This window comes from Achroia grisella, unplaced genomic scaffold, assembly GCF_030625045.1.
Source record: "Achroia grisella isolate CSIRO2021 unplaced genomic scaffold, CSIRO_AGI_Agris_v1 utg402, whole genome shotgun sequence".
NCBI lineage: Eukaryota > Metazoa > Arthropoda > Insecta > Lepidoptera > Pyralidae > Achroia > Achroia grisella.
The window spans coordinates 1,254,326-1,542,683 of record NW_026712841.1 but is presented as its reverse complement, the minus strand read 5'-3'; the positions used below and the strand labels follow the sequence as shown (position 1 = coordinate 1,542,683).

The window sequence follows — 288,358 nt, the reverse complement described above, 5'->3', positions numbered from 1 at the left end:
ATCTTGAATCGTCCCTAATGAGGTACACGATACAGTTACCTACATATCTATTATATACATATCTTTGCAAAACAGATGTCATGTAGACTGAATTGACTGCCATCTATTTTCATGCTTTGTTACTAAGCACCCACTAGTAATCCGAACTGCTTCAGATCTAGCGACATCTAGCGGCTACGGTGGCGAAATAAAATAGCCCGAAGAATAGCCCGAGTTAGGAAGGAACCATTTTCTTGTATGGGATGGGGTATCTGTATGTAATATTATGTTATCTGTGGTTTTAACATACGTCTTGTACAACGCCATCAACTAGATGGCGTTGTACAAGACGTATGTTAAAATGACATTTTGAATTAAAGTTACATTTAGATTAATATTGATTATGTTCACGGGCCGAGAGGGAAACCAAGTAGCTTAAGAATTTATATAAGTGCGATACTTGTAGGATCAAAATAAGAAAAAAACAACGCAAAAAAATATATCCGAGTATGGCACTGATTTTGTAAGTTACGTTTTTTATACTTTTATTTATTTTATTTTTGGGCAACAACCTCCGGGTGGCTGGGTTGAAGCCTCTTAGGACAAGCCCGGAGTCGGCGAATAGTGAATGAATGTTGCGATGAAATAGCACATTATACTAGAATGGTAGTAAAAGAGGTCTTTGGAGAAACTAAGGGAAAGGCTATAATAATTAAGAATACACGATGGTGGAGTTAAGAAATGCAAAAGATATTAAAAGAAAAGAAGAATGCTTTCAAAGATTGGCAAAAGGTACCAACAGAGAATGAACCTCAGAAAGAGGATAAAAAGATAATTTATAATAATTTTCAAAATAAATCAAATAAAGTAGTAGGAATATTCAGAACAAGGGCCTTATATAAAATATACAGGGTATACATGGCCCTAGTGGTCAAAAAGAATTATACCGGATAATAAAGACGAGAGAAAAAAGAGTAAAAATTATGAAGCAAGTAAAATGTATAAAAAATTATCCAGGAGAAATTTTGTTGAAAGACGACGACATAAGGGCCATTTGAATGTATATTTTGAAAAACTTCTGAAAGATGCAAATGTGTAGGATGATGCTATAAAAGATGTCTCGGTAAAAAACTGTGTGAATGAGATTGGTATGGATGAAGTAAGGGAAGCACTGAAAAGTATGAAGAATGGAAAAGCTATTGGGCCAGATGTTATACCAGTAGAGGTATGGAAATTATTAGGAGAAGATGTTGAAAGTGGCTAACTTTATTCATTAATAAATTGTTCCAGGACGTGGCGATCCTTAACGAATGGTGCAATAATTATCGGGGAATAAAACTCATGTCTCACAATATAAAAGTATGGGAGAAAGTGATAGAGAAGTGATTGCGTGCAGTTTAGATTTATGCCAGACCGAACTACCATATTTGCACTTTTACCAGCTATATGAAAAATACATACGTGCTCACAAGAACCTGCACATGGTGTTTGTGGACCTGGAAAAGGCGTATGATAAAGTAGTTTATTGTTTTTGTGGTGGGACCTGACGGATAGAGGAGTGCCAGTGAAGTATGTGGAGTAAATTTGTGCTATTTACAGCCAACCTCCTACACACTTTCGGTCGGCCGCTGGCAACACCAGCGAGTTCAGTGTGGCTGTAGGCAGGGATCGGCTTTAAGCCCGTACCATTGTTGATAACAGATGCCTTAATATCGGAGATACAAGAAGAGCACCTTGGTGCATGCTATTTGCAGATGACATTGTGCTCGTTGGTGGGGAGGGAACTAAGATACACAAATGATTGGTTATATGGCAACAAAGGTTGGAACGTGATAGTTTCGTCATCATTATTTCAGCCCGGAAGACGTCTAGTGCTGAACAAAAGCCTCCCCCGAAATCTCCACGACGATGGATTGGTCCTGCGCTACTTGCATCCAACGATTTCCAGCTATCTTGACCAGTTTTTCGGTCCACCTTGTCGGAGGACTTCCCGTGTTGTGTCTTCCGGTCCGACGATTAACCTTTTTCTCAAAATTGGACCTACCTAGCTAAATAGTTTGCCTTAGTATACATAGTAATGGAAAATTTCGAATGGAGAATTCCCGATTTTTTACGGGAGCAGGTACGACATAGGCGTTTGACATGATTTTCGTCCTGTCCATGTTCAACTTAAGACCTCCTTATAAGACTTTACTATGGTCTTCCAGGGTCTCAGCATTATGATGGCTATGGGACACAGTCACCTAGATACATCAAATTAATAATTGCATTTAATAATGTCTAGTAAGACAAATTCAATATTGTCTACTAGGCACTGCTGTATCTAAACTGTGTCACCCCACCTTACATTTTCCTATTGTTATTTAACAACAATGGCACTGATCACAAAGACATCATTGAAAGTCTGTCTTCTCGTTGACAAAATGAAATTCGATTTAGTTTTTTGTGCACCATCGGGACTAATCTACGTCCATTTCCGGGGTCCCGGCTTCCTGAAAGAGAAGTTCATCATAAAGACTCTCTCGGTCTCCAAGAAGTCGGCCAGCATTTGACCTCGGAAATTCCGGTCACCGATACCAAATTGCCCAACTCTTAGCTCATCACCGCTTCTTTTGCCCAATTTTACGTTAAAGTCCCCCAAAATAATGATAAAATGAGTTTTTGTACTATATATGGCTATGGGGACTGGGGATATCCTCATACATAGCTCAAGCTTATCGCCGGAGTGTGTTGAAGTTGGAGCGTACGCTTCGATGACCTTCAACAAATACCGTTTGGTAATACTTAGCGCTACCTCTGCATCAAACGTTGTTTTAAGTGAAAGTATACAACTTTATTAATATCCATGAATCCTTTTTTTTATTTTGTTAGTGTCTGAACTTAAATGAGGGAAAAGTGGGATTTTGAGTTGTGATCAGCATTGACACAAATATAATACGTTTTTTCTTAAGAAGTATAAAATTGATTGGTTCACTATTTTGTATTGCCCAATATTTTAGAAAAATGCGATATTTAAAAAGTATTAAAAGAAAGTAGTTTTTGTTTAGTACTAATAAAGTATTAAATGCAAAGATGATTACAATATTGTAAATGGCGCCATCTAGTATTTATGGACCAAACTAAGTTGTTTGTCATAAGATAACTTCGGTCTATAAATACGGAGGTCGGTAGTTGAATAATTCTCTTTCGTTGAATAAATCATGGCATTCAGTCGACGAGCACAGAACGTGCCGCTTGTATTTTGGATACTAAAGTGAATTGTATTAGAAACGGGTTAATCCCGGATTTAGTTGGACTTGGGCGGAAACTACAAGTAGTGAAGGTGAGTGTTAATGCATTCCAAAAGGGCCTTTGAAACCTACATCCGTGTCACAAGTCACGGGGGCTACTTGGGGTTTTTCTTCCGTTGGCCGGCTTCAAAGCCTAAGTCATCATCGTAATTAGTGGATCTTACACTACCCTTGTCGACATGTTTTCGACTTTGATAACATTACTCACAAGGGACTTGTGGACAAAGAACCCAACACTACCTTGGAACAGTTAATGGCCCTCCCAGAAGTATAGTAGATTCATGGATTATAGGACTATCGAGTCGTTCCCCTCTCTTCGGACTTCAGGTAATCCCACAACATGTCTGTGCAAGCTGCTCAACTCTTCCTCCAGTTCAGTTACCTTCTTGTCAGTCTGCAGTGTTTGAACGTTATATGTTGCCAGGGCCAGTGGTCGTCGTTTGTAGTAGCCTGGTTTTATCTGGGCATTTTTCGCAAAGATTAGTCATTCCAAAACAATACATTTTTTGCGAATTTGACGTTCTTTCTGATTCTGCGTCCATATCACTATATATACTGATCTGCTCCGATTTCCGGTATCTAGCTTCACTCCTTCAAAGCTATGGCGAATTATACCGAACCATAAAGAACAAAATTAAAGCAGGATGGATAAAGTAATGGCAGGTTCGGCGATGACGTGTGACTCACGTGTTCCCTTTAAACTTAAGAAAAAAATTCTCAAAACCATGATTCGGCCCGCTGTCTTGTATGAATCAGAGTTCTGGACCGTAAAGGCAACGGATGAAAGACAACTGCATGCAACTGAAATGCGAATGTTGAGATGGATGGGTGGTGTGATAAAAATGGATAAGATAAAGAATGAATACACCAGAGCAAGTATGAAAGTGGCGCCGGTGTCGGAAATGTTGGAGAGTAATTATCTGTCGTGGTATGGGCATCTAAAGATAATATTTTAAGGAAGGTGTTACATATGAATGGTTATAAGGCCACAGGAAGGCCGAAAAAGAGATGGATGGACCGTGTGAAAGATGATATGGTAAAAAAGGAGATGACTGTAAACAGGAACGAATAAAAGAGGAGAGGAGTTACTATTATTAATTATTAAGGACTTGCCATCCCGATAGTCTATGCTTTTCGCGGTATGTTTTTTAACCAATAGATGGCTAAAAAGTTATAAAATCTCCGTTAACTTTGGAGTGATTATCATCTATTCACAACATGATTAAATTATGCAGCTGTCTCCTCAATGCGTCATCAAGACGTAAGAGGCGTCACACCGGTGCCGACACAGAATCTGTTTGGAGTGGGCGTATAACCCCGGTCACAAAAAGTCCTGTGGCATGCGGATATATCCTGAAAATGTTCGGGTATCTGTTCCACGGTGAGAATTAATGCAAGATAAAGGTAAAAAAAATTATAGTATGTAGAATGACTTTGCAAACTGTCTATCGTAGCAACTCTTAGCACATCAGTACCGGACACAACAGTCCACGTAAAATATTAAAAGAATATGGAACAATAGAAGATTGGTATAATCATAATTACATAAACAAAAACAAGATTTTTAATAAGATACTCAACGTAGTTTGTGAAGTAGCCGCAACACAAACTACGTCCCACACTGCCTCAGGGTAAATAAGAACTGATGAACAATGCTAGAAATGAGGAATTTATATTACTCGTAGTAGTACAAGGAGTAGTATCAATTTTATCATCAACATGTCAGCCCGGAAAACGTTGAATTGAACAGACTGTTGAACAAAGGCCTCCTCCAAAATTCTCAAATATCAATTTAATTATGAGGTATTGTCAAATATACAGAATATTAGCAAAGTTTCAAGATACATTAAAACCCTGTTGGTTATTAAAATATGGAGGTAGCTCTACTTTGTATTTGTTTTCCATTATAAAACGAATGAAGACTTCCGATAGTAATAATTGATGCTAATGCTAACGAATTGACGCTAGATGGTAGTATCAGAATTAAGAAATGACTAAATAGTATCGCTAGTCTACGCTAGATGGCGACTCACTCCGTATAGAATTCTATAAATTTCACTAGATGGCAGCTTTGCTATAAAATTACGGAAACAAAAACTTTATTTCGCTAGATGACACTACTATCACTGATTAAAATAAAATAGTATAGATAAATTTCACTAGATGTCAGCAAAACTAATATTTATGTATAAATGACAGTTGAAAGGAAATAATGCAATTTCTTTTCATTCGGTCTGCCATTTGCTAGATTTCAATTTAAATAGATGTTTCTTTCATTATTTTTTTGTTAGTTTTAAAATTTTCCAACTTAGCCACGTAATTTAGTTGTGAATTTTAAAAAGTTCAAATTAATGTAGAATAAAGCGATATAATAATAGAATATATGTTTCAATAATAATAACCTATTCTTTATCAGCCTTGACGTAAACTTTATAGATGTGTAAGTATTGTTAGTGCATAAATAACTGACAATTGTTTTGAACAAATGGTGATAAATATTTGGCGGGTTTGTATATTGAATGTTGTCAGATTTATTTGTGGTTAAAGTATACTAGGTAGTCATGTTAGTTAACATAGTACACTTCTATGTTAACTAACACTATCACATCAATATTCAAAGCTTCAAAACTATTAGGATAATTATCAATAATAACCTTACGACGAATTTAATTGTTGCGTATTATATACATGACTGTACCTATCAGACAGAGACACAGATTTCTCCTATCTGTATGCTGTGTACAATAATAACATTTAGACAGCATATATGTTGGAACATACCCACATTGGAACAGCAGATTTTATATATGCATGTTGGTTCTTATCTAATACAGATTTTACTTAATTATCAGTAGAAAATTAACAAAAGCTTATTAGGATAATACCACAAAATAAGTAAAATTTTAATATTATTCTAATTAATATTTATCATAAATTACTTTACAGAAAAAGTAGACTGAACAATGGATAAAGTTGCAGTTGATCCAAAACTGTTTGTTACCTGTCGTTTATGTTTGGAGGATATGGGGCTTTATCAGATAGTCCCAGTAGTACAAAAACAAATAAAATTTTGCTTTGACATTGAGGTGAGTTTTACCTATTCTTATGTGGTTTTTTATGGTGGTATTTCAAATGACAAACAAGCTAACAACCCAAGGGAAGATATGGTGGGACACAGACTGTAATACAGATTATAAATTAAAAATATCTGCACATTTTCTATTTTATTCTTGCAATCTGTCTTCCAGACTATAAGCAGATTAGTTGATTATCAAATCTCATGAGAGGTGATTCTTCAGTGAGAATTCAGCTTCAGATATTCCAGCTGATGCCAGGTTGTTGAAGTCTGGTATTTTACATCTCTTAAGATGTGCCATATGATCAGTCAATGTCAGTTGAACAGCAAGTTTTCCAACTTGATTTTATATTTTTTTATTGTTTGTGAGATTTCCTCCTTGACAGAGTTGATCCCCAGGTGCTGATGAACCTCCAAGTTACGGAAGGTTTGCTACAATATGTAGTTTTGAGCTCTCTGAATTTTATTGATGTTGGTAACACTTGCAGAACCCCACAGCTGGAGCCCATACATCTAGATTGACTTGAGGATTGTCTTGTATATGAGCAACCTATTTGTCAGTAGACAGCTTTGAGTTTCTTCCAAACAGCCATTGCATTTTTCGGTATTTGATATTAATCTCATCTCTTTTGACTTGGATGTGCTTAGACCAAGTGAGTCAACGATCAAGATGCATACTCGAAACCATCATCACAGATGGATAGTTGCCTTTTGTGAGGGTGAAAGTTATGTGGACTGATTTTGAGGCACTAAATTTAATTTTCCATTGGTTTAACCACATACCAATCTTTGTGAGAGCATTTTGTAACAGATCTGTAGCTTCTACTTGATTCTTACTACAAGTTAAGATGACCGTATCATCTGCAAAGGAATATCTGCTGTGAAGATGCTATATAGTAGTGGGCCAAGTATGGAGCCTTGTGGCCAAAATTTCGTAAAATGCTGAGGTGTACTCATTCTCCTTTACTTGGAAGATCCTTTCTCTAAGATAAGACTATTAGCCTATATAGATTATATGGTTCTTGATCTTATAGATTCTGGCCTTCATGCCAGACTTTATCAAATGCTTGTTGTACATCTATAAATGCTGTGGAGTGAAATGCTCTTTACGTTCAAACATATCTCGAACAACCTTGCACACTCTATGAACTTTCTCTATTGTCGAGTATTTCTTTCTGAAACCAAATTGGTGGTCTTGTTTTACTAATTTTTCAGAGAGACTTTGTGTCAAACGTTCTAGGAGTGCTTTCTCAAAAAGCTTTAACACCACTGGCAAAAGGCTAATTGATAGGATGTGATGTCATATGGAGAATTACCCAATTTAGGTATCTTAATAATTTGAGAGACTTGTGATATATGGTAAACTTCCTTATCATCAGTACTTATTTAAGAGTGTGATAATGGTATTATCACACCCCTTATGTCCTTAAATAATGTTAATAGTAATATAAATAATACAATATGGTATTTAATTAGGTATAGCTTGTTGGTTAACATAGGGTAAGACATGTTCAGTCTGATAGCTTCTGTGGTCTAGCAGTTCGTCACACTAATTGCTTCTGATGAGAATGGGTTTATTTTCTCACATTGTATCAATAGGTATTCATGAGTGTGAGTGTTTCTATTGATCGGAGTGTTTTATATATTGAGTGTTTTCTTTATTATATGTTTTCTATATTTATATTTACAATATATATAAATTCTATAATTTTTCTAGTAAACATAACATAAGCTCTGCTTAACTTGGGAATAGAGGGTAGTATATGAATTATCCTGTGATAGTCATATAATTAAGACATGAAGGAAAAACACTGTACCCCTTTTTATAGAGGCCTAAAAATACACAAAATCAATAAAGATTCTATTTATTGTTAAATTCTGTGGTCAAATTGAGAATAGATTAATATTGTTTATCTTGTAATATTATTTGTCTATAGTCTTTCACAATAGATCCTTAATAAAGTATAAACCGATAATTTAAATTAATTATGGTCTAATTTCAACCACTGGGCTATTTGTATAATAACTGCTCAACTCGTAAATCATTTACATAATTATAAACACATCTAAATGAAGTAAGGTAGCACAGACTGAATCATTTAGCTACTAATTAGTATTCATTTTGTAGCGTCTGCTTGTTTTTGTTTACAAAGGTTATTATGTTGTTGTCATTTATGTCAATTTATTTTTCATGGATGATAATGGAATGGTGCACACGCCTGCACTAACGGTTTACGCTGGCGGAGCACCAGTGAAGAATGATAAAATGAGGATGAAGTCAGGTCAGTTAGCCCATTGTGACAAATTCGACAAGAATTTATCACGATGGTTTCCAGGGGGAACCGCGTGGAGGTCAACCTGACTTGGTACATTGCTAGCAATAAGATCATCAGTCCATATTACTAACAATCCCCTTTCCCCCCATTTATGTCCATTATAGCACCTCATAGGAATCACTTATATATAATGACACAACAGTTTGATAATTTTGACTCTTTCTTTTGTCCTTGTGATAGCTAGTAACATATATGAAACTTTTCACTGATACTACTGATATGACTCTATGGTGTTCATGGTGACTTCGTCACTTATGCATTTATACATATGATCATCGTCACGCACGTATAAATATGATCATCGTGATTAATATGATGTATATTATTATTATTATCATCTTTTGTTTCTTAATTAGCAGTACTAGATTGCCTTATGGTCAAATTAGTACAAATACGATGAAGAATTAACAATAAAAGATTAAGATGATGATGCTACATTAATATGTTAGCAGACAACACCGTCACTTTAAAATTGTATATTTTCTGCTTTATCTGGTTCATAATTACGTTCTAAACTAAACAGTAGTTGTTGGAAGTGTTTTGTTGGTCCGTTGATTTGTATAACCAGTGGTCTATCAAATATATGTACAATTTTTTATATTTTTTATTCATTAACATCATACGGCATTAAATAAAAATAAACCTTATGACTTATTAATTACTAGCTACTCGCCCCGGTTTCGCACAGGTGTATTATTTATATAAACTTTCCTCAAGAATCACTCTTATCTATTAAAAAAACCGCTTCAAAATCCGTTGGGTAGTTTTTAAATATTTAAGCATACATAGGACAAACAGCGGCAGCGACTTTATTTTATACTATGTAATGATGATGTATATTTTTTTATCTTGTATAATTTCAGTTCTTACTAGGTGTGACTGCGGTTTCACCCGTATGAAATTTGTAGCTTATGTGTTATTCTGATGTATAAGGTATATTATTGTAAAGTTTCATTAAAATCCGTTCAATAGTTTTTGCGTGAAAAAGTAACAAGCCTTCATATTAACAAACTTTCGCGTTTATACTATTAGTAAGATAATACATTTTTAATTTTAATGAAAACAATGTGTCGTAGTACTTCCTGATCCCACCTTTTGATATATGTTTAGTAATACTAAGCGAAATTATGCTCTTATAATGCTCAAGTGTAGCACGTAACTTATGGCTGACTAGCGCGAACTGGCGCGCTAATCGAATATAATTGACATATAAAACTGAACAATAATATAGAATGATTTTTAAAGTGTATAAATATAAATATGCTATCTGGAATTATGTAATTATTTACAGAAGTATAATAATAATATAAAATTTCCATGTCTTGACATAAGGCGGAATATAAAGAATAAGAAGTTTATGGGTATCACTCTACAACACATTCCTCGCAAATTGGTATAAGTTTCATTTCATTTTATAAGACAACCTTATGGCCCCTGATTTGTGGTTTACCCGCAATTCAGTATAATGGGTATAAGGAATGTTTACTTTTTGCACTGCACTACCGTCTGTCCTATATCATCGTCGACATCATCATTACTCTCATCCACAACGACAATAGTTAAAACTAAGTATGTATATAAACAATCGGATCTGAGACTAATCTTATCTATCAGGTAGGCGTCGGCCTCTAACCTCTCCATAAGCCATTTATCATCGCCAGTTACCTATCTGGCATCTGTTTTACAATGAAATGGCTCTCTTATTAATTCCGTCATTAAAGAAAGACTGCTTATTTTGGGAAAAACATTATATATTTTTTTGGATATTCTGAATTGAACAACGATTGAATGTTCAGTCTTGCGCAGATTTAATTTTATGTTCACTCATAGTAAAACTTGGTTACCAGTAGCTACTACAATGTGAGTTTTATTATTTCAGGTAGCACCCTTTGACGGATTACCACAATTGATATGTAAGAAATGTGAAGCTGTTTTGAGTACTTTCTACAAAGTAAAGAATTCCTTTCTAGAAAAACAAAATTCTTTAAAAGTTAAAGTACTCTTGAGAAATGTAAGTAAAATTCTGTTGGATTCATGCATATGCATAATTGAACATTTATCTAGAACATTTATGTGTAATTAAACTATTTATAGGAAAAGGATGCATCTGTACAAGAAACGTCGTCGCAAGAGACGCCATTACAAGGTAGTAACACTATTTCTTCGAAAAGTCAAGAGGAGAAGATTTCACAAAGTCCAGGCATTAATTTAAAACCCGTAAAAGAAGTAGAAAATACAGCACTCTCTAAGCCACAGAAACGAAAGAGAAGTTACACAGTATCTTCTGCCAGTAATTCCGTAAATGGCGTAGATTCAGATGACTCTAATTCAAAGATCTGTAAGCCACAAAAAGAGTTGAATAATATTGATTCGACCTTTTTGAACAAACATTATAAGAAAAGATTTGTGTGCAAATTTTGTTCTTCATCTTATTCCAAGAAATTATTTGTTTTAAAACATTCATTAACATGTCACTCTAAAGTAAAAAAAAAGTATCCAGAGATGTTCAAATATTTTTGTGTAGTAACATTAAATAAGATTAATGATCATCGTAATGGAGCAAATACAAATAAAATACAATATAGCCGCAGTAAATTTATACAACAAGAAAATGACATCAATTATTACGTCATATATACTGCTAATAATTTTTCTAATTGTATTAACAGCTCGGATTCTGAATCAGATAATGAAGTTTATGTAAAGCGTAAAAATAGAAGACCACTTAGATTACTCTCAAGAAGCGAATCAAATGAAACTGTAGTCATACCCAATAAATCTGCTGATAACAGTTCGTCATCCGATTTTGAGGACGAAAAAAATAAGATTTCTAATTCAAAGAATTGTACAGAAGCATGTATCAATATAGATTCTGAAACTTCAGAAAGTAAATCAGAATGCAGTAATGTTGTTTCTAATATTATTAATAGGAAACAAAGTGATGATTATAAAGTAATACAGAATATTATAGAAATATGTTATAATAAATATACACAAAGAGTTACGCAAAATAGTAAAAAATCTGAATTAAAATCCCAACTACAACATAAAATTTTAAGTATAGGACGTAAAATAATAAATAAACAAGGATTAAATTGTACTGGAATATTAAGATTTCTGGAGCATCAAAATCTAGATATATCTTGGCTACCAAAAGGATCAGCCACGACTTATGCTAGAATTTTAACAAAAATGAAAGAAATTCAGAAGGATAATGATGTTGATTTTGGTTGGGTGAATGAAGCTAATGAAATGACAGTTGAATCTTCAAAACTTCAAACTACGCCACCTCCACTTATCCCAATAACCACGACAAAGAGTTCGGTACAACAATCTGAAGATCAAGTTTGTTTAACAACACAAGTAGGAAATCAAGCCATTTTGTATACAACAAATTCTGATATTGAAGGCAATTCAACCAGTAAGTTACTCAACGCTAGTCCTGTTGCTAATCCAAAACAATTACCGAAGAAAATAACAGCTGTTGATAATAAAGCAAATGTGAATGTAATAGAGAACGTACGAAATGAGAATAAAGATGATAATATTTATATAGAATTAGACGATGAAATACCTGAGGATAATTTGTGCATGCCTGTGATTACGTCTACAACATCACTAGCTTTCAAAGAAGATAATAAATTGGACAAATCTGCTTTAAATAATTCAGAATCTAATATATCATCAAATAATAATTATAAACAAACGTCGGCACCTAGAATAAAGGTAAAGCCAGTATCAGAATTGATGCCTACCAATGTAACACATAATACTCAACAAAACATAGTGGGAAATATATCTTGGCACTTGAACGAGAATTTTCAAAATTGTACCAATCAAAACGTTGGGAATGTTAAACCTTATGAGAACATTGATAATGTTTATCTTTTAAATGTAGTAAATGCACAGACTGTGAATATAGCTCAGCCTGTTTCTATGTTACAAATGCCAAATACAAATATATCGCCGACAGAAAATGCTTTTGATGACAGGTTCAAAAATATTAATGACTATATTATTTTGGATACAGTCGAAATGCCTAATACAAAAACAGATTCTCCTTTTATATATTTTAAAAATTTACTTCAAATGCATAATATTTTGCTATTAGATTCAAGAGATGAAATAAATCAACATTTTAGTTGTTTAATAAAATTTAAAGTAGTTTTTAAACAAGAAAATGTAAAACCAGTTGTTTTATGCTTGTCGTTGCATTGTTTAGAAAATATTTTTTATATTGACATAAAAGATGGTGGCCGAATGCACATTGATATGGTTAGAATATCTGCTAATTGGCAATGGGAGATAATTAAAATATATCAAGGAGATGTTGTTAAGAAAATTTTATTGAACTCTCAAAAAATTAGTGCTGAAATGCACGAAACAACTAAGAGATTTTTGTGTCTCTTAAAGTCTATTAATTTAAAAAAAGATTTATCATGAAGAGTATTTATTGTTTGTATAATGCTGTTAAGATATTCTTCTTAACACTTTTTATTTCGTTGTAAAATATTTCAGATCATTCGCTGGATAACTGCATTTCAATACAATCCGTGATTCGATGGTTTTTAAATACCTTATTTTATGGAAATATTCTGAGAAGTATTTATAAAGCAGATCGGCTTTTCTTTTAATCGTTAACTGATTAATGCTGAAACCAGTAGTAACTTTGGCATGAAAAGATGCCAATATTTAAGATTATTACAAAGTTATAATTCACTCACTCACACACACACTCGTGTTATCACGAGTTATGTCTACTAATAATTAATAAAAAACTAAGTACATTCAAAACATACGTACATGCATGCATAAAAAAATTAACTTGAATGAAAGAAACCTAACTGAAAGTGTAAACATTGCCTGTAGACATGAACAGCACATGTGACTAGGGTCATGAAGTTATACCATACAAGGGGTATCGCATGATTTCACGGCTTGCGAAGTTGCTTGACGACAGAAATAGGTTTTTCATATACATATATATATGAATAACCTATTATATATTACATTACTTATATATACATGCAGAGTATAGGACTTTGTATAAATTATTTATTTCAAAATCTATAAGTGAAGTGAAGTTATAATACTCTTGTATACAACACATCTTGTATGTAGTTAGTATGAGATATAGAGTAGTACAAGATAATTATAGTATACTTTTAGCAAATATTGTTGACGTTAGCATACATTAATATGTAGCGGCGGCCTTACATATTGCGAGCAGCAGGTCTTTGCGACGCCCTTTGTCCTTCGTGAAAAGTATGTGATGCGAATTAGTTGATTCCAACGCTATTCTATACTTATGGATGAGAACTCGATTACCCCAGTGATTTTGCATAATGCCTTATTTTAGATTTGTTTTTCCATTTTATTTTATTTGTATATATTTTAGTGTTGGTAATTTTGTTCATTTGCGATTAAATGTCTAAATCGGGAAGTTTTTGCAGCTTTCATTAGGCAAAATGTGACTCACTGGTTGTTAAAACCTTACTTTAGTTGTTACGCGAGTCCCCGGGCGATTTCCCTGTCCGCCACTGTATATATGTACATATACATGAACACAGCTACACCACATAATAAAACAATTAAAAACCGATATACTACTAAAGAATATTTGCTAAAAAGGACTGCTCAGCGTATTGCTGCAGCCGAAGCTAGGAGCTGATTCTCAGCGGAGGCCTTAGGGTAAATAAGCCAGCGACATCAAGGAAAATTTTTGTGTAATAAAATTTAGTGTTTATCGACATCCTGTATTAAATATTCGCTATAGGCTATATTGAATATTTTCCAGAATGACAAATCTATAATTTTTTTTACGTAAATAATAGCTGCATGCCTTGCATTGTATTACAAACAATTTTGGGTATTTATTCAAATCGTTTACCTGGTAAAGCGTGATTGATTAACAGACATACGCATATTTTTAGCTACTGTCTCTTATAATAAAAAAGTTGACGGTTTGGCTTACTCATTGTTATGATTTAATTTTTATGTTCATATATTGTTACAGTGTTCATCCAAATATTAATTTGTATAAGAATTGTATTTAGTCGAGTTTTCTATCAGTTCTCGTCTCAACGTACTTTACTTATTATAACTATATGTATCTAATAGACCTACGTGATACGTGGTTTTATATTTTACTGAATGTATTAAATAGTAAGTTAATTACATATATTACATAGCCTCATTAAAATTTCGACACATTTAATACCAAAAACTGGCATAATGACTGATTAGCTCTTATTATAAAGCTAGCTATTAAGTGGAACTTTATTAGTTAAAAGAATATTTTGTTTTGTCGAATATTTTATCTGGATAGAAATATCACCATTTATTGTAATAAGCTTTCCATTCGACGGGCGTTTTACTGAAATAAGAGTTCTGACGGTATTACTCTACACCAGTGCTGACTCTGGTATAGGGTTTTGTTTTAAATTTTCCTCATCTTAGCTGGCGTGGGTGCGATACTCATTCTTTCTTCGCCTAGTCTTTACGTAATTTTAAGGATGAAAAGGACAGTGGTAATACATCGTACATATTGTGACATATTCATACATTCTTTCCTTGTAACATGTGTAATTTTGAAGTTATTTTTTTACTATTAGATTATAATCTTAAATATTTTGTATATTACATTACACTACGTTAAATTAGGGATATACTGTTAATTTGTTAATGATAGAGTTTAAGTTTTCTTTAATTCATTTAATGTTAATAAATATAACACTGGCAAATATGCATTTTTATTTATTGTAGGAATTGCTTAAATTTATTTTATCACAGATCAGTTATCCAAGTTTCCATATTGTTTCAACGTCAGCTAAAACGTTTTCCGGTGGTGAGTGCTTGTGAAACATGAAGTAGCCTTGTATCTGCGCTGGACTGACATCTTTCTTCTGTTCAAGTACCCTATACAACAAATTATCAATATAAATAATAATAATTATTTTCTTATTGTGAATTGTCATAAAAAAAAGATCGATAGCACTAGAGAAATAAAGTATACATTTTAATATTATTCTTGGGCGATAGTAAAGTCGAGTAAGTTGAAGAACAGTTTGTAACACTCAGTTCACTAGGTTTATGCTTTATAAAAAATCTCCATACTTACATTTTAGCGAAAGACCTAGCGTGTTCTGGTGCTTTGTAAAATCTTAAAAACATAAGTTCTACTTGTTCTTGGTCACAGTATCCTACATATTCCTTCATGTCTACTCTTCCTGGTCTAATTAGGGCAGGGTCTAACCTGAAATAAAATATAATTGTCTCCTATAATATATATATACATACAGTAATCAGCAATAATAAGTAGTGTCATATGTGTGTTATTGCCAATTACTTATCTTTTTCCTAAATCTTTGTCGTCCAAAGTATTGTCTTGTAGTTGAGTACTTAGTTGCTATGCATATTTTTCCTACGAATATTATTTTATTTATTTTTAATTATTTTTGCAGCTAAATATAAGTTATAACTTTTTGATTAGGATATATCTTTATTTCAAACATGTAGATATGTATATCATTACATAACGCTCAAAGTATCTAATTAGTATATTCATGTGCATCTACATCTATTAGTAGGTGTGACTACCCTATATATAACTGATCCATGTAAATATAATATATTATTAATCCCATTATTATAACTTATCAGATTTATTTTTGTTTACACAGATCATTTCTACATATATGGAGTAGGTGTATGTATTTATATACATAAGAAAACTTAAACGTGTCTTAGTTTTTTTATTTCTTTGTCTGTTATTTCAATACTTTTTTTTGGGTATGGTGTATCAGTTACGCGTGTATGAGATTGCGAGATCAGATAATAATTTAATAAATTTAATTTAACTTGCTGATTGAATGAGTCTATGCAATAACAAACCTTTCTAAGTAGTTGGTAGTCATAAACACTATGCGCGCCTCGGTAGAGGCGACACCGTCGAGGCAATTCAGCAATCCACTAAATGTGACACGATTGAGCCCTTCGTACGCCGCCTTTTGTTTTGGTGTGTCTTCTCGTGATGCAAATGCTGCGTCTATATCTTCAAGAAGTATGATAGACTGCTGAGGCGCTACACTGCAATTTCATTTCTATTCTTCACGTATCTCTGAATACCGTTGAAATATTAAAGCCTTTTATGGTTATTCATAAGTAAAATTATTTATTATATAGTAGAGTAATCTATAAAATAATATATACGGAATAACATCATTTTAAACAATTCTTAAGACATTTCATAAGGCTGATTGAAATTTCCCAAGAAGCACTGAATACTAATTTTTTCCGATATTAGTTTTTATACTGGACATTTTTGCCAGTCAGAGAATGTTAATTACATACATTAATTATCTGATGTGGAAGAGGTAGAGCTGAATCTCACGCAGGGGAGAGAGGTGGTATCGGGAAATATAAATTGGCTGAAAATTCTCAGCCACAGACATTAAGGGAGAAGGGGAGGAGTTGAGTACAACTCTCAGGCCATCTCGCCAAGGCTCCTCCGAGGTTTAAATATTGTCAAAATTGCCTCATAGAATGGATGTAGATACTCTAAAGCAGGACTACTGAACATGGGCAAACTTTTTACCTGAGTAGGTGATTGAGTCTATCATCTGTAAGACCTCTTTCAGATAAGTTCAGTACACAAATGTTGTATTCTAATTCACCAGCTAGCGCCATTATATAGGATGACTTGCCACAGCCTGGAGGGCCATACAATAGATAACCTAAAAAAAAAATTTGGTAGGTAGGTATGATGCTACATCAAAATATTATTGGGTTAGAAACCCAGTATTGTAAAGTAATCACGTCAAGAAAATCAAGAATTAAATGTGTAAATTTCTTAACATTTTTTTACTGTATATGTAGTCTTTGTACAAAGTTGTCTGCGTGATTTTATCTATCAAATGAATTTCTATTGACTGTGGTATTGAAATTACAAGATAAACAGTCATTACCTCAGTGTTAGCGACATATTGAGGATACAAGTCATATAAAAACGTTATTTCCATAGTTAATGATAGAGGTTGTTAGCTAATCCAGTAATACAGAAAAAAAATTGTCTAGGTTGCAGTTAAAATACTGTTTAAACATAGATTACTTAAATACCTCTCCTGTATGGAATGCCACGATCTGTATACCATTGTGGATTGTTAATAAAGTCTAAACAGTCTGCTAGGATGTGTTCCGCCAGGCCAGAACGAAGTACGACACTGTGTAAGGGACGACGCCGCCGCGGATGTCCGAATGGTCGCCATTCAGATCCCATTGCTGTGTACATTACAGTCATACCCTCATGTTGTTTTAAAGCCATAGTGCGAGCTGGAATAAAAGTATTAATCAGATAAAAATTTGAAGGTAAATTTTGTAGTAGACAGTAAGAGGGTAACATTGGAGCATTAAATTTTAAATTTAGATTACATAATGAACCTTCTAGAACATAAAATTTTATAAAATTATGTAAACGAAATGGTTAATAAATTCTTGTACAATTGTGTATGTTTTTTAAAACAATTAGTTTAAAAAAAATACTCCTTTGTACTTTATATATTTATGTAGGTATCATTTTATATAAACCTAATAAAATAAACATATATTTGTTACAAATAATTTTCATTGGTTATAATAATATTTTTTAACAACCTAATTTAGGCTAGCACTAGGCAAGCTCTAAAATTCTCTCTAAAATTGACTACATTAAAAAAAATTATATACTTTGGTTTTTTTATTGTTATTAAAGTTCGATTAACATATTATATAATTATATTATGTGTAATGTCAACATTCAGAGATAAAATATTAGGTTACATAGTATTATCATCACATTAAAATACTTACCTTCTTCAAGTATATTATAGTACAGTTGTTTATTACGTCCAAAAGCAGTTAAAGTGACTGTTTCCCATGGTACACCCATGTGCAAGTCAAGTGTATGTTGTTCCCGAGTTCGGTCTACTTTTATCCATGTCCCAGCATACCTAAAATGTTGTTCATACATTATTACATTTAGTAAGGAGGCATTGAATTCAATCGGGCGTTGAAATAAAAGGGCTTAATAGCAAAGGCAGAATAGTTCTTTTTATGATTTTATATGTATAAAAAGAAATATCATTGCCTTTCTGCTTGGTTTACTCATTACAACTAAACTTATACATATATATATGAAGCTAAAACTATAAAAAATTTTTAAAGAGTAACTATATAGTGCAATATTGCCAATGCAAGTTGGATTTTATTTTAATACATACAGTACTATTTACATGAAATAGTAATAAACATACATTTATTCAACTCATAAAAACTTTATGATTCTTATATTTAGATGCCTCTATGATCTAGTGGTTTAGAACCATTTTACTTCCGATGGTTGCGGGTTAAAATTCCTTGCATGGCACAAACATTTGTATGATTGTTTGTATTGATCTGGGTGTTTTCTATTTATAATATGTATTTAATTTTAAAAAATCATGTATTTGTATCAGTTATCTAGTACCCATATCTATACAAGCTATAGCTAGCTTAACTTGGGTCTAGATGGCGCTGTGTGAATTGTCCTGGTATTATTACTATTATTATATTATGAGTAACTATGTATATATTGTTTGGCAATTAAGGTAGATTGTTTTTCTATAATTACAAAAATATTTGTTAAATAAATTATTTCTATACTCTTTTTTTTAGATTTATTAAATATCTTGCCTGAAAAAATGTTGTCCAACACTGGGTATAAAGTCATATTTGGTTTTAATTTGTCCAGTATCTTTTTGTAAGAATGACGTCTCCACACTTAAGTGTTGGGTTTGCTTGGCACCTTTTTGTGTGATCCACTGTAGCAACCATTGGTATGATTTGTCGCGACAAGGAACTTCAAGAGTTATCATACAATGTCTGCGGAATAAAATCATAGAAGTCTGAAAACCTTTGCGTAATATAGCCGCACCCGCGCCAACACCAAATAAGCCAAATCCGGCACCAAAATAGGGATTTTGGGCCAACGATGCCATGTACTCGACAATAGTCATAATTATATATTTATTGAGTCGATAGAAAGAGGACGACTTTAAACATTTAATTTATTAATAGAAAAATTAAGTACGATTACAAAATTTAATGGAATTTGAAATAGATTCATCGCATTTGCCTTATTACGAAATGAGACAACATATGATAAAGACATTTCAAATGTCAGTTATTCATTCACGTCAGAATACTTCATGAAACGTCAACTGTCTTATCACTATGTCACTAATAATGGATGAAGAGAGGAAGACAATGGCCTTTTGCCTTTACTTGAAATGGGAAAACCGTACTAAAAAAATATACCTAATGGAAGGACGAGCTCAACGTCTCGGCAACAAGGTAGAAAACTGTTTACAGAATAGAGATGTTTAGAGAATTTTCGTCTATATGTATCATAATGTATTATATCTGTTGTTATTGGATTTTTTATTTTTGCATAGTGTTTACTTGCTCAGTCTGAAATCAAATTACATCTAATTGAAATTTAACTAACTATCTAACATTATGTATGAATATGAATTATTTGATTGATTTTAGTAAATGTTAGGGCACGCTGTATCATGAACACGCATGATAAACATAACAAATGGGAAATACCTAATAGCATACTTTAGAATACCGGCATTTTAAATGTTACTTTAAATGTTATAGCGTTACGCACGGCGAGTCATGTTTCCGAATGCTCATTCTCTTTCTATGCCTTTTCTAATTCTTTTCTTTACCCATCCCTTCTCATAAGGCCAGCAATTTACATAGCAATTGCCTCTGGTGTTGCGGGTGCTTATCGTCGGCGGTAATAAGTGTGCCGCAAGCTTGTTTGTCTTCTATGCTATTAAAAATTATAGTAGCAAATATAAAAGACGTTTATGTACATTAGTTGTAACAGTTTTTTTTATCTAATATATACTAAAATATTTATCTAATTGTAATGTTAAAATTAATGATCAACATCCGCCGTTTCGATCAATAAATAGATAGATTTAATTTTAGTTACAGAGTTTAAACAGATAAATAATATTTTCATCCATAGGTACCTACTTAATATATAACAATAAATAAATATTAAAGTTACGGTTAGTAAGTTAGGTCTTAATCCTCTGAAGCATTAGGTTCATTAAAGGTGTAAGATTTTTCTCTAAGTACCATGAATGAGACTGGACATTACCGCGCATAGAGTATCTAGGTAATAAAAAGCTTTGATGTGTTATGCGGTGCGGGTCACGCGACCCCTATCTTTTATACTGTTCCCGAGTGATGCCGTCATGTCACGCAAACAGCAGTCGGTCTTTGTATTGTTTAATAATTTACAATATTATTATTACACTTTGCAATTGATGCAACAGTGATATGAAGTAAGTACATAGGGTCTTTTAGTACAAATAACCATATAACCATAGGCAATGAACATAACGATAAGTCTTGTAATCCGTATCTAAATTACATTTCTACTTTATAGATACTTGATATTTTATAGATATATTTATATTAATTCACCCAGCCTAAATTACAAAAATGTTCAATTAAAATTATTTTCATTTGCTGGACAATATTAGGTAGGTACTACACATAGATATCTAAATATAATTACCTACCTGGATATACGTATAAGTAGGTATAGGTAAGTAGATACATAATTATATTTAATATATATTTCTATTTAAGAGTGAGATATGATTAAAATTACAGGATATGAAGGCACAATATCTGGCACCTCTGGAAAAGCAATACGCAAATACATAAGGGGTACTATAGCCGTCACATATTTATGTGATAAGACGACGGGTACCACTTACCATACTGTGCCGTTAGCTTCTTTTTTTACACCCCAGTGGTGGCAGCAGTCAAGGCTTCCGTCAGTAAACGGCTTCCCGTTATCATTATGTTGATAACAAAAAAATATTCGAACGTTTCGAATTGGAAATGTAAAGTTACAATGGTTATTTAAAAGAGCAATACGCAAGTTTCTTGCTCCTTCTTCTAGTGATGAAATAGCTTTCTGAATGAGCGGTAGATTAAAAGAATGATAACCATGACTATTCAAAAATGCTTCAATTAAGTTTATTTGAATAAATGATTTTCTATTCTATTCTATAAAAAATTTTATGTCTTTAGGTACATAGTAAGAATTCAATCTGCATATTTTGGTTTTCGTTAGAGAACATAATTCAGTTTCGATAGATATATCAGACGGATAGATTGCAAAATTTATTTTATTAAAACAGTATGGCCATGATCAACAACAGCCATCATGTCGGGTCTAATAAAAATGTTGATGACATTGTTGGTTTGCGTGAAGCAATCTGAATCAACGTTAGCGGTCCGCAAGTTCGTGTATCAGAAGGACATATCGGAACATTGTCGCCGTCGTGTCGTGCCGTCCGTGTTCCTCGGTAGACATGTCGTTGGTGCCTACTCGCAAATTCTTCACTTTTCTAAGTTGGAACTACCTTATAGCTGTTCTATAAGCGTCAGGTATCATAATTAATTACCTACTCGTAGGTACATTAATCCATGTTATTTTAATATTATAAATGCGAAAGTGTCTGTCTTTCTGTCTACTTGTTACCTTTCACAAGTAGTATTGTAGGTATCACGAAGATTGACATATATTTTTATCTCAAAAATAATTTGGAAGGGCATGACAATTTATGCCGACAAAGTCGCGGACGACAGCTTTAAATAATATCTTCAAAAATGTGTTATGTAGCTCTATCTATATTCCGCCCTTGGTGGTCCAGCGGTTTAGTATATCGCCTTAATTCCGATGGTAACCGATTCTTCGCATAGTACAAATATTTATATTCATATGTACTTATGATTTGTGTAGGTTTGGGTGTTTTCCATATGTATTATGTATGTGTTTACAAAAAAAGTATTGACGTAGTTGTATAGTGTAAGTGTAAGTTTAGTAACCATAACACATGCTCTGCTTAGTTTGGGACTAGATGGCGCTATGTCAAGTCTCTGAAGTTACTATTATTATTATATATAGGCATAGAAGTACCTATATGCTACTTTTGAAAGAAAAATATTATAGAAAGTATTTATTCTAAAGTACAGCTTTCTACTCTCAGTAGTTTTGGCTATGCGCTGGTAGTCATTTAGGACATATTATATTATAAGTAGATCTATTAAGGCAGTGCCTCTGTGAGTTGTAGGTGTGAAATCAAATGACATTTGTCACATTAGAACACACTCATAGCAAAAGCATTCGCAATATCTATTTTCGCCGCACCCATCACATTTTGGTATCTATACCTAAACATGAAAACTATTTCTTTCTACAATTTTGTTTTTATATATTTACATACTTTATCTGAAATTCAAGGAATAAAATAGGTAATATTACCTTCTAAAAACATTAAAATCAGGTTAGACAATAAAAAGCAGTTTGGTGATAACGTACCTATTAGGTACGTTATCACCAAACTTAACTTAAAAGTTGCCTTATTTTCGATGGTGGTGTATTGATTTCTATGAGTATTGTAATAGTAAGAGTTACACATATATGTTCTATAAGTTAAATAATATAAGCTGAGTTTAATTTGGACAACCACGGGCGTTATTCGTAAGTTAGTTAGCATTATTTATTATTCATATATCTACTTACATGACGTGACATGACATGTTTAGTAGTGGTCACTTGTGTCTCTGTTACTAACAGTCAGCTCCTTTCGTTTAGGTTGCTATTGACTTGAGAGAAGATAACTACTTACTTATACCTATATACTTTTCACAGAACAGAATCTGGCAGCAGCATTATATTGGTGATTCAGCTTTTATCCGACGATAGCCTAACAAGTTCGTGTACTGAGAATTCTAATCAACTTCTGGTATATGAAATGGGTGAGACTTTCGGCGGTTATTGGGGTCCCCTGCCTGACACATACATGAGTCCAAAACCTACTGGGATTCAGTTATATACTTTAAAAACTACTCAATCCACTGTCACAAAGACGAGGTATCGTATAAATAGGCATTGATTTATTTGATAAAAAATAATGGATATTTCAGTCTATTTATACTAATTGGACTAAAGTATTACCAAGTTATTTGGCTCTAAATGTATGTATGTAAAAAAGAAAAGTTTATTTTAAGCAACTTTGAACCAGATATAATCATATGTTGCGTGAAAGATCTTGCCGCCGTCCCTTTGATTTAAATTGACATGGGTACCTACTTTATAGATTCGACCTTATATCGTAAGAATGTATCCGTAATAAGATGGGGCAGTAAAATACATTACAATAATATCTTATAGCTTGTAGTTAATGCTCTGAGAAAAAAAATATTATAGGTAATCTGGTTCTATTATACATAATTTTTTTTAAAAATTGGAACAGAACCAGAGAGAAATATTCTTCTTTAAGTTACTAGAAAACATACTTAGTTCAATTTCGTTTCTATTATAGTACACAGGAAAAAACAACTTCAGAGAAACCTTGTGAAATATTAACTGAAAAACTGAAAGTTAAAGAGAATGACGAGATCTCGGAGTATATTACAGTAGAGATTCCATTGGTGAACGTTTCTGGAGAATTAGTGCCTGGTGATCCACCATTGCTGAAGAGTGTTGATGAGGTTGAAAATTTTGACCTCATCTTTGATGTAACGCCTCGGTACATTTAACAGATATTTTCTATAATTATGTATCTAAAGTATGTAAACTAATCAATTTAGTTGGATCTTTTTAATCTAAAGAAATAAACTAGTAATTCTAGATTATTAGAGCTACCTATATAGAACAAGAATTTTCAAAATAGTTTTATAAAGGACGCAGTTAGTTTTGAGTTATAACTATTTACAATCACATTATAAATTTTTCCCCTTTCTATATTTTTCTGGTCTCTCTTTATTCTACATTTTGTATAAATACTAGTTAATTAATTAGCTGCGTAAATGTTTTTATTAAAAAAATAACTCGATAATGCTATTAAAATCTATACATATAAATAAAATTGGAGTGTCCGTTTGTAATATTGAAATAACCGTTTTTTACTACATGCATATGAATATAAAAACCGTACATACACCAAAATAACATTTGTTACAATTTTTGTCTGTCTGACTGTCTATTTGTTCCGGCTAATCTCTGAAATGGCTGGACCGATTTTGACCGGACTATTTTTGCCAGGTCGCTGATGTAAGTAAGGAGTAACTTAGGCTACTTTTATTTTAGGAAAATAAAGTTAAATTCCACGCGGACGAAGTCGCGAGTACACCTAGTCTTACATAATCCTATTCTAATAAGTGCAGGTCCGGCGTCCGATATGAATCAAGCATATTACCTTTGGTACAATTTGCAATAAAAAAGGACAAAAATGGTCGCCGAATAGAAGTCGATAATTTAATTCCACGTTACGAACTGGAATACAACGTTTTTACACCTGATTATAGGTAGATTCAGTTACTTCTTACTAGTAACTTACTTGTGCTTGTAAACAAAATATGGGTTAGATTATTATGTCTTGAAAAAGAACATATAATAAATATTCAGAGAACAAAGAAATCGCAGCGAAATCTGATAACTATACGAGTCTCGCAATGTAGGGTTATCTCGGTAAAGAAGATATTTTTGTAGAAAATAGAAACATTGCATCGACTTTTACATATTATTACTAAAATTAGTAATGTTTTGGGAGTAGGTATTATAAATCAGTGAAATAAAACAACTGTTACGTATAGCTCAAACATTTGTTTATTATGTAGATATATTACAGTAATAAAATATTTTATAATGATATCGAAAAATTTAAGATATCTATTTACACAAATAAGTAGATATTGTATTTGTCATCATCCCCTTTATGAATTATTTATATAATATTTAAATGGTCTCAAATTAATAATAAAACAGTTAACCATAAATTATTCATACCTGCAGATTAACATATCCATATCATATAAGAAGATATGCTACAAAATATAAATACAATGCAAATAAACGGCTAAAATTTAACAGAAATAAAACACATTTCACAAAGGCAAGGAAAAATTTACTAAAGTAATTAAATTTTATTATTTAAAGCAAGATCCGTTAATTAAAAGTATAAACATAACTTATGTCTCTATTATATTTTACAGAAAAAAAATGAGCACTTCAATAATGGATATCACAAGACAATTAAATACATACGTTCCTATTATAAAATATCAAACAAATATTGTAACTCATTCTACAGGAGATTTAAATAAGAATATTAATAAAGGGAAGTCGCGCAACCAAAGTTTCGAAAATGATATCAAATTATGGAAGAACATAGAAAATCAGTACTTTAGAGAAACTATCAGAGACAAACTACCACTTTATAATGTGAAAATTAAAAACTTTACTAGTTTCATATCTAGTGGGCAATACAAATACAGTGGTCAGTAAATATTATTATGGTAGATATATAAATAATTTACTACGAAAAAACATGTAGATTGAAATCTGTACGGAAATATAGTAAAAATATCACATTATTATATAATCTATGATTCTCATATTAATGGACTCTAGGTATTATCATTTATAAGAACATTAATAGAATATGGAATAGTTTAATAAATATTCAACCACTTTACAAGGATAGGGTTCAGATTTCTCTCCGTAGATATAATAATATCAAATATTAGCCTACTAATACCGGACTAGGCAAATGATTGAATAAATATGCGATCTTATCTTGAGATTTCTTTGCTAGTTAGATTTAAATACTTTTTTTATATAAAAAGAACTGTCCAATTTAATTTCTATTACTCAGTATTATTGGCACCAAAATAAAGTTTCTTTCCAAATGAACAGAATAATACTGAAGCTATAAGGATTAAGTTTACATTTCTTTAATATGATGATATTAAACGGTAATGATCGCTTTATTTATACGATATTGTACAAACATGTGTATGTCCAATATTAATATTATATAGGTACGTACGTTTTTCAGCATACCGATATCCAAAAATAGACCACAGTAAAAAATATCTTTTGTTCAATAAAAAAATTGGTGTAAATACTGATATAGATGAAACAACATCTACCGTTTTCAACAATGAAAGTCATACAACAATCATGAATAGGTTAGTATATATAATTCAATTTTATATCAATACATTAATACGGAAGAATGAAATCTCCATCTGAGTGATTTATAATTTAATTATATGTACATAGGTGCCCATGATAATTTCAGCAGAACGCCTCAAGCTATCGATTTGAATATAATATCAAGCACAGGTCCATTCTCCATTTCAAACATACAAATTATAAACTTCACAATGTTAAATAGTTCAAAAACTGAGGGATTAACATCTTCGAATTTGCTTACAAATAGTACGGAGTTTCATTATACTGATTCTTCTACTGCTACAGGTATAATTATAAAAAAAATATGATGTAGGTACATACATTGGAAACAATTTTCATTAATGAACTCTTACTATAATTTATAGACTCTTATTATAATAAGAATAATAAGAGTTCATTAATGGAATTTGCTTATATATCGCTTGTAAATAACATAAACTTAAAATAATTGACTTATAAAAAAACTACTATTACTACAGTAAGCATTATATTATTATACTTAATTAAAAATAAAAGATACTTTATTCAATGCAGGTAAAAGTAGATCAATGCAGACAAATCTTGTCAGTAGGAGTGAAACAATTTTAAACACAACAAAACAGACTGAATATGTTAATACTGTTTCTCAGCGGACTGAAAAGTAAGTATGATTTAATATATTTTTTAGAAGACTTGATCTAGTTGATAAGAACTAAGTAATGTGTAGCCTATTAATGTGTTTGCCTTTATATTTTTCAGTTCTAGTCTATTAACTGGATCTATGGTGGATCATGTGTCGTGGGAGAACGTAGTGCAAGCAGCTCCTGTCATGGCTGTCCGCCTTAATAAAACTGTATTAGATAAGGGTAGTAAACTAGGAATTAATAGTACAGAACCCAGTGTAGTATCTACTAGCGAGTAAGTAGTTTCTCTAACGGGCACTTTATCTTACTTAGTACTTGTTAATTAAATTTACCCATTTAAAAATAATAAAACTACAGACTAAATTACAGCATAACAATATTTTATATAAACTACATACATACCTACATATACTGTTCTAACCTAAAAATTCTTACTTTAAATTGACCTAAAATTTAATCTTAATAATAATTAATTTAATGACTACTTGCACAATTTCACACAAAAATATGAATATGATAGATTGATTTATAAATAATTTTGTATCCAGTGAAGCAAACTTAATTTTACTTATTTTTTTTAGGTTCATACACATTCTTTTATTATTCTACACATTCGAAATTCAATTCAATTCGGATTCTGTACATATTAAAAAAAATTGAAAATGCTTACTTTTTTCGAAATAACCTCCTGGTCATTGAAAGTCTGATTTAGGGATACTTTAGACATAACAACGAATAGCTTTATACCGTTACTATCTTCGCTGATTTTGTTGGTTGCTTTTATATAATTTAAAGGCGTATAAGTACATAAACATAATGTAATATGGTAATACGACCAAATGAATAGAATAGCAAATACCTACATAATTTAGATAATGTTATTGTTTTATAATAATTATGTTATTAATATGCCCATAAGAATAAAGAAAGAAAAGACTAGAGACATAATTATTGATAAGCACTGTTAGAAAAGTAAAGCAGCACATAAAAGACTTTTATTCTAAATAATTAAATATATCTATGGTTTTTCTAGAGTTAAAGTACGCAATATTAGACACATTCAAGCTATTGATATAGAACAGGCCCGGCCCCATAATCGGTCGACTAGAACTCATACGATTTCCACACCGTCCACTCAGTACGAATTCTCCGATGTTCAGAAATTCGCACAGCTGGTTGAGTTACAAGATGACCATGTACGTTATGTTTAAGTTACCTAATTTTAATACTACTAGTCTCATCTTTAAAGAACAACTACTACCACAAGGTCCAAAGGATTGGTATATGCTTTTGTTACAAAAGTATTAGTTCATTATTATTATTATAACAATTTAACGTTCTAAGAGCGAACGGCTTCTGTGTCATGCAATCTTAGGAAATGCGCCAATTAAACTGCATAATCGGCACAGGCTATTCGGATTGATCGTGATCACTGAATAAGTGGGACATACTAATAATTAACAGAAATAAAAAGTACTCTATGTCATTGTCTGTCGAAACCGCTACGTATGTGTTCATCATCAACTAAAGCTTGATATAATAATAAGAAAATACGATATTCGAGGAATAAGTGTAGTAAAAGTTTAACAATGATTGATTAATATCGTAATTAAAAGTTGTATTTAATCATTTTATTAAGTTGAGACATTAAGCTTAAATGAAATAGAACAGTTTCATGAAATGGTTGCTTCTTCATTAAATGTTAAATGTAGAATTTACCATTCAATGAAGAAAACTTTTCACAATATATCCACGATTGCACAGCACTGAGTGCTTTATACATTGTTATAATTATGTTTCTAATATTTCTGCCTAAGTATGTCTATTTAGAATAATGTATTTCTCAAATAGTGATTAAATGAGTAATAAGTGCATAGAGCTGTGAAGTTTACTCACACACTTTAAAACGGATAAAATTCGCATATTCATACAATTTTAAGTTACATACATATCTAACGGCGTCGGTGGTCTAATGGTATAGCTACACCGTTTGACTTCCGATGGTCGTGGGTTCGATTCCTCGCACGGTGCAATCATTTGTATTCATGAATACGATTGTTTGTATCTGTCTGGTTTTTTATGCATATTATATATGTATTTGTATTTATATATAATAGTTGTCTAGTACCCATAACACAAGCTCTACTTACCGTGGGAATAGATGGCGCTGTGTTAATTGTCCAGGGTTATTTATCTAATATGTAAAATTCTCGTATCACAATCTTAGTTACCATACTCCTACGAAACGGCTTGACCGATATTTATGAACTTTTATATGCATATTCAGTAGGTCTGAGAATCGGCTACTACCTATTTGTTATAAGTGGTAAGGGTAAACCCTAACATTTATTATTTATTTATTTGACAAAGTTTTTATATTTATATATATATGAGGCATTAAAAATACATACAACCCTTGATTTTCACCCTTCTATCACCAACCCCTATTTTTAATGGCGATTTTAATTTATATGGCAAAACATTTGCGGGATTATCTAGTTTTATATAAATGTAAATAAATATATACATTACGTCCGTAGATCCAAGATCGCGTAGCACTTCGCTACATGCGGCACTACGTGGGGCGGTCGCTGTTCAATATATGCGATTACCACGAGCCAAAGGCGCGACATGTATACCTGTTCAACTCCTCCAGAATTGTGATAGCTATTAGGAACTTCACAGTTAGTTCAATTGATTACCAATTATAATATAATTATAATAAAATTATATATATATTAGGTATATCTTATATATAAAATTCTCGTGTCACAGTTTTCGTTCCCATACTCCTCCGAAACGGCTTGACCGATTCTCATGAAATTTTGTGAGCGTATTGAGTAGGTCTGAAAATCGACCAACATCTATTTTTCATCCCCCTAAATGTTAGGGGTAGACTACCCCTAAATTTTTATTTTATTTTAAGGCAAAACAACATTTGCCGGGACAGCTATTAATCTGTAAGACTAAAAGAATATTACTATGTATTCTGTATTTTATGATAGGGCCATTATTTTGAAACTTTAAAACTTAAAAAATGTATTCGTTTCGTGTACCTACATGTTTAATTCTTTTGTTAAAATATTCTTATGTAAGTAGGTTACTATGTTAAATAGAATAGACTGGAAAACCTTTATTCAAATTACATAAAAGTTAATTTAAGCACTTTCAAATAGTCATAGTTGATTAGTTAGATGAATTGTGGTTAATGCATATTATCTTGTATTTTTTTGTTAAATTGATAATCGTTATTTAGATATAAATTATTATTATTTCATAAATTCCAACCTGTCTAATATGTCAATCAAATTTATTCCGTTTATTCATGAAGAGATAACAAACAGATGGATAGACAAAATTTTATAGTTTGTAATATGATATACATAAGGATACATCATACTGATGTTTTAGATGCAACGCATGACAGTGGTGATAACACCAGCGCGTATCATGCTAAATGGAGACATTAGGTGTACGGAGGATCATCTTGAATGCCAAGTATCTGGAACTAGGGTATGCATTGATTCAATGACTGCTTGTGATGGTGTGCCCAATTGCGGTGCTTATGGTAAGTAGATGATAATTTAGTAAGACACTAAACTTTATATTAAAGATTCGTAGCATAGCGTAGCATAGCGGTGGTAACCTTACATCGGGTTTCTTGTAATGACAAAATTTAAAAATAGATAAATAGTATTAGTTCATAATTTCGTTGTCCCTACATATAACTACCCAACAAACATTTTCGTCGCTTAATTGAGATTTATACGGCCCAAAATGCTATAAACATCATATTGAAGTAATTTTTACATATAATACGACTTTGAGCCCCTTATGCTTATACAACTCGTAATCGTATAAAAACGTCGTATGCACTTGTATACGACTGCTTTACACGACCATTACACAATATTTCAGTGGTATAACGGCGAGTCGTCCTAAGAACGTTTTTACGACTTTTACACTGTCATCAATTGTATTAGAGTCACATAAACTACTTTTACATGACAATCGTGTAAAAGTGATATATTGCACTCGTACACGATTTTTAGTAATTTTTTTACTCTTATTCAACTTTTTAATAGGAATACTCTACTACACTCCTTCCGTTCAATTATATTAGATTGAATATTTCTACACGACAAGATAAATTTCGTCAAACGGGTGTTGGTTCCGTACAAAATATAATTTTGAACTCAAGAGAATTGAGCTCGGTGCAGAATCCAAAGCTCAAGAACAAAGATGATGTTGCTCCAAGCACATTAAGTAGACCTAGTGGTTTAACAGCAGTTGTTGATGATGATTCATATTCTAAAGTAAAAGATGTAAATAAAATGGTAAAATCACATCGGTTTTATTTATTAACGAAAGCAACAATAACAATGCTTATGTATTTACTTATAGGTAATTATATAAATTATTAGTAAAATAGAATTATAAGTAGTGGCTATCTCAGTAAAATTCTCAGTGGCTTTAAACTAAATACCAAAAGTATTGTATTAGTAATGATCGTATTTGGCAAAAGATGTTCAATGTGGCCACCAGATATAGTCAAAATTTATCAGAAATTTAACGTGTCTGTCTGTCACTATAAAATGTGTAGGTTTGGTTCCGGCCTTGCTTAATGAAAATCCGCAACCAAAACAATAATTTGCTCGGATAAAGTGTGTAAAAATCCATGATCATCTCAAATTCATATTTATCAAATTAATAAAATCTGTTTTGGTTAAAAACTTGTCAAAGTCCATAATATCACGAATAATTTTTTTTTACAATCAGCGAGACCAACAGAGAAATGACGAGTTGAATTGCGTAAATTACAGTAATGAACCCTAATTTCTTTAAAATGGATGACAGTACGTAGATTTAAAATAAAAATTGTGCTGAAAAGTCGTTTAAAAATCACATAAAGGTAATTATTACTACATTCATTAAAATATAGGAAGAAATATTGTTAAATATAAAATATTTGTAAGGCGCGTTAATTAAATTGATAAAACTAAGTACATATTACACAGTAAACAGATTCCCAACAGATTAATGTATTTCACGAGTTTCAAAGATGTAAAACAAATATAAATTATAAAATAAAATGGCTGAACACTAATATGGTAACTTTGTAAACTAACACAGCATGAATGTTATCCGTCATAGTTTATTCACTACACTTTTTCAATCAGTTTCAAACAAAATCCCGTATAAAGATCGTGATAGAACTGTCAATTCACAAAATGCCGTATAACTGACACAAAACGTGGATATACTACATCTTTGCAACCACTACACGACTGTTATACCACTTAGATTATGACTATGCGACTTTATCATGTCACTAAGTAATCTAAAATGGGCCTATTTTCGGTCGTTTCGACGTAATAACGACGTAACGACGACTAGCTTGTGGTACCAAAAGTTACATTTGGCACGTTGTGGCGACTACAAAAATGTTTGTTGGGTAAGAACGAACCATTATTGGCCTTAAGTTTATGTATCCTCAAAAGTTCTATAGTTTGAAAATAATGAGTTGGGAGGATTGTCAGTAATGGTTGTGCCCCCTTACAATCTGAGCTATCTATGTAACATTCGCATGTTCTCCCTGGAAACCATGGTGGTTAATTCTTGAGGAATTTGTCATTGTCACTGTAGGCTAACTGGCATGACTTCTTCTTCATATTATCGGCGTATGCCGTTAGCGCTAGCCTCATTCCATATTCATATATATATAAAGGAATATGATAATATCTATAATAATCCTAGGACGATGGATAGCTGAAAATTATGTTGACAAAAATTTTCTACTGGTATAATAAATATTATAAATTAGTAATGATGTTGTATATAGATATTTATGACGAAGACCGGCTCATGTGTGGTGCTGCAGTGGGTCTACAACACAATGTGTGCCTTGCGGCCGTCACCTTTCTGGCCGTGTTGATTACCATGCTTTATGTTGTACACTATTGGCTCAAACGTTGTGTACCGAAAGTGTCGGATGCATTTTTCATTTACACTGATGGAGATGACAATGAGTAAATCTTTATTATTCTACTACCTGTATTCAGCATCTAATCTCATTTTAAATACTATAGAAACGATTGCTCTATCTAATAAATTTAACACAAATTCCTACAACCGAACCGTATACGTATATACATCTTTACAAATATTTACTACAATATTAGTGATACTGATGAAAAAACCTGATTTCACATTTGATAATATTGTATGCGCTTTTTTGATTGATCAAAAATTACATTAAGGACGTAGTAATAGGAAACGCTTTAAAAAATTCGGTTGTTGTTTTTGTGTATATATTTTAACCTTAGTTTATCTTTTTTTGTTAATAAATATACATTTGTTAAGAATTAGTTTTCCAGATCTTAACAAAAAAAAGGTTTTCACCGAAGGTTTTCAATAAACAATTATACTTAGTTCAGAGTTACATAAATAACTATTGTGTTTTTACAGATTATACTTAAAAAGTATAATGAGATCACCAAACGATACTGATGATATAACTAAAATGGTGTACGAGCATGTATTTCAAGACGGTGTCATTTATAAAGATAACATAAATAAATGGCGACAATTGTTTTCATGTAGATGGTTGCAAAAATGTCTGATATCTGATTGCATTAGAAAAAAGAACCTAAAAGTGTATGACGACCTGACAAGCGATCAAAATGTGCATTCAGAGAGCAAAGCGAACTCATTTACTGAACTAGAGCTATTTAAAATGACACATGGTCAAACCGTAAATGTTTCTGTACAGACTGGCGATAGTTTAGAAATTGGACACGTGAAAATATCGAAAATGAAAGAAGAAAGAGCTATAAACAGAGATATGAAATTGATATTAGAATCAAACAAAAATAAATACCCAACAACAAAATCGAAAACGAAGGCAGCTACTATAGGACACAATCGAAATGATTCGGACGAATTGTATATGTTAAAACTTTTTAAAGAAGTCCGGTCAGACTCTGCACCATCCAATTCAAGTCATATGGAGACAAGTTTAGAGCCAGAAGATAGACGGAAAATAGCAGTTACGGAAGAACATGAGATTATAAGTCATTTGTATGATACTCATAAAGATAAAATACGTTCCCGTGGCTTGATACATGAAAATGTTTCATCTGAAGTAGATATAGATACAATTGAATTTGGAAAACAAGCCATGAAACGTTTAAGATTTGATGAAGAAACTATAACAATTCCTTCAGTAGATTATGAACAAGAAACTAACGAAAATTTGTCTGGACAATACAGTACGGTAGATAATTCAAGAAAATTAGGTCAAGGTATGGATATTATGGCATCTGAGCAACCTAGCACCAGTCGAGATTTCAGACACTTTTGGAGTAACAAAGGAAAGAAGTCGAAAAGAAAGTCGCATATGTCATTACGTTGAAATTACCAAGTTGATTATTTAGTGTAAACATTTAAAATTAGGGACAAGTACAGCATATGACTGAAGATGGCTATGGACGCACGTCCCGCGCCGCTATTTCCTAATTAAACCCAATTGTGCACCGGATAGAACACGTGCCAAAATGTGTTGTCTTTTTAACTACATTTGTCATGAGTCGCCGTATAGGTATACCTACCTAATCTGAATCCTTACCATAAATTGCATTTATTGCTTTAATAATTTGCAAACATTAGACTGTTCTTAGCGATTAATAATTTTATACGTATAGATACGTGTACCTACATCAAATATATACCTATATTTGATGTACACGATATAATATCGGTATATAGCTCAATGTTGTATGAAGGATTTAATTATATCCAATATATTATTAAATGGTTTTTAATTTTACAAGGACCAGAATTTTGCTAAATTTTCTTTTTATGTTATATTTCACATACTGGAAAATTTGGGTTAATATGTGAATCTTATGTACTTTATCTCTGAAATATGTCATGCGTTACAGCCGGAAATTTTGTTAAAAGTTATATTAATAATTAGTATCTTGTACCTACTTTATGTTTACTTAATCTTAATTTCTAGCATTTACTCTAAAATGGATCAATATCTCAAACAGACACTATTTACAGCGTTTTTTTTTGTCTCAGTAAAGAATATATTACTTATTTTTATATTTATAACCTATCTGCTATTAATATCGATTAACAGTTAGGTACATTTTTAATATTCACAGGTATATTAGAATTCGTAATTTGGAAAACCTCTAAATAATTACTTAGAGGCACAATATAGACTCTCGTTTTGTCTTGATGAAATTTCTACTAAATTATAACTATGCTATAGTTAGTTTTGAGTAAGTGGCTCCTCTAGTTATAGGCATATAACACGTACTAGATAATAAGTACATTGTGTAGTTTTATTGAGAGTGATGAAATTTATCTTAGCGCTTTTATGTCAGCTCCAAAAAAGATAGATGTAAAAGTGTCAGACTAGGAGCGGGAGCCGGTGCGCGAGGTCATTTCAATTGAAACCAATTAAACCAATTGAGTCCAATTGAGCGGGCGGCAGATTCTGCGTCGAGCTGCCGTCGCTAGAGAGATTTTATGTGAAGCGCCTACGCGGAACGTCACATGAGTCATTTTGTAAGTACATACGATACCTAACATTATTAAATATGTTTATTGTTAGTATACGTAGGTTACATTTAGGTATATATACTAAGTTGTGACAATCCTTAATAATATTATAAATTAAAAAGTTCTGTCTGTTAGTCTGTTTCGCTTTTAAGCCAAAGCTACTAAACAGTTTTAAATTAAATTTGACACACTCAGTCTAGACCTTGAAAAACAACATAGGCTACTTTTTAATGCGAAGGGGTTGACACGGTATATGAAAAGTTGTATAGATAGTCATTTTCAAATAGAAAGTTATTTTTAGGCTATTAAATATAAATAAATATGACATTGAAAGCTTGTATTGAAATTTTTTCTTAGGCTTTTTTGGGTAACATAATTAAATATTTATTCTTCATTTGATTAAGGTCACTATTCCACATATAATAATAATTCTGAATAATTCACAGAACGCTATCCAGTCCCCCAAAACTAAGCAGAGTTTGTGTTATGAGTACTAGACAACTGATAGAAATACTTAATTTAATTTTTGGTATACACATAATATGTTCATAGACAATACCTAGACTAGAGAATGTAAACAATTATACCCGTGAATATCTACTAATGTTTGTATTATGCGAAGAAGAGAACTCCCGATCATCGAAAGTATGTGCGGTGCGCTAAACCGCCAGGCCATCGAGGCTATTAAAAAAGTTATTTAATATAACATCACAACTGTTATTCAGGGTTTTTTGTGTAATTGAAATGGCAAACAAGTTGCCAGGCCAACAGTTGCTAAGCGGTAACCATCGCCGATACCTATCTTATATATAAAATTCTCGTGTCACCATGTTAGTTACCATATTCTCCATTTGCGGAGTATGCTTGACCGATTTTTATGAAATTTTATATGCATATTCATTATATCTGAGAATCGACTACTATCTTTATTACTTTTCATTTATTTTTTTGACAAATTTGTTTATAATGTAGCATTAAAAATACATACAATCCTAAAATTTCACCCTTCTACCATCAACTCTTATTTTTTAATAGCGATGGATGGATATGATGAAGAACCAAGAAAACTGTCTGGCAATTTAGTAAACTCAGTTTAATAGTTCTCTCAATAATATATATAAAGTTTAGCTTTATTAAAATGGCCTAAGTTTATTTATAAAATAGTATAGTTTAGGGGGGTCCAGCGGGGGGTTGGAACCACACTAAGGGTCTGGCAATGAGCAGAGCAAGTTATAATACTGTTACGAGCAATATGTGAAAAAATGGAGCGTCTTAAAATAACGAATTTGATATGAAATTGTATACACCGTTATTACCCAATATACGGTTTCAATGAGTCTGGTAGGATAAGGAACCAAGAACACTGTCTGGCAATTTAGGAGACTCAGTTTAATAGTTCTCTCAATAATATATATAAAGTTCAGTTTTATTAAAATGACGTAAATTTATTTATAAAATAGTATAGTTTAGAGGGGTCCGGCGGTGGGTTGGAACCACACTAAGTGTCTGGCAATGAGCAGCGCAAGTTAGAATAATGCTACGAACAATATATGAAAATATGGAGTTTCTCAAAATAACGAATTTGATTTGAAATTTTTTACACCTTTGTTACCTGTTACCTGCCAAAGGAACCACGATCCAGGATTCATGTTTGGGGATCGTTCTTACCTGTGTTGGGGACACACATACAAGAACTTTCACGTTTACTAATATGACGTATGTCTGGCCGTAGTGGGCTCTTGTTCTATAATCTTTATAAGAAATCACCAGGGCAGTATTTCACATATTAGAGGCTCTGGGCACAATAGGATAAGGGGGCCCCTATGAAAAATAATATTAAAAAGTCGTTATTTATTGAGGGGTTCAAGTTCTTGCCAGATATTTATAAAAAAAATTACAAAAACGAACAAATTGACCATAGTCGGTAAGCGTTTGTTAAAACTGATTTTCAGGCGAGCGTAGGGTAGCTATTGGTAAACGTTTGTATAGAGTAGGTATCGGTAATGTAGTAGGGACTAGACTACACTAGGGGACCCCAAACCTTCGCGGGGCCCTGGGCACGTGCCCATTGTGCCCGGTGGGTATGAGGGTCCTGAAAATCAGATAAGTATAACTGATACTTGGAAGTGAATTATTACAGAATTTACAAAACGCAGGCACTGTCATGCGTAGGTATTTTTGCATCACATTTTGATAAGCATGAATGGAATAACTACGATTGACATATTAATTTAAACAGTCCATATTAATATTATAGATGAGATAGTGTGTATGTTTAATACTTTATCACGACTAAGTATCTGTACGGATCTCTTATTGCATAAAGGGAGTGTAGCGTAGTGGTGTAGCGGCGCTACTGTGAGAGATTAGCGTAGTAAGTGTGGTTACCACAATATTTTTTTTTTCTTATCTTTTTATATTAGAACATATGTCATTCTTTAACGTATATATTATACATATAATACTGATAAATATTTTTATAATATTAAGTTGATATTAATGAAATTTGATGTGAAGACGGATTGTATCGTGTTATGTATATTTATCTCAAAAATACGAAGCTTAGGTAACATGTAGTCTTTTATAATTTTGTTAAAATGCTTTTGCTATGTAAGTAACGGTTTAGTAATTTATCTAATAAGACAATGACAAATCTTCCTCATGTCATTTTGTGACGCAGATGTTTACGCTATGTATTTAACTAAATAATCGGTTGAAAAAAGTACAAAACCATATAATTTATGTATCTAAGTCTAGTGATGTCGTACATATATAAAAATTATGATTAAGCTATACCTACACGAGTGTACTTAGGTGCGGCACCGTTCACAAAATACGAATGAACGACCGTCACAAAAACATGTTTCGCACGCACCAACACATCCTAAATCAGTTCTGAGACGCACATCAGACTATCTGTGATATTCATACTCATCGTATACACTTTCACTTTAACATCAGTCAAGTTCACATTAACCGTCAAAGTTATATATTTTTGTCACTATAAGGAGCTTGAATACTTGCATTGTTTTACTAGTTAGGTATTTGGTCGTGACCCATTTTTCCGCGTCTCACAAACTGCAAATGCGACGAGAGGTGCATCGACGAGTGCAATTCGTGTTGTCTGAAAGTCACCAATAAGCCCAATGAAGCAGAGATCCCGCTGGCGAGTGCCAGCACCAACCTAAATAGACTCTGATCATCTAAATTGACTTCAATTAAATAACAACCGAAATTGTTGAAATGCGCCATTACTCCCTCTACGTTAATCTAAGTGCCAATAGTCAGGGCGAATGTTTTATTAATAATCCCCAGCAATAACTGTTAATTAATAATTAAGCGATCGGCGTCGATTGTGTGCATCAGTGCGCGTGCGCCGCTGCTAAGGCGCGCGCCGCTCTTCGATACTTCTACTCTTCGTAGTTTTAGTGCATACGTTCTACCTCCTGAGGTGGGGTCACTGATTATATTAATATTATGTAAATATGATCTCTATCCAGTTAACTTTAACAATATAGCTACCTATTTTTGTTACCTCCCGAATAAAAATAAAAGTTGTGTAATAAGTAGTAAGGTGTCTATGATTGATGTTCAATATCTACTGAACATTACTAATGGAAATTCTCATAAAATTTTTGTTATAATATTTAAAGCCTAAAATCTGAGCATTCCCACGGTTATAAATTATAAAATAGACACATGAGTGGTGTTGATATCGAATCACAATGGAACAGCCATGGACATTCAAAATAATGATGTGGGCGTACGAGCCCTAAAATACTGGCGAAGCAAACAAAATATCGGGTGAATTTGTGGGAATCCCGCATGGTGCACGGCCGACAGAACGACGACGGGCGCATCAACCCGCAGCTCGTGCCGCGAGAGCGCGAGGGCGCGAGGGGTGCCTTGCACACTAGGGGGAGTGGCTACGATACGATTCCATTGGTCTCTTCTCATTCCATACTATGTCGTAAGCGCCCGCCTCCCGTGAACGAAATACTTTCCTGTGACCGCATGCTACAGACGAGAATAGTAGTCTCGGTCCTACTCTCGTCACTCTCGGTTGTACTGCTCATTGGTTCGAATCTTTCGTCGGCAGATGTATTATGGTAATATAAATTGACCAACCGTAGAGCAAATTCGGTTAGTTCGTTAAAGTTGATTAAAGCCATTTAATCGGGACGGAGACGAGGAAACGAACGGCGCGAGCGTTCGACGATCCCGAGGGCTCGTCTAAATGAACTTAAATTGTTTAATATCGCATTCGATAAACTGCTCGTGAATCGAGCTGAGAGTCGGAAGTGTGCAGCGCGGTGGTAGCGGCAGCGAGTCAGGCGCGACGGAGCCTAGCGAGGTGGGCGCGGAGGTAGCGGGCCCGCACCCGCCGCCGGCCGACGGCTACATGTACGTGTGCGGGGACAGCGCCGCCGGCGCCGGCACGCGCTATGAGTGCACCTTCGAGCCAGGCGGCAGCATGGAACAGCCAACCTTTGAGGAACATATGTTCAGCGAGTTTGGCAAGGAGCGACATGTACAGGTCGTCGTCGGAGCTGTTGGTGACCTGCAGTATCGTGATGAGCTGCCTGTGTTTACCGGCGGCACTGAACAGAAACGGAAAGAGGAACCTTTGATGCTTCAGCAGGTGGACAGTGCCCCGGCTCCTCACCCGCCACCTCCGCCGGCGCCAACCACGAAAAAGAGTGAAAAAAAGAAAAGTGACAATAATGGCATAAAGAAAAAGAAAACTAGGTAAGAATAATACATAAAATATATAAGAGATGTATAATGTTTACTATACGTAATTAGGACAAACGAGACAGCCTTCGTCTATATACATGAACAGCCCTAAGAACATCATGTCGTCATGTGACGCCCGTGATAAATGCGTTGCCATTCTGATGGATATAGGATATCATGTCTTTAACTGAGATACAGCTTACAATTGACAGCCAGCAATTGAGCGACTGAAATAGGTAGATGTGTTTACAAAATTTGCCTTACTGAATAATTATTATCTTAAAAGTAATCTGATGATAATTTAATTATTTGTTTTCCTTTTACAGTCGTTTCATGCAAAAAAATAAATTATATGACCAGACACACTCACATAAAATTTATTATAAGTTTATTGAAACCTATATATGGGTATCATAAGAATAATAAAGAACTCTGTAGGTATTATTCTTATGACCGGACTTAACCGTAGTGTGTAGGTTTCGTAGTCACTAGCTAAGTAGTGAGTGGCTACGTGGTTACGGCGCGTAGTTTACAGCTTGATTTATAGAGCTTTTCTGTAAAAACTATAGCCTATGGTTTGACAAAACTAAGAGAAACCTTTTACGAAACAACCCATTGTGATTACTTGACTGGTACTCAACGAAATGAACAAACACCATAATATAAGGTAGATAATTATCTAATGTGAAACAGCAACGTGTAAAATATGCAGTTATTACCTACTCATGTAAAACAAATGAGTAGGCATTACTGTAATTTAATGTATAAGATCCCTTAGTAGATAATCAGGAGTAGTACCATATTGTATTTTTAATCAGGATAAGAGGTAGATTTATAATGTAAGTTGAAGTATACTTAAAAATCCGAGCGTACATATTTTTAATATTTCGTCAGTACACCAGCGATCCTCTTGTGTTGCAACTGTGCATAAGCGATAACAGGCCACTTCTCAAGAGTGATTGTAATTGTTTGGCTGAAAGGAGATTTCCAGGGCAGTAAAATACTTAATAAAAAAAAAGTGATCAACAATCTGACTTTTTAACCATAATAAAAAGAAATCGTTCTAATTACAAACTAACCTGAACGATAACAATATTAAATACACAGCATAATCTCATTAACATTAGAGTTGGTCTAAAAGCATTTTAGAGAAATGTTCTTTAGCAAACGAGGGCATGCACCCTGCATACCAACCATAACAGGTGACGGGGAGCGAACCCTCTATCGGAATTGGATCATCGATGGCACACGCTCACCCCACATTTATTATTTGCATAACTAATACGATGATTTTTATATTATCATAAACATACAACATATGGCTTAAGTTATGAAGAGTTTTTTTAATCATAATGTCATTTATTTTTGCTTGATATTTCTAATATTTATTTCCTAGGTATATAACCTAGGAAATAAATATACCTACCCAGCGATGCTAATATATGTATTTACAATACTCTACCATACATATTATATGAAAAAGATGTCGTTGAATAGTTCTTTTGCATTTAATCAGATATATTCTAATAATAATATACTTAATCGGAGCGTTATATAAGAATATATTGATTTTATATAAAAATTGTCAGCAATTACTCTCATGTTAGTAATTTTGTAAAATATAGAAATCGGTCGCTTTTTTCTTAAAAATATTACTTAATTAATATTTACCTACTTTTTGTACTAATTACGTTAATATAGTTCGTAATTGTTTACAAAAGGAGGACTGTTAACTTATTTGCTGAATTACAAATATCTTCAACGGAAACTAACAAACTCCGTTTAATATACCCATATCTATTAACTATAGGTATCCACATTTTATTTTCTTAGGCCTAACAACAAAACGTTGAATGCATTCGTCTTTACAACTATAATGTACTTAATATAAAGGCGGCGCCACACTATGAGTTTAATTACCCGTATGACTGCGGGGAGTCAATTGCTTTATCGTATCATCTCGCCCAGCAGCCGAGGGCAGTTATGAATCTACATATCGTGGCACCATCTCTATATGATCCTAATGTTGGGTATTTTACTGAACCGTCGGCAATTACCAATTTTTATACATCGAAATGTATGTGTTTACCAAAATACCTAAATGTGCTTAAGTATCTATATCTATCAGTTGCCAACACAAGCTATGCTTAGCTCGGGAAATTGACTCTGTGTGAATTGCCCTTGATTATTGTTATTATTACGATATTGGAATATTACGTAGTATTTACATAGATATTGTTACGTAAATCAGAAACATTACCGTATACTAATTTACTATTGTACTAATAATATTTGTATTTTACAGTTAACCACTCAAAAGTTACTTAATAATTTGTACTAAGTAGAGGAGTGATTTCCTTTCGCAGAAAATCGTTTAAATAATCGAATTTGTACAAAGAGATGAAGGCACCTAAAATACTATAAGAAATATTATTAGGTACTTAGAAGCGATCCCTTCCTTCTTAGAATGGAGAAGAGTGAATTATTAAATTTGCGTCAGTCGAGGTGTTTATTCTACGGTTATAGACATTGTCTCTAAAATAGAGAATTTTTTTTGTTTAATCATTAATTCAAATCATTAGATATGTAGGTATCAATTGAATGAAGAATCAAAATAAAAATGAGAGATTACAACGAAACAATGTGGTAAAACAATTAATAAAATAGCGCCACTATAAACACTACGATCAATTGGCAGGCAATTAGATGTACCTACTCGTGCACAACAGGGGTGAATTGCGTTTCACGCTCAATCAATTTCTGCGCGTGCGCCCGCAGCCATATTGCACGCGTCAGATGGTAGATGTACCGCTGAATGATAAGAATAATTTATTTATGAATATGTAATTGAGAATTTATTTACTATTTGAATATTTTTAGTTTTTTTTTGTCAATAGAACTACATTCACGGCGTATCAACTCGAGGAATTAGAGCGGGCGTTCGAACGGGCACCTTATCCTGATGTGTTCGCGCGGGAAGAGTTGGCTCTTAAACTTAATTTATCTGAATCAAGAGTACAGGTAAGCTAGCTTAACAATACTTTAACTTACTCAAACGAATATGAGAATAATTAGTAGAAACATACTATCTTTTTTAATTTCTAGTTTCTTTTATCTGCTAGATTCATGTGCTGATATGTTTAGATATAGAAATATTTTTTATTAAAACAACAATATTTGATTACTTCTGAATAGTCTTTTTTTCTATGGCCACAATCGAATGTCGATTCACGCTAGTTGGAGGAGCAAGTCCATGGTCTTTTCCAACAAAAGATATATATACAACTTTATGAGTTTATGACTGTAATTAAATATAAGAACCATAACTCTAAATTCTCAATAAAAAAAAATTAATATATTTGTTAACTTTATATTTTAGGTATGGTTCCAAAATAGAAGAGCAAAATGGCGAAAACGGGAACCCCCTCGGAAAACAGGATACATTGGATCTAGTTCACCCAGTTCGACTACATTAGGTGGCGGCTTCTCTGGCATCGGTGGCAACTTACCTGCCTTCCCTCAGAACGGACTTTCAGCGCCAGCGGATTCTTGGTCTTATCAACACTCTTACGAGCTCTCATCGCATCATTTACTATCGTCGAGCAACAGCGGGTATCCAGGTTTTAATACGCAGCCAGCGGCCTATTCTTACACTACAGTGCTAAACGGTCATGACGGACAGATGTTTGCACCGAGGCATTCATTTGAATATGGAGAGGGTAGTCCGCCGCCATTGGGAGTTCGAGACTACCCAATGATGGCAGCACATTCACCGCAAATGGAGGCGCATGGACACGATGAAAAGTTGGAGTATCGGGGACACGATCACCAAGAGAAATATGCAGCATGTTCCATGCAAGAGGAGCCGCCGCGGTACGGAGCACCGCCTGATGATTACGACAAGTGTGGCATGGTTACACACGACAAGCATTATGAAATGGAGCGACACTCAGATCTATCACAGCCCGTAGTTGTCAAGATGGAGCCCAGCCCTAGTCAGGCGTACACTACTCTGCCTCCTTTTTTGAATTGAAATACTCCTTTTCGAAATTGTCCGAGCTGAAGTAGCTGGTGTCATGGATAATTTCGAAAAGGAGTATGCACAACGACATTACTCAAGAGGCTATACATACATACCCTTGCGTGTTGTCCTTAGAAATAGTCTCTACTCAAATAAAGATTATTTCTAAGGAGCAATGGCATGTATTCATTATAAAAAGAATTGCCAAAGTATATTTCCATAAGTTTTACCCAGCCTTTAATGTTCTTAAATAGATAACATTAAAAAGACTAGTTAACTATACATTGCCTAGAAAGTGCTGTATGTTTGTAATGTTTATTAGTCTCTACTTTTATATTGATATGTTTTCTAAAAATTATAGAGGACCAATTGGCAATAAGATTGTAAATAGTTATTTAATTATTTTTTTACGAGTTAGCAGTAAGGTAAATATGATATATTTAAGTGAATATTAGAATAGTAAGTCCTATTAAACATGAGATTCTTAGCTTCACGTGCATTCCTCGTGCCTTATCTATTATAAAAAATGTGCCTAAATGTCAATTTTATTAGATTATGGGTATACAGTTAAACATATAGATATATGTAGTTTCTAATTAATATTATATCTATATAGAATACGTATGTGACAATTAATAAAAGAAATATTAAGTAGGCACACAATATAGATAATATTTTATTTGTAGGAAAGGCAAACATTTTTCCTTGTAGGTGATTATAAAATTGGCTCGGTCCTAATTTGGTTAATTTGCACATCAATATACCTAATCCAAAGCTTCCATAGATTTAACTCACTTCACTTTCATTGATTAAATTACTGTAGCCGGATAAATCTTTCAGAACGCATTTTGTACCTATGTTGTGCGCTAATTCTAGCTAACACATGACATTCTAATAACAACAGCTAAAAGCTTTTATTGCTGTTCTAAGAGAGTCATTGAGGATTTTAGATTAGCAAGATATGCCAAAATATCTTGAGCGACGTTACGATCACACCTGTCATTATATTAATAAAACTAGCTACTCGCCCCAGCTTCGCACGGGTGTACGTGTATTATACATATAAACCTTCCTCTTGAACGACTATCTATTTAAAAAAATCCGCTTTAAAATCTGTTGCTTAGTTTTAGATTTCAATATACGTAGAGACGGACAGATAGCGACAGCGACTTTGTTTTATTCTATGTAATAATGATGACACAATTTTAAGGAAACAATATACCCACCAAATCTCGATACAATTTAGGAAGAATATAATGATTATTCGTTATTATTATACCTACTTATTAGGAAACTACCGAGTCAATCTATGAATAAATCGATTATTCAAATTAACGTAGGTATAATAAAGGAACGGTAAAGGGTAAAACAAAGACAGGACTAATACTAATAAAAACTGTCTTTATCGTGAGTTTTTATACTATTTGTCTATGTAATTACTATGTGGATTTCGGCGCTTATTTTACTTTGATTATATTTTTTAGCAGATGATTGTCACTCGTATAAGCGATATGTTAACAACTTTGATTCGTGCGGATACCGCAGTATTGATTGCTCCGCTCAGTGAAATAAGCCTCCATTAAAATTAGAATACCTACCTTACACTAATTCGGTTATTTTAATATTATTTCTCTAAAGAACAGAAACCTCGAAACCGGAATATTCTTTTAAATACTGTTTTTTTTGGGTGTAATCCTAATTAGGTCATATTGCGACACTGAAGCTTTCCTAAACGACATTTGGGATTCGCTACAAACTCGAAAATACTACATTTCACCATGAAGCTATTTTATTTAACTTCTAAGTAATTGTAAACTCTCGTGCTAGCGTTATACTGGTCCGACCATAATTTTCACCGAATTATCACAATTTCTTCCAAAACATTAAGCCTCAGGAATAGCATTTTATAAGAGGCACCATATTTATGAAGTTCATGTTGTTTTTCATACATATGTGTATGGGAATGTTACCATTTCCATAAGTTGAAAGTGAGTTATATAAAAAAAATGTATGTTATTTATATAAAGAATATATATATTTTATTAAGATAATAATAAATTTAATGGTTAATGTAAATATGTACTTCGATGTAATCGTGAATGATATGTGCCAAATATTATAAGCATTACTTTAATTAAATACATGTTTTACAATGCCAAGAATGTAAATGTGTGCTCAGTCAAGTTGTTAAGCATTTTATAGCTAGTATAAAAAGCCACAAAGTTTAAAAATAAGTTGATCTCCATATATTAATCGTCATGTATTTAACTTTACATACAGTAGGTATGAACCAAAGATTTTAACTAGTATTTTTCTCAAAAATATTTTTAAACATACTTTAATTGTAAAACACTATTTGTTCAATTTACGTGTAGAAATAACGATATCATTAATCACACGTGTGAATAAAATGGTTATACTTATTTTGATTACATTTTTAGTAGTTATGTTTAAATAAAATAGTAGCTGAATATTTTATAGTGCTAAGTTTTTTGTGAAGCAATAAGGTAAATTGTAATTATAATAATATTTTAGTATTTTTAATAAGGAGATAAAAATAATATTACCAATGTGCTTAATTGAAGTTTTTTTTATTTAATCTTACTTGGATACATATTTACAAAAATATATCTATTATCACTGTATGGTCTACTAACAAATATAGTAAAGGTGGATGGCACTGCAATTAAAGTTAGCCAGCAGCTAAAATCCCATGAGTGTCATTATTATTTTGTTTGCCTGGGTCTTTTATTATAGGTATAAAAAATACCACGAAAGGCACTTATAAGAGATGCTAAGATACCAAATCGATATGAGTTGACATAAATTTCTTTAGTAGTTTTTAAATTTACTAGAAAAATTACAGAAATAACTTTGTATATATTTAAAATTATCAACAGCCATTTTATAGTATCCTTCGATCCATGGTTTTATTTAGAAACATCAAAATCACTAATTCACAGCCTTGGAATCTAACTTAATGCCTTCTTGGTTAGACCAAACACCATCACCACTGAAGTGATATTTCTTCTCCATTTCATACAAAACTAGGCTGAGAATGTGCTGGTCAGTAAGAGTGGAAAAATTTAAATTGTTGTAGCTAGCGTCTAGGTTTTCATCGAGATCAGTTCCGTTGCGCTTTTTAAGTAACATCTCCACGTAATGTTTTACTTCTGATCTAAAATCAAATTAAAGCAGTTGGTAGTATCGTAATAGTGGCTCTTATTCTTACTTGGTAGTGATTTACTCTCACACATTACAAACATACAAATTGGTAAGAGCGTTTTACATGTACATTATATCCATACTGGTATTATAAATGTGAAAATGTGTTTCTGTTTGTTTACTTTTCAGGACTGAACGGTAGAATGGATTTTAATGAAATTTAACATAAAGATATACTGTACTAGCAACCCACCCCGCCTTCGCACGGGTGTACATGTATTTTGAGCCAGGGAACTATAGACCTATATCTATTTTGCCAGTTCTAAGTAAGGTGTTTGAAAAGATAATTTTAAATCAAATGTTACAACATTTCAGGGATAACGGACTGCTTCACAGTCAGCAATATGGTTGACCGCCGGCAAGTCTACCACTGACGCAGGTGTAGCGCTAATAATACATATTTTCGAATCATGGGAGAAGTCACAGGATGCATTCGGAGTTTTTTGTGACCTATCAAAGGCATTTGATTGCGTGGATCATAAAATGCTTTTGTACAAGATCGAACATTATGGTATAAGAGATAATGATCTAAAATTAATGAGAACTTATTTAGAGGATAGGGTCCAAACTGTAGATATTGACGGTGTAAAATCTAAGGGTCAATCTTAGGCTCCTTTCTCTTTTTAATTTACATAAATGACCTTCCCTTTATGTATAAAATTGGACGTCAAATTAATCAATTAGACGATGTAAATTGTGTTATGTCTGCTATATTAAATTGGTTTACATGTAATAACCTATTATTAAATTCCAGCAAAACAAAGTGTATAAAAGTTACAATTCCTAATGTAAGACTAATAAATACACAGTTATTTCAATAGCACATTTTGTTAATGATACAGTTTTTTAGGTATAACAGTGGACTCGAAATTACAATGGGGGCCTCATATTTTAAAATTGGCCAGTAGACTCAGTTCTGCTGCATATGCAATTAGAAGAATGAGGCAATTAACAGACGTGGCGACAGTTAAACTTATATAGAATAGAATAGAAAATAATTTATTCAAATAAACTTACATTGAAGCACTTTTGAATAGTCATTACATTTTTTTAATTTACCGCTCGTTCGGAAAGCTGTCTCATCACAAGAAGAACGAGCAAGAAATTTTCGTGTTGCTCTTTTAAATAATTTTATTATTACTTTACATTTTTAAGTTTAAGTGTGTGAATACAAACCACCAGTTAGCACTAATTCAATTAAATACTCAAATAGAAAACGCCCTTACCCCACAGCAGTGCCATATGACATTATGCTATGGAAATAAGTAAAATATATCGTAATTGCGTAAGATTTTACAATAAACTGCCAGAATCTGCACTAAATCTGACAGAGAGGCAATTCAAATCCTATACTAAACAATTTTTGTGTAAGAAAGCCTATTACAGGATAGACGAATTCATAGATGACAACATAACAAGTAAATAATTAGTTTATTAGCAAACGTTATAGTTTATTTTTATCATTGCTTTCTTGATTTAATTATTTTAGAAATATGAAAGCGTAGCGGTTTTTGTATTGATTGCCGCATGCATTCTTATGTAAAATGTGAATACTATAACTATCAGATGGCAATTGTAAGTAGCTATGACGTGGTCTAGTGTTTTGAGTAGTCATGCTCACTAAAATGCCCAGACTTGTGGCGTCGTGGTGGGCCGGGTCATTGGGCTCCCTAAAATATGGTCGAGCGCAGTGATGGCTGGCTCATCCGTCATACTCGTGAACGGGTGCTGCCTGTAGGGTCTGGTCTGCTCTAATCACTATGACTAATTTCCTCTTATTAATTGTTTAACCAGTTGGTTATATATTCAATATTTTTTCTATTTGAGTATTTAATTGAATTAGTGCTAATTGGTGGTTTGTATTCACACACTTAAACTTAAAAATGTAAAGTAATAATAAAATTATTTAAAAGAGCAACACGTAAGTTTCTTGCTCATTCTTCTTCTGATGAGACAGCTTTCCGAATGAGTGGTAAATTAAAAAAATGTAATGACTATTCAAAAGTGTTTCAATGTAAGTTTATTTGAATAAATGATTTTCTATTCTATTCTATTACACGTTGTGTTTTTTTTTTCAAATATAGTTATCGAGAAAGTCATATCACAGTAAATATGCATATTACTTATAACTTGTAAGTATTTTTGTGGGAATCGGACAATGAAAGTAGAAGAAGAGAAGAAAGTAGTACTATAGACAAATAAATATGGATGTAAAGATCGAGTACACACTATAATGCAAATTATCATGCCAAAGTTACTGAGAAGTGCCAATTTTTTTCACATTCCACATGACGGCAAACTGTGAGTGCTGCTTTAACACAAGGAGTATATTTTATAACTTTGATACTTACATAGGATACAGTAACAACTGACAATGACCATGTATTGTTTTGTTGTCAAATTTCAATTTTAAATATTGTATGTTCTCGTCAACAATACCTAGAGCGGTATATAGCCAATATTTGTGTCTTTTTAGTTGATTCAGTGTAGTCTTAATATATTCTTTATTATTAGAATTTTCACTTATGTTGTCTTCCTCCACATTTAATGAACTGGTTATTAAAATACCGATATCTCGCCCGCAAACCTTATTACCGAAACTATTTATGTAACTGTAACAAGAATAAAGAATTATTGTGTGGATAATTATTTCAATTAAAGCTCTGTATGATTTGGCCTGATCATACAAAAAAATATATATATTTAAAATAAACATAAACAACATAAGTGAGAGGACAGCTTTAAACGGTTTTTATACTTTATCCCTCTAGTTAAAAATACGTGCCTTTTACATAACTATTCTATTCTAAACGGTATTGTTATCAGGTATCTGAACAATTACGCCCGTCAGGATCATTTATAAATAATTACCACATCTAGGATAACAGTGGCGAAAAAATATTATTATATTTATCTTTAAGTATCCAAAAACCATTGTTTACTTTATAACACTGTAATTATATATTTATTCTAAAAATTCGTAATAGCTGTACCGCTCGCAGTTCGCAAGTCGCAACTTGCCTTGGACTCGAGGGCTGATTTCATTTCACACTCATAGTATATTAAGTTCACAATATGATAAGTAACACTATAGAAAAGTTGTTACACAAATACATTTAAATAATAGCTCCCAAGATCTGTATAATGTTTGTCAGACCTAGTTTGGGGACTACAGATAATAGAATAAAAAATCTAATAATATTACTTACTTATTAAACACTTTGCTAGATGATATTAAACGGTTCAAACTATAACATTGCTTTCTTGTAACCTCAATTTTTGTGAGTCGATTCATCATTTTTCTTTTATGGACTACCATTGATAAAACCTGAATAACAAAATAATACCGTACTCAACTCACAATTATAAAAAAATTAAGCATGCTAATAAAATTTTTGTGTTCAAAGTAAACTTTGTACAAACACGCTTGGGTACTGTCTCACTTATTTCTACACCCAGCAACTTGCTTTCTAAGCTACAGAGACATGGCATATGATCCCTCAGAAATGGCAAAGCCACAGGCGTGATATGACGAAATTATATAGATAGATAGAATAGATCTATAATAATTAAAATCTAGAGAGCGGGCTGACGCCGGTGGAACTGCGTTTTCGTGACTATGGCAATGGTACTTGTAGGTATACCCTGTGGATTTTAGTGGGTAAGAATCCCACACACACACACACATTTTTGAAGATTTTTCCACACGTTAAAAAGACGGTTCAACTAAGGTTCAATACTTGCAATTTAAGTTACATAATTGTAAAAATCAGATGCAAATAGTACTAAGTTATACTTAATTTTTATCTACCTAGATGAGAGGTTTTAACTTTACAAAACCAAGAGGTTTTAACTTAACTTACTCTAGGATTGGTTGATAGAATTTGATACTCCTTCATGTTTTTTAAGTCATCTAATCTTTCTTTAACAGTTTTAGGTTTCATGCAGTACACTCTCAGACAACGCCGTTGCGCCTCTGCTGATATTCTATACTCCTGAAGTAAAACAATATATGAACTTTGTTAACAAATGTTATACTACTGAAATAATAATCAATAAAGAATTAATAAGAGTTAAATAGTTGGACCTACATTTTATAAGTGTATTAATATTGTATTATCAATTTTGAGATAATGCATGAAAACTGCAAAATGGTGGATTCAAGATTCAATTTACAGAAGCTAAAAGAAAGCTCCTTTATATTCTTAATAGTGGCAAATTAGGTTTTCTGTAGTCTGATAATTCTGGGTTCTTTTCAGTTTAAATTATTTTATATTCACACAAAGTCAGCAAAAGTAAAAAAATAAGATAATGAAAAATCTTGACCTAGTTTAGTTTAGGTTTATTCTTTTTTATTCACAAATGGGTTAGCAAAAATCGGATTACTTGAGGGTTTTATTTTTTTACTCATTTTTTTTAGTATGAAACTAACAAGTAATGGTAGAACCATTTTACAATCCTGATTAAATGCGCGAACTTTTCATGGCATTTGCCAAGGCACCTTAGTACATTTTTTAAAGGAGGGCCTTTCAAAGCCGACAAGTTTTGAAAATTTTAAATTTATGATTTAACAAATAGTCTCCATTGTAGAAAACTTGGGGTAATTGTGTAATTATTTTTGACTGTGGTTCTAGAAATGGTATTTAGGGTTACTGTTCTAAAGTGGAAATGAACAAAATTTTGATGGAAAAATTTTGACATAAACTAAAAATGTATAATTTATAAAACAAAATGTATTTTAAAACATATGAAAAAAAATGCAGTACACATAGTTACCTCCAACAAATCCCTTATTTCAAGTAGAGCATTGTAATTATTTTTTAATATTGCTGGTTCACTTCTTATTGCATCACGAATGTCCATACCAGCTAGAGTTCTAACATTCTCTATAATAAGTTTGGACTTTATTGGATCAGTAGATAGTATGAAACCATTTCTTCTAATTTCATCTTTGTTGAACTTAATTTCATCTTCTGCTATGGATATTGCTTCCAGAATATCGGTCATTGGTTTATGTCTTAGAGGTAAATAATTTCGACAATATTTCTGAAATTCTTCTGATGTGACAGACAATCTCCAGTTCAGGTATTTTTCTAAAACACTCATTCTAACAACCACTACAAAATAAATAAAAGTTAAATGTAGTTATTTAACATCTAATTAGAATATAGTAGTTTAGCACACAGCTTTAATTCCAGTGGTAGCAGTTTTGGTTCATCACCATATTAAAACAAATTGTATTCATGAATATTCTTTTTTCCATCAGTCTGGGAGTTTCATCTATTATATTATATATGTATCACAAAGAAATGTTTCAAATACATATGTATTTGATGATTATTCAATAACTGTGTGAAGTCCATACAAATTATCATAAGAAAGGAGGAGGTTCAACTGTAAATTTCTTCTGTGTACAGACAGACTCACCACATAAATAACAATTAGGTACAGTATCAATCAGATACAATATTAGTAACTAATTACTAAGAAAGGAATTATTTTTCTAACAATAAAGATTTCCACCTGACACATAATATTCTTTGTTAAGTCTTATTAAGTCACATATTTCTAATTTTCATTGATATTTCATGCTTTGCTTGACACTTTATATAATTTAAGTGTAAACTGCCATCTCCTTGTAACAGGTTAATTTCTACAAAATATAAACACAAGTTACTTACATATTGTGGTAGTGGAATCAGCAAAGTTTTGTAAAGATTTATACTTTATGGGCCATTCTGGAAAACAGCTATGAAGAACTTCTTCAAGATTAAAATCTGCTTTAATTAAACCTTCCTTTTTCAAAAAAGATATGGTGCGAGATCTTACCAGGGTATGATATCTGTAATGAATTTGATATTAATGAACCTTTAGTTCATATTATTAATATCATTATTAGTTGTCTACATATAATAATTGTTTCTGTCAAAATTTATTTTAAAATTTATAAGTTTTTACACAAAAAGTACATAAAAATTGTTTTGTACATTGCTAATAATTGAATTTGTATATGACATTTAATCTTACAGACAAGCCCCAATAGGAGTTTTGCAGGATAAATAATGTAAAAAAAGTATAAATAAAACAAAGTTGTTTATTTAAAATAAAGGGTCTTGTTCTATTTTCAAACAGAGTAGGGGTTTTCTCTAAGGAAGTAATTCCATACATATTAAATATCTGTGGTGTAAATTAACTTACTTTATGATGTGTTTTGGTAAAATATTCACAAATCCACATTCTTTTAATATCTCACCATAGTTATCCAAAATTATGTGATTAATGCTGAACAAATGAGGGTTCCGGCAGGCATCTAGTGCACTGATATCAAACTTCTTTAATATTTCCAATGTACCTTCTAGACTGTCATTGCTCAGGGTATCAATGTTTGGATGTTTTTGTAATAAAATTGGTAGCCTGTCACTTGTTATTAAACTTCCTGCAAAAGAATTATTTAAAAAAATGAACCATGTGTAATAATTATTTATTTCCGATTGGAATTGAAAATTAAGACAATTATATTTCAATTGAATTACTTATAAAAAACTTATAATGCAACACATAGTATTTAACAGAAACATATAATTTTAATTATGTTTGTGTACACAGTTTAAAACATCTCATAAATTTAATTACTTAATGTTAAATAATTAAGTTTAGCTATCAAACTGTTTCACTAAATATGCCACTGAATGAAGATATTTAAGAATAAATATATTTTTACCATGAAATGTTATTTATTTTTGGATACTATTTAATGTAATTTTTAGGAGTGTTTTTTATATTTAGAATGATTTTGTTCTACTATTAGATTTGTAGGTAACCTAATACAGCAAGGAAATTCATTGCTAATATGAAAAATGATTTAATTTTATATTTATATATTAATATAAGTGAGATAATATTTCTAGAGCTTTATGTGACAGACATAAATTCTGAGATATAGGAAGTATTTGAAACAATAAATAGGAAAGTCGAGTTATTAAGCCTTCTCGCCGACCAGGATCATATGCAAATAACTAGAACTATCTATTTTTTAAGTTTCTCACCAGTTGTTTTCGCGTACAGATTCAGAAATGGTATAGTTTCATAACATCTTCGATGCAGTTTTGAAAAATTTGGGTTGTTGCGACATAATAACTTAATTATTTTGTTGTAAAATCCCATGACAACTCGCTATTATATTTAATAGTTTAATACAAATCCATTAGCACAGTAATATTCCTATAAGAATAGTCAGCTAAAAGGTCTATTAATATATATCAAAGAACATAATAATTTGTAGAGAATTATATTTTATATTAATTATGAATAAAAAGTTATTACGATATTTCATTTTTTAATAGGAATAATAGATTACCTATAATCACAGAAAAAACAATGTCACAGAGTATTTTAAGTTTTTAAATTGACAGTGCTGTGTTATCGACATTGAGAGTTAAACATTAATGACAAGATTGTCAAGTTTTATGACAATGGTTAAAATCTGTCTACACTACAGTTAAATACTGTACAAGGAACATTGATACTGTATATGCGGTCACTGCAAAAGTGTATATGCCTTTAAGGAAAGAGTATACGATAAAGTAATTATTTGTTTACTCAGTGAATCCTAAATTGGTTTATTGGTTATTTGTTTATGAATTAGATACACATAATAAAGCAAATTATGGTATGTCAAGTATTAGCATTTAATTCTTTACATAGGGACGGACAGACAGCAACAGAGGCTTGTTTTACACTATGTGGTGATGATGATGAATATGTACCAAATAGCATACCGTGCCAGACTGGAGTAAAAATGTTGATTATATACACAAATTGAAAAAATTTTACTAATGTAATTGTTCTATTTACAGAAATATTCTTGGAGCCTGTAATTAACTTTTAAAAATGTTTTTATTCACAGTCATAGCTATAAAATAGCTTATCCAAATTAATTTATGGTGACAATTAACGTTTTTTATTATAAGTACATAAAAAGTTAACAAACCAATATATATTATATTAGAAATTATATATATAACATAGTTTGCTTGATTACTGAATTTATAAATTGTGGTACATTCTAGATGACTGAATGAAATATCTATGTTCCATTTTGGTGGCTGTAGTTATGGGTGTGATAATGCCCTAATGTTGTCAATGAAAAATGCATTATCTATACATCTATACATATAAATAAAATTGGAGTGTTTCTTTATAATATTGAAATAACCGTTTTTTACTACATGCATATGAATATAAATATAGTACATATACCAAAATAACATTATTCACAATTTTTGACTGTCTGTCTGTCTGTTTGTTCTGGCTAATCTCTGAAATGGCTGGACCAATTCTGATGGGACTTTTTTGGCAGGTGGCTGATATAATTAGAAGTACCTTAGGCTACTTTTATTTTAGAAAAATAAAGTTAAATTCCACGCCGACTTCATCACATGTACAGCTAGTCTATAACATAGATGTACATGTATTGATTCTACAAGTTGTTTTGAAGATTCAGAGAGAGTAGAGAGAACAGAGAGGCACACCCAAATTCACATTATTCAAATCTTTCAGATGGATTGGTCTACAGTAAGAAATCATTTCAAACAAACATGGCTAACTACAAGTCTTAGTCTTGTTTTATTTTCAGGTGTCACATATTTTTTACTATGGGCGGAGGTATGTTTACAATGTACAATAAGTTTATTTTAGTTCTGGGTAAGAAAGTCAAAGCTGGTAAATATTTACCTATATACACTTGTATTGTATATAATTTAAAATTACTCACATTGAATTTATCCATATAAATTTTTCCTTTATTATAATAAATAATATATGTATCATATATGATAGTATTTATTTCTAAGTTGTCAAACATAAAACATTTAGCCTCATAAAAAGAATTACAAAATTTAATCAAACATCTTGTTCAATTTGTCTCTCTAATCTTGTACTTAATAATAGTATTTTGAACTATTTTAGTAGGTCAAAATCTCATCCAAATTTGTGAGGTGATGATAATGTCTTTGCACTGAATGCCAAAAATCTTTGTATGAAAATCCCTGTACAGTTGGTATTCCTACTTGATTTATAATGTTTACTTTAATATTTTTATTACAGTATTTTGTAGTAGGGAATTATGTTAATAGGTTGATTTAACAGTCATATTGTATAGATGCCATATACCACAATAATAGTATATAATGTGTAGAATTGAAAACCACTATAGAACTAGTTCAAATTGTAAGTGTTTGAATGAATTTGTATAACAAATATTAATTGAATTTCATTTTTCTTCTAGAGTCAAACAATTCAAAGTAATTTAATGTTGGAAGAGCTGGTATCAATAGCCGAGAGCATAGATGTCCATACAGGTGATGAGGCTTCAAGATATGAGGGTCGTGTTGTACATATCGTAGGCCCACTAAGAATATTAGAGCCTATATCTGAACCAGACTATAACATACAAGTCCAAGCAGTGAAATTAAGAAAAAGAGTTCAAATGTATCAATGGATAGAAGAAACAACGTAAGTATCTCCTACAAGTCTAATTGCAGGAAGTTTATCATATGTACATATATATTAGTATTCTGAAATCATTAAAAGTTTTAGCAGTATGTTATAGATATTGTACTTGATCCTATAAATAAAATAACTACATATTATAATAATTCTATTAATATTAATCATAAGCTCCCTTGCTTTCTTTTTGAGCCCTAACACAACATCATATGTTGCTTGATGGTGCATGTCTGAATTTACAAGTAGATAATTATTTTATTAAAACTTTCAGAGACCAAGAGAATTTCCTCAGTGAGCCAGCAGATGAATCTCGAAAAACTTATTGGTATCATAAGGATTGGAGGGATTATATTATAGACTCGTCATTATTTTATATAAGACCGGGCCACCATAATCCTACCTCTATGCCCATATTCAGTGAGACACACATAGCAAATAATGTGAAAATTGGTTGGCTGTATTTGGGTGAGCTTCATTTTTAATGTAATAATTTTAGGTTTCTATATTTATAGGACTTCAGCTAGCGACTAGCAGCATTTGCCTATTTTAATTTTTAACCTATTTGTATATAAAGTATTTTTAATAGCAACAAATAAATGGATGTCAATTAATTCAAAATAAATCACTTATTTAAATTACAAAAGTCCATCATTTTATAAAATTGGACTCAGACCACCAAAGTAATGTACAAAACATCCCTCTAAATGATACGAGTTTACTACTGCCACATTGCCAAATCGACTATGATTTTATTATACGTATCTACCTCTTACGACATCCTGGGAATGACAGTGTCATCATATAATATGTTTTTTTGGTACCATGAAAAACATTTTTAAATTACAGGTTTAGATGTAAAGCGTAAAGTAAACGATTATTATGAAATTTGGTCAGACTCAAGACCAGAGAGGAGCGACATTAAGTTGCACTCAGGCTTTTATTACCACGGCGATAGTGCTTTAAAGCATGAGATTGGTGATCTTCGCATACATTTTTCATATGCTGGAAGAGAGGATGATATAGTAAGTTGTATAGATAATATAATAAAAGAATAGTACTTCATAAACTCTATTTAGCCTTACCTATCAGTATGATTATCTCTATGTCTGTGGTATCATATTTCTTAAATAGATAGTACATGCAGTTTTCTTTATAAAAAGCAGACGTGATCGATGTTTTGACGACGTGGCTCTTAGCTATTTCTTAAAAAAAAACTTCTTGATGAAGGAAAAAAAGTGACGGCTTAATAATTTGTTTGAAACAAATTATTAAGCCGTCACTTTTTTTTAATTTATCTGTACCTGTTAATAAAGCACAATATCTTTTTCATGTTATTGTAGTATACGGCTGTTGGTATAGTTGAAAACGGTATTCTACAATCATACAGCCCCGCAAATTTCCCAGCTGCCGATCCCATCTCTCTACTTCGTAAAGGTTCCTACAGCCTTAAACAATTACATGACTTGGAAAAACGGGATGCGAATATTCACACGTGGAAATATAGATTGCTGGGATTTGTTCAAGTGTTTGCATCAGCTATGACGCTTCATCCAGACTGGATTACTTTGTGTTAGTATTGCATAAAATATTTTATTATAATATGTACTCCGAAAAGTATTTACGTATGGATCTATACCTAATCTTATTTAGCTGAGGTATTTAATCAACAGTAGAATTGTTTTGAAAAGTAATGTCAAGAGAACTACTACTTAGTAAAAACTATATATAGGAAATTTTGTTTTAGACTCCCGTGAACGAAGAAGTTCACAGGAGTTTGTTTTAGATAATAATTTGTTTTCAGTTCTTCAGTGCCATTGGATATCAAGTAATTTAAGAAGATGTACAAGAGTTTGGGTCAATTTTATTCTTTCATTTTGTTATACCTTGTTCATCATATCTCTACCTTGGTAAGTTTTTTACAGTAGCTCATTTATTTTATTTATTTATATTTATATATATGAACACCTCTCTCTATTTTAATCTTAATATTTATTTATACAAAATCGGCAAACAATTGTTCAATAGTGAATTATTCTGTAATGATTCACATTGTAATACACTATGTTACAGTATGAATGTTTTACGAAACAGAATTCAGAATTACTGAAGATATCGTAACACTTGAGAATTTGCCAGTTCTAGAATGAATCTAAAAATATGTGCTAATTGTTTCACACGTAGGTGCGTCGTATTAATTGGTCAACATTCCTAATAATAGCTTTGGATAACTGTGGTTCATGAATCAGTTCTGCATAGAAATGATGCGATATATTGTATAAAGTTAATATATACATATTCTTATTTAAAAAAGAATATGTCAAATATTCTTTATAAGAATATAAAAAAAGCCATATATTAACCTACTAATATAAGCACTGGATCTCACAGAAAATATAATATAAATGTATCGAAAGTAAGTACTGTTACCCGGATGGGATAGTCAAAGGCATCATCAATTGTCGATGTCATGAACGCAAGACTTGACATGTCCTCATTTCGTATATATTTTTTTGTATTTGGATTATAGATGAAAATGGAATGATGCACCCGCCTGTGCTACTGGTTTACACAGGCGGGACACCAGTGAGGATGATAAAATGAGCATGAAGTCAGGTCAGTTAGTTCACAATGGCAAATAGCAATTTACCACGATGGTTTTCAGAGGTAACTGTGTGTAGGTATACCTGACATTGTACATTGCTAGCAATGGGGTTGTTAGTTCACATTATTAACAATCCCTTTCCCTCTCATTTCATATATTTGTATGCGTACTCTTTGAATCGAAACGTGAAACTGTTTTGATGTGACGTTTTTTCAGTACCTAACCTAAAAAAAAGTTGTGAGTAGGTAACGTACCGAGTTAGATATTATAACGACATATATTTACCGTACGCCATGTAGTATAAATGGCATATGGCGATGACGTAGTAGTAGGCAAGGCCCTGCCTCAATTTTAGTTTTTGTTTACGAATTAAAACACCTAGTGTGAATCGGACTAGCGCAATTGCCATCCGTACACTCCTTTTACATAGTACAAATATTAATAATATGAAAACTCTTATTTATATGTATATATACATTTTTTAATATCAGGCGTTCCAAACATGTCAACCCCATTATATCAAGTCTAATTATAACAAATATCTCATTTATATGAATACAGGTTGATGCACAAACCGTCATTTGGCGTCCTAGTATTAGGTGGGGCGATGCTACCAATACTGCACTATTCTACGTTACTGACTCGCCGCGAAATGATACCGGAACCACCCCCGTACACAAGATGGAATGACAACCTTCGCTGATTGATGTATAGGTGGCACTTGAAAAGGCCTCTGAATCCCACGTTCCAAGTACCCTAATCCTGTCCGACTACGCAAACAACGCCACAGGTAGAGCATATCTATATGATATAATTAAGTATATGCAGGAGGAATCAATATTGGATGATATTTAGACTAATCTGAGTTAAATATTAATACATTATTTGTATTGTTATTTTTTTTATATAAAGTATGGTTTCAATAAGTATCGTGATTAACATTTAAGATATCCGTTTTGTTTTATTTGTATTGAGAAATTTCTTAAAGCCAAAGTGTGAATAGTTGAAAAGATTAAATAAAGAGATTGTGTTGTTTCATCGGGATCATTTAATATAATAATGTTTTGGTTGATTTTTTTGGTTTGTCTCACTACCTCAAGTGTATGTAATAAACCCCTGTTAATTTGTGTATATTTTTTATTATTTAATATAAGTGATAGCAATAAAGTCAAAATTAGAGATATAATAAGAAATTTCTATACCTAATAATTTATATTAGTATTTTATAATTCATTATGAAAACGAGAGAAAATGAAACGAATATAGGAAGCCATATCGTTACTTAGGTTTAAGCAAATGAACCAAATAACTATTGTACCTAAGCAAGTCTGAGTTGCTCTTTTTAAAGCAAATATTTGTTTATATATTTCTAGTAAGTATTGTGATAGTTCTATGTAAAATATAATTTTATATAATGTACATTATTTATTAAGTTATATATATATATATATATGTACTAATATAAATGACAAATTCTGCCCAATGCTAATTTTAAAAGTATGTTTCTCAATAAACCTTTTTTGGAAATATAATTATTTATTGTACCAATTACTTACCACCTGAACTATTGTACTACCGCAGTGCTTGTATACTTGATGGCATTTTTTATGTAACCATTTTTTTTTTGGTTCGGTTTACGCCTTTTTAGAGAAAGGCAAACCTCCATGTTTTATTTATGCCATGAAACAGCAGAGCTGTCATTATTCAATGTCATAAAAAAGGAGTATGTTCTATGTTCGATTCTATGTATGATTTTTATGTAGGTATGTTCATTAATATATTCGTCATATTGGAAGCCATTTTGAATAGGCTTTACTTAAAAGTCGTTTTTAATGCTAATTTTAATTTTTGTTTATGTATACATGCAACACATATAAATTGTAAACATAAATACCCTGTTTCGTTCTATTTCCCAAACTTCTGGGCATTGACTTTCGTAAAATATATTTTTTTAATTTTACACAAAACATACACCCGCATTTATAATAAGGAAAATGATAAATTATGATATTTTGCAGTGGGTGGCTAGACGCATTTTAACTTCGTTGCCATTAAAACATTTTCTTTTAATAGACCAAGTTATATTATCGGTCGAATTGTAACTTACAGTGATTGTCTATTGACAATTTATCTATAACAGTTTAAACCCTTTGAGAATTGTTATTCAAAATATAAGGCACAAATTCCCAGCTCCTATGAAGAGGAACATACTTTATTTATATGAATTTAGTTACGTATATTGGCGTATCTGCAATAAGATTTACGCAGGCGCAGATCAGCCCTAACCATCAGCTGACTGCTCTCCTCCCTCTAATTCGAGAAAGCTTTGTGTAACATAGACTGTGGTTGTGATTTTATATTGTTGTATTGAGTAATTTTTATAATTAGGAATCAACGAATACGTACACAGTGATTTTACCTTTTCAAAAATGAAAGCAGCAGCAATGTCGGTTTGGGTTTTCATTAACCTTCTTTGCTTCGGTATGTGTGGTTACTTGTATCTTATCTGGTCACAATACTGGATGTATATAGAGAAACAAAGACTGTTTAACAAAATACCGGGGAATTCGCAAAAAACCACGTTAAAGTACCAGAATACGTATTTGGATAATTTTAATTTGAAGGTGGCATCTAATCACACAACATTGCAAATTGATTCAGTACGAAAAAACAGGAGGTCAGCTGTTGGCGCTGTTTGGAGTAGCGGCTCTTTGACTCAAGGGTCCAACAAGCCTTCCGGATCTTTAGTCCGTCCATCTACTCATATAATCAGGAAGAGTCAAGGAAGACCGCGATTTCCAAATATACATAAACCGATATTGGAGTTTGACAGTGACAAATACGTTTGTGATGATTACATGACGCAGGATTGTGAAGCACAGACGGCTGAGTATAAAGAGTTACTGCTTAAGGAATTTCACAGGGTGTTAATGAGTGATAGCAAAGTTTTTAAATCTGGTTTAGACTCTCAGAATCCTTATAATGTGAAATATATAGGTGGCGAGCGAAGAGAAAAGAGCAGGCAGGAAGTGTTATGTTCTCTTAAAGGTGTGGAAGTAAGGACAGTGACAGCCCAAGATGAACCTTTCGCGAGTCTCGGCTTTCGCATACCTAAGAATCCATTACATCAGGATCGCGCCTTTAACACGTGCGCGGTAGTTACCAGTGCCGGAGCATTGTTGGGATCACGTTTAGGAGAATTTATAGGTAACTAAATCCGTCTTATTAATAAGGTAATCAATAAATACATATTTATGTAATTGAAATGAAAAACATATGATAAGAGGCAATCTGCGCTTCAGTTGGTGACATGAACATGTTCCTGGATATCGTCGCCATGTAATACCCCTAATAATAATAATAATCAATATCCCTCATGCACTGCCATTCCGTAGGACTAAAGGAGTTGGTTGTAAAAGGGATGAGAACGAGAGACGTCGACTTACCACTCGAAACATGATAACAAGTACACATATCGTTCAACTCAACTCATGTCGTTTTTAGTAACCCTAATAATTATAATAATATTTTCACAGTAAATGCTAATTGATGAATCATAATGCACATGAGTTGGCTGTTGATATGAGGTGTTCACCTAAATGCGTAGTTACCTGCTTGTCTTTGGCTAATACAATACTGTGTACAGTTATCGTCCTCGATGTGCTTTACTAAGCTCTACTATAAGTACCTATACTTATTTATTTTTGTAACGTAGAGCAATAACCCGTAATGGGAACATCATATATATATCTTTTGTAATAATGAAAGTGTATTTGTCGTCATCGTCTTGTCGTGCATAAATGCTTCATTTTTTTTTTAAAGGGAGTATACTCATACCTTTACATGTGAAGTTTATAAAACTTACATAAGTAGGTACTTGGTTATTAAGTACTTAATATCGTGTCAAATTTAGTCAATTCTGGACAGTATGGAGACATTATACATAATAGGGTACATTGATAATAATAGCAGACGTTGTGGGCTAGTAATAATAATGAGTCTCTCTTGATCTAAACATCGATAACAAACCTAATTAATCTGAGATTCTGCAGTAATCGTAACCCTATGACGTTGAATTCAAACGTTGTCAATTGTTGTTTTCGTCATGAAGCAACGTAGACATTTAACAATGTCTTTGGAAACCCTATCTGAGATAACAGTTATATTATTTATCCATACTGCTATTACAAGCGATAGGGCTTGTCTGTCTGTCTATTTCCTTTTCACAATTTATCGACTAAATGAATATTAAAGTTTGTTAGGAAGATATATTTTTAACTTAAAGACGAACAATTTATTTTATGTAATTGATAATAATAAGCTGTAACTGTCCCCTATATGCATAATATTCACATTACTTACATCACGGTATCATCTGATACCCGCAATACCACTCATGCTGGCAACCAATCCAAAGGACTAAGATGTCATGCCTTTTATCTTGTAATTTCACTGCCTAATCTGAATCCTACAACGGAAATACAGATTGATAAATTATTATTTGCAAATTCAGGGCGCATACAACAATGTAATAATACAGTAAAAAGCTGAACATTACTAATACAACAAACCGACCTAACGAAAAGGGTGAACAATAAATATAGAGTAAACACTGCTTACAAACCGAGCTGCTTGGAGGCTGAAATGATTTTTTCGACCGCTTTTGGGACAGGCATCCATGCGGATGACTTTTTACAGTCCATCTCTGGTAACGCTATAGTTTATTTGCAGACGAAGTCGCGTGTATAACTAGTACCTACTACATACTAGTAACTAACAACTACATTGTGGTTAGGTATAAACTGCAATGAGTGATCAACCCAGTATAACCGAGTTATCGTTTCGGATCTTTGCTTTGTATTCGTACATGCATTGATATTCACTACCCACCCTTTTCGTCGAAGTGCCTAAATCATAGGTGACTTGCACGAAACTATTAGTGTCACCAGGGATTTTACTGACTGCTCCGTACATATGTATACAAACAATATTTTATTCTGTTATTATCTACATGAATTGAATTTTAAACAGTTAGCGGAAAGTGAATTCGAGGTAGGTAGGAATATAGCAAGAAACTATTTATGTCTGGAATTCTTTTTATAGTAGGTATCTGCGGTCTCAGGTAAATCAGACCCATATTAGAGACTCATAATGTAACTAAGCATTCTGTTTTGAATTTGTTATTAATTCACTGTAATTATTATATAGTGCCGTATCTCTTATTATTATAATAAGTTAATAACAATGGGCAACTATATATCGGAACAAGGTAAAAGTCGCATCAAAACTGAATCATTTATTCAAACAAATCACAATATTTGCATTAGTCATTCAATGACCGCAGGACGGTCTTTGTCCTTTCTTGAAAACCTTAAAGAGTTTATAGCCCAATCGTGGAACAGACGTGACACATGTTAAGAACCTACGGCGTTCCCTTGAACATTTCTGCGTCAATGAACTGAACAATAGTGGACAGCATTTCTCGTAATTGCATAAAAAAGAGATTGCGGCTTTCTTGCGGTTTGCTGTTATAGTATTTGTGTTACTTGACAAATTGCATGTAGTTACATAGATATGTGGTCAGTGTAGGTAGGACTAACTATATTGCAAACAGTCAAACATTGTGAGTTCTTCATTATGATTATTGATGACTCAGTATTACCGACAGATGATATTGTTATACGTACCGGCATACTACTGTATAGGCAACCTTTTACATTTAATCGATGTGCTCCATCATCTTTATCGAGATTTGACGTCAATCTAGCTTCTAAATGGCTTTTTGTTTGTAAGAAGGTATATTATTTGATGTTTAATGAGAATTAAATGGTTTAAAAAATATTAGTAAACGTTTATATTTATTTGAAGAACATTGTATTTTAGGGTGAACATAATGAGTTTGGGACCAGTTAGCTATAGCTATACTGTAGCTGTAGTTACATGTAGTAATAATACATTTGTTAATCGGTTGTTGGTTGTGTTATATTTTAACCCACTCCGAAATGATAAGTACAAAATGTAACGGAGAAACTACAAAAGTTTCATTTCTAAATTTACAGATATAATATTCCATCTTGGTAGAATTAATAAATATAGGTAGGTATTTGCCTAATCTTGTGTAACGTGATTATTATATCTGTACGTACGATATTTATTATATAAACATTTAGAGAACATAGATTTCAATACTTGCGATTTTTATTACTCAATTTAGAAAGTGTAACTATTTAAATACTATTTACTTATTTATTTTGTTTAACCAGATTTTTATTAAAACGTATAAAAACGTCATAAGTATGAAAACAAAATTATTATCCTAATCATGCATCGCCACTGATCTGATCGGTCATCGACATAATAGGTCGATGCCTTCGATCAATCTTATATTTTTTTAATCAAGGTCATAATATTTCGAACTTATTCCAAAGTTATTGTTAATAATTATCAAAAACCTTGCATATTTTATAGTGGACGTGTCATAACGAACAATTAGAATAGAATAGAATAGAATAGAATAGAAAATCATTTATTCAAATAAACTTACATTGAAGCACTTTTGAATAGTCATTACATTTTTTTTAATCTACCGCTCGTTCGGAAAGCTGTCTCATCACAAGAAGAACGAGCAAGAAACTTGCGTGTTGCTCTTTTAAATAATTTTATTATTACTTTACATTTTTAAGTTTAAGTGTGTGAATACAAACCACCAATTAGCACTAATTCAATTAAATACTCAAAAAGAAAAAAATATTGAATACATAACCAACTGGTTAAACAATTAATAAGAGGAAATCAGTCATAGTGATTAGAGCAGACCAGTCCCTACAAGCAGCACCCGTTCACGAGTATGACGGATGAGCCAGCCATCACTGCGCTCGACCATATTTTAGGGAGCCCAATGACCCGGCCCACCACGCCGCCACAAGTCTGGACATTTTAGTGAGCATGACTACTCAAAACACTAGACCACGTCAAAGCTACTCACAATTATTAGCTAGCTACTCACAATTAATTTAAGCACCTCATTTCGATGATAAAGATTATTATACATAAGGCACATACTTAATCTGCAACAAAACATCTGTCTACCCCTGTCGATAAAAAACTATGAGGGCTATTAATCCAAATACAAAAGGCTCTAAATGGGCATAAGACATCGACATGAATTCGAATCAATTATCTACATTATTTTAAAATATTCAGCTTTTCCACTTTTTCTATACATATTTAATGTATGATTTACGGCCATCCCCTGTGCGTTTATTCAGAATTTTTTTGCTATGAACAACGACATTGTGGAATCACTTTCCAGCAATGGTATTTCCAAGCGGATACGATATTACATTTTTAAGCACAGACGTTATTCCTTGATAATGGCGACGCATCTGCGATTCTCAGAGGAATTGGGTGCTGGTGCTCATGGTCGGCGATAGTCATTTATTATCAGGTGTGCTGCAAGTTCGTTTGTGCCAACACAGGTCGTGCTTCAGTACTACCCGACATATAATATTTAAAAAGTAAGAATTTCTACTTTTCGCGTTAATATTTTTTGTGTATTAAGATGGGTGATATCTTCTCCACATTATGAGCCTATATGTATGCAAAGAAATGGTTCTTTTACAGTCAGTATGTATTTCTGTGGTGATTAAATATTAAATTTAATAAATTTCAATAGGTATTTTTGAGGAACAAAATTTGTTAATGAAATGGGGAAAACACCTTTGTGGGACTCAGATTGATTAACTAGTGCACTAAAATCCCCATCTCCAATACTATACATAATGGTTAACTATGGGAAGATCCGTTTCTTAGTTTCACTGTTAGGTACATACAAATACTTAAGCGATATTTACAAATGCTCTAAAGTTGTACATGACAGGAAGGTTTATTTATTTATTTATTTCTATACAAGTTTCCGCCCGTGACTTAAATATAATTGGGAGAGATATCACATTGCTTATGTCCTGTAACTATTCCAAATGTTAAAAAACAAACTTATCTTCGTTCCTATTATAAAATTATATAGTTAGAATTCGAGATTCTATTGTTATACCCTGATAATATACAGATTATGAACAGAATCGGTACTCTTGACTGACTTTACTTTAGCTTTCTGAGTCTTAAGAATTTTGATCATCCTTTTATGTTATTATATTGTGATTATAGTTAATTAGAAAAGAGGTGTAGTAATTTAGTGGCGTATTGTGTACGATGTGCCTCGCGAGTGTCATTAACCCAGGCAAAGGGTCTGCATAATTCATCGCGAACACCATTGTGTGCCGAATCCTACGAACGGTGTCGTCTGAGTGTAATAAATAGTAGGTACCCAAGTCACCAGAACTTACCACTTTTATCTCGGACATATTTCTACTACTATTATTAGTAGAAATCCATTTAGAATTATACATTATATTGATATTATAATAATCTTGTAAGTAATTTATAACAGGTGGAAAGGTGTTTTTTTTTCGTGACCTGAACGTATTTTTATTTGACATTCATCCAGATATAGAACATCGTCCTTAGTTAATGGGTGTGGCTGCGACAAGTTGGAGGGACGAAGGCTTCCACAGCTTCATACATTACAATTTATACACTGGCGAATGATATGACGGCACACGACCATCCGATTTCTGGATGGTTGCGCAAACTGTAGCGCATAACAGAGCTCAGCTCATCCTAAAACGAAGTCCACATCAACGTTAGCTCAACATACTAACTCCTGATAAGGTTGACCTCCACGGGGTAAACAGTCGTGATAAATTAGTGGTGATGAATTTGCCACGATTGGCTGACTGACTTGACCTCATTCTTATACCACCTTCCTCCACAGGTGCCTCGCCAGTTACAGTGACGCCGTTCCACTTATTAATCCAGACAGTAAACCATTTTAATGAATTATACATCCTACAATACTACTAGGTATACATTATTTAGAAGTAAAAGTCTATTTGAATCTTTTTACTCCTAAACAACTGAAGCTATTTTTATTGCTGTCGTTTTTGTTAACAAGTGGTTTATATTTTGTAGAGGATAATAATTTCTAAAAACTTTACCTATAATTTTTTAGTTAGTTTGTGCACAAGCATAGATGTTTAGCTGCTATCTATATACGAACGTTTTATAGTTAGGTTTAAAGATTAATATTTGTATGACATGAATTACATAAATTAATACTGTATACCTACATCTAATACTGATACTGTACTAGTTGCTGCACTACATATAATTGATAGGTATGCAATTATAGTAACTAAACAAATTTAATCTCTCAGCTGGCTCATTAGGTATATTTTATTCTTATCTATCTACTCATGTACAGTAATATAGATGAATAAATGAAAGGCAATTTTTAAGGTTTTATTGTATTTATATTATATTAATTTAGCAGGCACTTCAATATATTAGGACAAATGATTTCATTAATGGCATATCACACGTACTTTTTTAACTTAGGTACTTAAGCTCTCCTTCATATCGATTGTAGTTATTGTTTAATTTTATATTTATACATTAATTAATTATTTTATATTTTTTACGATATAGTATTTCTATCAGTCTTTATTTAATCTCGATAACAATGTGGCAAAAGGTTAGATGTACATAGGTATATAAAGTTACTACAGTTTAATTGCCATTCTATAATGAATGAACTTTTTCTTGATGTTAATAGCGAGCTAATTGTTGTATGGTAAATAAATTATATGTTGTAGTAGCGAGATGTCGCAACACTCAGTATGTAGGTTTTTTTTATAAACAATAGGACAGGTCTGCGGCCACGTTTATGAATCACATAAATTATTGAACAGTTTTATTATCCTAGCTTTTATCTACAGCATCACTTGTTTGGACAGCGTAGTTATCACAATTATATCCATTAGTGTACTTATTCGACGCACTATCCTTATACAATACATGACATTACGACACTAGGCAGAAAAAAACAACAAACATTGTTATTTACTAGTTGTAGTTCTTGCCGCTATTTGTGTAAAATCGAGTAAAACCAAATAGGTACAGCAGTTTCAAATAAGTAACATATCCATGTTAATCTATCCGTGCAACATACTTCATACTCATCTATGTATTTCAGTGCAATCTAATAAAAAAAGCAATGTCAATATTATGTGCAAACTTTCACTTAAAATATATATATATTATAGTTTGTAAAATAAAATAACCCCAACACTACTACCAAAGACCTACATACAACAAGTTGAAAGTGTGACATGTGTGAGTTGTGCAACATGTTATTAAATGAAATTCGTGCAGGATTTTATTATAGTGAATTTCCTTAACAATTTTATAATTTTCCACAACATTTCGCCTTGTTGCACTCGTATGACAAGCATAGGTCAATATAGTCATGATTGTAATAAAAATAGTTAGTAGTATCAAGAATGAGCACTAATTATCGACTCTTATAGATAAGAAAAAGAATAAATGTTATTTACACCCATTGTTCCGCTTTCTTACATACGACAGTCAATAGGTAAAAACCGGTCTACGCATTACTTTATAGTATTTTATTCATTCATATTTATTTATATTAAACTATGTTAAACGACGTTGTGAAAGAATAAACAAATATATTATTAACACGTTATTTGTCTCAGAACAACAATAATAATAAAAAAAACATCAAAGATCGAATCGTAGAATGTATTTTGTAATTTTATTTAGGTAGCCTAGTTTTAATATCATTCCCGGAATCTAGATATATTCCGCGAATGTTATTAAAACTAGACAAGATAAGATAAAATAAGATAGTTTGTAAGTACGTAAAGATGTTAGTGTTGTACTTTGTGTCGGTAAAAATTAATTTATCTTAATTCTTCTTAAAACCGATACCGAAAATCATTTAGTTAGCGCCCTTTAGACAAAGTTTTTATAAGAGTAGTTAGCTAATTTATATTTTATGCGAACAAAATAATAAAGAAATAATGCAACGGACTGAAAGTATATTAAATGAATTCAAGGGCGTTTTCGGATTACAACAATTATGACAATAGGTGTTTTTTATTATAGATCACGGCTATTATTATATAGTTCATAGATATTTTTGATACAAATATTATTTAAAGTTACTATACGTTACAGATAATTACCATTATTGCGAGGTACTAAAGACCTATATTAATAATTATGTATCAAATTTGATAAACATATTTACAATATGTATGAACATGAACACGTGCAAGAATGGATTAAATACACCTCCCTACAAACAATATAATGTATATAAATTTATATAAATGTGAGCATATATATTTTGAGATTTATATTATGATATTACACTATTATACTATATATCTTTTAAAAAGGTGTGTTTTTTAATCCACATATATATATTTATATAAACAGGTATGACATGTCTGTTTCAGATTCACACGATATGGTGTTGAGGTTCAATAACGCGCCTACAATAAATTTTACCGAGGATGTCGGTGCCAAAACCACATACAGGATACTTAATTCACAGGTGACTTTAAAAATTAATTTACTATCGACTTGTTATACATATGTTGTAGCCTGTATTTTACGTTCTCAAAAACTTATTCTTGACGACCTTTGCGCAGCCTGTGGCAATTTTGATTGTTGGTTAAGCAAACCATACTTAACGGATTGTGCTTAAATCACATACATATTATTATTTACTTAAACGAAGAGTTTAATAATTCGAGAACTTACAGAAAACTGAAATAGCTATAATCACATTTGGTCATGTCTTAAAAAAAAACACATTACACAAAATTGAACAGCGGAAAATTTACGTAATGAATAATTTTCAAATTTATAAAATGTAAAATTATTTCTTGCGGTATGATATCTTAGTTATCATGTGTGTTAGTGTGGATATCACATGATAATGTGATGGTTGTAGCTATACATAAGCGGAGGTCACCCGTTACCATCAGGTGACTACCATTATTTTCATTATTTGTGTTCATGATGAAAGTGTACATAGATATGTAGATCCAAATTTATTTTCAGATCGTTACGAAGCAACAATTCAAGTTTTTAGAGGACCCGCTGTATAAAGATGTTTCTGTACTTATATGGGACCCTGCGAATTATTCGTCAACATTAGAAGAGTGGTACAGTCATCCTGATTTTCCACTATTCCCTGTATATAAACGGTAATTAGACATATATTGTAGTATTAGTAGTACTCTACTATTGTATGCTTTGAATTTGTAGTTTATATTTTTATTATTTACATATATACTGGAATTGGAAATATGTTTATGGCCAACTTGAAGACCAGCGGTAACCGTCACCAATGAATATTAACAGCGTATGTTGCTATTCCGGGGGACTATATCATGTCTCCAATTGCCATACAATTTCATTGCTGATAATTGTTATAATTGATAATTGTTATTAGCAATGAAATTGTATGGCAATTGGAGACATGATATAGTTCCCGGAATAGCAGCACTTGGTACAATGTTGAATAATATTAGGTAAATGTTGTTCCCGTAACATTATGTTGTAGATAACTCCAAACATTTTTAATTTTAAATAATTCATATTAATATAAGTAGGTAAATATAAGTAAGAGCTAAAGTTTCTGAGTTGTTGTGTTGATGTTCGGTTAAATTCTCGGTACTAGAGATCTTGTATTAAAATTATTTTACTGTTGAATAGTCAATTTATTGAGCAAGACTAGGTTATATAACATTACGCTATTACACAAATAACAGCGTAATTTGAATGAAAACTGTTGCAAAAACGAAGAAAATGTGATGTTTATGAAGCTAACCCACGCAGCTTTAGTAATTTTGATATTGTAAGTTAGACAGTGGTTCAATTTTATATGTCTCGTAACTCTAAGGAATTTAAACACTAGGCTAAGATGAAGTATTTCTATCTATTGTATCCGGTGTATTGTATTGCAATCAGTAGCATCACCGTAATGCTATTAATTTAAAGAACATTTTTATATATCACCACCGTATTTGATAGATTTCATGTCCATATTTCCGGTCCGGTACATTCATCAAACATGAATGTATCACAATGGAGGTATGAATTAATAGTTTTTGATTTTTTTGTTCCGTAATTCTAATTTTAAACCAACCGCTATATGAATCAATGCGAGAATATTCTAAACTTGTATATTTGCTATCATAAATAGGCATGTACATTTAATATATTTAAATGAACAATTAGTCGATTGCTGTAATTTAAATTAGTAACTTCCTCTGTTCCACGAGTTAATGCGTAAGAAGTTAGGTACCTAAATGAGTTGTTTGATTTTTAAAATTTTTCCTGACTATATTGAAAAATTTCTAAAAGTGAAACTGCTCTTGTTAAAATTTAGGAAAAATATTAATCTATACATATAAATAAAATTTGAGTGTCTGTTTGTAATATTGAAATAACCGTTTTTTACTACATGAATATGAATATAAATACGGTACATACATCAACAAACCACTTTTTAAAATTTTTGACTGTCTGTTTGTCGGTCTGTTTGTTCCGGTTAATCTCTGAAATGGCTGGACCGATTTTAACGGGACACTTTTTTGGCAGGTAGCTGATGTAATAGAAAGTAGTTTAGGCTACTTTTATTTTTAAAAAAATTCTTTTATTTAAAAAAAATAAAGTTATATTCCACGCTGACGAAGTCGCGGGTCCAGCTAGTTATAAATAAATTACTGGTCAATTACGATGCCGTCTGTATTCTGGCACAGGATGAAATATTAAAAATATTTGAACAAAGTTCCGTTATGATGTCATAAGTTATTATCATTAGTCATATGATTCCTTTTTATATACTACATCCATATACGAGTATACCTATTACATAGTCTCGACGAACTAGCGGTTTAACATAAGTATTACCTTAATTTCGAGAGTCGCGGTTTCGATTCTTCCCACTTTACAATTTATAAGTATAATTATATTCATTGGCATGGGTGTTTTCTATGTATATTATTTATGTATTTACAAAAAATATTAAAGTTTTTATATAAGTAGTCTAGTACCCATATCTTCTAACTAAAAGCTTTGCTTAGTTTGGGATTAGATAGCAATTTGTGAATTTTCCTGGGTTATTAAGTATTATTATTTTTATCCATATATTTCTGAGGTGTTAAGTGTAGTATGTAAACCTTGTATCCGGAACAAATATTCATTGTAATACGACATCCTCGTCAATTTATAGGTTATGTTTACTACATGACAACGATAGTTGTGCTTCACGTAATAAAAATATTGGAATTTATGTGTATTTGTATCAGCGGTTTTCTATTTATTATTGTATGTTGCATTTCATTTGCATGCATTCGTGGTATGAGGGATGTGTAGGTATATGTAGATATATCTTTAATTGGAATTGCAGATTACTCGAGCTACGGCCCGGTGCAGATGTTCATTTACTCAGACCGGAAGTATTGTGGGATCTCTGGGCGGTCCTGCAAGATTCTTCACAATATCGCTTACGGAGAAATCCTCCGTCATCAGGATTTATAGGTATATCGACCACATGAGGTTTTATAGCGTATGTCTAAGTATAATGATTTAAATGTAGTTCTAAGGTATAATTTTATCTATAAATACCTACCAACAAAGAAGTATTGTTCATGTGAATAATTGACCTTCTGAGTGGTTCACACCGCTTTACATCCGATGTTAGCGAGTTAATACATTTGTAGTCATAAATATGAAGGGTTGTATTGGTCTGGGCATGTCTCATTTATATTATATATGTATTTAGAGTAGTATTGAAGTATTCCTATTAAGATGTCTAGGACTTAAAACATAAGGTCTGCTTAGCTTGAGATTGAGATGACTCTATGCGAATTGTCTAAGGCCTAAAGTATCTTATGTATAAATTATCTATCTATACTCTAAAAAAAATCTATCTAATATATACGCTAAATAGAATAGTCAAGAGGACGTAACTATGTACGACAACTGCCGATCTTATGGTGTATGAAACATTTGCTTGCAATACCCACATTTCCCATATATCATGTGATATATGAACATTTTAGGCACCGAGCGTGTCGTCGGTCAGATTAGTGTTTGTTATTGTTGTTGTTTGTTGTCCATGAACATATTAAAATTATAGACGTTATTGTACAGGTAAAGTGATTGATTAACAACATTATAAATATGTGAACATCTTCAAAATCTTTACATTTTAGTACCGCTTAGTACCCTAGGTACTATTTTGTAAAGAATGATAATGGTATAGTATATCCGCTCCCACTGACAGTATGCGCTCGCAGGGAACATAGTCCATAGTGCTAAATTCACCAGAAATTTGTGGTGGTGGCGTGGTAGTCTAACATGGTATTGCTAGCAATGGACTTATTAGTCTACATTACTAACAATCCCTTCCTTTCTTCTTCGAAGGTTCTATTTAGCATTATTTTTTGCTAATATATTATTACTTAATCAAAAATTTGTTTCCATGTCCAATTCAAGTTCAAAAGGAAAGTTCAAGAGATTCTCGTAATTGGTTTATAGGATGACAAAATGATTTCCTCAAAATTTTGTTTAATACCTACAATGTGATTATATTACAGGGTCAATTATAATAAAAATATATTAGTAGTTATACTTTAGTTGGTAATTCTATATTGAATAAGAAAGTTGTTAAATAATTAACTGTACACAGCCGATACTACTACTGGCGCTAATAGTAGTAGTAGTACTATTACTATAGAATATTATGAAGACGATATATTTCAGATTTATTTCTGTGTATCTAATAAACAAACTCAAATGATACTGAGATCAATATCAGCCAGTAACAGGCCTTATTCTATGCACGTACAAATCTTGGTATACAACATGTCTATAATAAATTAAATATGAAAATTACAAAATAATAATAGAATCAAAGAATAATAAATGTAGAATAAATAAGTCTTTAGAATGAGAGTAGCGGGTTTTAATTTTATAATGTCAATGGAATCATTACGTATTTATTGTAAACAGTGTAGTGTGAAAATAAATACAAAATAGTAAATCCTTCGTTTTCATATCATCGCTCGCCAGTCTTTAATAGAGGAACAAATGCTTTAATAATAATAGGTATAGCATGTGTGCCATTCACGTATGATAATTAGTTTAATCTAAAAGGCCTATATTCCCTCGTTTGTTACAATTATAGTATAACATATGTGTATTTAATTAAACATGAGTATAATTAAATAATATTGTTTTCGTACCTATAATAATACCTGTTATATGATAACTCAGTAATTAATTGAGGTACAAACAATAAATAATTTTATTCAAAGAACAAGTTAGCTTTAATCATAAGATTTTATTTTCAGTTTCGCTTTTGTATTTTTTGAGCTGTGTTTACTAGTCTAATATACTATTGTGATATTATTATGACATCCTGGTGATGAAAAGGCAAGGTGATAAATTGCAATTTTATTTCCTAAAAACATCGGTTCAACGGTGTGGCCGTTGAACCGATGTTTTTTTTTATATCAACCGCTAGTCAGTTTACTTTGTAAGATATGTTTCGGTAGAAGGATTAGAGAATATTGTCAAATTAAAGATGACATAGTCTTCCGGAATGGCAACTCTTGAGGTGTACGGGCGTACTATTCAATATACAGTAATCGGTTACCACTTACCATCAGATGGGCTAGCTTACTTCCTATTCCAATTAAATAATTGTGGCAAAAAAATACAACAAGAAAAACAGTATCTAAGAAAGTAAAAAAAAAGGCGATCTTATCACTATAAGTAATTTCTTACAGACTATGTGGAAGAGAGGAGTCAAGTTTAAGACAGTGTAATTATTGACTGTTCGTTTAATATTATGACATATTTTTTGGGGATTAAGCGGAATGATATCACATTGACTTTTCTTCAGCCACTACGTAGAATGGAAACTAATATAATTTGTTTTTTTTTGTGTTCAGGAGTATGGTTTGCTCTACATCGGTGTGCTCATGTACGAGTGTTCGAATATGTACCCTCGGTGAGGGCTACTCGCCGCTGCCACTACCACATCGCCCGTGACGACACTGCCTGTACCCTTGGAGCCTGGCATCCTCTGGCCCAGGAGAAAGCTCTCGCCGAACGCATCCGCAGTAATTCAGACTTAGACGTATTTCAAAGAGGTTTCATTGACATAAACGGTCTTAGACAAATTAAATGTTAACAACGTATATATTAATATCTGTCAAAAAATAATTTTCAGTTTAGAATTGCTCGGTTGTTTGTATGTTAGTAATGAAAAGTTGTAGGCTTCACACAATTATTACAGATATTATGTTAAATTACACAAAAAATGGTCAAATTCAGAAGTTTTTTGTTTTTAATTTGTAATTTGATTAGTTTTTTTTTATTATAAATATGTGTATATATAATATTATAAGTAGTTTGTTGTAATACAGTATTAGTCTTTTATTTATTCAATGTTAATAGTAGAGTCGAGGTAATTTGGGTGTGGTAACGTTCAGTTTAAAGAAACTACAAAAGCATGTCTTCCTAATAAAATGCTAAGGTGCCTAATTATTATGCTTTACAAATATAATGAAATAGTACTAAAAACCATAATAAAATATTAAAATAAATGAATAATAAATCTGATAATTCGTTTGTTTGGTCACTAACCACACCTAGCTTAGGATGATACATAAGCGATATCGACTTTATCATGCAGGAACAAACATTTTAATTGTCGGTTTATGAGATTCAGGTAAGGTCATGTTGGCCATGAGATGCCCTTGTATGAGGGATATTGTATTTTTAGCGTTTTGCTACAGGCCGGACAACGGGTGCAAACAGAATACAGATGCGACCGAGCCGCTATTGATTATTTAGCGATTCAGCGCGGGCGCGCGGAATTAGCTCGCCATACGAGACGCACTGTATTTATAGTTATACACAACTACTGACCAATGTCCTGCACATACCCACGATCGCTTCCTATTTGTGATCATTCTACCAACCGCGAACAATTCGTGTATAACATTGAAAATTTAAGTAGACACTTAATTAGTTCTAATTGACATTCTAAGCCGTGCTTCGTTGTAAATAACCAAATATTAACATTTTCGGTACCTACAAATCTCGATCAATTTATTACATCCTGTTGACACTAGGACCAATTTTGTTGAAAAAATGTTAATATTAAAAACACGAAAGTTTATGAGTATGGATAGATGTTTGTTACCTTTTCACACAGAAGCTACTGAACGGATTTGGATGAAAAATAACATATAGGCTATAAATGTCATGCGGCTTGCCGCAGGCACAGCTTCATAATTTAGTTCAATTGTAGTAGAATGGATGGAAGTTTCCTTTTCGAACCATTTCCATTATATTAACATTTGTTTAGTGATGAAAAAGATATCGCATAATAACATATAAAAGACGAGTTACATATGGGAGTAAAATAACACTGGCTGGAGGCTGTTATTGTTGCGAGTATATTCTTGTATAGAGTAATATTCCTAAGTGATTTAATAAGTCTAATTTTATTTATTACTTTTTTTTCCTTTTTTGTTGGTTTCGTATTACTGTAATAAAATAAATATCAAATGTTTGAATTTTATGTTTGTAATAGATAAACCAAACAACGAATTTTAAATTCCTACATTATCATAAATATAATTGTATTACTTTGTATTAAAAAATATAGAGTTGTTTACCGTAAGTGTTGTAAATGGACATCTTAGGATTTAATGATTTATATTTCTATGTATTTAACTTAGTTTGGACTTTGACGGAGGTAGGTATTTAAATTTGCTCTGCATGTGCGTGTCGTTGACGCCGAGATTCGTGGAACGGACAGGCGCCAAGTAAGTACCTACATTATAGAAAGGAACAGTTCACATGGCCCAGTGAGAAAACTTCTGGATATATTCAATAAGACTTTATGTAAATTTAATGCAGTCAGTGTACTAGGAAGCGCTGGATTTCTGCCTATTGCATCCTCAGCCTGGCTATGATCCAGCGATAATAAATCGATTGTTTATTTATTACGTTTTAATTATATATAGACATAAATCGTCTGTGTGGGTACTTTCGACTCCATACTTCAGCCGGCCAGTAGGATGCTTTGTAAGATTCGTTTCGGTTGAACGCAGTGAAATTACAAGACAATTTAGGAATGACATCTTACTCTTATGGAAGGGCTCCGCTTGAACAGTATCACGGGTGTTCCATGATGATGAGCTATAGGTAGTGCTGTGTATGTATGTAGGTGGCCGTTATCAGTTACCATCAGGTGGGCCGTCTGCTCGTCTGCCTTTACAATTACATAAAATATAAAATTTAATACGTAAAATAGTAAGTCTTTGTATATGGCAAGCTATTTCTAACAGATTATAAACAAAATTTTCTACTATTTGTTGAAAACAGTGAAGCTTTTCTCGATTATATTATTATTTTTATTATGTCTACATTCAATTATTAAAATATTTTTATTATGTCAATTTACCTACTGCACTATTTGAAACAAATGATTCTGAAAAGTTATAAATTAATTTCTGTATAAGTATTATTTTCCATTCGATAACCTAAATGTATTTACTCATATTTAAGTACGTACGTAATTAAATAAGTACTTTGAGAATTTTCTAGCACAATCATGTTAACCGTTTATACTATTAACATTTTAATAATAATTATAAAAATAATATATTATATCCCTTCTGATTTCATTCAAGAGATGAGAATGAAATAAGCAGGGGTTTCTTCTCATTTAGTTGAAAGTGTAACTTCATTTTAATTAATACTATTCTGTCGTATGTGTTATTGGTATATCGATTTATGGGCTGGTATGCGACAATTTTCTTTATATGATTTGTTAGAGAAAATATAAATACCTACCTAAGGTATTCATATTTTCTGTTACAAAATCATTCTCACTCTCAAAAAATGCAAGAATATTAAATATTTTCCATTCTCAAAACATTTCCATTGTATTTTAATGAACATGGTTGAATATTCCTTAACAATACTTTTGATTCACCATACAACCGTATTGGCAGTGTTTTCCCTACAATACAGCCATGCCGTTACAAGTTAGCCACAAATTGCGGAAACATAATTAATTATCATAATATACAATCTCAGCACAGTAAAAGGTCTGTATGACATGCCCTTGGCAATGCTCGAAGGTCCTTAGCTTTGTCTTACCCGTGCATCTTCTTATAAATAACTTCTTATAAATAATCAACAAGCTACAAACGATGTGTCATCACAATTAAAATCTCCGGATGGAAATGCAGGTGTATGTTTCTCAGTAGGTATGCCTCCATATCAAAGAGAGCTGTAGTAAATACTTATAACATTCATAATATAGCAAAATTGTAGCTTTACTAATATTTATTTATAAGCCTTGATAGGACTTAAGTACAACAGAGCCATTTTGAGCGTATAAAATTAATGACAAATATAAATTTATTGATGACTGGTGGCTGTACTAGGTATCTGGCAGTAACCATCTATCCGTGATTGATCTGAACTAAGTAATGCGTGTTATATTATATATAACGTGTTACGTTATATTATAAATAAGAAATTCTGGTTGTTTGTTGCCTATCCAGGACTGAACTTAATGAAATTTGTCGTGAAAATTCTCAAAAAAAAAGATGAACTTTGTGAAACAAAGTGTAAAAAAAAAATCAATAATTTAATAAATACCCATCTAACTAAGCTAAAGTAAAAACTGATATATCGATAACATTTCAATTGATTTCCTATACTGTACGTCATATAATATATTCTTAGGAATGACGTCGAAGTAAAATTCCTGATACAATATTTTGTCATCACATATTACGCCTTTCCTCTGCCAAAATAGGTTTTTATGTAGAGACCAAACAGGTTCCGACGACTACGTCACACTATATTTAATCGCATAACATGTTTTTACATAGATATATTACATATACATGAGTATTTTACACATATCTAATCATTTTGTTAGTATATTCGTAGTCAATATATTTAATAAAGGCATTGTGTAGAATATAAAAAAAATTCAGCTTAAAAACAAACAGCTTATTCAATAATTATTTCTTGATTGATATTACAGAATAGAGAAATAAATTCTGTGGTGGGGACCAATATTTAAATGAGACTCGCCTTAATATAATTTTCTGTGTAGTATATATATTACACATATGTATTACTTCAGTAAGGAAAAAAGTAAATTTTCATACGCAGTCATGTTAATTATTAATAACCGAGGTAGTTAATCCAGTATTTTCGTCTCTAAGCTTATAAGCGAGAGAGTAACTATGTATATATGTATGGCTAGTACGCATAGTTACTTATAAAATAATAATTTTTGAAGCATTCACACTAATTAGTATTAAATTCTCCTGCGGGTATTTTCTATATTATGTACTTGTAGTATTTACTACAAAAATATTTTTTCGTAGAAATAATATGCCCCATTATATGAGTATAATATGAAAATATTCAAGTATATATAATATAATAAGTATATATATAATATACGCAGTTACTCCATGTATGGAACCATAAGGTAACAAGTACTAAAAATAGGGAAGAAATAGTAAATGGGTTAAATTTATGATTCATGACAGATGTCTAATAAATGGTTCTGAATCATTTTATATTTTTCTGTACCATTGACGCACTTAATTTTGTTTTATACCTAGTCGTAAATGTATTGCGGCTAAATGCATTGGTTCTATACAGGAAATTAAAATAATAAGTTAATAAAACTTAGCTTAATACTTAGCACCGATGTCAGAGAGGTTAAAGAGTAATCGTCTATCGTGGTATGGGCATGTAATGCGTAGGAATGAAGATCATATCCTAAGGACGGTGTTACATATGAATGTGGATGGTTATAAGGGTAGAGGAAGACCGAAAAAGAGATGGATGGACTGTGTGAAAGATGATATGGTGAGAAAGGGAGTAAATAACGGGATGACTGCGAACAGAGATGAATGAAAGAGAAAAACATATTACGCCGACCCCAAATAAATGGGATAAGGAAGAAGCAGACGATGAATAAAACTTACCTTAATAATTATTTTTTATTATTATGTAACCTGGTCATTTATAACAATTTATAAAATTCTTAGTACTGATTGACTGAATGCACAAACTATTTACTGAATCTACAAGCAGATTCTACGTGAAAATCCGTTAAGAACATATATGCAGCATTTTAAAAATTTGTACTTAACTCATATGTAAGTTTTATATAATATTAAAAATATAAGCTGAGGAATAATCCTCAGCTCAGTTCTAGTGTACTGGTTATTTGATGATTCAACAAATGAAAGCATGATAGTTGCTGGAAAGTTGTTAAAAGATCAGGATCAATTTAGGATGATGTTAGTCATCGTAGTTTGTCTTTGGTACCCGCTACACTGAGTCATAACGTTCTTATTCCGCTGCTCCCACATATTAGTTTTTTGGGATTAACCTGATCAGAAACCGGAAAATACTTTTTATTTATTTAGAACTGGTATAGGTTTTCATTCTATTTTTAGAGTATGATTTGGAAATGAAAATTTTACACATTACACTGACCTATTTGTGAAATGAATCATCGGTATATTCTTCGTTTATATAGCTATAATTATAAATGTAGTCAATAAAAATTTTATTAGTATAAAAAATATTGTGATAATTTTCCTTCCTTCATTGCAGTTCTTTAAGATGTTACCATTTAGGACATGGGGAATTTGCAACCGCATTGATAAGCTTTTGAGGTTTACATTTTGGCAGCATTTTAGTTTTTTTGTATACTTTTTTGTTAATGTTGTTTCAGCTACCCACGCAATAAATGCAATTATTGGGCACTAGAGGTGGACTGTGAAAAGTTTCCTAGTAGTGCCTCAGTGATTGCCATAAAGATATAATGACCAGTTTAGTTACAGTATCTTAATTATTATTTACTATCAAATATATTCTATTGTAAAATATTTCATTATTCGAAAAGCATATTGGATTGTTACAATTGCCAACAATGAAAATAAAAATTACGATAAAATTAAACAATACTTTTATTGAAAATTGGAGGTAACAATAGTAATTATATTTTAGACTATAATGAAATTATATTCTGAACTGACGTCGGTGAATTTGACTTTTCATAGGTAAAAAGTTTATGTAGATAATCTACACTAAAATCGCATTTTTGTATCCCACTCTACTGGTAGCATTAAAAAAAATATGTTGGAAGTACATTATATACTGATATAAGCCGTAAAACATAAATATCCACCAGTGTGCAGGCGAGATGGGCCGCTAGTAGAAAGAAGATATTAAATTCCGATTTACATAATTTTTATATACCTATTACTAGGATGAATTACGAGTCTAGGAAGGTTAACGTCCCAGCTGCGGTACTCTTTAACTTTTATTGTCAGAATTATAAAATCAATTACAAGTTAACATTGACGTGAAGCGGATCGATACAACATGTGCCAAATTTTTATAACGGCGTTGGCATCGTCTGATTCACCGAGTGACCCACAGCGCTGTTATTCGCTGCTTTATGTAACAAAACTGTTACAAAATTTACAGTTACAGCTTAAAGCGTAATAACCACGGGCTCCTTTGTTTCAGTCCCACTTGACACTGAAAACAACGATGAAAAACGTCGTAAAGTTTTCGAGGTCAGATTTTTTTAAATGAAGTGTAAAAGCAACAGTATATGATTAACTGCGCTTTGTGTAAAAATTGCACCGTTTTACCGGTTCTATGTACAGGAGTTGTTAATACGTGTGTATATATTAAAATAAAAAAAATGCAAAAAGGACTCTTTTGACAAATTTTTTTCAAGTTCATGGTAACGGTTTTAATTGCAAGTACTTTTGTATTTGAATACCTACAATTTTCAACATAAATAAAACAGTGACAATAAAATTTAAGATATTAACAGTACGAAATATGCTATTTACGAGTACAGCTGGTACACCATAAGCACGTGGTGAGAACGGAAAAATTACTGCATACCATCGTTTTGTAAACATTTTACATTAACTTAATTAAATACAATGGAAAGCAATTGAATGATTAGTTTCTCTACACGCAACATTAATGACTTCTTAGTAATTGTGAGACTTAGATGTATTACCACGTTTCAAGTAGCAGTGTAGTATAGTAACAATTTCTTCGTGTGAGATGCAAGTATATTAGTGGTTCATATTTGGGTCACTGTTAACGCGTAGGTATTGGATTTAACTAGACGAATACTACTACATAGCTGTATTGTTTTATTATATTTATTACTCGGTAGGTTAGTCAGCGACAGAGTGATTCATCTTGAATTAGGTATTTTCTGGTAGAAATTTTGTAGAATTCTTGTAGGTGACTGAACTATTTAATATGTTACTTACATATTTATTTAGGATAGGTACAGGTGAGTTTAAGTTGGTATAAAGTTATGGAAATTTATATAATGGCATTCTGGATTTACGGTCATTGTAATAACAATAAAAATTGAAATATTCGTTGCGTTTACATTATTTAAACGTTTCATGCATTCATGGCACACGTCCGTTTGAATTCATATGGTTCGTACGTCGTCCCCGTGTTTACTACTATCATTCTCTTTATGACCGTATCACAAATTCTAAATACTAGACCTAGGGTTGTCACTCATAGTAAGTTATCTTAGAATTCCAAGGTTGGAGAATATAATAACACATGTAATTTTAAAAACTATATTACTACACTTTGTTTATTTTTATTTCATAATCGTATAATTGGCAATGAATAGTCGACTGATTTGGGATTTCGAACAGTTAGTTCAAATATTTAGTATGCTTGGTATATATTTTAATATTTGTTGTAGACTAACAATGAAATGTACCACAGTATTTTTTTCGGCAGCTTGTAGTGACGTAGTACATTACATTGTTGGTGAAAGTTGCAGTCAATGGTACTTTTAAAATCAGAACAGCAACAACGTGATGCTGCGAGAATATTCTATCTCAGTGTTATTTAATAGACATAAAAGAGAGGAGTTTCTCAGTTTAACATCTTTTTTTATGGTTTGTGTTATTATTGTTTTAAGAAAATAGTTTCTTTTCATGGCAGCGTAATAATAATTTGTTGTATTGAGTTACACTACAATTTGTATAAATATTTTTTAAATGATTATATACATTATTGTGTATGTTTATTTATATTGTTTGGGTACACCACTTGTGGTTTCGGCAGAAGTAGGTAACCCTAAACAAATATTGCGGTAAGTAAGGTATGGAGGTAGGTATATTAAAAGTAAAAAAAAAACAACTGCTGGAATGCTGTTTATACGTCGAAGTTTTTATAATGGAGAAGTTACAGAAAATGGAATTTTTAAGTAAAAAATCTTTATTAGGAAAATGTAATATAATATTAATAAGTAATTCTTAGAATTGCTATAACTTGGTAAAATAAGTATATTATAGTTTATTTTAGTCATTACTAATATATGTGGGAGAAAAGTCTGTAAACCGAAAGAGATTCAGGTTTCACTATGATTGGCTCAACTATGGTAATTAATTTGTGACACTAACTAATGACATTAATTAATTATAAACGTATTACTTACATTGTAAAATTAATTCTCTATCAACTCAAACCAACATCACTGCACTCATCTTGTAATATTAATTATACGTCTTCTACGTTCGCAAGTAGGTACATTAAGAAATATTAGCCGATTAGACAATCAGTGTACTGAAAAGCCTAGTCACTTTTTTTATGCAGAAATATGAATTTACATAAATATTGATAATAATCTCATTAATTATTAAATAATCCCATTAAATATGAACAGCTGGAACTTTCGACGCTGAGTCAATTAAATTAAAATAAAATATATTCTATATCATATTATTGTATATGTGATTTGGCTGTCTACAAAAGTAATAATTTTAAATATTAGCCAAGTATTCATTCAATCTGTAAACACAAAATAGAATATTTTATGTTGATAATGTTAGTTTATAATGTTAATTATATATATTTAATTGACTGCTAGTCAAATTAATATGATGTGCGGAAGCGTTAACGAAAAGGGTTCACAGTTGGAGATGATTCCGTATGTAGTAACTTTCGTGCAATAAACTGCAAAAAAGTGTTTTCGTTTGAATGGTATAAAATGCATTTGTTGTATGTCTTATTTATTACTCGACGAAAACTCTCAAACAAAACATATTCGAAGGTATACACAAACATTTACAATATGTGCATATTGTAAACGTTTGTGTATACCTTCGAATACTTATAATAGTAAATGTTTGTGGTTGCTCTTATTCCGAATAAAAGCAAGTAGGTAAATAAATATGTAGTATGTATGTATGTAAATATGTAGTTTATAATGTGAATTTGATTTAGATATTAGTTTTAATAATGAGCATTATAACTTTTCAGAACTGTTTTACTATTAATTTAAATGGATGCAGTGTGACTTTTTTTATTATATAACTGAAATTACAAATAAGTAGATGGTTATTTTTTGGTAATTAATGTCAATTGGTAACAGTCACATAAATTAAAATATGATAATATTTCAAGACAATTCATACATTGCTATCTAGTCCTAATCTAAGCGGGGCTTGTGTTGTGTGTAGATACAATTTGTATGAATATGTACATACAGATATATTTTTTGTGAACGATACAAACAATCATCATACATACAAATGTTTGTAATGTGTGAGGAATCGAACCCGCGACTATTTAAAGTTAGGCGGCGTGCTAGCTAATCAGCTAGACTACCGATAGCTATTATTATAGATATAGTTATTTAATATTCAAATTTATCACCAACATATTTGACAAACTTACATAAACATAATGTCCACTTTTCGGTGGGTATATCTGAATTCAACGTAAAACGGCTCGGGGCGAGCCTACCGCAGTCTCTTGGATTTTTTTAAATTTAAATTATTAGCTATGTATGGCTACATGTAGAGTTTGTACATAAATAAATAATTTATATTAATATGCAACATAACGAAAAAGAGTCTGTAGAAAATGATTATGCATCTAATGCCCACCCATAGGTACCTACAGTTAATACCAATAAATTTCTGGTAAATTGACCTGGGCTTCAGAAAGGTCATTTTATAAAATTGAAATTATCACGACAGTTTGTGTGAATCGTTCCGACTATAGTTTTCTATGTTTTTTATCGATTAGTCACACCAGAACGCCAAAATTAATCATTACGCAAGTGCAATCTATTTGGATCTGTTTAAATTAACCTTTTTTATAGTCTATCAATTGCTTTTTGAATGATCAACGATCATATGAACAAACTTAAAAAATATAATAGAAAATATTAAAAAGTTATGTTTATAATTCACCATCTATTTATTATATACAGGTGTATAGACAAGTTTATTTAAAATAAAATATGAAGCATTTGGTTTACAAACCTAGATAGCTATTTTGGTTTACATTTATAGGTACAATATATTTTTAAAGACCCATGTTTTCAGTATTCATATTTCTGAATTCTGAATTTCTGAATCTGAATAGATGATTCTACTCGCCGCCGATTTTTGTATGTGTAGTAAAAATTAAGGATCAAAATGCAAATCAATCAATCGGCAATGAAACACATTATTCTTTATTTTACATAGATCACAAGTTCAAGTAAACTTTATTACTTAAAATTTTTTTCTAAAAAATCTGTTATTATGACTATTTCTTACAGCATAATTATTTATTTTTTATTTTTGCAAAACTTTAGTTAAATTATAAAAATGTTGTTGAGTCGTTTCCATTCATTCTTCCTTCAAATATTCAAGAAATATTAAGTAATTAATAATAATGTATGATATAGAATTACAAAGCTGTAGAAAGTTACATTGTCATGCTATTATGTACATAACTTAATTATATAGCTGTAAGTTTATATTGTGTTAATTAAATAAATAAATAAAATAAATAAATATAACAACGAACCTAAAATTAAAAACATTATAAAATATAATATATAACTAAATTAAGTAATTGTTATACTCATTTTATTTTAGTAATGTCAAACAATAGCTTATGTTTATATAAGTACTTGACATGACATAGTACATGTATAAAAATAATAGTATGTACGAGTATAAAAAAAAACAACGACACAGCAAAGAAGTTCAGAATGAAGTTGTTGGATCGCTTTTTTTCAAAACAATTCATGTAAAGAACTATTATGTACTTAAGGGTAATTAGTGCAATGTAACCGGGCATAAATTATTATTGCAACAGTGACGGCGGTAAACGGTTGTTCTGCCTTTACATCAATTATTGCTCTCTACCTCTAGATGATATGGCGAGTTTGAGTAATGTAGGAAATAAATTATTAACGCTTTAATGTCCGGATTGGTATATTAGTAACGGTGTGAGGGTAACGTTTGTCTCTCACTAATGCTGTTGTAACGCTTTGCGCATTTTTACATATTTATTTTTCTACCAATTTTAAATGTATTTTCTTTATAGAATTGTCACATTTTTTATTGTCACTTTTGCTTTGCTACTGTATGTACTCATATCTTCAATCTAATCAATACGTAGCCATAACAGGTAATACCATTAAATATTATATAACTGAATTGCTAAACGTGTGTCATAATTTTTAGTTAAGGACATCGAAAACATTAAGGAATAGAATAAAATATAACCTTCTAGAAATTGAAAAAGACAAATGCAACTGTAAATACAATTAGCTTTTACTTGACCGAAAGTCCTATGTACATCATTAATTATGGTGTACATAGGACTTTCGGTCACGTTGTAATATCGTTGTTTATGTAATATAATGTTTGTAATATCAACAATTTCGTTGTTAAAATTGAATTTTTGTTTGCATTTATAATTAAAGTAATTAATTCTATTATATACGCGGTCGTGTCACCTTTTGCGTAGTATTCTAATATACCTAGCGAAATGTTGGCATGTCAAGTATTGCATTCATCACGAGCGATCAACATTGACAATGGCTCTGATTAATGAGGGTTGATAATCATGTAGAATTATAGTTATTATATTAGAGTCAAAACCCATATCGTAGTAAGGATATTGGGGATTGTTAATTTTAGGTTACTAATATAGGTTTAATCTAAAAGCTAAACACAACTTTTGCCTTTTTATATATAGATATAATACGTATACATAAACATAAATCCGATTTCTATTAAAATTAATGAAATGCCTGGAATTACGAGGTCGACGGGTGAATAGTGGTTGGGTTGAATCATTGACCTTCACCTGTTCTTTATCGTTTTTCTATGCGCACGATTTTTCAGAAATTGTTATCACAATAATTTTCTGATATTGTATTGAATGTTGACTGTTGCTAACTAAGGACAATGCAGAGAGAGAGGGTATGTAGATTCGAATTTAATAAATGAATATCCTGAAAACCTGGTGGGGTAAAGATACGGGTAGTAGACCCGCAAAAAGATCCTGAGCACGAATCTGTTTAAGATAAAATAAATTTGTGCGTTAATCGTACAAATGTATCGTAAGAGATTATGCAGCATCAAGGCAAAACATAATATCATTTTATTAGTGATAAATTATATTCCGAAGTAGCTAAATATTAATTAAATATATTTTTATTTATTCACTTAGTAAAATAATTTTATTAAATAATAAATTTATTTAAGTATTAAGTAATAAAGAAATAATAACCCTGGACAATTTTCACAACGCCACCTAGTCCCAAGCTAAGTTGAGCTTGTGTTATAGGTTGTGCTAGAGGTAAAAAACATTTTCTTGCTTAATTAACATATGTTTATATATTTCCAATTTTGATAATGACTACCTAAGCTAATCTATCAAGCTGCAGATAATTATAATATTACAGAGAAACTGTTCTGCATTACAAAGTTAAGGTGAAATACAGAAAGGGCACGGTTTCATGATAAGTCATACAATATGGTATCCTTGACCCCGGCCCTCGACGGTGACCTCACTGCATGTCGCCTGTACTACCACCATTACGCCATCGCGGCACTTGGCTACCTCCAGCTGTTCAGGGAAGCATCACATAGGGTTGGTTTAGTCATCGCAGACAATGGCTTTGTCATCGATGAGGGCTTAGGCACTATTATTTCTAATCGATATATGTTGCAACAATGGATTTTATTATTAATGTTTTATACCGATTTCGAGAACATGGAGGTTCCTGATTTTTTTACGTTAATTATTTTATTGTAATTCTAAAACAGAATAATATTTTTGATCAATTTTAAATGGACCACTTCTTTTTACATTATACCTTTTAATGAATAGGTAACTAAATTATGTGAACTATAGTATTAATTTAGTTCTTTTATATTAATTAAATTTTTTATTAATTAAGTATCCGAAATTCTAAACATTTGCTGAGGTATGGCCCATTAAATAATACGAGTGACGTACATACAATTAACGGAGCCTGCGAATTCGTACCCATAGTACAGTATTGTTTGTACATCAATTGTAATAAAGTAAACACAAAATTTTAAGTAAAACTTACATATATTTGTGAAAATCGAACCCAAATCTGTTTAGCCGTTTTTAAAATTATGCACACTATCGCACAGACATAAGATCTAAGAATCATGATTTAGGCTTATATTAGGTATGTTGATAAATACGGGGAGAATGCATTAAATGTATTAAACATGCTTTTATTTCTAGACACATCTATCGTATATTATTATTATTCGTACAGATAAATTATATCTGTATCGTGTTGTATTTATCAGAGCGTTTCAGCCAGAACTTATTAGAAAAACTGTAACTGTTTCGTAGAGACATGATAAATATGTATAAATACTGACGATATTACCGTCTACATCACGAATTGGGATGTTCAAAATATTTATCGTATTTTTATATTTTTTATTTCTAGTATCAAGTGAACTCATGCTTACACTCTATATGTAGGACATTGAAAAAAATAATTGCTACTTATAAGACCTAAACTAATATGTGTAGAAGTTAGTTTACATAAATTAAAGTAACTAGTAACTATTACCTATCGTGACTACTATTTGAAGTAACGATAATAGTTAGTAGTTAATGCATCTGCAGTATCCATACTATTATTTTAAATAGGAAACAGTGTGTGTTCGCATATCACATTAACACAGGGTTAACGGATCAAAATGAAAGATGACGTGAATATAGGTTGTATAATGAGGACGGATAAACGCTATCTATCGTTCACCTTTATAGAAGACATGTCGTGGGTAAAAGCTAGTAAAAATATACAAGCTATTAATTTATTATTTCAAACAATGTTTTATTATTACTCATGTGGTTTCTTTACACGGGAACATATTAAACAACACAGGTTATGACCGCAATACAGACATATTAATACAAAGGAAAATATATTTGCTATACAGGTATATAGGTTTATTTGAATGTTCATGCCGAGCTGTCTGCAAATGTGTAGGTACATAGTGACTCTTTGGTTACCATAGAACGAACAAACAGTTTATTACTCATAGCCTATATATTAAACCATAATAACGGAAAACACAGTATGTAGGGTGCATAGTAATTTTCAAGGTATTGGAAATTTTCAGAAAACTATTAAATTCTTCCTGTTACCTAGGTAAAGTTTTATTTATTGTTCAGTTATTGAAACGTCATACAGTCTACTAAATTAACAATTACACATAGTTTATTATAATAATTATGGCAATTACTTCCTTGTGGTTTATTTGTATGTCGAATAATTACTAGATATAACATGAGCAGTATCTAAGTAAGATTTTTTTGTTTTTAATATCTAAATAAAATAAAGTTTACAAACTGTACAGCAATATCTCAGTTATTGCAGAATAAAACGTAATTAAAGATATTTATCAAAGTACATAGTAATTCAAAATAAGGAACTTAAAAAGCGATAATTTTAATAAGTTCTCAATTCTGAATTTATTTTTATCTATTTTCTATTAGGAAATGGCGAAAGTTAGACTGGTATATGACTTAATCTTAAATATTATATTAATAAAGATCATACATACATAATATGATGTACAACTAATGCAAGGATGTCATGCCATTAAAGTTTCTTAGGAAACGATTAGGAAAATCTCAGAGGAAAACTTTAATGTATTTGTAGTAACTTTACTTACTACTTTATATAGTAGATCTTGTAGATTTATTTGAAACTGGATAATAAATAAATACAATGAACGTGTGTATTTATTTATATATAACTAGTGGTTGGCCAGTGGTCGAAATTCGATCATTATTATTTTAACATTTAGTAAGACTATAGATAAATAATATTAATAACAAACAATACTAACCTATTCTCAATTTAACCACAGACTTACATAATAACAAATGAGTATATATATATATATATATATATATATATATATATAAATATATTATATATATATATATAAACACCTCTTTGGGCACTTTGTTGATCACGCCACAACCTAAACACTTGCCGATTCCACCTTTTGCACTGAATAACTTCACACCTATCGCATATATCTCAGGCGGTATGGCAACGTCGCATTCTATTTTGCGATGTGGCCATATATATTCGTCGATAGTACGATATACTCGACACATTTTTTACTAATAATTCGTGCATGACTGGCTCCGAACGGCTAAATTTTTGGTATACACAAAGACTTTTTGGCTCTGAATATATTTCAAAAATCAATTAATTATGTTGATCACTTTATATACTCGTCCTTACTGCGATACTTATTTTCATCCGAATATATATAGATACCGTAACGGTCTATCAATTATGAATTTATTAATTTACTACTGTAGATATTTTATATTCGCAATGCTCCATACATGCAAGCTCCAGCAACGGTGGAGGCAGGGTCCCCCCTGCACCGTACACCGCACCCCGCGCACACAAACAAATTAGATATTTTTTGAATACACAAAGACTTTTTGGCTCTGTATATATATTTCAAAAATCAATTAATTGTGTTGATCACTTTATATACTGGTCCTTACTGCGATACTTATTTTAATCCGAATATATATAGATACCGTAACGGTCTATCAATTATGAATTTACTAATCTAGATATTTTATATTCGCAATGCTCCATACATGCAAGCTCCAGCAACGGTGGAGGCAGGGGGAGCACGGTACACCGCACCCCGCGCACACAAACAAATTAGAATAAATTAAATTCATAAGATTATTTATATATTTCGACTGCCTCGGTGGTCACACCGCTTTACATCCGATGGTCGCGGGTTCGATTTCTCGCACGGTGCAAACATTTGTACTCATCGGTCATCGATTGTTTTCATCGGTCTGGGTGTTTTATATGTATTTACAAAATAAAAATATCTATTTATATCAGTTCAGTATCAGTCTGTGTTAATTGTCCAGGGCTATTTATTATATTTTTATAAACGGTTATCTTTTTCCATCGCACCGCTCGCTATCGACAGTGAATTCATAGAAATGTCACTCTAAAAACAAAAATAGTTTTGTGTTTTGTATTTCAAATACTAAATGCAAAATAGGTATTTTCAAAATACTTTTTCAAAATAAAGTACCTTTTGAATTTTTGTCCAAACCTCAGACATTTTATTTGTTTTAGATATATCAATCATTACATAGTGTAGTATAAAACAAAGTCGCTTTCGCATCTAACAGTAGATAAATAAAGAACTTTTTGGCTCTGATACCGTAACGGCCTATCAATTATGAATTTATTATACCTAATCTAGATATTTTATATTCGCAATGCTACATACATTGTAATATCCGTCTCCATTCATTGTAACGGTGGAGGGACTAAATAGTTGAATAAAACTGAATAAGCAGTTGCTCCACTCTATAGGTACTGCGTCGTCGTCGTATGCTGTTCATTTTTTCACTCGTTTTGGCGCCAAGAGAGGGTCACATAGTCGTGGTCAAGTTAAGAACTTATAATTTAATTTTGATAACAATAGATACAAGTAAAAAGTAGGTATTATATTAATGTACGTAAGTACTGTACTTAAAAATATTTATTCTTTATTGTACATTTGAAAAACTTAACACTTAAGGACTTGTACATATACACGTACATACTGCCATTTTCTCTTAAAGACATCCAGAGAAGCACTATTTATCAAATACGCGGGGTGCACCGACCTTTGACCTTATAACAGCTGATTCGCGCGTAACGAATTACATTGCTACTTTTTGGTATTTTATAGTGGATATATCACTATAAAATATTATTATTTCTTTAGATTATGACATAATAACATAGTTTACATGATTTTAAGGGAAACATACGATAAAAAAAATCCCGTAAAATGTAAAAGATAAAAAATGGTTATTTTTGGTTATCCTTAAGAGATAGACATATACCATCACGGACTTTTTTGTTGACCTTATTTTGATACATCTCAAAGCACTGGACAATACGCATTTTCATTAAACAGTATTGTATTTTTTTTATTTCTTTAACTTAATATTTTGCCAAATAATGAATAATCAATGTCAAAAAAAGATTTATAAAGATAATGAAGATAAGCAAAATATACATTTCTATAAAAAAATAAATGTATAAATAAATACATAATGATCCGATAATCAAATTATAAGTACAGTCTCAAATTGAAAGTAATAAAAACAGAAAATATAGAGAGAACTATAGGGATATAATAGAAAGATGTGAAAAAAGGAGGACAGTAAAAAAGTTACAAATTTAAATAATGTTCCCGCAATTTCTGTTTAAATGAATTTATTACATTATTATATATATTAGGCATACGACTAGCCTTATGGCTGTTACTTTTTTTTTAATCTATACATCTATACATGTAAATAAAATTGGAGTGTCTGTTTGTAATATTGAAATAACCGTTTTTTACTACTTGCATATGAATATAAATACGGTACATACACCAAAATAACATATTAGAATAACAATAGATTTTGATAGGACTTTTTTTGACAGGTAGCTGATGTAATAAGGAGTAACTTAGGCTACTTTTATTTTAGAAAAATAAAGTTAAAAACCACGCGAACGAAGTCGCGGGAATAGCTAGTGTATAATATATTAGAGATACCTACGTGTTTTTTTTATTGATGAGTAGCTGTACACGGGATTTAGTTCGTGTGGAATTTAAATTTATTTTTCTAAAATAATAGTTAGGCTACTATTATTTTAGAAAAATAAATTTAAATTCCACACGAACTAAATCCCGTGTACAGCTACTCATCAATAAAAAAAACACGACATACTTAAACAAACATAGTTACTCCTTATTACATCAGCTACCTGTCAAAAAAGGCCCCATCAAAATCGGTCCAGCCATTTCAGAGATTAGCCGGAACAGACAGACAGACAGACAAAAATTGTATAAAAATAAATTTTAGTACATGTACCGTATTTATATTCATATGCTCGTAGTCAAAAACTATTATTTAAGAAGTTACATTCCACGCGAACGAAGTCGCGTGTACAGCTAGTTGTCGGTAGTCTAGCGATTTAGCTAGCACACCGCTTTGATTCCTGCTTGGTGGTCGAGGGTTCGATTCCTCGCACGCTGCAAACATTTGTATTCATGAGTATGATTGTTTGTAACGGTCTGGGTGTTGTCTATGTATAGATAATATATATTAATTTACAAAAAAAATCTTTGTATTTGTATCAGTTGTCTGGTACCCATAACACAATGTTCAGCTAGCTTAACTTGGGTCTAGATGAAGCTGTGTGAATTGTGCTGAGATTACTATTATTACTATAATAAATCTTTTCAAATCAGCCGATGTTTATTTTTGCCATAATACGTGCTGTTACCATGTGATAATATTACGTACTTACTGTTTGATAATTTGATAATATTACGTACTTATTACTGTTTTAAATGTGATGCGTTCATTATTTATATTTCCTTTGAATTAAAGACAAGTGTATATATATATATATACGCGCACTTATTTGCACACTTGATTGATCCAGCCACGACCCGTAGATACATTTGCTGACTCCACTGTCTCTCTCTTTCTACCACTATAACGGTATCGTGGCGGAACGGCAACATGTTGCCGTTCCGCGTTCCCGCGTGTTCCCTAGATAAAGTATTCGTCGATAGTACCTGTACTCGATATATATGTTTTCAACAATTTCCTGCATTAGTGACTCCGTATCAGCAAAATTTTTTAAATGCACAAAAACTTTTTGGCTCTGAATATATTTAAAAAATCATTTACTTGTGTGTTGATGAATTTATATACTAGTACATGAAGTACCTAAAATACTTGTTTTGATTCGAATAGGTAGCGATATTATGATTTTATTATACGTAATCTAAAGATTTTGACGAAATAAGAGTAATTAGTTATCTATCTATCTGTTAACCTTGACTTCATACTGGCACCAGTATTATCAGATGATGAACATACTCTTCGAAAACTTACAGCAGAAATATCGTGTTTAAACTCATTAGATTGGTCTCGATGAATAGAGTTTAAAAAACTTAAAGTAAATGGTAAATTAGAAATAACGTATAAAAACACTCTACGCAAAATTCAACCACTTTAAAACTTAATAATAATAATTAGGAAAAGATCAAAGCTATAAGTGCATTGAAAGTAATTGATGGCTTCCACACAATATTTTCAGTACTAAACAACTCTGTTTGTTCAGTAAAAGTGTAAATACACTGGTAACCTTTAATCATATTTTATATGCAAACATTACATATACAAACCCTAAAGTTTTATTTCAGAATGGCCAGTAGTTTTCAAGAAATAAGTCTTTGAAATTGTACGTGTAACTTATATATATACTAGTTTTTTCAACATAGCAAACAACACCAATATGGCCTAGTTAGTAGTGTACCTGTTTATCAATTTACCTCACAGATACTCCGAGTTCCAATCCTACACTTTTTTTTATTATTTATTTTTTTGTTTTTTTTTAATTTAATATTTTAATAATTAATTTAATTTATACGATTATGAATTTATAGTAAAAACTTAGTTAAGTATTAAATTAATTTTACTAGTTAGGAGTGTACCTGTGTACCAACTTACCACACAGACACCCCGGGTTCGATTCCCACCATTGACTATTGTTATTTACTTCTTTTTTTTTTTTTTAATTTAATATTTTAATAATTAAATTAATTTATACGAGAAAAACGTAGTTAAGTATTAAATTAATTTTACTAGTTAGGAGTGTACCTGTGTACCAACTTACTACACAGACATCCCGGGTTCGATTCCCACCATTGACTATTGTTATTTACTTCTTTTTGTTTATTTTTAATTTAATATTTTAATAATTAAATTAATTTATACGAGAAAAACGTAGTTAAGTATTAAATTAATTTTACTAGTTAGGAGTGTACCTGTGTACCAACTTACCACACAGACACCCCGGGTTCGATTCCCACCATTGACTTTTTTTTTTTTTTTTTTTAAAGTAATATTTAAAAATAACTATTTTAATAATTAAATGAATTTATTCGATAAAAATAAGTTGTTAAATATTAAATAAATTTTAAGTGACATTAACTATTATAGCATGCACAAACAATATTTTGTAATAATAAAGAAAATACATTTGAAATGTTGTTGTGTTAATTATTTATAAGATCTTACTATAATTGTTAGCTGCTTTACAATTTAGAAAGTATAATAGTTAATGTAAATTAAAATTTATTTAATACTTGACAACTTTTTGTTCGATTAAATTCATTTAATTATTAAAATAGTTAATTTAAAATATAAAATAAAGTCAAAACAAAAAAAAATAATAAAAAAAATTCTATGGCGGGAATCGAACCTTGAGCGTCCGTTTGGTAAGTTGATTTGAAATTCAAAGGCTTATTTCTTCGAAATTACTGGCCATTTTGAAATAATACTTAGGGTTCGCATACCCTTATCGGATACTACACGGAGTTTCGTCAAAATAAAATATCTAGGTTAGGTATAATAAATTCATAATTAATAGACCGTTACGGTATCTGTATATATTCGGATCAAAACAAGTACTATGAAATAAGAACGAGTATATAAATTGATTAACACAAGTAATTGATTTTTGAAATATATTCAGAGCCAAAAAGTCTTCTTTCTTTATTTATGTACTTGTTAGATGCGACAGCGACTTTGTTTTATACTATTCTATGTAATGATTGATATACCTAAAATAAATAAAATATCAGAGGTTTGGACAAAAACTCAAAAAGTAATTTGTTTTGTAAAGGTATTTTGAAAATACTTATTTTGCTTTTAGTGTTATAGTACTTTAACTGTTATATTTTAAGTAACAATGTTTAATTATAATTAATACCACTGCACCAACACTCCGATCGTGCAAAAAATTTAGCTGTTTCATTATTTTTTAGTTCAATTAGTAGTCTACCTAAATCCTAATGGGGAGGAGAGTTATGACCCCCCATGACTCCCAAGACCTCCATGACGCTACCCCCTGGATCCGCCGTTACGTCTTCTCTTCATTCGCTCAGTAACCTTGTTACAAAAGAAAAGATTTCCGTCCAAAAAATAACAAGTATTGAGGTTTGATCTGGAGTCACGTTACTCCAGACTGATTTCTATAAATATTTAGATTAGATAGACTATTATTCTTGAAATACTAGCTAGACATTATTAAGTTACTGTAGCCATAATGTAGTAGCCCAAACGTGCCAATATATATAATATATATATATATATATATATATATATCGTGTATAAATCGCTTAATTATTATTATTACTCGTCGTGACAGTTGTGGCTCAAAACGGAGCAACATTTACATATGGTCATCTGGCATTAGATCAACAAAAGGCCTCCGGATCAACAAGTGAAAAAGGATCAACAAAAAACTACCTATACGGCACGTCTGAGCCACAAAGTGCCCAAGGGGATATTTATATATATATATATATATATATAAAATATCCCTCCACGGCCTTTTGTTGATCTAATGCCAGATGACCATATATAAATGTTGATCCGTTTTGAGCCACAACTGTCACGACGAGTAATAATAATAATTAAGCGATTTATACACGATTTTATACAAATCCACCTTTTTGGCATACGAGCAGTTCTTGATCCAATTCAAACGGGCCAATCAGGGTGCAGCATTTGCCAAGGGCTTCCTCATTGGCACGTTTGGGCTACTACATTATGGCTACAGTAACTTAATAATGTCTAGCTAGTATTTCACAAATAATAGTCTACCTAATCTAAATATTTATAGAAATCAGTCTGGAGTAACGTGACTCCAGATCAAACCTCAATACTTGTTATTTTTTGGACGGGAATTTTTCCTTTTGTAACAACGTTACTGAGCGAATGAAGAGAAGACGTAACGGCGGATCCAGGGGGAGCGTCATGGAGGTCATGGGAGTCATGGGGGGTCATGACTCTCCCCCCCTTAGCCCAGGACTTAGGTAGACCACTAATTGAACTAAAAAATAATGAAACAGCTAAATTTTTTGCACGATCGGAGTGTTGGTGCAGTAGTATTAATTATAATTAAACATTGTTACTTAAAACATAACAGTTAAAGTACTATAACACTAAAAGCAAAATAGGTATTTTCAAAATACTTTTTCAAAATAAATTACCCTTTGAGTTTTTGTTCAAACCTCAGATATTATATTTATTTTAGGTATATCAATCAATACATAGTATAGCATAGTACAGTCTGTCTGTCTGTCTGTTTGTTGCGGCTAATCTCTGAAATAGCTGGACCGATTTTGACGGGACTTTTTTTGGCAAGTAGCTGATGTAATAAGGAGTAACTTACGCTACTGTTATTTTAGAAAAATAAAATAAAATTTCACGCGGACGAAGTCGCTGGGGCCAGCTAGTCTATAGATATACCGAGATTTAATGTTTAAGTTGCTATTATGTTATTGACAAAATTTTACTGTAATGTTACTATTACGTTATCCTACACAATTTGTATTATTTTGGATGAATAAATAAATAAATAAATAAATAATAATCTATACATCTATACATTTAATAAAAATTGGAGTGTCTGTTTGTAATATTGAAAAAACCGTTTTTTACTACATGCATATGAATATATATAAGGTACATATACCAAAATAACTATTTTTATAATTTTAGTCTGTCTGTCTGTCTGTCTGTTTGTTCCGGCTAATCTCTGAAATGGCTGGACCGATTTTGACGGTACTTTTTTTTGGCAGGTAGCTGATTTATAAGGAGTAACTTAGGTTACTTTTATTTTAGAAAAATAAAGTTAAATTCCACGCGGACGAAGTCGCGGGAACACCTTGTTTTTAATAAAAACATCTTTTTTGTGGTACTTGAGAATGTTGAAGCCTGTTGTTTGTAATATTGAAATAACCGTTTTTTACTACTTGCATATGAATATAAATACGGTACATACACCAAAATAACATATTTTACAATTTTTGTCTGTCTGTCTGTTTGTTCCGGCTAATCTCTGAAATGGCTGGACCGATTTTGACGGGACTTTTTTTGGAAGGTAGCTGATGTAATAAGGAGTAACTTAGGCTACTTTTATTTTAGAAAAATAAAGTTAAAAACCACGTGGACGAAGTCGCGGGAACAGCTAGTGTATAATATATTAGAGATACCTACGTGTTTTTTTATTGATGACTAGCTGTACACGGGATTTCGTCCGTGTTGAATTTAACTTTATTTTTCTAAAATATAAGAAGTTAAATTCCACGCGGACGAAGTCGCGTGTACAGCTAGTTGTCGGTAGTCTAGCGATTTAGCTAGCACACTGCTTTGATTCCTGCTTGGTGGTCGAGGGTTCGATTCCTCGCACGCTGCAAACATTTGTATTCATGAGTATGATTGTTTGTAACGGTCTGGGTGTTTTCTATGTATAGATAATATATATGTATTTACGAAAAAAAATCTTTGTATTTATATCAGTACCCATAACATAATCTTCAGCTAGCTTAACTTTGGTCTAGATGAAGCTGTGTGAATTGTCCTGAGATTACTATTATTACTATAATAAATCTTTTCAAATCAGCCGATGTTTATTTTTGCCATAATACGTGCTGTTACCATGTGATAATATTACGTACGTACTTATTAAACTATTAACTTATTATTAAATTATTAACTATTTATACTGTTTTAAATGTGATGCGTTCATTATTTATATTTCCTTTGAATTAAAGACAAATGTATATATATATATATATATATATTTATATACACTTGCACACTTAGTTGATCCAGCCACGATCCGTAGATATTGCTGATCCACTGTCTCTCTCTTTCTATCACTATCTTTGTATTCTAATATGCGATGTTGCCGTTCCGGCCGAGACCATGCGTTGTTGCCAAATGTATTCGTCGATAGTAGTAGATACTTATACTCGATATATATTTTTTCAACAATTTCCTGCAATAGTGAATCCGTATCGGCATTTTTTTTAAATGCACAAAGATTTTTTGGCTCTGAATATATTTAAAAATCATTTACTTGTGTGTTGATGAATTTATATACTAGTACATGAAGTACCTAATACTTGTTTTGATTTGAATAGGTAGCGATATTATGAATTTATTATACGTAATCTAAAGATTTTGACGAAATAAAAGTAATTAGTTATCTGTTAACCTTGACTTCATGCTGGCACCAGTATTATCAGATGATGAACATATTCTTCGAAAACTTACAGCAGAAATATCGTGTTTGGACTCATTAGATAGGTCTCGATGAATAGAGTTTAAAAAACTTAAAATAAATGGTACATTAGAAATAATGTATAAAAACCCCTTACGTAAAATTCAACCACTTTAAACTTAATAATAATAATAATTAGGAAAAGAGAAAAGCTATACATGCACTGAAAGTAATTGATGCCTTCCACACAATATTTTCAGTATTAAACAACTCTGTTTGTTCAGTAAAAGTGTAAATACACTGGTAACCTTTAATCATATTTTATATGCAAACATTACATATACAAACACTAAAGTTTTATTTCAGAATAGCCAGTAGTTTTCAAGAAATAAGTCTTTGAAATTGTACGTGTAACTTATATATATACCTACTAGTTTTTTCACCATAACAAACAACACCAATATGGCCTAGTTAGTAGTTTACCTGTGTACCAATTAATAATAATAGTAATCTCAGGACAATTCATACAGCTTCATCTAGACCCAAGTTAAGCTAGCTGAAGATTATGTTATGGGTACTGATATAAATACAAAGATTTTTTCGTAAATACATATATATTATCTATACATAGAAAACACCCAGACCGTTACAAACAATTTAATAATAAGTTAATAGTTTAATAAGTACGTACGTAATATTATCACATGGTAACAGCACGTATTATGGCAAAAATAAACATCGGCTGATTTGAAAAGATTTATTATAGTAATAATAGTAATCTCAGGACAATTCACACAGCTTCATCTAGACCAAAGTTAAGCTAGCTGAAGATTATGTTATGGGTACTGATATAAATACAAAGATTTTTTTTCGTAAATACATATATATTATCTATACATAGAAAACACCCAGACCGTTACAAACAATCATACTCATGAATACAAATGTTTGCAGCGTGCGAGGAATCGAACCCTCGACCACCAAGCAGGAATCAAAGCAGTGTGCTAGCTAAATCGCTAGACTACCGACAACTAGCTGTACACGCGACTTCGTCCGCGTGGAATTTAACTTCTTATATTTTAGAAAAATAAAGTTAAATTCAACACGGACGAAATCCCGTGTACAGCTAGTCATCAATAAAAAAACACGTAGGTATCTCTAATATATTATACACTAGCTGTTCCCGCGACTTCGTCCACGTGGTTTTTAACTTTATTTTTCTAAAATAAAAGTAGCCTAAGTTACTCCTTATTACATCAGCTACCTGCCAAAAAAAGTCCCGTCAAAATCGGTCCAGCCATTTCAGAGATTAGCCGGAACAAACAGACAGACAGACAAAAATTGTAAAATATGTTATTTTGGTGTATGTACCGTATTTATATTCATATGCAAGTAGTAAAAAACGGTTATTTCAATATTACAAACAACAGGCTTCAACATTCTCAAGTACCACAAAAAAGATGTTTTTTTATCAAATAAACAGTTTTTATTAAAAACAAGCTGTCCCCGCGACTTCGACCGCGTGGAATTAACTTTATTTTTCTAAAATAAAAGTAGCCTAAGTTACTCCTTATAAATCAGCTACCTGCCAAAAAAAGTACCGTCAAAATCGGTCCAGCCATTTCAGAGATTAGCCGGAACAAACAGACCGACAGACAGACAGACAAAAATTATAAAAATTGTTATTTTGGTATAGGTACCTTATATATATTCATATGCATGTAGTAAAAAACGGTTTTTTCTATATTACAAACAGACACTCCAATTTTTATTAAATGTATAGATGTATAGATTATTATATATTTATTTATTTATTCATCCAAAATAATACAAATTGTGTAGGATAACGTAATAGTAACATTACAGTAAAATTTTGTCAACAACATAATAGCAACTTAAACATTAAATCTCGGTATATCTATAGACTAGCTGGCCCCAGCGACTTCGTCCGCGTGAAATTTTATTTTATTTTTCTAAAATAACAGTAGCGTAAGTTACTCCTTATTACATCAGCTACTTGCCAAAAAAAGTCCCGTCAAAATCGGTCCAGCTATTTCAGAGATTAGCCGGAACAAACAGACAGACAGACAGACAAAACTTGTAAAATATGTTATTTTGGTGTATGTACCGTATTTATATTCATATGCAAGTAGTAAAAAACGGTTATTTCAATATTACAAACAGACACTCCAATTTTATTTACATGTATAGATGTATAGATTAAAAAAAAGTAACAGTCATAAGGCTAGTCGTATGCCTAATATATATAATAATGTAATAAATTCATTTAAACAGAAATTGCGGGAACATTATTTAAATTTGTAACTTTTTTACTGTCCTTCTGCTTTTTTCACATCTTTCTGTTATATCCCTATAGTTCTCTCTATATTTTCTGTTTTTCTTACTTTCAATTTGAGACTGTACTTATAATTTGATTATCGGATCATTATGTATTTATTTATACATTTATGGGTTATATATTTATGTATGTATATTGTTATTTTTTTATAGAAATGTATATTTTGCTTATCTTTATTATCTTTATAAATCTTTTTTTGACATTTCTTATTTATATTAGTGCACCACCAATAATCTTTCGCTGCACCACTCATGGTTGCCTGGTAAATAACGCGGCAAGATATTAAGTCCGCCACATGTACAAATTTTTTTGTGCATTAAAGTTAAATAAATAAAAAAAATACAATACTGTTTAATGAAAATGCGTATTGTCTAGTGCTTTGGGATGTATCAAAATAAGGTCAACAAAAAAGTCCGTGATGGTATATGTCTATCTCTCAAGGATAACCAACAATAACCATTTTTTATCTTTTACATTTTACGGGAATTTTTTTTATCGTATGTTTCCCTTAAAATCATGTAAACTATGCTATTATGTCATAATCTAAAGAAATAATAATATTTTATAGTGAAATATCCACTATAAAATAGTAATGTAAGTAGCAATGTAATTCGTTACGCGCGAATCAGCTGTTATAAGGTCAAAGGTCGGTGCACCCCGCGTATTTGATAAATAGTGCTTCTCTGGATGTCTTTAAGAGAAAATGGCAGTATGTACGTGTATATGTACAAGTCCTTAAGTGTTAAGTTTTTCAAATGTACATACAGTAAAGAATAAATATTTTTAAGTACAGTACTTACGTACATTAATATAATACCTACTTTTTACTTGTATCTATTGTTATCAAAATTAAATTATAAGTTCTTAACTTGACCACGACTATGTGACCCTCTCTTGGCGCCAAAACGAGTGAAAAAATGAACAGCATACGACGACGACGCAGTACCTATAGAGTGGAGCAACTGCTTATTCAGTTTTATTCAACTATTTAGTCCCTCCACCGTTACAATGAATGGAGGCGGATATTACAATGTACGTAGCATTGCGAATATAAAATATCTAGATTAGGTATAATAAATTCATAATTCATAGGCCGTTACGGTATCAGAGCCAAAGTCTTCTTTCTTTGTTTATGTACTGTTAGATGCGACAGCGACTTTGTTTTTATATTACTATGTAATGATTGATATACCTAAAATAAATAAAATATCTGAGGTTTGGACAAAAATTCAAAAGGTACTTAATTTTTAAAAAGTATTTTGAAAATACCTATTTTGCATTTAGTATTTGAAATACAAAACACAAAACTATTTTTGTTTTTAGAGTGACATTTCTATGAATTCACTGTCGATAGCGAGCGGTGCGATGGAAAAAGATAACCGTTTATAAAAATATAATAAATAACCCTGGACAATTAACACAGACTGATACTGAACTGATATAAATAGATATTTTTATTTTGTAAATACATATAAAACACCCAGACCGATGAAAACAATCGATGACCGATGAGTACAAATGTTTGCATCGTGCGAGAAATCGAACCCGCGACCATCGGATGTAAAGCGGTGTGACCACCGAAGCAGTCGAAATATATAAATAATCTTATGAATTTAATTTATTCTAATTTGTTTATGTGCGCGGGGTGCGGTGTACGGTGCTCCCCCCTGCCTCCACCGTTGCTGGAGCTTGCATGTATGGAGCATTGCGAATATAAAATATCTAGATTAGTAAATTTATAATTGATAGACCGTTACGGTATCTATATATATTCGGATTAAAATAAGTATCGCAGTAAGGACCAGTATATAAAGTGATCAACACAATTAACTGATTTTTGAAATATATATACAGAGCCAAAAAGTCTTTGTGTATTCAAAAAATATCTAATTTGTTTGTGTGCGCGGGGTGCGGTGTACGGTGCAGGGGGGACCCTGCCTCCACCGTTGCTGGAGCTTGCATGTATGGAGCATTGCGAATATAAAATATCTACATTAGTAAATTAATAAAGTCATAATTGATAGACCGTTACGGTATCTATATATATTCGGATGAAAGTAAGTATCGCAGTAAGGACGAGTATATAAAGTGATCAACATAATTAATTGATTTTTGGAATATATTCAGAGCCAAAAAGTCTTTGTGTATACCAAAAATTTAGCCGTTCGGAGCCATTCAGTCACGAATTATTAGTAAAAAAAGTGTCGAGTATATCGTACTATCGACGAATATATATGGCCGCATCGCAAAATAGAATGCGACGTTGCCATACCGCCTGAGATATACGCGATAGGAGTCAAGTTATTCAGTGCGAAAGGTGGAATCAGCAAGTGTTTAGGTTGTGGCGTGATCAACAAAGTGCCCAAAGAGGTGTTTATATATATATATATATAAATATCCCCTTGGGCACTTTGTGGCTCAGACGTGCCGTATAGGTAGTTTTTTGTTGATCCTTTTTCACTTGTTGATCCGGAGGCCTTTTGTTGATCTAATGCCAGATGACCATATATAAATGTTGATCCGTTTTGAGCCACAACTGTCACGACGAGTAATAATAATAATTAAGCGATTTATACACGATTTTATACAAATCCACCTTTTTGGCATACGAGCAGTTCTTGATCCAATTCAAACGGGCCAATCAGGGTGCAGCATTTGCCAAGGGCTTCCTCATTGGCACGTTTGGGCTACTACATTATGGCTACAGTAACTTAATAATGTCTAGCTAGTATTTCAAAAATAATAGTCTACCTAATCTAAATATTTATAGAAATCAGTCTGGAGTAACGTGACTCCAGATCAAACCTCAATACTTGTTATTTTTTGGATGGGAATCTTTTCTTTTGTAACAACGTTACTGAGCGAATAAAGAGAAGACGCAACGGCGGATCCAGGAGGGAGCGTCATGGAGGTCATGGGAGTCATGGGGGCGTCATGACTCTCCCCCCCCTTAGCCCAGAACTTAGGTAGACCACTAATTGAACTAAAAAATAATGAAACAGCAAATTTTTTTGCACGATCGGAGTGTTGGTGCAGTAGTATTAATTATAATTAAACATTGTTACTTAAAACATAACAGTTAAAGTACTATAACACTAAAAGCAAAATAGGTATTTTCAAAATACTTTTTCAAAATAAATTACCCTTTGAGTTTTTGTTCAAACCTCAGATATTATATTTATTTTAGGTATATAAATCAATACATAGTATAGCATAGTACAGTCTGTCTGTCTGTCTGTTTGTTCCGGCTAATCTCTGAAATAGCTGGACCGATTTTGACGGGACTTTTTTTGGCAAGTAGCTGATGTAATAAGGAGTAACTTACGCTACTGTTATTTTAGAAAAATAAAATAAAATTTCACGCGGACGAAGTCGCTGGGGCCAGCTAGTCTATAGATATACCGAGATTTAATGTTTAAGTTGCTATTATGTTATTGACAAAATTTTACTGTAATGTTACTATTACGTTATCCTACACAATTTGTATTATTTTGGATGAATAAATAAATAAATAAATAATAATCTATACATCTATACATTTAATAAAAATTGGAGTGTCTGTTTGTAATATTGAAAAAACCGTTTTTTACTACATGCATATGAATATATATAAGGTACATATACCAAAATAACTATTTTTATAATTTTAGTCTGTCTGTCTGTTTGTTCCGGCTAATCTCTGAAATGGCTGGACCGATTTTGACGGTACTTTTTTTTGGCAGGTAGCTGATTTATAAGGAGTAACTTAGGTTACTTTTATTTTAGAAAAATAAAGTTAAATTCCACGCGGACGAAGTCGCGGGAACACCTTGTTTTTAATAAAAACATCTTTTTTATGGTACTTGAGAATGTTGAAGCCTGTTGTTTGTAATATTGAAATAACCGTTTTTTACTACTTGCATATGAATATAAATACGGTACATACACCAAAATAACATATTTTACAATTTTTGTCTGTCTGTCTGTTTGTTCCGGCTAATCTCTGAAATGGCTGGACCGATTTTGACGGGACTTTTTTTGGTAGGTAGCTGATGTAATAAGGAGTAACTTAGGCTACTTTTATTTTAGAAAAATAAAGTTAAAAACCACGTGGACGAAGTCGCGGGAACAGCTAGTGTATAATATATTAGAGATACCTACGTGTTTTTTTATTGATGACTAGCTGTACACGGGATTTCGTCCGTGTTGAATTTAACTTTATTTTTCTAAAATATAAGAAGTTAAATTCCACGCGGACGAAGTCGCGTGTACAGCTAGTTGTCGGTAGTCTAGCGATTTATCTAGCACACCGCTTTGATTCCTGCTTGGTGGTCGAGGGTTCGATTCCTCGGACGCTGCAAACATTTGTATTCATGAGTATGATTGTTTGTAACGGTCTGGGTGTTTTCTATGTATAGATAATATATATGTATTTACGAAAAAAAACTTTGTATTTATATCAGTTGTCTAGTACCCATAACATAATCTTCAGCTAGCTTAACTTGGGTCTAGATGAAGCTGTGTGAATTGTCCTGAGATTACTATTATTACTATAATAAATCTTTTCAAATCAGCCGATGTTTATTTTTGCCATAATACGTGCTGTTACCATGTGATAATATTACGTACGTACTTATTACTGTTTTAAATGTGATGCGTTCATTATTTATATTTCCTTTGAATTAAAGACAAATGTAAGTATATATATATATATACTTACATTTGCACACTTAGTTGATCCAGCCACGATCCGTAGATATTGCTGATTCCACTGTCTCTCTCTTTCTACCACTATAACGGTAGCGTGGCGGAACGGCAACATGTTGCCGTTCCGCGTTCTACCACTATCTTTGTATTCTAATATGCGATGTTGCCGTTCCGACCGAGACCATGCGTTGTTGCCAAATGTATTCGTCGATAGTAGTAGATACCTATACTCGATATATATTTTTTCAACAATTTCCTGCAATAGTGAATCCGTATCGGCATTTTTTTTAAATGCACAAAGATTTTTTGGCTCTGAATATATTTAAAAATCATTTACTTGTGTGTTGATGAATTTATATACTAGTACATGAAGTACCTAATACTTGTTTTGATTTGAATAGGTAGCGATATTATGAATTTATTATACGTAATCTAAAGATTTTGACGAAATAAAAGTAATTAGTTATCTGTTAACCTTGACTTCATGCTGGCACCAGTATTATCAGATGATGAACATACTCTTCGAAAACTTACAGCAGAAATATCGTGTTTGGACTCATTAGATAGGTCTCGATGAATAGAGTTTAAAAAACTTAAAATAAATGGTACATTAGAAATAATGTATAAAAACCCCTTACGTAAAATTCAACCACTTTAAACTTAATAATAATAATAATTAGGAAAAGAGAAAAGCTATACATGCACTGAAAGTAATTGATGCCTTCCACACAATATTTTCAGTATTAAACAACTCTGTTTGTTCAGTAAAAGTGTAAATACACTGGTAACCTTTAATCATATTTTATATGCAAACATTACATATACAAACACTAAAGTTTTATTTCAGAATAGCCAGTAGTTTTCAAGAAATAAGTCTTTGAAATTGTACGTGTAACTTATATATATACCTACTAGTTTTTTCACCATAACAAACAACACCAATATGGCCTAGTTAGTAGTTTACCTGTGTACCAATTAATAATAATAGTAATCTCAGGACAATTCATACAGCTTCATCTAGACCCAAGTTAAGCTAGCTGAAGATTATGTTATGGGTACTGATATAAATACAAAGATTTTTTTCGTAAATACATATATATTATCTATACATAGAAAACACCCAGACCGTTACAAACAATTTAATAATAAGTTAATAGTTTAATAAGTACGTACGTAATATTATCACATGGTAACAGCACGTATTATGGCAAAAATAAACATCGGCTGATTTGAAAAGATTTATTATAGTAATAATAGTAATCTCAGGACAATTCACACAGCTTCATCTAGACCCAAGTTAAGCTAGCTGAAGATTATGTTATGGGTACTGATATAAATACAAAGATTTTTTTTCGTAAATACATATATATTATCTATACATAGAAAACACCCAGACCGTTACAAACAATCATACTCATGAATACAAATGTTTGCAGCGTGCGAGGAATCGAACCCTCGACCACCAAGCAGGAATCAAAGCAGTGTGCTAGCTAAATCGCTAGACTACCGACAACTAGCTGTACACTCGACTTCGTCCGCGTGGAATTTAACTTCTTATATTTTAGAAAAATAAAGTTAAATTCAACACGGACGAAATCCCGTGTACAGCTAGTCATCAATAAAAAAACACGTAGGTATCTCTAATATATTATACACTAGCTGTTCCCGCGACTTCGTCCACGTGGTTTTTAACTTTATTTTTCTAAAATAAAAGTAGCCTAAGTTACTCCTTATTACATCAGCTACCTGCCAAAAAAAGTCCCGTCAAAATCGGTCCAGCCATTTCAGAGATTAGCCGGAACAAACAGACAGACAGACAAAAATTGTAAAATATTTTATTTTGGTGTATGTACCGTATTTATATTCATATGCATGTAGTAAAAAACGGTTTTTTCTATATTACAAACAGACACTCCAATTTTTATTAAATGTATAGATGTATAGATTATTATTTATTTATTTATTTATTCATCCAAAATAATACAAATTGTGTAGGATAACGTAATAGTAACATTACAGTAAAATTTTGTCAACAACATAATAGCAACTTAAACATTAAATCTCGGTATATCTATAGACTAACTGGCCCCAGCGACTTCGTCCGCGTGAAATTTTATTTTATTTTTCTAAAATAACAGTAGCGTAAGTTACTCCTTATTACATCAGCTACTTGCCAAAAAATGTCCCGTCAAAATCGGTCCAGCTATTTCAGAGATTAGCCGGAACAAACAGACAGACAGACAGACAAAACTTGTAAAATATGTTATTTTGGTGTATGTACCGTATTTATATTCATATGCAAGTAGTAAAAAACGGTTATTTCAATATTACAAACAGACACTCCAATTTTATTTACATGTATAGATGTATAGATTAAAAAAAAAAGTAACAGTCATAAGGCTAGTCGTATGCCTAATATATATAATAATGTAATAAATTCATTTAAACAGAAATTGCGGGAACATTATTTAAATTTGTAACTTTTTTACTGTCCTTCTCCTTTTTTCACATCTTTCTGTTATATCCATATAGTTCTCTCTATATTTTCTGATTTTCTTACTTTCAATTTGAGACTGTACTTATAATTTGATTATCGGATCATTATGTATTTACTTATATATAATATTTATACATTTATGGGTTATATTTAGATATATATTTATGTATGTATATTGTTATTTTTTTATAGAAATGTATATTTTGCTTATCTTTATTATCTTTATAAATCTTTTTTTGACATTTCTTATTTATATTAGTGCACCGCCAATAATCTTTCGCTGCACCACTCATGGTTGCCTGGTAAATAACGCGGCAAATATTAAGTCCGCCACATGTACAAATTTTTTTGTGCATTAAAGTTAAAGAAATAAAAAAATACAATACTGTTTAATGAAAATGCGTGTTGTCTAGTGCTTTGAGATGTATCAAAATAAGGTCAACAAAAAAGTCCGTGATGGTATATGTCTATCTCTTAAGGATAACCAACAATAACCATTTTTTATCTTTTACATTTTACGGGATTTTTTTTTATCGTATGTTTCCCTTAAAATCATGTAAACTATGTTATAATGTCATAATCTAAAGAAATAATAATATTTTATAGTGACATATCCACTATAAAATACCAAAAAATAGCAATGTAATTCGTTACGCGCGAATCAGGTGTTATAAGGTCAAAGGTCGGTGCACCCCGCGTATTTGATAAATAGTGCTTCTCTGGATGTCTTTAAGAGAAAATGGCAGTATGTACGTGTATATGTACAAGTCCTTAAGTGTTAAGTTTTTCAAATGTACATACAGTAAAGAATAAATATTTTTAAGTACAGTACTTACGTACATTAATATAATACCTACTTTTTACTTGTATCTATTGTTATCAAAATTAAATTATAAGTTCTTAACTTGACCACGACTATGTGACCCTCTCTTGGCGCCAAAACGAGTGAAAAAATGAACAGCATACGACGACGACGCAGTACCTATAGAGTGGAGCAACTGCTTATTCAGTTTTATTCAACTATTTAGTCCCTCCACCGTTACAATGAATGGAGGCGGATATTACAATGTACGTAGCATTGCGAATATAAAATATCTAGATTAGGTATAATAAATTCATAATTCATAGGCCGTTACGGTATCAGAGCCAAAGTCTTCTTTCTTTGTTTATGTACTGTTAGATGCGACAGCGACTTTGTTTTTATATTACTATGTAATGATTGATATACCTAAAATAAATAAAATATCTGAGGTTTGGACAAAAATTCAAAAGGTACTTAATTTTTAAAAAGTATTTTGAAAATACCTATTTTGCATTTAGTATTTGAAATACAAAACACAAAACTATTTTTGTTTTTAGAGTGACATTTCTATGAATTCACTGTCGATAGCGAGCGGTGCGATGGAAAAAGATAACCGTTTATAAAAATATAATAAATAACCCTGGACAATTAACACAGACTGATACTGAACTGATATAAATAGATATTTTTATTTTGTAAATACATATATAATATACATATAAAACACCCAGACCGATGAAAACAATCGATGACCGATGAGTACAAATGTTTGCATCGTGCGAGAAATCGAACCCGCGGCCATCGGATGTAAAGCGGTGTGACCACCGAGGCAGTCGAAATATATAAATAATCTTATGAATTTAATTTATTCTAATTTGTTTATGTGCGCGGGGTGCGGTGTACGGTGCTCCCCCTGCCTCCACCGTTGCTGGAGCTTGCATGTATGGAGCATTGCGAATATAAAATATCTAGATTAGTAAATTCATAATTGATAGACCGTTACGGTATCTATATATATTCGGATTAAAATAAGTATCGCAGTAAGGACCAGTATATAAAGTGATCAACACAATTAACTGATTTTTGAAATATATATACAGAGCCAAAAAGTCTTTGTGTATTCAAAAAATATCTAATTTGTTTGTGTGCGCGGGGTGCGGTGTACGGTGCAGGGGGGACCCTGCCTCCACCGTTGCTGGAGCTTGCATGTATGGAGCATTGCGAATATAAAATATCTACATTAGTAAATTAATAAAGTCATAATTGATAGACCGTTACGGTATCTATATATATTCGGATGAAAGTAAGTATCGCAGTAAGGACGAGTATATAAAGTGATCAACATAATTAATTGATTTTTGGAATATATTCAGAGCCAAAAAGTCTTTGTGTATACCAAAAATTTAGCCGTTCGGAGCCATTCAGTCACGAATTATTAGTAAAAAAAGTGTCGAGTATATCGTACTATCGACGAATATATATGGCCGCATCGCAAAATAGAATGCGACGTTGCCATACCGCCTGAGATATACGCGATAGGAGTCAAGTTATTCAGTGCAAAAGGTGGAATCGGCAAGTGTTTATGTTGATCAACAAAGTGCCCAAAGAGGTGTTTATATATATATATATATATATATATATATATATATATATATATAACAAAAGATTTTATTGTTACTGAAATACACGCATATACGCGTGTGTGTGAAATACTGGTATTTTATGCGTAATTAAACAAAAATATTAGCATTGTGTGTGCACTCCTTCTCTACATAAAGTAGAAATGTGCGAAATTTCATATTACACTGTCCGCGCAATTTTAAAAAAGTTTTGCCTTCCGTATTTAATAATTAACACAAGTTTTGCTTAGATTGGGATTCGAACTTTTTAGGTTTATTACTATTATTATTATATTTAAGAATATGCATTGCGATGGCCTTTACCTAGAGACATAACCGTCATTATGGATATGATTCAATAAATTTGTAACGCACTGTCATGCACTGTCATTTCTGAGGACTTAGGTGTCTAGCCAATCACCTATGTGTATAATTTAGGTATCAATTGTTTGCATTTTTTTCTAGTCATTACTCATAATACCATATTTATACCACAGTTACCTTGTAGATAATAGATAAACAAATCAAGTATTCCTTTGGTTTACTTTAAAAAACACAATTATATATGTTAACTGACTACATTAATATTAAAATATCACATGTACGTGATGACAACAATTATTGTGTATAGACGTTGTTTGATGTTTTTCTCAAACATTATGGCATATTCTAGCCATACCAATGACTTAAAAATATATTGACGTGATTAGGATTTGAATTTACACTTCTTTTTTCGAGACCTCATAATATAGGAAGGGTAATATTTTAACAAAGAACATAACCACAACAAAGTTATTTCAATGCATGTAAGCGAGACGGGTATAAAAAGAGGTCATGCTATAAAATAAAACATAACTTTAGTAGAGGAAAATTAAACTTAAAAAATATATCATAATTTTACCTACTAATATTATGTACCTACTTTTTGTGCATTTCTTACTTTATTACAATTGCATTGTAATTCTAGGATGCTTGCTTTTGTTAAGACTAAGTGGGACGTGAAAACGCATCGGCACCGCTAATGCGTTTGTTTCAGTTCGCCGAAAGCATGATAAGCTTCAGGCAAAGTTTTGGTGTACGGGCGGGCGGAGGCTTCGTGGCTAGCGGGGTAAGGCACCGACGGCGAGGCGACGGCCCGAGCCGCCAGCATTTTATAAGCGCGCGTCTCCGTCGCGGCTGACACTCAACCAATTTCGCGTACTGCGGTAGGTCGTGCCAGTCGGCTCTACGACCGCAGGAACTCGTTCCCGCCGCGCGCACATTTTCTTTGAAATTTCGTGTAAATGCAAAGAAAAAAGTGACATACACGGAACCTTGGTGATATACGAGTGCGCTGTGTTTCATGTTTTCCGACAAAAGACTCTATTTTTTTATCGATATTTACGAAATTTCGTTAATAGATAGGGCTAACGTGATCGCATTAGTGAAACGACAAACAACGTTTCAAGTAAATAAAAGGATTACGTGAATGTTACCCGGGACCAAAAATACAGGTGAATACATTTTCGTTATATCTAATTTTTAAATTATTTAAGTTTTTCAGATATGCTTTTAATTTATCACTTATGCCTTATAAAAATGGAGATCTCTGAGGAGAAAAAAAAAGGATTCGAACATTGAGATGTATGTATTTAAGTTTTAAAAAGAATAGCCTAATTTCATATTATGCTGGATTTGGGGAGCACCTATGCATTAACCTTCATTTTTCCAATATATAACATAGTATCTTTTTTACAGTCTTTAAATTAAGTCATCTTAATAATTAATTACTGTAGTATATTGTCACATTAACTATTATAATAATACTAAGGAGATACTCGTATGTAGTAAATTTAATTAATTAATAATATAATAAGATACATAGAATTTTATATATCAATGAATGGTTATGAACAGTATTGATGGAAAAAAAAGTTTTTTTTCTAGGATATTGGATTTTGTTTAAAGATAAAGCAATTTTAACATAACAGATATGTTATTGTGTAAATTACACCAACTGCCATAAATATTTTCCTGTCTATTGTGAACGTCAGATTATGAAGGAAAATTACCTGTAGGTATGTAGTTTGTGGCTATCATTCATATCAGGTACCATCTACTCTATTTGTATATGTTTGAAAACTATTGATGAGTTTCATAAATATAGATTGCTTATGGAACTCAATTTAAATGAAAATTATTTTGATATAGATGAGCCAAATATGTATTATATATGTATGTATTATATAATACAATAACAATGATTGTAGTTTATAATGAAAATGCATTATGATTCATATAGCAGGAGCACAGATATTTTTAACTTATTAAAAATTACCAAAGTTCTACTATATATAATAAATATAAAATAAAAACTAATTAGTTATAACAAAAGCCAAGTAAACAAAGAAAATAATGTTATAAAATAAAAAAGATGCATTGAGAGATATATTTAAATCAATACCTAATTCTTTTGTTATTGTTATTCACAGCACATAAAGTAAAATACATATAATATTTTATTTTAGTATTATACTATATACCATTATTTCTTTTCAATCTTGAAACAAAAATGTTTTATCACAGAATGGAGTTAATATTTATCAGATAATTTCAACGGATAAGGCTCATCTTATCTATGATAACATTTGATAACAACCTCTTTCTGATGTCATATAACTATGTAAAGGAATTCCATTACAATTAGCAAATTATTGTGTTGTTCATAATAACAGTTTCAGGTGTTTTTTTAACGAGAATAGTTTTATAGAAATAACACAGAATCTCTTTATTTGGGTTGTGAAATATATAACGTCGACCCAATGCTAATTAGAAGAGAAATCATCGCTTGTTGATTTATTATTTTACGACCACTCGGTAATTTTACATTTCCACGACAAAGTCACACAGTATGCGTCAATTAGTAAAATAACTAGGTACCTACTTTAATAAATTGGTTCAATATTGTATTTTACGGTATTGTAAACAAACAAGTTCTTGGAACATATGTAGGTAGTCTAATGATAGTATGGTGGGAGCACCTATGAATGACTAACGCCTAGTACCATTTGCTATTGTCGTAGAGGACACTGAACTTGACACAAAATCATAATGGATGAAGTATTTAACCTAATTACATGTAACAATTTTGTGTTAATATTATCTAGTTCTAAATTATAATCATACTTTTAAAGTTCTAGGTTAGTATAGATATTTATCTAAATTCCATTATGTTCAAAAAGAGATTAATGAAACAATGGAAATATGAATTGTTGCTTTGATTACCCCTCTGAACGAATACGGATACTTAACTATTACTCGAATAATTAATTAGAGTCCATTTTTCATATTTATTTAAATACGAACGTGGTAGGTGTGGTATCATGATGTCCATTCTTTCATCTAACTATAACAAAATTGTATTAATACTAGTTTATAATATTTTTATATTGATGCTTAATTCTTCTTCTTGGTCTAAGTTGCACAATAGATAAAAATCCTTTCTTACTTACATTTAAAGAGATCACACTATTGTATTTTTTAAAGATATTCCGCAGTATGAAATATAATATGAAATATTCTATAAAAAAATCTAAGCATTTAGTATTCAATATGAGCAATGACATGCTATCACTGTCCCACCTGGCAAGACACTCGACTGGTACATTCATTTTAGGTTATTGTTATATACCTATATATTTTTTAATATCTTTGAATAATAGTGTAATAGTGTATATATATAACGTATGTAATATGACAAAAATCCCGTGCTTGAACAATTAACAGTGCAGTTAAAGACTTTACTCAATCAGAATTTCTTTATAATGGTGATGAACAATAGATATAAAAAAATAGATGAGAAATTTGTTGAGGTATCGAATACAAATGTCATCAGTAGTTATAAACTTACATTATTAGTATTGGCTGTGAGGAGTCGGAAGCAGGAAGACATGATCACGGTCGTTTCAATGCGAAATTGCACATATCATCGCATCATCGCTACGACAGTATTATTTATACTGTGAAACGTCGCTTTGGTTGCGCGGCATCTTCATTGAAATGCGTGTCATATGCCGCATCTCAAATAACACTATCATCATACTGAACAGACTTCGTGTAAAGAACAATAAGAATAGAAGACATTTATTCAGAATTACTTTGAAAGTTTTACAATAAATATTTTAACTGTTTTCGTCACTAAGTTAAAACCTACTCCGGTGGCGCTGATAATGACTTTCATTTAGTATGCGCAGTGTAGTATAATCAAGCTATACAATAATGCTTATTTTCAGTGCGGCCAATAGATATAAGACGGCGTTCATCCAGACAGCTAACACGCCACAAATAAAGCCATTTCAATTATAATAATAAAAAAATACTTACTAGTATTATAAATGCGAAAGTAACTCTGTCAGTCTGTAGCGCTTTACAAGCAAAACTACTGAACCGATTTAAATGAAATTAAGTACAAAGATAGTCTAGATCCTGAGGTAGGACATAGGCTACTTTTTAATAGGAATAAGGGTTTGAAAGGGGAGATGAAAGGGTGTATGTATCGTCATTTTTAAAGCTAGTAGAACTCTTTTAATTACCGGTAGACAATTGATATTTTGAAACGATGTGTAACGACAATAACACACTTTGTGTTTTACATATTATCCATACCTACATGTATCTTTGTTTTATTTACTCTCATTCTACTTACTATTATTTATATCGCATGAGAAATATTTGCTGTTTTTTAAAATCTTGTAGTTCAATGATCTATTTTGGAAACTTTATGTTTGTAATTCTTAAAATTCATATGTATGCATTACACGACGTGCCTAAGTAAAATTACGCATACGTACCTATAAGTCTGGAGTTTATGTGCTAGCTATGCGTTAGCTAGCTGTGCATAGCAGGCTAGATAATATTAACGTACCTATAATATTAGCTTAAACTAGCTTTTCATTATCAGAGTGACAAAGCAAAGCGACGGTGTGAAACTAGCGCTGTTGATAGTTTTAATCGATCTTTAAGTAAATTGTTTATGGTAGACACAATCATCGTTTACAAACAAATCGATTAGCTCTAATATGGTTAAAATTAAAAGACTTAATGACAAATCGATGCCAAAATTTACATTGCAATCAATGGTCAGCGTGGACAAGAGTGCTATAGAAAAAAAAGTTTCGGGTAAATAAAATTAGGTAACAAATTGGAGTCCAATGTCGCTAGTGAAACCGGCGGGGTTACCTCCGTACCGTCACGCTCCGGCAAGCGGAACATTGTTGGCGACACTTCTGTTTGTTTCGCGCTTTCAGTTTCTGTACGAGCCCAAATTAATTTGTCTATATGCCACAAAAAATACGGATATATTAAAAAAGTTTTACATTACATACCAGTCGATACCCGTGGTTTCGACTGCTCAAACTTTCTTCCCCTTCTAGTTTTTTTTGACATAAAAGATGGGATATGTCTGTTTTTGTAATACTGTTTATCTTCGTATGAAATTAGGCGATTAGTCGTGAAAAGATAAATAAACATAATTTAAAAATATCGATTTTACTAGAAGTTATAATACTTTGGTTTTAAATATAACATTACAAATTTAGTAGTACCTTAAATCTTCAGAAATATGTGACCGTCATAAGATTTACATTTCGTTTTTTAGTGTGTACTTTACATGTTGTAAATTACAATCGAGAGACTGATATGAAACTGATAGTGTGTATAACATGTACGCAATACTTGACATGCCGACATTTAGCTGGATATCCAAATTAATACGATTTTTTTGGTATTTTTCAATACCGGAGAATCAGCTAGATATAAATATATATAAATTAGCACAAATTTTTTATATTATCGGATTTGAACTCATGTCGGGTCTTTTAAAATTGTCGACTATATTTGAATAAAAATCATTAGGTTCCATTTACCTATATTTACTACGTGTAATGTGCTGCTGCATGGGGGCCACTGATTACAAGTGAACTTAATCATTGTAAGTTATGACAAATGTCTCGTTCTCGTTCTCGTTCCTTGTCTAATCCTTGTGCAGTCATATATTTGCTGTGGATTCAAAAAAACATACGTCCTAAACTGTGAACAAATATAATAGTTGTTTAATACTCAGACGTCTCGTCACTAGTATCAAATAGCGGAGATATCGAGGTCTATTAAGTTTGAGTTCGTTGATTTAAAATTAAATCTTTATTGTATAAATTTAGCATTTATCTTATTGTTAGGGTGACTTTGTAAAAACTCACCTGCACGTGTAACTCTGTCAACCTATTTCAACCGCCCAGTAGCAGTCTTTATACACGAAATACAGTATTTCGGCAGAAATTACAAGATAAAAAGAATGTCATTAGTCTTCTAGAATGGCAAGGCGGTATCCTGGGTTTCACATGATATCGTAATCTACTACGGCTGCTCATGTAAAAAGGGGACAATTACCACTTATCATTGCCATTCCAATTACATTAAAAGAAAAATATTGTACAGATTAATCATATTATAATTTGTATAGATATCTTAAAAACTGCTGAAGTATTAGTCTATGTTTTCATATGATAACAATGCTGCATGATATACCGGTACCTCACTTTGAGGAAGCTAACTGGGTCAACGGTCTGATTAGGTTTACTTTATCATATGGTATATACCTATGTGCCTACTTATAAATAGTAGTATTGTTGAGTTGTTGATAGATATGAAATCAATATATTCTTTTGTGTTATATTAGGTATATATGTAAATATGTATAGTATACCTATTATTTTTTTATTACAAAATGAAGGTATTTACCTGTTCTACATTTTCATACGGAATGTTAGCAACGGAAGCTGTAATTGACGTATTTCATATCGTAAAAACATTTCTACATGTTATCTTTTATTTTGATAAGAGATAGGTAGATAAAATAATGTAAGTCTTCAAATTTTAGATACATGTACAAGATACATAATAATAAATAAAAGTATTTTTTATCTTTACTGTTCTTTTTCATTAAAGAATTCATCGGTTTATTTTTAAGTTCCGGTAAAAATAGCAATACCTAGTTGCTTAGATATCCAGTACTTCGGGTAGGGACGGCATATTAAATGATAAATTATAATATTTATGTATAAAGTCATAAGGTCATAAGTAAATTGTATTTACATTTGAAGATCTTTGATTTCGTATATATCTGTATCATGAGTCACAGCGGATGTGATTCATCCGAGAGATCATGACTTTTGTAATGTCATCTAGTGCCTTTGCCAAGTAGCTAAGTAACAACAACAGCAATGGCATAACCCATGATTTTAAAATAATTTCGTATATGTACTTTATATATGAGGCATTTTATTACCTACATATATACGTATATAAAAATGAATACACTAGGACTTTGATAAATTTATAGCATTTAAATAATATTATCATTACAAAGAAATATTTTTGATAAGTATATGTATTAAAATGTATATAGGTAAACATTATTTTTTAATATAATGAGTATCTAATTCCATTATTAATTCTAATATACACAGTGATAATAAACATTATCATTAATTTGTTTCAGATAGCGTCGCTGCATCGTGACAATAATAGAAATAAATAAAGAAGATATTCATAACCGAACTGGTTTAGAAATATTCTACTAAATGTCGATTCCGTCCGTATCAAAGACATATTTTTTATAGATCAATTAAGTATAAATGAGCATAATAAGAAATATAAGTGGTAGAATACAAGCCAAAGAGATGGCGTCCAGTATGAGAAGCAGCTTAAGGATAATGTGGGGTGTGATGGTAGTTCTGACATATCTTACCAGGAGTAGTGCGGCACCCACCTTCGGAGGCCTCAATCAAGCGACTGTGAGTATATTATTTTGATTAAGAATAAATCGATATGAAAATATACCTTACAGCACGTAGTACCACACTGTGGTTTAACACACTGATTAAATTGAGATAATAAGCCTGGAATTTAATATCCGGGAATAGGTATTATTATTAAAAAAAACCACTCTGATTCACATCCTGTCAATTACGGATTCGACGTTCGTGAAATATGTTATTAGATATTAATTGTTTAAGATTCGTTTCATATACTATGAATACAGCTAATGACTTATGAATAATTGGAATGCAATATTTGTAAAGTCATGACATCTAAATACTATCGTACAAAATATAGGTTTTTATTGTTATTGACGTATACGTACACGATGTCGAACTGTACGATCGAGGCCATCCATTTTATTAACGTTAACTACGTTACTACACAGAAAATAAAAAAATTAAGTTATTTATATTTTAAGAATTAATCTCATTTTTGAGTATAAAATTACTATGTTTAATATCAGCACAGTCACCTGCATATGATTTCAACTGTTTGAAGAATGTAAGACCGTAAGACTAAAGATAAGACACTCGAGATAAAAATATGTCCATTATCAATAATGTCCCTTGTGTGATCTACTTTATAAAAAGTTACTTACAAGATATTTTCTTTTAGTAATAGTATTTATAATTAAATATTTTTTAAAGGAAGTATTCGCTATTTAGAAGTTTTAATTTAGGACTTATCCGACTGAATATGAGCTCATTTCTAGTCTAATATTGAAAAACTGATATCATTTAATAAGATACTCGAAAGTGAAACTTTTCAGACTAAAATATTTAAAAGTCTACGTATCAACCTAGTATACCTACATACAAATATTATGATACCATTGATTATTATTATAATAAACAATAATAAAATAGGTACCTATATCTATTTTGTTTCATAAAGGTTTATCTTATCATCAAACGGAATCGGAAATGACTCGCTTACGGTAGTGCTGTATCTGAGTCAGTGTTTCTTAGAACACCGCTCACCGGTCGTCTCCGAAATCACTTAGTTGATTCGAATAGTCAGCGTAGTAAGTAGGTAGCATATGTATAGTAGTCATTCATTCATAATTTGCGCTATAGACACCCAACCGAGATATAAGCGCTCCTTTTCGTAACCACTCGAGAGCAGCCCGTTTATTCTCTGATGTTGTTAGTATAATATCACACATGAATCATTTTACTGAGCATATACCACGGAAGACTTGGTCATTATAGTATTGAATGATCATTGCGTCATTACTGTAGTATTTGTAAATTACGATGTTATAAATGTATTATTTATTAACTCATAAAGCATGGAAACAAACTATTTTGAAATAGTATCATATAAAAATCAATTTTATTCGTAATATATATCTGAATATGTTCATGTCTAATTTACGTGTTTATATCATGTAGGATAAACTGATTAGGATGAAATTTGGTATATACAACTTAATAACCTATGGTTTATAGATTTCCTATGCATAATTATGATCACGTTAATTACAAAATAATGTATCACGTTTAGTAGTCTACTAAGGACTAAGTCCGTTTAGACTAAAATAAAGATTCTACGTCATTTATACTTGTTCATTCCCAGATATACATATTATATTTTGAATCGTCAGTAAATGTAATAAGGGGGGGGTTCCTAAGTGCGCTTTGTGAGGTCGATTCTTTAAATTAAAATTAAATACCACTTGAAACTTTGTGTATAATAATTTCAAGAGCATGTACAAGAATGTATCATTATAACGTAGTTCGATATCGCAAAAATATGCTTAAGATTTAAGATAGGAAATATTATTAGTAATTTTTAACTTTATGGGGTAGGTAATTTTGGTTCTTACTGTTAATAACGAGCTACTTTTTCTTATGTGATGATATATTTATTTAAATTTAATTATACTAAATAGATCTCTACTTAAATAAAATTTAAAACAAACATAATAAACATAAATACACCACCACCACTATTAAGTAGTTCAATTATTATCAGGTTGATTGTCATATGAAGTGCAAGAATATACAAAGGTAAAAAATCTTTCGTATACGAAAGGACTTACTTTAACTATTACATAAAAGATTCGAATGACTCATTAAAATGTTGTTTCTTGATGTTGATATTACGAGGAGCAGAATAAAACATTAATAAAATTTCATCGTTTCTCGGAAAAGTCAGTTGACTGATCAGCTTACTACGCATGACTCACTCTACCAGTCGTAGAGCCTGTTTACCGTCAAGTTCTAGGTCATAGAGCGCCGACCGTGTTACGGTAGCGTTGTATCTATTCAATAACTTGTGTAAATATTCTTTAGCGTTACTCGTTGTCTATACTTTCTAATGTGACCAATAATTACTTAACGGATTTTGTCACTTAAACCTAAGGAACCATTTGTATATATTGCATAGAAATTACTTGTAGAAGCAAAGTTCTGCAACTTTGCTTCTACAAGTAATTTTAAAATGTTAATTTAATATCAATAAAGTCTGTTTCCTAATTCTATAGGTATTGTAATTGATTCGTTCTTTTTGTGAGAAATAATTTGGAATAAATAGCCACAGCGATGTCAAGGTGAATTTTCGTTCCACTAACCCGACCCGTTTAGACTTTCGCAGCGTGAACCTGATTGTTGAATATTACGAAGGTAAATTTATTTATGTGCCTTAATTTATGCTACAGCTGGTATTGTATTTATTATAGTAATATACTTTTACTGAAAATATAGAATGTAATTCCAGTTTTTGCTTTCCATTATTACATATTAGAAGTGACTTGGGCTCTTTTATTGTGCTTTTTAATTACTATATTTCAACAATTCCGTTTTAATGTATGGTCATCTTCTCAAACTAATTGTTGTATAACTTAAGCTACTACATTTTGATTATACATTAAGGAGATGTACGAAATAAGTATTATAGTAAGATAAAAATATAATAATAATTAAAAATACTGTATCGTATATTATATGTATATTGGCGATATACATATATTTATATCTGCATATATGCGAGTATTTTAGGCCTTAGGTGGCGAAAATGCATCAATCAATCAATACGTAGCATCTAAAATCCAATAACTATTGTGTAACCAGACAGTGCATAAATGAAATATTGAAATGCTGAAATCGTTACTAGGATACGCTCCGTTGCAGGCAAATGTCGTGCGTACCAACATTAACCCAAGTCACGAAACCGCAGTCGCTTGATAAGTTAAACAGATTCCAGCAGGTTTCATTAAAATATATGTACATGTCAATGCACCTGTATGCCACGTGGCTCTATGTACGCAGAGCGACATTGTCATGAGCAAGGTATTTCCTGTCATTTTAAATAGGTTCTGTTGTGCTTAACGTACCCTTATACACGGGGTCATTCTCCTGGCTGATTTGCGTTTAGAACAATGGCCTAGCCAGAAAGTGCCAAGAACCTGTGATGTTCTTTGTCTCCATTATTAATACACGACACGATTAAGTTGACATAAAAATTCAAGACATGTCCTACGACAGCGATCTTACTTAAAATGTTCTAAATCAATGTTGTTTATTTAGGAAACAACGAACTTTAAAACAGTTGATAGAATTTCTATCAACTGTTTGAACCTATTTGTTTTATAAAATAAACGAAATAAAAATGCCACTGAAAATAAAAATAGGTAAAATTCGGTGTATATCTTTCTTGTCGATACTTTAATATTTTATGAAATAAAAATAATATATTATAAGCGTATGTTATTTAAATTACCGAATATAATTGTTATAATTATATTTTGAAGTCAAAATTTGAATAAGAGAAACACAATATCAAAAACATTTACAATTGCTAAGAAATTATCGAAATCAGTTCGATTTTAGGATAGGAAGAATATATCTTAATAGAAAAAAAGAATACTATAGAATTTATTAGTTTCTACCTTTGACCGTCATTTAATAATTAAGTTTCTAGGAATGCTGTCATGAATATTATCACTTTTTATTAAAGTTATCATTATATAATGAATAAAATAACATTTACATGTTATAATAAGTGATTTAGTTTCTGATATTACACTTACTATGAAGCTATGTCAAGGTGGGTCAACATAGCTTTGTAACAATCATTTACGCTTGAAATCAAGAGATAAATGGTGTATTTTAGCACGCAATGTGCATCTAACTGTCAACTAAAAGCCGACCACCTCCTGATAATGTTGTTTTGGATGGTTAAGAAGTAGATACAGATAGATAATCTCTAAATCTCACCGCCAGTCGACAGGCCCTGAGACAAACATGTAGAAAAACAAAATATTTTTAGCTCGCAATGTGGTCATCCCAGTGTCTTTAACCCTAGTCACGTGTGAACGTAACGAAAAGTCGTGGTCCTGAGAAACGATTATTTTTATAAAAGATTAGAAAAACAGATTAACTGTCAGTCAGCGTTTAGTTTCACGATTTTAAGAGAAAAACAAGAGGAAGCCTGTCATGTGTCTATTTTGTTAGAACTGATACTGGTTTTAAAGGTTGCTTAACCGCGGTTATCTCATACTAGGATAACGTTGTCATAAAAAGGATGGCATGGCCACGTTATATCTCCCGTTTTATGACATATACACATTGCTCATAGGACAATAGCTTTTGTAACCTCGAAAGTGGGTACAACAAAGACAAAAAGCGACCCGGTCACCTTACTAATACCGTAATTTTCAAGAGGTTCTTAGAGATAACGGCTTCTGTTCTATTTAATCATATTAGACAACTGTATACAAAACAGATTATTTTTTCTGTTGGGTGGAAATTGGCAATGATGTTTTGTGGTGATGGAAAGAATGAGATGTGCATCTGTATGGTGATGATGAACGTAGGGCTTGGCAATGATGTTTTGTGATGATGGAACAACTGAGATGTGCGTCTGTATGGCGTGATGAACGTAGGGCGGTTAGTCCGGTGCGTATGCGTGTCACGCACGCAGGAAGCCTGCGGCGACCTTCAACACGCGCGCCATGGCCGCTGTCCACTGCTGATCGCTTCGGCTTTATTGTTCACATTGTTGCTATTGCCATCTGATTGTACTGATTGTTTGTATCGTATCACAGTAGATTATTATTTTGACATAATATTGCACAAATTATTTGAACAAATAAATGTTGTCATCAGTAATGAAGGCCTATGTTATTGTATACATTTTATTGAATAACTAAATACTATAATATGAGTAAATATTTATTTATTATAATAGTATTAATAATAATAACATCTTATTATTATTAACATCACACGCGGCATCTAGTCCCACGCTAAGCAGAGTTTATGTTATTGATACTAGACAACTGATATATGTTACATGATACAAACAATCATATAAAAAATGTTTGTACCGTACGAGGAATCGAAACTGCAACCATCGAATGTAAGACGTTGTAATAAACTGCTAATCCATCGGGGCCGTTAGACGTATTACAAAGAATGAAAATGTATTCGCACTTCTAATGTAGTCTTCTGCGTGAGAAACTCTGTTTGACTTATATCTGTCGCTAAGCAGTTTGCTTTGTCAGCAGTGTTTATGTGACATCTTAAGTTTGGCAACGCATGGAATCCAGGCATAATATGATGACGTGATATTCGTAGTACTGGTCATGTATTGTATAGGTGCTTGTTGTCACAATCCGTTTGCTTATTTGAATTTACTACTAGTTATAGTACACTTTGAGTAAGTTATATGTACGGCTACAATACTAGGATTATACCTCGGGCTCTGCCTTGTCTAGTGATATGACTGACTATTTAAGTCTTACTACCCAGTAATTTCTTTCCGAACTAGAATACTTATAATTACTGTAGCAATGTTTTTTCATGAAAGTTGAATGATATTGTCAAGCTAACTATATTAAATTTCTATAAGAGATTGTATATAGATTTGTATACAAGTACATAGAAGAGCGTGATTAGACGAATGAAGCAGAAGAATAATGTATAATCGGAGAGGTATGTGAAAGATAAAAATAATAAAAAAAAAATAACTAAACTAATTATTAATTAAATGGAGTTGAATGTAAAATAAAAATAAATCATGAAATTATATTGACTCCACCAAAAATCAGATAATGTTTTTGTAAAATTATAAAAAAAAAATTGTATTCTTAATTTCAAAATTAATTACAATAGACGACATCATAATACACGTGTACAAAAGAACTAGTAAGCAACAATCGAAGGCTTAAAAACGACACAATGTAAGTACATACCCGCTCTTCTCCACGTGACCAACGTGAGGACGACGGACAAAGGGCGTAATCGTCCTATTGACAATAATGAAAAAATAATAATTTTCTACATTCTACTATGGAAAAGTGGTGTTACACACGCGATAGATTCTATTTTAATCTTTTGACAATCACGACGTAATTGAAACTAATTACGAGCACAATTGTTCATTGCGCGTGCGGTTGAATAAGCACATCACGTCCGATCGAGTCGTGCTTGACACTTTTAATTATTTTTTATTTAACTATGCGAAATTATTTAATTTGTATACGGATATAGTAGACAGGTATCAAACAAATATGTATACTTTTGTGTGAGATTTTAACAAAGTCGTGGTTACCAGAAATATTTTATCTTGTTGTAACGGATCGGTGGTGAATACCCACACAGTCCGTGTGGGTATTTAAATGATGAAAACACGTAGTTTATAATATTACAATATATTAATGTGCAGTTACAAACTATCAAAAGAACAATGTAGCAGTAATGTGAAGTATATTAAATAACATATCAACAACAACAACAAAAGAATCGTTCTTAAAATATAAATTTATAGTAATAAAAATATCAAGAGTTTATGGCGGTCGGTCGCCAAGATTGATGAATTAATATATTATTTAATAAAGGGCAAAACTTTATACATCTAAACTTGCAGAAACTAATATGTTATTTTCATTGTATTTAGAAGCTCCGTTGAAGAAGTTCTATAATGATAATGTTGTTGATATTTTCCCGTAATTATTCCGTCAAACAAAGGACAAATTAATTACTATCGATAATTTGTATTTCCTTGATACAAATCTACAGTAAATCAATAAATAATCGAACCACGTACTTATTTAGATCTCTGACATGTGTAGGACTTAAGATTTTAATTAATGGAAATTAGTTATTTATCTATTATAGAAGACTAAGGAATAAATCCGTTCTCTTCTAGAATGTTAATGATAATAAATAACCCTATTACGACTATTTATATCGTTAATACATGATAATTGTGTTTTCACACCAACCGCTAGAGGAAGATTCTTGTCAATATTATTAAAGATACATTCCTGAAATCGTTAAGGTTCTTTTGAAAATTAATAAAATAAACCCATACGTAATGTTTAAAGTTTCCTTGTATATTTGTTTAATGCGTCTTAGAGAAATAACTATTAAGAAATATATGTATTAGTATACATAATATTTTCAATGTTTCTAGTAGAAGAACTAAACTAATTATTCTTATTTGTTATTTGTTTTTCTATATCATCAAGAATCAACAATAATAATCATAAAACAACGTACGTATAATATTATGCGTTTTACGAATATATGTTTAGTTCAATAGTTGTTGATCTAATTACTAAGTTACTATTATAATCAAGTCCACGAGTTGCTGATGGCGCAGCGTGAAATCTGTCATCTTATAGGTATGTACCTGCGTATAACGAAGAACGTGGCTCTAATTCGTGCAGTATTATTATGCTACTGCGTTACACTTACATGTTTTGAATTAAGTTCAACAAGATGCAAGTAAACAATTAGATAGATACCTGTCAAGAAAAATAACATCAATTAGTAATAAATCTTTTGTGTATTTATTAGAGTTTCTTTGCAAGAACATATATACTGTATCCGTTTGTAATAATTAGTGCTCTGATGGTTTTTAAGAAGCATGTACCACATATTCCAGATGTGACTGGTAAATACGTCGTGTGAGTGGGTGCTGTTCTAGATACATTAAGCGTTACAAGGTGCTCTTATTATTTGGTGGCGATATACAATAACGCAAAATTGTATATATGTATAATACGAGTAATGTATTTAATGAAATATGTAGATGTATGTATAAATGTTATATGTATATACAATCAATTTCAACTTGATTAGATACAGGTGGTCTTGTCATATATTTTGAATATGTGACAAATTTATTTGTATATTTCTATATATCTGTTCAATTAGAAAGAAAAAGTGAACAAGGTTAGACTACTGTATTATAGAAAATCATTCCATCTTAAAAATAATGTTACGTTAATCTTAAGAAATTTTCTTAAAATCTTTAGAATCAGCAATTTTCTTGAAAATTGCAATTCAAACGCAACATTACCATTTTTTTATCGTAATTGTGTAAATAACCCATTATAGCTTGATTTTAATATTTTTGTATATACCTATTGATTGTCTGTAATTAGTTATCTTAATTAGTTAATCTTATATTTCATGTGATATAGGAGGCACGAAAGCAATGAGTCTTTCTTGGTTATGCTGAAAACTCTGGATTTTCAATTAGTACAGTTTACAAACTGCACTAAAATCACTTCCTAAATCGCGTCGTGTATAGTGAAATCAATAGTGTGCGCGCAGATTTTATTCCATCACGACAGCTTAATAGCACCTGATTTTAGTGTCGTGTGTTGGTCGTTTAAATTATTAAGCTAGATTAGAACCATAGTGCATTACGCATGAATGTCTTATTTGTACGTACTGAGTACAAGGAAGCGTTTAGGAATATTTGCACGTGTTCGTCTTCTCAGTAAGGCATATCAGACTGATCACTTAGAACAGATGTACTTACTTCCGAGAACAAACTTGCGTGACATAGGTCAAATAATTTCAACAACAACTCCTAATAAGCGTTTCTATTATCAACGGGAATGTTTGCGTGTGTATATGTATCTGTAAACTAATTCTTCTTAAACGGCAGGACCATTTGGATGTAATTTTCGGATATAGTATGTTGGATGTAAATTTCGTATATATTTAATTTTATTTAATTTGTTTCCTTAATGGTTTGAATAGCCATTTGGACACGGTAGGTAGTGTTGCTTTATGTACAGGGTGACATCTGCTGGATCCGCTAGTATAACTATATTTTCATACCGTTACGGATTGGGTAAATCGAATAAATTTTCCATTTCCATTTCAGAAGTTACTATAAATTTGAAACGCTTTTCCTACAGATTTAACGTCATTTACAGGTCTTAAAAAGATAAAGAGTATTCATTATTATAATGTACATATAAAGGTAATATAAAGTTCGAAATTTTTTTGAGTTCAAAACACTGAAAAAAAAATTTTTCTTGGCTTATTTGTGTACTAGAAAATTATATGTATTTTTTTAAAGGTATCTTTAATCTAGAACTATTATTTGATGCACATAAATATTGCGGTGACTTTCATTTTATCTTAGTCAAATAATTAACTTTTTTTTATCATGTAGCACATATTGTATTTTTTGCACTCGAGAAGAGATAGTGAATAATATATTGTATTGTTATTGATATAATACAAAACAAATACAATTAGGTGAGTCTGTTTGTCTATTTGTTCCAGTACAACACAGATACATATAGTAATGCTGGGATTTCATACTTTGAAAATATAGGTCCCTACTTATTTACAGAGGTACGTACGTATGTAGCTTAGCTTAAATTATAGGGAAGTTTTGCACTTAGCTTTGAGGAGAGGCCATGTGTTGGTTTGTTTCGTGTGGTGGTTTAATATGATAGGTACTTATTTAGTTTAATTTTAATGTATAAATAATTATATATATGTAATAATTATAACTTTGCACCTTACACCGTTATTCAATAATTAATCATAATCCTATTACTTTCATAAATACAGTTCTTGAATTAGTTATATAAATAATATATATATATGTATATTTCTTTATTATAAATGTTTTCCTAAACTGTTAAATTTCTAATTCTATGACTTTTCTGAATAACTTGAAATAATTTCTTTTCTTTCATTCTTCTGTTTAGGTTATCATGTTTTAAATTTGCCACGAATGGTGGTTTAATTTTTAATGGAAAGATATATACATAATTATATTATCTAATATAATTATGTATATATCTTTCCATTAAAATATGTGTTATGACTATTAAATTTAATCATTAGAGATCTAATGATTAAATTTAATAGTCAGATATAGACAGTTCAAATTATGTCATTATATAAAATACCTACACATACCATCGCTACTGTTTCTGAACAGAAACAATTTCAGGTATCTATCTTTGTCATCAATGACAGCCAATGCCACTATTTAATAGTAATGTATTACGTAATATTAATGAAGGTGTCATTCAAAGTGCTCATAGTTTACATGTAATTATTTAAATATACATAATAGTTCTGTGAGTGATGGTTTATGTTGCACATGTGTACTATTGCGTGTTTTTATTATTCATACGAAAACATTGTCTATGCAGTATATCTGTGGTCATTTGTATTTAAATTTACTTACATTACATTATATTGATTAACAAATCATATTGGATTATGGGTTAATTAATATAGAAGTTGTCGTGTAAATAAATTATGGACACGTAACATATTTCTTTGTTTGTACAGTAGTCACAAATTGTAGCTACGTATGAATACCAAATATCCCAAAACAAGGCTTCTTCAAGTTACCAACTTAAATTTTTTTCATTCATAAGTTCTATATTTTCCTAGCGTTAAGATATTAATTTTCTTAACTTCATCTCCTATCTACTATGAAATTGGATTCTACTCAGATCTTAATGTTTCTCTACCACTTTTTATGGTATTTTTTTTTATGTTTCTTATTCATCGCCTATATACATGAACAGCACTACAAACATCAATATATGTGACGTTCCCGATGCCACACATGCATTGCCAGTTCTAAGGACTTAGAATATAATCAATGAAGCCTTTTATCCTTTAATTTTACTATCAAACAACAAACAAAACTTACAAAGCGAGCTGATTGGCCGCTGAAATAGGTAGTCAGACGAATTTTATTCAAAATCATCCATGATATAACTTATTATAGGTACTACATATATTTAATATAACTAGAATAATGGGTACATGCATGTTGCCAAGCTAAGCATATACTAGAGCCTTATTTACGGGAAATTCCTAAATATCTATAATTTATTTTTAAATATGTAAAAGTGAAAGTATTTCTGAACAATAAATTGGTCTAAATTTGGCTTAAATCAGTAGATTATTTACGATTGTAGTTTAATAGTTCATTCGGTCTTTTAAATGTATTCAGAACACAAAATAACATCTGTTCAAATGAATTCATAATCACATGATTCACGAAAAACTAGTTTAACCACTCACAAAATAAATACCTAATCGATTTGCACGGAAGTAGTTTTGTCTGTAAAATTGAAATTGGCTTTAAATTGTGCACTAAATGTACTACCACCCATTTTACTTAATGTAAGGTACATTACTTTATTTTGAACATTCCATATTTACATAAATTATAAAGTAGTTAGTTCACCTCACCACCATTTGATAAATCATCTCACAATGTTACACACAGAGTAGGTGTTAAGTAGTATTTGATTTGCCGTAAGTAAATAATAACTTTAGTATCATATTTTCTAAGTAATTACACACTAAGTATGTTAAACCAAGATAATCATTACTTTGCTTTAATGATATCGATTTATGTAAACAGTTATTATATGTTTATAGAATTTCACTGCTGTAAAAAAAATCGATATCTCATACAAATGTATATTATAACAGCCAGATTTGTAATGAACCGAAATATCATTGAAATACATATTCAATATATATAATAAGATAATTGAAAATCTTTTTTAGGTACTAAAGTTGCTTTCGAAAAATACTATACAGAAACGTCGGATTTTTAGTGATATAAATATATTATGTAGTTACTACTTTAAGGATATATGCGTATTAGTCACTGCTATTCTCTATTAGCACTGTTAGTAATGACGCGCGATAATTTGAGCTGTACAATAATGTCCTGAGGCAACGAAATTTGCATAAATGAAGTAGGTATGTAGCACATACCGACAGCGATTGCCGACAAAGTCGGCCGCGATCTCGCCGCAAGCACAACCTCCGACCGTTATAAGGAGATACTGACCTCAAAATATGTATTTTTGACCCCGTAATTATCGCATTCAAGAGAAATGGTCCTTATACATTGTTGAACTCAAAAATATGATCTATATGTTGTATATAGCTGCCATACAAAAGAAAGCTGTACGTTTATCAACAGTAGCAATCATCATCTTTGGATATAAAACATCCTGCACAATCCAGAATAAGATGTATAGGAATTTGTGTACCAACAACTAGCACAAATTTCGCACCTTGCAGAGATATTTAAAAAAACTTTCTCTTTAATATTCGAAAAAAGAAAAGTTTTCTTTAAAATGCTTTATCAACATCTGTCATTTGTATAATGTCGCCTATGTAGGTTGGTCTATCTCACCTTTTTTTTTAAAGCCAAGGAGTTTGCTAAGTATGACAATAAAATGACAAGGTACGGAAACTTAACATCTTAGTCTTCCGGAATGGCAACACATGACACAGGTAGGTACTGGCATCATATATGATGTGATGTCCGTGATGTTATTCTTGTATATAAGCAACGGCAACGGTTGCCACTTAACATCGGGTGAGCGATCAGCATATGTATTTATAGTTACATAAAAAAATGTTTTAATCAACCGTGTAAGAATGTAGATACAAACATTCTTTGTTAATAAAATGGTATTGTACAAATACTCGGTGTGTTGTGTTTACAATACGATATAAAATCGAAGCCAGTGCCAGCGGATGTCAACGCCCGCTGCGGCATTAGCCATCGAGCGCACCCAAAACCCGAGGTTCTCGTGGCTTTAGTCATTCACATGTTGTGATGTAGTTAGGACTTGTACCACAATATTTTGTATACAATAAAAAACCCAATCAATTACTAATCGGGATAGTTTTATTATAGAAAACCCTACCAATTTTAGCACTATTAAAAATATGTTTAGGGCGCTCCTAGTTAGTATTCCTTCCGATCGCATTTATTTCTATCAGTTTATGACACAAATATCATTAATTGCTATCACTATTACATTCCATATCTCTACTTTATCTGTTATTGTGGAGATTAGCATAATTAAAACATATATTTCTTTGTTTAACATATAATACTTGTTTTTGCTATAAAAATCTTAAAGTTTTAAAAGGTTGTATTAAATATAAAATCTTTTATTTATTAACGGAGATTCGCAAATGAATTGAGTAAAATAAAGAGTTTTAACAACAAAAAGATCACGAGCAAATTTTAATGTGTGGGTTGAATTTTCCATTTTCTACTGTGTATATAAACCCTCAAAATAACCTTTTTATGAGCATTCTTGTGCCAGCCTATCATTTTTGTATTGTACGTAGATATTTAACTAAATAAAATTAAATTGAGATTGATTTCTATAAATTTGTGAAAATATCATATATATCAATAAATTTATATCGTACGTCCATTTAAAATTTTCCGTATTATTTTATATGAAAAGAATGATAATTATCGATATCTAATACTCTATTTTTATACAAATAAATAATTTTACTAATATCATATTTAACTTCGGTTATATATTGATCCATATCTAATTTATTCAGGGTTGTACAAAACAATAATGATCGGAGTGTTTCGGGTAATGACAATGTTGGAGTAGCAGTCCTATTGTTGTCAATTACGAGTATTCCCCGGGCGGTGTTTGGGAACAAAGAAGTGTGTATTATGCGCATGCACATATTGCAATGCTGCGCACGCCCCGCCCGTAGCCACTGCCGTTGCCACTGCCAAGGTCGTGCACGTGTATGATTCCCTACCCTGAGTCAGTCAATAATAATATATATATATATATATTGCTTTTTAAATTTGGAAAAATAATTTCCAAGTCTACGCAGCTACATCCAAGTGACTGTTATATACTATATATATTTATACGAGTATAAATGAATTTAAAAATATTTGTCCTGCACAAACATTACGTGTTTATAACAAATTTTATTATTAAATCTTGTATACCTACACTTAGTAATTAGGATGCAAGTTTCCTAAATACTACCCAAGTGTACACAATATTTCAAGATATATACTCATATTCAGGGAGTATGGAGGAGAGTAAGGAGTAAACGTTTCGATTCTTATTTCTTGGCGAATGTTTGTAAATACGATTGCTATATTTTGTATTTTAAACTTTCTTTACCGTTAATAGAATTACAATTATTCTATAGCACTACATAAACAGTAATAGAATTTAAACTTACGTCGTCTTCGTTGTATGTTATCTTTATCAAAGGCGTTGACAATAAACAATGGGTGGGTAACCTTGCGATGATGCGTGATAACATCATGTACGAGTAGCTACGAGATAACCAAGATTATACAGGAAAGTAATGAGAAATCTGCGAATAATAATTATTGTGAGTCAAACACGTTGTTTGATTCATAATTGCCTATTCTGTAGTAATTAACTTGTTCAATCACAACTGTAACGAAATCAGAGCCTAGGTTACCTAGTCTGAGTCTCTAGCCTAGGTGTGTATAAATATGAATATCCTAGTCAAGTTTTTAATCGTAAGCAGTGAACAACTTCAAGGATTTTAATGAGGCTTATATTTTAAGTAAATGTGAGTCTCGTAAAAAATCGCATATAAGAGCAAGTATTAATTAAATAATGATAAAAATAATACTTGCGAGATGCGAATATTCATACGAAAGTATGAATGTTCGTAAGATAATGCAACCACTAAAATAAAAGATAAATCTACTTCTTATGCTTAATTACTGGAATTCATAGTTCTGTGATCGCCATGGAGTTTATTTTTGTAGACGAAGTTACGATTTTTTAATAAATACGCGACCTTGTTTTGCTATTTTCAGTATATAAAAAATATAATGTTTGTACTGTAAATCCAAACAGCTCAATGGTTATCGTTCATAGGGTATAATTACTTACCCATACTATAAAACTATGGTCAATGTTATTAATTTATAAAATACATAATACAAAATAATTATATTATTGTTTTAATTTCAGATGTACCTAGATAAATTCGGATATTTAAGCCCAATGGTCCGAAATCCCACGAGTGGCCATATCATAGACGAAAGTTTATTTAAAAAAGCAGTCGCAGAGTTCCAGAGTTTTGCTGGTTTAAATGCGACTGGTAAGTAATTAATTAACTTTTATTACATTTTAAATTTTTATATTAATTTATTTCCATATCTATACTAATATTACAAGGCGATGTTTGATTGGTTGAATATGCTGATCTTAGGGATAGCGTTCCTGAATTCAAAAATTCTGTTAGTGTTGGATAACCTATTTATTAAGGAAGGCTATAAGTTATAAAACATCATACAACTGATAGGTGCTGAAATAAATTTTGTAGGAAATTTATTTATTTTCTCTCGCTCTTTCTCATCTGTCGTCTGCTTCATATAGTTGTAGAGATCAAGTAGTAGTTCTTTTCATAAGAAATTAAGCAAATACGGCGTAAGTATTTATATTTGGGAATGTTATTATGTTTTTCTTTAAAGACAGAAAATGACTTTTGAGTAAAATTCTAACAAATCGTTCTTAGCTCGTAAAACAAGTTATTGTCACTTTATACTAGGTAAAGTATTGTTTTTGTTACAATATGTATATATAAGGAACTTAGTATAGAAAATTTAGAATTATATATATTTTATCCATAAGACTGACGGCAGTGTGTATTGTATTCAGTAGTGATATAATTAACAGTAAATAAAGGCCTTACCAAGATGCGTCAAGTGTCAAGGCAAAACACAAGGCAGTGTAAATGAATGTGGTCTAACACAGATTGGATTAATTATACAAATACTTAATATTTGAAAAAGATGATTCGGTGGCCTTATTTTTGTAACATATAGCGAAAATTTAATAGCATAATAATGTCAAAAAAAATGGATATATTGCCTAGGTATTATTGCTAGTTAGGCTATTTGGCATTTTGATTTATTATTGCGAGTAATTTATATCGTAATTTAACGCTAGCCCACTGTTGCCATAGTGTCTCAATTTACTTAAAACAATTTAAAATTAACAGTGAGTGTTGCTATTTCATTCTCACATGGTAATGGTGACATAAGTAAAGTTAATGTACATATGAGATAACATGTGATTCTCGACAATCTGTAATTGAACGACCCTGAAGTTTTTTATATTACAGCCATCGTGTCGTACATACTGAGACTGCAATTACGATTATGTACTACCACGGTCATCCAACTTATTTAAACATCGTAGAATTATGTGGGCAGAACTTGAATCGTTTTGTGACATGTACGTGCTTTGACATGAGAAGTAGTTTATTGGTCTTGACTACCAGTACAAGTGAATATTATGTAAGCAAATAACGCCGCGGACGTATATAAATAAATAATTCATTATGGGCCATTGCACGAGTTCGGATGGAATTTGTTACAAACACATTGCTTGATATGACTCAAATATAGTGTTACTAAAAAAGTAACTTTATATTCAGTACATAACGATAGTTGCAAATTGATTATGCTCGAAATTTCGCAAATGTCGTAAAAAACAACAATGGGTAATTAATGGGCTACATCGTCGTTGAAAAAAAAATGTAAGAGACTAAAGAGAATTATTATTTTTAGTTTATGCGTATAGAGCAGACATTTAGTATTTTACAAAGCTACGGATTGTCATAGTTACATTTAATCCGCAATCAATGTCTGCTCTGTGTGTGAGTCTATAGGCGTTGTTCCTGTTTATTCATCGTTTTCCGCGAGCGGTTTGGTCGATGGTACTGTGTAATTACTTCCTCAGCGACAACTGTCACAAAAAGTTTTGAATTCTGCCGCTAGTTTTACTATTTATAGATGTTTATGTACTTTATTCGTCATTGAAACCAAATGAATTATTTTTTAAATTTATTTAAATATATCGCGACTAAAGCTTATTAGTAATTGTAATTTTACTGATCAAAGTATGGAGACTACTGCTAACATGAGATAATCTTTAATTTTTCAGGTGAATTAGACGACGAAACAAAAGAAGTGATGGCACTGCCAAGATGTGGCGTAAGAGATAAAGTTGGTTTTGGGGAAAGCCGCGCTAAGAGATACGCTCTTCAAGGTAATAATGATAATGAAAATGATAGATTTTAAGAGGATATAGAGTAGTAATTAAACGACTCTACATTCCCTTAAAATGCAATTTAATTTATCATATAAAAATAGATATTTATACTTGCCTTTTTTATCTCAAGAATAATATATCTATATTAGATTGTAATTTATAAAACAGTCTTTATGTCATGTCAAAAGTAGTAAAGGTCGACTCGGAGGACAGATGATATCAAAACGAAACACTTTGTTTTATATACCTTTTCTATTTAGGTTCAAGGTGGCGTATTAAGAACTTAACATACAGAATATCCAAGTACCCTTCGAGATTAAACCAGGCTGATGTAGACCTCGAACTTGCCAAAGCCTTCTCCGTGTGGTCTGATTACACAGACCTGACCTTCACACAGAAACGTTCCGGACAAGTCCACATAGAAGTCAGGTTAGCTTATAAACTGTCTGCGAAAGTGTTATAATTAAAGGAGTTTGCTTGTTTCCTTGATTCTTGGAATTTGTGATGTGTAGGCAGATCTCTAATATCTGTATTAGACTACATGGAAATGACAATATATGTATGCAATGACATAGTCTATTGTGTGTGTAGAACTATTTGAACCAGTAATCACAGTTTTTCGTCACAATCCATGGTAATCTTTGTTGCGTAATTGAACGCAAATGGATAACATTGAGTTGTATGCGTTGCTGTTTGCCTTACCTACTCGATGTTCTATTGTTACTGGTGTATATATTATTTATTGTATTGAAAACATTATAATAGAGTCCAAAGTAATTTATCATATATTTAAAATTATGGTCACTGTAGTGATGTAATAAATGTTGCAATAGATGATTGATAACAGATAGTGAAATAAAAATCTTTTATAATACTTATTTTATTAGTATGCTCGTAGCTGACCGATATAGTTATAAACGAGAAAAGATAATATTACGTAGATAATAATGTATTATCTACTTCATACTGTATTATATACTACATAATACCAGGTCCCTTTTGAACTAAATAGGAATTCTTCCCTTACATACAATAGATTTGCGTCAACAAGTTTCATAACTTGACTGTATGGAAATAAATTGGTAATAATTACATTCGATATGCAATTACAAGTTACGTTTCATCACTACATAAAATGTGATTTAATTATATAAGAATACTAAATGATTGATAGTTTTTAGTATAATAGTACCTTAATAATCTGATCGTTGTTTATGTTTCTTTATGAAATAGAGCCAGATTTTTTTATTGATCGCAATGAAATGGTGCTTCCGTCTACGCTAACGGTAAACGTTGGCAGGACATCTGAGCAAGATGACATGTTGAATATGAAATCAAATCAGTTAGGCCACCATTGCGAATTTACCAGGAATTAAACGTGACATGATGATGTCTAGGGTGGCCGCGTGAAGTGCAAGCTGACATGGCACATTGCTTGCAATGAGGCCACTTTTGTTATTAACAATCCCTCGTAGAGACCATATCAGGTTTTTATATATTTCGAGTATCATGTTTTAATCTGCAATTGTGAGCAATGCTGTGATGTGCGATACTGAGAGTGATATGTAAATGATATGTAAAATGAGTGGTAAATGTTATATAATTCATATTAAAATTATTATGTTTTAGATTCGAAACAGGAGAGCATGGTGATGGTGATCCATTCGATGGCCCCGGCGGCACTCTGGCTCACGCATATTTCCCTGTAAGTATTATATTTAGGTACATACGTACCAATATTAATATACACTAATCTACGAGTAAGCGAAAATATTTGTACCACTCCAAAACTCCAAGGTAGTGAATTCGAATTTGCCTATACCAAAAAACTGTTATTAGTCCTCTTGTTACATATTATAATTATTTCCAATTAAACAAATGTTTTCGCTTAGATTTGTGTATATTAATATTGGTAAGTAAGTTTACTTAGTTGGTGTAATCATAGGTATTGCCAACTATCTGAATATATTTATTCACTTGTCATGCCTACATTTGGCTGAGTGTAGGGGTGGAAACCTGGCTGGGGTTGAACTTATTTCCGCCTCTCAGATTAAATTGACTTATTATCGATATTTTCATTATAGAAGAGTCAGAACTATATTTTAATATACATAATTATTTGGTTTCTGCCAGATTTGAACTCGCGACTTTTGGGTTTAAGTCATAGTAGTAAACAATTATATTACGATGACATACGAAGATAGTACTTAATATTATAATGATAGTATATAATGCAGAGTTACGTATAATCATACAATTTAGTACTACAAATTAACTGTTATAAAAAAAAGTTCACATTATATCTAATTTACCTATAGTTTTTCCAATTAAAATTTATTTGAATATTATTCAGTATAAATGGTTTTTTTCCTTGTTGTGTACTAAAGCATTGAATATTGATATGCGCATGTTCAAGTAATTCTTATTTGAAAAAATAATCTAAATTCAAATCAGATAATAAATATTCATTCCAACGGTAGTGAGTAAACAGTTAATTTGTATTGTGTTTATTTATAATTAGTACTTACTTAAAAACATAATATATTTGTACCAAATAATTTATCTCAGTATTTTTTAAGTATAAATGCAAAAACATTGAATTAACTAAATTAACATAGGACGGTTCTACCCGAATTAACGGAGGAAACGCCATGGGATACGTGTATAGTGTTGCTTATACTTGTGGTTTTAAGTCCAAAAGTACTGGAATAAATGAATATATATTGTAAATAAAATACACTTGTCTTTAGATCATTCGTAGGAATAATTCAAGGCAGTATATTTTTTTTAAAAAAGTGATGGATGTTGGAATTGTAATGAATTATTAGATTAACGAAAATTATTTTACTGTAATCATATAGTATGCCGAGTGGAGCGCAACGTAAATATTTACGGCAATAGGTCGATTGTTACGGCAATAAGTCGATTGAAAGAATTGCTATCGCGCATCGGTGATGGAAACTGTAGACTGAATAGGATCTACATCGTAAATTGATTACTACATTGTGTTACCAGGTATACGGAGGTGATGCCCATTTTGACGACGCGGAGACGTGGACTATCAACTCCCGGAGGGGAACTAATCTATTCCAGGTAAAGTAATTTATGTTTATTCTTTGATTTCTTATACTAAACGCGTAAACAAAACGAATTCTCAATAAACAGTAACTTTATCTATATCAGGTTGAAGATCACGTATCTTCAACCTGAGATATAGCCAAGTCTATGTTACAAACATAAGCTAATAAGAATGTAATAACTCCATAAGCTACTATTTTAGAAAGTCGTCGTCTGTCCTCTTTAATAAAGATGTATTCAAAGTACATTCAAAATGTCCCTATTCTATTTAACTGTTTTTGGGCACTCTAATCCGTAATTCTTTGTCTGAATTGCTTGTTGAGAGCGTCTTGTAAAATGTGTAAAACTTAATCTAATTCTTTAATATGAATAAAAATATTTGCTGTACGAAACTTATAAAAAAATATATTGAAATATTTAATCGAATTAAAGAAATGGAAAGTACTTTATTTTGTTTATATTATTAGTAATATTATGTATAAATTATGAGTAGGTCACATTTTCGATAAATGTGTATGTTAAAAAGATATTTTGAGGAAAATACCGAAGATACCCAATGACGAAATGACGCTAATGATTAATGTAATTAATATGGTATTCGTGTTTTTATTATTTGCATACTTGATATAGTGAGAAAAATAAAATAGAATTTTCATCTCACGTACAATTTATTACAACTTTATTTATGTAGACAATACATATAGTGTTTATTTATATTTGTTTTATCTCGTACCTGTTGTGTGTAGTGTTTACAGGACGATATATTTTGTTTTTAATGATCCATTGAAGTTTTATATGACAAAAGAAACAGTCAAATGTAACCTGAAATAAAAAAAACTGTTTTTACTAAATAAAGTATCTCAGAACTTAGACTCAGACGCTTTTTAGCACCTATATGAAATGACGGTTAACATTAAGTATTTACGGTATGGTTTAATAAGATTGAAAGATACCAACGAGTATATCAGAAACATAGATCATTCATAATAATCAAAATGTTATTAGATGTTCATGATACACTAACAACATTGGACATACTTACATTTGTGTAGTATTGCTGTTGATTTATACTATCTACATAAGGTGGTAAATTATTAATAATTGGATTCTACAGCTCACTACATGTTACGGTTGATGATGAATTATTTTTGTTCCTCAATTTAAAAGAAATAAGTTAAACCATGTAGTTGCATATAGGATACTTCTTAATAAAGAAATTTTATAATTTTAGGTAGCGGCCCATGAATTTGGACACTCGCTTGGTTTATCCCATAGCGATGTTCGCTCAGCCCTCATGGCTCCATTCTACAGAGGTTATGATCCGGCCTTCCAACTTGACCAGGATGATATCCAGGGTATACAGGTAAGATATTAATTTTAATAAACATTATTAGGAAGGCGAGACTTTAGGACAATTTCATTCTTCCAGTGTCTTCACGACCTCCAAATATTCCAGAATTAATGGATGCAGTTCATTGCATGCATTGTTGGTGCTTCAAATTATGATTGGTGTTGACTCAAAGTTTTTTATTAGACTATTCTGTATTCAAGTAAAATGATAAAATTATTTTAATAATAAAAAATACAATATATGAACTATAAAAGTATGTGGCCAGTACGTCAACAACAATGATGATAGTTATTATTATTTCAGTATTGGTAAACTGATCTTAGTCTTAATACAAAAAAATCTCTTCCAGGAAACTATACAGGAGTCGTAAAGAGATGTACGACTAGTGAAACTGGTGAATGAAATTTATTTTTAAAAATAATTGAATAATCAACTCCCTTAAAACTATCTATCAGTAAATTACTTCATCAATATGACTTTTTTTGCACTTAACATGCGCGTTGTATGCGCGTTATGTGAATGGTTTAGTCTTTTTGTAATGAATACAGTTTATATTGGTTACATAAAGATTTACTTCAGTATTATTATATTTTATATAATGTAAGTAGGGGTAAAATAGTATTATGAAATGAATTTTTGGTCATTGCAGGCACTGTACGGTCGCAAAGTTCAGACGGATATTGGTCCAGGCGCAGCGCCCGCACCTGCCCCTGCTCCGAAGCCAGCAACTCCGCGTCCATCAGCAGAGGATCCCGCGCTTTGTGCTAACCCTAAATTCGACACTATTTTCAATTCTGCTGATGGAGCTACATTTATATTCAAGGGTATGTATTTTTTCTTTAATTTTTGACCAGATGTCAGATTATTAAAATTAAATTAAATTTATAACTACATTGTCGAGTACTTCATAATATGAACTAATAATATATAAATAATTAACATAAATGTAATATCTCCTACAAGAGTATATAGACTAAAAGATAGTAGCGTTTTATAAAATTTTATAAACCGAGGATAACTTAGAGCGTTACAGTGATGTAAAAATAAACATCAAGAATAGGTCGATATAATAAAAATAAAAAACGGCTTCATATTTACTCCTCTGCGATCATAACTCGACTGGAACAAAGTAATTGCAGTATCTTCATCTACTATTTATTTTGTATACTTAGGTTATAAGTAAGTAAGTAAGTAAGTAGCTGTAAGTTTTAAATAATGCTTAATATGGAATTTGGGGTAGGTGAGAACTATTGGAGACTGACCGAGGATGGCGTGGCTAGTGGCTACCCTCGTCTGATCTCGCGCGCATGGCCTGGCCTACCTGGAAACATCGACGCCGCATTCACATACAAGAACGGCAAGACATATTTCTTCAAAGGTTCTAAATACTGGAGGTATAATGGTCAAAAGATGGATGGAGACTATCCAAAAGAAATTAGTGAAGGTATTTTTTTATTTTGTTTCTATTTTGCTTTAAATTATATATATTTTATAGAATAACAGTACCGTGTTAATAAAGCATTTTTTTAAATTTAATAATAATTTAAATGTTCACTCGCTGTTAATTTCCCAGGTTAACCAATTCATTCATATTCATAATCAATTATTTCCTATTCTTAATTGTTTGCACATATCTATGCATTATATATTTTGTGGCGTATACAAAGTACCTACCACATTCCAATCAATGAGTCTTATTATTTGAGATATAACTTCAGCAGCTTAGGTAATTCCATTCATTGTATTAACCGCGCATAATAAATGTGTATAAGAATGCCCTAATAACCGTGTTAAGACTACATAAACAATTTTAATGCAAATACTGCGGGGCATTTAAATATTTGTGTGACAACAAAACGCACCACGCTAAATGACTTCTGAAGCATTTTCACTCGTATATCTTCAGTCAATATTAAAAACAAGCTCTCTGCTGCATTCCTAATGGAGTTTGGACTGTACTGCAATTTAGAATGACGCATTACGATGCATTGAGGAAAATTTTATAAAATGAAGTTCTAGAAATATTAATTCAAGCAAAAGATACCTACCTACACATGCTTACATATGGCAAATGTGCATAAATATATATTAATTAGATTTATTTAAAATAATAATATTTAGCCTTTGCTAAAACAAAAATTAACAATTAATATAGTAATGAATCTTGTAGGTGGTCTTTCACTAGTCTGGGCTAATGACTGATATTGTAATCAATTTTAATTAAAAATTATTCAGGTTTGTAATGTTATTCTGTATGTTATTTGGGTATTTATCGATACTGAATTGCTTTACTTACTAATTACGTTAATTAGTGTCTAGAAGTTTAGAATTAAATGAGTATAAACGTATACTATGTCTTACTTTAAGACATATTCCTCTTATAATAATCCTTTATATTGTCATCCTGTAAATGGTGACTTAGTGTAATAAACGTAATATAATCTTAAAAAGTCACAATTATAATACCAGTACAATATATTAACGTATATTTTCTTCTTAGGTTTCAGTGGTATTCCTGATAACATAGACGCTGCACTAGTATGGTCTGGCAATGGCAAAATCTACTTTTACAAGGGCTCTAAATTCTGGAGGTTTGATCCCTCCAAGCGACCACCTGTTAAGGCCACTTACCCTAAACCTGTATCGAACTGGGAAGGAATTCCTGACAACATTGACGCCGCCTTACAGTACACAAATGGATATACATACTTCTTCAAGGGTGGCTCATACTGGCGGTTTAACGATAGATCATTCAGTGTAAGTACAGAATAAGTATTGTATTCTAAAATTGGTGGCAGCATTACAGGCACGACAATGGTTGTTTTGTTTTCTAAAAACAAATATATTCTAAGAACAAATACATTCTTAAATAAAATTGATAGCATTAATGCCATAGTTAAAATTAAATGTACCTTGCCACTCGTCGCCAGAGGGCGTAACTTTTAATACTATATGCCAATGGAATACCATTTATTCCTGCAATAATATTTGTGTGGTTTAATTTCCTTTCTCTTGCATTGAGATATTTATGTAGTCGCCTCTTACGATATCCTGGCAAAGAAAGGATACCTGATGTCTTTTTGTATATGTATGGAATAGTAAAACCCTGACGGCCCACCTAACGGTACGGCTACCAGATGATAAGCAGTAACCGTAACCTATATTCATAAACAGCTACACGGACATCACGTTTTCATGTGGAACCTGTGATACCACTCATGCGTTGTAATTCCAGAGGACTAAGATGTCATGTCTCTGGTATTGTATACCTATTATATGCTACATTAAGTATTATGATACAGGTGGATGTAGACAATCCAGCGTTCCCACGATCAACTGGTTTCTGGTGGCTGGGGTGCAGTAGTGCGCCGCGCGGCACCGTCGAAGGTAACGCCCACATCAAGTCACCACGCACCGAAGATGACGATGATGTCGGAGAAATCCTCTTCGATGCAGGTAGGTTCGGATGCCCAGAGCGTGCGGTAGCTGTTCTATTTGACGAATTATACTATAATAGTATAGCTCAAGTTAATAATAATATGCGGCTGAATTTAAATACATAAAAGTATTACTTGATACTGAGATAAAATTAAAATGCATTCTAATAATAATTGCAATTGAAAATACAAATCCCAATCTGGGAACATTATTGGCATATGCATATTTCAATAGTATACAATATAATTCAAATTTACATATGCCAGTTAATTAATAATGTATACATATGTACTATGTATTAATTGCTCAAGTTATAATCAAATACCGAAAATTTGGAAATATTATTCTGAACTAATCCAACAAATAACAGCAATCTTATGAAAATATTGGACTACATATGACTAATAATATATTTTAGAATCCAAACTACTCATTAATATTATCTCGACTTACCATATTTCAATCTAAATTTTAGTATGTAAACAATATTATAAATTATATAACCACAAAATTATAAGCAAAATCAAGCATAAAAATGTTTTCCAATTTTATTTTTTTATAAATACCTATACTACCTTCTTGCTATACTATAATATAACAGCTATCCGTTACTTCTCAAAATCAGCAGAAGAGAAGTCGTCGTCCATCGTCGACTCTACTACATAAAAGTCCATCCCTTTGTGTGTACTTCCCCTTGTTATGTTACTTTTACTATTTTCATTACTATTAGATTAGATCTGACCGATCATTTTGTTGTTTTTCTTAACGTGGTTTATTATTGTTGTGTCAGTACTCTATATGTTGTTTCTCTTCGATATGTTTGTGTTATCTCATTTGTTGAAATTTATTTTCTACTTTGTTGTTGTGGTAATATTATTAACACGAAATTTGATTTGGGATACTGAATTAGTTTAATACCATTACATCCATCTTATGCACAGATGATTAAATTTATCCATCCATTGGGCGATGAAGATGGTAATTTTTATATAACGTATATAATACGTAAATAATTTTCACAATTTTAGTATTCAATCTCAAATCAAAATTCATTCTTATTTCATCTTTCATACCTACATCATATAATTTAAAAATGTTAATTTTCACACGACATGTTTAATAACTTCGCTAACTAATTTAGCAATCTTAATTTTACATCAATAACAATCTTCTTTTTACTAACAAACTAACTGCACTAACAAAATTTACTTATGATAACACACAAACTTACGACCCTCTTTATTGGCCTTTATGAAAATTTTATTAAATAAATTAACAGTGGTTGTATGGTTTGGATGAAAATCCCTAATACTAACGCTTGCTGAATGTGTGGACTGTAGTGGTACAGAAGAAGCAGTGGCCCTCGATGGACGATAGCAGAACTTCGATGATGTGACTTCTGGGCGCATACGAACCTACCTACTGGTATTGTATTAGAAAATTGTGTGAACATTCCTAATACGGTCTTCACTAGCTAATTTGTCGTTCTGAAATATAATATGGCAATGCATAATATTTTTAATTACATATATCAAAGAAAATTCCTATATTAAATTAAAAAATAAATCTACTCAGAATTCCTCGAACACAAAACGTTCTTTATGACTTTGATATCGGTAATATTTGTACAGTTTTTATTTAAAAAAACAATATTTCATAAAGTTTGCTCCATTGAGCTACTTGCATTTATATAATAAAAATGGCAATTGTATTGACTGATGTGATCACAATTTTAAAGTACAATCAATATTACCTACTTAATTAGTCTGTAGTAAATGTAAGCATTCACACTTTGATTAACATCATGTGAACAAATAGTCACTTTGTAAATCAAATTTAAAGAATTATGCTAGCAAGCACTTAATAGGCACTAGTAAGATGAAAAATCACATACAAATTGTATGGCTCAACCAGTGAAATTTCGTTATGTTATCTATACTATCCTGGTAATATTGCATTTGTTATAAATTACGTGTTAATGTTTTACAAATATTAACAGATTTTGTTGGTGGCCAAAAGTCGATTTTTTTGAAAAATAGCACATTACTGACACAAGCATATGATAATAATGTCGCACTATACATTATATGTTGCTATCAATTGTTCCACACTACTGCAAGCAATATGTGTAATCATTGTCAACTCGTGTGAAACAAGGGTGCCTGGTTCACGTTTCTATGTGTGTGTCGTGTATTTTTTTCTAGGTGTAAAATCATCCGCTCCAAGGTCATTCTTCTGGTTCAGGAAATAGCCTCGGTGGAGAGTTCCTGAACATTGTATATAGAGAAATTGCATAAAGAACAAAGACTCAATTAGTTACTAGGAGAATATATGTGAATACCAGGGAGATTATAGACATAAGCGGTGATTTTAGTACCGGCGAGCTTGTCACACGCTGCCTGTACGTTATATTACATTACACTTTAAATCGAATGGTTCTCTGTTGCATGCTAAAACTTATATGCTTAGTGCTGGAATCATGCAAACACTTTCTAGAATGTACTCTGCTTAATCTTTATGTAATAATGCCCGCTTTCAAATTAACAAACATTATCACAGTCACAAATCACTCACTTATGTTTACTATAGGAAAGTGGTAGTTAGATTAATTAGCTTAAATATTACTTTTAGGTAAGCATAGATAAGTTAATATTCTGGTATCACCTTTACACAGAAACGGGTTTGGGTTATATTTTACAATTTTCTTCGCTCAAAGTTATTGTCGGTTTTTAGACGTACCGAAGACTAAGATAAAGGTTTTCGTGTTGAAGGTATAACATCAGGATACAATAACGTAAGACATGTATATATACTATTGTTATTTGATGAACGCACATTCCACGAGGGGGAGGCAATTTACGAGTACTTCGATACAAAGAGCACTATAACATGGAAAGGATCGTTTTAGCATAAAATAATATCGATTGCAGTGTAGTTTTGCATTAATATTTTATAACTATTAAAGGGAAATTAATGAACTTAGTATGTTGTTGCCTTTCTTGACAATTGTTTTAATAAAATTAAACAATAGTTGCGACATCATCCGTGACAATGCTAGGCGACACACTGTAACGGACGCGCCGTTCTCACCCTGAATGCTTCCGGATGAAGTTGAAACAACGAAGTTGAAAGAACGAGTTTACGAAGTCGCAAGAGACGAAAACGTAGTAAGCTCGTTAAAGTCCCGTACATAGTTATAAAAATAAGTAGCGTATCTAATAGACCACTGTTTTTATATTATTGATAAAGTCACTAACATTAAAATTTGTGCATGGTTTGTAACAGATAAAATATATGAATTATAAATTTGAGAAATAACTAATTAAAACAAAAAGATATCAGTGTATGTATGTATATATTATATACCTATCTAAATAAAACAATATAAAATTTAGTATAGGAAGTTTGGAATAATATCCGAGTGAAACTAACATAATAGTATTGCATGTGTAAATAATTAATCATAGTCAAAGAAATCAATGAGTATTAGTTGTGTTATAATATACAGTAGTGTAGTATGCACAGACGGGTTGAGGCACCGGTTGCGGTTTTACAAACAAACCTTGCTAAAAGCAAGTTAATGTTTCAGTGATCAGCGTTCAGTCAAGCGGGGCTAGACTCTAGTATGTCGTATCTGCGCTAGTGGCTCCTGCCGCTACGTAATCATTAGGAGGACTAGATACGTCCTCCGCTGTGACATCGCTCACTCACATCTGTAGGTTTACTACCATTTACATTTATTATCCTTTCGTAAACATCCTTTTATATGTTTTCACTTTTTTAAGATATTATACCTACGAACGCGTTGTTTGTTTGCTTATGTGCTATGTCCGAACATTGTCAATCATAACTGTTTTGTCGTAATCATTAAATTAATCAATGTCGTCGTCTAATTTGTTTCGTTTAGTGAATGTTTGTGAATCACAATAGACCACAGGCACAATTGCACACATAAAAAATTGTATTATGATATTATGTTAATAGCTAATATTTGGTTGTGTGATGTGCAGATGAGGGTGATACAGAGCGCAATAACGGCGGAAATAGCGCTTCAAGTGCGACCGTTGCGCTGGTGCTGGCGGCGGCGCTGACTGCGTGGCGGACGTGGCATGTGTAGCGCCCCCTAGCAGCAACAGCAACCCTTCCCCCCACCCCGCTACCTGCGGCCCGGCGTGCGGGCGCGGGCGCTGGCGGCTCTCAGCCCGCGGCCTGCCTTCCTCGGCCGGACCGCGTCACTGACTGTGATCGTGTGTTGTGTGCGTGTTAGCGTTCGGTGTATTGTGTATAGCGAACGCTGTGCTGTGATGACGAATGCGTTTTTTATACTGTTGCAAGAACGATAATTTATATCGAAGTCATAGTTTTTATACTTAATATAAATAGATGATGTAAGTTCGAGTGTGATATTGACGTAAGCGACGATTTTTGTATTAAAATATTTAAACTAATAACGACTGGGACTTTTCACTGGAATTCTATAAAAAATACCTCTATATTAATATTTAATTATTTTTATTATAACTCACCAAAGTAAATGAGACACATTATGTATTTTAATCGGTTTATTTAACGTTTTTCTGGTTCTCCAATAATTCCTCTTAAGTTAGTAATTACAAGTTTATATGACAATATTTTTCGTTTTTATTCCATTTTCATAAACGTATTTTTTAATAAACATCTCCACAATTCATCATAACACGGTCATGCGACCTACTGTCTCAATCGTTCTAACTCTTAGGAAAATGCAAATAATATTAAATTTCAAAATCTGTCTACGATTATTCGAACGTGATTAATCTTACTTCGAGTGTCGAACGATGTCTACGTGCGAGGCGGGTACGCGGCGAGCGGCAGCTAGACGGCGACGGGAGCCCGCTACGCGGCGCTACGCCGCAGCTGTGACGCAGCTGAGACGTAACTGTAACGCAACTGGGACGCGACTGTGACGCTGCGCCGTAGCACGCGCCATCCCGCCCCGCGCTCGCCCGCGATCCCGCACCGCACACTAACAGATTTATAATCATTTAGAAGGCGTAACATAAGACTTATTACACGATCACTACTCGAGAAACACCTACGACACATCCTAGATCATATCAATATACCGGAGCCCCGCGTGCTTGTGGCAGTGTGCGTCGGCGCCGTGACCCTCGCCATAACGCCGACTTGTGCTTACAGATTTAATTATTTAGAGATAAGATTTTACACTACACTACCTCTCACTATGAATTAGGCATTTTTAATGATATAATTTATATTTTTTAAGAATACGTCAAGCAGTCCTCAGGAATACTTCACAAATTTTTGTAATTAAGTATATTTATCTGGTGCAATCGAAATTTTATATCTAAAATAAATATTTCATACAGTGTGTATGCCCTTAAGTCGTCGTAATCATATATTAGTATGATCTAGAACTAATTAGGAATAATAGAATCAACGTGATGTTGGAAATAACATCGTCCTATAAATAAAGATTCATTCACGTCAATCATATATGAATTCATTGTTTATGTAGTATAAAACGTGTTGTGAGAAAGTGTCCTTCAATATAACTAAACAAATTATTTATCAATATAACATATGCCTGTCTACAGCTGGATACTAGGTCCAACATAATTCTATCAAAATAACACAAAACATTTATATTTAAATGGAAATAACACTAATTACATACATTATATTTATACTAATTTATGAACAGACACTTGAATTAAACATGCTGCAGAATTTAGAAAAACCCCTTAATTAGCTACCGTATATTCTAGGAGTACTGAAACTCAACTAAATATTAATGCGTTAGTAGAGATTGAACTATTAATATTTGGAGATTGAGTTGAAAGAAAATAGATACAATTTTCTACTTGACGAAAAGTAATAAGAAAAGGTTCGTGAGTTTTAGACAATAAAAAGATATTTCATGAGTATAGCCAAAGTATAGATTTTTCTAAATTACTGTCAGTATTAAATACACACTTCAAAATGAAATGTTGGAATAATTCAACTAATTCAATATAATAAAATTTCAATCGACTACAGTTAAAATATTCTAAGAGAAACTTTCGGGGTTGGAACATGACATACAAACATTTCTTAATAGATACATAATATATATATATATATATCGCACGCTTAATACTCGAAACAAACTGCATTAACTCATAACAAAAACTTTTTTGTGAAATCGACTTTAAAACTTTCAAGCTCAAAAACCTTCAAGTCAATTTTACATTTTTTTTAGTTATTGCAGTTTATTATTAAGCATGCGATCTGTAGGTTTCTACAAAACAACGTAACAAATATTATAATATCTATTTATTATTATGTATCTGGTTCATCATAAGACTTTTTATACAGATCAATTGGTACCTTAATATACTAATCACTTTCCTTTAAAAAGTGAAGGCCATATAGGACTTTTGTGGTATGTACTTATCACACTCCATGTGACATAGATCAAGTTATAGAAGCCATAAATAGATAAGATGAGATTAGATAGGTATATTGTGCAGTACGACATATTCTAATTCCACACCGTATTTCTGTGATAGGAACATCCGTAAGGTGCATGTACCTATATTATTAAATCTCAAATGTATGCACAATGTTAAAATGCACTAGTAACAACAAATAACACAATAGACTCCTGCAGCCTGCTGCTTTGGTCGTATAGTAAACTCTATTTAATATATAAAACTACTCAAAATGACAGAGGCAAGAACAATGTGTTGATATCATATATTACTAAAGCCCAAATCACATAATGAGCATATTTACATAAAATCTGTCATTAATTTACATGTATTAATAGATTTTATGTAATTTTCAATTATATATCTTCTTTATATGTGCCAACAAATTTATCAATCATAAATACGTTTCATTTCATATTGACATAAGTATAATATATTGCGCGGCTTCACCAATAACTCTTATCAAATCAAATATATAGTTGCTACATGCAGTCCACATCCGAGTAAATAATTCGTTGTTTCTCATAGTAATATGTGGTATTATTAGATTACAAGAGTTTCATGTTTCTCTTTACACTTTAATACCACGGATACAATATTTGTAATTCAGTAGCAACTTTTAACCGGCAGTATTCATATACGATAAGTTATGTATTATTTTATAAAAATATCAATATCAACATGGTCGCGGACATGTACCTAGCTACTATAGCTCTGTTATATAGACATTATTATTGTTGTAGATAAAAGGCTAATATTTGGTGTTTTTCTTGTATTACTCGCTATTGAATATTGCACTACTTTAACGTGAACGTCGAACGTATCAGTAGACATAAATATGGACGACCCCGAAAGCGTTTTCTCTGCGTTTTGTGCGCACATGTGACAGTCAACTGAGTGGCTCTATAAACCTAATGGAACAGAACTTATACTTCCAAATAGTATAGCTAGTTAAATCCCTCTTAACAATTAAAATGGACTCTTTGAATTGCCGCCGCAAACATAAGGAAACTAATATAAATATGAAGTAAACAAATATGGTATCGTAAATAAGAGAAAACATTCGCGGCGGCAGACGGAGTACAGAAATTTCTAAGTTCGTATCTCTAATCGATTACCGCTCAGTTACAGCTAAATACATAAGTTTTCGTACACTGCTTTACATAATCAGCTTTCTTGATCATATTATTTGTGCGTTAAACATTTACACTTTATTTATGTACATCAAAACATACGTATATTATTCAAAAACATAATGTACACACTATCATCAAACGTTCAACGTAAAATACACCCGTGATACTATACCTACTCAAAAGGGCACGTGTTGCGAATGTACGTGTTCCAACCATTGAGGTATTATATACTAGCGAAAGTACTAGAGGAGACAACGCATTCCATTTACCCTTCATCGATTGCGGCACGTTGTCAGTCAATTGATAGACGCTTTGTAGTTAGGTAATTTCCTGATAAAGAAATATAACTAAATGCATAACAGAGTAGACATGTTGAAACTACATAATTGGCATAATGTTTTACTATAGCTTTACCTACTGTATTTTAAGGCTGCCCTTATCGGATTAGTAAAATGATAATATTTCTTTTTATTTTTATTTATTGATTCAATGTTGATGAAATCAATTGCAAAAAGTCGCATACAGATGACTTATTTTGTTTTAATGTAGCTCATGATGTTTTAATGAAGTGCAATGTCTTCTCCAGTACACTGTAGCATTCAATATCTCAATGGACACAAGCTGGGAACATTCTGCACGCCTACCACGGAGGCCGAGTGTCGCCCACCACGGGAGCCCGCTTGCTGCCACCGACCCTGGCATCATCAGTTAACGACATTGCTGGGTGCTCGTTACGAGCTCGAATCACTCATGGATAACTTGTGAAATCTATATGATTAATCAGTTATTCCTACGAATTATTGCTAATTTTGTGTCCCTACGAAATGAACGTTCACAAACTAACATTGGAAAGGTTTTTTGTCCAGAGAAATAGTTTTATATCTACTTGCAATTTGAGATCTTCGAGTGATCTTCATATAGTACGAAGAAAATGTAAAATATAAATAAATCAATGTTCAAATAATTCAACTTTGTAGTGAACGTTGAACTGTAGATACAAAAGGAAAGTATTGTATGTATAAACAACATTCGAACCGAACTCCTCTCCTTTGGTCTTTTAATATCTACTCTAGTATAGAATAGTGAACGAGTAAAGATATCAAGAGTATAGAGTAGAAACACCCACAAAGAAGGAATGTACGGTCAATGTGTAAGTTTTAACGAGTGCTCGAAATTGTTCCAATTATTTTTATGTTCTAGTAATTCATTTTCTATTACTAATTTTTAGACACCTTGATAATTAATTTATACATAGATACACGTAGATATTGTGAAGGAATCCCCATAGAGAGGGCGATGAAATACCTAACATTACTAGTCTGCCCATTAAAGGTATTTATAAAAAGGTAAATAATTATTCGTATTTAGATGCGTATCTATAATAAATTTGGTACAATACTTCACTTTTATGTTCAATACCAACTTTTATTTTATACAGAGTTAATAGTAAAGGAGACACCAAGTCAAAATGCAGATAGAATAGTTATAAAACTGAACATATACCACCAAGAAAGTAATAACAAAAATTGAACTTTTCACACTGAATAGATCATCGTGGATTAAGTAGCCTGTATGAGTGATACAAAGTTATTTTTATTTTCCCGTCACTTCTTTTGTGACTGTATTTTACTTCATTTGTTCAATTTTATAAATACTCTCACTAACTTTCTGCCCAAGTAGGTATACCCTGTACAATTAACACTTTTTAAAAAAATATTAAGATATTGCAAAGTAATAAGTTTAATTGCAATAAGTTTATCCATGAGTTAATGCAATTTTAAGAATTATGATGTATTAAGTACAACGTTGTAAACAATCGACTTGGAACTTTAGTGTAAATAATTCGACCCTAATACCTATTTATAAATTCTCTTGAAGAGACTATCACTATGATTCTCAATATTAAACTCTCTGACTTATTAGTGTATAATTTTAGTTCTGAAGTTAATGATACAACAATGAAAAAGATCCTAATTTGCGAATAAACAATTATAACTGCGGGTTCAGATAGAAAAGGAGTAATAGCGTTAGCAATCCTGATGATTAAATGCAAATATCCTTGTTATGTGACGCTTTCACCTCAAGGAAAGTGAAGGCATTAGAGATCACTAGCAAATTTGATATTGGATTGAAACAATAACGACTTACTTTATTCGGTATGATACTGTCGACTCGTCTTTCATAGCTAGACTACTTTTTTCGATTACTTGAATGGAATGTTCTCTTCAAAATAAAACAAGATATATAAATATATATTAGTTGTGATACCATAAATGAGTAGGTATTGAGTATAATGATGATCGAGACACTGTTACAAAGTGATACCCTGTGAGCAAGACAGCTGAGCATGTGGACAACGCCATTAGCTACCTGATGGGATCGTATGCCACTTAAGCATTTATTTTTCTACTAATACGTTAATGTTACGCCCTCAGATACCTATTAATTTGGTTATACAATGTATATGACTCGAACTATATTAAGATGCCTTTTGCCTTTTCTAAACCTCCTGATTTTTCTCGTCCACTATTGGCTGCTCAGTGCCCACTATGCCCCACCGCTCGCAAACTATTTACATCAATCATCAGACTGAGATAAAGTTCGGGTATAAGTTAATGAAGCAAAAGACTTAAAAAGCAGTAATAGACCTCTAGCACCTTCGGTGACTTTGATTAAGTTCGGGACTGGAAACAACAAACCGTTTTGACATATGTACACGATAAAAACGTAAAAAATAACTTACTTAATATTATTATCATTTATCATTTGAATACAACAACTACATCCCCGCCTGAGGACAATATTCTCAACAAATGTCCATTCAATAAAGTCTTAATAACCATTAATTATATTTTGTTTTCGATCACATAATGTTCAACGATACCTCTATAATTTAATATTTTTCAAAAATAAAACGAACTAACAAATATTGTTACCTATACATATGTGAACGACAATACCCATGTTGAAGGTTGCTTCATCAATATCATTTATACGACACGATATACATATACAATAATATATATTAAAAATCAATTCATATAAAAATCATTTTCAACCATGTTATATCTGCATTATATTGATTGATAGTTCATAAGACGGATATTTACATATAACTTTCATTATATGCTTTAGTCATAATTTATTTCTTACAAAACAACAACTACCTTTAATTAATCCTATATTACTTTAGTCAATATCATATATAGACCAGCTATTTAGGCGCTCGCTGACGGAACAAGGCACGGAGCGATCGCGGCATGTGCAAGGAAATGTTGAGCGCGTCCCGTAGACCCCATACTCATTTCCAAAATACTGCCTACTATGCTATACCATGTGTACTGTTACCGCTCTCGCCCACATACTACTCGTCCGTATTTTTATGCATCATTACAAAAATAACTCTCTAAAAACCGATTCCAATTCTTGTTTCGCTATTGTAAACAAAAAATCCTTATAATGTATGTGTCAATTAGTAATTTGTCGGAATCTGTTTCGATTTTTTTGTTATTTCATTACAGAGTAACGATTTGTAAAGAATTAATGCAACTATTTAATTCATGTCTGTCTTTTAATATACGCTGTATACTGTTCGTATAAAAATTATCAACACACAAATCCCTAACGCACCAATTCGCTTAAATCTTTTCTTCTTTGCCCAACATTATTTCTAAGTAAATGCTGAATTCATGCTGATTTCAATGAACTCAATTTATCTATTGACTGCCTATGAATCACATCACGTAACCTGTAAATTACTAATTAAAATATATAATATAACATCTTCACTTAAACTAAAAATATGGGTTCGTTTACAATTCGTGCCGAAAATATTAACATACTGGCCGGAACTTCGGCAAACAGCGCTTACGAGATAAATTGCATAAGTAATAATTTCTGAACATTTGGTGTTTCTATATTTCGGGTGTATCGAACATTCGGACACAAATATTAACTTACAGTCTATATCGCCGGCGCACTCGCGGGGGCGGCACGCGGCCATCCGCGCCCCGCCACCGCGAGTCGCGGGGATCATCGAACTCGTAACCGCGCGTAATTTATTATCATAAGTACAGCACTAATAGAAGTTCCGATCGCAATCCGACGATCGCGGGACGTGGGGGTGCAACGCACGATAACGTAAAACTATAACCTTGAATCGCGCACATTCACTAGAGACGTGGACGCTGTCCAGTGGGTCCGTGATTGCGCCACGAGTCCGAACATGAGTGCTGCTGCGATTAGCACAAGGTGGGAAGGTATGGAGGCACGTGGCGTAGACGCCGCCGCGGGCGCCTGGTATGGCACCGAGCAGGTCGGTACCCGCTCGTCGACGGGCGCGCACCGCTCGGCGTCAGGGCGCGGGGCTTCGTTGAGCCTCGCCTCGCACCGGTAGCATAACCGGCCCTCGCAGTACCAGTAGCAGCACTCATCCGGTCCATAGTTGGATTTGTTGGCCTGCGCACCAGTTTCCGGAATACGCGGATCTGAAATTGTTAATCGTGCAACTCGCTGTAAGAGTTTTATTTTATAAACTTTTCGGTTAAGTTATGTTATTCTCTTTATTAACGCAAAGATTAGTAAGAATTGTTTCTTTCGGAAATGTTCGTACATTTCCGTAATTATACATTCGAAAATTTCTAAAACCCTCTAACCCGAAAATTATGTAACGTGTGCAAAGCCTAAATAAATACATCGTTATAAATCAGTATAACATACGAGAGTTAGTGGATAGTCCAAAACATTTCTACTAACAGGCTGTTAAAAGTTGACAGTTACATACGGTTTATGTAGCTGTTTTCTACTTTTTTGATATATGACGTAAAACAATAATAATAAATTTGATTTTTTTTAATTGTGTACAATATGGAATTTAATCTTTTTAATATGTAATATAAATAACTAAATAATTACATAACATAGAACTAAGGAAAATATAAAATTAATATATAGTCCTGTGTAAAACTAATGTTAATTTTTAAAATTGACATAAAAAAACTTAATAATTGATAAATAATAAAATAAAAAAAATAATTTAAATAAAAAATGTTAATTTTAGACTATCTGGAATTCTGGATAAACCTTCTTAGACCTAGTATTATTGCAAACGATTTGTAACATTAATGTATGATAAATAGAAATTGGTACAAATAAAAAAATACTATAAAGGTTTCAAGTAGGTAATTGCAATATTATAGACTAGTTGGTTTAGTTACTTTAAATTACATTAACTAAACTAGTTGGTCTTCATCATCATAATTTAATCGCGTTCAGTACACATTATTAATATAGTTAATCGTGACTTAACACGAATAAATTTATCGTAATAATGGTAATTTTACCTCTCTCGACGTTTCAACTACGTTTCACTAGCCGTGATCATAAACTTACTAGGTAGAGTACTACGATATCAATGTTGGTAGGTGCAAGCAGTTTATTCACCTACCGTCAATAGATTATCCAACTAAAGATCGTGAAACACATGATACACTGTTATCTATCACAGGATTGCACACCGATGACAACTTTAAGCCATCTTCACAGTTCCAGAATTAAGCCACACTCGCAAACGCTGCTTGTTATTTCGTGTTAAGACCCGATAATCTATGTTAATAATGATGTTTTACTTTTTAATCTAAGCGTTTACCATATCAGAATGCTTTCATATCTGGCAGTAAGATATGTGTTATATCAAAATGAATAAAGTCACAGCTGGTAAAAAATTGTTCCCAGAGGAAAATAAAACCCTCTGTAACTTAAAAGCAGTAAGGTACCATTTGTGCCAACTTGACATTTTGAACTGCAGCCAAGCGATTTTGGGAAAGTAATGTATGTTAATTCATGCACTGAGGCTTGATGCAACTCCATAATTATTTATATTATGTGCTATTTTGCAATATGTCAATTTTTTTTAACATATTTTAGTTTTAACGTATTTAAAAAAAGTGTGGTTCGTTGACTCTATCTTTATAAAAGTGAAGTGAGACTTCACTAAGAATCCACGTCTCATCCACGTGGGTACCTTCAGGGTTTCATCTAATTATAAAACAAACGTTATAAAACAAAGTCCTGAAATTCAGCTGCTGAAATTCAACTTTGTTTTATAACAGGATAAGAGGCATGTCATATTAGTAGTAGTCTTCCGGAATGGAAACGTATGAGTGGTATCACGGGCGAAACATTTTAAACGTAGGGTTATATCGGCGACGTATACCACTTACAATTAACTGTCAGCCATTCAGCTTCTATGCCATTCCAAATACATATAAAAAATAGTGTCAAAACACTTTTTTTTTTTCAAAGTAATTTTCACAAATGATTGCTATGTAATTAAAAATGTATCTTATCTCTAACGACGAAATATATTATTATCTTTTTATTCAATATTAATGGCAGTCATTAAATCTCTTCTTTTACTTATAATAAATGTAATTTAAACCAATTTCCTCACCAAGACATAGGAATGTGGGCTCGCCAGCGTACTGTGTGGGGTAGGCGGGCGCGCGGTCCGCCGGCAGGAAGTAAGGGCAATTTTGCTCGACGAGCTGACAAACTGAGAGGCAGGGCTTGAGCCGTGCTAGGGGCCGGCCGGGGCCGGCGGCGGCGGCGCGGACCCACCGGCCAACCACGCCGCCGCCGGCGCTGCGCCGCCGGTCCAAGTGGCCGACGCGCTCGAGGTGCCGCGCGTGCCAGCGCGCTGCGTGTTCGGCGGGCGCGCGCCGCGACCTGCCGCTTTCGTCGCTTCCCTCTTCCGCACCTTCTTCTACCCATAGTGGCACCATTGTACTGCACGCCCACCGTCTATACGTTTCCTGAAATTTACAAATATACATATGTTTCAATTACATATCCCTTTACATATATATTAATCTGTCTCAATTAACGGCTGTTTTGTTAAATTTTATTGCGGTGGATACATTTAAATAGATTGGCAATATATCTATACAATGTAAATAAATAAAAAATTAGCTATATAACACATTCTTGACTGTACACAGGTTTCTTCTTATAAAAATAGAATTCATATGGATGAATTGTAATGGTACAATCATGTTGGCCAGACAGTTTATATAGTTTTATACAGACTATCAGTGTCATTATGGGAATAAAAAAGGAATAGTGTTAGTGATTTTAACATATATAGGGACTGCTAACTTTATTTGATTAAAAAATTTTAACAGGTTTTTGTTTAATAAATATCTTCGGACTTGGTAAGGTGCGCTATTTTCCAAGTAGAACCACATCACATTTTCCGGGTCCACTAGTATTTTAATAAAATCTTACATCATTTTACCTACTGCATATATTTAACCTGTTACTCATTGGATTAGAAGATTTAGAAAATATTTTGATCTATAAAACGTCTCAACATTAAAGAAATATCATTGAAGTGAAGCTGGTCGGGTGCGACAGCTGCGTCCGCTTGACCCTTCTCACATTTATCGTTATTCAGCATTTTTCACTCCCACAGGAAATCACGCCGCTTACTGAGGCAGTGATTAATTAGTTATCAAGCTACGCGGTGTGCCACATGCAAGCAAGAGCTTGCTATACTTTGTTAAAAAAACGCGAACCGCGATAACAAGATGGGCGTTGTACAACATGGATCCTTTGTACAGTTCCAAACAAAAAGCCATTGTTGTTAACAAAAAGGGAGCAAAAAGAATTTAACGAATAATTTATATGACTGTCCATAATATTATATAATTACTACAAAAAAACAGAATTGATTACTGTGTTATCTACGACCACATTCAAACATTCGTCGCAATCGGGAAAAATCACACTTTATCTGGTTGCTACTAAAGCGGATTCAAACATTGCCAACGGAAATGCTAGGTTTTATGAGTAAAATCCCGACGTTATTAATACAAATTATAAAAGAGCATGGTATGTTTCGAGCTAGATATCGCGTATGTGACAATTGTTTGTCATAAGACGTAAAAAGTAAAAGAAAAACTATATTATGACTTATAGTAGTAGTATATAGTCGTAGTTGATAAATGTAAAGACTTAAATAAGCCATCACAGTTAATTAATTAATAATCAGAAAAGTCAAACACTTATATCTTGTAACTATAAAGTTATTAAAGAGGCGCTATCTAGAGACCGCACCTCTGGGATGAAGCGAGTCGGGCGGCAGAGACGTGATGAATATCTAGCCTCGACGACATCTTGTAATTAATACCCGTTCCGTGAAGGGGGACCTCGGAAACACCTAGTTAACATCGTGGCTTGAGAACTTCCAAAGAGATAGACACTTGATTAAAAACACACAGATTGAATATAAAAGAACCACGACACAAAAACATAATCCTAACCTCCTTTTTGTCTTTTGTGTTAAGGTTTCACTTAAAAATGGCTGAGAAAAAAATCCTCAATGAGGTGGAATAATTATTGTAGTCAATATTTTCAATTGGTATAGTTGATATTCTGATCTATTACGGTCACGCGGAAAAAGTTATAGGTAAATGTTTGTAGGTATCTCAGGATTACAGTAAGATGATTTAAACAATAATTTTTTTTTATTACTAACAATAACCTAGGGATTACAATAAAATTGTACAATTCTCCCCATTATCATGCGTAATAGATAGAAAAGAAATTAACTTACCAAGGATTCATCATTGATTTATCCTAAATATAAGTATTAAATTTTTGCAATATAACTATATAATGTAACATAAGAAGAACTATATAATATATAAATATATTGCAGTACTTCTAAGTATGCTTTTGAGTAAATCTATTGTTAAATTAGTAAAGATATCCTTAAGCTCCATCTGACCATACTATGATAGTAAATTAGTTTTTTATTGTTACATTAAGTATATCATAGCACGACAATGATAATTACGCTAATGAAAGAATGAAAACGAGAAGGGCAGGCCATTACGTGGTCCCAGAGCGACAGTGGATAATTACATACCATTATGTAGAATAATAAAGTCATAATATTTAACACATGTTGAATGGTATGCGCTATAGCCAGGATGTCCCAATTAACGCCCTCCGATCGTTTAATAGCCAATATGATGTCCTTTTACGATCAATTGTTCATCTAATCGGCCATTGACATTGTGCTCTATGCAATTTTGATGACCGACCACTTATGGCACTTATTTGTAATGACTTAAATGTTACTAATTACTTTCAATTATTCACATGAGTATTAAACATGATTATTGTTGTTGATTTTGTTAGTTGCTGTTGCAATATGTTAAATTATTATATAGTCTATCTACACTTATAGAGGTATATTATTATAAGTATTAAAACTAACTGACCCGTGCGTGGAACCCGTGCTTTGTCTGCGTTACATTTTTTCCTCTTTTTGCAATACTTTTCATTGCAGATCTACTCCTATTGATTGTTCTCGGAATGTTATTGTCTGTGTCGATAAAGGGGCTATTCAACACTAAAGGATTGAATAAACATGACTTCAATCGCGGCTAACATTACATCAGGGGTATGTAACTCTATAAACACAAAAATAACAATCCAATTGAAGACTTTCCTTTTTGATGTTAGTTAAAAAAAGATTTTATACAATTCGACGTGGACATAATGGTTGTTCCTAGTTTGGTAAGATTTTATTTAAAATTTTCCTTTTCTTACTATGCAATGATCTAATACTCAATCCTATTCTTTCTGAAGTCGAGATAGAGCAATTCCATTATTACTCTGTTACCACACGGAGTATAGGTAACAACATTGATATTATTAAAATTTAATTAAACCATTCAATCGATGCAATCTAAAACATTTCCAAGTAAAGCTAACAATGTTCAGAAATGACAGCTTCTAAACTTGTACGTTATATAGGTTATGCTACGAATGAACTTGCTAATTAATTGGTAGGAAGTTAGTTTTCTAATCACATAATGTTCGATGTAGGTGGCGGTAGTGCGCCCGGATGTCTAACAAATCAGAACAAATGAACAACATGTCAAGCAACGTTGTCTCAGCGGGCGTCAGTCGTTGGGGGTGCTGGGTGCTAGACGAGTGGGGGTCGGGGGGAGCACCTCCAACCCTGTACTCAATCAATCATAGAGTGGGCACAGGGTAACCGCATCCACATTGTCTTTTAAGCACACATTGTCATATTAACAACACAATCATAGTAGGGTGAGCACTTGTAGTTTGTCTTGAATAATTTTGATTTTCTGTGGTTACCAAGAGCATAAGTCAAATATAATGAATTGGCTATTTACTACGACTTTGCTCGTACTTAACCCTCAATCTTTAACATCCGTGGGAAGTATCTAAGACCTCTTAATGCTTTCTTAAGTTATATCTACAAGAAATAGCTGTTGAAGTTTCTAGATTTTACTGCGATAATTTGCTATTTAACACTAGATGTATATGTAGGGTAGGTAGATAATAACTCTCATTAATTAAGTATTTGTTATAAATTAGCTGAACTCGCAATCCATATAACTTTTTTTATTGTACACCTATGGGAATAAAACATGTATTTTCGGCGTTTGGTAGAATAGCGGAACAACTGTACAGAATTACAGACAAACAATCAAGATTCTATCAATATTTTTTTTTGTTTTACTCTCTTGATAATGATTCCCAATAAGAGCTTTTCTAAATTAAATTTTCCAATCATTCTATTTATTCGTAAATATCATTTTTTCTTGTACGTATACATATATACAGGATAATAAAACAAAATGTATAATGTATTCTAAGCATTTCTGTTCTTAACTAAATTAAAGTACAGAAATGTTTCTCACAGGAATATCTGGCTAATATTTTAATAATTAAAATTAGCTCATAAGCATTTACAAGAACGAGAGAATCTATGTTTGACATTTACAGTACATGAAATACGCAGGCAGTGGCATTTGCGTTTAGAAAGATTTATCTCAAAATAACGGACAGCTGCAGATACACCTACGAATTCATTCTATTTTATTTTAACATTCAAGAATCTGTTTATTTTTTATAAAACTAAATGGCTTATTAATATATAGTCGTAGAGGTTACACTAATTATTGACTCTTATAGCCGATAATGTAAACCTAAAAGAAAAATATGAAATTGAACAACAATCTTTCATATATGTCAATGTCAATTTTGTGACTATCGTTGTATCTGCCACTGTACCAAATTTGCAGAGAGAACCACCATAATATCATCTTCATAAAAAAAAACCTAAAAACCTAAATTGGGTTTCTAAATTCCGACAATATCATTACTTATGGTAACATGGCTACAATGTAAATCCACAAATGTACCGTAAATTTAGATATGTATATTGATATTAAATGGCGTAAAATGTACTTGGGACAATTTACATACATAAACAGTTTCATAAAAACTAGTAGGGACTCACGACCACCCATATCATATTACAGTAAACAATAGCTGACATTTCAATAATTTCAACTAATCTGTTAAAGCCGTGTTGACAGGGACGAGGGAAGATTGAGTCTGCGTTTAATGGTGGCCTCAATTTACATTTTTTTATTATCAATACAATAAATCCGCTGAATAACGCTATTTGAAAGGTTAGAAAGGGGCACTTGGCAATCGCAGGCGATTCGCCAGAGGCTGTTGCCGGCCGAGTGACCCACAAGTCTTAATGACAATCTATCAATAATAGGTACCTACCGATTAATACTGGTTAATTTGTTCTCATAAACACCTGATCTTAAAAATAAATTTTAAATATATATCAGTACAATACTGGTATATATTTAAAAATCATTTAACGAATAAATAATTATACGTATATTATTACTATGTAACATTTGCCTTTTCAAACCATTGAATAATAGGAAATCAGTTAATACTTCCGAAGCTCTATATTACTAGTACAACACTTTTTAAATTAAATGTTCAAAATAACTACAAATATTTGTTTTATATAAAATCAAAATTATATAAAAAAAAACACTAAAGTTACTCTAAAACGCATAAATAGCCTGATTAAATACACGAAGTGCTTTGAAATTATTATAACACCGATATAAGGGTGTACTGGACTGGAAATATAATTTTCCTGATATGAGAAGATGAGCGCCCAATCCTGACGTTTCTTGTAAAATTTTCACATATTTCTCAAATTATACAGGCCAATAAATATTAATTTATATATTTACATCATACTAAGCAAGCTGTACAGTTTAATAATATTGAGCATATTTTAGAAAGATTACAAACATATGTACTATACATACACACATTAATTAGAAGGAAACAATCTTAAGCTTATATATTACCTAAATAATTTACTGCTATCCTAAGAAAATTCAGCAAATTACATGCAAATATGTCTAGGTCTGGAGATCGACTAAGTACGCCGTTTAGTACAAGCAATCTTCTATTTATTGAGATGAGTCTACCTCAATAAATAGATCCATGAGAAATAGAAGATTGCTTGACCAGCTCTGTTCTTCTCCATGGAATATCAAACAAGAGCTTGTACGTAATTATAAGGCGCTCGCATGGACACTAATGCTAATACCACTTGGTTACATTTTTTACCTCTTATTTTACTACTTTAATTACCTATTCTATCAATGCAGTCTTCCATTTCACTACAAGTGTATCACGGCCTATTATCCCCAACAAAATCATACTAGGATCACATTGGTATATGTCAATTTGTAACCATACTGCCCTTGATATATACAAGTACATATATCTTATAAACTTCTTTTGGAGTTTCTTCACCATAAATATATATTTTGTCTTTATTGGTTCCCGATAATTGAGTTACTTTCTAATTTACTGATTACGAAAACATTATATAACATTAATACTTAGTATGCTGTATAACTGGTGTGCCTGTTGCAATACAAACCCAAGAACTTGTAAATTAATGTCATCACACATTAACTCTTAAAACTCAAATAAGTGACATGTATCTTATGGATCTTACTCCAAATATATTTCTTTAGCTGAAATTTGTAGCAAGTGAGTAGCTAAAGTGAAGTTTGAAGCTGTGGTTATCCTTAATAAATTAAAGTCAGCGTAACAATTGCCATGTCATGTAAATCAAATCATGCGAGGCTTACAATAATAACAATATACTAACTAAGATCTTCCCATATATTACTACTAACTTAACGGTAAAGGTTATCTTATATATAAAATTCTCGTGTCACAATGTTAGTTACCATACTCCTCCCAAACGGCCTGACCGATTTTTATGAAATTTTATATGCATATTCAGTAGGTCTGAGAATCGGCTACTATTTATTTTTCATCCCCCTAAGTGATAAGGGTGGTTTACCCCTAACATTATTTTTTTTTTGGGCAATTTTTTATTTATATTTATTATTACGTGTCATTAAAATGGAAAATAACGTTTGCCTGGACAGCTAGTTTTACTATATAAATTGTTTAAGGATAGGTCTCACCTAGACTTATAAAAAATAATCTACGTCTTCTTGTACTAAGTGTACATAAAAAAATCAAGATAATCGGTCAAGCCGGTTCGGAGTCCTCCGAACCGGCTGCTTTTGATATATTAGAAGATTATAAAGAATAAAAATGTCATTCACACTCACCTACATCTATATAGATCTAAAATATTAGGGAGCAACATACTATTTCACCGGGCAGTGCAGCAGGATAAGTAAGTCCATTATAAAAATACTAGATAATAAACTAAAACTAAACTACACCAGTGTTACAGTGTTAAGGCGAGTACCGCCTCGCCTTAACACTGGTGTAGTTTTGTAAAAATATTTTCTATACAAAGCGGATATGTTGCGGGCTGCAATTGTAGTGTTATATGTGTAGGTTAAATATTTTTTATTTTATCTATTACAAAAAAATATCTATTCATTCATAATTCCAATCTTTCATTTTCAAGAACATAAACAATAAATTTATCTATGTCTAGTCTCAAATTCATTAATAATATCGAATCGGTTTGAGTAACCGTTAACTATTGAAGAGCGTTCTCATGTTTCGACTAGACTCCGTTCAAGTATCGGAAGGCAATCAATATATGCCGGTGACTCGGACCCGTACTTTGTAACGTAATATACGGATGACCTATCTTTGGCAGTGGACAATGAATAAATTGAAACAATCATCTATATCTAAAATCCGATAGATGTCGCTAAGAAACAATTAATTTAAGAAACGGTAGGCTTGTTTCTCTACATCCAACTCTACGACATCGAGTGGTACAGAAAATATTTGTGATGGGTTCCGAATAGAATAAAAAAAAAGTATTTTTAAGTATCCTTGCATTCAATTTTTATTAAGTTAAATAAGAAACTCGAACCGTGTAATGTTGACTTTTAATTATATTTTTCTTTCGTATCATACCAAAACCTAACAGAAGCTTTCCTTTCTATAACAAAAGTTCTTTATTAATTACTTGCCTCTCATTTTACAAAGTAAACTGCCTGGCGGCTGAAATAGTTGAGTCTAAGGTACCCAAGCAAACTACTTTTTATAAAGTCTACTTCTTTATCAAACTCGACTAAAACCTATAAAAGTTCGTAAGGTTTCGTAAAGGATCATAAAATATAGGCGCAAACAAAAAAAATAATTCATAACGTCTATTTTGATAACTAGTGAAAATATGATATGATATTATTTAAGTACATTACAAGTCACGTTTGTGCCCATTTAAATGTAGATTGAGATAAAATCTTCAATAAGTGTGTCCAACGCGTTAATATCTTTCTTAAAGAATATCTTTCGTCGCTTTCGTGAGTTCAATTAATTAATGTGCGAAATGGCTATTATACGACCACGACTGGAGTAATGAAGAGTAGAGGAAATTAAATTTAATAACAATTGAACGCCGACAGAAATGATAAATCGTGACAACTTCCCTATAGGAGTATCGTAACTTTATGAATGCGCAAGTGAGTTTTATGTTTTATATTAATACTACTTTTATACTAGTCTATCTGTTTCTATTCTTACTTCTTCTAAACAACGCAAAGAATTTTGGTACAGTTTGCACTATTATTTATAGACTTTCTTCTGAAAGGTTAATAATATAAGCATATGATAGAAGTCATATGACTACGATATTCGTCAAATATTGTAGATACACAGACCCACGCGAATCCAGAGTGAATAGAATAGAATAGAAAATCATTTATTCAAATAAACTTAATTTAAGCACTTTTGAATAGTCAACAATTTTTTTTAAAACTACCGCTTAATCGGAAAGCTTTCTCATCACAAAAAGAATAAGTAAGAAACTTGTGTGTTGCTCTTTTAAACAGTTCTTGTAAGTTCTCATTTTACAAGCCGAAACGTGTGAATACAAACTACCAACCAGCACTAATTAGTTTAGGCTCAAATATAAAAACACAATAAGATTAAATCAGTCGTAGTGATAAGAGCAGATCAGTCCCTACAAGCAGCACTCGTTCACGAGTATGACGGACGAGCCAGCCGTCACTGCGCTCGACCATATTTCAGGGAGCCCAATGACCCGGCCCACCACGCCGCCACATGTCTGGACATTTTAGTGAGCATGCCTGACTACAGATTCCACTCGACCTCGTCATAGCTACTTATTTAAATTTATTATATGGTAGTTACAGTATTCCCACTTTACATAAGGATGCATGCGACAATCACTACAAAAGCCGCTACGCTATCATATTTCAAGAAAGCAGTATGAAAAATAAATTATAACGTTGTCCACTAAAAAAAATATTCTTGCTAGATATTGCTGTCATCTATGAATTCATTAGTACATTATAATATTTTTTTCGAAAAAATATTAATTATTTCTTACATATCATAACTAAGTAATAAAATTTCTTAATTGGCAGCAACATACAATTGTGTTAAAGTCGTTTGAGTTATAACTTCTTAATTTAACTTCATTAAACAACTTAGGTTACATTATCAAAAATGCTTGTAGGTATTGAGTTCTACTTTACAAGCCTATTTAATATAATATAATCATGAATTCATGTCCTAATTAATATATGAATCCATATTTATAGCATTTAATGTAGACTAACGAGTATTATTAACGAAATCAACAAATAACGAGCAACAGTCGTAAATGGAATAATCCTTTAATCTCTTTACTCCTATGCCTATTTGGTAGGCCAGTCTCTGTTGCCGCGGTTTACCGACTAACTCACTGCATCCACATCGCAAATAAACAAATAATTAAAAATATCAATACTAGCTTTTATAAGTAACTTCGCCTGCTTATTTGAGAATAAATATAGGCTCTTTGTGATAGAAAATAAAAATAAAACGAGAGCTTCATAATTTGTTAAAATTATCCACTTGTATATTTGTAGCACAAGCGAAAAACACATTACGCCGACCCCAAATAAATGGGATAAGGAAGAAGCAGATGATGATGATGATATTTGTAGCACAATAATAATAGCAATAATCAAAGATCAATTTTGGATAAATATATTATTATATATATTAATATTATCAGATAAGTGCGATAGTTTGTCTGTCTGTTACCTTTTCACGACTAATCGACTGAACGACTCTTAATGAAATTTGATTGTACGACGACTGTTATATCTTTAATAGTAAAAAGCAAAGGAAGACACGAATAATAGCTAGCATAGAAAATGCGCCAGTAACATGTTAAATATTAGTTTAGAATATTATATATTACTGTAATTTTCCTGGCACTTATTCACAGAAATTCGTAGACTATTGTCTACGAATTTCTGTTCTCTGACCAATCTACTTTACGTCCATTATTCAATAATTTCCCTATATTAAGATAAGGCAAAGGAATTCCGAAAAATATATGACCACTTGTAGGATGTGATGGGGCATTTGGTTTCATAGGATTCCTGTTTGTGGTATGTTTCATTTCTGCATGAAGTGATGACCCTAACTTTCATGAGATCAGATTTATATCATTATTTAAATCTTCTATTAAAGTCGCATTATAGTAACTGATAGCTATATAGTAAGATTTTTGCACTGTCTTCGTTTCTTCACCTTAACTTTAATTGGATAAAATCCATAATACATATACAGATGTAATGTTAAATAACAGAATAATTTTCAACCTACAATGGTGCGAAAAAATATTTGTAATACCGTGAAGTAGGTACTTGTCTATTTAATGTAGTTCTTTTTTTAATAGACTATATTATTAAGTAACTAGCTACTCGTCCCGGCTTCGTCCGGGTGTACATGTATTATCCATATAAACCTTCCACTTGAATCAGTCTATCTATTAAAAAAACCGCTTCAAAATTCGTTGCACAGTTATAAACATACATAGGGACGGACAGCAATAGCGACTTTGTTTTATACTATGTAGTGAAGAACAAACAAAACAATAATAGGTACTATGTAGCTACGCCGACATTGCCTGTACCGCATCGCGAAGAAAAATGAGTAGATCTTAAAAATGTTTTTATTTATTTATAGATTCACGCCTTTTATCTCCAACGAAGGAGGCATCGGCGTTTCTAGATGGTAATCGCCGTAGTGAATATTTTATATAGAGCCACCTTTCGGAACGTTTCTGTACTGCCACCGCGATGGATAGGTTGCTAGCTCAATTTTTACGTCACTTTTATAATAACTATATAAAATATTTTATTTTAAAACAAATTGTACCTTATATAACGTCTAATTTGAATTGTAAATATTATAAAAAAATTACATAATCGGCAATGTTTTTTTGGGAATATATACATTTTGGATTGATTTGATTTAATTATAGTTAAACTTTTACAATTTAAGTTTTATTTTCATATAGACGTTTACGTTAATAGCTACAACAATATCGGATAAACAAGCAGCATATGTAAAATTATTAATTTTAGTTTTGATTTTCTCTGTAGGTAATTACTAACTATTATTACTAGATCTAAACATTAACTGTATGTTTATTGTAAATTAGATTAAATATTACACTAAGAAAATATGGAGTTATAAAATGTGTCTTTAAATCAATTATGAATTCCAACATAAGCTGTATTAAAATATACTACGGAGTACATATTATTTTATTATTAGAATAATATTGTCTTTAATTTGGGGCTTTATTTCTAAAAACGAATTTTTTTTTTAACTACACAGTAGATTCTATTCACACGCGTTCGTAATATCACAACAAAAGGTTCGAAAAATAAAAAAAATACTAAAACATTTGTGGAAGAAAGAAACTTCTTTTAATTTATTGGAAGTTAATTCTTAGCTTAATTTTATGAATAATGGACAAAAGTTCTCCTTTTATAAAAATTAATGATCTTGGTCGTGCATTTGACGTAAGAACTTAATTGCTGAGTTTTGAGATTGATAATATTCCACCGCTTTCCACGATGAAGTAATGTAAACAACCATAACAGCAACGTGCAGAAAATAGGTACGTAGTAATTTATTCACAAATTAGTAGTAATTGATAGCCAATTATAGGTATATTTAGAGATATGGGATTGTTAACGGTAATAATTGACCTTATTACACCATACCAAGTTGTCCCTGTGAAACCATCGTGAACTCACCAGGATACATTGTCACGGCGATATAAGAGTATAATGTGATAAATCCATATTCGTCCCTATCTCTCATCACAAACGAATACCTCAGAAATTGTCTGTTAGATAGTAATAGTGGTCCACCGAGCTGATACAGGAAACAAGCGGTCCAGTGATGCGAGCCTACGAGAGAGGGCGCGCGGTGCGGCGGCGGCGGAGAGATTCTCTCTCAATGGAGGTACCGACAAGCTTTGTGCCCGCTTCCGTCCGTCGAACCCGCCACCATTTGTAACAATTTGTTAACTTCACCATAGAAAGTAGAACATTCCCGTATAAAATAAATGCAAGTTTCTGTTGTTTCAAATGTCAATGAGTTTCTCCGAATGCTATGCGATCAAAAACGAGTATTTGAATGTTATTAATTTATTTTAACATATACGTACCTACGTCATTTGATATATTCTATAACATTTGACATTTCTTATTGTCAGGATATTGTCAGTACTACAAAATTAGGGTTGTGTTGTAAGGAACAGTAATGTTAAAACTGAACTGAACTGAACTTTTCCTCATAGAAAACGCATATACTTAGTGTACCTTTGAACAGCAAAGGTACAGTAAGTTTTTAACATTCACATACGTATGTACAATCCTATCGTTTTACGCAAAACTGACTTCGTCAATTTAATGTACCTATTGCTTTTACGCAGTAACAGTATTAAAATATGTAGGTACAATTATAAATTTACAGTCACAGATATACAGCATGTCAATAGAAGAAACTGAATAATCTCAATACTGTTTTAAAATGTTTATAGTTGTAGTAAACGTAAAATGCACGTAATATATTCTGTTGATAATAGCAGTTTAAGATTTTTAAAATTATGTACTACAAATGGTATTCTGCAATTAACATTAAATAATTTACTTCATGGTGTATGAAATAAAGACCAAACAATTGAAAAGGTAACCAGTTAGAACTATCTGACTGAAACTTCTTGACAGATCACAATCGACCAAATGTTCTCTTTATGTCACAAAAATTCATATCGCTATTATTCAAAAAGAATCTGCCAGTTCCACTTCTTTTGTTGGTACTGCTTCACTTCAAGCCTTTTAACCTTTTGAAAATTTGTTTAACTTAGAATTCAAATATACCTATATATAGCTCCGGAATTTAAAGCTCGAGAGTTGTTTGAAATCTAGAGTCTGGTATTTGAGATTAGAAGTTCATAAAATGGGACGGCTTCAGTATGTATAATATGGATTAGATATGGAGATACGGATAATACGGATGAGATCTCTTTTTGTCAGTATCAGTAAACTATTATCCATCATTAGTTTATATATACATACATATTAGATATTTTAAAATAATTATTAATATTTTCCCATAAATTAATATTACTTACTTACTACTATTAATAATACATAAAAAAAGTATTAATTTATGTAATAAACTTCATAATTTTTTTTTCACTTCTTCAAAATTTTATATTAAAAGTATCCAAATTTTAATCACTGAGTCAGAAGTGTCGGAACGTTAATTTTCTAAACTACGTTTAAGTCACCAGAAGTTGGTAAAAGGACTGAAATATCTGGTAGATCATATCAGAAACTTCATACATAATACTCATAGAACAAAAATTTATGTTTTGTGGTATTACTTACTTCATAATGTAATCACAAAAGTTTGAAAAAGAATAAATCATATGTATTATAGCACTATATATTTTTTCATGAATCCTGTGTTTTCCTTACATATAGATATGTAAGCAAAAGCAAACATGCGATTTGAAATTAATTGGAACGTAAGAGATTACATATCGATCAAGGGAATAATATCATCTAGTCAATTAAGTAAAATTTATTTCTATCCGGTCAAATTATCCTAATTATGACATAATTTAATGGAAACAATTAAAGCGTTTCAAAGGTCGTCTATATGAGATAATGTAAACAACCAAACTAGTGAATAAGTCAAACAAAACGTCAAGTAAACTGTACTCCATTGGTCCACTGAGAGCGCTGTGCGAAACTTAGAAGCAGTCTGAATTAATTATCTGCAGTAAGGGAACACTGTCCTTGCAAAACATAACTTTACTGAATACTAGATATAGGTACTCCCGGAGAATCTTGAACGATGCTTTATTAAAATTTTCCGTCGATCTTTAACTTTTGGCGACGCAATTTAATCATTCATGTCATACAATTTTGATGAGTAATTCTTTATCTTTATCTAACAAATAAGAGTAACTACAAACAGTAGAGTAGAGAAAAAGTAACTAACAATAAGTTTTAATTAAAATAACGTTTTCTAGAAATTGCCCTTTTTATATATGGTTTTATGGAATGAACTACCTGCCTGCGCCGACGATGTACGCTGGCGGGAAGTGGAGGATGTTAGGATGAACACGAAGATAGGTCAATTAGTTCATAGTGGCAATTCACCAGGAATAAACCACGACGGTTTCCAAAGAGTACCGCGTGGAGGTCGATCTGACATCATATATTGTTAGTCATGGATTCATTACTGACAATCCTATCGCCCCTCAGAATACGAGAGACGAATGACTACGAATAATATTTAATAAAAATTGTGTTAATACAAACTGTCTAACAGTCTGAGTGGTGCCACTATGGTCATGGATCGATATGTACATTTAAATTAGTATATTCGTATATAGTACGAAATAATACATAAGTCATGGTTGTAATATAAACCCTACTATTAAAAAATAAATAAGAATATCAAACAGCGTAATTCTAATTTAAATGTAGACATCGATCCATGACCATAGTGGAATGGCACCACCCGGACTGTTAGATAAGTGTCGACGTAAATGCTTGATGCGCCGCCGGAACACATCAAATATGCAACACCTTTCCCACTCTGAGTGGGCTCCCTACCCTAATCTTTTTCCTAGACATAACACGTCCGAAATGGAAATCTCAAATCTCAATGCTATCTCAGTGCAAACTTGACAGCCTGATACGGTAGGCGCCCCTTGACTTGACAGCGACTTCTCGAGCATGTCAAAAACTATTTTTACCCCCAAGACAATGCACATTTTTATTGGATATATCAGTAGTAGGTACAATAAAATCGGTAAAATGCGTGTTAGAATTTATTTTTTATATTATTTTCCTATTATATTTACATCATTGATTGTATTTTAGATAAGGTATGTTGGCGGTGTATATATCGTTGAAGTGTCTCTTTGTAATTTAAAATTAACAGCTTTTCACTATATGCATATAAAATTGCATACGAGTACAACTAATACTAAAGTTACTTTAGAAATTTTATTTATATCAATAAAATAAAAAATAAAAATTCCATGTGACTAAAAAGAGACTTCTACACTACCAGTCCATACTATATAAAAACATGAACACCCACTTATTGTCTGGAAACAGGCATTGTGTTTTATAAGAAGGCAGGTACTATACGATATTTGGATATAGTTTTCAGTAAAATCAAAGCTTTTATTAACGAATACCTACATACTTTTGTGTAAATCGGACTACCTACTTACCAGATTATTAGATATTTTTAAAATATATCCATAATTCATAAAATTATACAAAGACTTATCAGAAACTATCAACGTGATTTACAAAAAAAAACAGTCAAATATCCAGTCAGTTCTCTATTGTAACTATTTGCGGACTAAACTGACTTTGATTGTTTCAAAAATCCAGAAATACATGGATCAATTCTGAAAAGTGGAAACGGATGGTCACGTGGCGTCTATGTGTCACGGTATGGGAAACCGCAGCTATAGGCAAGCGAACACGTGACGACGATCGATCTCGTCACAGAGCGACAACAAAGTTGCAGCAGAATGTGACGTGACGTTTATTTTATAATAATTTATTGTAATGTATAAAAAAATACTTTTTCCAAGAAACTAGTTTAGAGACATTAATTAAATTATTTCACTATCCAATTATATGATATCTGTAAATTGACGGAAGAAGGTAATTACTATTCATAGTCATATCCATGACTTCAAATGGTCTTAGTAATCGGGTTGACAAGTGGAATTATACACAACACAACATTAATGGTTGAAAAGGTGAAGTTAGAAAAAATGCATAGCATAGGTATCTCAGTCTTGCTTATTTCAGCCACCCTATAGCTTGCTTCGGATAAAGTTACAGGATATATTTATGTAGAGGCATTTTATCTTATTTAAAAGGGCTATGCATGAGTTACCACTAGCCTCATATAATGACGTGATTTCTGTGCGCTGTTCATGTATGTAGCTGAAGTATACCTACTACCATTTTCATCAGGTGATCGGTCAGCTTTATTGTCATTCCAGTTACGTACAAAAACATTAAATTCTATGAATAAAAAAGGAATATACCTGTCGTTTATTAATTATTTTATCATAGGCAGTCAATTTCAGAGCTCGAAAGATAAGACTCAAAGAGTATTGAGTCAGAAATAAAAGTTCTTGCTGTGAATATATGGCATATTTTATACAAATTGAGCTAAAATTGCTACTGTAACACTATAGAAAATGAATAGTTCATTATAACAATGAATGGTATGATTATATTAACCATACGTAATGGCAAGTAGCCAACAGTGCAGCGCATTAGATATCGCCTTACGTGTCAGACACATTTCACGATCTATGACCGTATATTGGGGAGCTCATTTGGTAAATAATAATCGTCTTTATTTACAATAATAACAGTTGTATCTATAAAAACTGTTACAAATGTGAAAGTTTGTTACCTGTTGACTAATAAGCAACTGAACTGATCTAAAAAAATGTGTTTTAATTAATATTATGATATAGTAATTATGTAACAATCAAATACTTGTGTATTTGTTCCAACCTTATTGTGTTTGTGTTTATTCTCACTATCGACCCTGTATGTCTGATTCACTCTCGTAAAGGAACATCAAACATTAATTTAAAAATTAGTCCAAGAGACTATAGTGAAGTCTTCCCTGTTAGTTGTTGGATACTTAGCGAATGATGGGCATGTCAAATGTTACATTTACCATAACATAGTTAACAATATCTTTGACTACCGTATCTGGGATACTGTGTCTTGTTATTAGTTTTATTGGTTGATTTAAGTGGTCTAAATAGCCTCTTGGATAACAATAAAAAAATGTTTATAATATACACAAAATTTGTACATATTCTATTATACATATCCTTATGAACTACATAAAACACACACACTCAAATATACACTGACTTACATAAAGATTAATAAAACCAATATAGGAGTACATATAAACGATCGTGACAGTGGGTAATTTAATATTTACATGATATTAAACGCACCTTCGCATTAATTTGTACATAATAAATTTACCAGGCCCTTTTCGAGTTGTTTGTGAAAGCGGCTGAAATGCCAAATTGTAAATATTATATCACTGACTTCTACCAATCTATGTTTGTGGACGAAATCATTGTTAAATATTCATGTTATAATCCCCTCAAAAAATTGCCTAAACCTCACGTATTTATGAACGCTCTGTAGCAGTGAGTCGATTCTTGGAACAACCACTTTTTACGTAATTTTTTTTTAATAATTAATATAAGTAACAGTTTATTATATAAAATAATAAAACTTTATTTCTGTATGCAATCTACACTACTATTATAAATACGAAAGAATGTCTGCCTATCCATCTGTCCTTTTTCTGATGATTATTAAACTTCTGAAAGAAAATGAAAATGACGTTAATGTAAATTGTATATCAATGTCAAATATATTGTATCTTTTATCTTAAGAAGCAAATGTATGTAAGTTTAAAGTGACTAATGAATAAATAAAACAATTATTATTATTATGTTTATCGTTTTCATAATTTCTTGAAAACAAAGTTCATTCGAATTTTCCTAGGCAAACATTGGGAAACATAAATTGAACCACATAACTTTAGGAACCAATAATGGTTCGCTGTGTACTAGCTTTATTGGTTCCATTTTATACATGTTTTATTGCTAAATAAGATCCTAGTAAAATCCCTGCATATTGTCGTTTCAGGCTCAGTTCATCGCTGCAATGTCGGACACTATCCACCATAAATCTCAATTGCGGCCTGTCGGAAGCGAGATCTCTCGGAGACATCCAACCGCCGGTGACTAACGACTACCAATTACTTTTTTTACTCAAAAAGGAATACTTTAGATCGTTTTTATTAGTTTTATTTTATAACCGCACTACTACAACTCCCGATCTGCACAAGTCTATTCAGGAATATTGAAATCATCTGACTTTTCTACCAATAATTTTATTGCTAATTAATATATATTAGCAACTTATAGGAATCTCAATCTAATCTGCATTTTCATGATAGTGATTATTATTACCATATTTCCATTCCAGGTTCTCAGTAAAGTTTCTAGTTCGTTTTTCTTGTGATTAGTCTACTATCTGTGTGAGTGAGTGAGTGGTGGAATAAAAATAAATATAACTATTCAAAACTTCAATTTATCTGAACAAAAAATAGTTTAAATATGGTCTAGTTTCAGTTCTTTATACCATTTAGGACTTAAAATAGGCGCCAAGTAGTGTGAAAAAACAGACACGACCATTTTCGAATTCTTAAGAATCCTGTGCCTGCGGATATGATGATGAATGAAAAAATACATGATAGAAGGTAGGGACATGTGAGAAAATTCTGAATGAAAATATACCATGAATGTCCAATTTGCCTTTTTAGATACCTTTTATTCTGTACTGTTCTATGATGATCGTTCTGTACTACTGTAATTGTAAGATAGGTGCGGGAAAATACCGGAGTCGCGGACTATCAGTGCGATCGTTCGCGCACAACTCCTCTCCTATGTTTTTTGGGTCAAGCACTTGTTACTGGATGTAGCCGCTTTCACGGAAATTTCCCTCATTCGTAGATTATTCGCTATTCCGTTTATTCATCCGCTAGTGATATTCACCTTCGCATTAATTTGTACTTATTTACAGATATTTATTTACAGATTTGATATTATGAAGAGAAAGTGGCAAATTTCATGTATGAGGAAATGTATTTTCTAGCATTCAGCATATCAATACTTCACCCTCCCCAATACAGTTCATTATTCATTTATATAATTTTTCAAATGCTTATTAAAAAAAGATAATACCGGTAGGTATATAATTACATTCATATAAGACTATATTATATATTATTGGAACACAACTTTGAATTAAGTATACTATAACCGAGGTATATTTGTATAAATAAATATATTAATATGAAAGAGAATTAAATTAGTCCTTTGTTACAATTTTGTTTTTTATTTTTTTATCTGGATAGCGCCATTCAATCCCAACCTAAGCAAAGCTTGTTGTGGGTGGGTAATTATATTGTGGGTACTAAACAAATAATATGAATACTTAATTTATTTTTTGTAAATAATATGTATAGAAAACATGTGTGACCGATACAAACAATCATACTCATGAATACAAATGTTTGCATCATGCCAGAAATCGAACTCGCCACTATCGGAAGTAAAACCGTGTGTAAAACAGGTAGATCACCGAGGTCGTCATGTTGTTTACGTACCTAGTAAATAATACGGGAAATTACAATGATTTCATTTTTTCGATTATTGACTATACATATATTATTATAGAGTAACAGTATACTATAGATAGAAACAGTATATACAACTATACCTACAGTAACTATCAGTGCAATTACAATTTGTGTACCAGGTGAATTTCAACAAAGTGTCGCATTGTGTCTAGCGCATTGTTACGACACATAAAAGCTAGTCTATTCACGATCTGCACAATGCGAAATATAACATAACATTTGCGAATTTGCCGTGAACAGATGTGACTGTTTTGGAGGGTAATAGATACTTATACCTACTAAGAAGTTACATGTCATAACTCATTTTCTTCCCCAAAATATTGTAAGGACAATTAGTCGAGCAAAACTCAATACAAGGAAAATTGAAAATTGAACATCCTAATTCAGTAGTGATATATATCCACTACTTGGAGAGTTGTATGCTACAATACCAAACCTAAATTTATTACCACTTTTTAGTTTCTATTGATGTAGTAGGATTTAACACTTCATAATTCTGAGATTACATGAATAATAATAAGAATATAAGAATAGTAACTATCAAAGGCAATGAAAATTTATTCAAATAATAATAAATTTAATTTTATAATAACTTAAACTGATAATACAAAATTTATTTAATTTACCAACCTACTTTACGGGTCAAAAAAGTTAGTATATAATGTTCCAACTATCATCAACAAAATTAATATGACAGATTATTTATTATATACAGGAAATAGTTTATAAATATAATAATACATTGTCACCACTTTTAATTTAAATACCTAAAATAAAATCGAATATATGTATGTATAGTTTATATCAAAGGAGATATTATATAATTATAATTTATAGTATATTACTTACCTACATACCTACGTAATTAGTCGCAATTTTTCCATGCAATGCGCTATCTGTAAACTAGTTAATTACACAGGCATGGCATTAAAATCCTCGCTCCAAAATGAGCGGGCTGCGAGAGGATCTAAATATCTAATTGTAATCTTATTTGCATTTAAACCGTTCCTTCACGGAGTTCCGAGTTAACTCAACGCCGCTAATCACGACTATACCTAACAATATGAATTTGTTTCTTGCGCGAGACACGGAAAACTTTATGATTGGAGTAATGTGATTGTGAATAAAAGTGCTAATAATAATTTCTGGTTTTACTTCCTTCATATTTTTATAAATTGAAATGGCAAACAAGCTGACGTCCCACTTTATTACAACAAGTATATTTAGGTATAATCTTAAATTAATTATTTAATAAATGACTTTCTATTCTATTCTATTCCTATAATTTCATTGACTAATCTGTACTCTACAATAGAGCGAGGTAACTCCTTTTTGCAATCTACCTTTGGTAAACATTTTCATTGATTACCTATTTATTTACTTTAATAAGTAAACTACGTAGGTCTAGAAATGCTTGCTTTGTACTTTTTTGTAGAAATTTTGTCAAGCCTGTATATTATAAGTTATCCGATTGATCTACATAATACGTAGGTATAGAATACGAATGATTCTGTTTGTATTATATGAAGTTCGAAACTGTAGTAATACAGAATAGACGTCAATTTTTTCTTTTGAAGTTCTTTATTTTGACCTATATATGCGTATATCTAATGTTCTAGCTATGTTGTTAATTGAAAAGTGAAAACTGTACAGGGGCTTGATTAAAACAAAATTTTAAATTTTTACCAGGTGTTTAGATGTAGAGATGTCAGGTGTCACGTGGTATACTTGTAGGTATATTGCACATTGTAAGTTGTCTATGAATGTGCTAAACCAGTTTTGATAAACTCTGTAAACATAGACACAATTTGTACTTACCTCAGTCTACTATTCCATAAAATATTTAAATTTTTCTACTTATTAAATACATTGCTGTTACGCACATCTTAGTCTGATTTTATATGATGAAAGTTAGGTATGAGGGACATACCTAAAACAATCGGGTTACAATCTTTGTATGTTCCAGTCAAATTTCATTAGGATTCTTGTAACCATTTAGTATTAATAAGATAGCAGATAGACAAACACAGTTTCGCATTTGTAATATTATTATAAAAATTGATATAAAAATCGTATTAATGTAATTAACTTCTGTCTGTAAATAGCTTGCTTTGCGAGTTGTATTAGGTTTGAGGCATTTGAATTGTTTCATATGGAAATATAATAGTTGTTGTGTATTTGTTGTATATTTTGTAAATAGATAGCAGTCTTTATCACTATTCATGACTATAGGCGAGGGTAAACATTTTCCATCACTTGCAATAAAAACAATTATATATTTCTACAGCAAAACTTTACAAAAATGTGATTGTCTTAGCAATGATAAATTAGCAACGTACATATATCGCTATTCCCTAATAGCGACAGTAAGATAATCAATAATTTTAACGTAACGTAAACATAAACTGAATAACACTTATTAAAATTTAAATTAAAAAATAATTTATTCATGTAGGATATTTTAGCCGCTTATGAACGTAAAATTGGTTGTATTATAATTTTTTCCTATCATCCAGTTCAGTACCTATATGGATTCAATTGAGAAGAACTGGTGAAATCAAATGAATTTCTCAAAAATCTAAAATCAATTGATTCAGCATTAATAGAATTGATTTTCACAACCTATTTACCTCGCCACTGTTATTATATATTGCTACCGATTTTAGGTTTGTGTGTAGACGCTTTTGTAGCTGTCAGACACGTGTAGCCGGGTAGGGCTGTCTCCGGGGAGCACAAGCGACACCCCCCGCGGGCACCGCACGAAAATTTCCACAGCCCTAATAAATAACATGTCGATTATCTCACAAGCACGTATGTAATTTGATTGATTCAAATAATCTATAGAATCATAGTGAAAGCTCTAAAAAAGCCAACTGAATATTATATGCTATTCATAGATCTAATAATGGTGAAGATAATAAGTTTATTGATATTCATCATCATTTTTAAAGTTAACAAGCACAATTCATTTATTTAAACATATAACACGAAATCAATTGGTTCAATAGAAAATCTATTTAATGGTATTAAAAGTATTTAAAGAATTATTACATTACATCAACAGATCTTCATAAATTATAGCTGAGAGCTACCTCTAGTATATAAAAAAAAACAGAGTCAAAATCGGTCCATAATAATTTACAACAATTGTCTTTTCCCTAGGAGATTAAAAACTGAGATGTAATATGTTCAAGACGAAGCAACATTGAGCTTTTAAATTGTGATCTTGTTTAAAATAAATAATTTAAAAACCAAAAATATATTATCAAAATCGACATTTAGCAGTAATATTACAACCATGAGGTAATAAAAAATGAAATATTAGCCTTCTAGTCTTATAACAGATAATATTGTACTACTATGCCATTCGTAAGTTAGTTATCGTTAAAACTTTGAACTTTTCTTGAAAACACATTTCAGTATAAAGTCGTCAAGCGCGGGTTGAAAGAAAAACATCAATTTGAAAGTTCCATCTCGCTGATAAGTAAACTGATGTTTTAAATTCAATACTACTTTAAGTAATAAAAATGTTGACTATGTATCCAACGGTTAAAAAATAAAATGTAAGATGTGTAGTTAATACTTAATACAGTTTGTTGATGATAGCATAGTAATAGTAATAGTAGTATAACTTTACTGTGTATATAACTTTATTTCATATTCCACTACTTGGTTACTGTATTCATAATCCATCTAAATGAAAAATAGATCACCCAATTATTCCAATTTTAACTCTCATACGAGTATATGCATATTATGTAATGTGCTTGTGAATAACATTAAGTTATAGTGTCTTATAAAAGCTTCTAATAAGGAGCCCAGAAACCTTTCATAAGAAATTATATTGAAAAATTAACTTATTTTTGGGAACTTTCAATAGATTTACTTGCAAGCCAAGAATTATTAAATATAAAAGAATGAAAACAACTCGTCATCTATTACTGAATTAGTTGACAATAGTTTCGAATATATTATTAGGTATGGATCATCACCCCATCAGATAAAAAAATTCCAATAACGATAATAGATAGAAATAACATTAAAATGTAAGTAAAGAAGGTCTGTGAATTATTTAGGAATTTAATTTGCACTTGAATTTATATGTTGATAAGTCTATTGTTCACGTTTAATGAACAAATTGTATAAATTTAGTAGCGAGTTTACGCAAACAAAGAGTCGAACAGAAAGTTAAAATCGAATAAAGCACTTCTTTGTACATCACACACTTTTGTACTTCTTACATGAAATTTGTAAAAGGTCAATGAATACCTAATTAAAAAAATATATTAATTCAAACAAAATATTGATACACTACACAAAACAAAGAAATCCCAGTCTAACTTTATTCTCTACTTACTTTATTCCATTTTTTAACCACAAAACCCACATAAACATTTTATTAGTCACTCATGTATTAGCGTTATTAGGGGTTATTTATTTTGCCGCTAAAGCAACATCAACTAACTCAAAAAGAATGCCAATTTTCAAATCAATTTAATCAAATATTAAAGTTTCGGTTAAATTCTTTCAACACATTAACAACTTATTTAACAGCTAACCAATTCTACAATATATCAAAAATCTTTCTATATTGCTATATCAAATTTTATACCTAATGGTTTGACTGAAATTCTCCTTATAAATTCATTCACTGACCAGTGAAATTTCCACTTTATATGATATTATTTTCATACGCAGGTAAAGAATATATATAAAGAGTATTGAGTAATAAAATAGTCCTTGATAAGTCAAGTGCAGTTGTTTTTCAACAGGGTGTAAAAAATAGCCGACACATTTACTCCGTACTCTTATAAGTAGCTTTATTTTGGCTCAGTTTGCGTTTGAGTTATTGCCTGACTGTCTCCCCTAGGTTTAATCATTGCGACGAGCGTTTTCGATTATCATATAGGATAAGTAACAATCCGTTTGTAAATCCCCTCATTTGTGTGCCGATTCAACGAATTAAGGGAAGATTCCACGCGAGTTTGCTGTTCTTCTACATCAAGTTCTTATTGTCTTTTTACAGAGCATATATAGGTTTTTAATACTTAAATATTATATTAGAATTTCAATTTTACTTACAAGTATATTTGCTCAAGTACGACGCATAAATTGCTTAACTAATATTAGATATTATAAGTGCACGTAACAATGAAGGTCTATTAAAATAAACAGAGATTGAATTTAGGCAAATCAATAACACGGATATACAATACGTAGTTGAAGTAAGCAAATATCCAAATTTCAATATACTGATCGTCATTTAACTAGATTCAATATTGTTATTGCACAAAAATTAGAATTTATTCATATTTCCTTATAGCTTTAGCACATACTTTATTTCTATTTATGAATATTTTAATCATAGATCTCGAATGAACATTTGAAATTTAAAAATTTCAACATTAATTCCTGCTACATTCTTATATATATAAGTGTAAGTGTATGACTGTCTAAATATTACAATTTAGATTGATATTTTTGTAAATCAGGTAATATTTCTATTAAAACTTGGATATAGTGTAAGATTTGAATACATATAATAAATTGAGTAAAAGTAAAAAGATAATAATGATATTACATGCAATAAATAAAGGTCAATATTTTATTACGGTTTCCATAGCGGTAGCTATATTACGTTTATAGCTGAATACATCCTCTGTCCGTTGCCTTCTAGCCTCGTAACTTTTAATTAACCACGCTTTTACAAACTAACCCTGTTAATTGTCTTCAAGCTTCAACGCCAGTAATCACAACTCGTAAAATTCTTTCGCTACCCTGAAAACAGCGGGAGTGCGGTAAAAATTTGGTCATGCTTATATTAAATGCTTAAGCTCAAAGCCTCCAGTCAAGAGGCAAATAACTGTTGAATCCCCTAAACGATTTTGCTTGCTATCTTGTTACAACAAACAAGTTAATTTTACATCTTTGTCTTTTAACACATCACTAAACGTTATTAAATTCTAAAATTGAACATTTTGCGAACTAGGCCAGATTGAGAAGTGGGCAAAGTTGTATGTACAGGGTAGGCACATCATGATATCTGCAATTCGCCATTAATCAATTGCTTGATTAATCGTAGTTCACCGAGTTTTTAATAATAACCAGTACACATGTAGATATATGAATAGTTTACACATACGCGTTATTCCATTCAGTATATATTATAGACATCAGTGCTCAATAATTAAGTATATGGCATATTTTATTAAATTTTATATGGACAGATTTATACTAAATAACTGTAATCTTTTCCAATCAGTGATTGTATTATCGTAAATACTGTGCTTTCGACATTAATTAAATCTTAGTCCTGATTAATACTGTTATCCATAAGTTTAATAATATTGAGTATCAGTTGTGTATCATCGTATCATGCTCAATATGGTTTTATTATAAACTTGTAACAAAATATGTTTTCGTACATCTACCTTATGTAATAATTAATATTTTATTATTATTCTAATCAAATCAAAAAGGGAGACTTTACTGGGTGATTATTTATGCTTAATTTAAAAAAAATGTTATAAGTAAAATTTAATTAAATTCTAAAATATTACAATTTTATTTTATTTTTTTATAACAATTTAATTTACTAATGATTAAATTACTACAACTTATGTTTACCAATTTTGTTTTTAGGGATCTTAAACTACTTAGGAGGAGCGGAGTTCGCCGCTAGCACTCAATTAAATAATTTGTTGCTATTAATTCAAACTCGATCTAAAGATACCACCAACTGACATAAATGTTTGAACTCGAAGTATGTTCTGACTAACATCAACGTTACACGAAAATATCAGAGTACAACTTTTCACAGACTTGAATGACTCTTACTGCAGTTCGGAAGTCCTTATTTTATGATAGTTGTAAAGGGACATACACGCTTCTGCCTTATTTATTGCATTGATCATAAAATTATAGCCAAGAAAGGAGTGGTTCGTAAATTTATGGTCTCCGTAATATTTGCTAAACATTAAAATTTCTGATCTTGTTCTCTAAACTACAGCACAAAGGTCATCATGTAATAAGTTCTGGAAATGTTGGAATTAAGTGCGATAGAAACTTAAATGATCATTGCTGTTATACTGCAACTGAGAATCCTTGATAAAATTCATACGTCTTCACATTTTCTTACTAGGGTTTACGAAGCATTTCATAACGAGTAGAGTAAGTTGTAAGATGTAGGTACTTTTAGAAACATGCCACGTACTTCAAATCTACTCTATCTAATTAAAGTATAATTCAGGATAGCAATATTTAATATGTGCTTTAATTAAAAAAATCTAGGACATGAAAATAAATTTGTTAAGCTGGGTATAATCATAGTCGGATGAGCTACATCGAAGATCGTCTTCAGAAAAGTTGGAAAGAAAAGCGGTAAGTTTGCGGGTGGAGTGAAGTCAGAGGGGTTGTGCGGTGAGGTGAGCGGGGCGCGGGGCGCGGAGGTCACGGATCAGCTGGGCGGCGGCCATATTGATTCCCCGGCCTGTTTGATCGGCGCCGTCACACCGCGCCCCCGCGCAACACCCGCGCCACTCTACTCGACGCTCCACGGATTAATAGACGAGAACAACTTTTATGATTTCAACTCAAACAGAACGATGGCCAAATGTATATTATGTTACCGATAAAACAAAATAGTAGCACCCGTAAAAATGATCGAATGGACACGATACCTACTCACACAAACACTCCTATCCGATAGACTAGACCACTGTCTACTCTACACTAGAAACAGTCTACAGAATTAACCAAATTCCTTATACTCTTTATAAACTCTTTATAAATTATCAAACTTTATATTTTTAACAAAAAGGATGGCGGTCCTTTTTTAATTGCTTTTCCAAAAATTGTATTCATGATAATACCAGTCGTAATAATATACAAAACCTAAGGTAAATCAGCTGATGTAGCAAACCTGCCGAGGTTTTCTCGAGAGACAGCATGGGGTTTTTCAAGAAGGGTATGTTAAGGTTTTTTAAGGTCGGCAACGGCACGTGACACAGTGTTGTTTCAGGGGTCCATAGATTACGATAACCATCAACCATCAGATGGGCCGTATGGTTGTTTGTCACCTACGTAGTATAAAAAGAGGTTTGGTGTAAAGAAATTGCTTATATGCACTACGTTTATTTTCTTATACATTAATACGTATAGATATACCTACAATTACAAAGCGGATGTTAAATTAATTAAAAACCCAAACAAACAGTGCACCTGATATGTGTTGTTGTTAAAAATTGGATACGATACATAAATTTTAGTGCATGTATTCAGTTCAATCTCTGATTTAAAATGCATATTCGTGTTCAACATATATGGTATTCACATTAATTAAACAGAATATTTCAATATAAATTTATTCATTAAAATTATGCTGTATATCGAGTTCTGACGATAGTGTTCATGGAGCTAAATAAATTTTCTCAAAGAACATTGTTCGAAATATGAAAACAATTCTCGAACCTACCGTACTAAAACGATCACGTGACCGCGCGATTTGTATGAATGGTTCATAAATTTTTTTCATATTTCGATCCCTTTCCCTTTGTGTCGTAGTATAATAATATATATAATACATACAAGTTAATACGCGAGTGTGTAAACACATGCACACCCAAAGATTGAGAAATTACGTGTGTAGTCTGCATGTAGAAGCACGAATCATATTAGCAAATTTATTCATTATATTGCAATTTTCGGAGTGTTATATGTAACTTGACTTGCTTAAAATTGAATGAGGTCTAAGTAGGCAAAACGAGCACTGTAGACGAATTTCAAGAGTTTCTCTTGCGGTGAAGCAGGCGAGCGTGCATGAGTAGGAAGTGGCTAGCACCTACCACGTGCCAACGGCATATATGAAATAGTTATCAGTTTTAGCAGCAAAAACAATATAAGTCAAGGTTACATCTATATATATATAATATATACTAATATTATAATTGCGCAAGTGTCTGTTTTTTAATTTTCCACGACTAAACGGCAGAGGGAATCGTATTGAAATTTCATATTAGATGATGTAACAATGCGACGACAAACATAATATGACGAACATATCTAAAAAATCAAAAAGCGGTATATTATGTGATTCAAAGTTTATACAAACAAAGCAACAACTAGTATTTATTAACTGAAAAAACTCATAAGTTTAAAATCTATTAAAACAATGTAAATATAAAATACTTCTATATTTAAACTAGGCTCCACACGTCAGAGTGCGGTATACCCGTCGAGGCGATTTTATAGTCACCACGAGTATAAAATTGCCTCAGCGATCACACTATGTGAGACAAACGGGGATCGAAATTACGGCTGCCGGAGCCGAGATTCGAACCCCAAACGGTGCCTTCAGATTAAAGCCGTCAGGGAGTCGTCTTACAGCCGCACCATAAGTCCTTCCGCGGGTTTGGAGTGCCATCTGCACTCGCCCCCTATCATCCGGTGAAGCTGTAAAGGCCAGCTGAGGCCAAATGCATTAAAGTAGTCCGAAAAAAACACTGTGTGAGATCAGATTTAATTGAATTATACATGAAGCGATTAAGGGCACTATTTTAATATTGCCAATGTTTTTAGTGTCGTGTGTAGCGTAACTTAATCCTATGATTTGCGGGTAGAGAAGGTATCATTTTAATGCACAATAATATTCCGACAGGAAAATTGCAACTGCTAATGGAAAAATAATATATTCCGTTAAAAAAATAATGTTTCGGTAAACCTCTTCGATCGATAACGTTTTAGCTACACCTTATACCTTCACGACTGATATCCTGGATGAGGTTGTCAGAAGCATTGTTGACACATAATATGACCACCTTTCGTTAAGCATATTTGAATCAACAGGCAGGAGGCTAGCTTATGCCGTATCTCGGATTACTATTTTTAGTTTCATTAACGATGTTTACTTCACTGGAGCGTTAGTTAGAAATAATAAGTAATACCTAAAGTAATTTTATGTAGGCCAAATTTAAACTCACGACCTTTCGGGTGCAAGTCGATGCAAGCAAGTCGATACAACACGTGGATAAGAAAAATATAATATCAAATCTATATATTCATACTACATTGTTTTTTTGTTGTTACAAATTTAAAACCTATAGTAGGCGTCTTAAAAACATTATTAAATTTACTAAAAAGTAAAAAAATGACAATTACATACAGACATCAATAAATAAATGTAAAGCGACGTGGAATGTTATAAATAGCAATAAATCTAATGTTGTTAAGAAACCTATAGAAAGTAAATATATTAATAAAATAATTGTATATGAGTCACAAAAAATAGCAGATGCATTTAATTATTACTTTATAGAAAATTAAATCTTTGGTTACAAATCAAATACGTAAATATAAATATGACATGTAATAATAGCAATAATAATGTAAATGACATTAATCGTATCATATTATATCGAAATTATAATTCTATGTTTATGTTACCCACTGGTCTTGATGACATAAATTTAATTATTAAAAACTTACGAAATACTGCAAGCATAGGTTAAGATGAAATTTCAACTAAAGTAATTAAATATGTAGCAGGAATAATTTCACCAGTTTTAAGTTATATTATTAATCTTTGTACAGAAAATGGCATTTTTCCTAATAAACTAAAATTATTAGTGATAAAACCATTATTTAAAAAAGGTGATAGGGAAAATCTAGACTGTTATAGACCTGTAGCTCTTATCACAAAATTTGCAAAAAAAAGACATAATTTATAAATTAATCTGACTATAACAAATATGTGACATAAGGTGACATTTAATAGACACTCAATTAAAACCGCTACAATAAACATTAACTATTTAGGACATAATATACTTAACATTGATTATACAAAATTTTTAGGTATTTATATTGACGATAAATTAAAATGGAAGTATCAAATCGAAAAAAATTGCAAAGACTTAAATCGATTTTCATTTACTCTGTACAATCTTTCAAAGGTAGTAAGTATAACTACTCTTTTAAGTGCTTACCATGCGTACGTCTCATCTACTTTGAGATACGGTATAATTTTTTGGGGTAACGCTACGGGTAAGGGTCTAGTATTTAAAGCATAAAGAAATGTGGCAGGGCGATGTGTAATTTAAAAAGTACTGATACTGTAAGTACTGGTACTGAGTTGTGTTCCATATTTTAAAAAATATATTCTACTTACGGCTCCATCTCTTTATATTTATGAGGTATCTATTTTTATTAGCACGTACCTTGAACTTTTTAATAACATCAAAGGAATACGTAATAATGATAAATTGTGTAATTTTCCGGCTAAAACTGCTATGTCGTGTAATAGCATTTTAGGAATGGGACCTAGAATATATAATAATCTTCCAAGGGCACTAAAATCTATTGGTTATATCCATAAATTTAAAATTGCTCTTAGAAATGTACTGATTGGTAAAACTACACGGTTGGTGATTGACTTCCTGACTGATACATTGACGTAAAAACAGTTGATTAATGCTATTTATATGATGACGTAGTACAGTGATTTTATTTATGGTATTTTATTTAATTAAACTACGAGGTTAATGTACGGATCTCAACAATATATTTTTAACACCTTATTGTTTACCTACATTTGCCAAATAAAGTATTATTATTATTTATATATATATTATATATCTCCCAGTATTAGTATTATTATTAGGTATTACAAAGCACTTTTGAAAACTTTATAATTTCTTAACTATTCATGGCTTCCTCAAACAAATATCCAATTATGATTAATCAGTCTGACTGATCAGAATTACCCTGTAAATGTAAATACTTTGTTCAAAACTAAGTATTTATTAAATTTCTATTTTAATATAAAGATAATGGTTCAGTCAGGATATTTATATACGTAATAGAAAAAAGCAAACATTGCGTAAATAATTCGGTAAAAGTATGGACATGGAATGAAAATTTTAAATAACATATTAGAAACTTCAAAAGCTAGTTACACGAAATTCGACAACACAGAAAGCTGTGAATAACGAGGTGTTCTCCGGAGCGGAGGGCAATTATGGCGACATCACACATGGGTTGCGATATTAAGCTTCCAATTAGAGACACGCCAGTAATCCGTTTTCCCACGCGCCATCGATTACGAGTTTAGTCGAGTCGCCGACAAATTTCTTTAGATGTTCGATTTAATAAGCTCTAATTGGACGTAAAACCACGCCGGATGGATCTGGAATCGATGTGATGTCACATTGTGTTTCGATTGATTGTAATACAATCTTCGGGGTTCGTTATACTTTTGATTTTTTATTTCTTTAGTTATTTCTGTTTTATTTATTCAATTGTTTATGATCTTAAATATATTAGTACCACAGATAATATTTAGTACTAAGGCTCATTTTACAACATAAATCCCGTCAAACTTTGGTGTAAGGTAATCCATTATTCGCTACTAACTGTTATCCATGAGTTCGTTTGCTTTTTGAAACAAAACAAACTATCGTCACGACAAATTCATTCAAAAATTATAAGAACAGTCAAACAGACAGATTATGATATATGATATTAAGTAGTATGAATACAAATGTGTAGGAGGTACTTTATCGTGATATATATAGGTATCGTGATATCAATAGTCTTGGTAAGTAGTTTTTCGTGTAGTCAAATTTTTTTGGATTTACATTCTGTTTTATATGAAATAAAATCACGTAGTTACTACTATATTCACATTTAAATCCCAGCTTAACTGGCTCTCAATTTTTTAAAGAAGATAATTGACCTGATTCTGCACCTACACTACACTTTTTTCTCTATCCATCTTATACCTTTTCTCCAAAACACTTTATATGCAAAATTCAAGTTTATGAGTATTATTTCTGATTGGTCGACTTTTTTTTATCTACAACACTGACTGACATGTATGCTGAACAAATGGTTTAAAAAGAGAGAGTTACAATAAGATTAAGCAATGAAATATGGACTAGAAATAATAATTTAGAATTATTATTTCTAGTCCATATTTGTGTTTTAATTTCAGTAATTTGATTTAATTTATATTCCATTCTAGTGAAACAAATAGCTTACCATCCATAAAATCCCTATTTAAGTCTCGTTCACAACTATTTAAATTAATAGTATAGTCGTACGTATGTTATATTTAAAATATTCTCAGATCTATATTTCCATTTCAAATCATATCATACGCAACTTCTAATTCAAAGTAATTTATTTATGTAAAATATATTAAGATATGAGATATCCACAAATAAATCAAATATACTTGAATTATTCTCCCTAAGCATTAATTATAAGATGTGATCAATTTCTGTGCTAATTTGATTCAAGTCCGTTAAGCCGTTTATGCGTAATCGAGTGATGTGAAACATTCAAACTTTGAATAGGAAGTAATTTTCTAAGTCTCTATGGCCTACTTGTATATGCTAACCGATACTCAATTAAATGTATTTGCAAAGTTTCCACATCGATAGTAGAGATGATTCAGACGGTAAAGGGTTTGTTTACCGTTTCACAAACAGTTGAGTAGACTGATTTTCACGCGGTTCATTTTTAAAACTGTCGGGGTACTATAAATATTCACTTCTCTATAATCAGGAATAAATGAAATTACAGAATAAGAAGAATGATATCTGAGTGTTCTGGAGTAGCAACGCTTGTACACATATTATCACGGATATCCCACGATAACATGATATCCGGTGCTGTTTAAGTATATAGGCGACGGCTATTGCTTACCATTAAGTAGGTCATCAGTCATTACATTTCATACTTAAAAATGACAAGTTACCATTGGAATGTGAGGTTTGTGTGAAATCGCAATTGAGGATATTAAAATCAGTAATAGTAAAAGCTATTTTGCGCTCCCGTGGGTGGGTCACTCGTATAACATCGATATCTCGACAGCCGACGCCGCGGCCGACAGTTAGCGGCCCCTCGCTTGCTGCTTGCGCTTGGCACCTGGCCAGAGCTAACCTCGCCAAATACTAATTCGTTGATGTTACATAATTGTTCCCTTGGAATAACCAACTCTCTGATGCACTATATTGCGTTTTGTAATTGATAATGTAATACGATCGAAGGGTCATGAATGTGATATCCAAGTCAGTTCATGTTTAGAAGAAAGCTACCTCCTAAGGAAAGCTACCACTTTCTATCACGTGAACAATAACTTGTCTGTTATTTAAAAGAAATGTCTCTGCATGCCATCCTACTGTAACCCGAAAGTATCTACGTACAGTGTAATATGGTACAGCATGCGGAAATCACGTGCTTATTTGTCAAATATGAACATTAACATCTTCATTTTGGATTTCAATATCACTCTGGCCTTCATAAACGTTTATAGTAATCGTGATACTTTTCACATTAAGCCTGGTTGAAAAGCATTCATCCATCCATACAATACTATAAATACCAGACTGTAGCTGTCTATATATGTATGTGCATCAATTTGTCAATCTAGGAACTTTAATAAAACAGTCGAATACGCAATAGTTAGTACCTGTAATAATAACATAAATATGTCTCACGCTCTCTCTCTGTGTTTCTTACACTGCTGAATGGATCTAAACGAAATTCGGCAAGAAGATAGATACGAGATGTCCATGAGAACGGACATACACATCCTATATCTCAAAAAAACGAAGTTACGGGAAATAGCTAGTTATATATACATATTATATATATATTGCTAGCTGTTTCAGTTCCAGTTTAGTTGTGACAAAGAGAGACTGATTCACTTTCTAATTTATAATATTAGTATCTATGAACTAGTTAACATAACATTTAATTATTTGTCGTTAGTAGTACGTAATAATGTGAGTTTCTTTGTTAGTATATACATTTTGCTAATGTAACCTCATCCCCCTAAAATATGACACACTTTTTTGTTCAACAAATTATACTGATGGCGCGTTTCTTTTGTAAACACTCCACGCATAAGACAAAAAATTCATAAATGTGTATAGAGGCGAGTGAATTCGTAGATATCAACGATACTTTTACGATATAAGTAGAGGAATAGATAGATAATAGAGGGGAGAATAGTAGTCGAGGAGTAGGATAGATAATTTTGCCAATATTAATATAGTAACACAACACAACGTCATCTAGTTCCAAACTAAGCAGAGCTTGTATTATAGGTACTAAATAACTGATATACTTAAATAGATTTTTTGTTATAAATACATAATAATATATATATATAAAAAGTTGCCATACCAATACAATCAATCATACTCATGAATATATTTTTTTGTTTCGAGCGAGAATTATGTCCATCAGGTACAGCGTCTGGTTATTTGACATTCCAATACCTTGAAAGAACTACCAAGGTAGCTTTATTAAAAAGACATCTATGTATGTGGGTACCTCCAAGTCCTAAGATTATGTTTCCAGAGGAGGATGAGATAAAGCAGTGAAATTACAAATAAATCCTTCCGAATCAATGGCAGCGCATGAGCAGTGTCACTTGCGTTACATGCCGATGGTAGTTCGCGAAAATTAATATTTTCTTTTCGTGTCTCTTTATTATAAAAGAGCTCTTTATTATATAAGAGTAGCTCTTTATTATAAAAGATATATTATAAAACCAATGTCTGGTGAGATGTCGGTTACCATTTACCACCATGAACGAGGTCAGCGTGTTTGCAATTGTAATACTATAAAAATCTTTTATAATAAAGTGTTAAAATTGATTCCAGAAATTTCTCGACTAACACGAAAAGAAAATATTAATTTTCGCGAGCTACCACTCTCTAATTATAATGAACAACTTTTAGCAACTCATCTCACGTTACATACTGCTGTTAGCCTTTATTTTCAACGTAAACTTCTTTTTGAGTGATTTCTGGAGCTTTAAACGTAGCTACAAAGTTGTAGCGGTCACGCTTAGAGGCAAACTTTCTTTTACAACTTTGTTTTTAATGTAAGTTCCAAATGCGGCTACTGGTATATCGTATATGCCTTGTTGTACCATACATATACATTATAATTCACAATGCCGTTGCGATGCATTGCTACACAGGAAAGCTAGAACAACAATTTTCAAACGTTTCGCATTCGACTACTTTTGATATTACTATACTAACACAAAATAAATATTGACTATCAAACAAAAGCTTTTATAAATAAACTGCTCTATATTACATGAAATTAATATAATTTAAAAGGAATAACAATTCTGTAATACTTAAAGAAGCCGCCATATGCATTGAACAGTAAGCTCGTGACCACGGCTAGTGCAACCTGGACACGTCTAGAAAGCTAAATACTTGAATTTACCATGGAATTATTCGTAATAAGATCCGGTTAACAATATTAATGTAAAAAACTAGAATGTTCAATAATTTGTTAAGGCTCTTATTTGCAATAAGTAACACCTTTTTTATCTGTACAAGTACTTATATCCATAAAAATATGCCACATTAAGTTATTAAACACTACGCTTGCAACCAAGTAAAGTCATGATAAAGAATTCTACTAAGGCCTAATAATTTTCAGCACTAAACTGGCGTAGCACAAAGCAATTTATGCAAACATTAATAAAACATGACTATGTAAACGCGACGCAGTCAACCATCCCTCGCTGCATTTTCCTCGTATGATCATAACCTGACTGGAATCCTCGGATTAATTAAATAAATGCATAGATTTATTGTTTATATTAATTCATTATTAAATATATATGTATTTATACATACTAATTACTTCAACGACATATTTATGGAAATAATTTAATTTAAGATATGATATTTCGATATTGTTACCAGTATCCTGGTTACAAGTCGACTGAAGCTGTCTATGGATGTAAACAATTATTGTGACCATTAAAATATATGTTACTTATTTATTTGTCTAAGTACATAATTACCATTGAAAAATACTTGTTAGTAAGTAAAGTAAAATACTTCTTAACAAGTTTTAAACAATGAAATATAAATTTATATTTATGCTACACTATACAAAACACATGGTATTTAATTTTAGATATACAATATACTTAAATTAAGAAAAAAATGTACTAAGTAGTTTAGTTTCATGCCAGTTCTTTTCGACTGAAGTAGTTAGCTAAATTAAACAGTAGGAATAGTCTTTAAAAAAATTACATAATTGGACTAAAAGTATCCTGTGTCATTCCGCTGAAGAAAGACTATTATTTGCAATTAGTATAAAGTATAATTAATATCTTTATATTTACAAACCTTCAGTTAATAACACGATAGAATAACAGAATCCAAAATAAAGCGATAACATGTTGATTGAATCGAATAATTTAACGCAATCAGCGGATTATGGCGGCGTGTACGATTGTAGTATAGCCTGAGGAAATATTAAATGGATACCTTTAAACCTTTAATTAAATAGCCTTCCGCTTGAAAGCTTACCCTCCTTCGCATTTACTATGCATCTTTTTTATTAAACCTCTAAAGCAGTAAAAAGTAAGTACATACCTAGGGCATTATTAATGAACTAGTTGACCCGCGCTACTTCATCTGCATCACTTTTTCCCCATTTATGCAACTTTTCTCATTGCAGCGCCGTTGCTATCGGTCCTAACGTGATTAGTTCTGTATTTTTTTTTTGCGAAGTCCCATCTACATTTATTCCAAAATTCATCAACCTTCTGCAGTATAGTCTTAAGGACTTAACACAGACAGACTTACTTTGGGAGAACTACATTATTATCAAGTTTTGATTAAATCCGTTCAGTACTTGCGTAAAAAAGTAACAATAAATATTTTATAGGATACATATAAAATTAATTTCCTTCTACCTACCTCCACACGTATGGTATGTTAATTTAAGTGTATTTTTGGGAGTGTAGGTTTTATACAAGCAGAGGCGGTAATTGTATCAAGTGCATGACGCACTCGATACAATTACGGCTTCTTATCATATTATTAGGATTCATTATAAATAAGAATTGAATATGTTTTTTGATACCCCACAGTTTTGTTTCGATTACGTGACAACTCGCAAAATGAATATTGCTCGTGTCTCTAGGAATTGATCATCCTCGTAACTTTTAAACTGAATCATGTGCTGTGTAATATAATAATACACTACTTATTGAAATGTACTTTAAAAAAAAATACTGCTGTAATTTACACATTATTATTACAGTATAAAAATTAAGTATGTTCATATGTATTCACTATTTGGGATATAATGGTTTTCACATGAAAGATAGAAGATATGCTGTCGCGGACTTTTTCTGTAGATCTATTTAAGAGATACATTTTCACATTACAATATATTCGTGTAACTCGAACAGTTTTTGCAGCGCACTCTAGAATGGCTCCCAGATGGGAGATTTTTTTCAGAGTTACTTAACATTTATCATTATAGTCCTCACAATTTACATATAATATTTTTTTAATTATAGTCTATATATTTTCTGATCTATAAGCTATATTACTGTAAAATTTCGTCAAATACCGTTTAGTAACATTTGCGTGAAAGAGTTACTAACGTTACAATACAGATTCACAAACTTTCGAGTTTACAATATTAAGTAAGCGTATAACTTCAATGACTACATAAAAATCGAGTGAAAGTAAATTTTAAATATAAAATGAATGATTAAATTTAAAACATTAAATATTAAATTAAATGACACCTTAAAAATATGCGCACTGTTATTGGCCATTTAGTTCCGAATAATGGAAGGCTTACTGTAAGCAACTAGACAATTTATAGAGATATATATATATAAAGTATAGAATTACCAAACAAAATAACAAGAATACTTTATTTTATTAAGTAATCTCTACAATATTTACGTTAAGTTAACAAAAATATTCTGAGTGACGTCTCGTTGGATATTTGCGATCTATTATTTCTTGTGTTTACTATGTTGTAGACATTTTATAATGCACATAACCCCATTTAGGTGAATAGTCATATTATGAACGTATATGAAATAATATGTAAACAATAGACAGAATTCTTTTCAACAGTGAACTAGTAAACAATTTTAACAGGTTAGCTCTACCTTAAATGACTACCGAGTTTACAGCATCACGTCTTGAAGGTAAAGAGTCACTCGGGGCTTGTTTGCATACGCGAACGTTAGGCAACTTCTCAATTCTGTACCTTCGGCCCTCTACCTATGAAGTTAATACATTTAACATGAAGCGTCGAGTGTCTACTTATACACAGACAATGTAATTTTTAATCAGCTCTATAGCATTCTAGTGAGTTTGTATTATGTAATAATATGTTATCTGTGGTTAGTATCGAGATCCAAGTAGGTCTCGAAAGTACTGTCGATCCTGAGTTACATAATTGTACGAATGTAAATTTAATTTTGGGTATCAAATAAAAGTGTTGACCCAATTGTAATTAAAAGAAATATAATTCTGCAAGAATATACATACGTACATATTATTTATTTGAGAGTTTAAATGTATAATATATAACCAAAAAAACATAACCGTAACGATAATCGAAAAAACTACGAACGTACGTTTTATTCAAGTCAGGCGCAACGTATTTAGTTAGTGTTACAAAGTCGTATTTAAACAACCAACACAATTGTAGATAATTTATTATCAATTACTAAATTCAAATTTATTGTCTACAATTGTGTTAACTTAATTTACAGAATACTATACAAGAGTAGAAGTTTTTAAAAATCTCTAATATTATTTAGCACGTACGGCGATGACAACTGATATTAGAATTCCCAAATATGTGTAAAAATATGGGTCGCAATGCAAGTAGGTCAGGGAGCCAAGCAGTTTCGCGCTCGGTGCCGTGCCGCGCCTGCATGCGGAGAATCGGTCGCACCGCGACGCGCTAACTTCAGAGCCATACAAATGCGAATTTTCTTACCCCTACTCCCCGCTTAAATTCTTTTGGCACAAGCATCCAAAGTGTTTATTTTCTCTCTATTATGTTACTGGGATAAATTGAATGAACGCACGTACAGCTCACGGGACTACATTAATGTTAGGCGAACAATTTACTTCTATTTGATAAACATTTCAGGATGTGGAATCACACATGTTATCACAAAAAATCCTTTTAATCAAGTATAATTAATATTATTGAAGTAGTAGTACAATATATCTAATCACGAGACAGGGTGAAACAATATGCCGCTATTCATTAAACGAATGCCCGTAGGTGTGTCCTTACAGTCACATCCAATACCTGCACAACTGTCTGTTACGTTCAATCACCTTTTTAAATCGATTCGATGTGATCTTGTGCTACATTTCTATTCAATGAGCTTGACCATAGAACACGTTTTGTTTACTCTAGTATACATTTTAACGCAGTAGTAATAAAGTTTATTTAATCTTCATGTGTTAAATTGGTAAAAGTAATAAAAAAACGGACCAAGTATATTGGCAAGACAAAGAACACATGTACAAGTTTGTGCAGGATTAATACATTAATCTATAATACACAAATATATGTATTTCTATATAAAAAATATATAGATATTAAATAAACATTAAAAATATATGAATATGAAACTAGGAAAGATTTAAGACTAACACTTATTAAAAAAATATACAAACATTATACAACTTTTTTAATTTGATTAAATAAACAAGCAAAGTATAAATATTAATAAACTAATGAATCCGTTGTAGAGCTTGCTACGGTTATAGAATTCAGTACCTATGTATGTATTTGTACGTACATATTACTATTAATGGATATTTGGATAATTCGTGAGCATTGTGAAATCGTGCCAAGTTTAAGTGTATCTAATTACATAAGCGCAGATTTTAATGAAGGTTTCACGGAACCGTACGCCTGACTGGCTTGAACCCGTAATTTTACTACCTTTTGTTCCCTTTGTCTCATATTACAACACTACTCCACGGAGTATTAAGTATTTGAGAATATTAAAAAAAACAGTTGTTTATAATAACCCGTATACCTACAAAGTAAATACATGTCTACAAAATTAGTGTAATGAAAACGTTCATTGATATTACATTAATTATATATCAACATATTCATAATGGTTTTAAATCGAACTATTCTCTACATTTAATCGCTGTTAACTATATTTCGTTAGATATGTATATAAGTATAAAAATATTACGTCTATAATTAGTTACTCATAAATGTAAAGCAATATTTAGTTGACTAAACTGTATATTATAAAATCACATATAAAGTAAAAAAAATATTAGATGTCTACAGGCTATTTTAACAAATTTTATTCTGCAAGTTAACAGCAAAATTTTATCAATGACGCAAAATTTGCGTAAAATATAAAAATCAAATTGCTACGAATGGTCTACGAAATCATTGCGAGAAGAAACGTAGCGCGCATGCGGTGTTTACACGCCTGCGCACAGATACTTAACCTCGATACAGGCGTGTTTTTGAATGAAACTTCATTCTCGAGCCGGCATCGAACGTACTTTGCTTTCAAGATATTTGCTACTGAGACACTTTCTAGTCTGCCATCGCGTCCGCCGCATGGCTGTATTTGATTGATGCCAGACATAGACTAGTTAACTAGATAATAATAAAATATATTGTCCAGTAAACATTTAGTTTAATGTAATCATGATCATTTTGTAAATTTGTAAAAAAACTGCAGGTAATCTTTCATAGGTTAAAAACTCTCCATTTATAGACAGTAAATGTGTTTGTATTAAAGTGAACGTTGATTATATAATTTAATTGAAACTACAATAAATTTTCGTCATTATGTAACCGTTGCGTTTTACAAAATGACACTCCATAAATGGACATTCGTTCATATTATGAAGACTTAAGAATGAATGTCTCGAAATTCCCATAGGAACGAAATATAATGTATTCGTGCGAGCAAAGTAGTATGGGTTTCCCCTAGCTGACTGCCCTATTAATAGGCAACCGATTCCACATAAAAAATATATACCATTTTGACCATACACAGTTTACCATGTAGGCATCCTTGGTCGTAAGTAATTTTTTTAAATTCCTATAGCATCAGCAAAGACTTTCATGAGTGAAACCGTCTTAAACTGCTAGTTTCACTGTAAAATTACTATGCCAAAGTAACAAAATATTTGTTGTAAAACAATTAACCAAAATCACCTATTATGTACACAGGGATAAAAAGCAGTTGCGTATTAAAAATTAAAATGTTAACAGTTTATTCATATGGTGTGTGTACTTACTGAAGTAATTTGTATGCGTAGGATACGAGGGTACTTAATTTATCTACCGGTCCATTGTAATGTCATTATTGTATCCTTAAAGAGGTTATTAGCACTTTACGTATTAGTTAAAAGCACAAATAAGAACCTATCGTGTCAATTTATAAAAAATATTCAAAACTCTATTGTAGTGTTTGTCGAAAATCATAAAAAATAAAAATCACTTTATGATACCTAATAAAAAATAGGAAACATATATCTTGTAAATAATACAAACACTGTCTTGTAATTGAAAATTTTGTGATTTAAGGAATAAATAACTTCAATGGTGATGTTATTGGTATGAAACGAACACGAGACTAAACTCATTTGATTAAAAAGCATCATCAAAATTAATTCAGAATTAGTAAAGACATAATTTCACATGCAAACAAACAGAGGAATTGCAAACTTCCTCCTATACGAATAGGGTTGAAAAACATGAAGAATATTTCTCATAAGCACATCATACGAATTATCAAGTTCGTGATTACAGCGTACCATGTGAAGCGCACCCTCCCAAGATCCCGTCTCATTATATTAATGCTCGAATCACACCTGTAATTTCACATATTAACAAACAAAAACAGAAATATCATACACTTAATAAAATTGTAAACAAACCGTGTCTGTGCATTACATATTTAAAAAAAAACTAATACGTGTACTTATTTTAAAAGTCATGAAATTGTTTTTTATTTACTTGTTTTTTTGTGCATAACGCTTATTAGAGCACACTAAACTTAAAAAAGACCTGAATACGTATTCACTGACGTATTTAGCAAAGTTCCCGTAACATTGTCGTATCTTTTTATTCCACAAAGAAGTTATAAATTATTTTATTATGCCTAATCCAACGCGTATGAAGTCCCAAAAGAATATCGTTTTATTTTTGGTTAATGTAACTATCGTTATTGCGTTATCATCCATATAAGTATATTTCTATTTAACATTAAGAAGCATTAAAAATGTTTCATATATAAATGTATGTATACAGCAATAAAACTACTAAAATATATACTAAGTTTGAAATTAGCACACAAATATTTTTTACATTAATTAGATTAGGTTACGTATGCATGCTCCAATACCTTTTAAATTAGGGACAATAATATTATTCTGTACGCACACGTTCGTACAAAACTTCGTTGTGACATAGAGTAATAAATTACGCTCCGTAAAGCGCAATGAATTTTATTAGGAGTGCGAATACCTAGGGATCGATTAAACGCCAATTACCACTATGATTAAGGTTCCCCGCGCGCGTTATAAATACCCACCTTAATAGGAACCTGCATTAGATATGTGTTATAAAATTACAGTCAACACTGATTTTCTACACGTACAATGATAAATGTAACTGATCGCTGTCTGTCCATGAAAAATAAATGACAAAACCTAATATTGAGAGGATTTCATCAATGTAATAGAATCCAAAACCATTGTTAGAATTTTTATCTGTTTGTCTGTACGTTTGGCAGCGCTTATCTCAATAACGGCTTAACCGATTCGATTGTTGTTTTTACTAATGTATTGGGGTAAGCTTGGCTTATATTTCAGTGTTGTTTTATTCCAATCGGTTTACAAACAAAAAAGTTAAACGGGTACATAATCACGGATTGAGCTAGTCCTAATTAAAACTTAAACGACTATATAGGTCAGAGTGAAGCATCAATCTTCTTCTTGATCGTTCCCTCCCTGCTAAGGATGGCGACTCACGATCTTGTCGACCAGCTGTCGCCATCGGTTGCTCTGATGCCTGGTGTAGTGCGGCGATGACAGTTATAACAGAAGCATCAATATCTTGTACAAATTAGATCTTTTATTGTAAATACGTGACTTTATATGCCTATTTGAGATAAATAAGAGCCTATACTTTTATAATATCATTATAGATGTACGGGTAATAAACTATTCTATTATAAATAATAATTTTGTAGCGTTTACCGGTACGACGTTATTTCTACGTACACCATGTAGAAATAGACAAAAAAGAATGTTTAGAATTACAATTATAATTATTACAACGTACGTACGTACATTTTATTCTGAACATTTTCTAAATAAAATTTTTGATAACTGGCTGTTACCCGCGACATCGTCTACTTTATTTTTATATAAAACATAGCCTATATGTACTTAGCCGCTATTCCTCTTAAATACATATATTGAGAATACTGATTGTCTTTTTCCTGATACTGATTTGACTTCCGGTTTCTTAATTTGTATTTGTAAACCTATTTTGCCTTTGACTCATTAAACAGTGATTAGTAAATTAGGAAAATACTTGATTTAATATTAAGTCATTCTTGTTAAGACCCGGCAAACTATACCTATTAATAACAAGTTTGTTATTTAAGTAATTGTTTTGTGTCTAATAGACTTTGCTCAGTGGGTGTACTTTAATGAAACTTTTAAATTTAATAAAAGGTAGTTGCAAACTATTCAAAACGTTTTATTATAATATTCTGCTCCCATACCGGTATAAAACTTAGGTTCTAATAAAGTATTTATAGACCACAGTTTCTTTTTAGAAATAAATAAAAAGTAAATTATCTTTGCACAACAAAGATTAAAATATGTACTTAATTGAATTTCTAGAATTTCTCTGTCAATAAATTTTGACTTCCCACTGAACCGTATGAATGGCACGTTTTTATTATTTTAAATATCAGATTATTTACTCTACTATTAAATTGAGTGAATATATATATACCTATATGTAGAGTAAATAATCTGATGTTTAAAAGCTCCACGCGGTGCCCCCTGTGAAGGTAGGTTAGGTTACATCGTGGTAAATTGGAATTTGCCAAGATGGGCTAATCCTCCACGTAAAATGGCTGGCGGGTGCACCATTCCATCATTATTAATTATTTATATATATGTATAAAGCGTAAGTAAAACTATTATTTTTTATTTTCTGGTCTAGACCATTCTGCTCCTTAACTAGAAGGTTGTCTAGAAGACATTACTTATGCGAAAAGACCATCTTTTGTAATGGAAAAATTAATATTTAATTTTTTGGCCATTTAATATGAAGCTAAGCTGAATGACTAATTCATTCAAAAGACACAGTTATACAAAATATTATTAATATTATTGCATTTTTTATCATTCCATAGACAAAAAAAGAGTGTAATTGTTTACGGATGTGTATGTATGCATGGCAACGCACAATTGCATGACAAAAATTAAATTGTTATTTACACACTACTAATAAATTTAGTTTTCAAGTAGGTATATCCATTGACACAACAGATCACTGTGGAAAATTATAGTAGAAACATTCATTCTAAGCGTTGTGAGCTCATTTTAATCTATTTCGTCCACCCTTTGTAAATTATCTGATTTTCCTATTAAAGCTTAACAAAAACAAGTTTTCCGAAAACCGTTCCGTGTTTGCTCGAATTCTCGACCCAATAAACCCTAAATCCTTCTTTGCGTATTTCAACAAAATTGTTAGGGTAGTTCCAAAAATGTGTATATATTAATGCACCTACATATCAGCACGACAAAAGGCACTGATTAAATATCTGTTTATCTCACTGAGATTGTTTCAAGTATCTTCTTGGCATGACTAAAATGGAAACAAACATTACAAATTCAGCACATATAAATAGATAGGTAAATCTGCTTATCTGTCCATCTTTTCTTAAAATGCTGAAAATAATGTTATCGTAGAGTAAAAGCTTTTGTATGTGATAAAACATACACGCGATACTGAATAAGAATAAATATGTAGTTTTAATCTTTGTGAACTTCATTGTTCCCATACTTATATGGGGTCAGTCGTGAAATTATTAGTACTCTAAAACTGAGCAACATTCCCAAAGCAAAGTGGGAAATTGAACACTTTATATAAACGTGAAAGGTTTAGTATAAAGGGTTTAACTTCTTAGTATTAGATTTCAACTTTTATTAGTGCAAGTGACTTACGACTCACAATCTATTTCATAGCTAGAATTAAACCAAAGTAGACTCTCATATAAAGAGAAGTGTATCTAATTATATATTTGTTGATTAACAAAGTGTAGGTAGGCACAATATGTTGTTGACATAAACTAAAACAAACTACATAGCACATTTTATATAATTTTTCGAGAACTCTGTTAAATCTTACTACCTCTCCAAATAAATTATTCTTATTCTACTGTCCTTTATCCCTCTTCGCTTGTTTCTCACTATGTGTTACATAATTACTTTGTACTTAATGCTTTGTAAATAAATAAAGTGTAAATAAAAATATATGTTAAATATCATTATTTTCATTTGATATTACTATGCCGCTTTTTTATTTCTCTAGACTTTTCTTGCGCTTCCTACGTTGTGTCTTCTTTCCTCTATCCAAAGGTTGTCTCGAAGCTTATGTGATAAGACCGCCTTTTGTATCTTAATACTCTAATTTATAGTCTTTGTTATTTACTTCTGATGCAACAAAGAGTGAATATATAAAAAAATATCAGATATTAATGTGTACATTGTAGGCTATATACAAAGTAATATGTCTGAGAATCTTTATCTCGTCTATTTCAGACGCCAAGCACCTTGCTTTGGAAGATGTGTTTGAAATAAAGAGTGAGATAAGGCAGTAAAATTACAGGGTATGGAACCATCATCTGAGTTCATCAGAAATCAAACTCATAAGAAGCACCATAGATATTATATGATAATGTTATGTATATCGTGCATTCATATATATGACTAACGATATAAAAAAAATACGCATCGGTGATGTCAGATAATGTTAGAAAAGTAGATCAAGTACCTTAAGTACTAAACCTTCATGAATTAGTAATAGCAATGAATTGGCAGAGAGATAACGAGATTTAATAAATTATTCTAATAAAATTAATCATTCATGACCGGCAATGGCAAGTAAAGTTCACATAAACACCAACTATTTCAAATTCACATAAAACACTATACATAATATACTACACTGTTAAACATATAGAAACAAAAATTGTTTTACGAAGGCACAAATCAATACAAAATGTTTAGATGAAATAACTATATACTATGATTTTAATTATATACCACCTTCATGAGATACAAGTTCTTGCTAGTTTCATGTGTTAATTAATAACTCTGTTCTAGCACTCTACCTATATCTCGAGGCGTTGCCAGCGCTATCTGTGTAGCGTATCTAATTCCTATCCGTATACTTTTTGCGTCAAAAAGTTCCAAATGTCCATGCATCTTAATAAAATTGCACGTCCATAATATTAGTAAGTATATGCTTGAAACCATATCAGGCTACGAAATTTTTGCAGTTAGTAAAACGCTATTGTCATTACTATAATGATGACGTTTTGCAGGTATTTCTTTTAATTGGTTACACATAATATATATAGTAGTATTACTTTGATTTTTAATTAACTAATTAGATGCCTAACCAATTCCATTAAAACAACTGGCAAAAGCAAACCATAAACAGGCTGTAATTTAACTTCATTATTTTCCACAGTGCACAGTGCATTACCGACATAAAAATGAGAGTTAACGAAGTGGCAAATGTTTGAAAGCTTTCAGTTTCTGCAGGTGACATCTTGGAGACGGGAAATGGTTAGCGACACGCTAGCTCGGGATAAACTCTAACGAGCGATCCAAATGACTAGATACCACTATATAGGTATGTGTAATTGCACATTATATGAACATGATTTTTTGTAATGTAAAACAGTAGATGGCCCACCTGATGGGCTAGATACGCCAATTGCGGACATTGCATTATCATGTAAGGTCCGTGATTTCAATCATGCGTTGCCATTCTGGAGGACTAAGATATCATGCCTCTTCAATCGAAACACAGTTTCAACGCAAGCTTTGGATATAAGACTCTAACTTAGCTTAGGTATATTTGTCAATCGTCCTCTACCTCCTTTATGATTTCAGACTGAAGAAAAATATATGTACGATATTATGAATTTAATGTTTATAACGATTCTTAATATTTTTAACCTATACCTATCTAATAGATATATACAGCTAGTAGATATATAAGTAAAGATAGAAAATAAGGATATAATAAGCACTAGTATAATAAATAGCGTTAGAAAATAAAAATGTATAAGAAAAGATGTAAAAAGTGGAAATAGTTTAAAGTAGAACCAATGTATAAGTATAACTCCTTAAATTATATTCCTAAGTAGTCCGTAAGAAGTAAGAAATGTGTCCAATAAATCCTGGAAATTAAAATCCGGGCCAAAATTAAATAAAAAAAAACCTTTTAGATTTATTGACAAACTAGTTAAAAGTGTCATGTGTCATGTATATATATACATTGCTAATACGGCAGTAGAGCAATAGATAGAGCAAGTATGTCCTGATCATGTATTTAGACGAAGGTTACCGATTAAAATCTGATGGTCTGTAAGGTTATTTGTCATTCCAATACATCAAAATTCTTAGTTGAATAGTGTTAAATATCGAGGGACATGATAATTTCTGTAGAACACTACAATATACTTGTTTTTAACTCCACGTACAAGGGTAATTTACCAAACAGTGGCACTTGGAACAAAGCTCATGCTATATTGTATGAGAAAAATGTGTAACTCACAAAACTTGTTTCATTTTATGCATGGTCGTAGAACAATGGAGGTACCTGTGTCATACATAAAAATGTAGTACAAATAAAAAAGTTATATCCTTAGTATGAGCACGTCAAACTATGGTTAATGGCATGTCTCAAACATGTTGATATATAATATAAACGTTGGTGAATTTAATGAGATGTCTTCTCAATATTTCATCTTCCAAAAATCAAGAAATTCATCAACCAAAAACAGTAAGATATCCCTGTTTGCCCCTATGATTAACTTGGAGAAAATCCCTAAAGGTGGTCCACCCTGTAAACCTTTATTTGTGTGTTAAAGTTTTAATATAATATCATCAGCTGGTTTAGGTAAAAGAGAGTCAATTTATTGTACAGTTCTATATGACAGGAGAATGTTAACGGTAGAAGTTAACATTTAATTTAATATCAAGATGATGTGGTATTTAAATGACTAGTGGTAAAGTACGTAAAATCATTGTTTTTGTTTATTTATTTATAATTATATATTTAAACTACTAAAATAAAATTTGGTACACAGATGTCTAGACTCTGAAAATGGAAATAAAAAAGGGTTGTGAGGGGATTAAAAGGGGATATGAAAGATTGCATGACAGTATCGTCATTTTTAAAGCTAGAAGCTAGAAACCTATTTATAAGCCTATTGAATAAATATAAATTAAGAAGAAAGGGTTGTAAGGGGTCGAAAGGGGATATGAAAGATTGTATGGATGTATCAACTTTTTAGGCTGATAAAATATAAATAGATAAAAAGTTTTAAAGGGTTGATAAGGGACATGAATGGTAGTATGGAAGTATTGTCATTTTGAAAGCTTGAGATTTATATTTTAGCCTGTTCATTAAATATACATAAATAACGAAAAATGATTGTAAGGGCTTGAAAAGGAAATGAAAGATTATATGGAATTATTGTTATTTTCAAAGCTAGAAGCCTGAAACTTATTTTCTAGGATGTTGATTGAGTAGTATGGAATTCTGTATTAAAATTCATCTTTTTTGAAGCTAGAATGATCAATCTTTTTTATTTGACTTCTATGTGTTAGATTATTAAATAATTTTAATTATTTATTTAAGGGCACTATCTAAAAAAATCGTTATCTTGATATTAAATTAATGGTGAAATAATACTGTTTTCAGAAATCATTTCTAATAATATGCTATTTGATGGATGAAGTAGATTTTGTAAATCTGATTATTATTACTACTGTAATTATCAGTTACTCACTTCTATATACATGTCTAATATTATGTTCTTCCTATACTACAGATCACAAGTTACTTCTACATTGGGCAGGTATATAGATCATATAGTTAATTTACTGACAGACGAACTATGAAGATGATATTGACACTTAAAATATTCTATCATGTCTGCGCAATGTAGTTTTGAGTAAGGATTCGTTTCGGTTTATAGGTGTGCTTATATATTTTTAACATTACCCTCTCGTACATTGAAAAAAATTACAGCGACCTAAGACTAAAGCCACAACTATGTCAGTGAAGTTTTGTAGGACCATCTTTATTTTTCCTTATACACTTCCGGAGACAGTATCTAGGGGGTAAACCATAGTTTAGACAGGTTTACGCGAAACAGGCCATAAACATCTTAATAAATATTGAAGAAATTGTCACATTTGTATTATAAAGAAAAGTATATTATATAATTGATCAACACATATCTACATAACGTTCAGGGGTTCTATAATAGCTGAAATGGAGGTATGTGGTGATGTACCTGATGAGAGGTATTGAGGGTTTTATGAGGTAAAATACGGACATAAAAAAAATGCGACTAATACGGCAGCGATATATAATAAACTGATACAAAAAGAATATGACAAAAAAAATGTGATTAAAATATTCAAAAATAATATAAGAACCTATCAAAGGAGTTCGTTACAATAGCTGTGCGATGTGAATGTCTATATACCGAAAACTCTTGTTATTTTCGTTTCTTTTTTACATCGAAACAAATTTTATTATATTCATTGCCTTCTTTGCCATATAATTAATCCAAATCTACTAAAAACTATTTTGGAAGAACCTACTTAATAATATAGAAACTTGAAAAATTATTTACATCATGAAAGTACACACTGAGTCTCATCATCTATAATAATAGCATGCTAGAGCTAAACGATGATTCAACCACAGTCGACTGTCAATTGCACTCGTCTCTGACAATTTAACATATCAGCAATCCATTAATCATGCCCTGACATTACAACCACCAACAGCATCTCGTTCTAACCTCTTGCTTCTTTCAGATTAAGAAACGTGACTTGTCCAAGTGGATCGATACACGCATATAATCGTATAACCAGTGAAACGGGTCACGCGGTATACTCTTAGACGCCCTAACGATGTACTCAATCACTGACATCTTTCTCTCTACAGACTCTGTCCCATCACCACCTCAATTGGAGTTTGATCTTTGTAAAACGATTCTACCATATCTTCTTTTATTAAGCGTGATGGAGAAGGAAAACAAACACTATCCAGTATTTATGTAAGAAAATCATATTCCATTTTCTTCATTTTTCATTTGTCAAATCTTGGTAACTTATTTTCTATAATTTTATTGCTGCTGCAATCACTAAAAGTACACATAAGTACATGGAAACTTAAGTATGTATGAGGTCGCCGGCTCGTGATATGTGTATCACTCACCTGGCACTGTTCACACGTGTGTACGGAGTAGGACTGGTCGCAGTCGTAGCGACTGAGGATGTCGACGAAGTCGCAGTGCACGCGCGCGACCATCGCGTCGAGGCCAAGGAGGTCGTGCAGCGTGCGCTCGCAGCGTTCCCCGCCGGCTTGTACTTCGGCGCGCGCGCCTTGGTCCAGTGCGGAGGCGGGCGAGCGCTCGCAGCAGGCGCGCAGCCGCAACTCGGCAAGGCGTCGTGCTCGTGCAACAGCCCCCAGCGCGCACAGGTGCGGCACGTCGCGCACCGTCAGCGACTCGGCCGCGCCGCCGCCGCCGCCGCACGCCGCGCCCCCGCACTCGCGCACGCCGCTCGCGCCCTCCTCCTCCAGGTCGCACGCGCTCAGCCAGGGGTTGAGGCGCGCGAGCGGACTCACGGCCAGGCCCGCGGCCGCCATCAGCAGCAGCAGCAGCAGCGGCGGCGCTCGCATGGCGGGGGCGGCGCCGCTAGCGGGGGCCGGCCCGCCGGGCGCGGCGCTGCCTCATACCGCATCGCGCATGGCGACCTACTCGCGCGGCCCGGGCCGCGGGGCCGCCGCGCGGGGTGGGCGCGCCGCCATGTCGCTCGCTCGCCGCTCGACTGACTCCCCCCGGGCGCGCATCGATCGCCCCGCGCCCCGCACACGCCGCAGCGCGCGCTCCTGAAACCTCCACCGTAGTTATGTAACCGTGCGCGCGCATCCCTGAACCCCACCCGCCTTCGCCTTCTCCATCTCTTGACAGAGAAGATTAACTGCCCGCTTCATTCCGCTTATGAATACCACAACAGAACATAATTCTTTGATTTACGTACAGATGGCACTTTGTAGTAGCAAGTAGAGAGTTTCAAGAAAATGTGAAAGCATTTGTAAATGTGCTGACATCTATACACTATTTAGTAAATAATAATAACATGAAAACATACTAGTAGAAAAACAACAAATTGAAAAATAATATTAGACTTAATACGTAGAAAGAAAACTAAGAGGGTGCACATTGTAGATATTCGTACAATTATAATGAGTAACATATTAAAGCGTTGGGAAGCAGGATTTATACGTCAGCATCTTTTTTACAACTTATGAAATGTTATTAGACGGTGGGTGTTTAATTCATCACAATTATAGAAGATATATAGGCTGAATGAAGTGAAATAAACTTAAATTTAAGCGTTTTGAATAGTCATACCATAGATAAGATAATGTTACGTAGACTTATTTTTTTAATCTAGGTACCACTTATTCGTCACTCAAGAAACAGGCAAGAAAGTTGCCTGTTGCTCTTAAATAATTTCTAAACCATTGTTACATAGTACTATTCTGATATTAACTAACTGTCTTGGCAAACGTTGTCTGCCATATAAATTTAAGTACTAATATCACTATTAAATGGGGGTTGGTGGTCAAAGGGTGAAAATTAATTTAAGGTATTTGTAATACCACATCATAAATAAATGAAAAATACTTTATCACTTAGGGGTATGAAAAGTAGTTAGTATGAACTCAGACCATACATATAAAATTTCATAAAAATCGGTCCAGTCGTTTCGGAGGTTTTCAGAGAATTTTATATATAAGATAAATACGTTATATACAAATATTTCAGACCTAGAATAATTAAACAGTGAGTATTAACTTTCAAATAATAGGAAGGTATTAAACAATAATGGATATTAGTAATTTATAAAAATTACGTACGTAAAGACAATTGAATTAATATATATTAATTCATACAGCAACTCAACTCAACTCTTTGGGTGGTCGACTTGGTACTCCTTATTGATAAAATATGGTAGGTACGTAATACTAAGTTACATACAATTGTCCGTTCGCAAATTCGCAATATTATTATCATATAGAAGTTTACGAGCCTTTTGTCTTCCACATTAAGCTATAATCTAAGCTATCAATGTATTCTCGATAATTCGTTTGCGAAAAAAAGGACGATGTAGAGAGATGTAGAGATGTAGGTGCAGAAAATAATTTCAAGTATAATCTTTATTGCACACATATATCTAATGCGATCGTAATTACGCGTCTATAAAATTTCTGTCGGTAAATAAGTAAGCGCATATTACGTGAGTCTTTTTTTATCTCTATCACTCGCGGTAGGGTATCGAATGTGGTCTCGCTTCCACTTTGCGTGACGTAAGGCGCCCGCGCACTTCGAACAGTGCCCTCACTCATCGTATAAACATCGAAAGACTATAACGCTACATTCTACCATATTTACTACATCGAAACTATATAGATTTTGGTATTAATTTGTGTTTGCTAAAAGAATAAATAGTTGTTTAATTTTAATTTATCTGGACTTGATTATAGTACTTAGTAACAATTTAGAAAGGATTTAGAAATCAGCACGAAGGTTACAGTTTCCTCACAATGGACGCAACAAGTAAGTAAACTGGTTTCAAGTGTGATCACTAAAATAATATGAAATCTTAAGTAGAATCATTGTAGTAATTGAGTTTTGATTCCCTGACAATAATCAAATACGATAAGTTTTTAAAGCAATAGGTACCATAATAATAATGACTTTTTTATATACAAACACTAAATATCTACTTGAACAGTAAATATGTATTTATATGCAAAATTTCCTATTTGTCAAGTACTTTAAATTATTTTGTGATGGTAAATTAGTTTTTAATTTGTCCTGTATTTTCACCTTTATTATTACCGCAATAAAATGAAGGTTCAATTCGTTTAGAATATTTTAGTATATTTACATTATTTGGATATGTCATGACTTATATTATGCTAAAGAGACTATATGCAATCTAGGATAATAATAGGAATCTCTCACATTAGACATCATAACTAAAAGTTCGTTTTAACTTAAACTTACGAAACCCGTTTGCCGATAGTGGGAATGTGAACACACTAGGCCCTACTAACAGATGCCTTTTCGTGCTATCGATAGATATTTTTCTTTGTTTTTTGCAAACTCCTTGGCGGGTAATGTTGGTCTCTGATTGGGGTCTTCCCTCCAAGTTTGGGAGTTTAGTAGTGATTGGTTAATAAAATATTGGTTAGAAGTGATTGGATAATATTTAAAATAGACAATTTCCGCGGTATATACGCACTTTTAAAGTCTTTTAATATAAAGGCAAATTGTAAATAAAATAAATATATACATATAATATTATTCTAGATGTCGCAATACAAGACATGTAGTCTACGTTTTGCTAACAATAATTGAATCCAATACGGCAGATGAATCTGTTGTTACTGCTACCCATTTTAACATTGATTAATATCGGTGTTTCTATCACCTGAGAGTTATTTTTCTACTGTATCTAACTATCCAATAGAAACTCTTGAGCTTTGGGTTCTGTTCGGGATTGTAAACTAGAAACGTGACATTGTGGTATATAGTATAAAACAGAAAAGAAGAACAATTAATATTTATTATGGTTTTTATATAATAATATAATGTTAAATAAATATTTTTTATCGCTTGACAAAATTAGTACAAAATATGATTTAGCTTATCATTTCCAGGCTTGAGAATTACAAGGGCATATTATTCGAGTATTATTTTTAAATCAAAATGAACATATGTATATGTATTACAGAATGAACACGCATGTGGAGACTATAAATATTGTATTATTACTCCTATTTTAATCTTGATTTTTTTTACAAAGGGATTGTGGTCGTCACATTTAGGGCACAAAAATAGTGAGTAAATAACAAAAAAAACAACTATTAATGATACCAGCCACTAGGTACAATAACTTAGCTGCATCAGAAGCTGGCTCTGGCAATATACCGTGGAATAGACCTACATCTAAATTATTTATTTTTTATTTCATTATCACATAGACTTTTCATATTGATGTATTGATCATTACGTTTCCTGTAAGTACCACAAGAAATTCTGGTGATTCCATTCACATTGAACCTTGTACGACACGCCCTGATTGCAGCGTAGTTAATTTCGACAGTGTTATTATTTTAACTTATTTCTGAACAAGATACTAGTAGTGTGATGTCGCAATATTTGTGCGATTTGATATAATTTATCAGTATTACTATTAGAACTACTTGAAGATACATGATATCTAATTTAGTAATCACTACATTTTATCTCAAACTTGAAATGTTGAAACGAATACTGTTAGGTATATTAATATAATATGCTATAGTATTAGTATTATAGTATATATATTATTAGTATGTAATACTACCTTCTACCTTCTTCCTTCCTTCTTTTCCTTTCTTCCTACCTTCTACTCAGTATACACCTCAAATTGTCTTAGGATTCATTCTTACTGGATTACTACAACGCAGAAGGAATCTGTTCTCAAAATTTGTAAGCACCGATTCCTATACTTCTGTTGTACCCACATAAACATCAGTCGGCCAGGACAAATTTATTTACAAGTAATATGAAAATGTAAAACAAAAAATAAATTACATTGTAACTCAGTCTATATATTAAAATATTTACTCATTAGACATTCAATTTTAAAATCGTTTCTATAGCTTTTAGTAAAACCTAGTAGGTAGCAATAGAACGAATTAGTCATTTGACATTTCATACTAGCAATCAATGAATTTTGCAGCTGTAGCTGTGCTAATGTTTATTCCAATAATAAAGTTAACACAGGTCAAACGAATGACACATCATCTTAATATAACAATGAATATATTTTCTTAAGTGTTTCGTAATCATACAATATGAAATTGTTAACATAAATGTCGTTATCGTATAATATAAATATTTGCCTTAAGTCAACCAAGAAACTTAAATAATTAGATACATCGCACTCTGTTCTCTTTATTAAACTGCAAAATTACATTAAAACTAATGATAGATTATATAAAGTCAGAATAATAAAATAACTAAATAGATGTTTTTTTCTCTATTTATATCGCCTGCTGTAATAAAGATATATTTAATTTATCGTAGGTAAAGTACCTATGAAAATACTTAAATTAGGTACACTATTCTATATGCTAAAATTATTTTACAGTAAATAGAAATGTAGACCTCAGATATTTAGATTTTATTCATTAGAACCAAATGTGCTTACAAAAACGGACTATTAGGAATTTTATTTTTCATATAGTCTTGTCAAGAACTGAAATTAATGTAGAGTTTACACCATATTAAACACTATACTTACATGGGTATGAATGAAGATTGCTTTTATATTTTTTTTAATTATTGACCAGCGTTTATCCTGGTATGCCCATATAAATGTTGTAATGTCCAGAATGCATAAACTCGTATGGCTATTTAGAACATTAAGGTTAGTAACAAATAAGGAATTGTTAAATCAAATATATACATCAATAGCTCAATCTATTCTAACTTATTGTATTCCTGTCTGGGGTGGAGCAGCAAAGACTAAATTCCTAGAACTTGAGAGAGCTCAGAGATCCTTATTAAAAGTTATGTATTTCCAGAAACATAGATTTCCTACGGAAAAGCTCTATCAGATGTGTGATCTTCTTTCTTCCAGGCAACTTTACATAATCCAAGTAATATTAAGAGTACATAAAAACCTCTTTTATGACTCCAAATCTTTAAGCAAAATAAGGAAGCACAACGTAGCACCTGTACAACCCGTTAGATCGACCTATGCTGGAAGACAGTTTGGTAAACAATCGACTTATATTTATAACGCTGTAAATAAAATTCTTAACATCTACCCTATGAATCTTTATACCTGTAAAAAAGTTTTAACAAAATGGCTAAAATCTAAAAACTATAACGAAATTGAAGCTATTTTGTACAGTTCTGGATGACAGCATGGTCTATGAGCGATTGGACTGTAGTCCTGAGGAATGTAGTCACAATGTAATATACACCCTTCCACACTTACATACACACACACACACACACACACACACACACACGCACGCACACAGTCTTTTACAGTAGAAACAAATTCTTAATATAATAATAAATAACCCTAGAAGAGCGTGATCTCCTATCACAAGTATTTAATTATGCTTACAAGGAGATCCCAGCCCCGGCTTAAGGAAGTATATAAATAAGAATATGTGATTGTTGATATGTAAAAAAAAAAAAATAATTGTAAAACATCTATGGTAATAAAATAAATTTATTATTTATTATTATTTTCAATTATAAATAGAAAAGTACGCGGCAACAATATAAACCATATTTGGAATGTACATACTAGCGATCCTTCGTATGTTGGGTACCTGAATAACCAATAGAGCTACAAGTAGTTAATAAGGAAATTCAAAAGAAAGTTTATGTATAAGATTCTTGTAATATTTTTTTACTATAGCTTTCAGTCGACAACATATGAAACTATTAAAAATTGCAATTTAGTGTCAGTAAAGTAGTTAGACAGACTGACGGAGGACCTCTCTTACTCGCCTATTGTAAACTTTTCCTATTTTTTCAATTTTAACAAAGTTTATAACAATCATCTAAATAATTTCAATTTTCCAAGTTTGAAAATTTAGTAGACATATGGCATTATTTTCAGTGGAAAACAAAATGGGCCTGCCGCCACCATACGAGTCAACGGCCACATTTCCAGCACCACCACCCTCTTACTTCGGCAGTAACCCGCCACCACCAGGCATAAATGTACCTTCGGCACCACCGAGGACTACAGTCATCACCTCCCCACCTGTAGTTACAGTTGTACGACCAGGAAAACTAGGACCGGGCCCCACGGGTACCACGTGCGCGACGTGCAACAAATCCATAGTGACCAGAGTCGAATACGTAGCCAACAATCGAACACACATCGCTTCCGCAGCTCTATGTATTTTAGCTGGGTGAGTACATAAATATACCATAAACATTTATAAAATCTTTTGTTATTAAATACAATTAACAAATGTCTATTACGCCATTGTTGCGATTGTGTGTAAAGAACTGCCCGTGATCTTGAATGTGTCACGTAATTTGTAAATTAAAGATTTTTATATAAATTGTAGCTTAATGTTATGTACATACCGATCATATTTGTATAACTGGACATACTTAGTTTTACTAATCATTATTATCTATATATATATATATATATATATATTATACTTTGCGAACTACACGAAATAAATTTCTTCAAAACATTCAAAATTATAACCATCCTTTTAAACTCCCATCGGGCTGAATATATGCATAATAGAATCCCGTCGCTATATCAAATAATACGCAATTTCAATAGTAAAAGAAAGTAACTAAATAAAAAATAACTTCTACATACGGGAATTTAACCGCACCTACAAGGCGATCTTCCACACACTTATGCAGTCATTGATTGCGTGTTTACAAATTCTTATAAATTAACGGTACCTAGACTTGCAATACAAACCAGAGTTCTGTTAAAGAACAGCGCACAGGTTCCAGGCAGAATAAGACATCCGGGTGACATGAAAATAGAGTCGGTCTTTTGCGAAAAATAACGAAACAGCATTTGCAAAATACTGTATATAACAGCACAGATAACATAATATTTGAACACAGACAGTATCTTCGTCTAGAAGTGATTTTTCAGAACTGTGTTGTATAACGCCTATCGGTATAAAAATCTTATATCATAGGTATTTTATTAATGACAGAAGACGACCTATATTTTCTTTTTTTTCATTTAAATGATTTTTTGCTTTATTAGCGGCCAGTTATATATTTCAGAAATCCTTTGCGTATGTGTCCCGGAATATTCAACCAATAAGTGATCGATAGGATATAGGTATACGAAGCTGGTTAGTTAAGTAAAGTATTGTATGTGGAAGGTACATTAATATTTAAACGACGTAACCACTACTATAAAATCTTACTGTAGAATTATGTTCGTATTTCAACTTGTTCTTTGGAAAAACTGTTCAATTTCGATTAGTGAACACTGTGAACATCCATTACGTGACGTAATATCACACGGTAAGGGTGCATCGTCAAAGTGTGACATTGTTTAGAAATCAACGAAGTGGGCATGGGTGGATAAAAGGAGAACACTTTTTAAAATTTTAGAAAATGTGACGTTACACTTTGCGGGTTGGGTGTCTCACAAATGTGACTAACTGATATACACTAAAATATTTTATGTATTTCTGTGTATATACCGAGCCGTATGGCATCATAGCATATTATTGTTTGATATTATATTTTTGTTGAAAACGTTCCTTTATTTTTTTCTTTTTTATTTTATACCTAATCATATTTCGCCTGTTCCAGATGCTGCTGTGGCTGCCTCATACCTTACTGCATGAGATCATGCAAGACCACCAACCACTACTGTCCTTCATGCAAAGCTTTCATCGGCACTCATATGCCGTCCTGATTAAATACTGCTAGGTGCGAATCAGGCTCCACAATCTTAAAGTATTAAAACGCTAAATAGAATCTTATATGGCCACACTCGAATTGAATTGTATTTGAATACATATATATAAACATGTAGATATAGTTAGTATTAATAACTAATTTCGAATTGTCTGATACATGTAAGTTATAGCATTAGGTCTTGCCTTATGACTACTCTATCTCTCAAGTTTTATAGAAATCTATTTGTATTTAAAACGGCGGTATTCTAATCGGTTTGTCATTCTTCGTATAATAATGTATTTAATGTATATCACTGCGAAGCATGCAACTGTTGGTATTTGTTTATATTTTCTTTAACAACAAATGGGTTCTACATGATATTGTCGAAGTGAACAATCATTAGCAGGAATGCCGTTATGAATGTACATTGCCTGTATAATTTCTACCTATTCAAACCGTTGACTGTATTGTATAAATTGAATTACCTATATATATTATGTGTTATACAAAGGTACTAATTAAGCAGACTTTGGAAAAATGACGCCATATGGATATATTCAGAGCTATTTATTTTTATCTAACTTCGAACTTGGATTCGCCCGGGATCCATTAATATACAAAACTAGGGCACAAACCACTGATTTTACACAATCAAAGTCGCAACTCCAGTAGTAATATTTTCTATTGAAGTTTAGTTAATAATTAACTAAACCTCAATAGAGAAAACGCTAAAACAATAACTGGCTACTGTCCTATATATAAACACTTGTATACAATAGGTTCTATAAACAATACTCTTTTTCGGAGCTGTTTTTAAGCAAGAGCCAACGTCCGCTTACGTAATATTGGAATGGTGATGTAGCTTCGTGAAGCCTGTGAAGATACCAGGAGGGCTATGCGTTATATATATAGAAAAAGCTTGACTAGCTATATTAGTAGTCTCAGCTCTACAGGCACAACAGACCAGATGAGAGACTAAATACATACTAGCATTAATGGTCTCTTTAAAAAAATCTCAATCTAATCACACCCTAATACGGTGTGGAGTTCTTCACTACTTATTTATATTTTGTACTTATTGCATAAATAAGATATATACTGAATAATAGTAATAGTAAAATGAAGAAAAGAAAAATCATATTCTGTGATATGTTTATTTTTATATAAGGTAATAAATAGGCAAAATGTCGCAATATACCTAAACGTAATTTTAAATTATATCAAATAATATTTATGACCAAAGTCTTCATCTGTATAGTAACTACATAAATATAGATATTATACTTGTCTACTAAATATGAAAATAAAACAGGCAGAACATTTTAATTAAGTCAGTTTATTGTATTTTATATGTAAAACATCTCTCTATGATTATGTCGAAACTATTTGGACTAAAATAGTCTAGCCTAAATGTATTTATTTGTTTTTATTATTGCTTTTTCTTTACTGTGATAATATTTATACAACAATACAATTATATTGTAATTAAAATAAATATATTTCTATATTAAGGCTTTTTTTTTATTTATAAAAATATTACATAGCATTGTAACAATACTATTATTTGCATCGGACTTGGACAAAAGGACTATACTATAATATTTAATTATTATCTACTATTAATAATATATATACTATACATAAATATAAGATTAGAAGTAATTTTACTTGTGGTAGGTATTAGTTATTATTATTACTTAATATTTAACTTTATAATGAAATAGTCATGTGTTTTGTTGATTATATAATATAATGATGACAAACAACTTATTTTATTTATTGGTCATGCCATGCTAACAAGAATGTAACTAATAAAAATAATAATAAAGTAAATTAGTGTATCTAATATTCAACGAAATAGTAGAATTCATGATATGAAATAATTAAGTCTATTATTGATTAATCACGTTATAAAGTTAAACGTCGTTTCCAATTTTTTGTCATTTGTCATTGCTCAACTTTGATTCAAATAGGATATGTAGATTGTGAAGTTTCTAGAACTTCTTTGAGGGTTTTAAATAAGAATTGCCGGCTAGTCTGGTGCATTTATTAACTACAAAACAACTGGAATTCTCAATTTGACTATATTTTTTCTATATGTAATAATAATATATATATATAGGATATATATATTATATATTCATTTAGATGATTATATTTGCAATCTATAGTACATCGATAGATATTTTTTTATGGATCAGAACAAGTGGGTACTAGTAATAGTTAAATAGTTAAATTTCCATACGATTAAAATACTATTTTTCTAATGTTTACTTAACTGCTTATTTGATATTCGTAACCTCGATCAGGTTATCAATACAAATGATAATAAACTGATAATACACAATCAGTCTGTTACAATCTGTGTTTTTGTATAGGTACTGAAATACAATATTTATATAGATAATTATGGCAATACAGACATACAAACAAATTTTGTTTTTAGTTCCAACCGAAATTCTCAAAGCATCTGTAATATCTCGTCAAATTGAGACTCGAAATATTATATTACATTGATTACAATAAATTTTGCTTATATTGTGATATTATATTAGATATATGTAATAATGTCCCTAAAAGAATTAGTACAGTCATATGACCAATAATGTCGAATATATTCATTACAATGATAGATAATTGTATGAACTTATCTATTTTTATATTAAAAGTAATGTTTCCAGCGATAGCGTAAATTGATAAATCATTAAGATAATTTAGCGACATACCTTGGTATTTGGCGACCCCTTAAGTTTTCTACGTATTTGGAGACTAAATCACACTACATAAGTAGGTAGATATTGATCAACGTACTTATACAATAAGCAGACTATTTTTTATATCATCATCATTGCCTTGCCTTTATCCCATTATTTGGGGTCGGCGCATAGACTATTTTTATATATATTATAATAAAAAAAAATAAGCAACAGTACGTCGTACCTACACATATAATGCAGCTAATTGTGAAATTTAAAGTAACGTATATGAATGTAATGGTTTCAAAAACTATTTACATATCTACAAAAACTTAAAACACTATATATGTGTAGCAAGGGTATGACATATGTATCTATGTGGGAAGTAAAGTCAGAAATTATCAAAATATTAACAAAACAATACAGTAATACTTTATTTGTGACTTTACTATGGCAATAATAAAATTTACTGAAAACAGTTTTTATTATTAACAAAATGGTAACTAAGAACTTAAATTTAAGTTTATTTGAATTAAGAATTATCTATTCTACACTAAAAAGGAATTCTATGTTGAAACTATTTATTCACATGTATTTTCTGCGACACTTTGAAAATACTTTCAAATGAGTTATATTAAGATCCGTTAAGTCGTTTAGTCGTAAAAAGGTAACATCTCCGTATTTATAACATTAGTATGAATTAGTATGAATCAGTATGAATTAGTCTACATTTAAATAATTTGATTATTATGCAATAACTTAACTATGCCTTACTATTCGTATACCTACGCCTATAAGTAACGGAAACAGGAAAGACAAAGAAACCTAGTAATTATAGCTAGATATTTTTTAAAACAATTAGGGATATTTATTGTAAATATATTAGACTCTATTTTGTTTAGTTAGAAATAAAATATTTCTAACTAAAAAACCATTCTTGCATCTGGAGTCATAATTGACATTAAATATTTAAAAATAATGTTCAAACCAGTTTCAATTAATAATTCCCAAACCTTTATTAAAATTCTCTATTCCTTTAAACGAAATTACATGATAACAGGCATGACTTCTTAGTTCTTCGCAATAGTAACACATGTCTGATGATGATCCATCCACATTAGATAGACCATTAACTTGTTTACCATTCCAGTTACCTACATAAAAAAAACATTATTCGGTGAAAGCTGGATTTCAATTTATAATCCTCTTTCCGTTACATTCTATCGTGTCAAGCCTTTATAATATAGAATTTTTTGCATGAACGCCCAAATACCTATGACAATTCGGGCAGTAATGTTCAACGTTTTTCCATCTTTTCACGACATATGGTATTATACAACAACACATCCACCTGAAACAGACAACTAGAATTTAATACTTTATTGCATAACATAATTCTAACTCCGACTTCAATCGTGGTGAAACTATGTAGTATGGAATTAATAAATAAAAACAATTTTATCAATGACAGATCATATTGACTCATTGTTTTCATGATTATTTCGATTTAAGTAATTTTTAAAAATAAAATAATCCACGATAGTTTTGTGGCAGCCTGATTTCTAACTCAAGATTTTTGGGTTCAAGTTGGCGTATTAAATAAATGCTTTTATGTCTCACAATTCAATAAAAAATAATTATCTTTGTCTACTTAATATTTGGCTACTGACTGGTACCTTCGAGTCAATATACAGTACAATAATACTAACCAGAAGAATATGGCTAGTACTGCGGCAACGATATGTGTCGTGCTTGTGTTCCTGTAGCTGGCCCTCGTCATGATGTCTTCATGGCAGAACATGCAACGCATACCCATCGGCTCCGAACCCGCTTGCAACAGCTCCATCTCTATACTGACGCCATGAGATATTTGACCTATTTGCTGGTAGTCGTTGGGCTGCACTGTAAATTTGAAACGAAGTATTTTATAACTAACGGACGTCCTATCTAAATTTAGGTACACTAGACTGCGCGCTAACCTGCGCCACGTCGCGTCGTCTGATCCCCTTTTCATTGATGATCTGGTCCTGTTGGCCGTAGTATAATATAGCCTATAGCCGTTCTGAATAAATATAGCCTACATATAACTTCACGCTACGATCAATAGGAACTGAGCTGCAATGAAAAATATCACGCAGACGATAATAGAAGCATTTTAAACTTTCAAGCATCTATTCTATATGATTAGGTCACTGTTATTTAAACAATATTTCAATTTTTTAACCGATTTCTTTAGAATAATCGTTACTGGAATAGCTAACATGGTATGACTAATAAATAGAACTTTATTATATTGTCAATTACATATTGTTATAAAAAACACTACTACCCGATATAGGATAAGGATAGGATAAGAGCCAGTAGATAGGAGTAAACATTATTAAGATAGTTATACGAGTGTTAACACGAATTAGGTATTCGTTCCCATGATTCACTTTTGAGCCTAACACATAGGTATACACGTAAAAAGATCTTTTGTATACATAATACAAAATATCAAATAGTACCTACAATTTTAGGAAAAATAATAATTAAACAACAAAAGAAGTTTAAATGATACAAACAGCTTCAGTTGAGCCAAATAACTGTAATTGAAAAACAAAACAAAATCAATAGAATCCTCCGGTAATCTAATCAATAAATTCTTAAAATTCTTACTAATCAATAAATTCATAATAGATAGTCAGACACATATATACCTATATATATGCATACATGTATAGTTTATGTGTGTAATCCACATACGTCAATATTTAATAACATTTGGTACTTACTTTTATAATAATTTAGTACACTTTCCGATTGTAAGAGAAACCACCCAGTAACCACTTATTTTTTTATGAACAGAATATTTAACTATTATACATATGCAATAATTTTATTATTCACTACTGAATAAGTACGTTCGAAAACAAAATTTGCTAAAATTTCTTTTTCGACAGCACTAGCGTCGGTGTAATTGGAAATGATAACTACAAAAACTTCGATATTCGCTGGTTATCACAAAGATAAGACACATTAGCACGGATCACGCTTTGGCCATATTTCTATATGCGCCTCGATTTATAATCTTACAGGGCTGTAATTTTAATTACTGACATAAACAGTAGTGCCACAAAGGATGCAAGTGTAATACTTTGCGGTACTAGACAGACACAAATATCATCATATAAGTATCTATTAGTCCTTTACATAGTTAAGTTCAATTTGTCCTGTGTGAGCACAGGCTGAAAGCTTTTCTTTCAGAATGCTGTACATATAATTATTTATAGTAGTGCTTAGGTAGATTTTGCTCTATACCTACAGCAACATACCAGTAAACTCACGGCCTAATATGCAGCTCAGTAGATAATATAAAATTACATGTACACAAAGGCCTTAAAAATTGCAACTTGTATAATTCACCTCAAACATATTATTATGTTCATGAGTTTTAATAAATATTTGCCGTGTTCCAATTAACGGTAGGTCCAGTCTAAGGCGACAGGTGATAATTGTTACTGCAAATGAAATCGTGAACAGAACTGTTGGCAAACAGTCATTAATCGCCGCATTGAAGGTGCGAGCCTCCTGCAGTGACTATCCTACCTATCCTCCTCTGTAGAGATACGTGCGGAGCGGGAGAGGTCTTTGTGAGCTTCAATATCAGGGTTCTTGTCTGCCGTCCATACAAAGGGAGTTGAAATGGTGGTACGGAGACGAGGGAACGGGAAAAAAATCCTTATTGAGCTCACGCGGGTCACAAAACCACGGTACTGTAGGTACTCAACGGCCCCGTGACTCTGACACTATGGTGAGGTAGATTGTCATCAGATTTTTAATCGGTAAGGCCGGCGATGCCCACTTATCCAACCCCTGAGGCAGTCAGGTGACCAGAATGGATTATCCCCACTTTAAAAAAATTTAGTCCAGCGTTGCGGGCGAAAGACTCTGGCAGTATCAGTATAATTACTAATTCCAGGTGAATTAGTCATATTAGCTGTCTTTACATGACACGTTCTTTCTCGTTCTTTTTGTCTATATTTACATGCACATTAGGTATATCCTGTTTAACTGTGCTTCGCCCGTGAAAGTGAATATGCATAAAGCCACTTATTGGGCTGCGATAGAAATTCATTCTATACTGATTCATTTCAATATTTTTTATCCCAAAATCCAGTTCAGAATATAGAATTCAATCCCCGAAAATTAGTTTTAAATACATAGTATAATAACTGGCAATTCTGCGGAATTGTCATCTAGCCATTTTTTACTACATTTTTCTTCAGTGATAGCATGAGAAAAATAGAGGAATATAGCTATAATGACATATTCTTAAAATACCTACAAGTAATTGAAATAATGATTATATATAAGAATTTTATGCATACTTTAAAGACAATTATATCCTACAGTGTAGCCACGGGCGAATAACATAAATTCGCCAGAACAAAATCGCCGGAGCCAGAAAAAAAACAATTGACACATGACAGCACAGAGCACATGTCAAATGCTTAATAATAAACTGATACAAGTATAGATAGAATGATTGTTAGGAATTCAACTCTAGTGCATTAGTTTTAAAGACAATTACCCATTTATTATAGTTTGAGTTAATTTAAAACTGCGATATTTGTGATCTACAAATAAAATAATTTATTTTCAAAATCGAATTAAATTTTATGAAGTATAAATAATAACATTTATTTGTACCTTGAATTATCGTCATTATTACAATAATAACATTTCATAACGGTTTAATTACCAATAGTCATGGATGTAGATCTATTACGACCGGGCACTGTACCTATATCTCCTGACACTATATTATGGTTCGAATTTCTGCTTAATCAAGACCTCCTCAAAAGCCATTTAAATAAACCAAATCCAGGTAAGTTTCATCGTGCCGTGTTTTAAAAAATAATTATATCTCATAACCTTAACCTAAGAAAAGGTTCCTGTTTTTTCTATTTAATAGTTGACATTATTCAGCATTAAATATTCTCACACACTCAATCATTGTTAATTGTTGATTGGATTTTAATTAATTTTGTAATAAAGTTACATTGTATCCTAATCACAGCCATATGCTATCTGATGTCTTAGAAAAACAGTTTTGAATTAGCAAAATAGGTAATGAAGGTTTGTGCAGATGATGAGGTAGGATGTGGTTAACAACTAGTAATATATAAAATTTATGTTTACAGAGCCATCACCATGTGAATTAATAGAAGAATTTCTATCTGTGGATACTAAAAACGCAAACTCAAAGCCAACAAGTGAACGAGTTTTAGATGTAGATGCCCCACCAAGCCCACCATCTGAGACGACACCAACATCTTTGCAATTTAGTCGTAAACAGCTTGCTCTGAAAATTTTAGCTCTCAAAGTAGCAGCAACACTTCACTGGAACTTAGGTATGCAAGTATTAAATGTAATACTTTTATTTTATTTTCATAAATTTCAATGGCAAACAATCTGATCGCTCACCCAATAATAAGTAGCAACTGTTTTTTTTTATGACAATGACATGACAATAGAATAATGGATCCGTACTAACAATATGAGCTGAAGGGGCACTAGTGGAGGTAAGATGAGAATGAGATAAGGTCATTTAGCCAATCTTGATCACTTGGTTTCCAGGGGAACTGCATGGAGGTCAATATGACATGGTAAATTGCTATCATTAGGGTCCTATTCCCTATTACTAACCTCATCAGTAGGGGGAAGGGGATTGTTAGTGTTAGTAATGTGGACTGATGATCCCATTACTAACAATGTATCATGTCAGGTTGACCTCCACGCGGTTCCCCCATCGCGGAAACCATTGTGATAAACTCCCGATGAGCTTATCACGACTGGCTAACTGACCAGACTTCATGTTCATCTTATCCTCCATCCTCCACTGGTGCCCCATCAGCGTAAACCGTTAGCGCACGCGGGTGCATCATTCCATTATCATCCAATAAAAAAACCTCATCAGTAGCCACTAAAACTGAAAACTGTTGTTTGCTTCTATAATTAAATGTTTTGTTTTGTTTTATAGATGTGTTGGAAACTAAACTACCTCCTCAAATCCAGCAACAATTGATGCAAGATTTGGTATACATGGCATCTGATTTAGCATTTCTTATACCACCACAGGTATGACACTTTTATCTTTTGTATTCCTGTCATTATTTCTAAATAATTTGTTTTACTCCTTATTTAAATGAATCTATTTTAAAGAGGTATTATATGTACCTACTATATATATGTATATATAATGAACATAACTTATTAGGTAGGCTTATAACTTGAGCAATCTTTTTCTGACACCCTTTAAAAATAAATCATATTTAGGTTTACAACACAAGTTAATTCATACATCAATGTAATATTGGACAGAATCTCATTTCACTAATTACAAAAACACACAGTTCTATGATTTAAATAATAAATGAGCATTCAATATTTTGCTGTTTTAAATGTGTCTTTTAGTTTTATGAGAATACATATATACATAATAAAGATCTTTTTCTTTTGTTATATTTGGTTACAGGAGATTTCACAAGATTTATTACAACAGCCGCAGGTTCAGTTTGCTTTAACTCTGTACCATAGGTGGATACTAAGATTTCCAGTGAAAGCTGCATTATATGCCAAATCAACAAAAATGTCTTTTATGCATATGTAAGTCTAAACATTACTATAACATGCTCTTTCTAAAATATTGAATTAATGGAACTGGTAAATTAATAAAATTAAATAAATGGCTTCTACTTCTATTTGTAAACAAATTATTTTAGTATAATAATAAACCCTTGAGAAATGCCGTGAAATTGCTGATATCATTTACTTGATCAAAGTAGCCTCCGGTGTCATAGACTGTCCTGAGTTACTTTCAAAATTTAATTTTAATGTACCAGCTAAACGTACCAGATTTACTCCTATTTCTATACCTTCTGTATCATCTAACTATAGGCAAAACAGTTATATGTGGCGAGCAAGTAATAACTTCAATAGATTAAGTAGGGTGTTAGATATTGATTTGTTTTCCGATACAATATCTTTAGCGAGGGCCGTGATGAGCAGGCAATTCTTTGAGTTATAGGTATTGAATTTAATGTTACTTATATGCATTTCCATTATTCAAAAATGTTTGTTTGTTAATTTCAGCATATGTTTTAATTTAGTGGATTGTTATTGTTTGATATATGATTTTATGAGTATTTATAACACAAACACGCCTCTCGTGTTAGCACTGTAATTTATTTTATATTACGTTTCTATCCGTGAAAACCTATAAGTGGCCGTTATCATTTAATTATGTTTATAACTATGTTTGTAAATAGCCTTGGTTTTCCGAAAATAAATAAATAAATAAATAAAAAATAATTTAATTTTTTTTTGCCTTAGGCCTGGTATGCAAGCAGATAGCGGGTATGTACCATTAAATCAAAATTTCGAGAAGATCTTAAGAATGTCAGAGGTATCGCGAATGAATAGCATACGATACTTAGAAGAAATATTATCTTACTTTGAATTGTCACCAGAAAGGCGAAGAGAACCAACAAAAATTAAAATTCCAAGCATGGATGCATTTGCCCACCTCACTGAGGACTCTAATGATATAAACCACAACTGGAATGCTGGAAATATTGTAATTAATCAGTATGAATTTGCAATGCAAATTCACTTCGATCTCTGTTACAATTATTTTTTTTATGGTCAACATGATATGGCCACAAAACATATACTTGGTTGTAGGGAAAACTCAAATTTATTGGAAAGAGAGGTATCCCTATATGGATATGGCTCCCACAAGGACATGCCTTGGGGGGATTTTTATTATGCAAGTATGGCCAAGGAAGACATATTGGGGTACATCAGAGCTTTAAATTTAGGCAGTGAAGTACTGAATGAGGAACCCTCATTGTTACAAAAATTACAGGAGTCTATTGCCAATCACTATACGGGAATTATAGCTGTACTTCAAGCAGACAATTTAACACGAGAGATTCCAATGGTTCATAGGCAAGTAGTGGAACTGGACATCCAAGGGTCAGCATCTAGTGGAGCCTTCACTGTTGCTAGGGATCTTCTTAATAGAGTATCAGCACTCAACGCCGTAAGATATGCACTTGAAGGAGGTTTACCTTCAACTCATCCTGATTTTCTAAACAAATTCAAAACAGTTGGCATTAAGTTCTTTGATCTCTTGTTTTGGGCGTTAGCACCAGTTTTAATGTCTAAATTATCGAATGATGATTGGGCTAATTTAAAAATGTTCTTCCTTCATTTAGCTACATCTCAATGTAGGTTACCTGTAGAAAGAATAGATGAGTACTTAAAAAAACACGTTGGTGAATCTGCTGAACGTATAAGAAAGAAATTAATAACAGATGAAGAATTACAGACCATAATCAATGACCCAATAAACAATGATGATGAGAATATGGACATACCACGTGAGTTGCTCACGGATGATTGGGAAACACCAGATTTTGAACTCAAAACCGTGCCTGAACTAGAAATGGGAAGATTAAAAAAACGGCTTATAGAATCATCTACAGCCGACGACGTGCGAATGTGCTTGGTGAAACTAGCTATGACTGCACCTTCATCACCTTTATGGAAATTAAGCCCCTCTTGGAAACCCGTCGGTGGTTTAGGCAATGCTTTGACATCGTTGCCTAGAGGATTTTTGCAAGACTTTGGTTACGTAGTATCAGGAACGGCGCGTGCTCGCGCTGAAGCGGGATGCTCTCGCACTGCGTTATCTTTGCTATCAGTATTAGAAGGTGAAGTTCGAAACCAACTGGGTGGAGGGACCGATACAACTTTATATAGACTTTGTCGCCAGTTATCCTGGGAAGTTTTATTGTTGCAAGTAAATGTAATGCTTAGCGAATGGCCGCACCATCGCATCAATTTGAGTGGACTCGCGAATAAATGCAAAGCTTGTATAGCTGCGGCGAACTCCGGTGATGGAATCGTGCCAAGACCACAGGTATATCCCAATTTCGTTATGTAATATGCATTGAAAGTAGGTAAAGACAGATTACTTCGACTTAGCTCTACTCTGTAGAGTCAGTTTGGTAACTAGAGCTTTTCGGCTTTCAGCAAATAGAATGCAAGAGACATTTTACTTGAAGAATTTTACTTTTGAAGAAGAAAAAATTTTACTTTCCAACCGAATTTTCAAACATGTTTTGCAGTTTTCTATGGCGTCTATCTTATAAATGTTTATATAATAAAGAAGTATTAGTGTCAATAAATCATTTTCTTCTCTAGATAATGATGAATGAAGTATTTAAATAACAGAAATAATTATTACAGGTAATAGAAGCATGCTGGATTTGTTTAGTGAACGCTTGCGAGTGGGAGGGCGTGGTTCCGACAACCGGTCCAGGCGAGATAGCCGCCGCTCTATGTGCCGCTTGCTTTGAACTACAGAGGGGAAAAGCCACCAGAAAATTCCCTAGGCCTCTATGGGATATTGGTATGGCATCAAATACTATGCAATTAAACGTAACATTTTACAACGTCCTTTGTATAACTGTTACTATGATCTAGGCTTGTTCAAAGATTTTTTGCAAATGTTGATAAATACGTACATACATATAAATAAAGAATCTGGTAAATGTGTAAGAAAACTGGGTAATATACTCTAAAGGAAGGATTCATATTGTGCATAATTTTCAATAGGACGCCTTCAATTTTATTAAAAAATTAATAGAAGGCGCTATATAGATGCTTTATTTATTGTTGTTATTTGAACTATCATGAAAAGTAGTCAATTTACAAAGTGTTAAGAGCTCTTGATTGACTCGTATTAAATGTTTGTTTCAGCTTTATCAATATATAACAATGGCTCCAGTGGTCCTGTAAAGCGTAATGCCGGCGGTGTACCGTCACACTCTCGAGACGTTCCAAACGCAACCACAGATGCAAGGAACGCTTTCAACGCATTCTTGGCTACACTCCGCGAGCCACTAGCTATCAGTGTGATGTTCTCCCTTCTTGCTAAAATTCACAACCTTCTAATAGATGACAGTTCCCTAGAACTCGTGGTCGAGTACACGTCACTGTGGCCATCAACTATATCGAATGTTAACAATTACAGTAGCAACTTAAAATATATTCTTGAATCTGTGACGGATCTGTTGGAACGAAGTTTGAAGTTGTATCCATATAATACATCATGGTGAGTACCTATTCAGTAGGGTATGCTGAAAGTTATAAAAATTCAAGATTAGCGACTCATAGTATATTTTAGTTGAAGGTATTTATTTTAAAATTATTACCAAGTTCACTGATCGCCGGAAACGAGTATAGTAATATTATCAATGCACATGAATGTACTGGGATGAAACTCCCGTATTTCATACGAGGATCCTCGTACGGTCGGCATGCCAGTTTACGGGTGTGGTACGCGGTCGCAGGCTGCGGCTGTACGGCGACGTGGAGGCGACGGGCGGGCGGTGGGGCGCGGCGCTGCGGCGGTACCTGTGCGCGCTGGCGGCGGGCTCGTGGCACTTCGCGAAGCGCGCGCCCGACGAGGGCGGCGTGGCGCGCCGCGCCGCACGCTGCTGCCAGGCGCTGGCCGCGCCCACGCAGGCCGCCGCGCTCGCGCAGCTACCCGACGAGCCCGACTACGCCGCCGCCTTTAAGTGCCTCGCGGAAAAGGTATGCTCGCCGTGCAAAACTCGACACTATACGTTCTTCTGTACTGACACTAGTACGGAAAAGTGGACAAGGTATAAAAAAAGGTGCATTACCTGTGCTAAGACCGGGAAGATCGCTAGTTAAAATATAAAAAGGCCTACTCACCTTTTGTAAAATTGACTGAGTTATTAGGTATTGTAATTTCAGCCTTGTATCGACTCGATTTCTTGATTTTAGTCTGATGACACCGCGTCAGACTAAAATTATACCTCAAGAGTTTGTTTTCAGCCGCTCCTTAAGTCACGAGTATTGAGTACCCTTTGTACTTGTCTCCATTTTTTGCTAGGTGGAGCTACAAAGTCCAAGGGTAGTTATTAACCAACAGCATTAGAATAGTTCGAAAAACAAACCCTCCGTTAAGTTATTATTAATTAATACTTAGTCTTAGAACGCATTGACGTTCTTCTACCTAACTTAGTAAAATATGTACTTAAAAATTCGTATTCGCACTAGATGACTATATAATATTTGAATGAGCTTTTAATTATTTGTGTAAATTTTCAGACGGGCACCGCAGCGGACGCTATGGACGCGTACTACGGATGCCTGTGGGACGGCACGTTGCTGGAGGTGTGCGTGGCGCTGCACGCGCGGCGCGGAGAAGGCGGGAGACGCGCGCGGGCCGTGGCCGCCGCCGGCGCGCTCGAACTCAACGCCAACAACAGCGAAGACATACAGCGCGAAGCCGCCGCCACGCGCCGCGCACGCCTTCTACGGGCGCTCACCAACCAGTACGTCGCCTGAACCGGTAGAATATACCAATCGAAGCCGTGCAAGTTTTTTGCGAGCGATTACCAACTAGTACGTCGGCTGAACCTGTACGGTATAAAAAGCGAATCCGCGCAATTCTTTAACGAGTACTCATTAACCAGTACGTCGCCTGAACCTGTACAACTTACCGATCTAAAGGTGCCCGTGTACTAGGTAGCGCACCGCATGAACATGGTCGCTACTACAGACAACATATGACGCAAAACCGTGCAATATGCCAATGCGGCCGCTTATTGCTCACTATGTCACGTGAATATGGACATCACCGCAGTTGATATGAGCCTGAGGATGCTACACTAATGTTCTACCGGTGTTCACTAACATAATCATGAAAGACATGAAGCTTCCCACAGTAAAAAGATTCAATGGTAATCTGAGAATTTTGGTGGCACAGAGCCTTAATAACGGCTACATTTAGCAGTAAGCTGTCGCAATGTTCCTAAAAGCTTTTCACGAAGCTGTAATAATAGGAAATATATATAATCCGAATCAAACCATTTGAGGGCGCTTAAAATTATTATTATTATTATTATAACACTTTATTGCACCAACATATAAAGGACATGAACGAATTAAAAACAAAAAAAAAAACTAAGTACAAAAGGCGGTCTTATCGCTAATGCAATCTCTTACAGACAACCTTTGGAAAGAGAGTATTTACAAAAAAAAAAATAGAGTAATTGGCGCATTAGTGGAAACATAAAAATTGTATACACTTATGTAAACAAAATAAAATATAGTACATACACAAATTTACATATATATACATACATACGAATACACAATAATATAATATAATAATATAGTATACATCAAATAATTATACATAATCAAATATTACACATATAAACTCTATATGTATCAGACATAATTTTTTTAATATATAAATATGATCATTATTATTGTAAATATCTTTACAGAAATAAGCTTTCAGATATAAATGTAATTATATGTTGTCCCAATAGTATATTTCTCCGATACTGTATATTTATCAGTATTGCATATATACAACTAATATAGTAAATACTTTTATGCGTTACTTTGTTTTTTTTTTTACTGTACATTACCATGGTCATACACAGATGTGACAAGCAAGTCATATATTCTCTATATATAGAATTATAAGATTTTATATTGTCGCGTTTATAGATTTTCTGCATTTAGATGTTTCTTTACTGATTACACAATATTCATAGCATAAGCATATAATCATGTATTGTAGAGGGGTTCCTACATTAGAATGGAAATTAACTTGGCTAGATTGTCGAATTGCAAAAATAAATTAAGTTAGAACTTAGTGCATGTTATTATATCCATGAAAAACACAAAACAATAAAATAAAAAAAATTGATTACATTAATACAAGTTTATTTATTCCTTGCAATAAATTAAAATACCTGTATAAAATTTTTTAGAACGCATATGAAATTGTGGTCTCGGGTATAGTGAATGATATTTTTTTATAATTAAACTAGATATTTGCAGAAATGTTGGCTAAACATAAGATGTCACTTTAACAATGACGAGTCTTTGTTTACATTTTTGGTCTCGAAATTTCATTTCCAACTATAGTAGAGTAGCATATTATTTTTTTCATAACGACAATAGCTTCGATAAATGTCTTTAATGTAATTAAAGGAATTGAATATTGATTACAATTAAATGTGTATAAGATTGTATTGTGCGCTTTTCCTTACACAACTAGACATCTTCATAGAAAAATTAACAGTAAGGTACATTACCTGAATAACTTATTACATACATTGACATGTCGTCATAGTGACATTTTTACATTTTTTGATACTAATAGTTTTGTTAGTGATTTTTATTTGACAAAAGATGCAATGTATCTTTCTAAATCATCTAAAAATAAATAAGCCACTTTAGTGGCTTATAATATTGACTACATGAACAGTTTACATGGTAAACTTAAACATAAAAATACTGACATAACAAATAATTCTATTAATATTTGTGACATAAGTACTATGACTGCAGATTTAAACTGCTCACAAAGACAAAGGGAAAGCAATCAGAATTAATAATTGTTCATCAGAACATACAAAGTTTTCCCGACAGCGAGTTAATTGTACAATTATTTTTAGAAAAGTATAATATTGATATTGTCTGTTTTACAGAACATTGGCTTAAAGAGAGCAATATGATGTTCAATTTAAATTAATATAACGTTGTCAGCTGCTTCAATAGAAAGTCAGTTAACAGAGGTGGGTCTATCATAATTGCAAGAAATAATATTAAAGTAAAGGAACTTGCTGACATTGTTAGACTTTCTATTGAGTGTTGTATAGAACTAGAAAATTATATCCTTATATGTGTGTACAGGCCTCCTAATAGTGATTACAATGTTTTTGAATAGGTGATGGAGGATATATTAAAAAAGTATCTAAGTTTTTTTTTTCGGACTACTCTATTGCTGTTGGCTGTAGCTGGCCTCTACAGCTTCACCGGACGTTATGGGGCGAGTGCAGATGGCACTCCAAACCCGCGGAAGGACTTATGGAGCGGCTGAAGGCCAACTCCTGCCCTACGAATACGACTTTAGTCTGAGGGCACCACTAGGGGTTCGAACCTCGGCTCAGACCGTCGTAATTTCGATCCCCGTTTGAATTGGACGGGGGATCGATCGGAGGGGTATTTAATAGTATTAAAAAAAATATTGTATGTGGAGATTTTAACGTTGATATTTTTTGTAACACACCCACATGTACAAAAATTATTAGTTTATTTCAGTCGTTTGATTTAAGTCATGTCTTTCATGAACCCACTCGTGTAACTGCCACGTCTGCTACTTGTCTTGACAATGTTTTTTCTAACTGCGAGTATACAGAAAAAATCATAATAAATAAACTTCCTTCAGACCACTGTGGTCAAGTTGTTAAGTTTAGCACTCAAATCAATAAAGTCGACAATAATAAAAAATCAAAAAGACATTTATCGAAGCTATTGTCGTTATGAAAAAAATAATATGCTACTCTACTATAGTTGGAAAAAGTCAAAAATAATAAAAAATCAAAAAGACAAATAAATGTTTACAATATTAATAAATACAAAAGCGCGATTAAAAATAAATTGGATTTGCCATTACACTATTTTTAATAAATGTATTGACAATGGCGTTTTTCCACAATTAATGAAATTTAGCAAATTAATCCCATTATTTAAAACAGGAGATAAATTTAAGCCAGGGAACTATAGACCTACATCTATTTTGTCAGTTCTAAGTAAGGTGTTTGAAAAGATAATGTTAAATCAAATATTACAACATTTCAGGGATAACGGACTGTTTCACAGTCAGCAATATGGTTTCACCGCCGGCAAGTCTACCACTGACGCAGGTGTAGCGCTAATAACACATATTTTCGAATCATGGGAGAAGTCACAGGATGCACTCGGAGTTTTTTGTGACCTATCAAAGGCATTTGATTGCGTGGATCATAAAACGCTTTTGTACAAGCTCGAACATTATGGTATAAGAGATAATGATCTAAAATTAATGAAAACTTATTTAGAGGATAGGGTCCAAACTGTAGATATTGACGGTGTAAAATCTAAGGGAGCTAATATTAAGATGGGCGTTCCACAAGGGTCAATCTTAGGCCCCTTTCTCTTTTTAATTTACATAAATGACCTTCCCTGTATGGTAGAGAAAATTACAGATATAGTGCTGTTTGCGGATGTAATTTCGTTAGTGTTTAAAATTGGACGTCAAAGTAATCAATTAGACGATGTAAATTATACTATGTCTGCTATATAAAATTGGTTTACATGTAATAAATAACCTATTATTAAATTCCAGCAAAACAAAGTGTATAAAAGTTACACTTCCTAATGTAAGACTAATAAAAACACAATTATTGCTTAATGACGAAATAGTAAATTTTATTAATGATACAGTTTTTTTTTCTTGATTTAATTATTTTAGAAATATGAAAGCGTAGTGGTTTTTGTATTGATTGCCGCATGCATTCTTATGTAAAATGTGAATACTATAACTATCAGATGGCAATTGTAAGTAGCTTTGACGTGGTCAAGTGTTTTGAGTAGTCATGCTCACAAAAAGTCCAGACTTGTGGCGGCGTGGTGGGCCGGGTCATTGGGCTCCCTAAAATATGGTCGAGCGCAGTGATGGCTGGTTCATCCGTCATACTCGTGAACGGGTGCTGCTTGTAGGGACTGGTCTGCTCTAATCACTATGACAGATTTCCTCTTATTAATTGTTTAACCAATTAGTTATGTATTCAATATTTTTTTCTATTTGAGTATTTAATTGAATTAGTGCTAATTGGTGGTTTGTATTCACACAGTTAAACTTAACAATGTAAAGTAATAATAAAAAGATTTAAAAGAGCAACAAGCAAGTTTCTTGCGATGAGACAGCTTTCCGAATGAGCGGTAGATTAAAAAAATGTAATGACTATTCAAAAGTGCTTCAATATAAGTTTTTTTGAATAAATGATTTCTATTCTATTCTAATGGTTATAATCAAACTTTATAGTCCATAGTTTGGTGTTGTGTTGCAGGTAACAGATAAATAAAAAAAATTAACATTCGTTTTGCGATATCAAATCTCATATATCTATATGAAATTGTACCTATACCTACCTACTTCAGTAGCATGAATGTGAATTTCAATTAAATTATTTTTTGACTACCGATTTTCATTATTCACTTTGCAATGAGGTTTACTTCCGTGTAAATTTTATCATAAGGTATTGTTGCGTGATTTTTTTTCCAAAAAATATGGAAGTTCAATATTTGATTCTAATATAATTAACTTAGTTAATAGGCATTAAATGAATACTATAAGGTAGTTAAATTGCTTTATTTTATTTTAGTAATATAGAAAAATACAGTCAAGAGAGAATGTCAATGTAGATAGATAAAAAAATTAGTTTCTGTAAATCTTAATATCTATAAGTAACAAAACAATATATTTTATGTTTATAAACTATTTTAATATCGGATTAACATTGATATACTTATCTAGAAATAGAAATATACTAGATATATAGTCATGAAAGTCAAGATACCTGAGGAGACGCTACTTGTACCTTAGGTACATATTAACAAAAAATAAATGCATAAATTTGAACTTCAGTCGATAATTGAGGTAAAATACTTAACAGGTTTAAATGGCACATGATTATTATATGTATTAATTATATTACCTGTTTGTATTATTACAAATATAATGTATAATTTCTTAACATATAGGTTCGTAATTATATATTATATTGATATGTTAATTGTAGATTTTACACAAAAATAACACATGCACTTCATAATAAGGTAGATTCAGGCACGAATGGGCATAAAAACAAACATTTAAAATAGTATTACCTAAGCAAATTATTCTTTGTCAATTTTAGATAGTTGACTTATTTCTATCATTAATAGATATAGCAATATTTTGTATTACATATATATTATTGGTATAGTCGTCTTCATTTATGCTGGAGGCAAAAAAAAACAGGGAAAAACTTGAGTCTAAAAATAACGAATATCCCCATTAGCGCTACCACCAATTTTTCAACCGGCAATAATCACTCGGTTATTGTTCAATCATCCAACATCCACTTGTAGGCGTTGTGCTTGTTATATCTAGTAAATAAAATCTTCGTAATTACCAGGTAGATTTTAGTATTTAAGTCTGTTGCTAAGACGAGCTTGAAACTTAAAAGATATAATCGCTTAATTAAAACATTCTAAATTATATGGCCTTTGAGAATTTCAGATACCTCCATACAAACAGAGTTACATTAGTTCAGGTATGCCAATCGTACTAGGGATACTGATACCAGTAGGTACGAGGTTTTTGGCCTCCAGTACAAGGACCTTTACATCCTCGTACAAGTTTATGCGAAATTTTACCTACCTAAAATCTGTCAAATTAGGTACAATGGCGGGTAGGGAGCCAAAGTAAGTAAATATAGTATAATATGTAGATTCTTGTTCTTGGTATCTTCGTAGGAGGCTTTGGCAATCCTGCATCAGTTGTATTATCAAATTGTACACATATATGCTGCCACAATAGTGTATTGCTGAAGCTATAGATACAATGGACTTCTAAATAATAATTGAATCAACTTATGTGTACAAGTAGATCATACAACGACAAATTGCGAATATGCAAGGGCATAATAATTAAATTTAAAAACATTATTGGAACACCAAAGTATATGGTCAATATGTATCAACTTACATACTTACACATTAAAAATAATTTTATTATTTTAATCAAATAATACAAAGTAATTCGTGTAATGCATTATAATAGATTCGTTCTAGCGAATATTTACTTCTCGTACGTGCCGAGATATTTGTGGCAATTAGGACAATAGTGATCAGTATTTTTCGCCGATTCAGATAAATACGGTATGCAACAACAGCAGCTGTAAAACAAAACCAAAGATTAATATATAAAATTTTATGTTAGGCCTTGAAGAAAATGGGATCCAATGCTTAGTGACCCAAAGAAAGAAGTATACCTACATGGTTACGAGTAAAAGGTATATTGAGGCGAAAACCAAATAAAATAGGTATCTATACTCATGGAACCAAATCACTTTCACCAGGAAACAATATTAAAAATAGACAATAATTTCAAAAACTTTCATAAGTTTACTAGTGAAAAAATATATTTTTATTCCATTTTGTCTATTAAAGTGATTTAGTACCTGGCTTACTAACGAATAACGAAAATATAGACACTTAGAATTATAACTATCCATCCAAATGCATAAAGCCTGCAAAAGCGTCGTTCTATTTCCGGGAAGGTTGTCTCTGTTACACTGGTTTTATTGTCTAAGTAAAAACAAGTAAGTACATAAAATATTAGTTACTATATGTTAGAGCAGCTTACTTAATCTGAAAACTATACTTCTAGTCCTTCACAATGATAAGTAAGCATTCTTCCGCTGTTAAAAGTATTATAAAAAAATTCCCAACTTACCATGCAATACAGCAGAGGGCAGCAGATATATGAGTACGCGTAGTGACAGTGTACCTCACTGAGGTTTTTATTGACGCGTGGCAGAATTGACACACAGTATAGCTGTTGTCAGGTCCCACTAAAGTCGGCACCTTGAATTATATGAAACATGAATAGGATTGTGCAGTTTGCCAATGAAATATATAGTTAGGAAGTAACAATAAAAATAATATAAATTCCTTCAGAAGCGTATTAGAGCAAGAGCCCACGACGGCCAGATATACGTCTTATTAGTAAACGTGAAAGTTCTTGTATGTGTGTCCCCAATACAGGTAAGAACGATCCCCAAACATGAAACCTGGATCATGGTTCCTTTGGCAGGTAACAGGTAACAAAGGTGTAAAAAATTTCATATCAAATTCGTTATTTTAAGAAACTCCATATTTTTATATATTGTTCGTAGCATTATTATAATTTGCGCTGCTCATTGCCAGACACTTAGTGTGGTTCAAACCCCCCGCCGGACCCCCCTAAACTATACTATTTTATAAATAAACTTACGTTATTTTAATAAAGCTGAATTTTATATATATTATTGAGAGAACTATTAAACTGAGTTTCCTAAATTGCCAGACAATTTTCTTGGTTCTTCATCCTACCAGACTCATTGAAACCGTATATTAGATAACAACGGTGTATACAATTTCATACCAAATTCGTTAGTTTATGAAACTAACTTTTTTTATATATTGCTCGTAACATTGATATGAAAATTTTTACACCTTTGTTACCTGTTACCTCCCAAAGGAACCACGGTCCAGGATTCATGTTTGGGGATCGTTCTTACCTGTGTTGGGGACACACATACAAGAACTTTCACGTTTACTAATAAGACGTATGTCTGGCCGTCGTGGGCTCTTGGGCTATATTGGACTACCGCAAAATAATATCTAAATCGATAAAATATATTCTCTATAACCATTATCTAATATTAGTAAATACCACGGGCAGTCAAATTTTGTTTGAGGCATTAATTTGAAAAAATCATGTTATCCATTTTCCCATGTAGAGTTCCAGGAATTCCATAGATTCCATACATCAAGAGAGAGAGAGTAGAGTAATTACCAAGGTACTCTTTGTAAAAAGACATATGCGTGAGTACTTCAGTCTCACCTATTTCAGCCGACAAGCAGCTTGCTTTGTACGCTTAAGATGTGTTTCAATTGAAGGGTGGGGCAGTAAAATGATAGGATAAAAGGCATTACATAGATCAGTTGGGTAGGGTCACATGATAACCTGATTTCCTTCGTGCTGTTCATGTATATAGGCGACGGTGACCATTAGTAGGACCGTCAGCATGTTTGCCATTTCAATTATGTAAAAAAATAATAAGTTCAGACAACAACACTTTGGCTCGGTTAGATGACAGATTACATGATTATATTGTAGTACAAAAGGTGTTTGTGCTTACCGGTAGTGGGTTAGGAGAAGGTTGGCTTGTCAATAAAACAGGAGCAGAATTATCCATCTTCTTTGTAATCTAAGTAATAAAATATGATTGACTTATTACCTAATATTTCAAAATAATACATTGAAAAACTATGCAACCAATTAACAACCAATATATAGATACATATATTTTCTCTCGAACTGAAGCAGTTGGTAGGATTCATCAATTAGGTGAAATCACACATATGATAAAACAATAAGAATAATAACAATAAAACAAGGAAGTATGTTAACTACAAACTAATGTACAAGCTCGTGTGATGTATATGAGACTGTATATGATGTAGGTATATGGACTTAACGCTGTATACTAAAACACCTTTCCAATAACAAATTAAAACTACATTATTTATTGTAATTAATTAATTAAATGTGTATGTTACTTAAAATTTCTGTTTGCTGACAAAATAAAAATACAATCTATCACTACTTATATTTATACCTAGTAAAGCAATTTTTTAAAAGATTGAAATAGGTGAGACAGAAGTACAAAATGTCTCCCTCAGTACGTCGTAGTAAACAATAAATTATTTACCTGAGCTGAAGGATATACTTGAGGATATAAGGGTACCGCGTTGTCATCCATTTCTTTACTTTTCCTTTGAAAAAAAAAAAACATCTAAATCATAATTATGTTGAACAGATATTTTCCTGCTGCAAATAGCACCATATACCTATTTTAAGTTAGAACTCTAGCAATACATGAAAACATGCTGGCGTAGTTTTTGCGAGATACGTGACATACATACAACAAACTTATAATACTAATAGAATAATCAAAGTTTATATATGTACCTATATCTCTGTCTATATCTAACCGTATTGTGTATAAGCTCAAAGTGTCCCGCGTCTTTCTTTCTGTTCACGATAATCACAAAAACTACTAAACTAATTTTCTTTTTGTCTTCAATCATCAGTCCCTAGTTGCATACAAAACAATTGGTGATCTTGCTTATAATGAGAGGTCATATACACCAAAGCAGTTTATCGTGTTTAAAATAATAACTGTTAGTTATTACATACATCTGAGTTGTTCTATTTAAGTACAGATTATATCTATCTTTTACGACACCATTCTAAGAGATATTTTTCTCTGCTACAAAAGTTAATCAATCATGTAACGAGAATCTTTAAAATTATGTCAAATATTTGAAAAATGAAATACATAAATTGATTTTTTGTGATGCGGCGCCATATGATTTGGTTAGAATTATTACGATAGCCATCTGGGAGTATTCATCGCAAACGCTGTACAAACCGTTTGAGATATAACAAAAAATACCTATATGACGGGATTACGAACTCGCTTGCCTATACGCTGGATTCGCTGTAGCTATAGAAAAATGTACATATGTTTCCTCTACCTACTCGTGTGAAGTCCGGGCCTGTTGCTGCTAAACTATAATTATATATGCATATTGCACATACCTACACTATACCTATATATACACACATCTTAACTCCGATCATATAAATAATTTAAACTCGTTTCTAATTTTATGTTAATTATTGAATCTATTTAAATGTGTAGAAACATAACAGTTTGTAGTGAGGTTCGTACAATAATAATGGATAAGGTTATAATGTTAGATACTTCACATGTCTAAGATTACTATTATGGTTTGGGTTTATAACATTTTCTGGTATTTACAAGTTCCAATTAAGTATTAAATATGTATTTGATATCCACGAATATAAAAACAATAATGTCATTTCATTGTGTTCATAAGAAAGTTTATTCAAAAATGAACTTTAATTTTTTTTTTTTGCCCACTTACATTATATTAAAACAACATTGACTACATAACAATTAGGTACCTACGTATGGTAAAGTAGAGAGTAATTTTTCCACTTTCAGTGAGGGATTTAAAAAAGCTGTTAAAGTACCTATACCTATGTAGATCCTTTAATTCAGTAGCAAAGAATCACCTATACAAACCCGAATTGTATATCTATACATATAAATAAAATTGAAATGTCTGTTTGGAATATTGAGTTTACCGTTTTATAATATATGAATAGAAAATGTACCGTACATACACAAAAATAAGATTTTTTGTCTGTCTGTCTGTTTGTTCCGGCTAATCTCAGAAAGAGCTGGACCGATTTTGACGGGACTTTTATTGGCAGGTAGCTGATATAATAGGGAGTAACTTAGGTTACTTTTATTTTAGAAACTGAAAGTTAAATTCCACGCGGACGAAGTCGCGGGAACAGCTAGTTGAAAATAAAAATGCAGTTTCCTGCTTGACTTTTGTTTATAATGTACCGAAATATGATTTGTTCGTCCATGCACATTGTAATTTTGCTGATACGTCTCACATGTAACGTTGCCAGACGTCTCTTATTTCACGGGACGTCCCATATTTCTTACGTAAATTTCAATATATAATTAAATTCTGTTGATACAATAAAATCGAACTGCTGATATTTTTAAAATTATATGTTTATTTATAAAATAAATATGTACCTATAATTTTAAGTCTAATTAAGTAAAACCAAAAACATAACAAAAAGTACTGTTTCTTTGTTCGAGATAGAAAGTTTCCCGTATTTTTTTAAATACTTGAGTTTTTTGAGGTTGACCTCCACGCGGTTTCCCATAGAAACCAACGTGACAAATTCCTGGTGAATTTGTTACGATGGGCCTGACCTCATGCTCATCTTATCCTCCTCCTCTTTGGCCCCGCCAGCATAAACCATTAGCGCAGGCGAGTGTACTATTCCACAATCAGCCGTTTAAAAAAATGTATGCCAGAGATATATATGTAAGCTTAATATGAATGGCACAATAATATATGTCTCAAATTGTAGACAGGTAAGCTACAAAAAACGTATCCGCATTGGAAAAACACAATACTTGGTAATACTATTCCAGGTATCTAACGTCTATTAATATTATTTAGGCAACACCCGACTTTATACATTCCTAGAAACTTAAATGTAAATAAAATACACCAACATATATAGCTTACCTGTTGCGAAGAAGAAAGAATTTAAAGGCACTCAAAACAAACGCCGCGATAAAATCGCTTGTTTTACACTCACAATATACCTAGTTAAAGTAGAAATCGACGTACTCGTATTGCAAGGTCAACCGCCGAGCATGGAATAAAATATTGTGTTATACTTATAGCAGCGGGGAAACATCGGATATGGGAGGGGAATCTCGACTCGAATTTAAATGGAGCTTGAAGTAACGCTACAGAAGCAGGCTGTGTGGGCTGTGATGCCTGCTGGGGTGAAATTCCCCCATTTTGAGGGAAACTTTTAGAAATCAAGCAATGTCTCTAAAATTGCGTCAATTCTTATCCATAAAGATGTAAAAGTGTAATGTGTCTATCTGTCTGTTAGTAAGTAAATAAGTATGTCGTATTACGAACCGATGTAAATAAATTAAGCAACAGTGATATTAGTAGACAGCGCTGTAATATGCCTTTTCTCAGTAGCCATTTTTATTACTAAACCTAACAATTACATTCTTATTTGATATTTAATACTTATTCATTACAATTTATTATACATTAAAAATCACTTCATTTTTATTCATAATATTTATAATTTAAAAAATCGTCTGTGAGTAAAAACAGTGCACTAACAGCCATTTGGTCAATTTATTTTTAAAATGTTGTCCAGTCAATTCTTTTAAATCTATTTGTTAAATTCTAACTACAAAATGCCTAAACGAATCTTAATAAAGTTTATAATTATGATAAATTATTTAAGTAACAACTAATAAAACATCAAATTTAAAGTTATACCACTCGTTTCGTGGCGATAGCGTTATAAAAACAACATGAATTTCAAATCAAAGTGAGAGTCTGAATGATATATCAAGAATAATACCGATAATTTATTACCTAGGATAAAATTTTATTTATTTTTGCTGTTATTGTTACAATTTCATATTTAACTTTAAGGGAATTTTTACTACCGTTTGGGAAAAACCTTGATGTAATCTGGCAATGCAGAACTTGAAAAACACAAGCTTCTTGGCGGGCTTTTCAAGTAAACAGCCGCGAAGGGAAAATATACAAAAAAATATTTATATTTATTGTTAATTCCACTGTAAATAGTATACTTTTACTTATTAGAGTTATTACGTCATATATAGTTATTGAATACCTATCCTAGTATCATACCTTAGGGAGGCGGCCATATCCCGCATCGTGGACGAAAAAGTGAGTTGTCCTTATGGGATCCTAAGTATCGCGACTAATTCATCAGAAACTTATAACGATGGTTTCTATGGGAAACCGTGTGGACTCAACTGGCATGGTACATTGCTAGCATTAGGATCATTAGTACACATTACTAACAATAAACTTCCCCTGCGTGTTCCCATTAATGAGTATGGCTATTTCTTTATTATTATGTAACGTAATGATTTCTTTGTGCTTTCTGGTTAAACAGGCATATTTAAAGAGAGTCACGTAACAATGAAACTACAAACTCAAATTGGAATAATAATATATATCACATTCCTCAATCTTACTGTACAACTAAATTAGACTACAGACAAGCACTTATAATATATTATAAGAATAATTATGTATATATTTTAAATAAATTCACAAAACGCCAAAGAGTACATTAGGCGTTGGAGTCCCACTCAATGAGATAGGCGGGAGGTGCGGCGGGCGCTAGGCGTCGAGCGAGTACACGAAACGTCTGTCCTGCTCGGAAGTACGACTGCACGCTGGACTTAAGCGCCGACAACTGTTGCGCATCCACCTCCGCGGCCACGTTGTTCGTTTTATGTGGACTCAGTTGCAGGCTTTTCACACTATTATTATTACTAGTACTATTATTAGTATTCCGCCGCGCATTCTCATAGTAGTTTTTCTCCTGTCTCTGTCTCAGTCTTCTACCGTGAAATTTCACGTTGTTGTTATGTGCGCTCTGTTGTCCGACTACTGCATTCTCTGTTTGAGTTGGGGCTGCTTTGTTCGTTTCATCAGGCAGAGGACATGATTTATTTAACTGTAAATACAAATAAAGTTATGAACATAAATGAATGTAGAACATAATTGTAAAGTTAATAAGGAATATTGCAATTACTGACAAAACATGCCTCTTTTGAGTTGTGACATTTACAACAACAGTTACAAAATATGTTCCTTCTAGATAAAAACGTCAATCATCTACAAACCTATTTCAGCTATCATAATTTGAAATGAAGGTGAGTAAACAATTCTTAAACTGAGTTTGTGCTAATATGTAGGCTGTTTTTCTATAACAATAATAATTAAATAAGAAAAGTAAATTCTGACATACCTGCATTTGTAAATACTTTCGTGGTCTTCTATACTTTCTCCTTTTAACCTCCCCATTAGGACCTATTATTATATCCTTCTCACTTAATTTTCGTTTTAGCGGTCTTATCATAGGTCCCATTAATGGATTTAATTGAACAGGTAGAGAAAATCTAGCATGAAAATGATTTTGTTTTCCATTATGTTTACTTTGTTTTTTATAAATATTAGCATTGTTCATTGCTTTTGTGGTATTTTGCATTAAAAATGGATTATTTTTACCCTGAAAATCTTTTAATGGTGGAATTATGGCATCAAGTGTACCTCTACTAGATGTTTCATCACCTGAGGACTCTATATCATGGCTAAAGTTACTGCTATACGGAATTATACTGTCCATGTGCTGCAGTGACATTATTTTGGAATGTTCAATAATGTTCTTGGTGGATAACTTAGATATTTCTAAGTTCATTGTTGCTATTCTAGAGGAGTGTGTATTTATTACATTGATGCTACTAGGTTTACTTTTGTTTATATCGATAGAGTCTGTATTCTCTTTGGAACTATTATCTAACTTCACAGAGCACGGAAGTAATGATGTATTGATAGATGGCACTAAAGAGTTTTCACAACTTGACTTCGCTTCATTAGTCTCAATTTCGTTTAGCTCAGATACTTTGTCTAAATTATCGTCTTTGGCATCAGATTTTCTAGCGGTAGAAGTACAAACTGTAGGGGAGCGCTGTTCTGTATCAATAGGTTTTATAGATTCATAGGAACTAGTGGAATCATTTTCGGAATTAGAATTAGAGTTGAGATTTTCATGAAAACGTTTCCCCATCATTAAATTTAGCCAGTGGCCATCCACTGGTACTATCATATGTTGGTTATGAGTTTTATAGGAACTTTTTTCACTGTTGCTACTTGAAGGTTGTGAACTGAAAAATAAAAAAATATAAAATGTTATCTTTTTGTCACATTTGTAGACACGAATGTGAGCCAATATTGTGTGGACAGAAGACCACACTATATTGGCTCACTTTTTTTTAATGTTGTATACTGAAACTTGTACTATCCACTACCGACCCTGTCATGAAATAATGTTAACCCCTATTTACCCCTTGGAATTTTTATCGTCTTATTAGAGAAAACTAGTCTCAGAAATCGAAGGACCATTGCAAATTCGATTTTCGGTTACGTTGTGATTTATTTTCCTTGAACTCTTAAAAAAGATGTTTCAACTCTATTTACTCATTCAAATGCCATTTTCCATACATCTGAATAATAAAATTGTATTGTTTTGTAATGAAGTGTAAATTACCTGTCATCTATAAATGGTTGAGTTTGTGGCGACGGCGCTCTTGGTAAGAAGCGAAGTCTGGGTGCATATTCTTTCACTAAATCATCAGTCAACGGTTCACCTTTCTTTATCTGTTAATTTAAAACACAATAAATAACAGCGTCTTCTAATTCCGAACTTAGCAGTTTCTAATATGGCTCGCTATCGTATTGCTAAATACTTGGTGATACTAAATGCACACAGAAGGTGTAAAATAATTTGAATTTTTTGGTATAATGATTTCACCAAGGGAGATTATACAAAATTCTACCGCCTACCAATTTGGTATGTAAGCTGTTATTTTCTTGGTGAGATCCAGCAGTGACATTACAGAGTATGCAAGCTTGAGTCGTCTTTAGGAATGGCAATACATAAAGGGCATCACAAATTAATTTTGTTATATTCATGGTGCATTATATATAGAGAAATGCTGCTATTTTCTATCAAAAAGGTAGACCTTTTCCCTATTGAAGTTTTATAATTTAATAAATTCTTATAAAACTTATCATTATTTACAAACATTACGTAAGAATAATAAGTTCGTCAATAAATACCTGTTCTAAAGCTGATAATTGCATTGGCTGAGGCGGTGGGCGTCGAAGGCGTAAACCCCAAATTGTAGCGCGTTTCTTCATCTCACGGCCACATTTGAAACGCTTCCGCGACGATGTTAAAGCTGTAAGAATTTTCTCACGACGCTCGTTCACAGGGGTTCGCCACATCTATTAATGTATATTCCATAAGTATATTAAAACAGCGCTAATAAAATATATATAGAATAATATACAAGAAAATCAATAGATAGTTATGAAGTATACTAAACTAAGCCAGGTAGTATATGTACTTATTAAACCAAGAATAATGAAAACATTAAATTTCTGATAAAATAATAAACACCTGACCACTTCTGAATGAAAGTTATATAAATTGTTTTCAATTTTACTTCTGAGTAAAAATTGTTCGGTTTTATTATTACTGTCACTGATGCTGGTGTTTACTATAATTTACTCACCTTCTCAGGTAACTGCAATGCATGCCAGTTATCCATTATATACGGCATTATAACATTATCTAAGTCGAAGTAATTTGGTGCATTATACGCTGTTAAATTATACAGTGCTAAATGAGCCAAGTCCAACCAACAAAGCTCCAACCGTCGTAAATATTCTATACCACCATTACAATTAGCACAAGCAAATATGTAGAGTCTGAAAAAAAAAAGAAATGTTAAATGCAATAAAAACATAATATAATAATTACCACTTAACTATTTTATTATAATAGCATTTCATATACCCAAATTAATATATGAACATTATTATGACAATATAACAGCTTGTGTAGCTTCATTTCTCAATTTTTGGGACCATAAGTAGAATATAAACAAGTTGACTGCCTGCTGGTGCTGTCGATCTGACAAGTGACATTTATATAACCAGACATAATCATCATAAATGAAACAAGTCTTTTGTTTACACTTGAACCATCAAATCTGATTTGTCAATACTATGCTCCCACATTGGTTATGCTAATACTCTCTTATCTATGATTATGCTAAGAATGTGAAGATAAAGTAATATTTAAATTACGATTATTGTTACTTACTTGTCTCCAGCATATAGGGGATATTGTAAACTCGACACGCATCTTTGGTGGAACCAACGGGAACATCGGCAGCATAACAACATCTGTATAAAAATAATTTATTTATAAATTACTTCTCCTCCTCTTGGTCTTTTTTAACATATAATAAATAGTTGTGGATATATTATACACCTATCTATCCTATACCTAGTAATAAACTATGATGTGCATACTACAAAGGCAAAAATTTAAAACATCCTGACCAATACAAATAGATACACAGATATGAATACAAATAAGTGTATTTTGCGGGAATAAATTCCGCGATCATAGGCAGAGTTATTCCTGACATTTATAAACGTGTGTTTACAGAACTACATAGTCTTTAATACATTTTTTACAAAATAATTTGACCATCACCAATTAATTCTCAGTACAGCCAACTTAGGGAATCTGTAAATTTTGTAAATTTGTTCGTGGCGTCAATCTCGATCTCTGTACACGTACATTTTATAATAGGTATCTACTTAATTTAAAGAATTCGTAGCGAAATCTAAGCATTTAACAAATAACTATTTAATATTAATATACCGAATAATTTAAATAAAATGACTCTTTTAAGGAATTTAAACAGTTCGGTTCTGTTCTCTACTAGAGGGAAACATTCAGTCTGATTATCTGTTGAATACGTGAACACGCGAGTTTTTCCAAATGTAGTATACTCTGATCAGTATAATATAAAATGTTTATTAGCTTAGTTATATATATTTCCTTACCTGTGCAAGCCAGTCACTTTTTTCACCACAATAGCAATGTGTTTCATTCTGGTCTTTTCCTGCTTCTGAAGCTGTTGAAGATGTTGTGGATGCAGTCTGTATAAAACAATAAAGTTGTTTTAGTTGTAAATAGTAGGTAGAAACAATATTTTGTTCATTGGAACACTTTTAGACCCACATCACATGGTGGAGTTAGCTCTTGTTGCTGCCGCCTTTGCTGTCCCCCTTTGAATCTGAACAAATCTGATCGCTTCAATGCTCTGTTTTCTGCTGCAGCTACTCTGTATCTTTGGTCGACGCATCTTTTGCAATTCCACGACGCTCCTAAACAAATGTAAAAAAAACCATTAGACATGTTTAAACTACCAATAAAAGATCCTGTAATCAATTATACTGTAGTTACCATTTATCCACGATTCAACAGGTGGGGAGTGGCACTTGGCATGATATCCACGACCGCACATGTCACATGCAATGATAGCGTTAATGGCGGGACTCGCAGCGGGCCCCTCACGGCGTTTGCACACAACGCACATAATGCGCCCGTCATCCGCTGGCGGTGCAATGAGCAGCTTGAGCGTCGACACCGGCGCCCAAGAGTGTGTTCCATCGCCGAATTTGACGAGGCATCTCGCGACGCCCATTCCAACTTCACAGGAATCATTGTCATTATTGGTGCTCAACTCCACTATAGTTCCTGTAGTCATATATTCTGTTGTTATTTAGAATCATTTATTTTAAAAACAAACAATATTTAAATACTATAAAACTAGTCAATACATTATGGATTGATTGTGGCTTTAAGTTACTTTCGAACAAAGGATGAAGTTTAAATTGAAAATAGTTTCTTGTATAAAACATATTTTTAAAAATACAAAATTTTCTAATCATCCAGTATAAACATAAAGCACTTAATAAATTAATGGTATCATATGGTATAGACCTTTATTATTATACCTATATTACCTTTAGACTTTATGAACAAATTATAATTCATTCATCATCAAGAAATTTGATCTCACATTTATAATGTAAGAAAATTATTTTATTTTTTACGAACCTAAATAATATTTCCCGTCTTTATTAGGTACGAGCACATCATCACCACAATGGAATGGGTTGGCATTGTTTTTCTCCGTGTTGGTTGTTGAGTCTGGCATGGCATTCTGTATTTCTTCTTCTTTTTTCTCATTCTTTTTATTAGCACATGGTGTAATCGTTTTGTCAAGGTCGCTCAGAAGAACATCGAGTAGTGATTGAGTTGAGACCTCTATAGACAATAATATATTTGTTTAAAACTGTTTGCTGCAAAATTTTTATAAGTACTAACATCATAATTGTTAAAATGTGTGTGGCTGTATGTAACCTTTGCAGGACTAAACTTTTAACCTGAGCTTGATAAAACTTGACATGACGATACATTATATCTCAAAGTTGCAGACTGCAACCTGTGTGATATGAAACACAATTCTGTGCAGGAAAGAACATGTCGAAACATATTAACTTGTTTCCCCCTAAACAAGCTAAGGTTTATTGATGCAATATCATATATAGTTCTCACAAAATTTCATTTAATATGACATAAAGCTAATAATAGTAACAATTATCAATTACTTTAATACTTCATAGAATAGTGAATCATACAACTCAAATTGTAACTGAAACTGCCAAATGTTTTGTAATAGTACCATAATAAAATATATTTCCAAAATTGTTAAGTGCACCATCAAGTCAATGATCATTATTGCATGAAATGGATCAAGGACATGGATTGTTTGATTCTAGATTTTAAAGACATTGTGATATATGATTACTAATAATAAATCATCAAGACACTACCACAAAGTTGTTACTATAGAAAAACTACTATTTTATCTGCTATTACTACAATAAGTAATCTGTTTAATACACAGTTGTATTTACAGGATTCCTTCACTTGTACCATCCTACTGCGTTTTGTTCTTCAATTTGTCCTAATGTCCTAATACCCAGTGTCTGTCTAGAGACACTGTGTTATTTGTTAGGAATTACACTTTTTGGCTTCAGTACTGGTTGTCAAATAGTTTGTCTATAAATTATCTCTTCTTTCATTTTACTTCAATCATTTGCCACATTGGCATAGTATTTATGCCATTCTTACTGAATCCAATTTATAGAAGTTCATGCATTTTTTCTAAAAATGACTAATAAAACCAATAAATAGTCTGTCATCAAGTTATTCAAATAAATTATGTAAATAAATACTTTAGGGCAAATTCAAATCTACACCATATGAGTTATGATTGTGTCATCTAACAAATGTATAAATATTATTGGTATCTGTTAGTTGATTTGCTGCTTATATAGCAGCAAATGAATCTCTTAAATCAAATCTCTCAAATAAATATCTTTTGGGCAATCTTTAATATGTTACAAGTTGGGATGTATGTTTGATTGTGACCACAGTGATATAAAATAAATATACTAGGCAAGACTTGACAATATTAGTTTTTATAGTTGTTTAAGTAGATAAGTAGGACTTTTTAACTGAGGTAGGCTTTGTACAAAGTTATTTGCAAGAGTATCTCTTTCTAATGTATTTCAAGCCTGATCTGCCACATTATGATGTATTGTCCGTGGTACTGTTCCTGTATATATGTGATGGTTACCAGTTACCATCAGGTGTGCATCAGTTTGTTTACTATTTGTTTAGTATTAGTAAACTATATTCAACAGATTGCAAGGTAGCAGCAGTTCTAAGTCAATAAAGTATATTTCCCTGTGTATTAGTAATATACTGCATGAATGTATAAGCAATATAAATTAATAAATAGACAGTAATTCTATCATAATTGAAACAGTATTGATAAAGTGGGTTATGAATAATAAAAACCTCAAGCTTACTACTACTCTACAGAAAATATACTGCAATTTATTATTAATATACATATGTATTGAATGAAATTAATTAGTGTATAGTATTATCATATAATTTTATTTATAATTCTATTATTTGGAAATGATCTTTCTATATATAATCTAGTTATGTTTAATCATCCTGTTATGTTTAATTGAGAGCAGGAATCTCACAATTAACAAATACATGAAATCAACATTATGTTGAATAATATGTCATACTTACTTGTAAAGATTAATCCATCAATTTGACAGCAAATTTGACAAAAAATATGCATTTATTTAATTTACAAGACATATTTAAATAAAAAAAAGGAAAAATGCTATTACTGACATGTAGATAACATTAAAAATGAAATATTTATTAGTAGTATGGCATATCACAAGAAGTAACCAGCTATTTATTAATGAAGCCTCTTTTGTAAAATCGTCTAGAAATAATGCTAAAGAGAAAATGTAGATATTGTTTGTTTTGATATAACTTCCATGAGTTGTTCAACTATATGTTGAACCTAGAAGCCTAAAGATATTGATAAGCACATAGTTTTTTAGTAAAAAGTGCTACCAAATACCATCTCCTCGTTCTGCAATTACACAGGTAAAATCTATGTTTCACTGACTGATATAATATCAATTTATACACCTCTGGTGAAAATATAATAATTCGTGCAGGCATCTCCTACAAAACAGTTTTATTTCGCTTACTGTTCCACTCCTTTTTTTATTTTCGTTTATGATTTTTAATATACAGTAATGTAATTGGTATACAAAGTTATTATTGGACAATTTAGCGTTAGTAACATTATGAGAATTTAAATTATTTGTGATAAATGCAGACACGTCGAAGAGTACAAGTAAAGCGATCTTCCTTAATTACATTTTGAAGTTGACTAAAATGCTTTAATAATTTTATATTAAATAATTCATACTTACCAGTATTGATATCCATTTCAAATTCAATCTTGTAACTCATAAATAGCAATGAATAATCATAATTTAAACAGCAAATTTTATTCTATTGTAACAAACATGAAGAGTATTGGCGCTATTGCGGCCATTATTGTAGTCAAACGTTTCAGAATTTTCCCGCGGTAACTAAGTTAATGATATACATGTGGATTAATCATAATGGAAACGAATACATTTTAAATCGTCATTCTGCTTTTATTACATTACACAGTTATTTAAAGCGCTTTTTTAATAAATATAATTTATTTCATATAAATAACCCCCGAAGGTTTCACTGGGATCAGCCCGTTTGTAAGGTGCGTTCCAGATCCGATAATATTCAGAAATTGTGATAACTTTATGTCAGTTGATCGCTCGCCTTCATTACAAATAACTTTATTATAAAATATACAGACGATTATATAATGTCAGTATTTTGATTCATTTACTTTCTATGATGATAAATAAGAAATATTAAAGACAATCTGGATAACATTTACGGTACAAAATATTTTTAGAGAATCTAATGAAAGATTCCCTAATTTTTTAAGCATATTTGAAAAAGAAGTTTTTGGTTAAGCTAATTCAGATTTCAATTTATCATCGTTGTTAGCGTTATAATTTTAATTCATTACTTGAACGCGCTCTTAACTAAAATAAAACTTATGAACCACAATCCGCACTAACTAAACGCATCAAAACTATTGTTTAACTTTTTTTATAAAACGCATCCGGAGTAATTACATACCTACCTATTCGTAAATCATGTTGTAATTTGAAGATTGTTATTTTTTTACTTCAAGCACACATGATCTACTAAAGAGTATAGTGATAATCTAAAAAAACTTGTTCAAATGTCATCAATAATTTTATATTGTAAATATACATATTTCAAGACATTACAGTGGATATTAATATTGTCAAAACGACGTACATGCGATTACTTAGTTAATAGTTATGAGTATTTTATAAGGAAAAATCATATTTACCAACGCCGCCACTTACATTTACAATGAATGCTTTCTATGAAAAGTTATGTTTTAGTGAGAGCTAGGAAGTCACAGTCATGGAAGATTTTTTCAACTATGTAAATGAACTTTGAGTAATGAAAACAATGATTAGCAAGTGTAGCTTCCAATTACATAATTATTATTAATGTTTTCAATTTAACAAGTACCCGGTTACATAGAAATGTCTCTGCTTTCTTGTCTATAGCAAAAAAGTAATATACCAATTCCAAACCTAATAGTTTCCTTTCCAATTGTATTTAACTAAATGTTACATTACTAATATAGGCAGTTTTTTGACAGTTTCATGTTTGGTATTTATTTAAAAGTTGTTGCAAATGTCATGCCAGCCTCAATTAACATTAAATTCATAAACAAACATGGCTGTACAGGCACAATCCCCTTTGCCTTTCTAAAGTAATAAATATTACAAAAAAAGAAGTCAATGTTGTCGGATGCTCGCTTCTATAAGAGAATATCGATATCGACAACGATATATTCATATCTGTCTGTCATCATCATCATCATTGCAGTACGGAAGTATCTGTCAATGTATGATAAATAAAACATAACTATTCATATAACATCGTGGTCATCCCATTGATTTATCTTTTTTTTTGTCATTTTGCGTTCCCAATTTTAAATTCTTAAATTTTTGGCCATAATATTATAGGAGACTTAACATCGACATAGAATCCATGTTTCATGAACATCGATATTTATCGATCTTCCCTACAATATTAGTAAATTTCTATTTCTCTAATACTTATATGGTTTTCATTCCTTTATAGGTATTTATCTGATAAATATTATATTGTTAAAGTGATATCCTTTTTCAAATGTATCGTGTTTTTTTTACATTGTAATTGTTTCATTATTTTAGCAAATAATTTTTTATCTCTGAACAGTCATGAAGTTGTGATTTTCATAAATTTTATTAGAATTGCGGTTGTTTACTCTATATCATCTGTAAGGAATTGTACTAATACCCATACTAATTAAATTAAAATATTTATATTATTATTATTATTAATATTTATATTATACCTTAACTTCTCATTTATAATAATAATTCGTCCAATAGTGTGAATTCAAGTTAAATTTCTTTTAGTGTTTTGGAATGCGCAATGGGCAATACAAGTCAAAAACAACATTATGAAACTGCTTCGAAGACGGGTGTTCTTCAATTATCTGATTATAGATTAAAGGAAATACCAGCCGAAGTGATAAATTTATCTGATGTACTAAGAAACCTTGATCTGTCAAAGAATAAAATAGCATTTCTGTCTGAGGATATTGTTAAATTCAAGCAACTCAAACAATTAAATTTGGACACTAACAAATTGGAAGTACTGCCAAATTTACTGGGTAATTTAAAGAAACTTGAATTATTTAATATTTCTAATAATTCAGTGTTGTTACTGCCCCAGTCATTTGCTAATTTAGTCAATCTAAAACAAGTTTATTTGAATAACAATAATTTTAAGGAGTTCCCTACACAATTATTAGGCTTAATCAACTTAGAGGTGGTTGAATTATCAAATAATAAAATTACTAAAATCCCTGATGGAATGTCACAATTTTATGCAATGGAATTAAATTTAAGCCAAAATGAAATATCAGTAATTAGCGAGGATATGCATCGAGCACCAAGACTGAAAATATTAAGATTAGAAGAGAATTGTTTGAGTTTAGATGCAATTCAGCCAAGTTTATTAAGAGATTCAAAAATACATACAATAAATTTGGATGGAAATTTATTTGAGGCGAAACAGTTAGCATCTGTTGAGGGATACAATGAATACACAGAGAGATACACTGCAATGAAGAAGAAGATGTTTTGATGGAACACAACTAGCACTATTTTCTTAAATAGATTACAGTACAGTATCAGTTTAAAAAATTGTATAATAGCTGGATTCTAGGATGTACAGGAAAGAGATACTTATAAATTATGTCTTGATACTAATTTTATCTAATTCTGTATTTTTCTCAATGCAAAACTATATAGCAAATTATTGCATCTTTAGAATTTTGTAAATAAATATATATTATATACTTTAAGTACTGTAAATGTATTTAGAAAGTATGGTTTTAATATATTGACATTGTTTTGTTGTTCATGTATGGAGATGATGGTAATTACTTATCATTATGAGAGCCTTTAGCTTGTATGCCATTACACTGTATGTATCATTATGACCGTTAATATAAATGTTGACAACCTCAGTGGTCTAGTGGTTTAGCACACCGCTTTACATCCGATGGTTGCGAGTTTGATTCCAAGCATGGCACAAACATTTGTATTCATGAGTATGAGTGTTTGTGTCGGTCTGGGTGTATTCTCTGTATAATATGTATGTATTTACGAAAAAAAAACTATCTATGTATTTGTATCAGTTGTCTAGTACCCATAACACAAGCTTTAGCTAGCTTAACTTGGGCCTAGATGATGCTGTGTGAATTGAAAAAATAAAAAAAAATTGTCCAGTATATGCTCAAATACAAAAATTTTAAATGTTATTTTAATATTGTATTTACTACAGTACAGTAGAGTAACAGTTGATAAGGCCTCTAAGAATATGTTTAGAATCATACATATTTTGTTATTGATAGTAAAAAGCAAAACTTGTGGTATTTTAAATTTAAATTGTCTAGAAAAAATACTTTTAACATGTCTCCTACTAGAAATTGAATATATTTCCTAAAATCTCCACATTACACAATAATTTATTATTTTTAATAAAGGCAATTGCAGTCATGTATATACTTGTTATGTGGAAAAAGAAGAAAAATGTAAATTATTTTAAATAAACTATTTTATTCAAATATACACTAAATATTTAATGTTATTTATTTTATTTATCGAAAATAATGGTGAAAGTACTGACCTTGTTATGAATATACATTTCTATTATATTATTACACATGTTACGTGTATACCTGAACTAAATTGTATTATCACAGAACACATGCCTTCATTACAATCCTCATCATGTTGCTTCGAATAACTCAAATGTTATCTGTTATACCTCTTAATTTAGCTATATTTTTAATGGATGATAATGGAATGATGCCCTCACTACAAGTGGTGCATCAGTGCAGAATGATAGGATGAATATGAACTGTTCAGTTACGAATTCACAGGGGATTAAAGAACTGTGTTTTCCTGGGGATCGCGTGGAGGTCGACCCTACATGGTAAATTATTAGCAATAGTGTTACTATTCCCAATTACTAATAATTCCTTCACCCTGATTCAGCAATTCGAAATGATATAAATGATTCATAATAATGGTTAGACCACTTTTCTGACGGAAAATTATTAGTAGTTATGTTACCTTAGGGTCAAAAATAATAACGTAGCTACAGGCGCTAACTAGACAGGTGGCCTCCTCCGATAGATCCCCAGTCTCATTACATGAGTCGAGTTTCGAACTACATATTTGTGTTTGTGTGACTTAGTTGTGTTCTGTTTAGTTATTTCCATAGCATTATGTCATATGGCATACTGCTATGGGGTAAAGCTGCCGATATAAATACTATATTTATTTTACAAAAGAGAGCAATACGTTCTATTTATGGGTTCTAGAGAGTCATTACGTCAATGCTTTAAACAATCAAATATCCTCACCGTTGCCTCACAGTACATTTATGAAAATATTATGTATACAAGGAAAAACTTAGATAGTTTCAAGAAACTTAAAGACTGTACAAGTAGAAACTTACGCAATAAAAATAAGCTAATTTTACCTAAATGCCGTCTACACAAAGTTAGTAATTCATTTTATGGTAATTGCTTAAGATTCTATAATAAACTGCCAGAGTCTACGCTAAATCTTACAGAGAGGCAATTCAAATCTTATATTAAACAAATGTTATGTAAAAAAGCCTATTATAAGATAGATGAATTTATAGATGATAGCAATATATAGCAAGAATAAGTTTATTTGCGGACAACGTTATAATTTTAATTTTCATACTGCTTTCTTGATATATGATAGCGTAGCGGCTTTTGTATTGATTGCCGCATGCATCCTTATGTAAAGTGCGAATACTGTAACTACCATATAGTAATTTTTGTAGCTGTGACGTGGTCGTGTGGAATGAGTAGTCATGCTCACTAAAATGTCCAGACATGTGGCGGCGTGGTGGGCCGGGTCAATGGGCTCCCTAAAATATGGTCGAGCGCAGTGATGGCTGGCTCATCCGTCATACTCGTGAACGAGTGCTGCTTGTAGGGACTGGTCTGCTCTTATCACTACGACTGATTTAATCTTATTGCATGATTATATTTGACCCAAAAAATTAGTGCTTGTTGGTAGTTTGTATTCACACGTTTCGACTTGTAAATGTAAACTTACAAGGATTATTTAAAAGAGCAACACACAAGTTTCTTGCTCGTTCTCCTTGTGATGAGACAGCTTTCCGAACGAGTGGTAGATAAAAAACAAATTGTTATGACTATTCAAAAGTGCTTAAATTAAGTTTATTTGAATAAATGATTTTCTATTCTATTCTATTCTATTCTATTCCGATTCGTCGACTAAAGTATTGTCCTTAAGGCAGGGAGCTGACATTTACTCGTTACCCGGCCAGCTGCGTTAGAAAAAAAGTTAAGTATGTTAATCTATAAGGTGTTATATCATATTGTTTATTATATAGTTATATTATTATTGTCTAATAATTTAATTGATATTTATTATTCATAATCACTAATAAAAAATAAAAGTGCAAGTCCAACGCGGACTCGCGGGTTCGATGCTCTCACGGTTACAAATATTTATATTCAAGACTAGCTGTTCCCGCGACTTCGTCCGCGTGCAATTTAACTTTATTTTTCTAAAATAAAAGTAGCCTAAGTTACTCCTTATTATATCAGCTACCTGCCAAAAAAGTCCCGTCAAAATCGGTCCAGCCATTTCAGAGATTAGCCGGAACAAACAGACAGACATACAAAAATTGTAAAAAATGTTATTTTGGTGTCTGTACCGTATTTATATTCATATACATATTGTAAACAACGGTTATTTCAATATTACAAACGGACACTCCAATTTTATTTATATGTATAGATGTCTAGATTATGATTAGATACATAGCATACCTATGTACGTATTTATGAAAAAAACTTATGTATTTCTATCTGTAGTACAATTTTCCTTTTCCTTATTATAAGTTTTTTTCTGCGATATATGTATTTATGTTTATTTAATATATGTATCTATACTCTTCCTTAAATTCACAGAAGCGAAAGTACCTTGTACAGTCTAAATAATTTATTGATAGCTCATGTTTATAAGCATATCGGGTTTCTAATAAAACAAATAAAGGGCTGTGTACATGAGACGTGTATCTATAATCTTGCTTCGCGTAGTGTATCTACTGGCTGATGGGTTAGCTTATGAACCGGCTGTGAGTCGGTGTTTATCGCATTTAAATACCGGGCGTGTAGTAGCGTGGTCAACTGTAGAACAAATGATTCAGTGTTGTGTTTATTGCAGACGTAGTAACTGTGTGAAGCTTTACGATCTTTTACGTCCCGTAAGAAGTAAAAATATTTCTCAAGTGTAACAGAAAACCTGGACTCGTTTTAATTGAACGCTATTAAATTCAATGTTTTATAATATAATAAGTGTGTGATAGTAATTTTTGAATTTTGCTACAAAAAGGTTAGACTACAATAATATTTTTAAATATTTTAGTATTGTTTTATGTTGCTGTTATGAAATAAAAAATGCCAGTTTTATTTATGTACGATGATGGAATGGCTATATTGCTTGCACTTTTATTTAGTTTATGCTAGCGGGACACATGAAACATTCAATGAGAATTCAGCGAGAAATACTGCAATGGTTTTCAGGGAGTACCGCTTCCTTAGTTATGCTTTGCAATAGAGTTAATGATATAGAACATTGGTAGTATAGTATAATAGTATAGTATAATATAGTATTTATTTTTCGTATATTTATATATACCAATAGTCAATTTATATAATTTTCAGCCTCTAAACAAAAACGTAGTACCAAATATAAACCGTAAACAATGTCAACCATACCGAGAAATGTAGGTTGATATTGTTATCAACGGAATGTGATGCAATTAGCTTTTATTTGAAATCTTTTAGAAAGTGAAAGTTGAGACTTCCTACATAAGTGTTATCTTTAGGGAAAGTGAGTAGTAACTTACGAGACGCACAAAATCAAATAGGTACTGTTTTAGCTTATTTTAAATTTTAAAAGACTTAATACCTAATCTATTCTTGGTCATTTACAAATATTTTGCTATAAATTTTATGTAACGAGATACAATGTTAATTAAATAGCAGTAGAAGGGCAAGGGGAGAAGGGATCGTTAATATTGTTTGCTACTGGTCCCATTGCTAACAATACACCATCTCAGATTGACTTCCACACGGTCTCTCCTGGAAGCCAAATTGAATAATTTTTAGTGAATTTGTGATGACGTACTCGTTGACCTGACTCTCTGCTCATTTATATAATTTTTTTACTGATGCCCCGCCAGCGTACACAGACACAGATTATTAACATAGATATGGTTTACTATGTTTTACCATAAACATATATGATCTCGGTGGTCTTGTGGTTTAGCACTCCGCCTTACTTCCGATGGTTGAGGGTTCGATTCCTCGTACGGTACATACTATTGTATTCATGAGCACGATTGTATGTATTCGTCTGATGTTTTCTATATAATGTGTAGGTATGTAGTTATAAAAAAAATGTGTAGTAGTATTTGTATCAGTTGTATAGTGCCCATAATGCAAGCTCAGCTTAGTTATTGGGACTAAAAGGCGCTGTGTAATTATTATTATTATATATTTTATCCTAATATTTTTATTATTTAATAATTTTCGATTCTTAATATATACGTTATGTTATTAATAGCTAACGATGTATGTATAAAATAAATATAGTTATATTATTTCTATATTTGCATGGTAATTGAATATTTGATAGTAGATAGATACAAACATTGAAAAAAAATCGTGCTTATATTATTTACAAAATAAATACTAAATCTGGCATGTAATGAAAGGCAGAAAATAATGTTTTTTACCTTAGTGTATTATATATAATAAACCATTACCTACCCTCGTTTCTAGCAATGGGCTCGATCCGGCGATGTTCACTCAGTTCTCTCTGGAAACTAATAGGCTACATTCCTAAATAATTCACTCGATGTTTGAATTGTTCTGATTATAATTTTATCTTTTTATCCTCTGGTGATGTTCTGTTGATAAATATCATTAGACGAATTATCAGGAAATGAGGTAACTGTCTTCAATTACAGGCGTTCTGAGTCACTTTTGTTATTATTACTTCCATTCATCTATTTCACAATAAAGACAATATTCTAGAAATTTTTGCACTTTGGACTCGTGTCCGACATTGGTCGTGATTATAGATACTTACTTATTTTATTACATGAGGGATTCAAATTGTTTGTAATAATGTAATGTATTGTATATAATACAATAACGCTGGCGGGGCACCAGTGGAGGATGATAAGATGAGCATGAGGTCAGGTCAGTTAGCCCATCGTGACAAATTCACCAGGAATTTAACACGATGGTTTCCAGGGGGAACCGCGTGGAGGTCGTCCTGACATGGTACATTGCTAGCGATGGGGTTATCAATCCACATTACTAACAATCCACTTCCCCCTCGGACTGTAGGGTTCAGGCCTGGAATATAAGCTCCTTGCCTGTGCATTCTGCTGGGGTAGACTGTACAATACAATACATTTTGCACTGACATTTTTATAACTTAGTTACTATACTGAGGGAAAGGAACTGAAAGGAAAGGAAGAAAACTTTTTATTTTTTATTTTATTTGTTTCACTGACATTCTTTCTTATTAACATATTGAAAGGTACTAAGTAATTCATATTGTTAGTTGCTATGACTATTATTAACTAACTATGACTTTTTACGCATTTACTACCAAGATTGCATTGATCAGATAAATTAATGCAATCTCTGATAAGTTTTTGACAGTCGTCGAAGAAATGAAGTGCTTTCAGCAGTAAACGTATCTATTATTTAAATTGTGTTGATTTTATTCATATTTGTCTATATACAAACAAATTATAAACCATTGTTATTAAAGTCACGGGCGTACCTAGTCAGTTATATCACAGATAACATAATATTCCATAGTTATATTAAGATTGTAATAAAGCGTACGAATTAAATAGGAAATGGCAAATAGTGTTAGCAATATACTTACTTCGAAAATTATCTAATTATGTATCTTATGCAAGTATGTATGTTTCATTAACTAATTAATTACTAATAACATCTTGTTTAAATACAAATGAGAACAAAGTTTACGTCACAGGGCAGTGACCAACATATTGTTTGTTATCTATACATAAACGTGTTCTGAGAACAATATGTGATACAGAACTAAAAACAAATAATTACTACTAACATACTGACGGCCTCGGTGGTCTAGGGATTTAACACATTAACTTATTTCCAATGTTGTGGCATCGATTCTATGTTAGTACATACCTGAGGTATGTATTAACAAAAAAAATCTATCAGTTGTTTAGTACACAAGATCAGCTTAGCTTGGGCTAGATGGCGCTGTGTTAATTGTACAAGTATATTTTCTTTTTCCTCTCATTTACAGAATCATTAATAAAAAAAGGCGTCTCCCGCATCGACATTAATAAAACAAAGTTTTATTTTGGTTTTTTTGAGAACATGAAAGAACTTACGCGACCTATCCCAATTGCAATTCTAAATTGGCAATGATGTTTTTTTATTCAAGTTTTTGATACGATTTCGATGTTATCTATTTCTGATTTTTTTTTGTTATGTATTATAATTACACTAGTTTTTGTTTGTTTTATAAATACGCTATCTACAAAGGTTTTCCTTTGATTAGATATATACTTTTATGAATACTATACATTTAAAATAATCATTTTAATATCAGTTCATTTTAAAGTGAATTTATGCACAGCCATGTTCAATTTCTACACAATATTTTAACATGACTTAAGGCAATTCTTAGTAACGAGGACTAGGTTTTTTTTTTTATAACACAGGGGACAAACGAGCATGCGGCTCACCTGATGGTAAGTGATTACCGCCGCCCATGAGCACCCGCAACACCAGGGGAATTGCAAGTACGTTGTCGGCCTTTTAAAAAGGAATAAGCTCTTTTCTTGAAGGTTTCAATATCGTATCGGTTCGGAAATACCATTGCCGGAAGGTGATTCCACAATGTGGTTGTGCGAGGCAAAAAGTTTCTAGAAAACTGCACTGTGGAAGACCGCCATTCATCCAGATGATCAGGATGGTATTTCAGTTTCTGGCGGGTGGTGCGGTGGTGAAACTCAGCAGCTGGTATTAATCCGAACAATTCCTCAGAACACTCCCCGTGATATATGCTATAGAAAATGCACAGAGATGCAATATCACGCCGCAAAGACAATGGGTCGAGTCTGTCACATAGACGTTGATTACCAATGATTCTGGCTGTTCGGTTCTGAATGCGGTCAAATGGATGTAGCTGGTATTGTGGTGCTCCCGCCCAGAGATGAGAACAGTATTCCATGTGCGGCCGGATCTGCGCCTTGTATAATTGCAAGCGATGGGCCGACGTGAAATACCGTCTCACTCTACTGAGCACACCAAGCTTTTTTGAGGCTATTTTAGCCTTGTCCTCCAAATGACCGCAAAACTGAACGTCACTGGATATATCAACGCCAAGGACCTCGAGATTTGGCTTCACATCAAGGAGAGTGTCTTGAAACTGAGGAGATACGATAAATGGATTCTTTTTAGCGGTAAACGCGCAAACTTGTGTCTTCTTGGGGTTGAATTGAACACAATTTTCCTGACCCCAAACCGAAACTCCGGTACTGTCATCCGCATAGCAATGAATGTTGTTGATTTGTAACATGTCATTGATATGCAGAAGGAACAGAATCGGAGACAGCACTCAGCCTTGTGGAACACCACCATTCACAGAGTGTGGGTCGGAGCAAGCACCATCGACAACGCATTTGCATAACTTCGCAGGAAACCCGAAGGATGGTAGCTTTGAAAGAAGAGCCTTGTGCCAAACCCGATCAAAGGCCTTCGCAATATCCAGACTAACAGATAGGGCCTCCCCCTTACTCTCAATAGCCTCTGCCCATCGATGTGTCAAATACACTAGAAGATCACCAGCTGAGCGACACTGGCGAAAGCCATACTGACGATCAGAAATCAACTGGTTCACTTCTAGGTATCGTAGGAGTTGACGGTTGACAATCGACTCCATGGTCTTTGAGAATAAGGAGGTGATGGCTATGGGCCTATAGTTAGCTGGATCTGAGCGATCTCCCTTCTTAGGGATCGGATGAACCAAAGCCGTCTTCCAAAGTTTCGGGACTACACCTGTAGAGTAGCAGTACCGGAAAAGACGCGTTATTACCGGAGCCAACTCAGGTGCACACGTCCTGAGCACAATAGCAGGAATACCGTCAGGCCCACTCGATTTGTGGATATCAAGGGAGAAAAGAGACTTACGTACCAGCTTTTGGGTAAATTTTACCTCTGGCATAAAAGTCTCACACCGCGAGATGACCGGCGGTGATTGCTCCCTATCGTCCAGTGTCGAGTTGGATGCAAAAAGAGACCCAAGGAGATCGGCCTTCTCTTTACCATGTTGGGCCAACGACTTATCCTCTCTGCGCAGTGGTGGAAAAGATGGCTGACAGAAATTCCCCTGAGCAGCTTTGGCAAGAGACCAAAAAGCCCGGGATCCAGATGGAAGATTGTTTAGTCTCTTACCAATTCTGCTGATATGCTCCGACTTTGCTGTGGCTATAACTCTTTTGAAGGACCTGGAAGCGGAGTTATACTTCCTTTTATGGGCACTGGTATCTGGATCAGTCGACTTCACAGCTGCAATCCAGGCACGGAAGCATTCCTGCTTATGGACAGACGCCGATCTACAGGATCCGCCATACCAGGACTGAGATCTACCACCGACAGGTACCTGGGAATTTGGAATAAACATCTCCATTCCCTGAAGTACTACATCGGTGGTAATAGTCTCATTGCGAGCAGTTTATTATGTTAGGCCATATTTATTCTTATCATCTTTCAGTAGTGATAGTCCTGCTTATACCGTTTGTGCAGGCGGGTGCACTATTCGTTGTCTCCCATACAAAAATATATAACTTACAAGGTTTAAGTGAGGTAATTATATATAGCATGGTGATACTGAGTATAATTATGTTATTTAAATATGCGAGGTATAAATCTCTGGATCTGGTATAATTTTAGAATTTCTTTTACAATACATCAACTCTGAATTTAATTAGATATCACATTATCCTGTAATTGGTTGTTTCTGTTTTATTGAATATACTAAGCCTTCGTTAATGACCTACGTTTTTGTGATTTGTATGCCGGCCGCCCGCACAGTGCACAGTATTATAATGCGCGGAATATTATTAGGTACAAGTCATACAAGAAATAAAAGTTCTACAAATTTAAGGACCATTAGAAACTATTCCACTTTTCGATTAAACCTAAATAACTAAAATGTGTAGTGTTACAAAAGTATTTACGCCTAATTGGTTTTGCTACTAACGTAAAATTTAATATTGAAATAAAATTGTTACTTTTCCAAATGTATCTTATTTATAAGATACAATATTAAAAAAAACATATCTGTATATTAATAAATAATTCACGATCAATTACAGCCCATTGCAAGATACGAAACAATGATAATGAAAAATTGCTATTCTATTCACAAAGCCTATATAGAATTTATGAAGCAAAACAATTATTGTTACTTAGGTTTTGCACTATCGTATTTCGTAAATAATTACACCGTGACATCATCGTTCCATTTATTTCTGCCAATTTTTCATTATCGACGATTAATTAGCCATTGAGAAGCTCGATTACTAAATAGTTGTTGTTTCTGTTTGCCTCTAACTTCGGCAGTTATCTAGTGCATTCAGGTACCACAATATATAATTTCTATTTAAAACTATTAAATATACATAATTATTGAAATGGTAATTTCAATCTTTTTCAAAGAAGAATTCATAGCTACATAATTATGTAGTTATATAACATATATAGTTGATGCGCTGGTTTGTAATGTATACCCAATGGTTACATAATATGGTCATCATTGAGTATAGATGCATGCACTCAGGAATTGACCATATGAGAGATAAATATTTGAATTATGGTGTTATAATGTGATATCCATAGGTTTGCTGAATTGCTCACTCATATTGACATAGACATGAGATGGGACCATAATTTTTTTATCACATAGGTTTAGCGACCTGTCTGATAAAAAGCCCATGGCCCTTGATCATCGTAGACGTTTAAAAGTATCGTCGAAGAAAAACTATTAAGTAGAGTAAATAGGTGTTGTAAGTACATTTTACGTGAGGACTACTAAGGACGAAAAGAGTGAGTCCTAGCATTTACCCAACACTGAGATATAGTGGTTTCCAGAGACTTTTTATAAAAGATGCCATATATTCGTCGTCGTGTTTTACTGTACCTGTACGTCAAATTTAATTTAGAATCGGTTAGTCATTTAGTTGTTAAAACGTAGCAAACAGATGGAAATACTTTCGAATTTATGACAGTATTGACGGATTTCTTGGCAATTAATCTGTGATTTTAATTTCTAGGTTTTATGAAGACAATACGATGGCGGCATTCAACGTGGTCAACGTGGTGTTAGGATGCGTCATGGCGCTTCTTATTATATTATTTACAATCAGCTCTATCGCCAGGTACTACATAAAGGTACGTATTTATTTAAATCTATTAATCAACAATATCCGTCCTCGTAATACAATCTATGTCATACATATCATGTCTAATTAAGATCCGTTCCGCTGTTTGGTCATCACGAAGCTACAGACAGACCGACAGGCAGAGATATTTTCATGTTTATAATTACCTAGTATTGTTTCTCATTCGTCGTTTTGACAATATACTTAAATTGCTTTTCAAAAATATTCTAATTTTATCAATTTTCTGGCACATCAACATATTTGTCTACACGTACCTATGTTATCACAATGGCTGGTATCATACCTACTTAGTATAACAAGACAGAGAAATTAGTGTCAACGGCCTTTAATCGGCGTAAAAGGAGCTAATTGACTGGTTTATCAATGTACAGCCTGCACTACGAACTAATTATATAAATTTAAAACAGTAATTCTTTGTCAGGTTATTACGTGTAGATAATACACCATGTAACAGTTAATATTCTGGTTTGATGGTAATCTTTTCACATGGCGCCGTGTAATGCACAGATTGCCCAGATGTGTGGTTTGTTTTGTCTTTATACACATAGGTATCTACTTATGTGCATACTATAATTTATCTGATTTCCATTATAAATATATTTATTTTAATAGTAATTATACGTAGTGCGTTTTATTGGTAAAGTACTAGAAATTCTCTTTAAAGTAATAAATTTATATTATCTATTCCGCAGTAGAAAATAAAAAAAAAGGATAGTTTTTACTTTATTTTTAATTAAGGTTATCCAAGTTATATTTAATTTTATCTGTTTATCTATAATATACTAATGCATTGTTGATGATAATTAAGTACTTAGTCCTTGAATAACTTTGATATCTCATCATTTCAATATCGGATTACCTATGTTTATTTAGCCAGGTATAGGGTTTTGGGGTCCGGTATTTTTATTTATATATATTAATATTATTATTATAATGATAATTGAGAAAATACATTTGTAATCATAATTTAATATTTGTGTAGGTCTAACATAAAAATACGTTAATTTTATCGTAGGTACTTATACCATTGATAAGAAAACTTTTGTTGTTCCCATGAGGTCCTGTCACCTCTAATTTGTTTCTAATAAGTAGGTATTACTATAAAAATAAAGAAAAGAAAGAAAAATATTGTATTCAGTGCTTTTCAACAATGTAAAAAATACAATACGATCATACAATATAGAAAACAAACGAAAAAAATATCGTACAATAATTTGTACACACAATATACGTACTATATCTGTCAAAATCCTGAATGTTTATAAGTTCTATTCTTGTAAAGTTATAATTATCCTGGATGGGTTGATCTCATTATAGACGGACGTTACCATTAAGGTTTCCGTTTTACCTTTCTGAGATTCTAAATGTAGATTAGGTTTTACAATAATTATGTTATGACGATTATCAATAATATATAAACACATTTGTACCTTGTCACTATAATATTTTTTGGCAATATATATTATGTGAAAATGTTTGAGAGTGATAAATAATGTAATTGTGAAAAGGTACTAAAGTATTTGCGCATTTATTATACGCTCGCTAGAAATTACGATACTGTATGCAAGGTCGATTAACATAGTCAGTACCTTCCTTCCTATTTTTATTGCTTAATGTTATGAAATTAAATTAATTAATTATTAACTAAATTATTTGTTTTCTTTTAGTTCATCCTGTTCGTGGTTATGTCAATGATATTTGCAACAGCCCCAGTACCTTTGATGCTTCTAAAACCGTTTGACCCAAGGAACGCTTTGTAAGTAATTACTTATTTACTGATTTAATTACAGCTGCGCCCTCGGCTTTGTATATATATATTATTTATAATATAATAATATATATATATATATATATATTACGGGTAGCTTCATACAAACAAACACACATTCAATGAATCAAAAAAATCTCACAATCCAACAACACAAATTTCAAAAACAATTATGTTTGGTCTTATTAGTGGTCAGACATCCACGAGTAGGTATTATTTGTTTAATTAGTATTTGACATGTATGTATTCACGAAAAAATATATGTTTATTTTTTCTAACAGTTACAGTTTACCTCAGTTGACTAACTGTTACTTGCTTACAACTCTGGTTAGTTTGAGACTAGACGATGCTATAGGAATGAATTAAATTTAGTTCAAGTTTCCTGTGTTATTAAATTATAATTTTATTGAAGTATATATTTGTACACACACGATTTTTTAGGTACGATTATATTAAGGCTCCGTAAATTATCTATTTTTAACTACTTGACTGATGTTTGTTGTATGCGTGTTTCGTCGTTTGCTTCTATATAGTCCACATGCAGAATTGCAGATACCTTTAAACTGACTGGCAATACATTATCGCCCGTTAAACTTCGAACATACGTAATTAAATGTTTAGTTTAATAATTAATGGGATTATTCGAAAGCGGAGTCTATGTGTCCGCACATTAAGTATCTACTTATTTGTTAACAATAGATATGTCATATCCTCCGCACAATACAATCATTTTGTATTCGTGATATATTGTGGGCATTTTTAAGTATATTAGGTATATCCAACTGTCGTGGACTTATAACTTTAGCATGCTGTGTAAGATTAATAAAAAACAAAACAAAAATTAAATTAAATTAAATGATTATCCTTATTATATACATGTCAATGAATTTGTTCCCACTCTTCTCTCATGGATGATATAATAATATTCAAGAATAGTTTCTTCCAACCTGGCATTGTATTTACATTCAGTTTTCACGATATAATTTCTTCTAGAAGGTTTCTACATTTAATAAATGAAATATATTGTAATTAAAAATAATTAGCAGAGCGGGTGGTCAACTGGCTCTCACCAATTGTCTGTACGTCAACGATTTGCGTAGAAAGTTCTAGTGCACCATACACGTGACTATATATACTAACGACAGTACAGTTACGTGCATAAATATGTAAACACTTTTGCACTTTGTTATGATAATAGTATTGACAATGCCACATATTTTTATCTAGGTGGGCTTTGTATAAAATTGTCTGGGCAGGTGTGTCTCACGGTTCTCACCAATTTCAGGTTGAAGCGTGAGGATAAGTCAATGAAATTACAGAGCAAGAAGCACGATCTTAGTAGGTACTCCGGAATGCCAACACAGGAGGAATACAACCACTATTTATACATATCTTATTAGGTGGATCAACCAAAGCTTGTTTGCCATTCAGTAACAAAAAAAAATATAGTGCATGACATTTTAGTTGAGCGGACTGTACATAGAGTACCTACATACTATAATATATCTTTGAACAATGGGTAATGATAGAATTGTCTATAGAGCGCATTGTATACTCGTAGTGGTTATATAGGAGTATTAATTACCATATAATTGCATTTTGAAATAATTATAACGAAGATAAAAATACCTATCTTCGATATAACAATAACACAGATTGTGTAGACGTCATTCAAATAATATCATACAATTTTAAATAATATATAATGTTAGATTATTTGAGTGAACATTGGCTTATTGGCTCCAAATTCTATCAAGGGATTAATTACGGAGTGTAAGCATTAGGAGTGACTCAGATGTCACGTGATAATGTGATGTTTGTGGTGCGGTTCATGTAGGCCTTTTGACTCTTACGATCAGGTGAGTCGTCGACTTGTTTGTCATTACAGTTACGTAATAAAATAAATATTATGCAAGTGATTCCACGAGGAGGGAGGAATTATTAGGTGACAAAATATATATGCTAAAGTAAATTAACCATGTCACCTACATTACATGATACATTAAACATTCGTGTCATCAAACATGGACAGATAGATACTTGAAAGATAGAAGATAGAGAAATAGTCGAATAAAACAGTTAATTAGCGTGATCAAATCATAATGTTATTTCATATCTATTTCGAAAATGTATAAGGAAGTAGAGTTTTAGTTTATTCAAGATTGAAGTTTTATTTACCTCAAGATTAATAATTAGAAATTAATATTATTATGTGTTGATAATCGCAAAGTAATTAGGTAGGACAGTACAGAGTCACAGATGACTACCTGTAATATGCAGCCTCTTATCTTTATTAAATATGTTTAGCGAAACACAATATAAAGATAGCAATAGATCATCGATGTAAAAACCCTGAGAATTTATTTTGGTAGTTGCTAGGGCTATATATAGATATGTTTTTTTGGGTCCTAGATAATAGATAACATTGAATTTACAAATTCTTATAATCACAAAATAATCTATACTATACAGAGATATGTATATAGTTTAGGAATGTTATACTGACATCGCATAGCGTTTCTAAATAAACCAATATATTTTTTTATGTATTTGGAATGGCTTACTCATGCAACCTACCTACATACAACCAAAAAAGCCTACAAAGCAAGCTTGGGAATACAAAATTACGTTTTGTATTTCCAAGCTTGCTTTGTAGGCTTTTTAGGTAGCTTGGAAAATCATACTCATGAATATAAACGTCTGTACAGTGCAAGAAGAATTGAACCTGCGAACGTTGGAAGTATGGCGGTGCGCTAATCCGCCAGACCATTGAGACTGTTATAATGTATCTTCAAACAGTGAAAGAATTTCTTTAATCGATGCAGTAATTCTGAATTTACTTACCTCGTAACAAAATGCGGTCTCTTTCTTTATAGAATTAGTATACTTACTAGTAGCACAGATATTATATACTAGTAGATAGTATAATATATAATGCCTGCGACTTTGTAAGCCACACATCGATTATCCGGTATAAAAAGTATTCTATTTAGTCTTCTTGTCAATGACAAATACTAAATGCTATATGATAATTCATTATTAGGTATAGATGTGAAACAGACCGACTTTCTGAAACTTTCTTTCAAATGTAGAATCAAGTTACGATAGCCTGAGTCGAGGTCCGAATCCCAGCAATCAGGAGTTTGTGGATCTATATATAGCCGCTCCATAAGTCCATAGATTTCGAGTAGCTTCTGCTCTCGCCCCCAGTTCGCCAGCAGAAACTGTAAATGCCAGCTGCGGCCAACACACACAAAATTTGGCCTATTTTGCAATCAACATTATTCCGACCTTAAACTGCAGTACCCTTGATTAAAACAATGTCATTAGCCCAATGGCATCGCCACAGTATAAATAAATCAACCTACAGGTAAGTAGGTAGGACAATATAGGTACTCACGCGTGCTTTCCATTTCAATGCTTATGTTTTCCTTGATTCAATCACATGAGTTAACTGATGTCGAATATTGATGTATGACATTGGTATATTTAACTTCTAGAATATTCGCAATCGTCCTCAGGGGCATTTATATCTAGCTAATGTTCTATTTTGTACAGTATCCGCCGTTGATAACAAAATAATATAAATCCATTAAGTAATGAAATGGATTTCCGCAAAATAACACCGAATTCGATAAAGTATATACATACATAATAATCAATTGATGTTCCTTTGTCTTACTTAAAGACGCCTACACTGGTTCTAATATTTTTCTTGTTGGCTCTTATACAGGGATGATTTAGCAAATTGAAAAAACAATGTAAATTTTGCATAGGATGCGCTTCATATTCCTTTGAATAGTTTCGTGGTTGTACTGTCTAGTAATTAACAATATTGTTATTTCTTTTTAAATAAAATAATTTGTACAATACAATAGGCAGAATGGAATACAGTATGGACAAAAAGGGACTTGACATTCATAAAATTAATTTGGCAGATTTGAGTGCCTTTGACTGCAATTTGGATGCCGGTTTTTTAGTGCTTTATAACGTTCAGTAAAATGCTGTTGTTGCTTGTTTGAAGTCCATCGAAATTTATCTGGCATATTAGGTATATAACGATGTTCCACGCCAAATCAGTCTGTATGTTTGCGATAATCTCACACATCACTGAAGGACAGACTGACTTCTAAAGGAGGTAAACCGCAATGGATTAGGGTAAATTGATAGTTTACATATATAATAAAATATATTTTAGCTAATTCGAAGTTCACCGGGTTACCCAGTTCGTATTACAAAACTGCATTTAAAATAAATTAGTTAAATTTCGAATCGATACAACAATAAAGACTAATGACAAAAATCCCTGGGATGTCAACGTACTCGTATCTTCCTAAATAACAATAAGTATTGTAATTACGTAGTCAATTGAAGTATCTGCTTACGAAACATGCAAATGGTTCGATTAACATTATTTCAATAAAATTGCGTAGTCTTAAATGAAATGTATCACAGGTGTATACAAATTAAAGTATCTACCTACCTTATATTTGTGTGTGTAGTTGTCAGCTTGTGACATATATAAAATACAATACCTATGTACTATTTATCCTATCTAGTACTATTTGGTATGCCTATCTGATTCATTTATCATAAATATGTCTTACAACACTTTAGAGAAGTACTTGTATCAAAAAATGTTACTAGCGATTGTTACCTGCAACTTAGTCTGCTGATCTCATCCCTAACTTCGGACTGCCAGATTATTTTTTGAGATAAAATACATCCGTCCTTGTGATACAATCTATCTTCAAGTCATATTTCATTACGGTCCGTTTAGCCGTTTAGTCGTGAAAAGGTAATCGTGTAAGAAAAACTGGTAAAGGTAAGATCGCCAAGGCGCAAACTAAGTTAGAGCTTCTTCTATTGGTACAAAATAACTGATACTTAAATAAAAATGTCTGTATCATGGGAAATCGAAACTCGAATTGCTAACATCAGACATAAACCACTATGCCACCGAGGCATGGTATTAATATAACATGTGTATAAATATAGAGAAATGACTTGTATTGTCAACTCCCAAGGTTTCCCCACTTTAATCCACAGGGACGGTAAATTTATGTGTACTAACATGTATGTGTACTAACTTACTCATATATAGATAACACACGGTGTGTAATTTTCAATGAAGGACATCCGTTGTTAGCTTTTCTATGTAAAATAACGCGCAGGCAAATGTTTGCAGGTGTTGTAACATTTTATTTATTTATATTGATTGGTATATGTCTACATTCATTATAATTTAGGTTTTCTTAGAATATTATACACTTTGCTTTACAAATAACTTTATTTATTTATCTTATTCTGTAATACCACATTAGAATTTAGTTCTCTAAAATAAAATAGACGTAGAATTACAAAACAAATCTATACTTATTGTTTATGAGAAAAGCTAAATAAACACGGGATTGCTATTAATGTAATAGAACCCAACACAATAATTATAAGATTTTTGTATGCGTACTAATCTAAGAAACGGATTAACCTATTTAGACTCGGTTTTCAGTACTTTAATTTAAAGTTTAATGTTTGTTTATTCCATTCGATTACAAAGTTATAAAATATTGTTATTACGAATACCCCTGAAAGAAAAACGCGGGCTCAGTTACTAGTTATTAAAAAATACCGGTTAGTAGCGTGTAAGATATATATTCTTTAATATCAAATTCTCTCGGTTTTGTTGTGTCAACAACTTTTTGTCTAATTCTTGTTTTTATTCCTGTGTGTTATTATTCCGGTTTTAATTTCTCCGTAATTACAATTAGGTATAGTAAATAATAATAAACAAATAACCCTTGACAATTAACACATCCGCCATTCAGTGCCGGATTTATATTTTTGATGAGTGTAGGCCACTTTATTTCCGCCGCCCCATGTATATAAAATAATAATTTTCCATTTATAGTTTAGAAAGCCTTAAAGTTAAGTAAACTGCAGGTCTCATTTATCACTCACGCTATAATTTAGGTTTTGATAGGAATGAGTTTCCATAGGGAGTACAAAATTCCATGAGAAACCAAGTGAATGTGTTTGACTTTTATTCTCTGAATCGAGTGACCGTCCTCTCTCTGAAATCTGCCCCTAGGACGCTGCCGGCCCTAAGCAGTGGCCTATAGGGCCTATTTATAAATCCAGGACTGGCGCCAACTAATCCCTATGGGACCAGTTTTAAGCAGAGCTTGTGTTGTGGGTACTAGACGACTGATATAAAAACATAGATTTTTTATGTAATTACTTACATAATATACATAGAAGACACAGAGAACTGATAGAAATACATAGATATGGTTTTTTTTTCGTAAATACATACATATTATACATAGAAAACACTCAGACCGATACAAACAATCTTACTCATGAATACAAATGTTTGTGCCGTGCGAGGAATTGAACCCGCGACCATCGGAAGTAAATCGCTAGGCCACCGAGGCCGTCAAATATTGTTTTTTATATATAAATATTTATCCTTGTTCTTGTGTTATTTACCTATAATATATGGTTGATATATATTAAAGTATTGGCTGAAATAATAAATTGTCTCATCTACATTCGATTTGTGTAAAACTTTATCTTTTTTGTCGTCAGGATACCAGCCGCTTTACTCAAGATGTCCTCTTGGATACTCGGCATCCGATGGAAGGTACGAGGGCTGGAGAACGTAGACAACTCTAGGGGAGCAGTCGTCTTACTGAATCACCAGAGTGGAGTCGACCTATATGGTAAGCAAATACATATAAATAAAATTGGAGTGTCTGTTTGTAATATTGATATAACCGTTTTTTACTACATGCATATGAATATAAATACGAAACATACACCAAAAAACATTTTTTTAATGTTTGTCAGTTTGGCTGTCTGTTTGTTCCGGCTAATCTCTGAACTAAGGAGTAACAGTTTAGAAAAATAAAGTTAAATTCCATGCGGACGAAATCGCGAGTACTATTAGAGCTAGTTTATCATATTGATGGTTATTACTATTTAATAATAGTTACTTAGTTACACCAATATTGATAATGATATATGATGAAACAAGAGATAAAATCGACATGTAAAATGGTACACATTGTATTTTAATCTTGTTATTATAAGTTTAAAGCATTGAAACATTAATGTTTATTGAAAATTTTCCACGCAGACGTAAACTTGTTTCTGATTAAATTATAATGTCCAAAATATGAAGTAATAAGTATTCCATCGATACTTAATATTATAAATGTGAAAGTGTGTTTGTCTGTTACCTTTTCACGATTAAACGGCTGAGTGGATTTTGATGAAATTTAACATGATTCACTCAGTAAAATGACAACAAACATAGGCAAAAAATGTATCTAATGATTAAGAAGTCGCGGGTATCAGCTAGTGAAACTATAAAATATACAAGATTGATATTTCCTTGATTTTTTTTTTGTAAGATAGAGACGATTAGTGTACTAAAAACGTTATCAACCGCCTGCGTATAGAAGATTTTCTATTTGTTCACGTTTTTGTATAATAATAATATTATCACAGAACTGTGTGAATTGCAAATATATACATAGAAAACACTCAGACCAATACAAGTAATCATACTCATGATTGTTTTTGTTGTAAAAAATGAATTGAACTCCCGACCATCGGAAGTAAGGCGTTGTGGTAAATCGCTAGACCACCGAGGCCTTCAATATATTTGTAATGTGAAGCTATACATTGTGGCTATTATTTCCTGTATAAAAAAAATCAATAAATTATGTGATTGTTAATTTCGGTGACATTTTTCATTGGGAATGTATTTACATAATTCTTATTGTTTATTAGTGACCGTATTGTAACCTTTTATATAATTTTGTCACGCACTGTTCATTTATATAGTTTGATAGCAATATCACTGTCATAAAATAATGATATAAAAATTACTATAATGACCATTCAGATCATCAACATTTGCAAACAATAAACTCGGATGTTTCCTGTTTGTATGAATAAATAATTTCATGTGTCCAGTTAACTATAAAAAAAGCTAATATCGTTTTCTATGTCATTTGTTTCTATGTAGGTACATATATATTTTTGAATCCTGTCGTACGTAAGACAGAATTAACTACAAACCTACCTACGGGGTATAAATGATCAAAGATAATAATTGTTATTAATGTAATTCATATTAAAATTAATTAACTTGTGGATGTTTACGTCGCTTTTAATTAAATTCAAGTATACATTTAATTATGTACTAAATGTTAATGTTCATTATTTTTAGTATAGATATGCAATAACATACATATGCTATTATCTTTGTAAAAACAAATTACATACACTTCATCGTATGCTCCTATCTCCTTATGTGTATCCTGTATTTTGTTTCTGTTCAGTAAATAATTATACCTATGCCCTGTTTTTCTCAGCATAAACGATTCAGATTAAAATAGATTTACTTGTACATGTTTATATGTTGCTATTAATAACATTCAAGTATCTATACATTTAAATATTTTACGCTTATTATTACTAGTCTAAATTATATACCATTATCTTTGTAGCTAGAAAGATCACACTATAAAATTTCTTCAGTGTTTGTTTCCTATCTCGATATGTTCTGTATTTTGTTTCTGTTCAGTAAATAATAATGCTATAAGCTGCTTTTCTTTAAGTGACATATAATAACCGTAAACTCCTGTTTTGTTCAAATAAGAGATGTCTAAACTTAATTGATAGGTACAATAAATATTTTTCTAACATATATAATATTTCTATCTTTTAAGTTCAGTTAACCATATTTTAAAGGCGTAAGTAACTAGAGATGGTTGAAAATTTGTTATTGAATTATTTTTTAACGAATGATGGATTAGAATGGAATCTGGGACACAGATAGATAAAGTTCTAGCTTAACACATATGTAGGCAATTTGGACCTTAATCAGGCGGGGTTAATCGCGGGGTAAATAGATATGGTATGATTTTACGTAACCCTTATAACAAATTCGAATATAAATCAGTAATACCAAAATATATATATGATAAATACTTCGGGTACATCAAACTATGCCTCTCAATAACATGAGGTAATGAGAGGTGTAGTTACGTAATTAAATTAGTATAATTGTACATATGTTTTGTTAATATTGCAGTGTTGGCAGTGTTATGGCCCCTAATGGCGAGATGTACAGTGGTGTCGAAAAAAATGATAAAGTACATTGTGCCATTCGGGACAGCGGCGTGGCTTTGGGGCACGGTGTTCATTGATCGTGGCGCACAGTCTGGCCGCGACGCTCTCAACAAACAAACAGAAGCTGTAAGAGATCACAAGGTAATTGTCAATAGAGCAATTTTTAATAATCTCTAAGTATATGGAATGTTGTGCACTAAGGTGTACTATAAGCTAGCTATTAGTTATTAATTGGCGAGAGACTAATTTAGGTTAGTTATACTGTGGCGAACTCATAAGGCTGTAACCACGACAGTTTCTAGCCTGATAGAAGTAACCTGATAGAATATATTTGTAACAGCGATTTATTATTAAAAGTATCTAATAATGTTAATTTAGACGAAGTGACGAAATTTACAATAACTCCGTTTTTGTAGGTACTCCTTAATATTTTGTTTAGAATAAACATGCTAATAGGTGATTAATTAAATTTAGCAATATTTAACTGATAGGCAACTACCCACTAAGTAATCTAATCTTTGGTTTACTCGAATTTGTACATCGAGGACAAAGGATTCCATTTGACGCTTCTATATCTGATATAAGCTGCAACATTCGTCATATTTTCCATTCCCTTTATAGGTAGAACTGTTACATAGGTCCCACAATGGTTATAACCATCTATACGCCTACAATACCTGTATATACCACTTACTAGATAGCTGTGAGAGGCGAGTGAAAGTGCATATTTGTTATCTATCTAAACACACGTAGTAACTAAACTAAATATACCTACATAGTTCTTTTATCACTAGAATCTTCCTGTTAGTCTCGAAACCAAGCTGACTGGGCCCACAGACTGTTTACACATACATTATCGAAATTTTGCAGCTGACGTCAATCGAGTAATTTATATGGGGTGCGCCCGACGCACTCATATGAGAATTGGCAGACAATGTTTATGGTTTGTAGTAATAGGTACAATACAATTTTTATAGCAGTCTAACGTGACTATTATAAATTTTGGTGACAATCGAAATTCACACATAATGTTTATGATTTGTAGTCATTACAAGTAGAATACGAATTTTATAGAAGGCCAATGTGAGTTAAAATTCGGGCATAATCTTAAGATTAAAGAACAAATTAAAACTATGAGGGACATATAGTGAATAACGTGTATAAAGTACTTACTCATCTGTATAATAATAATACTAGGTACCTATAAATTCTAAGACGAGGTAATTTAAATTGTTAAGAGGCGACATTTAGTTTTAAGAGTTTCGTCATACAGGAAAAAATATACGATATATTTGTGTAGTTTCGTTTACTTTAAATTGTCAACATGTTACATCCATTTGGCAAATCTTTTTTCGGAAGAATTTTGTTGTGTATACAAAAGTTGTGTCACTGAGGTCGACGCAGTTAATTAATAGACTTACATTGTCAATCTTTGTACTTTCGACTCAGCATAATGCGACTGGCATAGTACCTAGATACATACTTTTGCATATTGTTGCACGTGACTGTAGATAGTTAACTATACCTAATATAATGAGGTTTATTCATTATAATATGGCAATAAATATCCGTGACAGATTAGATAAAGATAATTAAGTATGTTTAATGTAGGTATTTAATTAATAAGTACCGAAATAAAATATCCTACTTATCTTGGACAAGATAAAACAAAGGTGTCGGTCGGTCATTAATGTACTCCTATTTAATGCGGATTATAATGATTCCGTAGATTTTTAAGGGTTTAAATGTTCTTTTCAACATACTAGTATGAATGCAACTATACTAGAACATCTACGAGGGTTCAATAATCTCTAAAAATAATCTGAATTCACAAGAATTATTAATGTATAAAAATAATCGTTTATATAACATAACATATATAATATTTTGATTATTAGCAACGTAGCGAATTTCTTATTGGGAGAAAGTCTTGAAGTCGGCTATTTTATGTAAAAGCTACTAAAATATAAACCATATATGTCATTCTAAACTAAGTATTTTACATTACGTCCAAAACGGTATACTTACAATTATTTGTAAGTATTTACACTTCACACATACATACAATTTAGAAAATCAAGTAATTATGTAATTACTAATTGACAATATCAAATTAAGATATAATAACAACAATGACTTAATTATAATCTCATTAGGTAATACAGAATAATACACATACAATTACTATGTAGAGTTTCATGTTAGGTATAGGGTGTCAGGTTCAATGTAGGTTACAATAATAATTAAAATTTAATGGTATAAGTAAAGCATTTTTACTTTCTCACTAATTTATAATATTAATTATGTGTACACATGTATTTATTGTTATATCGTCATATGCACGTTTAGAAATTTATTTCTCTACATCGGTAGTTATTTGAATCTGACATATTCTTATAAAGTTCTATATATGCTTTAATGCTGTAATATATAGGTATAGATAAACACTTGGACAGTGATAATAAATTTATATATATTCTGTTTTGCTAGTGATTTAGATGTGGAATCCTAAAAATTCGCATGTGTTTGGGGAAATCTAATCTCTTTAATTAATTTAATCTATTAATATTCATTCCGGATGTAAAAGAAATAACCATTGTGAAGTAACGTAAATATTAGTTGCTTAGATACCTAAGTACATTTTATAAACGACCGATAGAAATGTAATGCAATAGAGTATTGAAATCTTCTATATTTTTTAAAAATAATCTTCTTACTTGTTACTTTTACTATTTTATTAGTGTGTTAAGACATAATTCCATTTTATTTCTTATAAATATATGGATATATTTAAACAAAGAGTGTTTGCGTAATTTTATATACTTCATATAAAATGGCTCATGATCCGTGTACAATAGACTCTACCCTAGCACATTATCATACACTGATAATGGGAATTCCTGTGTCACAAAATTTTGAAGCTGAATAAAAATTTGAATAAAGGTACTTTATTTAGGTATTTCATTAATGACATGACAAAGAAATTAACCGATTACAAATTGAATTTTTTTTTTCTTTGGCAAGAGGCTAGTGTTGCCTATTATGCCACTAAAAACAGGAAACGAGACGGGATAATGGAAAGAAACGGATTAAATTTTGAATATACTCGGAATTAGTGAATTAAATTTGATAACTAATCTACATTGACTTTTAGGTTGCCAAATCCGGAATTATAATATAATTGTCCACAGAGTTCATATTATTGTTGAATGTTTGTTGATGTGACAAGCTAAATCATTTCGAAACTGCAATTTTTTGTATTGTATCGTGATAAAGAAATCATAATAGTTAATCTGGTGATTACATCGTCCGTTGTGTCATAGCATTGTATTTGGCTTACAACTATATCCTGTTTTAATCTAAATCTAAATATTAGGTACAACGTTAAGTCACTCATAGTACGTGAATGTGTCACTTTAATCGAATTGTGATTATAAAGTAGTTTATCTTGCATTTTATGTAAGTAACATATTATGTTTACAATAACAATGTTGAATCTTTCCATGTTATTAATAATAACCATGAATATCTCACATAGCGCCATCTAGATCTAATTAAGTGAAACTTGATGGATATTAAATTACTAACACCCATACTCAGCTATAATAAGATTGATTTGAAGACGGGCCAAAAAGGATCACTCTAGAGGCTCGGTGTAGTTTATAATAAAATTATATACAGAAATATTGAAACATACAAACTATATTTATAGAGATACTTACGTAGAGAAAGCCATGTTACAGTTTAAGACTTAATCAAGTAACCATTGTATCAACCAAATCCAAAACCAATCACTGAGGGTTTGAGGTCGACTAGTTTGCTGGCAATAAATGACTATCATAATTGGATGATCATTTCAAGCGTCATTTGTTTTGTAAAATTTAGTTGCTACACGGCCGAGTAGAGTAATATCATTTTGCACGCAAACTACTTACGTAGGTACTTATAGAAATGACCTATTATGGATTGTATTGTGAGGAATGATCATGTCCCTGAGATAGACAACACTGATTACCTTTTTAATACAAAACTGAATTATAAACGCATGAGGTTTTTTTTTAATGTAATGCTGGGGCTTTATTTTAAAATATTACTTTGAAGTCGGAATTTTACTTTGTCACTTATATTATTTATTGATAACTTTACTTTAAAGTCTCCTCTCAACAGTATTTGATAGTGTTTTAGTAACAGTGCGTATATCAACGAATTAATACCTAGTTCCTTGTATCTTTAGAATGCAATTATTTGAGGTCAAAGCCAATTATTTGCAACATTGTTGGTAATTGTAGTAAAGAAAACAATGTTGGGGTCCTGATAAGAGAGGGCATACGTGATAATCTAATTAACAGTACATATAACCGTTTATCCCGACTGATTCATCGAAAGTACAGTCTAAACTATAGCTACTAATTAGAAACGGCCAGGGCAAATGGGCTCACTCGAGGCCCTAACCTACACCACACACAAACATACATATTTTTGTGACGATTTTATGTAAAGATTACTAGATTAGTATATGGAATATGGACATGGATAGCTGGTGGGATATGGATAGCTAGTTAATTAGAAATATATAGTAATATAGCATATGTAGTAATAATTAATAATAACAATTAGAAATAATATGTATATGATACAAGTGAGAAAACAAGCAATTAGTACTTTAAGTTTCCAAGTGATCTTTAACAATAAATAAGGAGAAGATAAGCCGGAGATAATAAATTGAAATGGTGACTTCAGACTAACTGCAACTTGCATAATATAGATATGATATGAGGTAGATACAGCTACCTTATCTTAATGTGGTTATTAATTGAAATGATATTAATTTATTTGTTATAAAAGTTGCACATGATAGCAGTCTTATTATCGCTTTTAGTTATCTTGTTCTTGCTTTTAGTTTTTACAGATGTAAATATATGAATTATCGTAGTATTTTTATGTAATTTAACAAAATTCATACCTTTATAACTATGTTTTTTTGCAACAAATAAAATAATGTACCTAATAGTTATATTCTTATTGAATTAGAAGAAAAAGTATATATTTTAGATTAGTAAAAAAGTTAGCCATATTAAGTGTTATTTGAATTTAGGTCGGTTTTTTTAAAAAAAAATGCTTATGTGCAGCTTCGTTATATAATCTATCTTTATATCAAACACTCGTTCAGTCGTGAAAAGATATCAAATAGACTATCACACTTTGCAATTACCTACAATATTAAAATTTTAAGTATGGATTATAAACTAATATTCAAGAGAATACCTACCTATACATAAAATAAATTTCGAATCATTATTGCTATATGTATTTATTACAGCGTAAATTACTGCTGTTCCCGGAAGGGACGAGGCACTCTGGAGATAAACTTTTGCCGTTCAGAAAGGGTGCCTTCCACGTGGCTGTGAATGCCGGCGCTCCCATACAACCAGTGGTTGTCTCCAAATATCATTTCCTGGATTCAAAACGTCGACGTTTCGGGTCAGGTGAGTGTGAACTAGCTACTGTACTACTATCACAAGACATGATTGAATTAATTAATTCATGCAGGTTGTCTTTGCCAAAGTCTTACATATATATCTACATATGAGTTGCCCAAGTCGCTTGCTTATAACGTCGCGTACGATAGATGGAATGAATTAAAGGATACGTAAATTTGACATAGTCCACGTAAGTGGAAACGCATACCTACCTTAGGTACGACATGGTGATGGCAATCAGCTTGTTTGTCATTTTAGTTACAAAAAAATGTTGGTCGTAATTATTAATTCACTTCTTCGTTCTATATAAAACTTAGAATCGTAGGTACATGTACTATAAGTTTATCTAATAAGTACTTTGTAGAAATCTCAGATAAGCACCTGTTTAAGATCCATAAACCAGCAGCAATTCAGTATAGACGAAATTTGTCATATTTATGAGACAGATTTGTAATATAATCTTTTAAAGTACTTACTTTGAGATAAAAGTAAGTATAGTGATACAAAATATAAACAGGTTACAACAGCAAGATTTTCAAATCTATTTGTGAAAAAATATGAGAATAATCTAATAATTTTTAATCTAATATTAATACTTTATGGATTTATATTATTTTATTTAATTCCGGTGGCATTAGCAACACGAGATCACAAATATTTAGTGAGGAAACCTGACTACCACTACTATAGGCATTAATACCATCTATATTAGTGTTGAATTTCCATATCCCACAAGTGTTTTGTCTCTAAACGATGCGTCTTATCATCAAGCTGAGAGCTGAGATATCGCTTGGAAGTCTAGTGTTGAAGTTCGAAGAAAAACATTATATTTGTTTCAAACTCTCAGTGTGCGAAGCTGACTCGCAGATGATCCGATTTTATATCTGATAACAAGCAAAACTATTTTAAATTTACAGGTGAGGTCATCGTAACAATATTACCACTGATTGAGACCGAGGGTATTACGAAGGATGACATTCAATCGTTGGTAGATCAGACTCAAATTAAAATGCAAGAGGAATTCACGAGGACGTCGGCGGAGACGGCTTCAAGACGAAACACTCGTATTAAGGCTGATTAATTAAGGTATTGTAATTTTAGATCAAGTTGCACAAAAAATAGTCATGAAATCAACATGAGATATTAATATTCCTGTAATGGAAATTAAAAATCCATAACAAACAGACATACACATTTTTAAAATGATAATGAAATAATTCAGTTTTTTTCGCTTTATACTGGCGGGACACCAGTGAAAGATGATAAAATGATCATGAGGTCGGGTTAGTTAGCCCATCTTAGCAAATTACCACGATGGTTTCCAGGGGGAACCGTATGCTAGCAGTGGGGTTATTAGCCACTTTATTACCAATCTCCTTCCCCCTCATAGGGTACCTATTGCCATACAAACAGCACTAGGTAAGTGTACAGAATGTATCTTGATGTATAAAAGTGATCGATCGCGTATCCATTTCTCAAAGGAAGAAAATGAATTGATACAGCGGTACATCGCCAAAGTCGTGACATTTTTGAATAGGCTATACATATCTAGATATTAGGTATATTAGAAAAGTGGGTAATTGTTCAATATGTGTCCAAGAACAATTTATACTTAATTATAAAATAATTCGGGTATAAATTTCGCAAAATGTTAATCATCTGTTTTAAAACCTAAAAGTTTTATTTGATAGCCTATCCCAAACTTTAGGACCAATGTGCGTTGATGCCTAATGATCACAATGCCATGCAGATCATTGTTTGGGGTATGACTGTTTTTCGCTTTGTCAAGGAGTAGGTACCTACTTATTATCTTCAGAATCCAACCTCTTTATAAATAACATCGGGTATTGGTTTATAATAAATATAACAAGAATAAAGATAAAAAGGATCAATATAAAATATTCAATTACAATTTTCTAGTGAACCGTGTCACTAACGAGATTTTCTTTGGACAGAGGAATTATTCGTTTTATAAAAAAATAACTTGAACTTTCTCTTTCCACTTATTATTTCTATTGTAAATATACCCATAAATATAAAGATGTTATGTGCACGATACGAAATCTCCATATTAAAGTTCGGTAATATACGAAATTGTCGCACCACCGAGTTCGACAGATTTAGAATTAAAGTACAGATTACAATTGATTATATTTATTAACAAGTACCTATGTTTTCATTTCAGATACCTGTTGAGAAGTTTGTTACTATTAGGATCTAACAAATAGAAATATAAAATGGGACTAATAAGCACCTCAGATATACTATAGAAAATGTTGAAATTGAAAACGACCCTCGTAAAGTACCTATAGTGTGTATAGTGAATATCTCACATCGTTTTATTGTTCTAGTACAATAAGAGTCTAGACCCAGGGGTCCAGTAGGTCGGGGTCCTACTAAATAGCTGTGATAATTACATCGTAAAAGAGTTTAATTTTGGCGTTTAGTTTTTATTTACATGAGTTGTGTACATATTTTTTATAATAAATATATTTTAAGACTAGTTTGTAGTTTTATTAGTAAGATATTTTTTATATATTGACAAAAAACTGACGGCATACCTAGTAAGTCGTATATGAATTGTACAGCAGATATCACTTCATCATGTAACGTCTAAGGAAGCACTCATATGTTGCCATCCCGGACCACAAAGTTGTAATACTTATGTACTCTATAAATTTTCCGTCATATACATGTTCCTTCAACTTACTACACATGTTATACAGACGAGGGAGATGTACCCACGTAGATTTCTTTCTAAAAGGTCTATCTTATTAATAAATATGTAACAAATGCATTTAGGTCTTTATAGTATCAAAACTATACCTACTTCTTGGCAGAAAACTAATATACTTTTGATTGGTCTACAAAGGTACTAATAGAAATGATTTAGTTCAGTTACGGAAAAGAACTTATAAGGTAAGGTATAAAACTATATATTAGATGCCTATACATTTCTTATTTTTTAATTGATCGAACAGTGCTTGGTTTTCCCGGCTGCGCTGTAGCTATACACTTTGCTATTCAGATGC

At 31.9% G+C, this 288,358-nt stretch overlaps 16 protein-coding genes across 27 annotated transcripts; 10 read left to right on the top strand and 6 right to left on the bottom strand.

The window, feature by feature from the left end:
• Positions 1–5,485: 5,485 nt before the first annotated feature.
• LOC131844334 (uncharacterized) lies at positions 5,486–13,394 on the top strand. Of its 2 annotated transcripts, none has more exons than XM_059193192.1 (4): positions 5,486–5,709; positions 6,216–6,355; positions 10,561–10,692; positions 10,776–13,394. In XM_059193192.1, the coding sequence occupies exons 2-4, from the start codon at positions 6,233–6,235 to the stop codon at positions 13,122–13,124; spliced, it is 2,604 nt and encodes an 867-aa protein (XP_059049175.1). In that variant the 5' UTR covers positions 5,486–5,709; positions 6,216–6,232; the 3' UTR covers positions 13,125–13,394. The 2 variants fall into 2 exon arrangements, with proteins under 2 accessions (XP_059049175.1, XP_059049176.1); XM_059193193.1 differs by having other exon boundaries at positions 5,486–5,775.
• Positions 13,395–14,559: 1,165 nt separating this feature from the next.
• On the bottom strand, positions 14,560–19,817 carry LOC131844332 (mitochondrial chaperone BCS1). Its single transcript, XM_059193189.1, has 7 exons — positions 19,389–19,817; positions 18,528–18,667; positions 17,799–18,011; positions 17,278–17,416; positions 16,575–16,769; positions 15,802–15,936; positions 14,560–15,599 (listed from the first exon to the last, which is right to left on the bottom strand). The coding sequence occupies exons 1-7, from the start codon at positions 19,709–19,711 to the stop codon at positions 15,479–15,481; spliced, it is 1,266 nt and encodes a 421-aa protein (XP_059049172.1). The 5' UTR covers positions 19,712–19,817; the 3' UTR covers positions 14,560–15,478.
• Positions 19,818–21,968: 2,151 nt separating this feature from the next.
• Positions 21,969–35,262, top strand: LOC131844440 (uncharacterized). 2 transcript variants are annotated; one of them, XM_059193333.1, is made up of 15 exons: positions 21,969–22,181; positions 23,449–23,670; positions 24,122–24,328; positions 24,966–25,106; positions 25,594–25,713; positions 25,794–26,077; positions 26,639–26,771; positions 26,885–27,063; positions 27,313–27,418; positions 27,517–27,675; positions 28,435–28,597; positions 29,942–30,085; positions 30,813–30,969; positions 33,244–33,430; positions 33,870–35,262. In XM_059193333.1, exons 1-15 carry the CDS (start codon positions 21,976–21,978, stop codon positions 34,813–34,815), a joined length of 3,354 nt encoding a protein of 1,117 aa, XP_059049316.1. In that variant the 5' UTR covers positions 21,969–21,975; the 3' UTR covers positions 34,816–35,262. The 2 variants fall into 2 exon arrangements, with proteins under 2 accessions (XP_059049316.1, XP_059049317.1); XM_059193334.1 differs by lacking the exon at positions 24,966–25,106.
• A 4,430-nt stretch (positions 35,263–39,692) lies between these two features.
• LOC131844222 (homeobox protein aristaless-like) lies at positions 39,693–45,513 on the top strand. Its single transcript, XM_059193043.1, has 3 exons — positions 39,693–40,724; positions 43,610–43,733; positions 44,092–45,513. The coding sequence occupies exons 1-3, from the start codon at positions 40,378–40,380 to the stop codon at positions 44,743–44,745; spliced, it is 1,125 nt and encodes a 374-aa protein (XP_059049026.1). The 5' UTR covers positions 39,693–40,377; the 3' UTR covers positions 44,746–45,513.
• Positions 45,514–47,311: 1,798 nt separating this feature from the next.
• LOC131844221 (transcription termination factor 5, mitochondrial-like) lies at positions 47,312–55,289 on the bottom strand. Its single transcript, XM_059193042.1, has 8 exons — positions 55,005–55,289; positions 54,157–54,394; positions 53,640–53,800; positions 52,735–53,075; positions 51,822–51,953; positions 51,168–51,286; positions 50,310–50,570; positions 47,312–47,911 (listed from the first exon to the last, which is right to left on the bottom strand). The coding sequence occupies exons 1-8, from the start codon at positions 55,120–55,122 to the stop codon at positions 47,686–47,688; spliced, it is 1,596 nt and encodes a 531-aa protein (XP_059049025.1). The 5' UTR covers positions 55,123–55,289; the 3' UTR covers positions 47,312–47,685.
• Positions 55,290–55,490: 201 nt separating this feature from the next.
• On the top strand, positions 55,491–60,939 carry LOC131844308 (transmembrane protein 43 homolog). Of its 5 annotated transcripts, none has more exons than XM_059193155.1 (8): positions 55,491–55,627; positions 56,518–56,622; positions 57,245–57,471; positions 57,737–57,930; positions 58,312–58,487; positions 58,806–59,034; positions 59,267–59,372; positions 60,629–60,939. In XM_059193155.1, the coding sequence occupies exons 1-8, from the start codon at positions 55,625–55,627 to the stop codon at positions 60,768–60,770; spliced, it is 1,182 nt and encodes a 393-aa protein (XP_059049138.1). In that variant the 5' UTR covers positions 55,491–55,624; the 3' UTR covers positions 60,771–60,939. The 5 variants fall into 5 exon arrangements, with proteins under 5 accessions (XP_059049138.1, XP_059049139.1, XP_059049142.1 ...); XM_059193156.1 differs by having other exon boundaries at positions 56,318–56,622; XM_059193157.1 differs by having other exon boundaries at positions 55,497–55,541.
• A 1,469-nt stretch (positions 60,940–62,408) lies between these two features.
• Positions 62,409–77,336, top strand: LOC131844503 (beta-galactoside alpha-2,6-sialyltransferase 2). The gene is made up of 5 exons (XM_059193412.1): positions 62,409–63,274; positions 71,452–71,549; positions 72,062–72,207; positions 74,418–74,548; positions 76,969–77,336. Exons 1-5 carry the CDS (start codon positions 62,497–62,499, stop codon positions 77,208–77,210), a joined length of 1,395 nt encoding a protein of 464 aa, XP_059049395.1. The 5' UTR covers positions 62,409–62,496; the 3' UTR covers positions 77,211–77,336.
• A 37,384-nt stretch (positions 77,337–114,720) lies between these two features.
• On the top strand, positions 114,721–150,866 carry LOC131844501 (72 kDa type IV collagenase). 5 transcript variants are annotated; one of them, XR_009357594.1, is made up of 14 exons: positions 114,721–115,038; positions 121,080–121,374; positions 136,461–136,590; positions 138,441–138,545; positions 138,809–138,977; positions 140,178–140,253; positions 141,564–141,641; positions 142,858–142,989; positions 143,627–143,801; positions 144,218–144,421; positions 145,478–145,734; positions 146,280–146,433; positions 150,005–150,130; positions 150,426–150,517. XR_009357594.1 is itself a non-coding variant. In XM_059193408.1 (13 exons), the coding sequence occupies exons 2-13, from the start codon at positions 121,216–121,218 to the stop codon at positions 150,530–150,532; spliced, it is 1,746 nt and encodes a 581-aa protein (XP_059049391.1). In that variant the 5' UTR covers positions 114,721–115,038; positions 121,080–121,215; the 3' UTR covers positions 150,533–150,866. The 5 variants fall into 5 exon arrangements, 4 of the variants coding, with proteins under 4 accessions (XP_059049391.1, XP_059049392.1, XP_059049393.1 ...); XM_059193408.1 differs by lacking the exon at positions 150,005–150,130 and having other exon boundaries at positions 150,426–150,866; XM_059193409.1 differs by lacking the exons at positions 150,005–150,130; positions 150,426–150,517 and adding an exon at positions 148,620–148,720.
• A 6,043-nt stretch (positions 150,867–156,909) lies between these two features.
• LOC131844505 (uncharacterized) lies at positions 156,910–211,876 on the bottom strand. The gene is made up of 3 exons (XM_059193414.1): positions 211,412–211,876; positions 160,476–160,836; positions 156,910–158,511 (listed from the first exon to the last, which is right to left on the bottom strand). The coding sequence occupies exons 1-3, from the start codon at positions 211,874–211,876 to the stop codon at positions 158,171–158,173; spliced, it is 1,167 nt and encodes a 388-aa protein (XP_059049397.1). The 3' UTR covers positions 156,910–158,170.
• A 1,725-nt stretch (positions 211,877–213,601) lies between these two features.
• On the top strand, positions 213,602–220,424 carry LOC131844310 (lipopolysaccharide-induced tumor necrosis factor-alpha factor homolog). The gene is made up of 3 exons (XM_059193163.1): positions 213,602–213,821; positions 217,903–218,200; positions 219,600–220,424. The coding sequence occupies exons 1-3, from the start codon at positions 213,809–213,811 to the stop codon at positions 219,703–219,705; spliced, it is 417 nt and encodes a 138-aa protein (XP_059049146.1). The 5' UTR covers positions 213,602–213,808; the 3' UTR covers positions 219,706–220,424.
• Positions 220,425–223,009: 2,585 nt separating this feature from the next.
• On the bottom strand, positions 223,010–225,282 carry LOC131844514 (lipopolysaccharide-induced tumor necrosis factor-alpha factor homolog). The gene is made up of 3 exons (XM_059193427.1): positions 225,160–225,282; positions 224,095–224,287; positions 223,010–223,736 (listed from the first exon to the last, which is right to left on the bottom strand). Coding segments are annotated over exons 1-3 (309 nt in total). The 5' UTR covers positions 225,161–225,282; the 3' UTR covers positions 223,010–223,621.
• Positions 225,283–226,902: 1,620 nt separating this feature from the next.
• LOC131844249 (integrator complex subunit 8) lies at positions 226,903–234,354 on the top strand. Its single transcript, XM_059193083.1, has 9 exons — positions 226,903–227,255; positions 227,572–227,781; positions 228,411–228,508; positions 228,906–229,036; positions 229,763–231,356; positions 231,686–231,848; positions 232,199–232,553; positions 232,792–233,035; positions 233,579–234,354. Exons 1-9 carry the CDS (start codon positions 227,138–227,140, stop codon positions 233,816–233,818), a joined length of 3,153 nt encoding a protein of 1,050 aa, XP_059049066.1. The 5' UTR covers positions 226,903–227,137; the 3' UTR covers positions 233,819–234,354.
• Positions 234,355–240,049: 5,695 nt separating this feature from the next.
• On the bottom strand, positions 240,050–245,451 carry LOC131844337 (lipopolysaccharide-induced tumor necrosis factor-alpha factor homolog). The gene is made up of 5 exons (XM_059193196.1): positions 245,282–245,451; positions 242,842–242,905; positions 242,269–242,337; positions 240,819–240,949; positions 240,050–240,258 (listed from the first exon to the last, which is right to left on the bottom strand). The coding sequence occupies exons 2-5, from the start codon at positions 242,890–242,892 to the stop codon at positions 240,162–240,164; spliced, it is 348 nt and encodes a 115-aa protein (XP_059049179.1). The 5' UTR covers positions 242,893–242,905; positions 245,282–245,451; the 3' UTR covers positions 240,050–240,161.
• A 1,337-nt stretch (positions 245,452–246,788) lies between these two features.
• Positions 246,789–255,409, bottom strand: LOC131844237 (uncharacterized). The gene is made up of 11 exons (XM_059193063.1): positions 255,089–255,409; positions 252,321–252,530; positions 251,664–251,957; positions 251,439–251,584; positions 251,261–251,356; positions 250,506–250,588; positions 249,913–250,108; positions 249,455–249,622; positions 248,883–248,992; positions 247,584–248,499; positions 246,789–247,289 (listed from the first exon to the last, which is right to left on the bottom strand). The coding sequence occupies exons 1-11, from the start codon at positions 255,126–255,128 to the stop codon at positions 246,900–246,902; spliced, it is 2,649 nt and encodes an 882-aa protein (XP_059049046.1). The 5' UTR covers positions 255,129–255,409; the 3' UTR covers positions 246,789–246,899.
• Positions 255,410–256,693: 1,284 nt separating this feature from the next.
• On the top strand, positions 256,694–257,964 carry LOC131844422 (leucine-rich repeat-containing protein 57-like). 2 transcript variants are annotated; one of them, XM_059193304.1, is made up of 2 exons: positions 256,694–256,901; positions 257,222–257,964. In XM_059193304.1, the coding sequence occupies exon 2, from the start codon at positions 257,238–257,240 to the stop codon at positions 257,952–257,954; it is 717 nt and encodes a 238-aa protein (XP_059049287.1). In that variant the 5' UTR covers positions 256,694–256,901; positions 257,222–257,237; the 3' UTR covers positions 257,955–257,964. The 2 variants fall into 2 exon arrangements, with proteins under 2 accessions (XP_059049287.1, XP_059049286.1); XM_059193303.1 differs by lacking the exon at positions 256,694–256,901 and adding an exon at positions 256,908–257,079.
• A 3,570-nt stretch (positions 257,965–261,534) lies between these two features.
• Positions 261,535–287,557, top strand: LOC131844419 (1-acyl-sn-glycerol-3-phosphate acyltransferase alpha). The gene is made up of 8 exons (XM_059193300.1): positions 261,535–261,781; positions 268,806–268,923; positions 270,602–270,690; positions 277,291–277,424; positions 279,809–279,987; positions 285,167–285,332; positions 286,244–286,412; positions 287,512–287,557. The coding sequence occupies exons 2-7, from the start codon at positions 268,825–268,827 to the stop codon at positions 286,405–286,407; spliced, it is 831 nt and encodes a 276-aa protein (XP_059049283.1). The 5' UTR covers positions 261,535–261,781; positions 268,806–268,824; the 3' UTR covers positions 286,408–286,412; positions 287,512–287,557.
• Positions 287,558–288,358: the final 801 nt, after the last annotated feature.

Coding starts and splice junctions, on each gene's coding strand:
- LOC131844419 (XM_059193300.1), top strand. CDS start 268,825: ATGGCGGCATTCAACGTGGTCAACGTGGTGTTAGGATGCGTCATGGCG. Junction 268,924..270,601: donor TCGCCAGGTACTACATAAAG/GTACGTATTTAT, acceptor GTTTTCTTTTAG/TTCATCCTGTTCGTGGTTAT. Junction 277,425..279,808: donor GAGTGGAGTCGACCTATATG/GTAAGCAAATAC, acceptor TTAATATTGCAG/TGTTGGCAGTGTTATGGCCC.
- LOC131844440 (XM_059193333.1), top strand. CDS start 21,976: ATGTTGATGACATTGTTGGTTTGCGTGAAGCAATCTGAATCAACGTTA. Junction 25,714..25,793: donor GCAAGGAAAAATTTACTAAA/GTAATTAAATTT, acceptor TATATTTTACAG/AAAAAAAATGAGCACTTCAA. Junction 27,419..27,516: donor GTTTCTCAGCGGACTGAAAA/GTAAGTATGATT, acceptor TATATTTTTCAG/TTCTAGTCTATTAACTGGAT.
- LOC131844514 (XM_059193427.1), bottom strand. Junction 223,737..224,094: donor GTACTAGCCATATTCTTCTG/GTTAGTATTATT, acceptor TGTCTGTTTCAG/GTGGATGTGTTGTTGTATAA.
- LOC131844221 (XM_059193042.1), bottom strand. CDS start 55,122: ATGGGATTTTACAACAAAATAATTAAGTTATTATGTCGCAACAACCCA. Junction 51,954..52,734: donor AAATAAGGGATTTGTTGGAG/GTAACTATGTGT, acceptor GTTTTACTTCAG/GAGTATAGAATATCAGCAGA. Junction 50,571..51,167: donor TCTAGCAAAGTGTTTAATAA/GTAAGTAATATT, acceptor TTCTTGTTACAG/TTACATAAATAGTTTCGGTA.
- LOC131844332 (XM_059193189.1), bottom strand. CDS start 19,711: ATGACTATTGTCGAGTACATGGCATCGTTGGCCCAAAATCCCTATTTT. Junction 18,668..19,388: donor GTTGGACAACATTTTTTCAG/GCAAGATATTTA, acceptor ACAACATTTTAG/GTATGCTGGGACATGGATAA. Junction 17,417..17,798: donor TGGCATTCCATACAGGAGAG/GTATTTAAGTAA, acceptor TTTTTTTTTTAG/GTTATCTATTGTATGGCCCT.
- LOC131844308 (XM_059193155.1), top strand. Junction 57,472..57,736: donor CAATGGATAGAAGAAACAAC/GTAAGTATCTCC, acceptor TAAAACTTTCAG/AGACCAAGAGAATTTCCTCA. Junction 59,035..59,266: donor TCCAGACTGGATTACTTTGT/GTTAGTATTGCA, acceptor ATTTGTTTTCAG/TTCTTCAGTGCCATTGGATA.
- LOC131844503 (XM_059193412.1), top strand. CDS start 62,497: ATGAAAGCAGCAGCAATGTCGGTTTGGGTTTTCATTAACCTTCTTTGC. Junction 63,275..71,451: donor ACGTTTAGGAGAATTTATAG/GTAACTAAATCC, acceptor TGTCTGTTTCAG/ATTCACACGATATGGTGTTG. Junction 72,208..74,417: donor CTATTCCCTGTATATAAACG/GTAATTAGACAT, acceptor TTGGAATTGCAG/ATTACTCGAGCTACGGCCCG.
- LOC131844249 (XM_059193083.1), top strand. CDS start 227,138: ATGGATGTAGATCTATTACGACCGGGCACTGTACCTATATCTCCTGAC. Junction 228,509..228,905: donor CATTTCTTATACCACCACAG/GTATGACACTTT, acceptor ATTTGGTTACAG/GAGATTTCACAAGATTTATT. Junction 231,849..232,198: donor TAGGCCTCTATGGGATATTG/GTATGGCATCAA, acceptor TGTTTGTTTCAG/CTTTATCAATATATAACAAT.
- LOC131844337 (XM_059193196.1), bottom strand. CDS start 242,892: ATGGATGACAACGCGGTACCCTTATATCCTCAAGTATATCCTTCAGCT. Junction 242,338..242,841: donor AAGTATATCCTTCAGCTCAG/GTAAATAATTTA, acceptor TTTATTACTTAG/ATTACAAAGAAGATGGATAA. Junction 240,259..240,818: donor GCCCTCTGCTGTATTGCATG/GTAAGTTGGGAA, acceptor TTTGTTTTACAG/CTGCTGTTGTTGCATACCGT.
- LOC131844310 (XM_059193163.1), top strand. Junction 218,201..219,599: donor GCTCTATGTATTTTAGCTGG/GTGAGTACATAA, acceptor CGCCTGTTCCAG/ATGCTGCTGTGGCTGCCTCA.
- LOC131844422 (XM_059193304.1), top strand. CDS start 257,238: ATGGGCAATACAAGTCAAAAACAACATTATGAAACTGCTTCGAAGACG.
- LOC131844501 (XM_059193408.1), top strand. CDS start 121,216: ATGAGCATAATAAGAAATATAAGTGGTAGAATACAAGCCAAAGAGATG. Junction 138,978..140,177: donor CAAGTCCACATAGAAGTCAG/GTTAGCTTATAA, acceptor ATTATGTTTTAG/ATTCGAAACAGGAGAGCATG. Junction 145,735..146,279: donor TTAACGATAGATCATTCAGT/GTAAGTACAGAA, acceptor ATTATGATACAG/GTGGATGTAGACAATCCAGC.
- LOC131844505 (XM_059193414.1), bottom strand. CDS start 211,876: ATGCGAGCGCCGCCGCTGCTGCTGCTGCTGCTGATGGCGGCCGCGGGC. Junction 160,837..211,411: donor ACACGTGTGAACAGTGCCAG/GTGAGTGATACA, acceptor TGTAAATTTCAG/GAAACGTATAGACGGTGGGC. Junction 158,512..160,475: donor GCCCACATTCCTATGTCTTG/GTGAGGAAATTG, acceptor TAACAATTTCAG/ATCCGCGTATTCCGGAAACT.
- LOC131844222 (XM_059193043.1), top strand. CDS start 40,378: ATGTACGTGTGCGGGGACAGCGCCGCCGGCGCCGGCACGCGCTATGAG. Junction 40,725..43,609: donor ATAAAGAAAAAGAAAACTAG/GTAAGAATAATA, acceptor TTTTGTCAATAG/AACTACATTCACGGCGTATC. Junction 43,734..44,091: donor TATCTGAATCAAGAGTACAG/GTAAGCTAGCTT, acceptor TTTATATTTTAG/GTATGGTTCCAAAATAGAAG.
- LOC131844334 (XM_059193192.1), top strand. CDS start 6,233: ATGGATAAAGTTGCAGTTGATCCAAAACTGTTTGTTACCTGTCGTTTA. Junction 6,356..10,560: donor AATTTTGCTTTGACATTGAG/GTGAGTTTTACC, acceptor TTATTATTTCAG/GTAGCACCCTTTGACGGATT. Junction 10,693..10,775: donor TTAAAGTACTCTTGAGAAAT/GTAAGTAAAATT, acceptor AACTATTTATAG/GAAAAGGATGCATCTGTACA.
- LOC131844237 (XM_059193063.1), bottom strand. CDS start 255,128: ATGAGTTACAAGATTGAATTTGAAATGGATATCAATACTG. Junction 252,531..255,088: donor TGAAATGGATATCAATACTG/GTAAGTATGAAT, acceptor TATTGTCTATAG/AGGTCTCAACTCAATCACTA. Junction 251,357..251,438: donor AGCTAACTCCACCATGTGAT/GTGGGTCTAAAA, acceptor TGTTTTATACAG/ACTGCATCCACAACATCTTC.